The sequence below is a fragment of the Aulonocara sp. 'chitande type north' Nkhata Bay genome, linkage group LG23 (assembly GCF_057382095.1).
Source record: "Aulonocara sp. 'chitande type north' Nkhata Bay isolate Kocher_YH1m ecotype deep benthic linkage group LG23, A_spYH_male_GT1.1, whole genome shotgun sequence".
NCBI classification, from domain to species: domain Eukaryota; kingdom Metazoa; phylum Chordata; class Actinopteri; order Cichliformes; family Cichlidae; genus Aulonocara; species Aulonocara sp. 'chitande type north' Nkhata Bay.
The window spans coordinates 22,210,610-22,498,967 of NC_141365.1; the positions used below are offsets into that span (position 1 = coordinate 22,210,610).

Below are 288,358 nucleotides of genomic sequence, written 5' to 3' on the forward strand. Positions count from 1 at the left end.
TAAATCTAACCTCATATTTAATTATTCTAACAGCATCTCCTCCTAACATATCTCTCACAGAACTTTTCTTCTTAACATATTTAGAAAAATATAAAGTTTTTGGCTTTTACATGTTAATCAATTTCCCCCCAAACACGCGGAGCATTTAAAGAAATCTTAAATGCGCATTTTCGCTCATTTCTTACATGTAATAGCTGTAAATTAAACTTTGCGATTAATAAAAAGTGCAGATTGTGAGAGAAAATTATTTTATTGGGTCGCTTAATTTATTATTCAGAATGAAATAATCAGAAATCTTTTGTAAAGAAGCATCAAAACTGTGAAAATAAGAGGGGAAAACGGAAGAAGCGCGTTTAAATATTTTGGTGACTTTTTGTCACGTTTGTTTCTGCCTTAAACTGATAAAGTTTGTTGGTTTTGTCCTGGTCTCACTGGTGGTGCTGTGTGTCCCTCCTCTTCCTCACAGTCAGAGCACACAGCAAAGAAGACTCCAAGGAGGAGGAGTGCGGCCGAAAGGACGAGAGCTTCTCCATGGACAGCGACCTGGACTATAGCTCGGACGACAACCTCACCTCCATGTGCCACAAAGAGGACGGAGACGGAGGAGGGGGAGGTCTGGATGAAGGCCCGCACCTGCACGGGCCCCCCGGCGGCGGCTCCGGGACGGGAGGAGGAGGCGCGGGGGGCGGAGGCGGTGGGAAGAACCGGCGGAGGAGGACGGCGTTCACCAGCGAGCAGCTGCTGGAGCTGGAGAAGGAGTTCCACTGCAAGAAGTACCTGTCCCTCACCGAGCGGTCCCAGATCGCGCATGCGCTCAAGCTGAGCGAAGTGCAGGTGAAGATCTGGTTCCAGAACCGGCGCGCGAAGTGGAAACGCGTGAAAGCTGGAAACGTGAACAACAAGTCCGGGGAGCCGTCCCGGAACCCCAAAATAGTGGTGCCCATCCCCGTGCACGTGAGCCGCTTCGCAATAAGGAGTCAGCACCAGCAGATGGAGCAGGCCAGACCGTAGAAGAAGAAGCGGGAGGACCGAGGCCGGACTGAGAGGCCGCGAGCCGCGTTTAAGGGGGGAGGGGTTGTTTTATTGTGAAAATATCGGATTCAAGATTTTCAAAAATCGCAGAACTCATTAAAAAAAGGAAAGAAAGAAAAGAAAGAAACGTGAATGAGTTTAATGTGATGGGTTTATTATTTTTTATAGTTTCTATTTTAACAGATTTCTTTCATCGAAGCTTAGAGAAAAGAAAAAATATCAAATGAAGTGAATGAAACTGATCTGAAAATGTGACAAATTCAAACATAAAGGAGGATAATTCAAAAATAATCATGTGATTATTTTTCATGAAGTAAAATCTTTAAAAATCTTCTCACTGCAGCGCTATTACTTTCGGGATATCTTTGCGATAATAATTATCTTTATTACATTTCATTTGATTTTTATAAAATAATTTTACATCATTGAATTGAGAAATCAGAAAAAATAAAAAGTAAAATCTGAAAATAATTATTATTCATCACTGTTTAAAGAGGTGCGATTCTTTTCTCTCTCTTTTTTTCTTTTTCAAACTGCGGCACCGATGCAAGAAAATTCCGCTTTTTCTGAACGGATTTGGTTTGATCATAAAACACTGTGGACATCTCCACAAACTAGGAACCCGACTGACTGCAGAGGCTGACTCCGGACTTCTTCTTCTCTGCAGGAAGTTAAAAAATAAATAAATAAAAGAACACCTGAAGCCTGAGCGCGTGACTGAGCGGCACCAAAAACAAAAAAGAGACAGAGAGAAAATTGCGGCAGGAGGAGGAAGACTCAGACTGACGGGTTGTTTCGGCAACATGTTGATCAACCCACACCCTCTCCCCTCCTACCCCCACATGTACATACTTCCGGGACCAAGCAGAGGAGTCGTGTGTTTTGTTTGGATTGAATGAAGCTGCTAATTTATTTACACAAAACTTGTGACGAGAAACAAAAAAAAGATGAATTAAAGTGTGAATTAAAAGATGATCAGATGTTGAACAGCTGCAGTGTCTCCATTCATGCCCGGAAATCATCTTCATCTTCCTGCCACTTTAGTTAAACTAAATAAATAAAAAACACGGGCATTTTTTTTTACCAACATCATCAATGACAGCTAGGCCGGAAGTTTGTATTTTTTTTTACAAAATAAATGTCTAGATTATTATTATTTTTTATTCTGAAGGCCTTAAAGCTGATTTCAGACATGAAGGAAACGCAACAAAGCTGAAATGAGTCAGAAAAACTAGGTTAAAGATTAAATTCTAAAACGTTTTATTATATTTATTTATAATTTGCTTTAAACTGCAGTTTGAGTGCACTTTAAATTTTAATTGTTAAAAAAATGAAAACAGTATTACAATGTCGTTAAACTTTGATGTGTATTCAGCCTGTTGCGCGGACTGAATTGCGCATTCTCGTAGCATATTAACAAAGTTTCAGGCAAACGGGAGCGCGCCATGGCGTCTCCACCGAGAGCATTATCCTAAAACATCAGCGGCTAAACAAAAAAAGGAAGAGGAGAAATTCACCTGAACGTGACGTCATCCCACCAGCTGCACGTGCCTGCATGGCGGCGATGGTGGTTGAGGTGGGGGGCGGCATGAGGCCTCACGTTCTCGCCTGATATCAGAAACTGCGTCCTGATTGGCTCTGAAGTTTACCTGAAACAAAATTAAATCCTCAGAGTGAAACCCAGGAGTCAGTTTGGATGTAGATGCGCCTGTGCGCACTGACGCATGCGCTGTTTAGGCCTATTATCACATTAAAAAAAATAATCTCACCCTTAAAATATTCCCCTTTTCAGAGTGGCTTGAAGAAAAGGAAACATGTGGATACAGTTGCCCGTGATGTTTTTTGATGTTGAAGCCTTTTCAGGTATTATATTGATAAAATGAAAATTTATTGCACATTTCAGACTCTTAATGAAGAAAATAACAAATGTTCTTCGGGTTGTTTTCACTTGTAAAATTACAGTAATTTAACGTTTACTTAGTCTGTTTTTATACAGAAATGCGGGAAATTTAAAGGTACATTTCCGACACTTTTACTCCTCAAAATACTGGCACCGTCACACTCTATACAAGAAAAAATGTTCTCATGTGCAGCAGCCTGAGTCAAATCCATCATCTCACCCACAATTAGCAATTTGGCCAAATCTAAATGAATGACTGCATCTTTAAATCTAGTTTCTTTCTGCTCTAACGTTAGCTTCCCGCTTAAATTCTACAGTTTCTACATGGAACCTGGTTATAAGCGAGGAAGTAAAGGCTCTGTCTTCACCCGTTGCGTAATTGTGATGATTGTCGTGATGTCAGAGCTGTGGATGAGGAATTCTGAATTAATGTGACTCTAAGTGTCAATAAAAACCAGATGTGAGCTCAGAGTAAGGCGACAGAAACCTAAATCCGGACTGGACCCTGCATAGTGTGAACAGTCAGCGCTGCCTGCGACTCTAATGACTTTTTTTCTTTTTTTGCAAATTGTAATCAACTCGAGCCGTCGCAGGCGACTGATAAATGAGACCCGGGGGATCAGCCTCAGCCCAGCTACCCCCGCCTCCCTGAATTAACACCAACTCGCCCGGCTGCAGCTCAGCTCCTGCTGATTAATTCTGACGTCAAGGAGGCCAAAACGCATCTTCTCCTTCTTCTTCTTCTGTGGTGGTCACCACAGGGAGATCACTGAGACTCCTGTAATTAAACGATTCCCAGAAGCCCTTGGAAAAGCTGACAGATTCTCTCATTCAAAACTCCCACTGAAAAAATCCCTAATTTTAAATTTTCATCAAGCAATAACTTGTTTGAGTTTGATGTAATAAAAACTTTTTAGGACCTAAAAAACAACCCCATCCCTTCTCTCATTTTAGATTTCCATCCCACAATAACCGAAAACAAACAAGTGAGTTTCTAATAATGACAAAACAACAAATATATTGATTTCTGAATCTTTAACACTCTGGAAAATGTTAACTTTAGCTTTTCGAAGCTAAAACTTTTAACATGATTGAGTCTCTCAAACTCCAGTTAAAAAAATCCCTAATTTTAAATTTAAATAATTCAAAAATTGTCAGGTTTCTTATAGAATAATAATAATAATTTTGAGTAAAAAATAAACAAAAAGAGACTTTGCTTGAGTGTCACCTGCTGATGAAGATACCATAACAATGGACGAAAGATGCTAAAAATCTAGTAGATACATATCCAACAACTGAAAAATTTCTGCTTTAGTGGTGAGAAGTAAAACCTCATTTTGGTGTCTAACACCGCATTCTGACCCTTCCATCTAAATGTCACAGCAGAAACTGAGGCTCATCAGACCAGGTAACATTTATTGTTATCTTCTATTGTCAAGTTTTGGTGAGCATGTGTGAATTGTGAGCTGCTTTGGTCTTCTGCTGCTTCTACATGTTGTGTGGTCAGTGATGCTTGTCTACATACTGTGGTTGCAATGAGTGATGATTTTAGTTGCTGTTGCCTTCAAAGAAGTCTGGCCATTCTCCTCTGACCTGGGAAAAGATATTTTCTCCCAAAGAACTGCCACTTACTAGACTAACCCTAACCCTCACTCTTTTGGCCCATTCTCTGCAAACCTCAGAGATGGTTGCGGGGCAAAATCTCAACCATTCTTAAACTTTGACTTGTTTCATCATTTTAATGATTTGTGGGCTAACCAGAACTAATGAACTTTGTAAAGTACCACATCAGAGTGGTTTATGTGGTTTTATGTATACTTTTACATTATGGTAATACTCGTTCGCCACCTCCTACACCACAAATAGAGAAAACTAATATAAACCAAAGTAAAATTCCCACAGGTGTGACCAGGAAATGAAAGAAAATATGAAATACATGCCTAAATATTGAAGAAATCCACTTCAAAAACACTGACCACACACACACTTCAAGTTATAATAAGAAGCATTATTCTTGTCTTTATTGAAAAGAGACACATTACAGTAGAAGACTCTGTATTAGGTAGAATTTTCATACAACGGTACTGTACATCAAACAAAAATTCAATAACAATAATAACAACAACATCAACAACAATAATAATAATTATTAGATTAACAGTGACAATAAGAACAATAATGTGTCTGGATGATAAATCAGAACAACAATAATAAAAAGTGGATGGAGAAAATTATACAAAAATGTAGGTTTAAGGGGGCCGAGTCTTCCTCGAGGGGTGCATTTATAAATAATGTAGTGGACAGCCCAGTTGGGTGGGGTTAAGGAGGCTACATGAGGTAACACAACTAGACATTGACCATATTATTTCTTCGTTCTGTTGATGTCTATGTACAAGTGTTGGCGGTGGCGAGAGCAGTGCAGACATATTAACGCAGTTATATGACATAATTTATCTACACGCAGGCGGCTTCAGCCGAAAGATCCTAGGCTAGGAAACATATTGCGCCATGCTACTGGCCACTGAGCTAACTGACCGCTAGCTGGAGCTTCACAGCATGTTTTAGCTTCAAAATATACACAAAAACAGATATTTTCTATGTTTTCTCCTCAATTATGAGACTAAGAAAATGTGAACGGAACAACAGAAACATCTGTGAAGAGTCAAGTCTTCATACTCAAGGAGATACAGCACCCCATATGCTCTGCTAGCAGAGTTTAGCTAGCTGCTCTTCACACCATGTTTCTATTATCCACATATTGTTTTCATGTTCTGCTAAACTTCTAATGGAAAGCAGATGACTGACTTAGATTGTTTACTTGGAAGCTGGGAAAATCTTTTTTAAAACAATGTTTGTCACAGTTTGCATTTTTATGGTGGGAAGTTTAGCTTATGCCCCTCTTCCCCTCACTTAGCTTAGTTAAGTTAACATATCTACAGCTTATGAGCCTCGATGTTTCGATTCTCTATTCCTATTTCACTATTTATTTGATTAATATTTAAAAGGGGAAATGCACTGTTAACCTAAAACAATGCTGGCTTGCTCACTGCTAGGTGTTAGCTTAGGTGACAGATGACTCAGCAATTTTTCGATTTTAGCTTTGAGTCTCAAACCTGAATGAGCATAAATCTGCAGCAAAGTGACAACTAATGTTCACCTCCTCTCTATTAGCTATCACCAGCTAACTGATCTCTAGTTGCATTAACAAGCGCTTGTAAACGGAAACTCTAGCGCAATGCTCTCGTTAGTTTGTTTACTACTATCTACAGTTAGCATTATTATTAATTACAATTCAAATTTTTCTGCTCACACGATTTTAAAATAAAATAAATACAATTTTATTCTAAAGAAAACAACCTGAAGCCGCCACCGCTTAGAAAAAGCCAATGTCAGTTACTGACAGAACATAAAGGAAGATGGTAGAAGAGTTGTGTTTAAGATAGATGAAATAAAGCAGTAAATTAGTGCATTTCTGTCATAAATAAATGGACGTCTTTTTTCCCTGTCCTGTTTCTGGACAGCTGTGGGATGGGTCAGATATGAAAACAAACTAAAATCATCCAATAAAAATAATAGTCTTGGTTTGTCATTTACAGGAAATAGAACGGCGTCTTGAAGATGACTGGTAAGGAAAATGGAGCGTGACACATATAGCAACAACAAAAATTAGGAACATCAAGGCAGGCGTGCAAAAACAAAAAAGGCAAAAGGAGGACAAATGTGTTCATGTTGATAGAAAAACATTTGTTTCTTGCTTTTTGATCCTTCTTCCATTTCTACAGTGTGTTTTTGTGTTTTCATGTGAATATTAAAGCGATGTTAGCATACAAATTTAGGATGTGAGCGTGAAGGTTTTTATGAATATTGCTTGGATACACAGTCGGGTTGAGAGCTGCTACTCAACCGCTGCAGCAACATTTACATTAGAGGGCGAAACAGGAGAAAGTTGAAGATCTGAGCTGAGGAGCAGCATACTGTCTGAATCATCACATAAATGTTGAGTTTGGGAAACTAGTTCCCCAACTATCTTCACCTGAAGGCCTTCATTCTACACATTTCAACAACCAACGGAAACATCTATATCACCAGGATTAAGAAAGGTGTTTTTAAAACGCCTGAAATCAACCTGCAACCCTATCATTTAATCCAAATGGACCTTTGTGCCAGTGGTTCCCAACATTTCTAGCTCATGGTGATTTTAAAATATAAGGGCTAGTATGAAGTAAACTTCATCTTGTCTAACAGTTAATGGCCATGCAGACCAATTGGACAAATGTAAACACATCCATAAACATTCAGGGTAGTCTTAATGTATGCTGTCCACTGTCCAGCTTGACTTTGTCCATGTGCTCATTAAATAATCAGATTTGAGCCTGACTCAAACTCAACCACATCTAGTGCTATTGTGGCCCCAAATGCCCCCAAAAGTAAACTCAACACTTTTATACTGCGTCTTAACTTAATTTTTACCACATTTGTTAAAGTCAGGGTAGACCTAAATTTGAGAAGATGTAGACGTTTTATAAGCTTCCCTTTGGGTTTGTTCTTTCTCATTAAAAAAGCAACTTGGATCTGTATTTTCTGATTTCCTTTGCTGTAAACCGTCCGTTGACCCTTTAGTCTGTAAAGATTCTCATGTTGGGAACCACAGGTTTAGACACCTGCAAAAGTTTTTCTTCCTGGTTTCTTCATGGTTCAGCACAGAGCCAAAACCATACCATAACACATTAGAATAAACCACTTCCACTCTGCAACCTCACATACTCTAAGTACTTACTGTGTTCTCTAATTTACATGATGCTTCGAATGAAAGAGAGAAAGCGACAGAGAAAGAGAGGAGGATTATTTACAACAAAGACGTTTTCAGACCAGAGAAGAAGAAAAAGAAGCCCTTCTTAGTGATTCGCTGAGCAGATCAGGGAGACTGCCTGATTGGACGGGATAGATAAAAAAGTGGCGGTGATGGCAGGGGCCACCAACCGTCTCCCCATCATTGTGTCTGGATAGATAGCAAACATTAAACCCCCCCCCCAAAAAAAAACCAAAACAAAAACACCTGAAGACAATAATTTCCCTTTTTTGCTCCGACAGCTGCTTCTGTATCTTTTCCATTTTTTTCCATTAATAAAATTAACTTCAGGGACAGAGTTCAGATTAAATGCTTTTTCATCAGGATGTAAACCAGGTTTGGGTTTAAGATGCTTACAGTTCACTCAGTTCAGATGATAAAACCTTCAGCATAAGAAAAGGTTTGAAATCCTACATATAGATGCTCATCAGCAGGTTAATTCCCAGCTGAGCCAGGATGTGGATGGCAAACCAAATTTATAAACCAACTTATGCCACAAACTATCGGCAACATACAGAAAAATGTTCAACCGCTCGATCGACCACTTTGCTCTTATGGTGATTAATGAATAATGCAACGAACATGTTTCAAAAAGTGCAACTTTTACGTTGAAGCCGAATGGTCCCCATTTCCAGCTTTTGTCGCACCCTTTGCAGTTTTACTATCGCTTGGGCAAGTAATTGGTCAGTGTTTGCAGACAAGGAGCGTCTTCCAAGCAATTGCAAGAAGGTTTTCAGTACAGTACTGTACACCTCTTTGCAACCACCTAGTGACTGCCAGCAACCTCTAGCGACCAGTTGCCAACCAGTGACCAGTGGCTGCCAGAGGGCCACCAATCGATCTCTTGGTTCGATGCCTTAGGCATCCAACCAATTAAGTGAAGCCAGCAATTTTGAGCAACTTGAGTGCTGAATGTAGTCAGAAGTAAGTGAAGTGAAAACAGGTTGTTTCATCTAAAGAACTCGCTGGGAAAAAAGACAATGAGCGCTGACGATCGACAGTCCCTGAGCCTGGCAAGAGCTTCTGTACACTTAATGACTTTATACACCCGATAGCTTAAAAAAAAGGAAAAACAAAAACCCTTCCCCTGTTAGCATTTTTTTACCATTGGTCCAGCAATGCACATCGAGATACAATATACACAGTCGAGAAAAATGCCTTAAATTAAAGTAGAAAAAGTGTCTAGGACATGCGATCTATCACACTTATGTTTTACCTCTAAGCTGATATTTTTTTTTAACATCAAGATTTTTTTCACATTAAAAAAAAAGAACAAAAATGTGTAAAGCCGGTTGGTTTGCAGAAAATTTTAAAAAATGACAGCTGAAAGAAGGTGAAGAGGTCGTAAAGAATCCTCGAGAGATTTGCAGTGAAGATGATGTTGATGGGTGGCTGCCTCAAAGAAGATACGAAGACTTGAGTTTCCTTCTCATTGATTTGATCTCACAGTTTCAGGTTGTGGACAGAAGATGATATGCTTTGAGTTCAGTTTGTTGTTGAGTCTGAGCGGGAACTGGCCTTTGTAGTGTGAAATCTGAGGCTGTGTGACGAGGTACAATATAACTCATTGACCTGCACAAGTCGTGTGACCATTTCCCAAAATGCTTTGATGATCGTGGGCTATGTTTCCCAACATGCTTTAGACTTCTTCTCCCAAACAGACGCCTGGCCGCAGCGTCACCACTGACCTGTGATCAGTTTACTGGTGGTTGTCAGGTGAAGTGGGCAAAGCTAAAGTAGTGGTTCCCAAAATAAAACGTTCAGGATACTCCCAAATCGAAGTTTGTTTATTTTTCTCAGAGTCATCACAGGAAACTGTCTGGTCATATGAGCGCGGCACTGCCGGCGCTGCTGCAGCTGTTGTTACGATTGGTGTTGCGGCGTGAAAGGTTGGGTGTGGCCATTAGGGGGTTGCGTTCATCTGGGCAGCCATACTGAGCCAGCGTGTCCACACACTCCTGACAGCTGGCCTGGCGAGCATATGCCATTGCACTGTTGCCATGGGCGTCCCTTGCCATCAAGTCCACACCGTACTGCAGAAAGAATCAGAGAGGGATAGTCATCAATCATCTCCTGCCTCTAAAGCCCAGAATTACTGGAATACCAGCACTGTTTTTTCTTACCCAGATAAGGAGCTGCGTGATGACCACGTTGCCCTTGTGGCTGGCCAGGTGCAGCGCGCTGCGTCCATCTCCTTCTCCGCAGGTCTCGTTGACCTGCTGTCGGGACCCGTGAGCAAGCAGGAGCACGACTGCACGTAGATCCTCCTCGGCGGTTGCCCTCAGCAGCTGCTGGCCCAGTGGGAGATCAGTGCAGGGCAGCGACGCCAGAAAGAGACGCTGCTCGTACTTTGCCCGGATCCAGCGCTCACGCTCCTCCCTGATGGAGAAAAGAGAAACAGACACCTTTAAGAACTGACAGCTATCTAATGGCTGTAGCATGAAGTGTCATATTGCTGCCCGAAACATGAAGCTGTAAACAGACTTTTTTGCTTTTGATTTGGACGTAAATTTAGCTTTAATACAACAACTAAACAAGCGTTTTTTGCCCTTAAATGCCCTTAAACTCTTCCTTTGAGTGTAAAATAAGACACAGCGAGAGGCAGAGGGACAGACGTGGTGAAAGGCCAAAGGACGTGGACGCATTGTTCGCCGATCGAGTATCATTAACTGCTGATCTGTCTAATCCACAACTCTGATCGCTCTAATCTCTGCTCTAATCCCTCCGTGTAAACAGCAGCTCATTCAGCCTGCTGGGATTAGTCCAGAGAGAGGACAGAGAGGAGGGAGTGTGTGGGGGCCGAACAGCCCTAGGGGAGAGATATTGAGCTGTCCCCCCTCCTCCCTTGCCCCTCTACTCTATTCTCACCCAGTAACAACACATCCTTCAGGGGTGAGATGGGAGGTTGCAGAAAATGGAGAAAGAGTAGAGGTTAAAAACTCTTCTTACTGCCTCACTCATTTTTTACTGGCACCCAAATAATCGTTCATCTAAATTTGGCTTGACTGTTCTTTAGATTCGATTGGATTCCTTTAGATTATCGTTTGTTTAGGTAGTTTTCAATATCAACAGTGAACTGAACCACAACCATAGTAACATAGTGAAGCCTCGACTTTCTGTGGTTCGGTTTGGGTTTGCACGCTCATCGACTACCAACTTGTAACTGAGAAGTCTTTAGTCAGCAAGGTAAAGGACTGATGTGAATGCCAGCATGAGTGAAGGATGTTGCTTTATTGATAGATGATGGGGCACAAAATATGCAACCAGAGTGTCTACGAGTGATCAGCTGTCAGCTACATGCTATGGGCCTCAAACAAATCTCTTTATACATGGACAGTCATCCAATGCTTACACGTTCAAAGGCACTCTAACAAGTTCAAGGTTCAACCCTCAAGCAACCAACCAAGTTAAAATGACAGAGTATATAAAGGAATACTTTACGCTGATTTAACCCAACTCATCTGTCACTTTGGCCTCTATGTACCTGCTTTTTGAGCAGGAACTCTTGCTGCTTTAGGTCTTTCACTTCAAAACATCACAGATTAGAAAATAGAATCACAATTTCAGTGCCCCTTCTACTTGAGTCAATGTAAAATTACTGCAGACCTCTTGTTGATCTCTTACAAATCACCATTTCTGCACACAATCATGCAAATAAAGCTGTTTTTTTTTGCTTTTCCATTCTTTACCCTTGGACACACAACAGTTCTTGGATCTTAACTGTGATTACGGCACTTTCTACACTTAAGTCACCTGTTAAACTCTGACTCAACCCATCGTCTCCCGATAGAAGAATCTGTGTGATTATGAAATTTGGCGTAGTGTGTGGAGTAAAGTGGGGATGCTGGGAGGCTTGATGGGAGACAAACTGTGGGAACAGTGAGTGTTAAAAGTTTAAAAAAGAAGTTTTCAGTCAGTGTGGGAACCTGCAGAATCTCATTAACTCTCTTCCTGGATACCAGTGTGAGTGTGTGTGCAGGGGTGTGGTGGCGACGGCTAGCATCACGGAATGTCCCGGGGGCTTTCCCTTCCTGCCCCAGCCCAGAGAGAGAGTAGGGAGGCTGGGCTCCAGACTACGGCCGACAGCCCCCGGACAAAGCCTGGAGGTGTCGCTGGGTGTGTGTGTCTGCCTATGTTTGTTGGTGTGTGTGCTCAGCAGGGCTCTGGCCTTCTGTCCTCCAGAGGACAGGGAGGAAATGTGAGGCCACTGGACCCAGGAAACGCATGCCTTCCCCCGCCACCGGAGTTGCTAAGGGGCTGCAGAGAGCCGATGTAAGTCAGAGAAGAAGAGGGCTCAACCCTAGGTGCTCAAAGAGACAAACTGTTCTTTTCTGACTGGCTTCAAGAAGAAGCATGGCAGATTTTGTATTATTGCCATCATATTTAAAGAAGGTCTTCACCAGTATTTTGACCCAATGGTGTCCTTAACATGTCCTGAAATGACATGTCATTTACATTCAAACACATTATATATATCACTGTCCTGCCTTGAAATACCAGCATCACTGCTTTTTTAGATAACCTGTACCTGTTTTTTCACCAACAGAGCTTCAGTTCTGTCTTAGCACCCCCTGAGAACCAAAACAGGTTTGACAACCCAGTGAGGTGTTGGGGTAGAAAGCCCACTCTTGTCAGTGGTGCCAAATTAGGTGCCTGATATCAAAGACAGAATGTGGTCACCTCAGGCACACAGATCTGGATGTGTGTACTGTGTTTGTTTTGGTTCTGAATATAGTTGGTTGCTCGGTAGAAGCTTGAACTTTTAGAATCGATGTTTATTTTGGTACTGCTGTTGATTTTCTTTCTGTCAAAAGGGAGATATTCTTCCCACTGTCACCATATTTTTGCTAATAAGGTCATCTGATTGTTGGGGTTTTCTCTGCATTGTTGTAGGCTCCTTACTTTACAGTATGAAACACCTTGAAGCAACTGCTGGTGTGATTTTAGCACTATATAAATAAGAATTGAATTGTATCTTTCCCTATTTGTTTTTTTTGTTTTTTCTTTAGCATTCTTTTGGTTCTTCAATTTGTTTGGTGGTTTATTTATTTATGTATTTGGAATTTGTTTACTGTATGTTTGAGTGGTTATTGAGGTTTTGTTTGCTGGGTTATTGACAGTGTGTGCGGGTATTTGTTTATGGAGTGTTTAGTAGTTTGTTCACAGTATGTTTATATGAGTTTGGTTATTTGTTGAGCTTCTGTTCTGTGGTTTGTTTACTGCACATTTGATTTTGCATTTTATTCTTCCTGTTCGTTTGTGTTTTGGTTGGAGAGTTTTTAGCGTGTGAGTTTATTGACTTCTTATTTTTTGTACGAGTCGTTTTGTTTTGGTTATTGTTTAGCATATGTGTAGTTGTTTGTTTGGCTGCGTGTTTGGTGTGTGTGTGTGTCGCAGTAAACAGTGACTCTCCTTCATCACAAGCTAACGAGTCTTGAAAACACACAGCTCTGGACAGTGGAGAGGCTAATTGCACTAATTAACCACACAGAGCGTGTGTGTGTGACACTATGTGTTAACATGTGTCTGAATGTACGTGCTCATATTTTGTGTGTTAATCTGTGTGTGTGTGTGTCTCTTTTCACATCCCATTAGACAAAGAGCTGTGCCCCTGCACCAAGGCATGCTGGGTAGATAATTAAACATGAGTCCCGGTGAGATCGCTTGTGACAGGAAAACACACACACACACACACACACACACTGCAAGTATGTCAAGCAGAGCCCAGAGGGGTTATAATGTGTGTTTGTGTGTGTCAGTCAGTTAAATTAAATGATAAAAACTGCACCAGCCAGAGGAAACAAGCCTTCATCCATCTACTGTTTCTACTGTCCTCACTGCTCCGTTCACACAAACTCGAGCTCCTCCTGAATGAGCTCATGTCGGACGATTAGTAGGAACACGACTCTGACCTTCAGTTTATGCTGTTTTCACAGGATCTCATGTGGGCTGTCCCTTTGTGTGGTTCATGTTTTCACCGTTTCATTGCTGTAATGCTACTTTAATTTTTATTATGGCTTTGGGCATGGCATCACTGGTCTGTGGTTTGGTCTGCTAATTTGTTCTTAATAAAAGCCGTAGCATCTAAATTTATCCCAGACTTTATTCACCTCAGATGTCCTGTTCTAATAGAATCTGCAGGTTTTTTTCACGAGGTTTTCAAATCTTCTCACAACTAAGATTTTCAGTACAAAGCTACAAACACCAGATACAAAAGCTGGAATTTTCAGTGAGAACGCTCCATCAAGTTGAATTTCCAAATTGGAAAGTTGCAGAAGTCACACCAGACCTGATTTGCAATCCAGCGAGTGTAAACTGGAGTTGTTGTGCATTTGTGACTTGCTAAATAATAGCGCACAACACAGAATAGAAGAGGCTCTGTCTGTCAGCACAGTTTTAAAGTGCAGAAAAACAGGCACTGAGTTGTACTTTAGGTAGTACTGTGGAGTAAAATAAACCTTTTTTTCCTACTACTACTATTGAAATGTGACCAGTGAGGTATGATGTCTTGACCCTCGAGTTAAAAAAATTCATTGTGACTTGGTAACATTAACTCCTTTGACTTTTGGCTTCACTACAGCGGATCATCTGCCTCCATCTCACCCACTTTAACAACATCCATGAATCTTCTCTGAGGTCTTCCTGTTTTCCTCTGGCCTGCCAGTTTCAATTATCCACCCTCCCTCCTCTGCACATGTACAAACCAATTCAGCCTCACCTCTCTAACCTGAGCTGTCCCTCCGATGTACTCGTTTCTAACCCTGTCCATCCTGGTTACTAACAATGACAATGTTAGCACCTTCAACTCTGTCACCTCCTGCTGTCTTTTTGTTCATACCACCTTCTCCAAATCAAAATCAAGCAGGAAGTGTGTAATGTTATCTTCCTGAGTATTTGGCGTCAGTTTTAATTCCAAAATCCAAACAAACTTTATAAATCCAATGTTCTGCTGACGTTAAACATAGTTAGATATTGGTCATACTCCGGTTTGTTCTGATAGAGGATAAAAATGAAAGAATCCCTTTGGCTAAACATGACAATCACAATTACATTATTTAAATAAAACCCTTTAAGTTAGTGTTTTGGATTGTCTTGATGCTAGCAGTGAAAAACAAGAATAAAACAGCAGAGTCAACTTTCTTGATGGAAACTGAAAATCTGAAGTTATACGGATGATAATAAACTTTTCAAGAGGCTTTGTGTCTTAGTGTAGCTGCTGCACCCTGTTGAAACATTAGCTGAGTGGACCTGTTGATTGACAGCTCCATCAGCGGCTGTGTTGTGGTGTTGGGTCTCGGTCTCTGTTGGAGACAGTGGGGCATAGTGTGATTTTGTTTGGGGGTCACTCAGGGCGCCACACTGGGCCCACTGTGCTTCTCCGATTTCCTGTCTGTTGTTTGAGCTCTGGAGACCTCTCATTGTGTGTATGCGTGTATCCAGTGTGTGTGTCAATGTTACCCCTGAGCGGCCGCTTTGTTCCGCTGTGTTTACATACACACCGAGTTTCCTGCCCAGCTAAAGCCAGAGGCCCGGCCGAGTGACCGACCACCGTTGGACGTCCCACCAGCTGCTCCCCCACCGCTCTGTGTGTGTGTGTTTAAGAGGGTCATCTGCCCACGACCCCACAACACAGCATTGACAGAGAGCTGAATACCAGCACACACACCCCGATAATCACACCAGGCTAATTACCATAATTACCACCAAACAAAACCTGAAGAGACCTGACACCAGAAAGAGCCCGATGGATCCTCAACAGCAGAAATGAACACTTTGAATACAGTTTGATGGAAGCAAGAGCAAAGACTTCTACTTAGTAACTCAACAATAATTTCTCAAGTTTTAGGATAAATAAAATGTATCTTATCCTTTTTTATATTTATATTTGTCAGGTATAACAAGTGGAAAATTAATCTGATGACTAATTTTATTTAGAACCTCACAAAACCAGAAATGTGGCCATTTCAACTTAAAAAAAAAAAACAACAACAAAAAACTTTGATACTCAAAGTCAATACTCCTTTCTAATCTGTCTCAAATTCTACCAGCAAGAAAATCACCACAAACACAGTGAGGGCTAAACTGTCGCTGTTTGCTATCTTTTCTTTCACTGTTCTATTGTTCTGGCTTCACTGAGGCCTCCCCTCTGCAAATACACTGTCTGGATGCCAGATGACTAAAATATGCCACTCAGTGTTTCAGGACTCACTCACCAGCCACTTGGTTCGATACACCTGTTCATCAGTTGCTTTTAAAGCAAATATCTAAATCAGACAATCACACAGGAGCAACTCAATGTATTCAGGTAGATATGGTCGAGGGGACATGATGTTCAAACAGGGCATCAGAATGAGAAAAAGATATTATTTCCACCTTGAACACTCCTGGTTCCACCTGGTTGTTGGTCCAAACATTTAATAAACTGCTGAACTACCAGGATTTTATCACACAACCACTTCTAGGGCTCACAGAGAATGATCTGAAAATGAGAAAATACCCAGTGAGCAGCGTTTCTCTGAGAGAAGTCTGAGAATAACTCAAACTTTGAGTAACTCAAATAACCACCGAGCGCATCTCTGAAAGCAGAGCATGTCACACCCTGAAGTGGGTGGAGTACAGAAGTAGAAGACCACACCTGGGTGCCACCTTTGTCAGCTAAACAAAAAGATTGAGGTTAAAATTTAAAAACAGATTGGAAAAACACTAGCTAACCATTTAGGATGTGGTGGATCGGAGGATTCTCATCATGGATGTGCAGCCGATCAGCAGCAGCTGTGTTACGCTATCATGTCAATGTGGACCAAAACCTGTGTTTCCAGCATCTTTGTGAATCTCTACATTGCTGTAAAGCACAAAGAGTCCAACCTAGTAGGGGGTTAAACATATATCTAACAGATTTGGTAATGTCCTGTCTGAGTTTTTCATGCATGAAGTAAAAACAAAGAAAAGTTAAATGCAGATAAAAAGAGTATTCTCCAGCTCAGCTCAGCCTGCAGAGAGAAGCTGAGATGTATGAGCCACCACACTGCTGTTAAAGCCCGTCATTAATTACAGCGTGTGTGTGTGTGTGTGTGTGTGTGTGTGGTAATGAGCGGTAGGATTCGGGGGTTAAGAGTGACATGGTGTCAGTGGCTTCTCTTCTAGCCTAATTAGCCCTCTAATTAATAGATTAATAGATAGATAGAGAGCGTGGATAAGAGCATCAGCTAGCTGCCTGACCTAATGTGCATTTAAGATAAATCACCGTCAAATGGAGGGGCTTCTAACAAGGTGAGGAGCAAAATGAGCCACTAATTCTGCTTTAAATCCATGCAGAAAACATGCGTGCTTTGTTTTATCTTACAGCAGAAAAGAGAAGATGAGACGAAAGAAGAAGAGAAGAGGCTGAAATCAATTAGCCTTTCTAGCTGGTCGTTAGCTGCCGTTGGATAGGCACAGATAATTAAAGGGAGGGTGGTGGGGTGAGAAAGGTCTCTGTGTGGGGAGGGAGGGGTGAGTTGGGCTGAAGTCAGCCATGAGACTGTATTAGACAGATATGGAGGGGTTAATTCGGACAGGAGAGACAGAGATGATGCAAATGAGGAGAGAAAGAGTGGGAGAAGAGGTGGAGGAGAAATGGAGCAAACCGATGGGAAGCTGATCTCTGGGGTGAAACGCAATGCTCCAGTGATGCTGCACAGATACTGAAGGGGGGAGGAAAGGGGGAGTTTTCATAAAAAGAGGTGGAAAAGGAGAAGCAACCACAGATATAAAGGAAGAGACCCAAGGAGAGAGAGACAGCAGGAAGGTAAAAATATCAGGGGCATCTTCTCTAGTGTAAAAGAAATATCCACTGCATATTGCAATGATAGTAGTCCAGGAATGCATCAACGTTAGCTTGTCATGACCACAACTGGACAATGGAAACAAATCGGTCCAACACCATCTTGGAGGTAGATTATAAATCAGAAACAGGAGGACTCAACAAGAATAAAGTTCTGCTTAATTTGTAGCTGTTGAACAAATCAGGAATGTTAACTCGTTTCCGAACCATGTACGAAACTTTGACATGACCTTCATTTCATTATTCTCAAGAAAACACTCGTCCTATTGGGAAAGTTTCCCAAAGATACCTTTAATCCAAGGAGAAGACACTCCTTACCCTTTAATAGCATATTCAAAGCTGTGAAAGGGTAATTGTCTTGTCCTCAAATATCAGACTTCTCACAATTTTTAAAATGCAATTTCCAGAAAAAAAAAATCGATATCTGGGTTATAACAGCACCTTTTTGGCACTGAAGTCTGGCCCATTTGGTTTAGAGACATCTAAGATCTGACGAGATCACGATGATATGGCCATGAATCACATGTGAAGATGCCTTGAATTTGTCCATACATTTATATTCAGTATTTTTGACAATTAAAGAGCCTACATGTTTTATCTGAATCAAAAGTCTGCAAACAAAGATTAAACCTCTTGATTCTTTCATAAATAAATAATATTTGGATAAGTGGTTCTTTGATCAAGATGTAACAAGCCTGCACACTGTCATATTAACAGGTATACATACTGCTATTGGCTTTTAAAATAGTTCTCCCAAGTCTCAGCTATCAGGATACCACAAAAACAAACTAAACCCCTCCCCCAAAAATAAACCCCCCACTAAGAATAGGGTCACTTTTTATTACTGACTTTGCCCTAACAGGGTTAAACAGGTTACAATTATACCACAACAACAGTATGTAACCAGATGGATGCTCTATTCAATGTTGACTGCTCCTGTTGGGAATAACCTGACTTACTGTCTACATCAAACTGAAAAAGGCTTCCTCTGTGGGAATTTCAGGGCCTCCTGTCACCGGTCCAAAAGAGGAAGTGGCCTCAGCAAAGACAGTGGTGACCCTGAAGGCTTGGGCCTCGTGGCCGGGAAAGCCATTAACATTTGCTACTAGATTAGCTGGATGCAGATGAGTGGACCTGTCTGACCACAAAAGGGCGGGGGGGGGGGGGGTTAACGCAGTAACAGGGTTTGGACAGGACAAAGCCAAGAGCCAGATTAATCAGTAGCTCGATTTAAAACACATCAAGGTGAGATTTTATTGTAGCACAGGAGGCAGCGGAGGGGGGAAAAAAAAAGGCAGCTAATGATTAAAACAGGGGTTTTACTGCAAATATTACCATTATGTACAAGATAAAAACAATAGCCTGATCTAAAAATACATATATTAAACATTAATAGACATTTAAACGGTGCAACAGCTCAGCTGATGCAACATTTCTGAGGCCGGTGATGTATCTGAAATCATCTGATATGGGTCTGTTTGTATGTGTCAGGCAAAGCTTAATTTTAACTTCTTTCATAAAGTAACACCAACTTGTGCTTTAAATACCTTTGTTTTAAGTGTCCTGTTACTATGATTGGCAAATGAAAAAATATATTAAGTTTACAGATAATCAAAACTGATGCTACAGCTTCGTAAAACACGTAATTGATAAGTTACTATCAAAACATGTAGTTTCTCTAATGGCCACTAGAGGCAGGCTCCAAAAGTGAGTCCATCCGGTGTGATGAAGGCTTTAAAACAGGACTCTTTAAACCAGTAGGTCAGCGGTCCCCAACCCCTGGGCCAAATCAAATCAAATCACTTTTTATTGTCACATCACATGTGCAGGCACACTGGCACAGCACATGCGAGTGAAATTCTTGTGTGCGAGCCCCACAAGCAACAGAGATGTGCAAACACAACAACACAAACGAGCAAAATACAAGAATGGCCAACCTGAAACTAATAAATATATGTACAATATATAATAGTGTATGCATTTCTGGATGTGTATACTAAATATTTTCCTACGTGTGTGTGTGTGTGTGTGTGTATACACATTTTACAAATTAAATAGTAAAAAATAAAAAAAATAAAAATAATAATAATAAAATATATAAAATATACAGAGTTGAATATGTGCAAAACAAGTGGCATTTATATACAGTGTGGAGTGCATAATGTTGAAGTTCCAGTAGTGAAGCTGAGGTGTCTATGACGTGTTCAGCAGTCTGATGGCCTGGTGGAAGAAGCTGTCTCTCAGTCTGCTGGTACGGGACCGGATGCTGCAGAACCTCCTTCCTGATGGAAGTAGTCTGAACAGTTTATGGCTGGGGTGACTGGAGTCCTTGATGATCCTCCCCGCTTTCCTCAGGCAGCGCTTCCTGTAGATGTCTTGGAGGGAGGGAAGCTCACCTCCAATTATCCGTTCAGAGCACTGCACTACTCGCTGGAGAGCTTTGCAGTTGTAGGCGGTGCTGTTGCCATACCAGGTGGTGATGCATCCAGTGAGGATGCTCTCAATGGCACAGTGATAGAAGGTCCTGAGGATGCGGGGGCTCATGCCGAATCTTTTCAGTCTCCTGAGAAAGAAGAGGCGCTGCTGCGCCTTCTTCACTGTTTTGTTTGTGTGTACTGACCACGTAAGATCCTCAGCCAGATGTACTCCAAGGAACCGGAAGCTGCTCACTCTCTCCACAGCAGCGCCGTTGATGGTGATGGGGGTGTGTACTTCTCTGCACCTCCGGAAGTCCACTATCAACTCCTTTGTCTTTGCGACGTTGAGGGTGAGATGGTTGTCTTGACACCAGTGGGTCAGGGCGCTGACCTCCTCCCTGTAAGCCGTCTCATCACCGTTGGTGATAAGACCCACCACTGTAGTGTCGTCCGCAAACTTCACAATGATGTTGGAGCTGTTAGTGGCTGTGCAGTCGTAGGTGTAGAGTGAGTATAGGAGAGGGCTCAGTACACACCCCTGTGGAGCACCAGTGTTCAGTGTGATGGGGGATGAGGTGATGCTGCCCAGTCTGACCACCTGGCGTCTGTCAGACAGGAAGCTAAGGATCCAGCTGCAGAGGGAGCTGCTCAGTCCTAGATCCTGCAGTTTCCTGTCCAGCTTCGAGGGAACGATGGTATTGAATGCTGAGCTGTAATCTACAAACAGCATTCTCACATACGTGTCTCTCTTCTCCAGGTGTGACAGGGCAGTGTGTAGTGTCAGGGCTGTGGCATCATCAGTGGACCTGTTGTGGCGGTATGCAAACTGTAGAGGGTCCAGTGAGTCGGGTAGTGCAGAGCAGATGAAGTCCCTGACCAGCTTCTCGAAGCATTTGCTTACGATGGGGGTCAGGGCTACAGGTCGCCAGTCGTTCAATGAGGAGATGGTGGAGGATTTGGGTACAGGGACGATGGTGGCCATTTTGAAGCAGGCTGGGACTACAGACAGAGAGAGGGAAAGGTTGAAGATGTGTGTGAACACTCCAGCCAGCTGAGCCGCGCATGACTTGAGGACGCGGCTGGGAATCCCGTCCGGACCAGTAGCTTTGCGCGCGTTCACCTTCCTGAAGCACTTCCGCACATCCTCCTCAGACACAGTGTGCGCACTGACGTCATCCGCGGTGCGCACACTGTCCGGTCTCATGGTGTTCGCTGCGTCGAATCTAGCGTAGAATACGTTTAGATCCTCACACAGAGAGGCCGTGGTCTGCGGTGTGCTGGTTTTCCCTCTAAAGTCTGGACCGGTTTGGTACCCAGCCGCGAGATTTTAGGCTCGGGATGAAATTGATGGTGTTCAGGGTTTTTATCGTTAACTCTGTTTCCCTGGGTCTTTTATTTTGAAATAAATATTTAGGCGTTACCATAGCTACACAGCAAAATCTCCAGTGTTAAATTAACACTGGAGAGTGTCTATATGGGTCCACACCTCTGAGTGTTAAATACAACACTGTTGAGTGTTAAATTAACACTTTTGACAGTGTTATATGTTTAAAAGTAACCTAGTCAGTTTTGAAGATTAACAATGGCTAACACTGAGCAGTGCTGATTTTCTAACACTGGAATATTTCTAACATTTTGAGTTATTTTCCAGTGTTAGAAAATCAGCACTGCTCAGTGTTAGCCATTGTTAATCTTCAAAACTGACTAGGTTAGTTTTAAACATATAACACTGTCAAAAGTGTTAATTTAACACTCAACAGTGTTGTATTTAACACCCAGAGGTGTGGACCCATATAGACACTCTCCAGTGTTAATTTAACACTGGAGATTTTGCTGTGTACCAGCGAGCATTAAGGGGCAGAGAGGAGGATGTTACTCTCAATGTTTTTGGTGCATTTCAGGAGGACGCTGCTAATACACTTTTTTATAATACACAATTACACAGTGAATTCGCGTTTATTCTTATATTTACAAAATACGACCAAGACAAAAACTGTGGTATCGTTTTATTTTGTTGTATTTATCCGAGACACCTTAAAGGCCGGTCCATATAAATATTGTCTGACATTAAACCGGTCCGTGGCGCAAAAATGGTTGGGGACCACTGCAGTGGGTGATGTCACAGTAACTGTGTCCAATTTATATTCTTCAGATTTTAATATCTAAGGAATACGGTTGGTCATTTGTCTTTTCAATGTTCTGTTGGTGGGAATACTGATGGAAACAAGTCCTACCATTCTATTATTGAACAAGTCTGTTGTATTTTAATAGATATTTATGAAATCCAAACTCTTTAAAAATACCCTGAGAATTTAACTTCTTGGACAAACATCCAACCCTTTTCCTCACCCGAACAAAGTCCTCTTTTCTGTGCTTTGCTTTCATTTCTGAGGCATAAAACGCGTTCACTAAATGCATGAGTGAAAACCACAAACAAATCACTTCCTTCTAAAAGATGTGAACACAATGTGTGAATTAGCACAAATCACAAATAAAAGAGGACAATTTTTCTTAAGTGTATCGTCATGGCTCAGTGTTTGAAATGTTTACCAGCCGGCCGCAGCTCGCAGTGAACCCATTCAATCCAAACACATTACCGGCCGACGCGAGGAGAACTCTGTCCTCGAGTTTTTCCACCCCCTTTCTCCCTTTTCTTTATTGTATGAGCAATTTGCCGACTGAGCCAATTAGCCAAAGGGAGGAGGGGGAGCGGGGAGGAAGGGGGACTCGTACCGACGGCGCACAGATTCATTTCTGCTCCAGGAGCCAGCCCCCGCTGGCTTACGGCGAGCAGGAGCCCAGAGAATCCGGCGAGCTGAGAGGACGGACCGAGTCACGCATGTGGAGAGCGTTATTTATTTCTTCATTATTAAAATAAGGCAGGGGAGGGAGGGCAGAGGACAGCGAGGTTAATCTGATGACTCAGGCATAAAGAATGTGCATTTAGTTTGTGCTTTTAGCCCGCATTAGCATAACCTCGCCGCGATGACAAACGATGAATGGTCCGGTGATTGGCTCGTGTCAGCAGGCTTAATGTCAATAGTAAATTGGAGGGCTTGTTAGGCGAGTCGGGGGACGCGGTTACGAACAGCGGCGGGGCAGTCATGTACAAAATAATGTCTATTAGGACTAATTTAATCAAGGCCTCCCTTTTACAGATGAATTAGAATGTAGGGGCCAATTATTTTTCAACGTTTGCACTGGCCCTGCCTGTCAGGAGGCTTCCTCTCTGCGAGTGTGTGTGTGTGTGCGCGCGCGGGTGTGTGTGCTGTTTAAAATGCAGGCCATGGGGCCGCCTCGGATCTGCAGGGGCTGCAGATAATAACAGAGAGATGATGGTAGGCGGGATCAGCTAGTTATCCGCTGCAGATGAAACAGAGCCCGGCTCGATCTGCACAAATGGATACACGAGCACACATGTATGCAGATAATCCCACGCATGCATACGGATACAGAGTGAGTCCGGCCTCATGGGAGACACGGTGACATCTATTTCAGGCCTGACACTTCTGCCCACATGCATGTTAAATAGGGTGGCTGTAGTTCAGGTGGCAAAGCTGGGTGTTCACTAAATGCAGGGTTGGAGGTGTGATGCCTCATTCTTTAAACACATTTACTCCACTGCCTTTGGTGTCTGGACCTATTCTGCTAATTCACAGCTCTTAGACTAAAGTAGTTTTGATTTAGGGTTCAAAGTACTTCGTACAGCCCATCAGTTCATACTATTACTTACGAAGGGCAGACAAGTAAACTACCTCCCTCCAGGTATTCATACCTGAACACAGTAACAAAAAACTGCAGTAAACGAATTAAATATGATAGAAAATTTGAACTATGGGCAAATGTTTAGGGTTTGGATTGAGTTTGGTTCAGAAAATCGATGCTACATTTCAACTGAAGTCTCATATACTTTGGCCAAAAGTCCACTAACAGAGCAGGCTGTACTCGGCCCTGTTTGGAGCCCCTAAGCTCAACAGCACTCAGTCAGTCAGCAGTTTCTGTAGCAAAATGAGGCTAACATACAACAAATTAACAAAAATTTCAAACTGCCCCTATTCCTTAAAAAGAGCTGATGAATAATAGAAATATGTGATAATCTTTTGTGTTTTTATGCATGAACCGCCAACATGAATTAAAATGAGGTGGCCGCAAACACCTCTGACACCCGAGGGAGGCTAAGGACCTCCATCAGTGACTGGCTGTAATTAATAACTTCAAATCGTCCTGTATCACCATCTGATCTGCATGTGTCCATCTCAAATCACACCAGTCCAATCTGTGTTATGATCACACAGTAGAGAGGGGGAGGTGTGTGTGTGAGTGGAGGATATCAGTTTGGGTTTTATGGGATATGAAGCAGGGCTGTCCCCTCCTCCCCACCACTGGCTCTGACCCTGGGGGGCAATTATGTTGTGATGTGGCTGCCCCATTCCTCCTGGTCGCCCCATCTGGTCCCCTGAGCCCAATCCTGCTGCCTTGTCGGGCCGCCCGCTGCACCTGCACCCCGGTCCAGATTAAAAGCCCCCGGTCTAATTTTAAATCTGTTAGCGCTGGCCTTTTCTTAGGGGGGAACAAGACTAATCTGTTCCCATAAAGGGCCCTTTTTCTTTCCCCTCTCCTGGCTCCCAGCGCCGACAGACCTGCTGCTGAATTATTACTGGCCACGCATTTGTCATGCGGGCCCCGATGTTAAGTGCGTGGCGGCACCGCGATGCATGGCCCTGCGAGTTCATCCTTTTGCCGACCTCATTCATGCTCATTTTTCTACTGTCTAATTAAGGTGTGGCTCCCCAGCATCTACATACCTCTGCCTCCCCCTGTTGTTCACACTGAAAACTGATGTGATGGCTTTCAGCAGGACGTAAACTCTTTTTTAAAATCTGTTAACGAGCAGTGAATTGATAGTAATAATAAACCTGTTTGAATCCTTGATATCACCATGATTCATGATTCAGAGGCGCATATACTGCTGGTAGTATGGCTGCAGGTAACTGACTGGAAGCACTGGACAGCGTTTGGTTTATCATCTCCATCTCAGCAGAAGATCTCAGTGAAACAATGAACACAGGCTTTGAGCATACTCAGATGTGTGTGTGTGTGTGTACATAAACAGGGGAAGACGCTGACCCTCTGCGACAGACTACCAAAGGTCAGCAGTTGGCGTGAGAGAAGTAACGGTGGAGGGGGAGGGAGGGAGCCGCCAACCATGTTGCCAGCAATCACCTTCCCAGTCCAGTGGCCAGGAGCTTGGATTAGCGGTGCTGTCACTTGCTGTCCGCTCAGGCCTGCTAACACGCTGAGCCCGAGCAGGCCTAAGGTGCTGGTGTTGATGCGCCACTTGACACGTAATTAAAACAATGAGCTGCGGCGCCGAGAACCGGAGACTCGGGGTGTTGCGGCAGCAGTGTCGACGGAGCCTGCGAGGCCCCTGTGGGTGCTCCGGGATGGGCAGAGAGCCCAAACTTAGCAGCCCCTTCAGCGGTGGCCTCAGCTGGGCCGTGGCACCGGGCGACCACGCCAGCTGAGGTGATGACGGCTGACCGCGGGGCAGCCAGAGGTTAATGGGAACGTTTAGAGGACAACGGAGCCTTTTTGTGGTTTGTGAGCAGCAAGAAAATAAATACTTCTAACAGGATCCCTCTGGCGCAGCAGAGCTGGCACAGTTGGTGTTCATCCACACTGTACCCAACCTGCCCTGTTCCCTTCTTTGCCACTGCGAGCGACGCACGTCAACAAGTATCTCCCCTCACTGTGAAGCATTGCAGCGCTGAGCAGGCGTGGCAAGACCTTGCATTCGGCGCGATGAGCTCCAGCCCTAAAACGATTAGCAGCGACAGTACTCGCTCCTCATCCTCACCGCGACTCGCTGATGTTAATGAGACCTGGACCAGCCGTCGCTGTGGGCAGACGCGCGGGGAGGAGGACGAACCGGGGAAGATAAAGAGATGATGACAACAGCTGGAGATGGCGGGGCTCGGCCCTGTCACATATCTCATTGGATGGGGGGGCGACGCCACGGAGGTGAGGCGCGATCTCTCCGAACATAATTCCTCCCTCCGGTCCACCGGGGGAGTTGACAGAGGAGGGGAGGAGAGAAAAAAAATGGAGGAGTTTAATACTGACGGTCATACTAATGCGCCTCCTCTTCTCATCCATCCAACCTCCGCCCAGCATCACTTCTTTTTTCCCTCCAAATTTCTGCCTCCTCTTTGTTTTCTACCTATCTTCCCCTCACCTTTCGTTGTACCTCCCTCTTGTTCTGCCATTCTACACGCTTCCTCTTTCTTCCGTCCATTCCTTTCCTTTCCTCTAATTCTCACTCTTCCTCCTTCTCTCCACCCCCCCCACCAAACCTCCAAACAGGACCTAATTGGGAGGCGAGAGTGGGGGGCCAGACCTTGACAGACAGGAGGTCAGCGTAATTGCTGCTGGCCATATTTAACATTAAGATAATCAGGCCATTAATTACCCTTTGGATCATTAAATCAGCCACTTGCAAAATGAAATTTCGGCCTCTATTACTCACTTGAGAGACCACGAGGGGAGGGCATTTTTCCATCTATCAGCCACCCCTCCCAACCTCCTCTTCCCTTACTCTCCCTCCCATCCCTCCTGCTGCCTGGACAAAGCCTCTGCCGGCCTTGTCTCGTTCCTCAACCAATTCCTCTTCTTTTACACAGGTTTTAGTCACGGTTCTTGTTGAATGTGGAGAGATTTATGATTTGGATGATGTTTTCACATATTTGCAGTAATTTAGTGCACAATGCAAGAGGACGTTAAGCCACTAAATGATGTAAGTAGATGCATTTCCATACCAAAAATGGTAAATATGTCAACAGCAGAGTGGGGCTCCACAACTCCTCATCCTCATGTCGATTTTAGGTTTATTTACTTTTGAGTGTAACTCAAATCTGGCCACATTTACACTATTTTCTGAAGTTACACAGTTTAACTACAACATTTCATTAATCTGATCGACTCTTCCTTCGAAGGCTACAGGCCAGGACATGTTGGTCAAGCAATGAAGTTGTTCTTCATAGCACAAATGTTAGAATTTCAGGATTTTTACATGCTTGCTCTTCTCCATGAAGTGAAGTTGTGCCAGAATCGTGTGATCTGAGAAGGCAAATATGTACCAGTTCTCAATAGCTTCTCCCCCATGTTATTGTGGACTTCTATTTAAATCTAACAGTTAAAAATTTAACCTAAATGGGTGCCCAGAGGAATAAAACAATGTTAAGTGGCTCCAGCAAGACCACCGTTTGACAAATCAAGGTAATTATCAATTTCTACTATATTTATATGCAGCTGATACTCTCTTGAAGGCTAAGAAAATATCATTGATGGTTAGCATAGCATATGATGTTTTTTAACCCCCTCCACACAAGTTTTGTGTTTTTAGTGCGACTGTATTGGTTTGTATTTATCAGCAGTTACATGCCTGTAACCCCAGCGATGGTTTGTAATTTCAGAGGAGCAGTAGGCGTTGAGTGAATGCAACCTCGGTGACACAGCTTCTACATATCATTTCATAGACCGTCACTGGCACTCCATAAAGCTGTCATAAAAGCTCCACGCCTTCCTCCCACTGTGTCTCAGGGAACGTGTGAGAGACCCCTCCATGGATAAATACTACTATGATGAGGGACAAAGGCAGCATTTTAGCGCTTCAACTACATCCTGTTATACACATAAGTTTAAAAAAACCTGTGAGAAAATTTAAGAAAAATTCAGGTGTGGATTTGGAAACACAGATGCTGTTAAACAACCTTATAGTAGCCACTATCAGTGTAAAAATTTCACACAACACCCTGACTTATAATTTAGAAAAAGTGTCTTTTCATTTGCTTATTTTGTTTAGACTAATAGTACAATACAATAGGAAAATAAACAATTATTAGGTGAATGTCTTACTAGAGGGTTAATAATTAAATCTTGAGTAATTTTTGAGTGCCCAGAACAAAACAGGTTTCCAGCTTTAACATCGGGAGGGTTAAAATAGCCTTTGTGTAATCTTAGAGGTGAAATGCAGGACTAAAAAAAGCCAGTCACAGAAGGTGTAGAAGTCACAGGGTAAAAAATAGCAGTCAGAGGTGGAGAAACGATGGAAAAATCAGAGAAGGAGGAGTAAAGATAGAAAGAAAACCAGGATTTATGGAGGGGAAACGACAAACAGCGAGCCACTTAAGGAATGGACTGATAAATACTATCGACAGGACAGCGATGGGGAGAGAGGGGAGGAGAGAGATGGAGCTGCAGTGGAGCGTCGCGGGTTAATTGAGATAATATTGACCTCCTCCTCTAATCTCTTCAGGGGGAAACATGCTTCAGATTCATAAATAAATAGGAACATGAGCAACAATAAAAGCATTAGTGCCCTGATGGAGGAGGGCTAATGGCACGTCGATATCCAAGGATCGCTCAGTGTGAGTGAGTGTGTGTGTTTTTGTGTTGTGTGTATTCAGCTAAGCAGATACAGTCGTAAAGCTGAACTCAAATATATTGACTGTAGGCATCTCCTTGTGTTTTTATGTCCAACTTTAACGTGGATTTTGATTTATTGTATACATATTTTTAAGTGCTGTATTCACTCGCATCACTTTAATTCTTACTGATATTAATTTGGCTTTAATGTAGTTATTTAAAAATTATTGTGAGTACGTTTACATTGTTTTTATACTGAAAATTTGATTTCTCATGCACACTAACCTGAGATTCAAGTCTTATTACTAGGCTGTGAAGATCTTGCATGAATATTTTTGTCTGCTTTTGTTTTTAGCAGAAAAAACCCCCAAACCATAAACTAGTTAAGCATAAATGTAATCAAGAATAAAATCCTTCAAGTTTCTCTGTTAGCTGAAAATATGAAGGACTTTGTAAATTTTGTTACTGTGATTGCATTGCAGTTTCAGCTCAATGTATGTTTAATTGATTAGGATGATGGGTCCACGATCAGGAATTTATATTTTCTCTGAAATTAATACAATTAAGTCTGACACATTTAAACCTTTGTTAAGAGGACGAGTAATAAGTGACACAAGCACTAAATCTCAAAAAAGCACAGCAGAAAGTATAGCTGTGTGTACAGTTTTCATACAGTTGTTGTGCTGCTTGAGTTGGCATGTTGAAGATATTTCGGATAGCTGGACTCACTAAAGGAACACTGCTTTTAATATTCATTTGTTTACATGTATTTGTTTTGTCTCGGTGCATGTAGGGTAAAAATGTTTGTGTATATATAAGTGAGTGTGCATCAGTGTGTGTTGGAGGGGAGTAATTATAAAGTGCTTCTGTTGACTAATGAGCGTCAGGGGGGCGAGTGGAGGGGGGGAGGACGGGGAAGTCGATCTTCATGCGGATGGCAGTCAGCTCTAATTTGTTATGATGGCTGCTGGCTTCCCAGGGCTGCAGCATCCGATAATTACACAGCATGCACGCACACACACACACACACACACAAACATGCAGGTACATGCTGATCAACACCAACGTCACGCTGAAGTTCACCGATTTGTTACTATCCCCTGTAGTCTACAAGACAGTGCACACACAGAGGTGGGCTTTTTATTGTGTGACATTTCTGTCAATATCAACACACTCAGTGTGAACCCTGCTGAGCCACACACTGAAACACTGCTCCCTGCCTGCAGCAAGCAGCACTGCACTGATATCCAACTTTCAATATACAAAAAATGAGATCTAAGATCTAGCACAACAATGACTCACTTTATAGGAAGTAAAGTTTTTGCTGAATGTCTTCTCTCTTGGAGACAGTTTTAGAAATGGCGTTCCACAAGGCTCATGTCTGGGTCCTCGTCTATTCACTATTTATTTAAAAACAGTAGTACTTCCAACCAATAAGCAACGTCAGGACTGCTGCCCTGACCTGAGAGATGAGAGATTATGAGAAATTATTCCCTGTAGCTTCGATGTAATCCTGTCACTTCCTGCTGCACCAGAAACAACCACAGTCATCTTTAGAATCTCGTCATTCCTTCAGACTACACTTCCAATTCAAACCTCCCAGTGGAGCCAAACTCTTTTCCTTAGATGTTTTCTACATTTCCTACCTGCTGGCGTCCGGTCCAGGTTTAAGGCGTCCCTGAGCGTTGGCCTCCCACACGCTGTTGGCCAGCTCGTTGCCAATGGCCGACATCACCTTGATGAGCTCCAGCGGCCACTCATCCAGGTCTAGAGAGCGAACCCTGGACAGGTGAGTGCCCAGGTTCCTGTGGATTCCCGAGCACTCAATGCAGATCAGGGCCCCAAGATTCAGACTTGCCCAGTCCGGGTCTGAAGGAGACAAGTTCACTCTATTAAAGACAATATACCCTTTTTGGGGAAAAAAAAAAAGAACTTCGGTTTAATTGTTTATGTATATAAATATGTATGTAAATATGTTATAACAAACAAAGATTATTAAAAGAGTTCCTAAAAAGTAAGAATTCTGGATAAACAACCTTTATTTTAAAGGTCAATGAGGAAGTTTATCTATTTAGGCAAGGCAAGGCAAGGCAAGTTTATTTGTATAGCACAATTCAACAACAAGGTGATTCAAAGTGCTATTTAAACTGTGTTTGCAGAGGAAGATCAAGACATGAAATTTAAACAGTTGGTAAAAGCCAGCACCGGACAATCATTGCTCTTTATTTGTAGGTAGAAGGTGGCTAACAAGGCTAGAAGAATTTTAGACCTTGGTCATCATTACAGACCTTCTTGGTCTGTAATCAATAACTGAAATCCGAAAAAAATCTAATTCGGGAACAAATGGACAAAACTGGAAATGACCTCCGTCATTTTATATCTTAAGTTCTTTCTTTTGGTTTCGGTTTAAATGTGACGTGATAAAGAAAGAATGTAGGCATTACTGTATTCTTCCTTCCTATTGTCTCAAAAATGGGCAAAAAGAACATTTGTAAGAATTATGATCTGAGAAAAGCTCACAATATTGGCCTGCTTGCTGGGAGAGATTGCATCTCTAAGGCTACGTTCACACTGCAGGCAAAAGCGCATCAAATCCGACTTTTTTGACCCTATGCGACCCATATCCGATCATGGTATGACAGTGTGAACGGCACAAATCCGATATTTTCAAATCGGATCTGGGTCACTTTCATTTGTGGTACTGAATCCGATACATATCTGATGTTTTAGAAAGCGACTGCTGTTTGAACGGTCATGTCGCATTAAATCCGTCTTTTACGTCAGTGACACAAGACAGACGCCAATTATCAGCACCGGAGAAGCGCCCGAGAAGACATCGTGAACGCTTCCTGGTCATCCCGTGTAGATGTTAGTGAAAGTGTTGGGAAGACAACGTTGGAGAAACGTGAACATTTTATTTGTACTGTATAAGTACATAGTACATAGATAGTTGCAGATTCTGACAGAAATCAGCAACTATCCTTTGAAGCACCGCTCCTCTCTAAAACAGCAATAAGGATAATTATTAGGCCATATGTAAATAACAAAATAACTTTATAACTTAAAGCAAAATTGGGAAACGTAAAGTCCGAAACAAGTCTTTATATTAACGGCCATCATTCAAATAACACTGTTTGGTTTGGGTCTAAACAGAGTGCGTTGTGTGTGACGTCTTTTTTTTGCGCATGCGTGCCGCTTTGAGCGTTCACACTAGAGCGCGTTTGCTGTCACATTTTATTTGTAGTGTGAACAAGCAGACAGAAAAAATTGGATTTGATCAAAAAATCGGAATTGAGCATTAAGACCTGCAGTGTGAACGTAGCCTAAGTTGGACAGTGAGAGGCTGAACATCCTGCACAACAACCTAAAGGATGGACGGAGTTTCAGGAATTGGACTTAAATTATGCAACTCCTTGAAATAACTGGACCCATTCTTGGATGGTGTCACATTTACACATAATTAATCCTTTCAGTCTAGTTTAACTCTGACCATTAAGAAGATACTCAGAAGGCATTCTTGCGTGAACCCTAAGAATCATCTTTCTTGACCTGTCTGATGGTTTATTTTTAGGAAGTAAACTGAAGGGTAATGGTTGTGTTAGTGAAGGTTTTGTTGACACTGTGGGTGGTTTGTACTCACTCTGTGTGTCGCAGTCGGCACAGCGACCGTTCCCTCGAATGCTTCGGATCGACTGCAGAGCCATCGCCTCTGTCTGGCTTGTCAGACGAGACTGAAACAAAGAAGAAGAAAAAAAACAGTTCTGGCTCACGTCTTTTCTTGACTAAATGTTTACTTTACAGTTTGAGGGAGAAAAAAATAGGATTTAAACACTGATCAACCTCTTGTGTTCTTGACAGCGCTGTCTCTCAATTAGGCTAAAAATGTTTAAAACACTGAGCATATGTGAGTCGCTGCTGTTTTGGGTTATGAGCATCAATGTCGGAGAGTGAAGGAACAACACGATACACAAATGGAATTGGTGAAGGGAGGGGGGGCCGGCGTCTTTTTTCTTCTTCTTTCTTTTTGGGTGGGAGGGCAATAAAAAGGCTGAGAGCCTGAGGCGTAAACACATCAGGCCTCGAATGAGACGCAGCCGCCTGCTGCAGGTGGAAAATGGCAATGCTGAGGCTCAATGTGAGCTACAGTAATTGCTATTTTCTAATTATGTGAGTGAACGCGCATGTGTGTGTTTGTGTGCATTAAAGGGCGATTTCGCATGTTTGTTGGTCCTGATGTGGACAAATGTGAAAATGGTGCGATGAAGAGACTGAAAGGCTCCAGGAGAACTCGGCTCACCTTGTTCTTGCTGCTCTCGCACGACTGCAGACTCGCCAGGATCTGGCTCTCGATGACCTGAACCCAGGCATCTCGCTCCTCGTAGGAAGTGGCTTCAAAGTGCCACGTCTGCCCCGTCAGCGACACGATGGTGAACTCAAAGTTCTCCTCTTGTTCTGTCAGAGAGAGAGAGAGAGGGAGAGATGAAAACACATCCTGACCTTACTCTGACCATTTTGATTCAAAAGCTTCGTCATCAAACAGTCGCCAAGCAGAATTTAAAAATAAGAACAACGTGTGGATGCTCAGCTGAGGGCTGTAACGACCAACTCTCTCTCACGTTGTTTGACAGGACACCTGTTCTACTGACCTACATGACCCCGCCCCCTGTAGCCAGGATATCACCCAAATTAAGGGTCCCTGGACCATCCTGCCCTCTTCTCTGCAGACATGTCAGCAGGAGAGGCCAGTCATTACAATCAGGGCCAGCTGGAGGGGGGGGGGTGCATATGGATCTGTTACACAGAACCCCCTCAGAGGTTAATGGGACAATCAGGAGCCAATTACATCAAGTATGTGCGAGCCTGTTGTGTGGATTCAGGGTCGAGGACACTTTTTAAAGCAGCACCAGCGAGGTTTGACAACATGTCTGCAGAGTCACACATCAATGGGACCGTTCACTCAAAATCACATTTTAGTAAATTCAAATAAAGTCTCCACACTGAGACAGTTCTAATGGGATTTACTGCAATAAAATGTATAAAAACCTCAAAAAATGTCACAAAATTAGAAAAGAAATTACAGCTAAACTACATAAAATACCAGAAATGAGCAGTAACCAACAGACCTCTCCAGCTGATCTTTAAAACAGTAACTGAGCTAACAGACTGAGCCACATCAATACGTATCGACTGTTAGAATAAACAGGATATTCAGACTAGATTTGAAAACCTTCACCAATTTTCACTTCCTGTTAAATAAACATGAATTAATTCTTGAGTTCAAAGACTAAAAGATCCACTTTTTAGCTCTTCAAAGCTTTTTTCAAACTTCAGATGACTCATGAGGTGAGCTTCCAGCTGCATGCTGGAGTCTTCCTCAGATCTCTTATGATGAGGTGAGTAGAAACCGTTAGAAAAGTCAGTAATGGGAGCTCGGCGTTACAGGGAGTGCAGAATTATTAGGCAAATGAGTATTTTGTCCACATCATCCTCTTCATGCATGTTGTCTTACTCCAAGCTGTATAGGCTCGAAAGCCTACTACCAATTAAGCATATTAGGTGATGTGCATCTCTGTAATGAGAAGGGGTGTGGTCTAATGACATCAACACCCTATATCAGGTGTGCATAATTATTAGGCAACGTCCTTCCCTTTGGCAAAATGGGTCAAAAGAAGGACTTGACAGGCTCAGAAAAGTCAAAAATAGTGAGATATCTTGCAGAGGGATGCAGCAGTCTCAAAATTGCAAAGCTTCTGAAGCGTGATCATCGAACAATCAAGCGTTTCATTCAAAATAGTCAACAGGGTCGCAAGAAGCGTGTGGAAAAACCAAGGCGCAAAATAACTGCCCATGAACTGAGAAAAGTCAAGCGTGCAGCTGCCAAGATGCCACTTGCCACCAGTTTGGCCATATTTCAGAGCTGCAACATCACTGGAGTGCCCAAAAGCACAAGGTGTGCAATACTCAGAGACATGGCCAAGGTAAGAAAGGCTGAAAGACGACCACCACTGAACAAGACACACAAGCTGAAACGTCAAGACTGGGCCAAGAAATATCTCAAGACTGGTTTTTCTAAGGTTTTATGGACTGATGAAATGAGAGTGAGTCTTGATGGGCCAGGTGGATGGGCCCGTGGCTGGATTGGTAAAGGGCAGAGAGCTCCAGTCCGACTCAGACGCCAGCAAGGTGGAGGTGGAGTACTGGTTTGGGCTGGTATCATCAAAGATGAGCTTGTGGGGCCTTTTCGGGTTGAGGATGGAGTCAAGCTCAACTCCCAGTCCTACTGCCAGTTTCTGGAAGACACCTTCTTCAAGCAGTGGTACAGGAAGAAGTCTGCATCCTTCAAGAAAAACATGATTTTCATGCAGGACAATGCTCCATCACACGCGTCCAAGTACTCCACAGCGTGGCTGGCAAGAAAAGGTATAAAAGAAGAAAAACTAATGACATGGCCTCCTTGTTCACCTGATCTGAACCCCATTGAGAACCTGTGGTCCATCATCAAATGTGAGATTTACAAGGAGGGAAAACAGTACACCTCTCTGTACAGTGTCTGGGAGGCTGTGGTTGCTGCTGCACGCAATGTTGATGGTGAACAGATCAAAACACTGACAGAATCCATGGATGGCAGGCTTTTGAGTGTCCTTGCAAAGAAAGGTGGCTATATTGGTCGCTGATTTGTTTTTGTTTTGTTTTTGAATGTCAGAAATGTATATTTGTGAATGTGGAGATATTATATTGGTTTCACTGGTAAAAATAAATATTTGAAATGGGTATATATTTGTTTTTTGTTAAGTTGCCTAATAATTATGCACAGTAATAGTCACCTGCACACACAGATATCCCCTAAAATAGCTAAAACTAAAAACAAACTAAAAACTACTTCCAAAAACATTCAGCTTTGATATTAATGAGTTTTTTGGGTTCATTGAGAACATGGTTGTTGTTCAATAATAAAATTATTCCTCAAAAATACAACTTGCCTAATAATTCTGCACTCCCTGTAAAATTTGATTGGATTTCTGAGTAAACCTCGTGGAGCTGAAAATCCTCTGTGTTTCTGTACGACTGCTTCCATGCCTCGCCACAGATGTTCACGTTTGTTCGTTGACATGTCAGCCACATTTGGAAACTGTTAGGGCGCACAGACGGGATGGGAGGGGGGCTGAGTATCATCACCACAGCAGATCAGACTACAAGCAGCTTCTGTTTACAATTAACCCCGATCAGCAGGGAAGAGGAGGCGACACCGGGTAATCACTTAATCAAAGGATGGCCTCCAGCGTGCCTGATAATTCCCAGGATTCCACCGTCTCTGCTGGTGTGACCCGGAAATGCTTTCCTCCATCCAAACCTGCGCGGCGTCGGGCTCAGACAAAATCTCAGCAGTGAGCTCGGTAATCACTCACAACACGGGCGAGGGTTTCTGGAAGCAGCCGTTCATGACGAGCGGCGGCAGCAGAAGAAGAAGATGATGATGATGAGGGGTTTAATCAGTCGGAGAGCGGTCACGGCCGGCCCGCCAGGGAACAACCATTTGCTCCTCCTCAACTCCAGTCATTTGGCTAATTGGGATCGTCTCAGAGCAGCAGAGCCGAAGCTCCCCTCCGGCTCTGCTCTGGATAATCAATGGCCTTGTCCGAGGAGAGGAAGGACGGAAGGTAAGGATGGAAGGAAGCGCCCCGAGGCGAACGGCGGGCTGAGGAAGCCCCGCACTTCCAGATGAAGAGATTGAAAACACCTTTGCTCTCCAAAGTTTCTCTACTAGAGATAACCGAGGATCGTTTTCATCTGTGAGCTGCTGCAGGCAGCTGACGGCCTGAGTCGGATGAGCTCACGTTAATTAAAACTACTGTTTACAAGGGCCGGCTAACGGATCAAGGTTAAACCGATCTGTGCAGTAAACCAGCCGCTGAGCGCAGAGATTCAGAGAAACAATGATGAGACTGAACTTTTCTCATGAAAGCAGTGAAACGAGAGGGACAAACTGTAAAGGAAAATATTTAATAAAAGGTTTTCTCACAGTGGAAAAAAGCTGGACATTTTTACCAAAGTGGAGCTTCAAGCTGCTTTTTTCCAGGTGATGTTTTTGGGAAAGGATCCAGAAATAAGTTTTTAGAGGAAGTGACCGAATTAATCAACATTAACATTAATGAAGCCTAATTAAAACCTGCAGGTCCAAACTGAAAATGAGTTGAGAATAATAAAATGTTCAAAAAGCAGCTAAAGGAAAGAAAAATTCACCCCACAAATGTCTGAAAACTTGTTTGAAAAATATAAATAAAATCTGAAGAAAGCTAGACAAAAAATTCCAGTTACTTTATATTAATAACCATTAATAAACAAAATCTGTAAAATGATATACAAAGAGGAAGAAAACACTGGTCAAACTAATATTTCTAAAAAATATATTTAAAAAAAGTTTTTTTAAAATACAAAAAATTGGAAAAATAAAAAAATTAAAAGAATTTAAAAACAAAATGACAGAAAAAGGTGTCAAAAAAACCAACCTTTTTTACTTTTCTTTAAAAGATACATTAATATAAATACATTTTATGGAAAACATTTATTTTGGTGTCTAAGAAGAAGAATTGTCCCAAAAAGCAGGAAAAAAATAGAAAAAGGGCCCCAGATTATCACGAGAAATATTGAAGATAAAGCACTTATAATAATTTCACTTAAACTAAATTAAACCTCCAAAAACATAGAAAAACATCCAGAGTTTCACACAGTGCTCGATCCTGATTCATAGCCTGGAGCTTATTGACCTTTGATTATTAACTTGATTGCATAAAAACATGAGTTTTATTTTAGGAGCACCTGTTGCTGTCCTTCATGATTTACGGGGACACTGCGTGACTTCAGAGCGGGTGCTACCATCATCAAACTATCTTCAGACCAGAGGAAGTCGAAGCTCTGCGTATGAACGTGTGTCTGATGAAGGGCAAACTGTACATAATGCAGGGAGGGAGTGTGTTCGGAGCTCCTGGGTGAACACCGGGTGCCTCTTCGTTCTAAATGACGGCTCACCCATCAAGCACCGCCTCAGCCCTGCAGGGTCAAGAGCCAGAATCCCATCATAATTAAATTCCCATGATTCTCTGTTTTCAGGGGGAAGGGGAGGGGTGGAGGCTGCTTGACAATTATGGAAACCAACAATCCAGAAAGGCTCTGCCTCTCTGCAGCGTAAATTAAACGGTGTTTCTGGATTTAAATGCTGCATGCTGACCCAGCGCACTAAGCCCGCTAATGAATAAAATCAGGGGGGAAAAGAACCACTCCCACCACCCACTTTTACTATGAAACCCCTGCCTGGACCTCAGCAGCAACACTAATCTTAAAGCATGGTAGAAAAATTACTCTGTGGAGCTTTTTAGTCTCTTTTAGCTCATAGTTTCAGTTCTCTGAGCAGCCAACAGCTAAAAGAAACAGAGGTGGAGACCAAAAGATATTCACTGGATTATATTATGATAGAAACTAGAAATGGAAACTATATTCAATAGGTCAAATATGAAACGTGGAGCTTTTAGCTGCTTTATATCCAGGGTGAGGAGCTAGAAGTAAAATGTAAGTGCAAGGACTAAAATTAATTACCTTTAACATTAATGAAGCTTAATTAATGCTGAGAATGTGCAGCTTCAATTTGCAAACGGGCCGAGGGGCAGAGGATAATAAAAGTGTTCAATGTTCACATTGTCTTCTAAAAAAGGAGAAAATATAACAAGTTTTAAAAATATAAGAAAATATCAATAAAATAATAACATTATTTTATATTAGTTTGGAATGAACTCCCTGAGAAATATTTTAGAAAATTATGAAAAAAAGCAATAGGAATAAAATGACAACATAAATTGGAAAAAGATGATAAAAATCTCTGAACTACAACTAAAATTGCTGTAAAATACAAAGAAATTGCTGTTAGTGTTAGTAAATGTTAATAAATATGTAATATTACTTAAGTGTCATAAAAATAACAAAATGTCCAAAAAATTAACACAAAAAGATGCAAGCAATACAGTGGTCCCTCGCTACAACGCGGCTCACCTTTCACGGCCTCTCTGTTTTGTTGAATTTTTTTGGTGCAATTTTGCATGCTTTTTTTTTTTTTTTTTTAAACAGCACATTGTGTTCTGCGTCCTGATTGGCTGTAGACCAACGTCAATCAATCTTGTGCCGTGCCTCCTGTACAGTACAGAATGCGTTCAGCTTGTCAAATTTACATCAATCTCGATCGCTAGCAGTGTGACTCTGAAGTGCTGTACTGTGCGTTTGTAAGTTTTCTCCCCAACAAACATAAGAATTTCGACGAAACGCCATCACCTGCAGGTGCCTTTGGTTTCATTCTATAATACTGGACTTATTTTTCTACAAGTTTTAAACTTTGAGAGTGTTTAGACAACAGAGAAAAGTGTGAAAATGTTCATGCCTGACTGAGAAAAGTGTATAAAGTGTGTAGTGAGGGGTTTTACAGCCTTATACATCTATAATAATTATAAAAAATAAAGTTGGCTACTTTGCAGATTTCACTTATCGTGGGTTATTTTTTAGAACGTAACTCCCGCGATAAACGAGAGACCACTGTATGACTAGAAAGTGTAAAAAGAGACAAGTAAAGTTGATAAATCTTCACAAAAATAATGCTAAGTGTCTAAAAACAAATCAGGAACAAAATATGTCCAAAGCTGTCGCAGCACATGCAGCATGTTGCAGATAAAAGGCCAGATATTTTCCTCAGGAAGTGGAGGAGACCAAATACGGAGCTAAAAGTAAGAAAATGCCAGATTCACATACGTGATGATCGTGTTGATGAGTAACTGCTGCATGTGGAAACAATTTTTAAGAATTTACTTTCCTCAACTTTATTTCAGACTTTTTACAGTAGTAGTTCATTTCACTAAAAATAACTAAAGCTCTTTCATCGCACGTTCATGGGTAACACTGCTGTACGTGATTAAAATAAACCTCCAAGATCATACTGGATCTTCCAAGCACATTGGATTGGGTAATTTCTCATTTTTCTAACTAATTTAAGGACCATTTAGCTGTCAAAGTTACTTTAAACCCCAAACTTTGAAGGCGAAAACAATCAAGCTTATTTTTTGAAGAACTTTCTAGAAAATCGTGTCTTTGTCTTGACAGTTTAATTTGCTCATTCAGATTGGAAATGAAACAAAATGTGACTTTAAGCTATAAAAAGAGATTTTAAATCCTCTGAGGAAATCTTCAAAAAACTCCCCCTGATTTCTTTTCTTGCCTTGTTCGGCCTGTGTTTTTCTTTCTCCATTCGCTGCTGCGTGTGTCTAAATGTATGCACGAGAGCACAAACACACACAAACTCGGACGCCGACCACGCCGCACTGTGCGGGTAATTACTGCCACCGCTCTCGGCTACTGTGGGTGACATTCGCGCAGAGAGAGGTGGTGCCGAGGCAATTTGTGAACTCTGACACTGGCAACCTTTAACGGCAGAAAAGAACAAACCAAATATACAGCATTTACAAGACGCAGGGAGGAATGGTGGCAGGAAGAGGGGGAGGAGGTGGGGATTGGCAGAGGGTGGGTTGGTGGGGGTGGGGGGCAGGACATGCATACAAGCCTATCATCCATCCGGGGTGTGAGGTGTTGAGGCTCAGCGGGAGGTGTATGTGTGTTTGAGAGTGGAGGACGGGAGGTGCAATGAGAGGGGAGGCGTGAGGGAGACAAAAGGGGGCCTCGGGAAACACAAATTAAAAGCCTTAAATGTCACCGCACACAGTATTGCTTTGCGACACAGGTCATTACTCCCCATATTATTCGCAGCCTTTTACAACATTAATAACCTGGAAAATATTGCAGCCGATTGTTCAGAAGTCGCTCAGAGAAAGAAATATGTGGCTCTGTGTTTTTATTTTTTTTGCTCTTGAGCAGAAGACGGAGAGGAACCGAACCACAGCACATACTTCATGAAGGAGGAAATCACACCAGAAGATGCTCTGGAACACTATCGCACAAAACGCACATCACATTGTGGTGTATCATCACCTGTACAGCCCATGCTTCCAGGGTGGGGGTGTTTGGTTGGCTGTGTCCTCACAGGTGAGGCAGGTGGGGCAAAGAAATACAGGGGAAGGGAAAGACAGATGCTTTCTCCACTGGACCAAACACAGATGGACACACCGAGAAAGAACTGACTGGATGATTTGCAGCAAAAAGACTCTAAGAACTCTTTAGAGGTGAAACACATCCAAACTGCAGGATGAAAATATCCCTGTGTGGTTTATAAAGTTAGAGAAATATTTTTTTTCCCCATGGACAATACTGCATTACTCTCACATTGATTAAGACATATGAGGTGGTGAAAAAGATTTAAAATGGCAATTCCAACATGTTGTACATGGATATAAAGTGGACGGGAAGGTTAACTATGAGTCCAAGTCGGGCAAACATCCCATACTGACTGCAAAAATACCTTAAAACTGACTATGTGAGTCATAAATCCATAAAATTTACAGCAACATATTTAGTTTCTTTTAAAACTATATCAGGGTTTTTTCAGTTTTTCTTTTTTTTCAGAAGTAACCAATCCATGTTCAGTTTACAGCTCAGCTAGCAGCTCACTTTCAAGTTATGGTCCATGATGAGTGTTAAACTCTGTACTGACCTCAATTTTGGTAAAAAAAGAAAAAAAGGTGTATAATTTAATATTACTATATATTATACTACTAATACTATAAATATCACTAATAACTAATTTTCCCTCTTTGATCGAAGTTGATGATTCATTAAAGAATTAGCCTTCATGTTATAAAAGTGTCTCAGTGCTTCTTGCTTAAACATGTAAGTGACTCAAACCCAGTTTCATCATCTTTTTCTGCAAATCACCAACTCATTCATTCCTGGAATCAAAAGCACAAATCTCCAGCACAGGGGACTCCAACCCTGCAGTGGTGGGAGGGTCAGGGTGGAGGTCAGTTGGGGGTCTGTCCGTCCCACCACAGCAGTTTTTTTTTTTTACCTTCTGAGTTCTGCAGACTGTTGGTGTAAATGCTGCGAAGGCTAGAGACGCGATTTAGTTTCCAAGCTTTACGTTTGGCTGCATCCCCCGACGGCAGGAAGAGAGAGAGAAAAGACGGCAGCGAGGAAGGAAACAGGAATAATGTGGGTATGAAGGAAGATCGAATGGGGACCCAAAGGAAGATTGAAGAAGGAATGAAGGAATAACAAAAGCAGGTCAAGCGGGTATGATAGAGGAATGAAGAAGAGATAACAGGCGATCCGAACAGGAACAAAGGAGACAAGGGACAAGAGAAGAGGAATGAATGAGGAATGAAACATGCAGGACCAAAGGAGAGGTGAGGCCAGATTTTAGGAATGAGACAACAAATATAAGACATAGACAGTAAAGGGGAAGAGGGAGAGAAAGAGAGAGACAGGTGTCAAAACCAGCAGTGCAGAGGATGCTATGGAGGGGGTGTGGCTCGGTGCTGAAGTGGGAGGAGCCAATAAGCACAATGAAGGGATGGAAGTCCGTGAAAGATCAACAAAGTACATCTTTAATCCACTACAAATAAAAAAATAGAACTTGGAAAAAATCTAAAGATGTCAATCAAAAAGTTTCTGCTCACATTTATCTGATAAAAAAATAACCAAACTAAAAATATTCATGACACTTTAAACCCACTGAAAGTCAAACAACAAGAGCCTCAAAAAAACCTGCTGTTGAGCTACAACTCAACACTTCCTCGAGATTTTCACATTAAAAGATAACCAAGAAAGTAAGAAAACTTATTTGCGGGCAATTTAGAGCGAAATATCAGTGTGTGATGTGTAAGGTTTGAACTTTTATTTCCTTTTTAGAATTGTGAGCTGCTGGTTGGATAGAATAAAACAAAAGTCAACTTAAACTTTGAAATTGCATTAGACAGTTTTCAGTATAATCTCTTATTTCATAGATATGATTAATTATTTTAATTAATCACCTTTAGCAGAATATAAAGGCAACATTCTTCAAAAAATATGGTCGAAACTGTGATAATGTGATTTTTTTAAGCATTAAATCAAACCTAAGTGCCAACAAATGATGGGACGATAAAAACGCTGAACTTCTGTAGCTCCTTTGTAGCTCTGATTCTTCCACAGGTTTGAGCTCTGTGACCTTTGACCTCTGCAAACTCTGTAATATTCACTCCCCCCTGGGGCTACTGCGAGCATTTGCCACCAAAGCAACATTTGCAGAGGATGAAATACAGCCGCGGCTGACACTTTAATGTTAGTCCGCTTTGTTTTCCTCGATCTGCCACAGGAGGCGAGGCGAGTGACGGATGGAATGAATCAGGGTGGTGTTAAAAAGGTCACAGGTTGGAGCCCCGAGAGCGCGAGCAGAGAGGCTGAAGCAGAGACCAGAGTCATGGATCTGAGATAAAAAACAAAAGCTAAAAAATGAATCAAGAGGCAGAAGCAGCTTCATGATATAAGACACCACAAAGTGATGGGACTCAGTTAAAACTGTCACTACACTCCACCTACATGAATATCCAGCCTGTTACTCCAGTATGAGCTTTTTTTCAAAGCAGGGGGACGTGAAGTGTTTTTCCTCTCAGTCTAACTCAGATATTATTTGCCTCTAAGTCGACTCATGGTTTAAACCATGTTGTGTAGCCTGCTGGATCATCTCCTCAGGGATCAGGGATCTAAGGAGGAACCAGGAGCAAGAGTTTCTCTGGAGCTCGCTGATATCAAAAATCGTACATTAGTGGAAGTTTGTGAAAGCTTGTTGCTTTCTTTTTCCTCATTTTCTCACTTTCTGATGTTATAATGTACACGGTATGAAGGTATGTTATGAATATAGTATAAGTATGTACAGGCTATAGCTGTAGTGAGTGTACAGGCTATGTCGATGTTTAATTTGATCTTTGAACGCTTTGAAGTTTATTTGAACAGTTTGTTACTCTTCATGTTGTATACTGGAGAAAACGTTAAAACATCAGCAGGTCTATCCAGCACTGACGATAGTCTTTGTATTTTGTGCGTCTCATTTAAAAAATCTTGTAAATGTTTCTCACCAACCTGTCTGAAAAAGCTTAAACATAAGTAAGTAAAGTAAAATTTATTTATATAGCGCTTTTCACAGATAAAAAAAAAAAAAATCACAAAGTGCTTTACAACACAAGAACATGTTTGTGTAAACTATATAAACTTGTGTCAGAGGGAGAGAGACTAAAACAAAGTGACTGACAGGTAACTGCAGGACCACCTGGTCTTTCCTCCACAGAGGCCCTCTTTGTTTCCCTTCTGTTTGACCCTCTCTGACCCTATTTGACCTGTGACGGAGGGCGGAGCCCACCTTCCTGATTAAGCTGCGACTTTAAAGGAATTCAAGGCCTTGATGAAGCAGTCAGAGAGCGGCGTGCTGCAGGTGCACCGACCACCTGACAACAATGAGGTGAAGCTCTTCAGCTGAGACACCGTCACACACGAATGTGATCTGAGAGGCGCGCACACAACTTAAACATCAGCTGTGAGCAGCTTTCCGTGTGAGGAATCAAAGCCACCGTTTCTCAACTTAAACTTCAGGAATGTGGCCACAGATTCAGCTTCAAACTTTTGAAGCTGAACGAAAGAGACTGAGGTCAACTTTCAAAGCTCAAATGGCAGCCCGGTGTCGAGGCTGCAGATCCACTCATGCTCTCATTATGAGGATGGCCAACTGCCATGACCAGTTGGGGGTGAGGAGAAGAAGATTGGTCAAAGACATGGTGTGGAAGAGAGCCAGAGATTAATAATAACTAATAATTAAATGCTGAGAGGTGTATAAACACATATTGAGTGAAAAAGGTGACTGAAGAAGAAATACTTCACACATCATAGGAATCCCCCAGAAGCCTAGACCTATTACAGCATAATTAAGGGAGGATTCAGGGTCACCTGATCAAACCCTAACTATATGCTTTAGCAAAAAGGAAAGTTTTAAGCCTAATTTAAAAGTAGAGATAGTGTCTGTCTCCTGAATCCAAACTGGAAGCTGGTTCCAAAGAAGAGGGGCCTGAAAACTGAAGGCTCTGCCTCCCATTCTTTTCCCATTCCCCCCACACTTTTAAATACTCTAGGAACAACAAGTAGGCCTGCAATGTGAGAGTGAAGCACTCTATTGGGGTCACACAGTACTATGAAGTCATTAAGATAAGATGAGCCCTGATTATTCAAGACCTTGTGTGTGAGGAGCTTTATGTATGTAAGACATTCTTGCATTTTAACAAATTGCTGTGTGTTATCTGACTTCATGGCTAGAAGTTGGGTGTCATCTGCATAGCAGTGAAAATGTGTGCTATGCCTAAGGGAAGCATGTATAATGTAGAGAACTAACTCAAAGACCACCACAAGTAAAAATGAAGAGCTACATTTGAGCTAAAATTTTCAGAATAAAAGTTAAAACCAAAATAAGTCAAAAAATGCCTATAAACTTGACAAACCAAGGATAGAACTAACAAAACTAAGAATGTTTAAAGCTGAAGGCTAAAAGAAGTAATTCGCAATTAACCCCGGTGAAACACATCAAATTGAACTAATCAAACTAGAACGAAACCAAAAAAAACCCCACATATCCAAAAAAATTAAATAAAAAAATCAATAGATGAACAAGAACTCTACCAAAGACAATAAGCCAAAACCAAGTCTGAATCAAAAAAGCATTGTGAAGAACAAAACAAAACAAAGTACTGCTAATGAGCAAGAACGGCACAAAAGAAGTCGTAGTTTGATCCAAAAATCCAAAATATCAGAGTAGAAACACCGACGTGAACTTGGTAAGTCCTTGTCAGTACACCTATAAAACCAACAAAACCAAGACCAAGTTAAAACAGAAAACTGAAACAACTATCACAAATCCCAACCCAATAAACTATGAATGCATTAATTAAACTAAACTAGATCAAATGCTACACACTAAAAAAATGCCCTTAAAAATCAAGATAAGTGAAAATCAAAACCCATTCATGGGTTTATCCCATCCTATCCCATGGGTTTAGTCCAAATGTAAGCGTGACAGAAGTCAGAATCAATGGATGAACCAGAAGTACACCAAAGATGACACGCAAGAATACCTTTAAAAAACATCTTCATGAATCTGACAAGTCCCAGTCAATACACCAATAAAACCAAGACCTGGTCAAAACAGAAAACTGAAATGCATCAGAACGGTAGTAAAACATCCTCATGAGCCATGAAGTCCAAATCCAGGTGAATACGGTGGAGCTGCAGGTCAGTGAGTCATTAAAAAGTCACGCACATTAGTCTGGCCAGAGGTCACAAAAAGCCCCATCTGAAACAAAAGAAGTATCACCATCACCACCAGGAACTTCCACTGGTGCAGCAAACTAAGGGTGAGAATCTCCGAGTGTGTGTGTTGGTGTGGTCCTACCTGGGGGAGCTCGGCCGCAGAGGGCGGTTCCCCCTCATGAATTACGCCAGGCCTCGCTCTGACATGAAGATACTTCACCCGCCCGCCCGGCGTGACAGGCGGTGAGCCAGCGGCCGGCTGAGCACGCTCAGTGCTTAATGGCTAAATTGGGAAGACTGTTACTAATCGCTTATTGAATAATGAAAGTGACACAGCTGATAAAAGATTTCAATACACTGGATTATTTATAATATTTCACTTAAGCCTCTCTGGCTGACTAATGTGGGGGCGAGATGAGGGAGCTGGGAAGCGTCTGATAACGAGTGGCGGTCAGAGGAAGTGATAATAAAACGCTTGCAGAGGGGGAAAAAAAGGAGGAGGAGGAGTAAAGCATAAGGAAAACAGAGTGAAGGAGGAATGAAACAGATGAGACAAAACAACGAGGAACAAGATTAGAGGAGAAGATGGAAATGAGGACAAGAACCAGGAGGGGAGACTGAAAATGAAAAAGGAAGCATTGAGGGTGGATGTGAGGAAATAAAGGAAAATAAAGGGATGGAAATGAGCAGAGATGAAGGCAGATGCAGCGTCAATCTGTCACTCAGACAGCCACTTGTCCTGTCAGCTGCTTGATACCTCACTGATGGAGGGACGAACATTACACATCTGCTGCTGCGCCACATCTGTTCAACGAGCTACTGTGTGTGTGTGTGTGTGTGTGTGTGTGTGTGATAAAAGATCTCGATAATTATCACAAAAACATCAATAATGGTGATAAACTGAGGAGGAATTTAGGATGGAATCAGCCAATCAGGATACAGCAGCGGGCGGAGGTCATAGATGTGTGGTGCAGAAACAGAACAGAAAGAAACACACAGGTTGATGTTTAGCAGATCTTTCTAATGTATATATTTAAGTTTAATTTGTGGTTTTTATTCATGAATGAATCCATATTTTATTCTTTTTTTTCCTTTACGCCAGCCACTTTATTAATACTAAGAATTTTCTTCTGCTGTGTTTAGTGTGAAACACTTGATATGACGCTGCTAAACAAATTAATATTGGATCCAGTCTCTCAGCAGAAACGATCAGCAACAACCCATTAAACCACAATGTAAAAGGCTTACTTTAGAGTTTTCTTGCATTCAGTTTCCTTGATCAATAAAGAAGACGTATTATTGTTCTTCTTGTCATGAACATAATACTACAGTATATAATATATATATTAAGCATGGCCCAAGTTTCAGATACTGACGTATACAAAGAAAGTCTGTGAGAAAAAGAAAGTGGGCTCGTTTCAGAGTAGAATCAAACTCCAAGGCTTAAAAGTAAAGTACAAAAACCTGCAGTTCCTCTAATGTCCACTTGAGGCCGCCTCCAAAAGTGAATCAGTCTCACATTATAAGATGTCCACATGTTCACAGCAGAATTAAGCATGTTTACAGCCTGCTACAAAAATTGTTTGGGGTTCTATGGCTACATTCCTCCTTCACAATAACTGGATGGTGAATTTTTAAAATAATTTACCGGTTTTAATTGTATTAAGGCTTAAAGTTTGAAAGGTGCAATGCCACTTTGACTGACAGGTGTATAGCAACACATGTGGCTACAACTGCTGAACGGTCCCTGAATGGGACTCAAGCTAATTCAGTTGTTCTACAGACTATTATAAACAAAAGAAAAAAACAACCCCCCCCCACAATAAATCAAAAATCTTTAAACATAATAACAAATTTCAACATCGAATCTAACCCAAGTCCAAACATTCATAAGGAATTGCTCCTCTAACTGTCCAACAATGATCGCCAAATGGCGGATGTCTCCATGCACTTAAATGATGCCAACCTGTCATATAAGCATATATAGAAGCATATACAAAATTAGCCATTAGTTAGTAACCAGGTCTCTAATTGGCTTTTTGTAACTGTCTTTAAGATTTGTTCTGATCAACTTTAGCTTCATCAGGTTATCTGCAGCTGAATTATTACCAAAGACAATGCTTTTCATGTTTAATGTCTGCAGTATTAATATGAAAGCAGGTTTTTCAGCTGTTGTTGGATTCACTAATATGGAGTTACTGCTGTGCATGTACACACTCATTGATCCACAGACTTTACAGAGAAGAGGAAGACCAAACAGGGTGAAGAGATGAAGGGCTGAGAGAATGACAGGATGGAGAGATCCTTTCCTCATTGAGGAGGTCGAAAATCTCAGACAATCACATGACTGCGTTTCCCAGCCTAGGTCCCAAATAATCTACTAATGTCACTATGAACAAAGGTTCAGGGTTTTCTTATACACTCAACAAAAATATAAACGCAACACCTTTGTTACTGCTCCCATTCCCCATGGGATGGACGTAGAGACCTAAAATTCATTCCAGATACACAATATAACCATCCCTCCCAAACAGTGGTCACAAATCAGTCCAAATGTGTGGTAGTGGGCACATCTGCTATATTGAGATAATCCATCCCACCTCACAGGTGTGCCACATCAGGATGCTGATCTGACATCATGAGTAGTGCACAGGTGTACCTCAGACTGCCCACAACAAAAGGCCACCCTGGAATGTGCAGTTTTTTGCGCTATTGGGGGTCTGGGGACCCAGAACCGGTCAGTATCTGGTGTGACCACCATTTGCCTCATGCAGTGCAACACATCGTCGCATGGAGTCTATCAGATTGTCAATTGTGGCCTGTGGAATGTTGGTCCACTCCACTTCAATGGCTGTGCGAGGTTGTTGGATATTCGTGGGAACTGGTACACGCTGTCGTATACGCCGGTCAAGCACATCCCGAACATGCTCAATGGGTGACATGTCCGGTGAGTATGCTGGCCATGCAAGAACTGGGACATTCTCAGCTGCCATCTGCCCTGAACAATGTGAACCATGATTCATCCGTGAAGCGCACACCTCTCCAACGTGCCAGACGCCATCGAATGTGAGCATTTGCCCACACAAGTCTGTTACGGCGACGAGCTGGAGTCAGGTCAAGACCCCGATGAGGACGACGGGCATGCAGTTGAGCGTCCCTGAGACGGTTTCTGACAGTTTGTGCAGAAATTGTTTGGTTGTGCAAACCAATCGTTCCAGCAGCTGTCTGGGTGGCTGGTCTCAGACGATCTTGGAGGTGAACCTGCTGGATGTGGAGGTCCTGGGCTGGTGTGGTTACACGAGGTCTGCGGTTGTGAGGCTGGTTGGATGTGCTGCCATATTCTCTGAAACGCCTGTGGAGACGGCTTATGGTTGAGAAATGAACATTCAATGCACGGGCGACAGATCTGGTTGACATTCCTGCTGTCAGCATGCCAGTTGCACGCTCCCTCATTGCTTGTGGCATCTGTGGCATTTTGCTGTGAGACAAAACTGCACATTCCAGGGTGGCCTTTTGTTGTGGGCAGTCTGAGGTACACCTGTGCACTACTCATGATGTCAGATCAGCATCCTGATGTGGCACACCTGTGAGGTGGGATGGATTATCTCAATATGGCAGATGTGCCCACTACCACACATTTGGACTGATTTGTGACCACTGTTTGGGAGGGATGGTTATATTGTGTATCTGGAATGAATTTTAGGTCTCTACGTCCATCCCATGGGGAATGGGAGCAGTAACAAAGGTGTTGCGTTTATATTTTTGTTGAGTGTAGCATCAATACACAAACTTTACAAAGATAGTGGGATTTAAGATTTGAAAACTAGAAAATAAAGGTCGGGTCAGTTTTAAAGATGATGTTTTCATTTGTATTTTTTTAAAGAACTAGGCGGGGAAAGTGCGAGGCGAGGGGGAGGGGAGATGGCGTTACCTTCCGCAGTACCAGAGAGGCCGTCGGCTTTGAAGTTACTGGTGCTCTTCTTCCGCCGGTGCTTCTTGCGGTTGGCGTGCGGCGATGGCGGCGGCTCCATCTTTGGACTGGTGGTGCTGGAGATGCTGGGACTGGAGCAGACGGAGTCTCCCAGGCCTGTGTCTGCAAATTTAACCAAATAAAATCACAAATAGAACTCTACACTGTTGCCATACTGCTCACAAGTGATCAATGGGCTTCTCTCACTATAATACTGCAGGATCTTTACCCATCAGTAAAATAACTGTTGCTGTAGACTGATGCCAAATATAACTAAACAGAACTACTTGGAGGGTTTTGCTTTCTAAAGACCAAAGAGCTTTTTGGTGGGTGGAGGATAGGTCGAGGCACCCATCTTTTTCTGCAGTGTCTTAAAAGGGGAAGTTTATGGTTGTGGAGAAAAACATTCAGAGATAATTTGAGATAGTTGTAAGTTTAATACACAAGTGGCCTTTCTTGTTTTATCTGCTGAGAACTTTGGACAGGTTTTAAGCTGGTTCTGGATTAAGTTTTTGACTAGTTTCATTTTGGTTTGACCTCAGCGTTTTTTGGTTTTTTTAAACCTTTAACATCTTCGAGGGCTTGTCACAGTTCTCTAAATTAGTCTCAGGGTCTTGGTTCCTTCATGTTACACCAGACTTATTTCTTACACTTCATAATGGGATTATTGGGACTTTCTTTTAAACTGGTTTAAAACTGCTTTCAAAATAAATTTTCCATTGGGTTAACTTAGGTTTGGGTATGATTTTAAATTTGGTTTGGTACTGGTTTGGAAGAACTTACAAGTTTTCTGATTTCGTTTTTGAGTACCCTAAAAAAGCTTTTGCGGTTGCTATTTTTAATAACTTCTGGGTTAGTTGTGAGCCTAATTTTGGACTCTGGACCTGGCTTTGTAGTTGACTTACAGGTTATGGAGGAATTGCTTCATCAGTGGGATTAAACTGGAGTCTTTTGTCTCTTCCTGTAATTTCACACTGCTGATATTGCGATCAGGATTGTGTGAAGTCCAGGCCATCAGATACAGGACTCCCTGCTCTTCATTCTGACTCTGGCTTCAGCTCTTGATCCTGCTGCACAGTTACCTTTGATACTTCACTAATGACCTTAATATGCATGGTGGCAAAACTCTTTGGCACAGAACAGAAGCTGAGTAAATCTGAGCGCAAAACCTCACACCTCGACTGCTCTATTTTATAAGCAGAACAGTAAATGTATAAATATGTATATATAATATCCGGAATCACCACTGACGGGGTCCAAATGGATTAAAGTAAACTATACTGAATCCCGTTCCGGTCGACATGCAGGCTCAGACCTGTGGGCGAGCGAGGCTATCAGCACAGTGAGTGGAGTCTCTCTCTCTCTGCCCTCCACTCTTCACGCCGGCTGCTGACAGCTGTGACTAGCGGCGGAATAAAATAACATTCAGCTTCCATCAATATCACGGCGCGGCGGCCACACTGACACGGGCGCGGTGTGTATCTGTGTGTGCAGATGGAAACACGTGTGCACACCACACACACACACACACAAACGTATCTTGTCGAGCGCTTGCTGGCCGGCGCATCCCCGAACGGCAGACAGCCCCAAGGACGGCCATAACTTATTTTACAATCGTTTAGTCTCAGCTCAAGTGGAAAATGTGACAACTTATCTCTGCTGACAAGATGCCATCCCCGAGCGCGCAATTAACCGCCGTGGATTAACGGCCCTCCCATCTGCAAGCCGCGCTCCATCCACGTCAAACCCCACCACCGCTGCCCCCACCCCCACAACCACCTCATCCTGCTGCACTCTCTCTCAGTCCAAACTCTGATTGTTTTTCTGTGGTGTATTTTCTCTCATCAACAGTTTAAACACCAGCTGCTCAGACCACACAAACCACCACAGAAGAAGAAGCAGCTGGTCCAAAGACTACAAACTTTTCTTTGTTTTATGCTCCAGAAGGTGGCGGCAAAGCACCTGTGAGCCTAATAAACCTCAAAGAAGAAGCAGAAACTGAATTTTTTTCATGAGTTTAATCTTAATTTTAGTATTTATTTATTGCAGAATTTTATTTATTTTTGCATCTTTGCACTGTTTAATACAAATGTTTTAAGCAGTTTTGTAGTTATTATTAACTCTGACAGTTGATCTATGGAGGGCAGACCCCACCTAATAAAATATAAACAGGAGTATTTCGGAAATGATTGAATCTGCAGTATTTCCTCCTATTTATTTAACATGCTCAGTTTATTTACTTCTGTTTTTAATTTCCTTTCTGTATTTTTAAGATGTTATATTACTACTTATCTTTTCATTAGCTTATTTAATATGTAATATCTTTGTTTTTCTCATTTTTTTCTTCTCTATAATTATTTCCTATCATTTTGGCCTCGACACTGCTTGAGAACTGAGTGATGAGTTAACACATGTAAGTCTTGACTACTCGTTTGTCCCAATTATTTTTTTAGATTTCAGATATTGCTGTAAGATCTGTAACATTTCTCAGATCTCTGACAAAAGAATTCATGACTTCATCACCATTTTTAAGGTTAATTAATATCTTACTCTTGCATAAAGTACCTTTTAAGGATCCACAGGGACCTTAAAGGAGTGCCCTTACACCTATAGAAACTGTGTGTTTGTGTTGCCCCTGGGAGCCCATTGAGAGCGTTTCACAGCTTTAAACGTTATTTGAGGAAGGCTGGAGGCCCCAAAGAAGGAGCTGCCACTCAAGCTTAACATCAGGCTCATACACAGCCTGACAGCTGTCAGTCTCAGCTTCCTGCTCTGTGTGTGTGTTTGGTTAATACTGGCGCTTTAAGTCCTACACACCTATACACACACACAGACACACACACCAACATACACACACAGACAGTCCATTAGCTTGACAAACAGTTAAGGCAGTATTAGAGGTCTGGCAGCTGGATCAATGGGAGACAAATGATAGTCCCCCTCGCGTAGCTCCACGCTGGGGCCTTCAGTCCCATCTGTGTAGCTTCTCGTGTGACCTGCGGTTTAACTCAGGATCACATGACTCTGCGTGAGCGTGCCGGTCACTGACCTGTGCTGACTCCAGAGTTGGCGATGACGGTGGCCTCGGTCCACTGATCGGCGCTGGAGACGGAGTACGAGCGCTGGTGCATCCCCTCCGTGCCGCGGCTGTTGAAGGACACCAAGCTGACGCCGCTCGCCATCTGCGACACCGACGAGCTGCTAGTCACCGAGCCTGAAACACAAAGTGGAGACGTCAATGCGGCATATAAGGAAGATTCAGATACCTGCAGTGTTCACTTATCACTCATAACTTCTGTGAGAAAAGCTGCGTTAGCTTCTCTTTAAGAAACCTCCTTCCTAACAGCTCTCTTTCCTCTGATTGGACAATGACAGGAAGCCTGACGATAGCACCATACACTGAATATACAAAGATGGACATAGCTGTCCTTTGGTTTGTGGACTCCATCACTGGAGGAAGGTGAGTTTTTGGATTGAATTTGTCACGCTCCCCTCTACAGGCTGGGAGCAGTAACTATGGGCTCCATGTACAGTTAGCTCGGCATTCTGATCATTTTAACCAGCTGACTGAAGAAAACTGACACTTGAGCATGTTTCTTATGACCAGAGAATCACATTTAAAGCCCGTGCTGCTATTTAAGCTTCAAACGTCCCGAGCGTGGCACAGATCATCTGCAGACCTGCTCTTCCTTCCTTGGCGTGCACGCACACTCTCATTTACTTCACACAGAAACACGAGGGAGCCATAAAAGGCAGCCTCTCACGAGCCGGCTGCTTAAATCAAACCCTCGAGTCGGTGAGAGGCTGTGTGGTCCAGCAGCAGGGTGAGTCACCCCCACCCTCCTCCTCCTCATTCTCTCATTACAGCTCATTTCTTGGTGCTGGCTGAATGGAGCCAGGACTCTGATGGCATTAATATTCATGACAATAATTAGTACATGGAGTACAGCTCACTGAATATTCATGCTATTAGCTCGGGCCTCCTGCACGCGCGCATGTGTGTGTGTGTTTGTGTGTGAGAGAGAGATTTAAGCCTCATAAGCGCTGCTTTTATGTGTGTGTGTGTGTGTGTGTGACACGCAGGATTACGCTCTACCTTTTGTTTTACGACGTCTTCCTTCAGGTGATAAGACACGTTTGCTTCGAGGCTGAACTGCAGATTTTTCCCCTCCTCCTTTCAATCAATCTTTATTGACTCAGAACGAACAAAACAACGCTCGTGTTTATGATGTCAGAGCGAGAGTGGCGATTAGAAGCACAATTAGGAAACAAGTGTGTTGATGACGGGCTAATCGCTGCTGAGTGGAGGCGAGACTTCATGTTCACTCCTTTATGTTTTCATATTTCAGCTCATTTTTATTACATCATTTCAATAACGCTGATTCAGTTTTTCCGTTATTTAACACAACGCTTTTACCTCCAAACACGTTGTTGGTTTCTACGTGTGAATGCTGACAGTTACATTTAAGCCTTTCAAAGACACTTTTAGAAAATAAATGCAAATTTCTTTTTCTTTATGTTAGTTTGTCTCAATAGAAATCTCAGTTTTAATCATTCTCCCAATAACAGTAGGAGAAATGTGAAAACCTATTGTTGTTATGGTATCATTTTACAAGAAATAGAAGATTTGGATGTTTAAAATAAAATGAGACATCTAAAAGCATGAACATGGAGTTTAAACAGGTATCTTACTTAATTACAGTGATTAATAATAATTTCACAAATTAACCATTAAACCTGGATATCCACATGAAAATTGACGTAAAGACTCGTTACTTTAAACTATAACAAATGGACTTCCTGATTGGATGTTTGATAGCAGGAGTGAATATTTTTGAAAACGTAAGTTGCAATAAACTAAATAGAAAACTTTTATTTAGATTTAAATGCATCCTGGTAAATTCCTTATAAGTAATTATGGCTTTTGTTTTGAAAAATTAGATACGTTAGAGCATGCACTTCTAGATGATGAATTCTGATTATTGTAAACGGGTGTTCAGCAGTAAAAAAAAAAAGTTGAATTTCAGGTAAATCATTGCCGTCCAATCACAGAGGAGGAGGGGTGTGACAAAGATCTCCCTTATACCTATGGCTGAAAGGTTTGAAGGACTGATACAGACGCTCTCAGGTGTCAGTTTGCAGGCCTCACCTGAAGTCTGTCCGAGCTGCAGGCTGCTCATGTCCTTCGTCAGGCCGTTGGTTTTGGGGCTCGGCATGGCGGCGCAGGTGGATACGGCGCGCGGTGGCCTCTTCCCCGGGACCTTCACCGTGGTCCTGAGCAGGTCGATTTCCTTCCCGTGGACGTTCTGCATGTAGTCCTGACAAACAGAAGGCAGCATTCAAACTTTATTGTGTTGAAGTCCCGTAATCTTTAAACCTACATGAATCTCAAACCCATTTTTATTCGTACGAGTATTCAGACATTTTACAACCGTTTAAACCAGAGAAAGCATTTTAAAAATGTAATTACATGCAATCATTGACCAAGCAGGCCCACTGACAGCAAACAAACACATGGGACAACACTTAGAGCACAAAACACAAAGCAAGTAAAATGAAGTGTGCGTGTAAGCGATCTCATCAACACGAGTGGGATTATTTGGGATAATAAACCTCCCAAATCCGTCAAACATACAATGAAAACAAAGCAACACTAATCCCTTAAAGCGGCACTGAAGTGGCCCAACACTCGGACTCTGATTGGCTCTGCCCGTTCGCCAATGTGCCTGAAACAAGAGCGACCACTGTCAGGGTCCTCGGCAGCCCCCCTAGCGAGGAGCCCCCCTCCGGTCCAGACCGGATGGATCAGACAAGAAGTGGTGTTTAATGACGAACGAGAGGTGCTTGTTAAATCCACCCCCACCTCTCTGACGGTGGCAGAGAATCAGTGGTGACCCAAGAGAAGCACGGCACCTTGGGAGGTCGGCCTCCTCTTCAGGATCAAGGTGGTGATGAGAAACAAAGCTTGTGGATTAAAAAGAGAGTCTGATATATATATTTTTAAGACATAGAGAAGGGAAATAAGTGTTGGTTTGGAGAAGAAGGCTATTACAAGTATATATTTTTTTCTATCTGAAGAAAAAATAATTATTTCACATTCTTAACCATTACAAAGAACTATCTAATGGATCCAGATGTTCCATAGCAGGACAATGAGTCGAGAACATCCAGCCAGTGAACCTCTACAAATTTAAAAATGTGTATAAAACCAAGCCCCAACTATAAAACAGGACAAAACAAGTCTAGATCAACCCAAAGCGATTCCCAATCCAAGCTAATAAATGAGTCTAAATGTAGGTCAAAACAGCCACAAAAATGGTTCAAAGCAAACTTTATAAAACCAGTTTAAAATATGTCCAAACCAATCAAGGTCAAAACCAGACAAAAGCAAAGCAATAAAAGCCAAAACAAACTATTTAAAACTAAGATAAAACCAAAGGGAAACACCGAACCTAAAAACACTCCAAAGACGTACCCAAAGCCAAGTACAAAACCAAGTGGGAGTTTGTCTAAATAGTGTCCAAAAACATAACCCAAAATCAGTCCAACGTAACGACTGAAATCCAACCTCAGAGCAGATACCTGATCTAAGCAACATGAAGTTATTTTGATTTACCTGAAAAAAAGAAAAACTGAGCCACAACTTCCTGCATCGCCTCCTTTTCACTATTTATGAATGTCGAAAAATTGTAATAAGCCATAAGACGATAACCTGTTCCAGTGTATTCTGGAAAATACCAAACCCTCTTTCACTTTCCACTTGGATTCCTCACCTAAACTCAACCAAAGCTTGACACCAACTAATAAAGTTTCTTTTTTTTCCCCATTTTTGTCAATGTTGTGTTCATCTCTGACACACTACAGCTTTCATTAGAGCTGCGCTGCTCTATACAGTTGAAGTAATTACTGTTAAATGTAAACTGTTCGTGGCATTATTTCAGAAAGCATCCTCGGTTTGCTGTTATTGCACAGACTTGGATAATAATGCACACATTTATAACACACGCACACTCTTTCAGTGTTTCCCGCCTCCCTCTGGCAGCTCGGCTGACAAAAGGCCAATTCAAAGCCAAGTGCTCTCGACGGTGTCTTAACAAGCCACTGGAGAGCCCTCGAGCCAGGGGCCCGCTGGGTAAACCCTCCACACCCACACAAATGCGCACACACTCACATACACACCCCTCCGACAGATTGACCGAGGTAATTGAGTCCCCATTTGCATCTGAGAGCTTTCATCATCGGCCCGATCGTCCACACCACGCAGCGGCGTCCAGGACGGATGTGTGTATCGACCAAACAAACCGACAGCAGGTGGTGACGAGTGTGTGTGTGTGTGTGTGAGAGAGGACGAGAACATGTTGTCAGCTTATGAACGCGGAAGAAAGAAAGTGTATTTAAGAGTGTGTGTGTGTTTGCGTGCAGTCAGTATAAATGGACGCATTAACGGCAGCATCAGTGTGAAAAATGCAACATGAACTGAGAGCTGGATACTGCTGACGCCAAAGGAAACATGAATCCATAAAGAGCGAACTACTTCACAACACGATCGATGGGTAAACAGACGACAGCAGATAAAGGAGAAGAAGAAGAAGCTCTGCGATCAGACTGAAAATGTGGAGAAAGTGATGAAGGTGCAGAGATGACAGGTACAAAACCTAATTTAATAACAGTTACAAAGACAAGTACAAAGTTGCTCCATAACTAGCCCGAACAGGTCCAAAACCAGGTCAGAACCAAATGCACAACCCAGACTAAACATGTCCAAAACAAAGTCACAAACCAAGCCCAAAACCCAGACTAAACATGTCCAAAATCAGGTCACAAACCAAGTCTAAAAAGTAGGCTGAACAGGTCTAAAACTAGGTCCCAAACAAAATCTAAACATGTCCAAAACCAGGTCAGAAAGAAGTGCAAAGGCTAGCCTAAACACGTCCACGTTGAAACCCATGTATAAAAATCGGTGCAATACCAAGTACAAAGTCAAAAACAAAACCACCTTAAATAAGTTTAAAACTAAGCCTAGGACCTACCTGAACAAGCCCAAAACCAGGTCAGAAACCAGTGTCAAAAAACCTGAAGAGATCTATAATCCATGTTCAAACCTAAAGCCTAAACGAACTTAAACACATTACATAACAGGTTTTTATGGTTTGTGTTATAAATTACATCTGTTGATATGCAAACTGTAAATGTACATTGCTTTTAATGCAAAATTATCTCAATGGACAGAAAACTGTAGTGTCTTCAAGTTATTATCTAAAGACTAAAAACTGAACTTGCATTTAAGATTCACTGAAGTTAGAACTTTCTATTCTAATTCTAATCAATTATTACTTTTACTGCTGGATTTCGTTTTGAACATTTGGATTTGGGATGTTTAAAAATGAATGTTTTAAGACCATCTTGGTTTCTATCTTGTGTTCACTCAGCGTTGGTTAGCTCTTTGCCTTAGTTTCAGGCTTATGAACACAAAAAAAGAAAAGAAAAACTGACTTCTAATCATTCTTTCTTGCACAAGAGTTTCTAAAAAATCTCTGCTCTTAAGTGCTCTTAACAACTCTCACTGCTCAGAGTCACATCGTGACAAGAGGCGATTAATTACTCTCGCCTTTTGTTGGCCTGATCTTCTCCTCTTTAGACTTTTCTTGGCAATTAGGTGGCATCTATTGCCATCCACTTAATTAGCGGCATTAATGTGATTTCTTTGCACATAGTCGGGCAATTAGTGGTGCTGATTGAGTTTCATTCGATTAGCCTCCGCAAACACGTTAATTGACGCCGGAGCTGCAGATGCAAAGCATTCAGGAAAACCTGGCTTTTGGTGCTGGAGGGGGTTTGTGTGTGTTGATGTGTTAAGTGATGAGTTTTAACACTAATTTACTGCATCAGCTGCTCTAATGGCTGATGGACGTGTGCAGTTTGGTGAAGTGTGGATATGTCTGAGCAAATCATTTGTGATTTAATGTTTCTGCAGATAAAACCAATAGTCAATTAGTCAAGAACAGCATAACAATAATCTGCAACTTCTAAAATGCGCTAATCATTGTTCATTTAGGTCATTTTTCAACCTAAAACAAATATTTTCAGGTTCTAAGATACTTTTTTGTCTGTCGGTGGGTTAAAACAAGAAAATCCAGGCAACATGGAGGGGACCTTTCATGCTTTTCTGATCAGCTTTGCACAAAACAAGCCATCCATTGTCAAACAAAACAATCTGAATCCTGAAGAGATCAAACATGATGTCCAAGCAACCCTGAATCAGTGAAATGAAGGCTAAAACCAGTTCAAATAAGTCCAAAAAACCATCCAAAACACATAATTACTGAGCAGAGACCAACAAGAATGAAAAGAAAGCGAGCATACTCCTAAATTACAATGTTTCTAAATCAGATGTCTATAGAGTCCTTTACTCATTTTTTCCACAGTATTTTTCACTCCCATCTCTTGTAGTGACCCCAGCACTATCAAGTGGTCAATCAACTGTTTTCCAACCGCTCCATCCACCCCAACCTTATCCTGTCACCTCCAGTGCAGTTCATACATGTATTCCTTTATTGATTCAAAGCAAAAATATCGCCGCTTCATAAGAGATACAGTGGTCCCTCGCTATAACGCGGTTCACCTTTCGCAGCATCGCTGTTTCGTGGATTTTTTTTGTGCAATTTTGCATTTTTTTCCTTTTCTTTTTTTTTTTTTACAGCACATTGTGTCCTGATTGGCTGTAGACCATTGTCAATCAATCTCATGCCGTGTCTCCTGTACAGTACAGAATGCGTCCAGCTGGTCAAATTTCTTCGATCACTAGTAGTGTGACTCTGAAGTGCTGTACTGTATGTTTGTAAGTTTTCCCCCAACAAACACAATCATGTTGACAAAACGTTTTGCACCATCAAAAGCAACCGTGGGTGGTTTCATTCTATAATACTGAACTTATTATTCTACGAAGGTTTGAACTTTGAGTGTTTAAATAAGAGAGAAAAGTGTGAAAATATTCGTGCCTGACTGAGAAAAGTGTATAAAGTGTGTAGTGAGGAGTTTTGTAGCCTTAACACATGTATAATAATTGTAAAATAAACTTGGCTACTTCGCGGTTTTCACCTTGCGCGGGCTATTTTTAGAACGTAACTCCCGCAATAAACGAGGGACCACTGTAAACAGTATTTTTAAAAAATAATCAATAAATTTCATTTATGTTTAGTTTAGAATTTGCGATTTTTAGCTTCTAAATATGTGAAATTGGCTTCCTTTCTTTGTTATTTAAAACAGTTTCAGAAAATTCTTCCAGTTTTCGACTGATGAACAGATTAATTAAACCACTTTAAAACGCAATCTTGAACTGAAGAATGCCCACATGGAAAATACGATGTAATTAAAGAAAATTATGAATACATTTTCACAACAAGTAAGAAAGAAAACAAAGTAACCGTATTAACACTATTACACACTGAAATGCTTTTTGTGTTCATTTTTATGATCAAATTTGTGATTTTGTAAAGCATCTTTTTGCACAAAACAACTGTATGTCTACATTTTAACATAAAAGAAAAAGAAGTCAAAATAAAACAAATTGATATGCACTCGTGGCCAAAATTCTTTGAAAACAAAAAAAAAAGACAAAAAAACGTTAATTACACAACAAAAATGTGGCAAAAACCTATCAGAGGCAATACATCTAATCTGACTTCAGACTGAGCAAGAGGACAGAGAGAAAACGAGCAGCAGACAGAGTGAAAGACACAAAAAAGTGTGTGTGTGTGTGTGTGTGTGTGTGTGTGTGTGAGTGAGATAATAAAGCAGCGTCGGGGGCAGGATATTGTGCCAACAGGGCAGAGAGCTGGGGCAATTAGCAGAGACATTACAGATGATATTCACATCATCAGCGCCGACGTGGGCAAACAGATGACGAGTCCTAATTAATACACAAGCCATCAACACACACACACACACACACACACACACTCGCAGGGGAGAGATGAAGAGCAGCAGATAGATGGAGGTCAGTGCAGGCTGGCAGAGCGCTGCAGTCTAATAAGCATTCACAGTGGCTGTATGTGTTTGTGCAATTGTGTATGTGTCTTACGTGTAGGCTCGGGTGATAGGTGAGCAGACCGTTGTCACACAGCGTCACGTACTTCTTCTTCCACTCCTTGTTGAGGGATTTACCGCTCCTCTTCAGCAGCATGCCCTGCAGAAAACACACAGATAAACACACTGTCAGCACACGCCTTTCAATGCAGCTGTGCACTTTGAACATAAACAGCATCATCATCTGCAAAAGAAATTTCTGAACTCCACTATGACCAGCTCTGGTTAAAGTGGCCATCAAGCGCCCAAGCACACCGACAGAGCAAAAGTAGAACAGCTGTGGCGCACCATTATGGTCAAGTGGGAGTACATACAGGGCAGATGCCACAATCCAAACAGGCAGTGTATGCTCGCTGTTGTCACCCAAAGTGAGGCCAAAATGGTCATGCAGTGAGCTCTGGTGTCATTTTTGTAACCTGACTAAATCTGTTAATAAAATACTTTGACGACGTCGCTTCTTTTCTTCATTTTTTGACATTAAAAATTTATAATAGCTTTGTAGAGATATTATTGAAGGTAATGAATGTGTTAATGGAAAGGTTGGAACAGCTGAAGGTGAACAGTACAACCATTTTGAGAAATGAACAATTACCAACTTATTTGATGGTTTCAATGTTAAATTTGGTGATGATACAGAAATTACTGGTTTGATCACAGGAGATTTGACTCTTTACATGGTAGTTTTCTTCAGTTAATGAAAAAAGAATCTTTGATTTCAAAGTGAGCAGGAAGACATCCCAATAGAAAGTTACTGACAGTGAAGTCTTGCTGGAAATGAATGGAAATATTTAGGGACTCATTTAGGAAAACCTAGCTTTTTCGTGCTGGGGGGGATTTGTGTGTATGCTTAAGATCCGACTGTGATCCAGTCTTTGGCAATATCAAACAAACAAAACTATAAGCACACTTTAGCCTCAAATGTCTCTGTGATTTCACATACAGAACCAAAAAGAGAGTAAAAAAAACACAACTCCGTTCAAAAGTGGACAAAAAATATATGGAAATTATTGTCCACTTTTGAGTCCTAATTGTGCATTTTAAAGCCTCTCGATTCCTCGATCTTTGTGCGCGCTGGAGCTAAATGACGTCCAGAATCGGCTGAGTGAAGCTAATGAGCGAAACGAGAGAAACAACATTTAAAAGATCAGAGATGAGAGGAGCTGGATGTGAATAGATGGAAGGAAATCAGCGCTCATTTAATTGTCTGACTATCTTTTTGTTCGCTCTCTCTCCTACGCACATCAGCTGCGGCTGACTGACCGTTTAGGCCAAGCGATCGCCCGCTCACCGCCCACACTTCATTAGGAGAGAGAGAGAGCAGGAAGGTCAAAGAGAAGGCGAGAGAGCGGGATCAAAATAGGAGAAAGAAGCAGAAAAAAAAGAGGAGGCAGAGGGAAGAGGGGGAGGAGGGAGGAGGGGGGATAAAACTGTCCGCTGATTAGCAATTACAGCCGCGCTGCCACGCGTGTCACTTCACTGGACCTCTACAACATTAACACTCCGACAGAGGGTATTAATAGAGTCCAGCCGTGAAGGGAGGAAGAGGGGGAGTTAGAGGAAGATGAGGAAGTGGGGAGTGAGACGGACAGGCCAGGCTGATGGACAGAAGCCTGCTCGCCGGCGCCCCGGCCGCTCAGCTTTCATTAAGGCGGTCAGTAGTGGTGGGATAGCGCGGTAGGCCCGGGGTGACCCTCGCCGCCAGTGATGGTGCATTCAGTGTAATTGGCGGTGACATAATGCCATGAAGAAACGTCTCAGAGTGACAGAAGCAGGGGAGGAAAGGACAAGATGGCGAGCTATGAAAGAAAGGAGACCAATTTTTACCCTGGAAGGTCTAAAATACATTTTCAAGAGTAATATATGAGACTGAAATTCATCTTGTAAGGATGACACCAGAGGCAAAGTAGAAAATAAAAGATTGAATAAACTAGAAATACCCCAGAAAGGCCTTTAGTTTTGTATTAATAAAATAATACACCTCTATTACAGACAGTGAAACACAGAGTAAGGTTGGGTAGGACACCGTTTTACATTTAGAGACTGTTTAAAAAAAGGATATAACCCATTGTTTTCAGAAGATCCAATCTAAATTCTCAAGGCTGGTGTTTTGTCCACAGCCTTATTGGATTTTGGGGCCAGAAGTGAACAAGTTGATAAGTGATAAGTTTAATTTGATCGGCCAACTTCAGGAAACCAGCAAAGGGGTAGGTAGATTCTACAGTTTCCTGCACCAAACCTTGAGCTAACCTTCTAACCTTCTGTTAGTGCCATTAACAACACAAGCCTTTTTGTGTGACAACAACACAGCAAGCCAAATTAGCTACAGTTCCTCTAACGTCCATTTGAGTGAGTCAGCTTCAGACTCTAAGATGACCAACTTTACAGCAGAAATAAATATGTTTATGACATCTTGACATTCTACTTTTGCATCTTTTTGGCTACAAGATACCAAAATGACAATGGACATTAAGCTAAGCTATGTCGATGTCTTATTAACAGTCTGTCTTCAGCTCAGACATCAAGTGATACTTCAAAGCTGTTACTGCTAACAATGAGAATTAACCTACATTTGTCAGGATTATGTTTCATTTAAAATCATATTTAGAGCCCAAAAACACATAATAGAGACAGATAGAAGCATGTCTTGAGTGGAACATTCCTTTAAATTGTATAATTATATCACCATAAAACCCCCCAAAAATACAGTGATATATAATTTAGGTCATATCAGAATAGATGTTCAAATGTCCTGCTGGTATTACAGACAGTGAACTCCCCACAGACACTCGACAGCAGTGATTCCACTAATTTCAGCTCATGTCACGAGGAAGTGAAACAGAGCAGTGTGTATGCGTGTGTGTAACAACAGGGCTTCCCCACGGTGCGCTAAACACGACTTGACGAGCTTCCTGCTGCTCTGAAGTGAAAGCTGCCGGCAGCCGTGCAGCTGTCAGGCCAGCTGATCATCCATTACTGCCTGTTAGTGAGCGAGCGCCAACATGTTTCCCGGCAGAGCCAGCCAGCCAGAGAGGACGTGTGTTTACATGACGACCATCATCCAATAAGACTTCAGGTCAGATAACTGTGGTGCGGGCTTTTCAATTATAATCCATCAGACGGATCATTTAACAGATAAATCTACAGTCTCAACACTCAAGAGGGATTTTTATTGTCAAGGGACGGGTGATTGAAATTAGAGTCACTCATGTAAACTCACCTTGACAAGTAAACACTGGCGATAATCATTTGAAGCAAAGAATACTTTAAGATTGTTAAGAAAATATATTAAGATGCTGAAGGAAAGAAAAGAGGAATAAAGAACCTGTGACAGTAACCAACCAAGAAAAAAAGATAGCACTGACTAAACCTCTGAATTATTAGACACTTTAAGCCTTAAGAAGGCAGTTGGTGGAATTTGGAGTTGGTGCATGCAGCTATTTTCATACAGATGTTAGTTTTTATAAGTAGCTGTATGCTCAAAAAGCTCAGCTGTTTAGTTATTGTTTCTTCAGAACATCAAGCTTGTTGCAAAGGTCAGTGTCCTTTCCTTCAGTTCTTTATTAGAGCTCTGATTTAAAAAATAAAGGATACTATGCGCTGGATCTATTTTGTCTACACTTGTTGGAGATTTTCTGAGCGTTTGAGTCCAAAATGTGAATGTCTGGAAGCTTAAATAAGGTTTTCTTTAATGGTCTTTATATTTGATTCAGTTGAATTTTTCACTCTGAAATAAAAAGTTTTCTGTACATTAAATGGAAGGAAAACAATTTATTAAGCACATAAACTGCTCAGCTGTTTCTTGTTTCACTGGCTTGAAAAGTCATGCCCTTCACCTGGATCAAGGATTCGACAGAGACCCTTTGGGCCAACGCCTCTTTAACCATCTGAGACCTGATATGTTGTTGCTAAAGATAACATGATAAAGGTGAAAACTCTATCTAGAATCTCTCCAAAAATGCTAGATCCAGATCAACTCCTAAAATTTATCACGCCTGTGGGGCCAAGTAAACCTTTGTTAAAAGGTTTTTTGTCCATAGCTTTATGAGTATCCCTGCTAACAAAAAAGGAAAGCAATAATAACTTCCACAGCGGATATGATCGTTCAAAATACCCCTGAAAAATATGGTTTAATATGGCAATTACATCTGTACAGACTGTGAAAGCAAATGTGATTAAAAAAAAAAGATACATGATACAAAATACATATATTGCAGAGCAATATTTAATTTTAAAGTGTAAAAGAGTAGGAACAGAAGGATCTAATCCCGCTTTTGAATTTCTGTCCATTTAAACAGACAGAAATTCCCTACAAAGCCCCAGTTTTAGCTTTTAAAGGGTCAAAATTGTTTTCTGCCCTTCAGTCTGTTTTTATCCTTTCTGGCTTAAAGTTAGATCACTACTACCTGAAATAATCCTCTAGCTGTTCTGTATAATTAATTTTACGGATATTTTCCACTAGGGCTGGGTATCGTCACTGATTTCTAGCATCGATTCGATTCCGATTCGATTAGAATTGGGGGAATTTTGCCTCAGACAGTCAGAATATTATAATTCAGATCATGCATCAGTACATTTCCATGTTTTTATATCTATAAAAAGAAAGCTGACACTTGCGAGACTTTATCAAGGGTGTAAGCATCACAGCAGATGCCTTTGTGTCAAAGTAACTGAGGATAAAACACAGAAAAACATGAAGGTGATTTTCCTGGCCTGGGATTTCTAAAAATATTCTGCAGTAGATCAAAAACGAAAGAAAACCATGGATCAACATATGAACATTATGCTGCTGAAGTGAAGCAGAGCAAAGTCACAGAGGTTGGATTAGAGACACGGCCAAGCGTTTTGCAATTTTGCATAATTTAAAGTTTTAATTTGCTCAGTAGCCTTTTGAACAGCAGATATGAGGCTCTCTGTTCGGAAGTAAGTAAAAGGAAAAAAAACAGCAGCCGACATCACTGTAAACAACGGTAGACTTGTGCGTGACAAGCAAGTGAATAATGCAGAAAAAAGATTTTTAGACAGGAAACTGTTCTTGAAGTACACTGAGAGAGAGAGAGAGAGAGAGAGAGAGAGAGAGAAGTGTGATTTTATTGTGGTGGAAGCAAAACAGCAAAAGTCAGAGGGAGTCCATGACGATGTGTTTGTGAAGCGTAGTTTGGATCTTCTTTTGCTGCTGGTTCGGTCAATATTGTTTGGAGTGAGATAAAACCTACAGCTTCAGAATCAGCGCAAAAAGGGCGTAAACACAAAATCAGCGAGCTGTCGGCTTTCAGCCCCGACCGTGTCCGTGCCATCGGGTGAGAAAGGCGACATCTCACTGATTCTGATCCGTCGGTGGTAGGGGTGGGTTTTAATAATCGATTCATCGATTAAAAGTGATTCTGGCTTGGATAACGTGATATCGATTCATAAAAATTCTTTTTTATATAAATGTATTTTTCCTTTTGCTCACTTCCCTGTATCCCCATGTAATGTCTGTGCTATATGTGTAAGGTCGGGGGGGGGGGTGTCCCATTTCACTGCAGGGCAACCTGCATGTGACGAATAAAGCTTTGATTGATTGACTTCCGAAAAGAAAACCTAATTTCTGCCGTTCAATACTGAACAAATGTAAACTTTTTAAAATTATGCAAAATGCAAAACGCTTAGCCGTGTCTCTAATAAAACCGCTGTAGAATAGAATAGAATAGAATAGAATAGAATAGCCTTCATTGTCATTGTACAGAGTACAACGAAATTGGAGTGCCACTCCCTTGGTGCAAGTTTCAATAATAAATATAAATGTAAAATATAAAAAGTACAAAAAAAACAATCGTAAGTACTCAAACAATAGTATGTACAATATATACAGGATAGCAGCATTAATATAATGACAGTATGAATAGCAGCATAATATAATGACAGTGACGGTATGGAATAGGTTAAATTGTTTTTGTGCTTATTTACTACGGTGATAGCTCTGGGAAAGAAGCTATCCCTGAATCTGTTTGTCCTGGTTTTATGTGACCTGTACCGTCGGCCTGATGGTAATAGTTCAAACAGTTGGTTGCTGGGGTGAGAGTGGTCCTTGATGATATTGCCAGCTCTGCTGAGGTACCGAGAGTTTGCAGTGACCTCCAGGCTGGGCAGAGAGCAGCCAGTGATCTTCTGGGCTGTGTTGATGACCCTCTGCAGTACTTTCCTGTCTGCAGCTGAGCACCCTGCATACCATGTTGTTATGCCGTACGTTAGGATGCTCTCTATGGTGGCTCTGTAAAATGTCACCAGCAGCCTCTCCTCCAGGTTGTTCCTCCTGAGCACTCTCAGAAAGTGGAGACGCTGCTGGGCCTTTTTAACCACCGCTGTAGTATTTGCAGTCCAGGAGAGGTCATCAGATATCTGCACGCCCAGAAACCTCATGGAGTGTACCCTCTCCACACAGCTCCCGTGAATGTAAAGTGGGGCCGGGTCTGCTCTGCCCTTCCTGAAGTCCAAGATAAGCTTCTGTAGCTTCAGAGGTAATGTTCATAAATTGATTAATGGTTTTCTTTCGTTTTTGATGTACTGCAGAATATTTTTATAAAATCCCAGGCCAGGAAAATCACCTTCATGTTTTTCTGTGTTTTATCTTCAGCTACTTTGACACAAAGGCATCTGCTGTGACGCTTACACCTTTGATAAAGTCTTGCGTGCTCAGCTTCCTTTTTATAGATACAAATTATAATTATAATATTTCTGACTGTCTGAGGGAAAATTTCCCAGATTCAAATCGAATTGAATCGAATCGAATTGAATCGAATCGATTCAGGACCTTGTGAATCGGAATAGAATCGATTCTAGAATCAGTGACGATACCCAGCCCTAGTCGGCGGGTCCGCGCTGTGTGTTTACGTCTTTGTGCAGAATACCTGCTCTCATTTACTGTTTTAGCTGTTTGGTGGTTGTTGTAAATTGTTTGAGGTTCAACCTGAAATTCTGGCGTTTCGGGCAAAATAAATTTATATTAAAAGATCGATTCAGGATTTTAAAGAATTGATATCACGTTATCCAAGCTAGAATCAATTTTAATGGATAAATCGATAATCAAAACCCACCCCTAATTTTCACAGCCTGACATCAAAAATGTATTCTGATGTGTTTTGGTTGCATAATAGAAGAAAAGAATTAAAAATCAGTGGGGAAAAAATGTTGCTTTCATCTACATTTTGTGTTAATAGACCTCTCTGCATTGAATCATATCTGTTATTAACCTCTGTCTCTCTTCCACAGCATGTCTTTCATCCTGTCTTCCTTCTCTCACCCCATCCGGTCGCAGCAGATGGCCCCGCCCCTCCCTGAGCCTGGTTCTGCTGGAGGTTTCTTCTTGTTAAAGGGGAGTTTTTCCTTCCCACTGTCGCCAAAGTCCTTGCTCATTGGGGTCATATGATTGTTGGGTTTTTCTCTGTATCTATTATTGTACGATCTACTGTACAATATAAAGCGCCTGGAGGCGACTGCTATTGTGATTTGGCGCTGTATAAATAAAATTGAATTGAATACATTTTAAGATTTTACCTGAATCCTAAAACAAAAAGTGAAATATTTTTGCACTACAGGATCAAAAGAGAAAGTAAATTGAAACAAGACAATGGAGCATTAAGAGGTGGATGGTTGATCACCACCAAACGAAACTGAGAGATGAACCAACATCTTTCACAGACCTTCACCTAAACCCGGGTTTTGGGGAGGGAGACGTCAGTGGATTAATTTTGTCCATTCATCCTGAGGATGACAAGCGATCAGTTTGTGCGAGAGGAAGGCTAATTGAACGCCACGTTGAAATCCTCATGATGGGTAATATCTTTCATTATTCACCTCCCCGAGCTTAGTGACACACTTATTTTACCTTCAGGAGGAGGAGAGGGGGGAGCAGCTATGACAGCTCACAAGGTCTCCACATTGGAAAATAGATGTGGGGAGATAAATACATCCTCAGATATACTCTCTCCCCCTCCGACTGAGGCACTTCTCCGCCCTGGTGAAGTATTGTGGGGTAGTGCTTAGGAAAAGGTCGCTAGCTCCAGGGAGCGGGAAGATGAAGTCATTTGTTAAGCAACAGAAAACGTCCGAGGGCATCAATGAGGATTCTTCTCTGGAGAACAAAACAAAGGGGCATGAAGGGTCTGTGTTGGGTTTCAGTCGGAAAGAAAGCAAACAAGGATGGATAGACAAATAGATGTAGACAGACAACCCCCCAAAAAACAAAACTCCCCGAGACACTCTCTACCTTCACTTCTTTGCCTCGGTTGAAGTATTGTGGGGTAGTGCTTAAGAAAAGGTCGCTAGCTCGGGGGAAGCCAAGAGATGAAGTCATTCGTTAGACGACGCATCGGAAAGGCTCGTACCTGAGGGTCTCTGATTAAAGACCACAGCTGTCACATGTCCGGCATGTTCGAGGACGAACATATTGCACAGAAAATGATTTCTGAGGCGTAAAGGTGTGCTCACAAGACACAACTTTTACCTCTTTGTCTGAAGCTAAAACTGAGGAACATGAACAGTAACATGAACCATAATTCCTTCTTCCATTGTGTGAGTCAAATTAGAAGGAAAACTTTTCTCCTCTTGGAGGCTGCCTGCCTATTGATACAGACTAATCTACTCTCTAATCACTCAATCACCCCCCTATTTTGCTCAGACAATGGACTCTACCGGGGCCTCCTGAAGAGTGTGACAGCGGATCTTGGAGGAGATACGGGGCAGGCAATATCACTGGACAAACCCTCCACAGAACAGGATGATCTCAAAGGAGCTAAGGCCCTTTTGTTCTTCAACGTCCCTCGAGAGCAGGAGGCTAAATTAGAGGTGTCACCCCCCGCCGACAGAGGAGTGCGAGGGGGGTGACGAGAAAGGGATCCCTTCTGTATCGTGGTGGCCATCTGATCCAGCCTGAGCAGCGTCTGCAGGTCATCTATCATCCTCTCAGACAAGAGGACAGAGTGTGAAATGTTCACTCCTCTAATCTCCAAGAAGACAAAAAGAGAAAATAAAGGAAAGGGGCCGATGCTGTCTGACTTACTCCAGGTAAATATCCTCTTTGTGGGAAGCAACTGAAAGCTCTTTGACCCCCTGCTGCAGGTCATAGTAGGTAGATCTTCTTCACAGTGGTTTAGAGTAGACTGGTGCCGTTTGTCACAGATTAGAAAACGAATCAGAAAATCCGGGTGGACTTTTCAAAGGCAGTCCAAAACTAAAGATCATGTCTTTATGGATGACTTGAAAGTGCAATCACTAGGTCCTGGAATTAGGCTCTTTTGAATGTAGGAACTTTTTTGCAGTTTTACTAATTGTTGAAGACAATGTTGCCTTTGAGTTCTTACAACTCAAATCTTTTTTCACCCTCCAAGATATGATGCGACACTGACAACTGTCACTTAAAGTGTAAACAACGACAAAACATCTAAACATCTGTGCTACCAAGATGGAAAATTAAACTGTAAGAACACAAAAAGTAATTTTGCTCTACCAACCACTGAACTTCGTGGCTCCCAATACTATAATTCCTGGAATTCCATATATCCATTGCCTTTGGTTTATCTGAACTTGGGCAGCAAGCTAATCAAAGATTTTTTAGAGATCCTTCTTTCAAGCTTCTCGCTTTCCAGTTCCTTCTGGGAAATTCCATAGCATTCCCAGACTAGAAAAGATATATAAACTCTTCAGCAGGTCGTGGGTTTACCCTGGGGTTTCTTCATATTTGGGCTTGCTTCTAAAACCACCAAAGGGAGCTATCCTAACTATAAACCTGAACTACCTTTCAACATTAACCACTGGCATTCTTATCTGGTAACTGTCTGCGGATGCTTAACCTCCAGGTATTTCCCCGAATGGCTTAGTCTGAACGTCGTCAGGGATTGGTTTTTAGAAAGTGTACAGCTAATGTGAGCATGCTAGCAGGTAGTCTTACATTACTGTTCTCTTTGTCTCCTTCTCTCATCTTGCAATGTATTAATGTATTTCCGGTTTTCAAACTAAATATGAATCAAACATCACTCATTGATACCTGACAAAAACAAGCCCTTTTTGCTTTTTCTGACAAAAGGTTAAAAATGTGATAATAAAAGTCAAATTATTTATGATGGGTTTTGCTTGAGAATTGACATACAGGGTGTTAAGTGCCTGCATTTAGTGTGGACAAGGTTTTTTTCTTGTGTTGAGAAAGGTTAATGTAATTATTTTTGGGCTTTTATTTGACAGTGAAAAGTGAAATAAAATAAGAAATGTGGGTGGGGAGGCTATTAATGACACCACATGGAGTTTACATCTTGTTACTTTGTTCCCACAGATTCGTCCACAGGTTGGTGTTTTTGCACTTAAAATTGATTGAATATTCATTTTTCAGCCAAGACCCTATTTATGATTATTTCTTCGCAAACTAAGGATTAAAATCAAATTAAACTGTGAGTGTTCTGGATGCAGAGTTATTAAGATTTATTTTCCATGATTAAAACAACAAATAAAGGAAACTGAACGGCCCTGGTGGAGCTCCAGTTCTTTTGATTCATTTCTTTCCATGTGGTTCTTGACCTGATCACTACAAAGGATGACAGGAATTAAAAAAAACAAGATTTGTTGCCTCGAAGTAAACAGTAAAAATCATTAAAAAACCACCACAGCAGAGGGCAAACCCCATAACTACCATCAAAACACACTGACAGCCACGCAGCAGCTTCAGGCTCCATGACAAGGTCACTGTTGATGAGGCAAGGACAGCGAAGGGCAAGCCCAGGGGAGCAAGACGCAGACCAGATCAAATAAAACACCACAGAAGAAGAGGGGGGCTGAAGAGGGGCTGATTTATCTGATAAGAGTTCTGGGTAATTAATTAGAAACTCAATTATCCAAACCTTACTTCAGCAGTCTCAATTCATTAGTGGATAAAAAACCTCGCCCCTCGCTCGGCTCGACGCTCGGTGAGAGACAGGATGTGAAGGAAACATGACTCCTCTTCCTCTGCGAGAACCCTTCAGGTCACCGCCGGGCACTTTTGTCCAGCTTTTCATCAAATAAGTGTAACAACACACCCAAACACACACACTTTCTCATACGGTGTGAAACAACAAAGCGACCACAGGGACACTTCCAGCGAGCTCAGAGCAACACCTCCGTGCCAAACAAAAACTCGGGATTGCTCCATGGAGACTGCCACGCAGCGGCGTAATGAGCACAGTCTAAAAATGCTCTTTGATTGACGCCTGTGTTCCTTGTTTTAATTATTTCTCAAACTAAAAAGGGAGAGACATCCCTCCAACACATCTTCCACCCACCGCCACCACCCCCCAAAAAATCTCATTTCCAGGGGTTAGTGTGCATGACAAAAATGTCATCATGGCCAAAATGGCTCCGAGCGGTGACAACCTTTCCCAGGGAAATGATATTTTTCCAATCCGGCGGAAGGCGGATCATGTCACCCTCGTTAAAGCCTTGATAGCAGGTCTTTAATATTCACCGTCTTAATTAGGGCTGCAGTTAATTTCATTAAATTCTTTGGCTGCTAAATGAAGCAGATTATGAGACATCTTTTATTGCGAAGCGTGAAATTACAGCCTGCCCGCTGCCAATGGCGGGGCGAAACTAATGAATTACAGGGTAAATAACACCCGAATTAACCATCCAATTTAACTCCTTACAAAGCGCCCAGCGCCGAGGGGGGACGAGTAGACTTGTCAAAACCACCCAGCCCCGTGCTCGTCTGCAACCCCGCGAGAGGCAATTACAAGCACGACACTAATCAGCTCCTCGCAGGAAGAAGGCGACAGCATCCAAAAGCCTTGAGACTTCAGACTCCAAGTGGAGCTCAGGAGGAGATGCAAAATGTTCATTTACAGGAGGAGGTCGTCTCGGTGGAGGTCAGGGAATCTATTAACAGTTCTTCTACAAAGCATCAGCGCTAAAGTAGGGATGTCGGACAGGTCAGAGATCTGTTTGGAGGTTGTAACATTTCTAGCTGCATACTTGGAGCTTAGTTTGAAGTCCTGGTTGGAGAGTTCTGAGGTCTAATATGAGTTTTACACATCTGTTTCCTCTAGGTGGGAAAACAAACAAGCCAGATATCTTAGGAAGTCTGGAAGACTCATCTGCAGATGTGCAAAAAGGTAATCTCAATCAGATAGATGAGGCAACCAACATGACAACAGAGTTACGATTAAAACTACAAAATGCAGCACAAAGGTCAAATACTGATAGACAGACTGCTGGGGAGAGGGATTTCTGTTTACAGGAAGCACATCAAGTAAATGGCAGTGAATCCGCATATTCAACTGACCGGAAGGTAGCTGGCATAAACATAAATGAACGCACAAAGAAAAATGCTATCTGTTGCTTCTAATTTTCTCTCTGAGAGATCATTTTAGATGTTAATACAGTCCACATCACAAATCTTTGTAGCTAGCAATGCAATGCAGAAAAAGAAGAAGCCCTGGGAGTTACAGTTAGTGAACATGTGGTCCTAACAGGCCGCTTTAGAGCCACTAGCAAAAGAACCATGCAAATTAACACATAGTAATTTGGGAATTCAGCTGAACAAATAATTACTTATTTATCAATTTATTATTTTTTTCAATATCTGTTCAGGCATTTTCCTTATTTTTTTAAATTTCACTTCATTTTACTTTCAGTTTGCTTTTTCTTTGCATGCCCTTATTGTTCCTTAATAACTAGATAAATGACAAAGTAAATAAATAAAGGAATATAAATAAATGTAAAGGCAAATTAAATTAGGATAATCAATTTATCAACTTTTAATTTACATTAATTATTTTGATGCATTTAATAGAGTGATTTTTTATTATTATTTATTATTGATTTTGGCACCTGCAGTCCTCCATACTTTCCTACCTGAAGTTTACATGAGTTTTTAAGCAAGGTAATTATCATACTGATGACAGAGGCCTGTGAAACTCATGAATAAAGTAAGATAAAAAGGATCCAGAGAAATATTCAAAAATCAATTAGATAAAGTTTTAAGAATTTTAAGTTTCTGTTTTGATTTTGGCAGTGTTTGTCCTCCCTATTTCTCAGGTGAGTTCAGTGAACCTTCCCAAAGTAAATAAAGGTTTACAGAAAAAAAGAGGGGAAAAAAAAACCCCAACAACGAGCACCTCTCCAGTGTGTCCGGTCCCAGAGGCTCGGCTGCTGTGTCGAAGGAAATTAATTTGTTAGATTGTTGGTTTTCAAAGCACCTCGGTCAGCCGCTTGACAGAGACATGAGCGAGCCTCTCCCTCTCTCTCCGGTAATTATCGGCTAATTAGTGGCGTGGAGCAGATGTCGGAGGAACCCTGCGCCGTCAACAGCCTCTGTAAACAAAGCTGGACGCATCCGCTCACTTCAAAAAAGAAGAAGAAGAAGAAGAAGAAGAAGAAGAAGAAAAACAAAAAAACGACCAATCGGGTGTTGGTACAGCCAGCATTTCCTCTGTGGCTTCGAGTCGCAGTGGAGCATCTTCGCAGGAGGTTTCAGCTTCAACACCACATGTGTTTCCTGCTTTGGTTCATCGTGCAGGTGGCAGACGTGAATGTAATCCCTCAGAGAGTTCATTAGCATAAACATGTTCATTATTAAATCAAATATTCATTACACAATGGTGAGCGGATGGATTGGAAAATTTCCAGGTTATAATACCACATTTGAACGCACCACTCTGGAGCTTCACTTGCATTTGCAAACATATTTAAGTGGTTTACTCCTCGGTGGTTTAAAGAAGTAAAGAAGTAGGAACAGTTTATATGTCCTCTTGTTCCGGCTTTAGACAGCAGCTCAATAACCCTTCTTGTCCTCACAAACAGCACCGCATGATAAAAGTGATGTCACTTCCGCTGGCACAAGCCGTACTTTCGTGTCATTACAGCCCGTCATGTAGCTCTCAGTTGTTGTAACCTCACACGCTTTACTGTTGCTGCCAAAGAGGTGTACGGAGATCATAAATAAATAAATAAATTGACTGATTAAAAAATAAAATAAAAGCAAAGCTGAAGTGATGCTGTCACCATCTTCCAATGTGGAAACAACAACATTATATTGTATAACAGGGACATAACACTTAAGTGGCTTTGTATCACATTTAGACAGAGATCATGTTAGCAAGCAAGCTACGCTTAAGAAGCTAGCAGCTACAGTACACTTAAACATAGCAGGAAATTTGACTATCCAAGAAAAAACATGTTCAAAATGGGCAATATATTTGATTCATGGAGGGTTTGTTTAGTTTCAGGGATCAATTGCAACCCTGAGTTGTTTTTGTTTACGCTAATGCTAGCATGTCTGTTAAATGAAGCATTTTTAAGCTACGTCACATAACAACACCTCTGAGAGTATAAAACAGAAACCTAAACCTAAAGACCTCTGGTTGTATAGAAGAAAACAGCCCTCGTCTGCCTTGATCTCTGTCCTTTCCTGATCAGTTAAGGGGCTCAGTTTTTATTTTTAAGTTTTACTGAATAAAACATGATGTTCATTAATACATTTTAGTCTAAGTGTCAGAAAGGAGGATAAACTTCTAGAAAGGAAACCGAAGGTCTTAGAATTACTGTGTCCTGATTAACTGACTAATCACTGGATCAATCAGAAACAAATGGGCCGGTTTTCTTTGTCTCATGAAACCAAACCAAGTGTCTTTACTTTTACTGACAGTCTTTGTGTCATTTTTTTACACTGAAAACCAGACAAGAAAAAGAAAAACTAGAGACAAACCTTCGCTGCTGTGAATGCTACTCATGACCAGCGTGTTTACGTGTTTGTGTGAATTTGTTTTGGCTAATAGTGTCAGAGTCGAGATCCACCCTGTTCTCATTACAGCCACAGTGACCTGGCCTCTGTCTCTGTGTGTGCGTGTATGTGTGTTGTCTTAATGAGCTCTGGACTCTCTTAATGAAGGCGTTCCCCTTTAAGAAGTGAACCGCCGTCACCTCGAGTTGTCGAGTGTCACGCTAAGAGTCGCTCTAATGAGATCAGGGCGGGCAACAAGTGGCTCAGACACACACACATTCAGGTACAACACATACACAGGTGACACTAATAAACTGGAAAGAAGAAGAAGGTGACTGGTGACAGTGAGAAGACAGCTACTACTCCAGAAATTCTACAGAAACTCTATAGAAGAAGACATTAAAGTCCCCCCCTCTTTCTGTTTGATTGACAGGGCAACAAACATAATAGAGGTTTATTCATTGAAACATTTATTATGAAGCTTCGATTTCAGATTTTCATTGTTTAGTGAGGACCTTGATGCTGCTTTTTAAGGCCAGCTGCCTTCTACCTCGACAGTACAATGTTAATCAGAGGCCAGTTTAGTGGTCATGAGATCAAGATGGGTTTTGCAGAAAGATTTCAGACTGAAAATGTCCCTGACAAATTTAATTTAAAGTAGGAAAAGTTATCACAGCCAGTGAAAGAGATGTTGTATAATTTTTACCAGCAATTTGAATGGTGTGAACTGCTTCTTTCTTAAAGATGAAGCTTAAACCTCCAAAAAAAAAAAAAAAAAAAAAAAAAGAAACTAAGCACCAGAAATTGCCCTTTCCCTAATGTCCACTAGGGGCTGGCTCCAAAACTGAGGCAATCACCATGTTCAAATATCTAACTCGACAGCACAAATAAACATTACAGCTTGTTACAAAAAATGTCTTGTATTCTATTCATAATGGCTGCAAAGGGGGTTAATTTTACTGTGTTTGGATTGTTGTGTGTAGTTTTGTAATAAATAGAATTACATCATCAGCATATAGTAATAGCTTATGCTCAGTCTGTACCTTTCAGGAGATTTTTAATGCAGTTATTCGTAGCATTTTAGTAAACAAGTTAATTACTAACAACTCACTAACTATCATCTGTTCCTGTGTCTATATAGTTTATGAATAGAGCTCGCTAATCAGGCATCAACATGGTCATAGTCATAATTGAGGTTTTATAAAGCAATGGGTGAATCCACACCTCTGGGTTATTAAGATAAAAGCTACTGTTTTGTTTTTTTTAATTTAGAAATGTTTTTATTTTTTTTGTCATGAAAATTTGTAGAGTCAGCAAGGCGCCTTCTATGGGTAAAGATGCCAAATTTGAATAGTGGCTTCTACTAGTTACACACAATTTGCCAATTTTTGCACATTTCAGGTCAATAGATGGTAGTTTAATTTAATTTTGTTTTATTTTTAATTTCAGTGCAGTTTAATTTAATGTAGCCTGTTTATTTTCTCTTTTTATGAGCTTTTTTTAATACTGAACATTTCAAGGTGCAAGCAAATAAAATAAGTTTAGTAAAACACCTGGATGAGAAAATAATGGGTTCGTGCTTCGAGACTAAAAGGTGAGGGAGAGAGTCTCATTAAAAACAAGTGTGGTAAAATGGAGTGCAAATGGAGCGATAATGGGGAAAAGGTAGTTGAACCTTGAATGTGAAAAGCAGCCTCTTTCCTAACACACACACTGTGCATTTAAAACACACGCGGTGTAATGAGGCAGCAGGTCAGCGGTGTGTTGAGCCAGTGTCGACACTGAGGAGCAGGCAGGAGACGAGGCGAGAGCGGCCACAGGGAACCATCAAATCAATTAACGTCCACTTCCAAAAAATACAACAGGAGGAAGCTCTGCGCTCAGCCTCGCAGCGCCTCCTCCTCCTCTTCTCACTCTGCTCTGGAGGAGGCGGAGTCTGCGTCCAGCTTTATTAGCATGAATTTGGATAACGAACAGTGGTCCTCTGACTGTGAGGTTAGGATGTGAGGCGAACAGAAACATTTTTCACCTGATGAAATCTGTAGTTTCATGTGTTCACTACATGTTAATATTTCTGGATCGACATCAAGCATCCAGAAGAAATGAAATAATCTCAAAAAATCTCAATATTCAGATTTTAAATTTCTCTAATGCTTCAAGAGTTATTTTAGTTATTATTATTATTTATTTAAAATAAAAGGGTGCTGGAGACACCTTTTTATTTTTTTATTTCACCAAAAATTATACATTTATACATTTTCTCGCTGACACTTCAATTTTAATTTGAGTAAATTATCTTTTTTTCATGTTTTTGTTCCATAAATTTTTTTAATTTTGAACTGAATTGGAATTAAGTCAAGAGAATATAATTGTTTCCTAAATTTTTAAGATGCTTAAAAAAAGTTGACATAGTGAGAAAATCTAATTTGTTGTTAATCTTTGAGTTTTTGTTTTTTTAATTGAGTTTTTCCCTCACAGTATATAGCCACTATTATGTTTTAAACCAGTTATATGATCCTCTGATAGCACACACATAGTTAGTACTGTTATGATCTCAGATAATTACTGTAGAATAACGTCTTAGTGAGGATACTGGAAACACAACAGCTGATTGACATTAAAATACTGAAAAACCAGAGATAAGTAAAATAAATTTAATTTGGAATGAAGTAACCAGTGATTTAGCAGAAGTCATAATTCCCACATGACCTGAACACAGCATAGACTAAAGCAGCAGAATAATCTGTGTGAACGTAATGAGGTGCTCGTTTAAAAATGAAACCTGGCACGTTTCAGCTGAGCTCCATTTTCAGATGATTAACAACATAATGTAACGTCTTTCTGGCGCTCAAACAGCCCGCTGAGATCCACCGCTGCATTACCACCACAGAAGAAGAAAAAGAATAAGACGACGAAAATGCAATTGAAGCCACTGGGAGCTGAAGAGGGATTTTCACACGTTCTGCTGCAATTACTGTCGACGCCGCTGTGCGATCACAGCGGGCTCGTTTCTTAAACGCCGACCCCGAACACAAACAGCAGCCCCTCTCTCGCTCTCTCCTGTCGAGGCGGCGCCTAATCAGAGATGCGATTTGTTCATTAGGAGAGTACAAACGAGGCCGCGGCAGCGACTCGAGAGGCCACGATTAGAGCTCGCTAATTGCCTGATTTGCTCGTCAGGAGACCCCCTCCTCACTCTCTGCTGCTCCACACAAGGGGAGCTTGTTTGCAACAAATTAAGAGCCACTTCAGGTGCTCTCCTCGCTGTCGCAGCAGGGACGTTTCGCAGTGGAGACGGTCGCCTCTTTCCTCTCCTTCTTTCATTCCTTTAAAACGGCGCGATCAAGCAGCTCAGGAAGGAGAAGAAGTCCAGAGAAAAGGAAGCGGCTTTGAAGGGAGAAGAGAAGCAGGAGATGAATGGATGAACAGAGGGAGGGGAGGAAGAAACAGGAGTGACGGCGAATCCGTCCCTCTCCTTCTCCTAATGATCTGGTTGGAGGACCCAGGAGAGCCCCTCACTCTAATTGATGTCAAGTGTGTGATTTCACTGTTAATCAAGGCCGAAGCTTCAAACACACAGAGCGAGCGAGCAGAGTAGACAGGAAGTCTCACCTGTTTGATGGGGATGGCTCGCCCGCTGCCGATGCTGTCGGCTCGAGCCTCCAGGCCCTTCTTGTCCTTGTCCGCCTCGTTCGCCTTTCTCGACTGTGGAGAAGACCAGATAAGAAGAGTTAGTATCAACACATCAGGCAAAAACCACAACATATCAGTTTAGTAAAAGTCAACAGCTACTGCAGACATGTCTGATATGTAGAGTGATTAAATCATCTTTAGTCAAGAAAACTCTAAAAAATCCTGGAAGAGTTCAAAGAGAAGGGACTAACTGATGATTCAGTTACCAAAAATATACTGATTCCAGTTGACTGATTATTCATTTAACATGTCATCAAACAACAAAGGCCAACTTGGGCTTAGACATAAAAGTACCAAAAGCTGCTACTCGATGTCCACTAGAAGCTGGCTCAAAAAGCCAGTCAGTCCCCATAGACTCACATATTAAAATGCCCAACTTTACACCCAAAATATATGATGGCTGTAAAAGCCAGCTACAGAAACTGTTTTGATCTCAAAAAATATATTTCCCCCATCATACAGGATAGGGGGTGAATTTCTTTACAACTTACCTGTTTAAATTGTATTAAGTTGAATTAAAGTGTTTTTTATTAGGTGCAGCTGTAGCTGCAAAGCTTTACCTCAGATAGCTGGAGTCCCTGAAACTGGACTGTGTTTGAACTGATTGAAATTTTATAATAAACAGCATCACATCATCAGCATACAGTGACAGTTTACTTTCAGTCTGTGACTTTGCTCTTTCAGTTCGTGCTCAGTAAAATGTGGAAGATATTCACACCAGCTATTTTCCAACAGCTGATGAATCTCATGTGCTCAAACTGGAAGCTCTGAAAGATTTTACAGTAGGAAAGAAAAAAAGAATGAAAGAGCGACTTTTTTACACGACTTTAGGGAGTTTTTAAACATGTAAACATGATCATTTATAAGGTCAAGAGGACGTAAAGTTCTTTCTCAATACCACAGACAAAGAAAAAGAAAAGCCATTTGTGCATCAAGCCATCAAGTCACCACGCAAAGCAGTTTGGTTAATCTACAGGTGCTTCCAAGCCTCACGGGTTTATCATGAAAATGTAACAATCAAATGCTTGGGAGGAACAAGAGAGTAGACACACGCACACGTTTCACATTTGATGTCAGAGAAAATAATACTCTTTTGTGACTTTTATACTTTATAGCAGAAGTCATAAAACAACTTTGGATGCAGTCTATGATAATCTTATGCTATATAAAACTAAAACAATTTAGCTTTAACAAAAGACTATGACTAAAACTAACACTAAATTAGCTGTTACAGTTAACATTGCAAAACTGAAACGGGCAGCAAACTGCAATCGTGCTTTATTAAAACTATTTCTGGGACTCCCATATAGTGAAAAATCAGGTATTTCAAAACTGTTCTTGGATTTAAAATCAGGCGTAATAATGAGAACATTGAGTGGGAACGTTTGAACCTGGACAGATTCCTAATATTTAGTCTCTTTTTATAAATTTACACGCAAAAGCTTTGTGATAGATTAGAAATGATGTCCATAACTACAAAACCGGAAGTCTGGTGCAATATTTTTTTCCGTGGCTTCTGTGGGCTGCGTGTTTGATGGCGACTCACGGTGAAGAGGTTGGAGCGGCGTTTAGACTGCTTGCGGACGGGTGTTGGCGTGTTGGTGGTCTGCGGGACGTCGATACGGAGCTCCTTCTGGCTGGTGCTCGGTGTTGACGGCACAGATGACGAGTAGTCGCTCAAACTGCCGCCACCATTACTCGTCTGAAAGGACGGAGGAGCAGAAAAGCAGGAAAAGATCAAAGGAGAGAGAAGGAAGCAGAGTCATATTGTTTTAGCGTGAAATCTGAGAGTGTTTTGAAAATGGGGGGTCATGGCTAAGGTGCAGTTTCCTGGAGTACTTGACAGTAATCAGACAGAGCTGAGAAAGCACAGAGGGCCGTCTGTAAGGACAGCGGAGAGATAAACGCCACTCTCTTGGGGGACGCGGGAGCTGAGCGATGGCTTTTTAATGAGAAATCGATGCAGGACTGAAGGATGAGGATCGAAGTGTTTAACGGCCTGAAGCTCGAGCTGCACACAGTGTGGTTCAGGCAGATGTTGGAGCAGTTTGTTTGTTGTTCATGTTCTCCAGGAATGTGTTTGATTTTTGATATAGGCGTTTTTGCTAAAAGCTATGAACACTGAGTGCAAATGTCTCTTTATTTCAGAAAAATCTGATTGGTTTAATTGATCATTTAGACTAAAGGTCCACTGAGGATTTTTTTTCCAGAGCTTTCAGCTTCATCTCACCATGCTTCAGCAGAGATAGGCTGTGATTTACTGCCAAGACCAAGATTTTATTGCCCTTAGTATCTAGTTAAATCAATTCATTCACAACAACAGTCTCCTCAAGCCAGAGGAAACCCCAACAGTTAATGGCCCACTTTCAGCAAAAACTTAGTGACGGTGGAAAGGAAAAACTCCATTTTAACAAGAAGAAACCTCCAGCAGAACCAGGCTCGGGTATCTGTTGCGACAGGTTGGGGATGAGAAGAGGGCTCTAACTAAAAAGCCCATTTAGCAGCTGTTCATATCGTCACATGACCTTCATCAGCTCAGACACAGTTCACCAGGTCAGCTAACTCATTCAAACTCTATGGGCTGGTATGGTAACACCTAATGTTACAAATTAACCATCACAAGAAGGATTCATCAGCTCCATTATACTAACTTCTGTATAATGTAATTAGTGCAATGGCACAAAGTGAAGGTGTTCAACTACAATCAAAGAGGCTAGCTGACAACATGTGACATGGTGCCTCTTTAGCTGACTGATGAACCAGCAGTGCTATGTAATGACTGTAAACCAATGTAATGCAAATGTGACTCTGTGTGACCTCTGACCTGGCTGATGTGGACGGCTGACACTTGTGTGGCGCAGACAGACGAGTGACTCGGGGAGTTGGGGAGTGACTTGCAAGGCCCGATGGACAACTGCTGTTTCTTCCTGGTGGCCACGATCTTCTGGGCAACTGCAACACACAAAACACACACAAATCAGACCAAAGTACACCGAAACACTCAGTGAGGTCCAACAACCAGTGAGGTGACTACAAAAAGAAAATATCAGTGCTCAAAGAGGAACATGGTGTCCCCCTTTTAGGTTTTAAAAATCAGCACCACCTACTGCCTGCTGTCATCATCACATCCTCCGGGTGAAGTGTGTTCATGTCTGGCATCATGTAAAAAAGAAAAAAGCGTCTGTGTCTGGTTTTATTGAGCTGTAACCAGCCCCTCTCTCAGTTTGGTGGTTTTATTAAAGTGTATATAAAGCTCAGAGGAGCCGTTTTACAGTCTAAAAGCAGCTAAGGGTTTAACCCAGGAGCCACAAACAAGGCAGTGAAAGTCACCATTTACATTTTCACTTTAATTTAGAAAAGAAAAAAAAAGGGGGGGGGGGGGGGGGGGGAATCACCTTTTGTCCATTAAAACCCAGAATACGTCTGAAACAAACGTGACTGTTTGAATTCCTAATTCTTCTGTCATTGTTTTAAATTAGGCATCTTCCACATTATAACCACATGGAGTCTCTTAACATCATTTCTACTGATGTTTTTATGATCCTCAGTACAACTCAAGTCAGGTTGAGGCAGGGAAGATCCAAGCATTCTCTCCTCTGATTGGCTGCTCATAATGGCTGGGGGAGGAGGGTTCTTCATTGACTGACGAGGACCTTTTAGGATATTAATGGGAGAATAATGACTGCTCGGCACTGTTGAGAGTGGTGGAGGGCTTCAATGTCAGATTTATGATTTAAAATCATACAGTGGTCAGACTAAACCGCACTCTTTCACTTATAATGTTGAACGTCTTCACCAACATCAGCTGGTGTCCTGAGCACCACCCTGAGGGGACAAAGTACTGCTACATTATGACAAAAGTTTACCTCTCTTCAATCCAATGAAGTGTTTTTAGCTCAAGAATCAGCAGAAGTTTGATTTACACCACTAAAAGTAAGTTTTTGGAAGGCTAGCAATTTTCAATTTAAACGGTTGTTTTATTTGTTGCAATCTGGTGGTTTTATAGAAGGTGATATAAGTTCAAACACCTACTGAAAGGGGCTAACTGGTGGCAGGCAAAGTATAGCTTATATATAGTCCTAGAGACCGGTAGCTGCTTCCATGTGAACAACTAGTTGCTAAGTTGGCAATTGATTGTTGGCTGTTGCCGGGTGAAATCAGTTTCAAAGAGAGTGCTGCACAAAAAACCTGATTGCGATTGGTTTGGTCACCCGTAGATGCAATTGCAATGCCAGCAACCTCTAGCAACTACTTGCCAACCTGTTGGGGACTGCACAATTTTTTCTAGCCGCCCATGGTCGCCATGGAGCTATTAACTGGTCTCTAGGCTTGTGTGTCTGAGGCTGTATGTGGCTACAGCTGGTTTAGCCCTCAGCAGTATATTTCTCACGTTCTCTTCCTGTTTTTCTAATATGCAGGCTGACAGTAGCAATCTAATGTTGACATATATAATTAGCTCCCAAAATCAATGAAAACGTTAAACATTAAGTTGGAATAAACATAGGATAGCGTAGTACTTATATTATTATATTTCAAAATTTCAGAGATTTCCCCCTAAATATCGTCTATTTGTATCACGTCTTTTTGTTTTTCTAGTATTAATTAAATCTTTCGAAATTTCTTCTGTTTTCTGACAACAGTCCTTTACAACTCCTGGAGGAAAACCTGGTCCTTTCAAACTGAAAACAACAGTAAAGGTCTTTGGTTGAATGGTGTTCACACAGCGCGCTCAGTCAGTCAGTCTCACCAGCCTCCGTAAATAATTACACTAAAATCTGGTCCCAGCAGGTCAGCACCAAAGCTCGGAGCGATCAAACTGTTGTGTCTGTCTGATGATGTGCTGGTGGAGCCGAGTGTTGGACAGGAGACAGGAGAGAGTTAAGACTTTAGTGACTCCATTATCTCTGTTCCAATAAACACTGGCCTGTTTCATGCTCTCGCAGATGAAGCCATTGTTTTAATTGGGCTCGTTAAAGGCCCCGGCTTCGTTAATGAGGACCCAGTCGTAAACATTTACCTCCAGGTGACACGGGGCCGAGCCAAGGGCAGCAAAGAGAGAGAAGAAACTCGGAGGTGTTTAAAAGAAGCCTCTGCGGCACGATGGAGCCATTCAGAACAAAAACAGACGATGAAAGGGAGCGAGTCTGATCAAAAATCGCTGCTTTTAGCTCCACGGGATCAACGTTAATGCTGAGACGGTGATTAGCTTGTTTGATGAAGCTTGGACACATTTGGTCTGACACTGATTGCGGGATTTTTCTACTGAATTCGCACCAACAGTTTCTCCTTGATAAGAACACTTTTGTAATTGTCCTCTGCAAAATTTAACAAACTTTCACCACCAGGGGGCACCCATTTACCAGTGTGTGTATTTTGCATAATAAAGGTTACATATCGTATCAGTTGTTATCTTGTGGTGCAGACTGGAATTACAACAAAGTACAGTCTACATCACATCTGTCATACTCAACGCTTGGGGGCCAAATCCAGCCATGTGGCAGATTTAATCCAGCCTAATGATCAATTTAGGTTTTAAAAAATTGCAGAGTTGCCATTTTTATATTTTATGTCGATTCATGTCATACTAGAGGCCTCATCTGTATGTTGCATGTAGACTACAAAAGGTCAAGATCCTTTTATCTTTACTATTATATTGAAAATACCCACAGTAATCTGATTTTCATTTTCATGCCTTTAAGAAAAAGAAAATTAAAGATTGATTATGTTGGCAGTAGATTATTGTTTGATTAAATTGTTTAATGGATAAACGACTGTTCGTTTACTGAGGCCCTTTTGGGATATGCAACATCATCCAGGACAGTGGGGATGGACTTGTAGACTCCTGGATGGATGGACGGATCTCCTGCCTTTCAAGTGTGTCCCTTTGTAAAAATGAGCTTGACAGCCCTGGTCTAGCTCAGCTTCAGTTTATCTGATTTTGATCAGTTTCTGGAACGTGTGAAATGATTTTGAAGTTCTCAAATCATCTCATATCACCAGAGATTTTCACTGTTGTCTTTATGTGAATGACTCTTCTTCTTCTTCTTCACCAACACATTTTTGTTTTCTTCTGGTTTCGTATCAGCTGCACAATGAAAACAACATCAACGTGCTAACTAACACTGCAAAATCAGTGGACGAATACTAGCTCTGTTCTCCAGTGGAGTTTGTGCTGACATAAAGGAAGGATAAACACTTTTTTAGCATCCGTTCTAACAAATTTAAACATTTGCACTTCCTTGCTACATAATATTTATAATGGCAAAACACTCATTAGTAATTCCTACTACTTATTTCAGTTATTATTGGTATACAGGGACACGTTCCTGGATGTGGTTTCACTTTTGATAGGCTCATGGCGGCTAAAGATCGTCCAATATTCATGTTCATCTAATTAATAAATCCATCCCAACAGATTTTTTTTTTTGACAAGGGTAAAGTAAATAGATCATTCAAGTGTTGGATCATTTAACATCTTTAAATTTCTTGTTTTGTTTGAGCAACAGTCCAAAAACGAAACATCTCCAGCTTTTACTAACACCATTTTTTGGAGTTTTCGCTGGTAACGATGTACTGATAGTGACCAGTGGTCAGTTAATGTAGCTCCAGTTAGACTTTTGGCCCTGATCAGAACAAAGTTTGAATCCCAGAGTGAGAAAGTCACAGAGGACTGAGCCTCTCACATGCATGTCAGCGTGTCCGTCCTGCACCTGGCAGGCTGTATATTACTTTAAGTGTTAAGAACAGTTATGATAAGGCTGCGCTAAATATTTAAACTGCACGGTTAATGCAATTTAACTTTATCCATCAATCTCAGTTCTGCTCTGAGAAGCTGCCATTTCTTCTAATGGAAACGTCTCCCCTTTGATCAGATTTATGACGGGGCTGCACCGCCAGCTCACACATAAAGATGAAGGGGAGGGGGGCGGAGCTGACTGCAGCGTTTCACTCTTTACATGTTAAAGTCAAACACCGCAGCTGCTGCAGGTGTGCTATCTGAACGTGTGGTGCTTCAAGGTCACATTAAAAAAAGAAAAAAGAAAATGCTGAGCCAAATGTCACGAAACTTGTTGGAACGGTGGATCATGGTTGGAGGAAAAAGCCAGGAAATTCTAGTATGAATCCAGATCAGTTTTCCTAAAGTATCAAAACAGGAAATTGACTTTGGTTTGATGTTTGTCAAATGACAAAATTATCTGTTCATGTTTATGTGTTTGTTAGAAGTAAAGCTTTATTCAGGAGTACTTTAACTATTTAAGAACAGCCAAAGGAAGAAACCATTAATGTTCAAATCCAGATGACTTGAGCTCGGGTGGGAGACTTTTTTAATGCTGTTTTTGCAAAGGTTTAAATCCATTTGTTTCAAAGGCACCGTGGACACGCGTGTAAATGTAATTTTTGGTTTACTCTCTACTTTTATAAACCCTGAATTTTCAAATCTGATGTGCAGCACGTCTGCTGTTGTTTGGATGACAGGAGCTGCATAAAGGTCCAGTGTAAGATAAGCTACTCTAGTATAACCCAAAAATAAAAACTGTGCAGTCGGCTATTTGCAGATTAGTGTGTTTGTGGTGTCAGTGTGTGAATATTTACACACTGGATGTGATTTTTATATCGCAGGAATGTTTCTGAGTGACTGTTTGACAGAGAGTGTGTGGTCATTAAAGCTCGTTAGTGAGCGCTAACGAAGCATCCTCAGTCTGCACTCTGACATGGACCAAAAAGAAGAAGAAGGAGAAGAGGAGGAGGAGGACCCGCGTGTGTGTGTGTGTGTTGGGGTTCACGTCGGTGTAATTAGGCTAATTAAATTAGTGCGCTGATGGACGAGGGAGTGCAGGGCTGTCACCCTTGTGCTCCTCCCCCCTCGATCCCTCACACAGAGGTCACCCCCCCTTGCCCCGCCCCTCTCTGACTGGACCAGGCTTCACTTCCCATTACAGCAAATTACATGTTAAACATGTTAAACACACACACATGCATATACACACACACTGAAGCCCAGCAGAAAACAAAGACGACTACAGATCACAGCACAGTTGATTCAACATCATTTCAACTCAGATTTGCGCTAAAATTTAACAGTTTTAATTAAAAAAATGCTAAAAATTTTAACCAATTTTATTTTTTTATTAACAGCATCATTTACAAAATCTTATTATATTTAGGAATAGTTTCATCATGCTAGAAAAAACTTGGAGTTTAAAATGGTTTCTTATATGATTAATGTCCAAATGGTTTTGTGTAATTTTTAGAGCTAAAATGCAGAAGCATAAACAGGTTCCAGCAAAGGTGTGAATGTAATTCTGCATTTTATGAAAGTTAAGTAATTCTGGTTAAAAGACGACATGCAGTTTAAACACAAAGGTTTTTAATCTTTTGGCAGGTTTTTCTAGTACTGACTGGTCCAATGTTTCAATATAACCAAACTCAGGAGGTGAAACATCTGAACTAGAGAAGCTGAAATGTCAAAAACTGACAGGTTCTCTCTCAGATGTGAATACTGTTTGGTTTTTAATGAGGGTAAATCAATTTTAGTAGAACAAAATAACCTCTTTAAACATACAAACATAGGTTTGCAGCATTTATGAGAAACATTTTAGCTACTTCCTGACATTACTTAGACACTTTGGTCCATCAGGGAACCTAAATGTTTAACTTGAATGTGAAACTTTTGCTACAAAATTGTTAGAATTGATTTTTTAAAATAAAAATATAAAAGCTGTCAAACTGTTAAAAGTAACTTTTTTCAGCTAAAATGCCCAAAATGAACCAGCTACAGTTCACATGTGATTATTATTGGATCTGTTGGATCATTAACTAATTAGATTCTTACAAGTATCCATATATAATCATACACGATGATATTCTTATGTGTTAAAATTTCAGGTTCATCAAAGCTTCGGTGGGTTGAAATAAAGTAAAATGATGGTTTAACAGCATAAAATACAGAATGAAACCTTCCTCCTCCTCTTCCTCACCCCTCCCTAGCTCAAAAAACGTCATTACAACAAGCGGGCCAATTATGTTTAATGCTAAGTGTTGTGGTCATTCATGCAACTTCCTCATCTCGGTGCCGCCGCTGCGACTCATCAAAGCCTCTATTACATTTAACACACACACACACACACACACACACACACACACACACACACACACACACACACACACACACACATACACACACACACACACACACACACACAAATCAAGTCAAATCAGTGCCAATCAGCATTTCTGCACTGCAAGCTTCTGCCTGTCGCCATGACGCCCCAGCTGACTACGAGGCCGAATATGAGCATTGGGTAATTAAAGCCCCGCCCCCATCTCGACCACTGGGCCAACCGGCCGCGATTGATGGCGTCTGAAAGCGCAGCGAAGGTCACTAAAGCACAATCGATACGCTCAGAAACATCAGCTCCATCATAAAGTGTGACCTCACCCTCCATCGACATGCGTGCAAAATGTCATTTAAATCAGAGAACAAGAAGAAAGTTTGCAGAATCGATCAATAAATAAATGCATCGATCAGCCTCCAATAACAGCTATTACACTGCTGTTTTAAATCAATCAATCAATAACAGATATTTCACAAAAGTAAGAATACGGTGAAGAAAAGTGTATGTAGAGCACAAACATCTCCCACCAAAGTCCATTCAAAACCTTCAGCATTTAAGAAAATCTGCTACGTAGGGTTTTTTTTATTTAAGGTTTTTAATATAATATATAATGTAAAGTATTTTTCCTGTGTGATTGATTTTTAAATAATGTGTAAATAATTTTGAAGTATTATTTTTGTATAAATGAAACTTCCTGGTGATAAGATGACGTCTCAACTGGTTTAAGTTAACAACTACATTAAAACAAAGCAACAAATAAAATAAAAAACTATACAAATTTAATGCAAGTAGGTTTCAGACATTATTTGTTCACCAACTTCCTGTTTGTGTGCAGGCTTTTATTTTGTAAACAGGTGAACCAACAGGTGATACTGGGAATCAGCTCGACGGCAGCACGATTGTAGCTCACACAATAAGATAAACATTTACATACACACCATAACGTATAGACAGGGGTGTGTCCAAAGACAAGCCAAAAGGTGCCCCTACCCCATATAAACCCATGATAACAACAACGATAATAATAATAATAATAATAATAATAATAATAATAATAATAATAATAATAATAATGTTAGAAATAATAGTAATGATAAAGTCCCCATTGCTGTTTCACGCTCGTGTGTCTTCTTCTCTGTCTCTAAATGGTAAATTATACTTATGTTGTGCTTTTCTACTCCTACTACAAGCGTCATTCACACACACACAAACACACACACATTTATATGAGCGCCTTTTTCTTCCCATAAACACGTTTAACATAACATCCACACACTGACACACATCGGGGCTACTCAGGGTTCAGCATCTTACTCAACAGCCAGGAATCAAACCACCAACCTTCTTAGCTGACAACCCCACTTGAGCCATCTGTCACACATCTGACCGACACACTGCAGTTAAAGCGGACTCAAATTTAAACCCACAAACACACACACACAGTAAAAATATAAATACCCACTAACACAAACACACGCACGTACTCAGAGCTGCAGGCTGCTGCATCGTTCTGCTGGGTGATTAGAAAACTGATTAATTTGGGATAATGACGAGAAGAATACAAGGAGACAGTGTCTCACACACGCACACACACACAGACACACACACACACAGAGTGGAATAATTAAGAGGATAATAAGGCAGCGTTTAGTGTGGAAAGCTTCCTCCTGGGCCGACCGCACACACACACACACACACACACACACACTGCAGCTCTTCTTCTCTTACAATTAAAAGTCTGCAGTGTTTCGCTCCTCTGAGGATTCGACTGTTTCCTGTGCTCGACACAGCGAGCCTCTGCTGCTGCTGCTGCACTGCCCCCTGCAGGACACACTCAGCAATGACTGCCCACAGATGATGGATGAAGACTTGTGTCTGTTCCTTCTCTGGACATGCTGTCTCATCACACACAGACACACACACACACGCTGCACTTTACAGGGACTTCATCCGCCACAGAAAGTAGTCCCCATAGATGAACTGCACTGAGCGTTAAACTATTTCAACCTGATTTGAAGAAGAAGCCGATGATACTTTCTTATATCCTTTACAACATTTTTGTCTGTTTTGAGTTTATTTATTAAAAATAAATGCAAAAGCATGAAATTAAGAGATGTAAGAAATACTCTTAGTTCCCCTGAAATGAGGCGACGCTGCACAGAGGGGATCACCTGCCTCTTTTTCAGCTTAACTTCTGTTTCCGTACAGAAAAGTTTATATATGAGCCAAAGATCTGCGGGAGATATGAAACAAGCAGGTTAAGAGGTGATCATGTCACCTGATGTGATGACTACAAGCTAAAATTTACATATGAAATGCCCTTAAATCAGGGGTGGGAAACTCCAGGCCTCGAGGGCCGGTGTCCCTACAGGTTTTAGATGTATCCTTGAACCAACACAGCTGATTTAAATGGCTAAATGAGCTCCTGCAGTTCTCCAGAGGCCTGGTAACGAACTAATCATGTGATTCAGGTGTGTTGACCCAAGGTGAGATCTAAAACCTGCAGGACACCGGCCCTTGGGGCCTGGAATTGCCCACCCCTGCCTTAAATCATTAGCAGGGCTTTTATTGTTAAAATCTGCATCCAGGATCAAAACAAAGCAATCAAACGCCTTATTTCGTCACGTTCATTCCACCTCAAACCATCGTCAGGTTAGCTCTGGATTCAGCCTCATATCACAGCATGGTTGGTCACCTGTGGGCGGGTCAACACTGAAGAGAACGTCTCTGAAATCCAGAATCAGGAGTTTGAAAATGAAGTGTTTAACATCTGGGCTCCATCTCAGTACATGAAGTTTTCTGCACTAACATGCAGTCTATCTACCTCACCTTGACATATTTTTATTTCTGTGACTTTGATTGCTAAATGTCTGCTTCAGGCTTTGGTTAAGCTGTGAATCATTAAACAATCGTAAAGCGGACGACAGATTTCCCAGCTCTTCGTCGTCATCAGTCAGAGAGCAAACCTGTAACCCTGTAAACCGAGCCTGAGCGGCAGAATCTGATCAGACCCACTCAAAGTGAAACTCAGGTGGACGCGAAAGAAGCCAGAGGCCGTCAGAGTCGCTGCTAATTAACCGCTGAGTCCGTGTCATCCATTTCTCTCTCTAATTACAGCCGTTAACCCCGCGCCTGCCGACCGGTCGCCCGCCCGCCGCTTCATTAACGTCTCTGCTGCCTCTCTTCTTATTAATGTGCTCTCAGAGTGTGAAAAATGAGCCGCAGGGTTTACCATTTGCAATAAGAGAGAGAGAAAAAAAACTTTTCTCCTGAAACCTTTCTGCCGCTTTTTTGTTTGCTCCTGTTGATGATTCAGCTTCACAGATTTGTGTCTTTCTGTCCTAAAACTGTTGCATTCAGAGCGATCAAACATTTGAAAATGCTCCTGTTGAATGTCTGAAAGAGGTTCAGCACTGCAGTCACACAGCACAAAGCAGGATGGGTAAAAGAGTAGCAGCTAAAGGCCTTCATCACTCATTGGTGATGTCAGAAAGCCAAACAAACGATCATCTGGGTGATTCAGTCCAATCAACCAAAGACTTCTCAGTCTTAGGCAGGCCTAAGATTTCTGTTTGGTAAAGGTCCACTCTACTACTGCTGCTGCTGGGACGTAACACAAGCAGTGGTGAAACATAACTGGGTACGCATACTCATGTTGTAGGGCCAAGTTCACAGTTTGGTAAATCTTTGTTGGTGCAGCAGAAATAAATTATGACGTCTTTAGACACTTTCACACATGAACTGGTGGTTTCCAGAAATCCTGTCTCGATGCATCCTCACACTGGAAATAGAAATGAACGTGTTACATGTGGAGAGCGTGCAGGAGGCAGGACAAAAAGCTGAAACCACAGGTGCAGGTGGTTTTTCAAAAACAGCCCTCTTGGCTCCTGCCTGGAACGTCCATTATCAAATGATGTAAGACAACTTCACAAACCCAGAACTGAAACTCAGTAATGAGATGATCATAAGTCTGGACCTCCATAGCGAGGAAGTCTCGTGCCAGGTGGCTTGAGGTGAATTCATGAACCCAGACGTGAAGCACGGCAGAGGTGACCTCTGCCGTGCTTCACGTCTGGGTTCATAAGGCTTCAGTCCAAGGAAGTCCCAAACCATATCAAACATCCAGCAAAAATCAACTCGGGAAGAATTCATGGACACAAAAATTAAATGTGGATGAAGGAGCATCACAAATTTGGGCTTTCAGATCCAATGAATCACCAAGAAATTGCCTCAGACAAAATCACAAACACAAAGAAAATCACGGTCAGGACTCGCATCACAGTTTGGGCCCAGAAAGTCTAATACTCAACCAAACATGTAGCACCAAACGACTTAAGATGGTGGAGGTGGCATCGTAAGTTTGGGCCTTCAGACGCAATGAACCTATGAACCAATACGTGAAGAATGGCCGAGGCAACACTGTAAACTGGGGGCTTCAAACCAAGGAAGACGCCAAACATCAGGGGATATACTTCACAAACCTAAAGCTCAGTTACATTGAGGTTTGAGGCTTCTAATTGGGACTTAACTAAAGATACGTCACTTTTTATGGCTTCTTCCCAGTAACTACACCACAGAATGACTTTGAACAGGGGAAATCCACCCTCAGAAATCACAGGTTGCTCTTGTTCAGTAAAGGTTGTTAAACTGTTTGTCAGTTACGTACCTAAACACACTGTGTCTTTGTGTCACTGTGACTTAGACACAGATCAGATCACATATTTATTCACTCATTTAATGCAGATGTGCATGCAGTGTCTGGGTCAGTCAGGACCTTGACGGCTCCGGACACTCTCCTGCTCCTCCTCTTTGTCCTTCCTCCCGCTGTAATGTCTGATTCTTTTATTAATCCCGTTGGGGAATTGTCTCTTTTTGTAGCCCCCCACCTTCCTCCCCCCGCTATGATGAAACTTAATTGCTGTTCGGTTTGAGCTAAATAGCTGAGCGGGTCCATTTAAGTCTTAATTGATGTGTGATTAAGAGCGTTCGAATGGCTCCGGCCGGGACGTTGGAGGAGGAGGAGGGAGTGTGCCGGGGAGGAATGTCACCTTCCCAGAGGACTGGACTCTGGTTTCCCGGTCGTGTTGGACACTTTTCCCTGACAGATGGCTGCTTACCATCCTGGAAGACTCGCTCCACGTTGAGGCCGTAGGTGGCGCAGGTTTCATAGTAGGTGCATCGTTTGAGGTCGTTGGAGAGCTTCCTGGCCCGGGTATCGTCGATCACCCTCGGGTTGGTCGAGCTGATGGCGTCTGAGAGGGAAATGACAAAGAAAGAGCTTGAGTCTAACTTTAAATCCACATTTTACAGTAAAAGAAAGAAACTCAAAGGCACCAATCTATTTTTATTCAGGCGTTTACCCTAATGTAGGTATATAAGGTGTCATAAATATAATAAAAGCCGTAAGACTGACTCAGTCATGTATTTTATTAGATTTCTGGCCTGTAGAATCAGAAGGAACGCCTCCACATCAGCGCTGTGGCTCATGAAGGTGAAAAGAAACAAGAGCCCAGACTTTAACTAGGAAAACTTCAGCAGTACTCTGGCGCCATCTGCTGGTTATGAGAGTAATAAGCACGTTTGGATTAAGCTACTTCCAAGTGCAACAAAATAGGTAGTAACAACAGCTCTAGAGAGGACCGGCTCATGCAAAAATCTGCCAAATAACATCTATTAGTAATATTTGTAATTATTTATACGAGAGTATTTCACTTTAAGGAATGAACGCCTCCATGAACAACACTAGAATTACTTTAAAATGACTCAGATGTCACTGGAGGTGACATGAAGAACCTGTCCTGTGTTTAAAGACGTTTCCTCCTGTTTTAATGTTTGAGGGACCACATGTGTCAAAGTAATTGCTCCTGTTATCACTGTACCTGCCTCTGTTTTATTTAACCTATCTGCTAAAGAATGTAGAACCAACTCTTAGATGTGCTGGCTGTTAAACTCAACATGGGTTCATGTTGGTTTTTTCAGGTGAACACCAGGAAAAAAGGATGACAGAGGCAGGCAGATGTTATACAGGTAACTTTAACTGCGGCTGGAAATGAATATCAGAATGTGGAAGCGGCGTCCTGAGATGATTTCAGTGATTACACAAACACTGGGTCTTTATTGTTGCTCGTTTGTGGAGAATATTTGTGCTCTCTGGTGTTTCTCTCCGCCTGCAGCTTACAGGGACAAACTCAGTGAGACTGTAAATACATTCATACATACAAGATTTCAGCTCAGTAACAGCACAGCAGGACTCTGCTTCAAGAGTCAAGAGTCGTCAACACAGCTAGGCTTTCATTGTTTTTTGGCTGACTCAACAAAACCTAAAACCCCAGCAGGAGATAACAGGTATCATGCTGGTGGTTTTCATCTTTCTTTGCTACCTGCTTCAGGCTCTCTTCCTCAGAAAATCATCCCTATGAGTGCCCCTACACCAATCAGACATGTTAAAACTAGAGATGGACCGATCCGATATTACGTATCGTATCGGTCTGATACTGACCTAAATTACTGGATCAGATATCGGAGAGAAATAAAAAATGTAATCCGATCCAAAGTATCACAAAATCACCTCACAAAACATGCTACTTGGCATAACCCAGCTCAGCGCATCGGAGCAGTATGTGTCACGTGATAGAGCGGCTGTTGTCTGCGAGACCTGTCGGTGGTCTGTTGGAGCATTTGGAGCCTCGCTACATGCTTCCTAACCGCGGCATTTCATCTCGGCGAAAACTATCCCAGAGAAGTAAAACAAGTGGGAAGCGATTTGTCTCGTACTTCAGTTAGAATTAAAAAGTAGACACAAAGCTGGAGTTATTCTGTCTTTGCTGCGCAGTTGCATCCACTTCTCTCATTCACTCCCCCTCCCTCTCCTGTTATTACTTCAAACATGAAACTGATCAATGATCAGCTGATCAGCTTTTCTGTCGCAAGTCCCGTCTTTCTTGTTTGTTTATCGCCCACTTTGCGCTAGAAAGAGGAGACCAGCGGATAAACAACAGCAGCACGTTTAAGCTTGATGAGCTGTTGTTAGAATGTATTTAATGCTAATTTCTAGTATCAGCTGATGTTTGCTGGAGCCACAGCTGTAAAAGCTGCTGGTCATGATATGTGTTTGTATATGTGGTGAGAGGGAAACATGAAGATGAAACCAGGAGATGTCCTTACTGAATCATCAGCGCTGAACAGGTGATGGAGAAACAGGTTTACCTTTTAGGTGACATGAATGAGTTGAAGGGAAGTTATGAACTGTTTCTGAGAGACAAATAACACCAGGATCCTTTTTTAGGTAGCTGACGGCTGGTAACTGTGCAGGGGCGGCTCTAGCAAAGTGTTGTCGGGGGCCAGGTAGGACATTAACAGGGAAAGGGGGGCACAAAGAAATATTTTTCTTTGTTATGTCATTTAAAAACTTTGAATAAATAATTATCTGAATCTTACAACAAAAGTGGTCACCTGATTAAATGTATAGAAATCCATTATTGCATATAGTAACTAATAAGTCTAATACACACCCTAGTAAGCTATAGTATTTTTTCCTTTGGGAAGACACCATCTGTGCAGTCTGTAATTCTGTTGAAGAAAGATGTTGAATCTATTTAATTATTGTAGAAAAATAATTGATTTCTGTGCATTTGTTTTACACATGCATTAAATTAAAGGTGATTATTAAGGGCGGACGTTGGTTCCCTAATATTTTTGCTGGGAGTTGGCAACCCTATTAGTTAGGTAGGTAAGTACTCTATAAAAAGCCAGAATAGGGAGGATGGTGTAGGTTTAAATTTATTAGATTGATCAGTGTTGCTGAACTATAAAATGTTTTGGGTGCAGTGTATTTTTTGCATACAGGTATAACAGAATAGCTTCAGTCTCTTGTTTTTTAAAACTTGAGTATAAACTTATACAAAATGCAGCAAGATATTTATTAAAAAAAAACAGTTTTATCCATTACAAAATGCGCTATATCGGATTCATAACGGTATCGGCAGATATCCAAATTTATGATATCGGAATCGGTATCGTGCCATCTCTAGTTAAAACACATTCTTCCAGCAGAGAACTTATCAAGTTTATTAAAATCATGCTGTAAATAAAAATGTGCTGCTTCCAGATTATTTTAAACCCAAACATAAAATCACCAGGTCAGGAGCAGCATCAGTTACCATGGTGAGCTTTGACTCAACTGTTTATTAATCAGATCATTACTTTATTGGATTAACTGATCCACTAAGAGTAAAACAAATGAAAATGCTGCCTTAAAATGTCCAAACAGAGGAATAACTTTCAGTTCAGACTGATAATAAAGACAAAACTGTAACGACAAAGAATTATTCATGTCCTTTGATGCGCGGATTGGCCAGCGTTCAGCCTAAACACTCTACAAATCTACTGATGTTTTCCTGCTGTGTCTTCTCAGTTTTATGGTTCCTATATCTGGATCTATGTAGAATAACGGCAGTTTGCAGGGCAGACATTTTTTCTAATACTTTTATGAGTGCATAAAATACAAATAAAGAAAAGGAGGAATAAACTTAAAATTAACAGCAGCCACAAAATGCTAATCAGAGGCAATGAAGTCAAGTTTACAGCTGCAATTAGGATTGTGCACCACTAGGTGGTAGCAAAGCTCTAGAAAAGCAGACTGTTCAGAGAGAAAGAGAGAGCTTCCTGCTAGGGACTAAAAATAAACCCCTTCAAGTAGAGTTTTAAACAATACAAAGATTTGGTGTCTATACAGAGGCTAGTGTGTGTGTGTGTGTGTGTGTGTGTGTGTGTGTGTGTGTGTGTGTGTGTGTGTGTGTGTGTGTGTGTGTGTAGTACCTTGTGTGCCGACAAGCACCAGCGGCAGGTCAGCGGTGTTCCTGTAGTTGGCGAGGCGGCTGAAGTAGTGATAAACAGTCTGAAAGCTGATCTCGTCCTCCAGACTGAAGACAAAGATGACTGCGTCCACCCATAACGCAAACTGCACACACACACACATACACACACAAACAAGTTTGTAAATCCAAACTTTATTTAAAGCATAAAATCATTATTTCTCACAAATATCAGCCTAACAAAAATGCCGGGCTCTCTGGGCTCACAGTGTTCTCACAGTCCAGTCAGAAGGAGGTGCAGTACCCACCTGTGCTTCCGGGGGGCCTCCTTCATCTCTGATGAGCAGCAGGTGACTCTGACCGTCCACTACAATCTCCTTCTTAAAGCGCCCGCCTGCAGAAAAGACACACAGGTTACTAACAGCGATGCCAGCGGTGGGAGGAGGTCTGATCTACAGGGAGGTGGAGCCGATCATCGATTGATCCGGCTGATCAAGTGTGAGATGATGAACGCTACACAGGAGGGAGGTGATTGGACAGGAAAGTAAACTAATACATATGGGGGGATGACGGAGATAACCAGCAGCTGAGAGCGAAAAACACTAAGGGTTAAAAAAAAAAAAAAAAAAAACACAAAACGGGGTAAGCCATCTTTTATGTACAGTCTGTGGCTGTGACCACATTTAAGCAATACGGAAGCCTCTCAGTGCCTTACACTGCTCTAAAAACCAGCTTCAAACAGGGTCAAAAATCCAGGGGGGGCAGAAGGAGGAGCTTCCTGCTCCCACCTGATGTTCTGCTGTAACAGGTGCCTGCAGATGACTGAGGACCTGGAACATCTCATCAGGAGCACTGATGATCCGACAGCTTCTGCCTCTTTCTACCGTGAACTCGTGCATTTTGTTGTGCTCTGACCGTTCATCTCCGAGCTTGCTGTTGCTTTAAGAAACTCCACTCTGACACAAATATAAACAGCAGTGTGGCAAGTCACTGTGGGAACGAGCGTCTCTTCCTCAGCATTTACAGGAAGTCACCGGTGTTATTTCGGGCTCTCTCTCTCTCTCTCTCTCTCAGCTGGATCAGCTGATCTTGGGATGGCGTGGCCGAGCTAGCGCAGCTGCAGTAATAACACAGTAGATGTTTAGAGAGCGGCGAGCACAGGAAGTGGACATGTTTCCATCACTTGCCCTTTTCTTTACCCTGACGTTAAATATTTGCGTCAAGAGGAGCTGATTTTTGTGAGAGGGGCTGCCTTTCACAATAAAAGCCCTCAAAGCTTCTGAGGAGTGCATCAGCACAACTTATGACAGTGGATGTCGATCTTTTATTTACAGTGTGTGTGTCTGTGGTCATTCTGCGATGAGTCCAGCTTGATAAACTGATTAATACCTTTAACATGTAACTAATGTCTTCACTGATCAATACAGCCATCTAGTCATCTTACTTCTGCACCATTATAGGAACAAACGTACGAAACAGGATCATAAACACAGCTGACTGATCCCCACATGCAATTAAAGTCTCCAGTGTTACGATTTTCTCTTTAATCGGTTAATAGAATCACTTATTGATTCTTTAAAGACAAATAAAAAGTCATAAGTTCATCCTTTGGAGTTTAAACAGGCAGAAAAAGGAAAGTGAACACGGATTTATTACTAAACATGAAAAATGGTTCACTAGTGATCTGAAATTAATCTAAGATCGTTCACCTTTTTTGATCAAGATGGAAGAAAATCAGTGAAGCAGGTGAACATGATGAGGATGGAGACGAGAAAAAATATGATTAGATAATGAGGGGGCGGAGCTACACATTCAGTCGCAGCAGCCAATCGAGTTCAGCTTCAGGTTCAGCAGCTGGAAGCATTAAATAATCCAGATGTTTCAAATCTGACTTGATGAAATTATTTGTACAAACATGTAAAAAAACAAAAAACAAAAATGAAAGATGAAGCAGTTAAATCCCTGGAGACGTGCAGCGTGATGTTTGGCAGTTGTTTGATGACGCGGAGATGAGACGCGGTGCTGAACCCGAGCTGATCTCAACGTGCTGCTGTCTGAACCAATGAGGCGATGGATCGAAGGATAGAGGGATGGACAGGTGAAGGAGAGAGGAAGGATAGTTACCTGCATCCACGTCAGCTATTGTACAAGATCAGCCCCGAAGGAAGAAAGAGAGGAAACAAAAAGCAAAACAACAGCCACAGTTAATGCATGCACAGTCCAATCAGGAGACAGCGAGGAAGGTGTTTGAGAGAGGTTCAAAGAGAGGACACGAGAGAGAAGAAGAAGTAGAAAGAGCAGTAAAGAACAGTACACAGTTTCATTTGCAGTCAGCTGGAGGTCAAAGCAGTGAATAAACAAACACGTAAACACGAGAAAAGCTCTGAGAGGAAGAGGAGGACAGAGGTGAGAGGAAGGATGGACCGCTTTCCTTCATGAGTTTGGGTTCATTTATGTCACTGTCACCACCTCATTACTGCAGATTTATACAAAGACGCTGAGTCATTAGACATTGCTGAGGTCACATTAATCACTTTCAGCAAACTTTGGATTTCTTTGCCATTCTGTAACATGCTGAACGTGTTTTCTCTGTATGAGTAATGATGTGGAAGAGCCAGCGGAGTACAAAGCTTTAACATGCTGCCCCGCCCCAGCATTACACTAAAGATACCTAATGGCAGCAGGAAATCAACCTTAGACTGTTTTCATTATCAACTATGTTTTGGGACCATTTCAGAGTTTTTTCTTTATGTTTTTTCCTAAATGTTTTGCATCTGGACTGTTTCAGATTTACAGTTTACTTAGTTTTCAGTTGTTTGAACTCGACTGTATTTAGAAAGTTTGACTTTCTGAGTTGTGGTTTTGGTGAGTAGATTTTTATTTATTTATGTTTTAAATAAATAAATTTTTCTGGCTTGACTTTAAGCTGCTTTTAGACTCATTTAAAAACCGACTTCATTCTACATTTTGATTATGGACTATTCAGGGACATGGTTTGGAAGATTTTGGACTTTAGTCCTCTGATTTGGGTCTGTGTTTGAACTGTTTTAGACTTACTGGGGACTTAGTTTTGTGCTGTTTGAGTTATTTGGAACTTGATTTAAGACTTTGATTTTGGACTGTGGGTTGAAATTATTATTAAAATTAGTTTGAGGCCCTTTAAAACTTGCACTTGGATTTGAAATTTTCTGGGAGGTGGCTTTGCAGCATTTGAACTTGATTTGTGACTTACAATCATCTGGTTTTGAATTGTTTTAGACTTACTGGAGATTTAGATTTGGGCTGTTTCAGTTACTACGGGACTTTATTCAAGACTTTGATTTTGGACTCTTTAAGAACTTGATTGGAATCATTTTGGACTGTTTTACATTGACTTTGACTTCGTTTTGTTGTAAATTTTGGACATTTTTCAGTTTGGGATTCTGATTTAGTGATCTGGTTTTTGGACTTACTTTTGTGGTGTTTAACCTTGGGACTTGATTCAAGACTGATTTTTAACTCTTTAGGGGTTTGGATGATTCTGAACTGGGTTTTGGTTTGACTTAAACTTAATTCGGGACTTAGTAAGTTTTGGATTCAATTTTGGAATATGTTTAGGACTTCTTGTAAATTTTTTAGGTTCAGATTTGGAAATTTTGGGAGGTGATTTAATCTTTGCCTTGTGTGGTGGCCACCATACTCACCTGTCACTGCTTAGATTCCAGTCGGAGACACTAATCCCGTTTGAGATTGCGTCAGGAAAGTTGCCCAGCATAACAATCTGCCAAATTAAACATGCAGAGCGACCCACTGTGGTGACCCCTTGTGGCAAGAGAAAAGTTTTTATGGGCAGGATTAAATCTGAGGTTTTTAAATACACGTGTGTCTTCTATGACTCCTTGATGCTGAGACTCTGTTGACTTCTTGTAGCCGCAGATTGTTTTTCGTGACTGGATGTTCAGAGCTGTACTCCTGCTCCTTCTGGTACGATCACTGAAGAATAAATAATAATGAACTAAACTTTTGGGGTGTCACCTTCTTTTCTGACAAATCGCAGACTGAACCAAAGCTTGCCTCTCCACATGTCTGTGTAAACCTGACAAAAATAATAATAGAGTAATAAAATAAAACTTAATGACTGTTCTGGAAAGATTGGACTGGAGACTTTGTTGATGCCTCCCAGCGTTTCTTTTTCCGTTAAAGCCACGAGAACAATAGAATCTGTGAATGATGTTTGGCTGCTTGTGAGAGCGGCAGCTCCTCAAACCACAGTCAGCAGCATTAGTTTGGTGGCTGTGGGTGATTTCCCAACCATAGCTCCCCTCTCTCTCCCTGTTGTAATGGATCCCATGTGCTGCTGTACAAACAGTCTCAGTCGGACTTTTTCTCAAACTATCAGTGCTGCTTCTGCAGGATTTCACTCTCTGCAAAGTGTCAGTCTTTAGAAATAGAAATAAATCTGGGCATTTCTGACAGTCCTTAAACGCACCACAGAGGTAAATCTGGGCAACCTGCATGTTTTTGAGTCAGCGATGAAGCTTTTTTTCCCTCTGCAGCAGCGAGGCTCCAGCCTGCAGCCTCAGAATAGTTCTGGTCGGTGGCTTCATGGCGCTGCGGTCGCCTCGCCGCTCGCAAGCCACCAACTCCGCTTCCAATCAATCGCCATGGGAATCCAGGCAGCCGGCGTATTTTTAGATCCGAGGAATTTCAAAACAGCTTTCCCCCTTGGGCTGCTTTTATTTCTCTGTGGTTATGCAACGATTTCAGAAAAGCTTTTTATCTCCTTTTTTTTATTTAATTGGACTTGAATCGCCGCTTCCTCGACGGGCAGTGGTGCCAAGTAATTCGATAAGAGATAAGGGGGAGCCGTTGTTTGAATGTGGTATGTGGACCTGCTCGAAAAGCCGTGTCGTGTTGCTTTTGGCAGCGCTGCAGTGTAATTAAGGCGGGAGGCCGCCGGGCATTTAGCAGCACGACACTGAGGAGAACGTCACCACCGTGGAAGACTTTCTCATGTTTTAGCGTGAAGTTATCTGCTCTGGGATTCCCCATCGCCACCAACTCTCTTCCCAGCTGTCTTTGCTCTGCTTGTAGTTTTTTTCTTTTTTGTGCTTTAATGTAGTCCCTGGGGTCCCCTCTTATCAGCTGACCTTTGATCGACCTCTCTGCAGGCGTATTAAATTAAAAAAAATAAACCTCCTCCTCTTCCTGCCTCCCACACTTCGAAGTCTCTCCGCAGAGGGACCAGCAGCTAAAATTGGTCTGCGGGCTGATTTCGGGGTGGGTCCCCACATAACAACATAACAAAAGCAGCAAAGGTTTCTTCTCAAATAAACCATGTTTGATGGTTTTCAAGGCTTTAAATACACAAAGAGGTCGGCAGGGGGTAATTAGCTGCAGCTCCACAGCGGACCCTCAAAAGTAGCCAAAGTACTTCTTTGACTCGGTTCCGTCTGAAGACTTCTGGCTGCAGCATTTTTAATTAGACTGAAAAATTCAAAACGTTCTGCAGAGGTTTTAAAGTAACGGAGTTTCATCTGGTCAGCCAACTTAAAGCTTTTAATGTGAAAGGACAGCAAAAAGAAGGGTATTGAGCACTAACGCAACTAAAACCAAAAACAAGGAAATAGTGAAGAAAATAAAACTTTCTTTAAAAATATGTTAACGTTACTGAGCATAGACACAAGTTTTGAAAATATTTATTGAAATATATTAGACTGATTTTTACTGCTTTTAGACTTTGTTTTGGGGTGTTCGGGACTTATTTTGGGTTCATTAAATTGGACCATGTAAGAACTGATTTCAGACGGAGTTTGGTCATCATTTTAGACGTTTTTAGAGTAATTTGATATTGATATTTGATATACAAATTGATGTCAACGAATTTGGGCCTAATTGTAGACTTGTGTTTGGATTGTGGTTCTGACCTGATTTTTGCCATTTTTTGTTAATTTTGGAAAATGGTTTTGGACTAAAATGTACAGTGAAAAGATTAAGAACAAAAAACCCAAAAAACATTTACAACAATAAAACGTTCAGGCAATCATGGTAAGTAAAAGCAACAAAGAAGAAATTAAACAATAAAAGATCTTGTTTTAAATTCTTTTGTGTTTGTTTGGGGACTTTATGGACCTGGTCTGGGTTATTTAGAGTTTATTTTGGACTTTAATTTATATATTTACTAGTTTTAGACTGTTTTCAGACTTGATTTGAAGCTGTTATAAACTTTTGATTTTGATTTAACTATTGGATTTTCATCCTTTGCATATTCTTCTTTTAGCTCTTTTAAAAACTTTTTAAAAACTTGGTGTCAGGCTTCATAAATATATATTTTTAGTTATGCACGAAGGACCAAAACTGCCAAAATTAAAAAAGAAATAAAAAACACTGATGATAAAAATAAATAACTTGCAAAATAAATATAAAGATGAGTAAACATAAAAGCAGCTGCAAGATGAATTTAAAAGTTCTAAACGTAATGACGTACTTATGTATAAATAAAGACAGATAAATTAAAAAAAAAAGGAAAACAGAAAAAAATAATACATAAGAAAAAAACCCATTTATGTCTCATGTGAAAGACGGCAATCATTTTTAATATTTTTATAGGTGCATTTAATGGCATAATTTGTGTTATTGGCTTGCTTATTTTGGCAAGTTTGGTCCTCCATACGTGCCATTGATTTCTTTATACAGGCAGAGGTATCGCCCCTGTTAGTTATCAGAAAGATGCAGTTTTTTTGTTGTTTTTTTCTGAGGGAATAAAGAAGCTTTTTTGCTTCAACTAAACAACTCGAGCTTAAAGCTCCTCACCAGTGGTTTGAACTGTGAGTTCGGTGCACCACCTCTCTGGACAGTAGAAGGATGAATGAATGAAAAGTAAAAGCGCTGCAGCGTCTGTCGGTGTGATTGATAAAGGAAAGTGAGCAGAAAGTGCCTTGGCTGTGCGTGCAGGATCCCTGAGAGGAAACAGCTCATGTGCTGAAATATTAAAGCGGGTTTCGTAAAGTGGGTCTGTGCCTGAGGACCCTGCCGTCCTGTACAGTAACAGTGTGTGTGTGGGCAGCTTTAATATTACATGAGGAATATGGCCGTCCCTGCAGGGCGTGTGAGTTGAGACACCGGAGGAAAGTAGGGCTTCATCTTTTCTCTGAGACAAAAAGTCATCTTTAAAGTTTCATAAGTGATTCTGGGTCAGCCAGCAGAGAAGTTTAACCTTTTGGGTGTTCACTGTTTCTCAGATATTAAGCAACTGAGCGCGATGTTATGCTTAAATCACTTCTTCTTCACTTTTTAAATCCACGCTCACGCCCCAAAGAGGTCAAATTTGTTGGTTTTTCAGTAAGCAGAACAAATATCTAATAAAAGTTTGACTTTTTAATGTCACTTTCTGCTGTTTTCATCTCACTCAGTATTCATTTTCAGTCACTCATTGCTTATATTGATATATTTTCCCTCTAACAGGCTGACAGATCGGCATTAAACCAGCAGATCTGATCATTTAAAGCCTCCTGCGGTGATTCAGCTCCATCTCAAACTCTACAAATGTTTATTTGAACCCAAAAAAAAACCACTTCAGCTTTCTCCCAAAAGTGGAGTGAAATCTCTTTTTAATGCGACTTGGAAAGCTTCTGAGCCTGACTGAGGAGCTTTTTTCGCTCTGCTGGTTAGGCTTGTGCTGTAAGGAGGTCGTTAAATGACGTTTAATCCGCTCATTATTTTCTCCTCTGTGTTTTAGACTGATTCAGTCTGAGAAGGCGGACGACTGCTCTGCCATTTTATTAGAAGAAGAAGAAGAAGAAATAGCTGGTCCAGCCAAACAAAGACAGACATGCTATGATGTTCTTACCCTCTGGTGACTCCTCCTGGACATACGTTCCCGTCAGGTATCTGTGGACCAGCGCTGACTTACCACTGGCCAGATTACCCACAATGCCCTGAGGGGGAGACAGAAGGGAAGTTAGCATCTCCTAAAACATTCAGCAGACTGTAATCACTCCATCAACAGGAACTCATACTGGTTTTAAAAGTTTTCTAGTGTTCAATTCAATTCAATTCAATTCAATTTTATTTATATAGCGCCAAATCACAACAAAAGTCGCCTCAAGGCGCTTTTAAATGTTGCTGGTGAAGATGATATAATTCAAGCACATGGAGCTGTTACTGCTTCTGTGAGTGGACAAACAAATGCTTCAGCAGAAATGAAATATGAATCATAGTTACTCGCAATTTTTTATTTGTTAGGCCCATAATAATCTCAACTTAAATTTTAGTTAAATGAAAATATTGATATTTTACTCTTAAAATATTTATACATTATGTGAATATTTAACTTTTATCTTGAAATTTTAATATTGTGCTATAAAAGCTTTTTTTTTTAGTCCCCAAGTTATATCATAATTTTGACATTTTAGACATAAAATGTAATATTTTACTTTTATCTCTGAGCTTAATATTTTGGTCTTATAGTTTTTATACTTAACGTAAATATTTGACTTTATTTTAACATTTTGCTTTTAAAGTTTGCTTCTCATGGTTGTGATGTATTGTTTTAATTTTGATGTTATAATCTCACAACTTTGACATTTTACTTTCATAATTTTGACATGACCTCATAGTTAATCTCATCTAATCATTTTTACTTTTGAATTACATTTTCAACATGTTTTTAAACTTTTATCTCAAAACATTTAACTTATGAAATTTTAATCTCACAATTTTAACATCTATCATTTATTTTATTTTATTTTATTTAATCTTCAAAGTTAAAATGATCAAAATTGTACATCTGTTTGGTTATCTTCGTGTATTCACTTCTTGTAGTGTCCTAAAGCCTGCAAGTCAGGAATCGTGAGACAGAAGTCCAGGTTGGGTTTTTAGAAGTAACTAAATCTTCAAAATAAAATACTTAGAGCACCTTTACATTGAGTTGCTCCCCTGAACAGCAGCCAATCTCGACATTTAAAAAATAAATCTCTTTAATGTTTCTGTTTGTTGTTTGTTTGTTGGGATTTTTGTTAAGTTTTGGCAGGAAATGATCTCCATAGTGGTATGCCATCCCGCTGAAGCTTGACTCTTGGACAGGTGACCCCCTCCCCTTTAACGCTCTGAACTCACCACTTTGAGCTCGGGCACCGTCCGACTCAGCGTCCACTCCTGACTGTTTACAAACGCATCTGGAAGACACAAAGAAAGGAAAAACACACATTATTAAACTGTGAGGAACATGTGATGCCTTCAGGGAAAAAATGGAATTAAAAATGCCTGATGGAGTAACGAGGCAGCCAATCAGCTCCTCCTCAGTGGTGTCAAGGGTGACAAAGAGGAAGAAGAGGCTTGTTAAGGGTGACAAAGAGGAAGAAGAGGCTTGTTAAAGCTGACAGACGACCAACACCAGGCCAAAAGTCACAGCAGACTGAACACGATAACAGGACACGATCAGAAATACCGTCATGGTACAGAAGAACCATGAAGAACCACAGCTGAGAAAATACAAAGGTTAAAAGCAACCAAAAAATAACACTATATAAAAACGTACAAGTCCATTAAGAGGGAGATCAACTTACATTAATCTATATGTTCTTTAAGCACTTTAATCTTAGAATCAATCAATCAAATGTTAGAATCAGGAAATAAAGACAAAATCAGTAGATGAGAAAATATTTGTATTCTAAATTCTTCTAAAGGTTCCCCACAAATTAACTCCTGCAACCATCTGAGGTGCCGAGTGTCAGAGGTCATGGGAAATGAGGAGGGCGGAGGCCAAATGATGTCAAACCACACACACACACTTGCACTGTGTGTGTGTGTGTGTGTGTGTGTGTTATTGGAGTGCGATAATGTTGGTATTATCAGGGAGGTCGTTTCCACTCACACTGCAGAGACGGCTCTCTAACAAAAACACTCTGTGGTTTTAAAAACACACACACACACTTCAAACAGGACAAAACACCAGCAGTGAGAAAACACAGGCCCGTGGACCAAATCTGGGCCCTCCTACTGAAAGAATGTGGCCTCTTACAGAGAGCTGGGTTTGTTTGTTTTCTACAGTCAGCTAAAAACCGTACAGTAAAGGTACTCTAACACTCCTTTAAAGTATTCAATATGGAGCTGTAGTTCTTTAAGTTCTGTTATCAAGTAAATAGAAAATGTTTCAAAGCCTCAAACAAACTTTACTGGATAAGATACAACAAATAAAATCAAAATATTTAAAGTCACATTTCAACTCATATTGAAAATCACAAAATTGGGACATTTTAATTTCATCTATATTGAAACTTAGTCATAATTGGCATTTCAATCTAAAAATATTTCTATTTATACAACTTAATTTCAATACTTTGACATTAACATGTCTGTGGTCACATATGGGGAATCTCTTCAGTCTGCATAGAGATGTGCGACCTTTAACCTCTGAGTTTATCATTAAAGAAGCTGTATTTCAGTAACTGCTGATGAACGCCTTTCATAAAAAAGAAAACGTGAGGCGTCCAGATGTTTTCTGTAGCCGTCATCCCACCGCAGGCTCCTTTAAAACTGCTGGACTCTGAGACACCTCGGGCTTGCCGTTAAGTAGGCCAGTGGGCCAGAGCCACTTAGAGCCTCCAGCCCCTCTTTACTAATTCATCTGCAGCAATCTGTGTCAGCCTGCAGACCCTCAGACTACACAGTACTGACAGGAAGTGCTAAAAGCCCCATGAAACACTGGTTTTCTAACGCATTGATACCTGAGACTCACACTGACAGTTTTCGTGCAGAGTGTGCGATGCTCCCTATGGAGGAAAAAGACTGACAGAAAACTAATAAATATCTCAATAAATTTATTTTCTTTTGATTCAGCTGGTTTCTGATGTTTTAATGTAGTTTCTTTTTTACATTTTTGTCTCAATTCTGAATTTTAACCTCCTAGGACCTGGCATCCTCCTAGGCCACCTGGCATCCTCCTAGGGCCTTCAAATCCAGAGACAAAGAGGAGTTGAAAAGGGTGCAGAGAGAGCTGAGGGGACTGATAAGGAATGGGAAGGAGAGCTACAGGCAGAAGATGGAGAACCAGCTTCAACAAAACAACGTTGGTGAAGTCTGGAGAGGCCTCAGAACCATCTCGGGCCACAAACAGCAGAACTCTCTGCCTGGGAGGGATGTGAGATGGGCAAATGAACTGAATCATTTCTTCAACAGGTTTGATTCAGCCATGAGGCAGTCTGCAACATCGGCTGCAGACTCACCCACCCCCACTGCTGCTGTTCCACCTCAGACACTTCACACCTCCTCTATTCACCCTGCTCACTCCCCCCCCACCCCCAACTGCAGCATCCAATACACACTCAACACAAGGCTCCAGCCTGTCTCTCTCAACCACCCAGGTTAGGAGGGAACTGAGGAGGATTAATGGCAAGAAGGCAGCGGGTCCAGATGGCATCAGCTCGAGGGTCGTCAGGTCCTGCGCGGACCAACTGTGTGGGGTGATGGAGCACCTCTTCAACCTGAGCCTGAGGTTGGGAAGAGTCCCACAGCTCTGGAAAACCTCCTGTGTTGTACCAGTGCCAAAGACTTCACTCCCCAAGGACCTCAACAGCTACAGGCTGGTGGCTCTGACATCCCACCTGATGAAGACCCTGGAGCGGTTGGTCCTGGCTCAGCTTCGGCGCCTAACAAGCTCATCACTGGACCCACTTCAGTTTGCCTACCAGCCTGGCATTGGAGCGGATGATGCCGTCATTCACCTCCTACATCGTTCCCTCGCTCACCTGGAGACCGCTGGAAGCACTGTGAGAATCATGTTCTTTGATTTCTCCAGTGCCTTCAACACCATTCTTCCCTCGGTTCTAAAGGACAAGCTGGAGAACTCTGGAGTGGACCATCACCTCACTACCTGGATCCTGGACTACCTCACCGACCGACCACAGTATGTGAGGACTCAGGGCTGTGTGTCGGACAGGGTCGTCTGCAGTACGGGGGCCCCACAGGGAACGGTTCTGGCTCCGTTCCTCTTCACCATCTACACTGCAGACTTCTCCCACAATTCCACCCAGTGCTTCCTGCAGAAGTTCTCTGATGACTCTGCAATAGTCGGCCTCATCACTGATGGGGACGACAAGGAGTACAGAGGTCTGACCCAAGACTTTGTGGACTGGTGCCAGCAGAACTACCTCCAGATCAACGCCAGTAAAACCAAGGAACTGGTGGTAGACTTCCGCAGGCACAAGCATTCTCCACTGCAACCACTGAACATCCAAGGTATGGACATTGAGGCTGTGGACAGCTACAGGTACCTTGGTGTTCATCTGAACAATAGACTGGACTGGACTCATAACTCAGACGCCCTCTACAGGAAAGGGCAGAGCAGGCTGTACCTGCTGCGGAGACTCAGGTCGTTTGGAGTGGAGGGCCCACTCCTGAAGACCTTCTATGACTCTGTTGTGGCTTCTGCTATCTTTTATGGTGTGGTCTGCTGGGGGCGGCAGCATCTCTGCTGGGGACAGGAAGAGACTGAACAGGGTGATCCGAAGGGCCAGCTCTGTTCTAGGATGCCCTCTGGACCCAGTGGAGGTGGTGAGTGACAGGAGAACGGCGGCTAAGCTGTCATCCCTGATGGACAACATCTCCCACCCCATGCAGCAGACTGTGACACCACTGAGCAGCTCCTTCAGTGGGAGACTGCGGCACCCACGGTGTGGGACGGAGAGATTTCGCAGGTCTTTCCTCCCCACTGCTGTCAGACTCCATAATAAAGACTTTAACTGATCAAGCACACACATCCATACATATGCAATAATACTAAGTGCAATAATCCTTTCTGTCATCGTTGTATTTTTACTCAGTTGTATATAGTATTTGTATTTGTATTCTATTTTTATCTTATTGTATATTTATTTTATTTTATTCTACTGTATATAGTATTTTATTTTATTCTATTCTGTACAGCTGTGTACTGTATTTATTCTTATTGTATTCTAATTTTTGCCTCATAACTTTTGCACTGTCCACTTCCTGCTGTGACAAAACAAATTTCCCACGTGTGGGACTAATAAAGGTTATCTTATCTTATCTTATCCACATATGTGGACAGCACGTTTTCGGTTGTCTAGACCAAAATACTTAATTTTTCTCTACAAGGGCCTGATGTCCACTAACGAGGACATTATACTGCCACTGTTCTAACGAAATTTAAAACTAATGTCCTCATATGTGGATCTCATTTTTCTCAGAAACAAAAATTAGGCAACAAGCAAAAATCTGGTAATTCTTTGTTTTTACATTCATCAGGTCCCAATCAGCCCAAATAGCAAAGAAAAATTAAAAATGCATGCCATGATAGAGTTCGGGTGTTAGGAGGTTAATCTCCTCATTTTAGCTTAAAAACCACTGACTTTCCACCACACAGCATCCTGACTGCTCCTCTTTCCTCCCTTTAATGAGCCCAAACTGCTGCTGCCAACATCTCATCTGTCTGGAAACCATCCAGAGAGGAGCGTCTCGATTGGTTGGCGGGCACACAGAGGGGGACATTGTTCACCCACTCAACAAACGGCGGCCTGTGTCGGGGCCGACCCCTCCCTCCCTGCCAGGCAGGATGTTGACCCAGCTGCTTCCTGTTTTCCATCACAGCCCTCCAGTTCCCCTCTGCTGGTTCCCAGTATGATGCACCAGCAAAGCGAGGAGATGGTTAGCGGCTGACGAAGCATCAGCTGGTGGTTGAACTGGGAGGTGAGGCCGGGTTTAAAGGAAGAAATACGACAGCTTCAGGCTGCACTGATCTACCTTTGGAGCTGATTTGGGACTTTTTTTTATGCCTGAGAAGACCACTGACTAACATCTGCACAGTGATGATGCTTTGTCGTGTTTTGTGATGACCGCCCTTAGCTACGATCTGGTATTTTTAGTCTACTTCCAGGCTGCCGAGGGGTCATCACAGAAACAGAAACACAAATGTCGACTGAAAGAATCTGTGCTGCAAGAAGAGGGAAAGTCCAGATGAGATGAAGCGAAAGCATCTGGGAGCGCGTGGGAGGAACACCTGAACTCAATCAATCCGTCAACGTGTCGTATTTACGAGGCTGAGAGGAAGAGGGAGACAGAGGGCCTGTGGGTGGATGATACGACTCCATCACGGCCTGACTACATGAAGGCGGAATCTCCAAAATTAGGTCATGAGTTAGAAACCCAACACACCTCCTTTCCTCCACTACAGCTTCACGCTCAATAAAAGCAAACATCCACTAAGTGATTTATTGTTTACCCACTTAAAGGCAGAGTGAAAGGTTTATACCACCACAGGACACTTTTTTTGTTCTTTTTCTGATGTAGCAAGTCGAAATTCTTGATTTCCAAGACTCTCAAACATTCTGAGATTAGAAAGTTAAAATGATCAGATGAAGGTAGAATCATGAGGTAAAGTAAAAAATCTGAGATTAAATTGTCAAAATTATGAGATGGGTTCATCACTTATTCTGATTACTGATTACAAAGTACTCCAGATTATGGAGTATGAAAGACTTCACTCATTTCAAGACCACACTTTAAAAAGGAAAGCCTTTTAACATGTAATGGTAATGTAATGATGGTAATAGGCCTGGGCTATATCATACCGTTCACGGTAATACTGGTGTAATGTTGGAGAAACAATAAGAAAATGAAATATCGCGATAGAATATGGGTAAAGCGCGCATGCACAGTGCCTTTGTTTTCCTAGGCACATGGCGGCGACGCAGAATGAGAAGGGCGAAAGCGGATCGTTGAATGAAACAGATGAACCAGAATTGGTTTGTGAAAATGCTGCAACTTCAGTGGTGCGGAACTGGTTTAGCTTTCATCCATCAGAAAAACAACAAAGCACTATTTTTGGTAGCGCATGCTAGCGGGCCGTCGTTATTACCGTGCTTTTTGGAAAATACGGCACACTTAAAATCAATCCTTTGATTTTTCTGAAAATCGACAGTGTCCCTTATAATCCCGTGTGCCTTATGTATGAAGTCTGGTTGTGTTTACTGACCTCGAAACGATTTTATGTCGTACACGGCGCTCGAAAATCTGTCAGATGTTTTAGTACGACTTTGCTAAGCTACGAAGCCGCACCGCTTGATGGCTTGTCAGAGCATTACGGCTATCGTAGGCAGGAGCCTCGCAGAGTGATCCGTACTGTGCTTCAACATAATATTACCGTATTGTGTGTGTATAACCTCTTTTTAAGTTTTGTGGATAATATACATGGTTATGCTGAGGATATGTCGGACAATTTCCACTGGAAATGCCTTTTGGCTAAACTGTCACATCAGTTATATCGTTATCGCAAATTTTCATATCGTGATAAATATTTTTGGTCATATCGCCCTGCTCTAGATAGTAATAATATGATGTATTAATGGTTAAGTTTTAAAAGCGTGTGTTTTGACCTTGTAAAAACACTAAGATTGGATTATGTGGAAATGCAACACAGGCAGACTTTGCTTTATTTTAAAGTGTCATGGCTGTTTTTTGTTAATAGGATAAAATAGCACAAAGGAAGAGAAAGAAAGGGTGGACCAGATGACAAGGGGGAAATGATTAAATGCTAAATGTGCTGCATGTTTTAACCTAATCACATTTGAAGGATGATTAGAAAAACATGTTATTCTTCCACCTGAAACAAACGGAGGAGAAAAGAAGAGGACAACAGGTGAGATACGAAGGGGAAAAGACAGCAGATGGAGTGAAACAGATGGACGAAGACCATGGGAAAAGGAAATGGAGAGCTCCTCTGCTTCGTCATCACTCAGGGAGGAAAAACTTGGAAATGAGAGCGAGCGTCATGGGACTAAAACTCTCCTCCATCACTCCATCCCTCTGTGCAGAGAAAGAAAGGAAGGAGGCCTTCAAAGTGAGGCATCAGGACTCCTGGCTCTCTCCAGAATAATCTCCTTCATTAATTCTCTTTCATTTCACTCGTTTGTCTCTATTTTTATGCTCCGCTCTCCCTCAGAAAGATGGGGAACATGTATGAGACGACACATCTTTGTTTCTCTTTATAAAGAGGAATTGTTTAACTTCAACATTTACCTTCAGTTCCAACCTTCAACATGAAGAAGCCAAGGTTGTTTAGCTTTCTGGTGATACACTTTCAACACAAAACTCTCAAGAAGCCACGTCTCTTCAATAATTCAAACATCTGAACCCTATTTGAACAACCCTAAATATCAGAGTTTTAAGGAATAAAGCAAGAAAAATTATCTCTAAGAGGTGGCTGTACCTCAGGAACTCTAGAACTAAACCAGAACCAAAGATTTTAGATCCTGAATACAAAGAACTAAAGAGCTTTAAGCTATAATAAATACAAGCTACAGTCCCTTAAACATAAAATTTGCAGACTCCAACAGCTTTCACCTGAAAGAAACTAAACGAAACCATGAAACTGAATCCAAGATCTTTCCCTGGATTCAGATTGATGAAATGATTGGATTGAGTAACGGATTATTTCCTTCTTACTCTAGATTGTATTTAACATCAAACTAAACACGCTGCAGACTTTCGTTTATGTCCATCCTACCAGTTAGTTTTAAAGTAATCTCTGTGAGGCTGATGTTTGAATTCCTATGTAAAGGTCAAGGTGTTTGTAGTTCTAGTATTAAATCACATTTTGAGCATGATTGGGTTACATGCAGGCTAAAATGAGCTAGCCTAAAATCTTTAATCTAGATTTTCGAATAATCTGGACTGGCAAACATTTTCCCTGTAAATTTACGAGGAAAGAAATATGAGAATAAAGCAATAAATTAACAAAAATGAACCTTCAGAAACTGTTTATTACAACTGTATGACTGCAAACTTTTATGAAGTAGAAATAAAATCAAACATTATTTGAATAAAATGGTAAATCTATGAGGAAAAGCTCAAATATTTACAAGAATAAACTCCCAGATTCAGTTGCAAAGAAAAAGTTCTCACCACTTTACAAGATTATAAACTTAAAGATTTTTCCCAATTCTTGATTTTCTAAAGAAAATTTCTGAAAATTAGGTGTACATTTACAAGATTAAACTCACAAATGTACAAAATAAAATTTGTGCTGGTACTGATCCTGAATGTGGCAGTGATTTAGGAGCTACCTTTTAATTCCAAAAAGCTTATGTAAGGACTAGTTTAAACTAAGTTATAAACAGTTGCTAAAACCAGGTCCCGAACCTTAACCTAATGAATAAAAAAATCTTAAAGCTGACTCCACTCTAACTTTATGGACTTTAAAGGCATTTTAACCTGATCCAGAACTCTTTTAATCAATGAAAAATGCAAACCTGAAGGCAAAAAGCAAACAAACTGCTAAACTCAGCCTCGGTTCCTAAATATTCACTCAAACTGAGAGACATATTTGTGCTTTTCAAAGGCCACACCACGTCAGTGTGTTTAGATGAAGGCAGCTGGAAGACAGAAACATGGCGACAAAGACACAACAGCAGAAAACAAGATAACAAAGACAGGTCTCTAAGATCTGAAAACCTGCTCCAACAAGGTCTCCGAGTCGCAGCCGAGGTCAAACTGAGGGTTTCAGACATGCACAGCGAAAAATACGAAAAGGGAAATGTAGAGTTTTAAAAAAAGACAAAATGAGGCAAATAAAAGCAGCTGGGCTTTATTTAATATTTAGACGTTTCGTCTTGGATTTTAACACCAACAGAAGTGCTACGATTACAGCTCAACTTTATCCACAGAGACAGAGATTTTGTGCTTAAATGAACTCTAACAGGACAAACTGAGATCAGCCTGTTGTCAAAACATTGCGATTCCAGACTGAGGCTGACATGGACGAGTTACCTGGAACACAACTGAAACTGAGCGCGCTCCAAATGTCTATAAAAAGGCAGAGATCTGCTCAGAAGGGACAACAAAGCAAGACAGTCGGGTATAAATGAGGTGCGCCTCGGATGGTAATCCATCTGGAATTGATGTTGGCTTCAGTCAACTAAACATTCAGAAGTTTGGACTCAATAAACCAGCAACACAAAAAGAGCCTGGGCCTCTACAAAGACTAAAACCAGCTCTCTGCTGGAGCACTGTACCGTTTTCCAGAAGCAGGTAATACTAATAAATATTACTTCATCATAAATCACAGCGCTGACAGTCTGTCTTTGTTTTGTTCCAGAAACTCTTTGAGGACCTTCTTTTAACCCTGATCTCTTCCTTTTATTAGTTTGTGGAGAACATCAGCCAAAGATTTGGGGATTGGAGCCAGAAATATGCAGGCCAATGAGCTTCAACCAGCAGATTAATTAGTAATTATTAGCTGCAGCTTAACTAAAGTGCTTAACTATAAAGTTTCAACGAATAGTGAAAACAATCATTTTTAAAACTTCTCATATATCAAGCAGGCTGAAAACTACAAACAGAACCCCAGGTCAAGGTGCCAATACCTGCAGTTTCTCTGATGTCCATTTGAGGTTGACTCTAAAAGTGAGTCAATCCCCACAGACTCCAGTGTTAAAAATATCCAATTATAGAAAAGCAGAAATAAACATGTTGCTGTGTGACTAATTGTACTAAAAGACTGTTTAAGTAGCCTGTGCTCCAGTTTTGAAGAGTGAAATTTCAGTATAGCAGAGTATTTATTTATGCTATTGTATAAGGAGGCTAAATAACAAAAATATGCAAGTGATTCAATCAATTTTACATAATTAAGACAAAATCATTTCCTTTCAGTAAATTTCTTTTGTTTTAGGGTCTAAAAGTTCTAAAACTTAACCTTAAATGCAAAACATCCAACGACTAAACCGAACCATGGATTTGGTGACTTCTGAGACTCCTACTTTACACTCTGTGTTGTTTGCTTTCATCTCAAACTAAATCAGCTTACATGATTTAGAAAAACAAGACAGCTGCTGCAGCACAGCTGGAAGCAGGCCAGAGGGATGGAGGGTTAGAGGATGGATGGACAGACGGAGACATGAGAAGAGAGTGTAAATGAAGAGACAGATGATGTAACAACAGGAAAAATGCAGTGACTGATGTAGAGGAGGGCACAGAGGTTAGGGAGGGGAGGCCGCTTCAAACAGATGAAGAATGCAAGAAGATGAGGAAGCATCGAAGAGGACGGATAAAAGAGCAAAGAGGCAATAAACAGCAGCTGGCAACCGGCCAACACACTTCTCTCTAACACACACACACACACACACACACACACACACACACACACACACACACACACACACACCACACAGAACTGCTCTGTGTGTGTGTTTCAACACGCGATGCTGCTACTTCAGGCCTGTCGTGTGCCGCCGCCGCCACAATGATGACGTTTTTGTTGTTACACAGATGCAGCTTGTTTCCTCATCAAGAATCAGAGGTGAAAAAAAAAACCAAACAAAAAATCCCCCAAAACAAATACTAAGTCAGACAATATGGAAACCCATCAGTGCCAATCATATAACAAAAGAAGGTTAAAAAAAAAAAAAAAAAAAGTACTCATACTGAGTCAACATTTTTATGTTTGAAATGATCATATTTCTTAATGATCCACTTTTTTTCCATTTGAAATTATACATTTGAAATTTATTTGGCTGTTGGGATGACTGTTTTCCCTTATTTATACCCTACTTTGTATTTTTTTTTTTATAACTGACACTTTATTTGCAGATGATACTTACAAATCTGGAGTTTTAACATCATAATTTGTATTCTCTATGCTCTTTACCTAACAACCTATCAAATCACAAAAACCATATGTAACAAATTGATGCAATACCCAAGTACCAAATCAGATATCCCAACATCTAGTGCAATATAAATAAAACTCTATTACACTGAACAATTTTAATGACAAAAATGTTACATTTGTCGTTTTTTTTGTTTGTTGTAGGAACTGATTTCTCTACTGATTTCCAACTAAAAGATGTGTGTACTGACATTATTTATTTTATTTTACTTTTCACTTTTTCTCATAAATGTCCTGCCTTTAGATGAAAGTGTATAAATAGACTTAAAGAATGAGGTAAAACATTATCTCATTTTTCATTGTGTCTCACTATAATTTTCCCTTTATTTTACTTAACGCAATTTTTCCTTTATGTCACATTAAATGTTTTTGCTCCTAATGCTGACAGTGAAATATGAAATGAAAAGTAAAACTATGATCTTAAACTATTATGGACCACTTTATCTCATTGTTATGGTTTCTTTTGTTTCTTTTGGCAGGCCTGAGCTTCCATGATTCACTGTCTTTAAGACAAAGGACTTGGCTTGCTGGTTATTTGTTAATTTGCATTTCTGTTAAATTGGCTGCTGCCCGACTTTGTGTTTATCATATAAATGTGAAACCAAACAGTCCAGCATGATGTCAGGACTGTAAAGAGCAGGAAGCAGCGGCCGGCGAAACAGCTGGTCATAAAATCAGACTTCATCGTCTCTGCCAGCAGCCAGACTCGGACTCGACCTCTAAATGACCGTCCGCCACTCGCTACCCGCACAAACTGGTCAGCCAAAACCTGGCCTCAGTTGGCTGGTAACTGCTGGTAATTACAGCGCACTGATGCCAAACACCCACCGACACCCGGCGGCTTTTGGCCCGGATCGATGCTGGCACCAAATTGCTGCAGCTGTGACACTTGAACACTCAAATTCTCTTTAAATAAGCTGTTTCTTCATCACATGTAGATTAGTTTGTTTCCATCAGAGACGATCAAGGTCAAGACCCAACATGTGTGAGGGCACATCGCCCGCAGGCTACTGAGCACGCCCAGCAGACCTTAGTTCAGGTTCAGAAGCAAATGAGACGTCAGTCAGCCTGGACTAGGTTTTAACAGGAAATCAAACCATTAAAGGTGGAGCACAGCAAAGTTCAACCCAATTTTCTTGGTTTTGGCTGCTGTTAGTATACAGCAGTATAATCAATGGTTTTAAATCATATTTCTCTGGTGGTTTATTATAAGAAAAAACTCACTAGATAAATACTAATATTTTTAAAGTATAATATGGTTTCCCCACCCAAAAAAAGTAAAAACATTTATGAGTAAATGCCTAAAAAATTCTTTAAAACAAAGAAAAATCTGTTTCAAAACATTTTAAATTTCATGCCCTCCAGGTTATAAAACTATTAGAACTACAACACTGATTTAATTCTTTCATCTCTGGAGGTGTTGTTCAATTCATTTCAGCTGAATGATTCAGAGAAGCTCAGACACTGAAGAAAATGTTTAAAAAGTAAGATTGTCAAACATTCTCTGAGCTCTGCAAGCCACTTTGCAACCCACCTGTCTGATGTTTTTATAGAGGTTTATTTGCTTTCTTTATTATAGTCCACATGCTACGCTAGCCACAGTAAATACAGCTAATCCACCAAAATCAGGCTTTGCACATTTACTTCGGTGTGCTTGTCAGCCCACAGTGACCAGTAAAGCCAGTTCGGTGCTGGCTTTTTGTATGTTGTAACCTGGTTTCACTGAGTAATCTCAAACCAATATCATGGTGACATCACAAGAAGCTCAAGCTTCATGTCAAACTAGTGGCGTGTGCCCTGAAGCATGCTTGGAATGTGAGCGTGCGAGGAAGCCGTCCAGAAAGTAGCTTCTGATGGCAAAAAGGTGACGTTGCTGTACTGTTCTTGCACGCTTCGCCGCACCTCATCATGCCTCAGTTACAAAATACAAACGCTCCTGCACGATGATATCTCACAAACGGGAATGCAACATGTTGTCAAGCCACCAAACAACCAACGTCAAAACACCGGCATACACCGATTACTCTGATTCACGCTGTCGATAAGACCTGACGTATTCACAGTCAAATACACAACAGCCTCATTATTATTGTTTCTGTTACAAACTCAAAGGTCTTTTTATGCTTTAGAACAGGGGTGTCAAACTCAAATATACAGTGGGCCAAAATTCAAAACTGGAACAAAGTCGCGGGCTAACATTAATATTTATTGAAAAAAATCTTCCTCCAGATATAACAAGGAACCTTTTCTTACAGACTCAAATAAGTTTTGCTGAAAAACTGAATATGGAATAAGCAACGCTTAATACTGAACGATATATAACTTATATAAACATATATAACTTAATATTGCACACTTTCCCTCGGCTTAACCACCTCACCTCTGTGTGATACGGCACGTCTCCGTATTCCGAACCACACTCCTCAAGAAAAGATTTGAATTGGCGGTGATTCAGACCTTTGGCTCTTATAAAGTTAACTACTCGTGTTACTGCGGTCATAACATGTTCCATCTTTAGGGCTTTGCTACAAAGTGATTCTTGATGTATGATGCAGTGATAAACAGTCAGCTCACCTGCACAGTTCTCTGCTCGCATCTTCTCCCGTACCCTGCCCACCAGTCCGCTCCTTTGACCACACATCGCTGGTGCACCATCTGTCGTTAACCCCACAAGTTTTTCCCATGGCAACTTCATTTCAGTTAGACATTTGGAAACCTCTTTCAAATATTTCCTTCCCTGTGGTTGTTCCATGCATTGATTTTAATCCTAAAAGTTCTTCCGTAACACAGAGAGTTGAGTCCATACCACGGATGAAGACTGAAAGCTGGGCAGTATCAGAGGCGTCGCTGCTCTCATCCACAGCGAGGGAGAATGCAACGAAACTGTTTCCCTTCTCCATCAGCTGGTTATTTAGATTGTTGGCAAGTTCACGTGTGATCAGCTACTGTGTTTCTGCTCAGGCTAACATTTGAAAATGCTTGCTTTTTCTCTGGGCACACAACGTCGCAAACTTTCATCATACAACTTTTCACAAACTCCCTCACTGAAGGGCCGGGCTGATTTTGCGATCTCTGCTGCCACAACAAAACTAGCCTTTACAGCAGCCTCACTTTGCGATATGGCTTTTTTGGACATAGTCTGTTGTGAAACAAAACTTCTTTTCATCTCTTCTGCTTTCCGGCGCCTTTGAGTCATGTCCAGGTCCTTGTACTTCTCTTGGTGTTTCGTTTCATAGTGTCGTCTAATGTTGTACTCCTTGGTTAAAGCCACATGAGCTCCACATACAAGACAAACAGGTCTGTCTTTTACATATGTAAACAGATATTCTGTCTCCCACCTGTCCTGAAAGCTCCTGTTTTCGTTCTTTCTTTTCGCCATTTTGGGAGAGGTAGCGCGGCAGTATTCGCGCGGTTGCTATGACTACAGTCAACAGAGGAGAGGGTGTTAATGGGTCCTGTCCTGACTGACGCGCCAAAACGCCAACAGAGCATTCTGGGAGTTGTAGTATTAGCAGTACATGCGCTGTATAAGACCGGCGGGCCAGCTCTAATAGTAATTTGGTATGGCCTCGCGGGCCAAATGTAATTAGGCTGCGGGCCAAATTTGGCCCGCGGGCCAGAGTTTGACACCTATGCTTTAGAAAAAAATGACTGCAGTTAGGTTTTTTAAGTACAGAGTAAAAAGATGCCTAGACAAAAAACAGATAAATTACACCATATGAAATGTTTTCATTTAGAAAGCATATGCAAATGCCTACGTTTGCTTGTGATTTCTAATTAGGAGTCTATCATTTTTACTTTGGAAAGTTGGGTCCTCCATATACTGTTTTTTTTAACTGGTTGTACAGGTTCAGCATTTCAGTCGTTTCTCTGATGAAGTCTGGCATGTTTGTTTGTTCAGCTGCTGCTTGTTTGCTTATTTGTTCTGACTGTGGAGTGAAACAAAACAAATATGGTTTAAATTGGTTTTAATAATTGATTATTTGGTTGATAAACTGATTAGCTTTGCATTCTTTTTTTTTAAATTAACTTCTACATAAGTATAAGAAAAAGCAGCCAATCTAAGAGCCTGATTACAGACGACTGAAAACTGATTTTCACTTCCAGACTGTGAAGACGCCAGCTTTATTAAACCAAACCATTCACACACAAAAAGAAAAAAACAGACAGACTTATTTTTTATTTGCCTTTTCACAAAATGGAGAAAAAACGTCTCGTTAATAAGGAATAGCTGTGACTGAACCCAGGTTTAACCTGCTGATCATGCGTCACTCCTCCTTATTGACATTTCAGGCATGTAAATCTAGCTTCACTGGAGATTTTTCATGGAGTCACATTCCTGAGCTGTCAAACACCACACGTGATGTCTTTGACGGCAGCGGTGTTAGTTATAGTTTTAACGTCAGCTGGGAAACACCCCGAGGTCAGCTCAGAACCCACTTACACAATAAAAACTTGACAAACATGTCATCAATACCCAGGTAATCTCTCCTCTGTACGGAGGGTCTAAGCTGCCAAAATGCTGTGTGTGTGTGTGTGTGTGTGTGTGTGTGTGTGTGTGTGTGGGGGGGGGGGGGGGGGGGGGGGGGGGAGATAAGAGATAAAGCATTATATTACAAGCATTAGGAGGGGGCATCGATTCAAAGTGTGTACTTTCAGTTACAGCTATAGCTTATAGGTGAACTATATGAATACATGGAACATTTTATAAAGTTAATAAATATATTTATGTCACTTTTTTGGTGCATTTAATGGCACTTCATGCTAAAGCATGTAATTAAGTAAATAAGTAAAGAGAAAATAAAGAAAAAATAATAATACAGAGCTGTTATAATTTTGGGCATATATTTCTTTTAATTTCACCATTCCTTTATTTTACTTTGATTCTGGCTGTGTTGGCCCTCCATACCACGCTCCTTCAGGTGGAAACGTTGCGTCTGCTGTAGTCTTAGGTCTCTTGTTTGTTTGACTTGGCGTCCACCACAAGCCCACCAGCACTCGTAAACAAAACTCGTGTGTGGTTTGTTTACTCGACAGGACGCTGACACGCTTTCATCACACAATATTTCCTCCTTCTGTGGAGTTTTTACCAGCTTCATGTCAGATCAGAGTGAAGATTAAAAACCAGAAGTTTTTTTTTTCTATACTTATCAGATTATTCTGTGTGAAAACTGATATTTCTGTTTATGTGTGGCTTGCTTGCTTGATTTTCGCATTAGAATGAGACTCCTAAACTGAGACTTCTTCTAAGCCACACTGAAAACGGGTGAAGCAGCCATGAATAGATGATTTTTGCTGCAAATACACTAATGTCACCATTGTCTTAACATGCACACACCGCGGGGATCATGGGTGGAGCGCTGTTTGTAGCCTGAGGGCAGGGTGTACATGTCTATAGGAGTGTGTATGTGTGTGTGTGTTGGGGGTTAAACCGTCGTCTGACTGTGACAAATCAGAGTAGCGCCGGCTCATCAGTCACACACAACATCAGATTATCGCAGTGTTCGCCCTTCATGCCATTTGTCTTCTCCTCCTCCTGCTGCTGTCTGCACCATCATCTTTGTCTTTCTGACTTCATCTGGAGTTCGGCCGTCAGATTCAACAAAGAACTGCAGCCAAAAATTTAAATGTTTGGACTACACAAAGCCTAAAATGAGCTCTCTGTTGTAGCACTGCCCTGTTTAAACCCAATAAATCTAAATACATCATAAATTACAGCACCGGCTCCATTATTTTTTTCTTGCCCAGATTGTTCTATATACACAGTTGTGTCCCAGAAGCCCTTTTTTTGTATTTTAGCTTTGGTTTGACATGACTTTAGGGAAAGATGGTGGGAAAATCTAGCCATAAATAAAAACCAAACAACCACAAAACTAAACTCAGAATGGGTTTTTAACCAATTTATGGATTAATTAAGAAAACAACCAGAAGACTCACTGATAATTATTAGCTCAACAGAGTTCAATTTTTCTGGTGTCAGGGAAATACTGTTTTAAAATCAGGTATCCAGAGAGGCAGTTGAATGAAAGGAAGGACTCAGGCTACCTGGTTAGCAGCGACTGGGCTGTCACTATAAGAGCAAGAAGATCAATAACAGGTAAGTTCATGTCCTTGGACAGGGTGAAATAAAGTCTATGTTTACAGCTACTTGCCTTGTTCAGTTTTTCTATGGGATCAATCACAATCCCGGGTGAACCCCCAATTAATGTAACACCCTTGGTCTGCAGAGGTGAAGAGAAGCATTCAAGTAGCACTTGAGTTTATCTACTTAATTTTTTCTGCTTCCCAGATAAACCCCTAATTAATGGTAAATGACAATGGACAACTTATTTTTAAATGCCTTTCTACTCTACCGGAGCACTTAAAGTGCTTTATACAATATGCCTCATTCATATAATTTTTTTTTTCCTATGCTTAAATGTTTTCTATCCAACATTCACGAATATTCACACTCATCAGAGAACAACCTGGGGTTTAGTATCTTGCCCAAGGTATATTTGGTATTCTGACTGCAGCAGTAATAAGGGATTGAACCACCAACCTTCTGATGAGTAAACGACCTTCTCTACCTCCTGAGTTACACCCGCCCTAAATATGTACCACCCCAGCTTTGCAGGGGTGAAGAGAAGCAAGATAACCAGATTTATCAAGCTCATTTTCTGCTCAATAAAAAGCAAAACTACAAAACAAAACTTCCCATAGAGCAAAAAAAAAAAAGAAAGCTAAATTAAAGAAATAAGGCTCACTAAATGTAACAAACTTAGAGTGAACACAGATGGATATCATGTTATTACAATCTGGTTAAAACCAAAACGGTTTTAAGTAATTAAGATGTGGTTAATTCCACTAACAGACCTTCCAAGAAGTCTGTGGGCAGCTTATCCAAAAAAATGGTCACAAAACCCCAACAATATCACAGACACCAAAACGCTAATACCGAGGCTTTGCAAACCAATAGGTTGCATCACAGTGGCTACTTCCATTTTTATACACAGGTCTGTGGCATTTCCTGATTTTTATTTGTTTTATTTGATAATAAACCTTTTAGAAAGTAGCTTTAAACCAAGCAGGAAAATACTTTCCACTGTTTTCCAGCATTGTTACAGAGACCAAACAATTAATCCAGGAACTATAACTAGCAGTAAATACTCCTTATTTGCAGGAGACCCACTAAACGCCTGTTTCTTGTGACAAATGAAGCCACATGTGGAAGAAATTACGTTAAAAAAGAGAACTATTTACAGCCCCTTTAACGTCTCTAAAAACTGGCTTTATGAGCCTTTAAAGTAGCTGGGAAATAAGGGGCTGCAAGGTTAGATATATTCAAATTATGTCAAGAAAAAGCAATATTTTGGAAATATTTCTAGTGTTTTGTTGGCTGTATCTTAACTCAATTGTTGGTTTAAATGCTGTTTTTAATATCTTTTCCGATATTTGCTGCTGTGCGTTAAATTTAAACCTTTAAAGTTGTGCTAAAGCTCCTGTGTGTATAAAGTTTGGATTGATATCTACTGATGGATTCCTGCACGTGCTTCTGTTTCCGTTTGTTTTTCCAGCTGTGATGAGCTACATTATTCAAAAGTGTCAGAGTAGTAAAGGTGCTTTTCAATTTGAACCCTCACTCGCAAGTTTGGGGAGGACAGCTGTGTGTTTGCATGTGTCACCGCTAATTAAACCTGTCTGACAGGTAAGGACACACCTGCTCACACGCAGACACACACACACATTTGTTTCTGTCCTTTGATGAACAACTACATTTATTTTCCAAAACAAACAGTTATTCCTCGTGTTTGCAGGACGTATCCACCCTTAAAGGGACACGCCACTGAATTTTCTAATAAAAACCGAGCAGATTCAGATAAATTCTTCTTCGTTAGTCAGCAGAGTCGACAGCTTTCATAAGAGGTGCTTTAGGGTTTCCACATTTTTCATTTGAGCTCAAAATCCCCCGAGTTTGACTGCTCAGGTTTCAGGCCTGCAGGCTGCTGCCGCCATCCCAAAGAGATCATTAGAGGGGGGAAGGATGTAGGGAGGGGAGGAGCGTGGGAGCAGGGAAGATAGAGGGAGGTGGGAGAGGAAGCAAAGAAAGGATGAGAAGGTGGTGATGAAGGAACAGGAGGGATGTAGGAAGAAGAGAGGTAACAGAGTCTTTGCCATAAGTATACGCGGAGCAGTTGCGGTCATCCCCAAAGCCTGTTCTGAGCTGGATAAAACCCCAGGATGGTGGTGAGGAAGGAAAGGAGGAAGGATAGGAGGTGTACCCACACTGGATCCTGAGCCAGTAAATCAGAGTTTCACAGGAAAAGCCATCCATACTGGAGGATACCTAAATATATAACACACAGAAGCATTCCCTGCAAACACATTACATCACTTGGTCATAAATTGCTAAGTTGCAGAATCACCCGCTTGTGGCACTGTGACAACATCGCTGTGTGGTCACAAAATGACCACAGTTATTTTGTGGCTTATATTTTTGGGCTTGGTTTTAGACTGGGTTTGAACTGGTTTTAGACTGGTTTCTGACATGGTTTTGAACTCTTTTTTAAAAAAAAGTGGTTTAAACTGTTTCCTGGGCTTGGTTTGCACCAGTTTAGCCTGGCTTCTGATGTTTTGTGAAGTTCTTTTAATCTGGTTTTGTTCTGTTTTCTGACTTGATTTGCACTGGTTTTGGTTGGTTGGTTAGTTTGGTGTCTGACAAGTGGCTCCATAGTGTAGTGGTTTACACATTCACCTAACAAGCGAAAGATCCTCCTGTTTGAATCCAGGAGAAGACAAAAATGCCTCTGCGCACTCCTAAAAACAGTTGAGGAATATTTAGGAATTGCCGAATAAAACATGTGGAGTTACCCGTTGTGAAGTTGTTTTAGCCTGACTCCTGATCTTATTCTAAAGTTGTTTTAAACTGGTTACAGACTGGTTTTGTTCCGATTTTTGACGTTATTTTGTTTTGGGGCAACTGCTTTTTGAGTGTTTTCTGAATTCTGCAATTGCTTGGTCTAAGACTGCTTTTTTGGACTTGACTTTAGGCTGGCATCTCGCATTGTTTTGTTTTTACTTTAACTTTGGTCTTCTGTCTCTACATGTAATCCAGTCTGACTGAATGATGTTGAGATCAGGAGCTTTTACATTGTTTACAGAAAAAAATGATTACAATAAAGAAAACAGTTCTCCTGAGATCCAAAGCAGGATAAAAATAGATAAGCAATATCCAGAGGATGTGATGAAGGAAAAGGAGGAAAGATAGGGGGAAATGAAGGAGAAAACAACTTTAAAGCGCCACTGAAAACGATAAAGTCTGATACAAACACGCACACACACAGAGAGAGAGAGAGAGAGAGAGAGAGAGAGAGAGAGAGAGAGAGAGAGAGAGAGAGAGCGAGCAAGCGCGAACGTGTGTGTGCGCGTTTAACCTTCATACCTGAGATTAATGACTGTGGGGTTTTTATTAAAAAAACAAATCTCCTGGTATTGTGAGTATTTCCTCCAGATGTGTGTGTTAATCTCTCTCTCTCTCTCCCTCTCTCACACAGACACGATCTGATTAAAGCTGCCTGAGGGAAAACCAGGAAGTGGCGGCAGGAAGACGATGGCAGGCGACCAACCGTGGACGAGTCGAGACAAAGAGGCCGTGTTGTGATTGGACAGAGCTGATGAGATTGTAAACAAAGACAAGTTAAGCTTCCAGGCGTCGTCGAGCCAAATGTTTGAGGGGAAACCTGAAACTGTTTGATCAGACGTGGTTGAACAGACCAGGGGTGTTTCAATATGTCGACGTGTCGCTTTATGGCCGACCTATGAACGTTTTAGATGCTGACACTTAAATCACTTCAGCCCCTTTCAGTACGTTATCTGGAACTGATCCTGATTGGAGGAAGTGATCTGAGCTCGAAGCATCTGTAACTCTTCACTAAAACTTCCAACTTTCTTCAGTAATCCTACAAAACTTCAGCAACACTTGCAGTTCCTTCACTGCTAACAACTAAACACAGCTTTAAGATGCTCTTCAACTCCTTTCAAATTTTATTAATATAGAAATCAGTCCTAAAACTCTTTCATCACATTCATTTGACCTGCCACTTCAACTTCCTTTAGCAATGATCTTCCTCTCAAACAACACTTTGCTAGTCTCATATATATACGGGGACCAGCATTGGCTCCAGACTCAGAAGCTTCAGAGATTCAGATTCAATTGATGCTTCAGCTGCTTTCGGTTCTCAATCTCTAACTTTATCCTGATGTTTTACTTCACCTGAAACTTCAAATTACTCTTTAAAGCACTTTCATCACAACTTTTTTCACTGCTGACACTTCAACCTCAACAGACCCTTCAGCTCTTTTTAAAACTTTCAGTTTAATCACCTCTTTACTGAAAGTCTTTATCACGATCATTTAAACTGTCCCTTCACATACAGTGGGGCAAAAAAGTATTTAGTCAGCCACCGATTGTGCAAGTTCCCCCACCTAAAATGATGACAGAGGTCAGTAATTTGCACCAGAGGTACACTTCAACTGTGAGAGACAGAATGTGAAAAAAAAATCCATGAATTCACATGGTAGGATTTGTAAAGAATTTATTCGTAAATCAGGGTGGAAAATAAGTATTTGGTCACCTCAAACAAGGAAAATCTCTGGCTCTCACAGACCTGTAACGTCTTCTGTAAGAAGCTTTTCTGTCCCCCACTCGTTACCTGTATGAATGGCACCTGTTTGAACTCATCATCTGTATAAAAGACACCTGTCCACAGCCTCAAACAGTCAGACTCCAAACTCCGCCATGGCCAAGACCAAAGAGCTTTCGAAGGACACCAGGAAAAGTATTGTAGACCTGCACCAGACTGGGAAGAGTGAATCTACAATAGGCAAGCAGCTTGGTGTGAAAAAATCAACTGTGGGAGCAATCATCAGAAAATGGAAGACATACAAGACCACTGATAATCTCCCTCGATCTGGGGCTCCACGCAAGATCTCATCCCGTGGGGTCAAAATGATCATGAGAACGGTGAGCAAAGATCCCAGAACCACACGGGGGGACCTGGTGAATGACCTGCAGAGAGCTGGGACCAAAGTAACAAAGGTCACCATCAGTAACACACTTCAACGGCAGGGAATCAAATCCCGCAGTGCCAGACGTGTTCCGCTGCTGAAGCCAGTGCATGTCCAGGCCCGTCTGAAGTTTGCCAGAGAGCACATGGATGATACAGCAGAGGATTGGGAGAATGTCATGTGGTCAGATGAAACCAAAGTAGAACTTTTTGGTATAAACTCAACTCGTCGTGTTTGGAGGAAGAAGAATACTGAGTTGCATCCCAAGAACACCATACCTACTGTGAAGCATGGGGGTGGAAACATCATGCTATGGGGCTGTTCTTCTGCCAAGGGGACAGGACAACTGATCCGTGTTAAGGACAGAATGAATGGGGCCATGTATCGTGATATTTTGAGCCAAAACCTCCTTCCATCAGTGAGAACTTTGAAGATGAAACGAGGCTGGGTCTTCCAACATGACAATGATCCAAAACACACCGCCCGGGCAACAAAGGAGTGGCTCCGTAAGAAGCATTTGAAAGTCCTGGAGTGGCCTAGCCAGTCTCCAGACCTCAACCCCATAGAAAATCTGTGGCGGGAGTTGAAAGTCCGGGTTGCTCGGCGACAGCCCCAAAACATCACTGCTCTCGAGAAGATCTGCATGGAGGAATGGGCCAAAATACCAGCTACTGTGTGTGCAAACCTGGTAAAGACCTATAGTAAACGTTTGACCTCTGTTATTGCCAACAAAGGTTATGTTACAAAGTATTGAGTTGTATTTTTGTTATTGACCAAATACTTATTTTCCACCCTGATTTACGAATAAATTCTTAATAAATAAACTGGTGCATGCGTCACACTGTGCACCACGTTATTGTTTCGGTGAAATGAAATTCTACAATACTGTTACTGTTAATTCTACTCTCTGCAGTGTTTAAATGCTTACATATACACACAGTTACTGTCCCTCCACACATACGACTCTGTTCTGCTTCTATGCCCCAGCTTTGTTTACTTTTTCCCACCGAGGCTTCTAGACTTCTGATTGGCCAACATTTCTGCACGGTTAGGAATCTAGCGCCACCTGCTGCTTTGGCATGTTCATAGCAGCGTTTTCCTTCATTTCTGCCTTTATGTGTGGACGGGATTATTTTTTAAAACGAAAACGGAAAATCTCCGTTTTCAAAAATACCCGTGTACGTGTGGACGTAGCCTCAGTCTCTGACTGGAAGCGCTAATTCGTCATTCGGCTTTTGTCAGACTAAAGTAACTGTTAAAACTGTTTGAAAAGCTAAGATATACAACAAGGAGAGATTGAGAATTTCCTTTTAGTTCTCAGTTTATTTGATATTGACAAAAGTTAGTCAGTTTTGTCTGTTCTTCTGTAAAACAAACTAAGATTTATTTTTAGAATTAATATTTTGTTTCTAAGTGGATTTGACAATTTAGTCTGTTTCGTTTGTTCTATTTTGAAACTTAAACGCTTTAGCGGCTGCCTTTTGTGTAGTTTGCAGTATTTGCCTTTATTTATCTGAAAAAGTCTCATGTTCCTTAAGTACATCTACCCTGTTGAACTTATTATGGGAAATAAATATTTAAATAAAAACAAGCTGCTGATTATTTCACATTTTACTTGTGAGAAACGGCACATTTAAATCTTACAAATATAGTTATTTGGCTTATATCGTGATAGATATCGTTATCGCCTGAAATGAAAAAAAAAAACATATCGTGATATGAAAAAATCTCATATCGCCCAGCTCTACTATATGGGAACTTTTATAGCAAGACATCTGTTGTTCTGCCTTGCTTAAGGACACTTCTTCGGTCTCTGACATATGTAAAATCATCCTTTTGGTGCCAAGAATTGAATCAGCAACTACAGCAGGACAATATGACCAAAAATATTTATCACGATATACATTGGAAATTTGCGATATAACTGACGATATAATTGACACTAGACAAAATACTTTACAACTCCACAACTTTATTAGTGCAAAAAACCCAAAACATTAATCTATTTTCACTTAAACAAGCAGCTGTTTTTTATGTGCATTAAAGTTATATAAAAAATTTACAGTGCAAATGCAAATTCCTTGCTGACAGTTTAACCAAAAGGCATTTCCAGTGGAAATTGTCCGACATATCCTCAGCATAACCATGTAGAATATCCACAAAACTTAAAAAGAGGTTATACACACACAATACGGTAATACTATGTCGAAGCGCAGTACGTATCACTCCGCCAGGCGCCTGCCTACGATAGCCGTAATGCTCCGACAAGCCATCAAGCAGTCCGGGTTCGTAGCTTAACAAAGTCGTACTGAAACATTTGACAGATTTTTGAGCGCCGTGTACGACATAAAATCGTTTTGAGGTCAGTAAACACAACCAGAATTCATACATAAGACACACGGGATTATGAGGGGCACTGTCGATTTTCAGAAAAATCAAAGGATTGATTTTAAGTGTGCCGTATTTTCCAAAAAACACGGTAATAACGACGGCCCACTAACATGCTCTACCAAAAACAGTGCTTTGTTGTGTACCTGACGGACGAAAGCTAAACCAGTTTCACACCACTGAAGTTGCAGCATTTTTACAAACCAATTCTGGTTCATCTGTTTCATTCAACGATCCACTTTCGCCCTTCTCATTCTCCGTCGCCACCATGCTTTTTCCGTCATGTGCGTATGAAAACAAAGGCACTGCGCATGCGTGTTTTACCCAGATTCTATCGCAATATTTCATTTTCTTATCATTGCCCAACATTATACCGGTATTACCGTGAACGGTATGATATGGCCCAGCCCTACCAGCAACCTCTATGATTGAAGTGCAGTCATGACCAGGCAGTTTTCCATCTTTACAGCTCAGCAGCTCAACGCTTTTACTGCAAACGGTTTAAGTTCTACATTTCTATTCACTTCATGAGAGCAACGGGGGTTAGATGGAGCTGACCTCCAACCCCGATGGCCTTCTGGTGCGAGTAGTATTCATGTCAGCACCCAGGTCTCATGTCGCACACATTTTCGAGTTGAATAGAGAAGCACACACGTGCATTTAGAGGGTAGAAAAGGCGGAGGTCAGCACACGATGAGCTTTAGCAGGACGGGAAAACCTGAGAGGACGGAGCGGGAACAGAGGCCGGGTCTGGTTTTATAAAACGCCCACATGCTTTCTGTCACATGCTGACGCTGACAAAACTTCTACAAATGTACAAAAACATGCAAGACGCAAAGCAAACGGCAGTCCCAACTTTGCTGCTGAATGATTTACATGATCGTGCACGGGGGGAAGAAATGTCGTTGGCTTCTCCCTGCAGAGACAAAACCGGTTAAAGTCCTGAAAATAATAAAGCCAGCATTCAGGAATGACTGGTATCATGAATCATTGAAGGAGAATGTAAGCATGTAAGGAGCCCAGTTAACCTGCAGCTGTGTTAACTCTGAAACTCAGTGTTTTCTCTCTATGTTCAGATAAACGCTGAAAATATATTCCATTAGTATAGGGAGCTTAGCTCGAGTACAAAGCTTCAGTTTACCCACTGATCTAAACTTCTACGCTCACCGATGGCCACGAGCTGTCAAGAGAGTCCGAAAGTGTGAGATCGAGGACACAAGGGATGAGATTCGCACGTTGAGCACTGCTGTGCAGCTGATGGTTGGAGTCTAGTGCACGTTCAGCATTTTTTTGATTTCCATTATTTGTATATCAACAAATCGTTAGTTGAGAAAAGTTTAATTTGGGAACCTCCCAACATTCTGGTTGTCTCTACAAGTCGCCGAATTTTACCAACAGTCCAAAATTTGTGGGTGCTACATCACTGAGACACCAGCACTGATGAAGTTCACTCCAGACGAGGCTTCAACAAAATCCACATTTTAGAAAAGACCCAGAGCAACTCTTTGATTTCTGGAAACAGCACTGGGTCTATTTTTGACACAAGCTAACCTCAAAATAACCCGGTGCCTGAAGCCTGGAGTACAGTCTGATGCGGACACAGCCACAAACAGCTAGAGACTCGATGACCGAGTACTCGTTCCCGGTGTGTTCCCAGGGAGAGGCTGAGGAGCTCGGAGAAGCTCAGGATGCCAAGGGATGATAGCAAAGGTGTGATCTGATCCTTCGGTCCAGATCGATGCTAAAATATCCTCAAATTGCTGCTGAAATAACTAGAAGTCATCCTGCTGCCTCAAACCTTCTCGCTCAGTGATCACTTTACATGGAAATGTGTTTGTGTTGCCCCGGCTGGGAAAATCCGATTATTCAAACATTAAAATGTAAATCAGTTTAAGAGTATATTGTGCTGTTACACTGCAGTGTATTCAACATTTTACACCAATAAAAGCTTAAAGTTTCATATCTAAGAAACAGAATCAGATCTTTCACCTTATCCTATTGTGTGTCTGCAGCTGAATCTGTGTGATGATGTGTCACTGCTTTAGTTTTGTTTAATAATTTGTAAAAAGACGAGAAAGAAAACTGAGTCCGACTAGGGCACCGCTGCTGCGCTGCTTTAAATACACTGAATGTGCCTTCATCAGCACTGTAAAGCAGGAAATATGCTGACATACGAGCAGTTTGTCCTCCAACATCATCATTATCATCTACACTTACAGCCCGGCCCCCTCCGCTGACCTCAGACTTGTCAAAGCTGCTCAGTTCTGTGTACCAATGCTGCATTGGGGGTGTTATTAGTGGGTTTGAGATGGCGGGGATGGGGAGGGGACGGGGGGTCTGCAGATCCATCGCAGAGAAGCTGGGTTTAAAACACAGAGGTTTCCACTCGGGGCACGGAAACCTGCAGAGCCTCGGACAACAGAGAGCTTTGTGTGTTACCACTCGCTCAGCTGTTCCCCCAGGCCACAGGAGGGCAAAGAGGAAGTTGCCACGGCGATAGCGGAGCTGCTGGCACGGGGACCCAACGGCAAGGCTTTGGAGTGAAACGAGTCTCAGAGATGCAGCGCCTGCAGGTGTGTTTCTTTCTGACAGGGCAGCTGTGTTCACGCCTGAGAAATGGAGACGCAGAGCGAGCTAATCATCGGCATCGCTCCTGCAGGAGCACAGTGACACTGTGAAGGGTCTCGTCTGACCTGCGCTCAAAGGAGGCAGCAGGGAAATTATGCAAAACTGTCCAACGGACTCTTTGTGGTCTGATCACATGCTTACGAACCTTTGCATGTGAGTCACAGACACACAGATGTTCACCTGCTGCACTTCCTTCACTGTTAGAGCAAAGATACTCGGACAACCCGGACCCTCAGCTTAGACACCATGAAGGAGTTCACTGGCTCTTAAGCCTCCAAATGTGAACATTTCACCCTCTAAACTGGAAGAACTTCAGTTCATTGATAAAAAGTGTTGCTCATTCAAACAAATAAGGGTAAAAGGTGTTTTAGTTGCTCTGTTCTCACTTCCACGTCCTCTGGATACCTCCTTAAAATACAGTGTGTAAACACAGCCTGGTGCACAGAAAATTCACAGATTTGGTCTGTTGGTCTTGGCTGTGTCAGTCATGACTTCTCAGCTGCACCGAAGTCCACAAAATTCTTTCTTTTTTGCAGGATCTTTTTACAGCTGATGGTTTATTTATGGCAGATTTTTAAATAAGACGTGTCGAGCAATTTCATTTTGGTTAAAAGGTTAAATCTGATCTCTGCACGTCACACAGAAGGTTTGTGCAAGTTGGAAAGCTTGTGGCTATAAAACAAAATGTGCCTCTAGCTCCTGCTGGTGGGCCCTGGGATTCAGGTGTGACAGAAAAAGAAACTTCTGTGTATAAATTTAGACTTCATGCTTTAAACCTGGAAAATCTTCCATTTCTAGTAGATATGAGCCCAGACTGATGGAAATTGCTGATAAAAGAGGGGAGGGGTGTCACGTCCAGGAATATAAGTATAAATCTTGGGATCTTGTGCTGACAAACATTTGTACCACTCCTAGTTTCTCTGAACTTTCACAACAGAGGTTTGCGTTCCAGTTTATACTTGTTACTGGGAGAAACACAAGGTTGAAATCAACTGAAATGATTTGAAACAATGAAACGTCAGTAATTACAAGTACAAATGTGGCTTCTCTCCAATCTGACCTTCAGCTGCCCAGATTATGTCCAAAATAAGTTCTTGCAACGTCTCGTTGGACAAAGGCATTATTTAAAGGAGAGAAGCCTCCAGCAGCTGTTTTCAGGGCTGACTGATGACAGTTATAAAGCTTTCTGGTGCTATAAATGCAGTTTTTATGTCTCAGTGACCACTGAAATGAATTCATTTAGATCAGACAGGATATGGAAGTATCATATGTTGGTTGATTTTAATATAAATGTCAGTTTGGACCTCAAAAATCTGAAGATGTCCAACATGAAACCTTGGAAATCACCAAGAGACCCACTGTGGAGAATTATTACATAAATATAAGTAAATTAATTATTTAAAAAGCAACTTTACACAATGAGAGTGAGCTGTGAGGCGGAGCTGCGTCATCGGTGAGCCGATCAACGGTGAAATAAAGTCCTAATCGATGAACAGAGTCCATTAATAGACTCAATATCAATAAGCAGTGCTCGTCAGACTCACTGTCACCGGCTTAACACAAACACACACTGACCCAAATATCAGCCTTTTAATCAGTCCAACACAACCATCCCCCATATCACACACACACACACACACACACACACACACACACACACACACACACACACACACACACACACACAGTGCTGGTTGGCTGGCAGCACGCCGGCCGCTCTCATCCTCATCTCAAATCAAATAAAGCCGCCGTCATACCGCCGGCTACAAACTGCTGCACACACACTCTGAAACACACTCATGGTCAGGAGTTCATTTAATCAGAGCAACGATGCTGCGTCTGTGCATTTAGGCCCCAAAACAGAAACAAACACGTCTGAGAGGCTGTAAAAGGCTCCGAGTGTTCTTTCATTAACAAAAGCTGCTCATTAATTAAGGGGAGTAGCAGTTTGATCTTACACACTACAGTAGCTTCAGTTTACCTGAATAATCTTTACATAAGGACTGGAAAGACGTAACTCGAGCCTATTAACACACCACATGTTTGTCTAGCAGTCGAGGATTACAGCAGGTATTAAATGGCTGAAGTGCATCAGTATTCTCATTGTAATGAAATGCTCTCTACAGTGAGACAGCTCTTTAACTGAAGCGCTGTCAGAGCAAACATAATACCTTCACCCCCATCAGCCAGACTACAGGCGGAGGCTGCAGAATAAAGACAGAAGTGTGGGCGGGAATGAACTTCACCTGGAAACAAACAGCCTTAAACTGCGCTCCAGCCTTCATCTAACGCTCACTCTGACACACTTTGACACGTTCTTACACTCAGATTTTTCCCACTGCCTCCTCACGTCCTCCTCCTTCACCTCTATCTCCTCAAAAAAAAAAAAAAGCATAAGGTTACATTTCCCCCCAAAATATCCTCTTGATGGGACTGCAAATAGGTTATGATGAAAGCGCTGCCTTTTCCGAACCTTCACAGAGACACTTTTACAGCCCGGACCTCAGAAAGGACACCAGGATGTAGGCATTGGTCTCTGGTGAGAGTTATTGTGTTTTGAACACGCACATCAGCCACCCTGACCTGCTCCTACCAACTCTGAGTAGTTTTTCATTCATTTAAAAAGGTGTGGAAGGGTTCGCCATTGGTGACTAAACTCAAGTAATCTAGGCCAAGGTCACGCCGTTTGGATGTACAGGAATGCAGACTCTAGGAGACGCAGTCATGATCTTGTTCATGTTTTCATCATCAGTGACTACATATATGTCCACAAAATATTTAGACTATCAACTCATAATGTGTTTAGAGAAAATGCGTCTTAACTGTTCCTATACTCCTGACACATTCGGGATCACTACAGGTTTTCGCTTAGGCAGCAGTTGTCCTTTCTTTAGGCGCCTTCCCAGCTTTGACAGAAGTCCAGCTGGGATAACCACATTTACTCAGGGCCTTCTTGATGTAATCTTCTGCTTCCCTGACCGCTCTGTCTGTGGGGATGGTGTTCGCACTATGTTGTAGCGTCCTGATGACACCCAGTTTGTGCTTCAGTGGATGATGAGAGTCAAACCTTAAATCTGTATGCATTGGCTTACAGTACACATGAACTTTTAGATGTTCCCATTACTGATGGAAATCTCACAGTCTAAGGTTTTTGCTTAGGCAGCACTTGTCCTTCTCTCCTGGATCTGTCACAAAAATGAAAAGCCAAAGGATGAAACACACAAATAACCATCAGCAATCATCCACAGCAACAATCAGTGAAATCCACGTGTAGGAGTCACTCTGTACAGAGGCCAAAACACTCTGCACTCTGCCAAAAAAGCCACGTTTCCATCTTTATGTGTGAATCTGCTTCCCTCTCGACATCCACTTGTCTGTCTACAAAATGACTCATCTTTAGGCTTTTCTTATTTTTAGCTACTGAAAACTACACACAATCAGGCAACAATCAGATACAGACACTAAACTTTAAACTGACGTGAGGATTCAGACTGCAGAATAAAAATCTGTTTGCTTATTAATGTTTGACAAGAATCCTTTCAGAAACCACTTCAGTTTGTTAAGGCTGTACTGAATTTAGGAAACAACATTTTTGGGTGTGTTCTGACAGGAAGATAGAAGACTAATGAAAATGAACCCAAACGGTTTTATTTACTTTCTTCGTTTTAGTGCCAAGACTAAAAAAATGTCCCAATTTAACTCAAGACAAAAAGCATTGGAGGGAGAGGTGAAGTAAAGAACTGGTCTGAGTCACAGACCAGTCTGTAAACTGATTCCAGGTTTATTAGCATCTTTAGCTCATCAGTTCGGCTGCTCTGCTCCCTTTGTTCTCTAAAGAACGGAGGAGGAGGTGTTTGTTTCAGCGTGGTTACATCAGGCGTTACCGCCGTCCCGGATGCATCTCAACTTTGGCTCGCTCTGCTGCTGATGCTGCGTATCAGAGGGGTGATTCAGAGCATAACAGCGAGCGTCCTCGGATGGATTTGAGCCTTATGTAAGAGCTGTAAGCTGCAGGGAGGGGAGGGGTGGGACTCCAACCGGCACGCCAACGTCACTGGGCCAGTCGTGGACTACAGGACACAAACAAGCTAAGCTCAGTCAGCCAGTAACTGATATGAAGAAGCCTGAGGAGTGTGCAGTCTAACACAAAATGATCATCTATTAAAATACAAGAGAGCCAAAATATTAGGAACACACCAAGCACCACGACCTTTGGATTTTGGTCCATTTGAAAACCATTACTGATCTTTTATTAACCACTTAGACTCTAGACGTTTATTATATTGACCATTAAAGTGACGAAGGCCACATTAAATTTAGTAAGAAATAAATCGAGATTTTATAAAGACTGCAGTGTGACCGGGCCCAGGACCATTTGAGGCTTTATATGCTTAAGTTAGGGATGCAAAGCTCCAACTTTTTCCATCTCTAACACCTCAGCTTTTGGTATCTGCTGATCCCATGCCGATAATAAGTTAATAGGTCATATTGCTCAGTGAGGAAAAGACCAGGCTGATATTGATCCAGGCAAACGTGGTGAACATCAGCAGGACCTTCAGGTCACGTCTGGTTTAAACTAACACAATCAATGACAAATCAGCTGTCAGCTCTGTGATCAATGGTTTTCATTGCACACAGGTGGACCGTGCTGCTTCACGGCTCTGTTCACAGAGGCCACAAAGCCTCGCCACACGGGCCAACTTGGCTCTGAAGAGGAAGTGAGGAGGAGGACAAGCAGGACCCCTGAACAACCTCCAGCACTGAGGCGACACAGCAGCCAGCTAATACGCTGCCAGCGAGGAGGGAGCGGCAGAAGGCCAAGGCGTCGCTGCTCTAACACTGAAGGTTAGCAGTGAAAACAGTGTTACAACATCGACGCGTCTCCGAGCTCTTTAATGAGCGAACAGCTCCGTCACATGCTTATGCAGTTATTTAAAAACACTGCAGAGAAAAGAGGGAAGAGCTTGTCTCTGCAGCTGTGAAACACAGAGAGTCCTGTCTGTTAAATGCAGTTTTCCTCACAGACTCTGGTGCGAGTGCTGTTAAAAATAAAGAAGGCTGATGGTTTCCAGGCCGCGGCCTGAAGTCACACTCGGGTCCGGTTATTTTAACACACCACACTCCGCCGGCCTGACCCGCCTGCAGTAATGATACAGCCAGAGTCCCCGCCGGAGACCCAGAACCAGGACAGCATCTGGCCCACTTCTGCTTCCTCGGCTCTGCAGAACAAACTCAAATTAAACCTGCTCTGTGTAGCTGTATCATGGACTATAATGCTCTTTACTGGACCTAAGTGAGAAGAAACTGAGCCAGCTTTAAAGACTGAATGGCCTGCGAACTGACCTCAGCATGGACAAATGGAGTAAATGGAGCTTTCAGGATCAAATCTAACATCTTCTTTCTGTCTGGAGTTCACTAAACTCATCAAGGAGAGGAACACAAGGAAGGAAGCAAGGAAAGAAAATAAAGCAAGGACACAATAAATAGAAGAAAGGAAAGAGGAGCAGATGAAGGAAATTAGGCAGTGAGAAAGAAACAAGCAGACCAGAGGATGGAGAAAAAAAGGACCTGAAAAAAAGTTGAGGAAAGAAATTAAAAGAAAAAAGGAAAAACTGGGCAAACGAAGAAAGAAAGCTAGGTGGGAAAAGGAGTCAAGCAAAGACAAATGGAGGGATAAAGGAATGAAAAACATAAGGCAAAAAGAGAAGGAAATAAGGACCCAATGAAGGGAAGATTGATAAAAAGGAAACAAGAAATAAGAGTTAAGGAAAGGAAGAAAAAAGAAAAAGATTCAAGGAGGAGTTAAGGAAACAAGAAGGAATTAAATTAGGAGCACACAAGACTAGCATGCAAGGACAGAAGGAAACAAGGAAGGATGGAAAGGTGAAGGAATGAAGAAAGAAAAGAAGGATGAAATGAAGGGATGAAGGAGGAGAAAATTTAGCAAGGAGAAAAGGAAACAAGAAAAGAAAACGAGGTAAGGAAAAGTAAGAAAGGAGAAGAAGTGGAGTTACAGAAAGAGAAGAAATGTAGAACAAACGAGGCAAAGTTAGGATAGCGAACAGGTGACACTTTAAGGAAGGAAACAGAAAATGATGTCAAATAAAGAGAAGGAGACGAGCAAGGAAAAAAATAAAAATAAAAGGAGAAATGAGGAGAAGGAAGTAAGGAAGGAGAAGAGTCATCTCTCCATCATCCCTCCATCTCTGCTCCCTGCTGCAGCATTTCCTCTAATAGGATTTTCTCCCTATTATACCCATTGTAGTGAGTGTGTGTGTGTGTGTGTGTGTGTGTGTGTGTGTGGGTGTGTGTGTGTGTGGGTGTGTGTGTGTGTGTGTGTGGGGTTTATGTATGGAGGCAAAGCAGAGAGGAGGATCAAAGCTATAACTGAGAAACAGCTCGACTCATCTGGAGGAGCTTCAGCTGCTGAAGAATCACGAGTGTGTGTGTGTGTGTGTGTGTGTGTGTGTGTGTGTGTGTGTGTGTGTGTGTTGGGAAGATAAAGAAAAAAGCAGATAAATTGATGCAAACGTAGACGCAGTAATTGGCATCCAAGACTGAGTGTGTGCATTTTTACAGCCCATATTACTTCTGCATGGCTGCGGATGTAGGTCAAACACACACACGCACGCACACACACACACACACACACACACATTCCCCTACATTTACTCCCAACAGACACACACACCGGTCGAGTCCATTAAGACAGCGAGGTCAGGGGCCGTCTTTATCAGACAACAATCCCTGGCCTCGGACAGAAAAAAAAAAAAAGTTCCCCTCTGTACACTGATGAGTAGGTGCTCTGAAATCACCCAATCAGGACGCAGCAGCAGGATGAGGTAAGCGCATACAGGTGTTGAGTCAAATGACAAGAAAAAAACTGATCAACTAGAGAGATTAGAGTGGCACGTCAGAGCAAGACGAGGAAGCTGTCGCTCACAGCGTCCAAACACATTATTTCCTAACTATTAAACACTAATTACAGTTATTATTCTTATTAAAATGATTACTACGGAGAACATGGAATCTTAAAAAAAGGTAACATGAGCTTGTGAAGTCGACATTTCACCACATTTCATACCTCAAACAGACCGAAACATGGACTAAAAGAGCGCAGAGCCCAACAACATTTTCTAAATCATTTACAGCACTTCTGGTTATTATGATTAGTGTGGAGCTAATGAAGCCAAACACCCAACGAGAAGCATGTATGTCGATGCTAGAAGCTCATTTAGACCTAAGAGTCTAGCCAAATTACACACACACACACACACACACACACACACCCAGAAAAATATTTAGTATACACATCCAGAAATGCATATACTATTATATATTGTACATATATTTATTAGTTTCAGATGTGGCCATTCTTGTATTTTGCTTGTTTACATTATTGTATTTTGCACAACTCTGTTGCTTGTGAAGCTCGCACACAAGAATTTCACTCACATGTGCTGTACCAATGTACCTGCACATGTGATGTGACAATAAAAGTGATTTGATTAAACAACACAGATTATTTTCTTTAAATGCGCCGTTCCTGGTTATTATTATTATTAGTATCATCATCATCCAGCCACTCCCTGAGGCTGCTTCTGCTGGGGGTTTCTTCCTGTTAAAAGGGAGTTTTTTCCTTCCTACAGTTGCCAAAGCACTTACTCACAAGTGGTTATGTGATTGTTGGAGTTTTCTCCGTTATTATTGAATGGTCTTTACCTACAATATAAAGCGCCTTGAGGCAACTGTTGTTGTGATTTGGTGTTATATAAATAAAATTAATTTGTTAATATTACTGTGTAGCACGGCATGCTAAACAACCAATATGAGCACCAAAGCGCGGCGGTGTTTCTGATAGGAACACTGAGCCTTTTTTTTTTTAAACTTCAAAACTGACAGAACGCTGGCCTGAAAGCCGCGTGCAGCATGTTAAACACAAGCCGTAAGAGTGTGTGCGCTCTGCGGTGAGGAGCCGTTGTTAAAATGCGCCGCAGCATTTTAAACGCGATGCTTTGTGCCTTCAAACTAGGAGTTAAAAGCCTGGCTTGCCTTCGTCTTGCGGAGGCGTAAACCTTTGAACGTGCTGCCAGAAGAGAGAATCGAGTCATTCAAAAACCAAAAGAAACAGAAGTTGAACGTTGAACTTCAAAATAAAGGCCTCCCTGCTGAGGTTTTCTTGGTCAGTGTGAACATGAAAGAGAAAAAGTAACAAAGTAAGAAATCAGGCTGACAGATATTTTCTTGATTAATCTGCAAAATGTGAGGGAACAAGGAGAAAAGCAGCATTTAATTGTTCTGCTGCCTTTAGTTATTTTAATTTGAAAGGTTTTCCCACATTGCTGAAGGTGTGAACAGCCACACTTCAGCCTCCAGTTTCAGGACTTCTCTCAGGACAAACAGGTCGTCTGCAGAAACAACAGCTTACCTGCCAGACGCCGTCATCTAGCAGCTCGCTGGGTTGGGGGGGTTAACGCCTCAGGAATCTCAAACATGTGAAGCCATGCCCTGCACCACCACAACCATCCACCCACCCCCACCTCCTCTGTGTGATCAGACTCTAAACCTGTTAGTCCACCTCTGAGAGACCTGCAGAACCCAACGCCTGTGGAAAGGTCACAGAGACCCTAAGAACAGGACAAAACAGAGCTCCTTCAGAATAAAAGCCTCTAAACAAACCTTGCATCAGCCGAGACAGCTACAAATGATTTCTGCTTTATGTGTTTGTTTCTGTGTTTAGTCTTTGTGGTCCTGCACGGACTCATTTATGGAGCCTTTAAGGTTCCTCTGCAGAGGACAGAGGCTGATGGAGAAAACATCCATCTGTGAGAACAACAACTAATGCACTTCCTCTCATCTGTCATGTTTTCCACTCGTCCCCTCTCCATGGAAAGAGGATGCTGCAGATAAAAGTCAAACTGCTCCCTGTTCCTACTTCCTGTCTGACATTTTTAACCCTTCATTGGCTTCTGTCTCACCATGCTTTGGATGGAGGTGATGGCGCTCTGCCTCGTGTTGAATTTGCTGAGCTCCGAGTAATGAAAGACAAACAGCAGCAGAGTCTCAACCAAACACCACCTTGCTGTTTAAAACAAACACACACTTCACACTCAAACATCCACACACTCAAACCCTTGTGGTCACGTGTTTACCGTCAGCGCTGCCTCCGTTCATGCTCTCCGTGCTGGACTGCGACAGCGCCGTCCTCCGGCTGCGGCGCAGCGACCTGTTGGTGCTAGGGCTCCCCACCGGCGTGGACGTGGAAGCACCGTCCCTCCTGGAGAAGATCCCGCTGAAGAAGCGAACCAGGCGCCGCTCGCTGGAGCGTCCCCCACCTCCCCGCAGCAGGAAGCCTCCACCTGCTGCCCCGGCAGCGTCCTTCTCTTCCGCCAGCCGGAGCAGGTCGCTGTTGTCCAGTGTGCGGTTCTTGCTGCCTTGCGCCCTCTCCCAGCGGCTCAGCTCGGACATGGAGTCTGTCTTGTTGAGGACGGCGCCGACCTCCAGTGTCCTGCTCTTCTCTCTGGTGGGGTCGAGGAGGCGGGCTGTGGGGAGCGGCGCAGCCGGCTCGTCATTCTTTGCGGCGTCCTGGCCAATGCAGCCGGAGCTGCTGTGGTGTTTGTCTTTGGAGAGCGCCCGCAGGCGCAGCAGCTCACCACCGCTCCAGTGCCTGAAGCTGAAGCTGCGGCGCAGCAGACCGGGTGGGCGCTTCAGAGGAGGTGGAGTCTCCGGGGGGCCTTCTGTGGACGGCGCCCCGTTACTTTTAGAGTGGGCCAGCTTCCCGACGCTGCTCACGGGCTCCGAGCTCTGCTCCTCCACGCTCTTCGCCTTCAGGAGCTTCTTCTTCTTCTCGCCAACACCACCGTTCTCCACCAGCGCCTGTGGTGCTTCCTCCACCTCCCGCTCGCCGCAGTCCTCCTGCCCGGGCTCCGCCAGCGGACTGGTGGCCTTGGCGCCCCGCTGCAGCAGCTGCTTCCGGCAGATCTTCAGCCTGCCGAGCTCCAGCTGGCCCGTGCTGAACGTCCTAAAGTTCCGCATGTAGCCGTGGGAAGAGGAGAAATCCTCCGACTCGTCCTCCACCTCCTTCAGCTGCTCCAGCAGACCTCCCCGCTGCACCTCTGCCGACCCCTCACGCCTGAAGGCGCCCACCTTTGGGTTCTCTGCCCGCCGGGGCACCGAGTCCTCATCCTCTACGCTCTCCCTCTTCACCAGCGTGAGTGAGATCCGGTACACAGTCTTTCTCTGAGGAGCTCCTCTCTCCATCCTCTCAGAGCTGCTACTGTCCAGCAGGTACATCGCCTCCTTCAAAGCTCATGTGAGAAACTGTGAACTGCTCCTTTACTTTAAAATATTCGGATTCAAAGAGAAACTGTGAACTGCTCCTTTAGTTTTATCATCTGAGCACTAACCTCTGCAGGCTGCTGATGGGTCTGCGGGTAAATCCAGTAAACTAACATGCATTAACTCCATAAACCAGCTCCAAACCCAGGCTTTCCTCTTCATCCAGATGTGTAAACAGCGGTTTGGAACGCAGGAGACACTCGGGGTTCATCCCAGCGGGATTCACGACACACAGGCGCGTCCTCCGCGGCTCCCACGGGGCTCGCAGCTGAGCTCCTCCCGGTGTCTTAGGCGTCCTGCCCGGTCAGAGGAGGTCCTCACTCCGCGCTGAGTCCCGGCTCCAGCTCCGGTGTCTTTACAAACCAAGCCGGGCGGGGAGACGCTGTTCGAGTCCCGGACGGTCTCCCATTGTGTGCGCACATCCCCCGCAGCGCCGCGCAGCAGCCAGCCGGGCCTCTCGCTCCTCAAACCCGCTTCACTTGTGCTCCAAATGCCGCTGAATTTCCAGCTGAAGATCCGGACCTCCGCTCACACTTTAACCCGCCGACAGTAAACACCGGACCGGACAGCCACCGCACCGTCCTCCGCTGCACTCTGAGCGATCTCCGCTCCACACACACAGACACACACTGAACACCGGCCAGCGGCAGCAGCAAAGGATGATGGGGAAACACGGTGCGGAAACCTCACAGGAGCCGGAGTGTTAAACCACGTGTTTATTATTTACTCTTACAGCAGAGCCTGGGCTATTTTAGAAGCTCTGTTAGCGGCACCAACACTGAGAAGGACACTTTTCTCCTCACTATGGCTAAAATATATGGAGGCCTGAAGCTGCCAAAATAAAAACAAACCAAAAAATTGAATTAAATTAAATTCCAATTTAAAGAAAAACTAAGTGCAAACAGTTTATTTATTCACTCATTCAAACACATTTAAGGAGGACTGAAAATCCCAAATTAGAAAGAAAGAATGAAGTAATAAAATATATATATGCAACAGCTTATTCATAAAAAATATACTAATTGACATTTTAGGTGTTAATTCACTTATTCACTATTTTACTTTTGTGTTTATTTTATTGGTTTGTCCATTGAAGCTTGTTTATCTCTATTTTTGTAATACAATTCTTTTGTCCTGCAATATGAAAAACAAACAGGATGGCATTAAGATTTTCTTATGGAGGACCAAAAGTACTAAAATAAAAAAAATAAATGTGTTAATGAATATATAAATAACAAATATAAATGCAACAACAACAAAAAATTAAAAAACATTCATGGCTATTAATTAATTTATCAAATTTCACATAAATGAATGCTTCCGATTTGGTTTGCTCCTGTATGCGTTTCATTTTAAATAATACCTGCATTTATTTACCTTCCTGTTTAAATTTAGATTTTCTTCCCTTTTTTCTTTTATTTACATAACCTTTTGAAGTACAGCCCCCTTTTTGCAACAATGAATAATGAATTAGAATACGCACACGCACACATATACATACATATACATATACACATATATACTTGCAATTATTTTGTTTTTTAATTATCTATTATCTATTATTTATTATTATTTTGATAATTTTTTTCCCTTTTCTGGCAGTTTCAGTCTTCCAACTTTGGACACTGAAGCATGGATTTTATATTCTGGAGCAGGTTTCTCCCTTCAGCAGGCTGGAAACTTTCCTAAAATAAATGCTGAGGACCTGATGACCCTAAGCTGTGGCTTTACTTCCTGCTCTGATCTACATGTAAGTCAGCTGGGCAGTAGCGGGGTCACGCGAGAGCAAACTCCAGCTCTGGTTTTACCGTCTGCACCGCCTCCTCTAAAGCAGGGGTGGAGCCTCCTCTTTCTCCTCTCTGTCTGTCAAGCTCTTTGAAGCCTCCCGGGCAGCCATGGAGGCAAAAGCTGCACCCACAGGGGCACAAAATCAAATTTGAGGTGGAAGAAGCAGCAGAAAGAGGAGCTGAGGAGCTTCTGATGGTGGAATACACACAAACATTTAAGTGATGTTTAACTGAACCTGAGTGTGCACTGATTTAATCCCAAACAGTAAGCAAGAAACATAAAAATAAAGACGCAGAAACTGAAAAGTCTGAAAGAGGTCTCCATCTCCAGAGGAACCACTAGATTCCAACATAGATCTGAGTTTCTCCCTCCTGTTTTACAGTCCCTGAAACACCGGGCTCATGCTGATGATCGCAGTAATAACACACTAAGGAGTTCCGCCTTAGTGAAGTTGAGGAAGTGATTCTGCCTTTAGGCTGGATATCTCCCAACCTATGAAGTTATGAGGACACGAAAAAGATGGAAAAGTGGCTTCCTTAGATCTGCACACTGGAACAATATGAAGCTGCGGGCTTCTGGGCTGTTAAAGAGCAGATTGAAAGAATAAATCCACCTTAAAAACATTGTTTAGCTTCAGGTACCTCACAGCAAAGATTACACATATGCTGTGTTTAGGGGGGTCCTCTTGTGTTTAGACCCAGTGTCACTATGAGCATGTGCAGCTTCATCACCGCTCCAACTTTGAAATATTTAAGGTGGAAGTGAGAAGTGGGTCTGCGGTTGCTGTTTGTCACGTGACCTGCGCCTCTTTGATCAGTTTCTAAATTAAAGCGAAATCCTGAGTGGAAACTTGTTCTCTCAGCGCTTTCTTTCATCACGACTTCTCATCTCTGAAGTGCCTCCCTTCATCTCCGAGGAGGAGGAGTGCGGGGGAGGATTAACTCACCCTCCTCTTCCTCACCGTCAGGCCTCGGCCTCTGACGCCGGGTGGATGATTAGTGGGATTAATCGAGATTAGACGAGCAGCTGAGGGCAACTTTCTCCTTCCACTTTTCGATTGGGAAGCACATAAAGGTAGTTAATGTGCTCTCCCCCCCCCCCCCCCCCAACGAGACACAGAACATCAAACGCACCTCCACCTGACGACAGAAGTACGGAGAGGGTCGCTGCCGCTCAAGCACAGGTGGAAACAGCTGGACGGAGATGGGTAAAGGCTGCCGTTGTCACACGAAGCTGGAAACATTGTGCATCAAGGTGAGGAGGGGGATGGTGGAAGCAAACTCCACGCCGAGATGGCAAATTACACGCCAACGCACGCTGCCCCTCCGTGACATCAAACACACCTCGCAGCCTTTCATCCCGCAGCAGCCTCGGACTCAGACGTGAGATAACTCGAGTGATGTCACAGCCACCAATGCAGCTCCTGACTCCGGCGGCGGAGTCTGTCACGGCAGGTGGAGACATGAAAACCGTCCTCTGCATGTTTGTCAGCGAGTCCTCGTGTTTCTGAAGGTTTGGTTCTCAAACCGGAAAAAAAAACAGCGACTTGTCCTGAGGGACAGTCTGTGTCCTGGAGTCTGTGTACAGCTCAGCTCAACACCTGCAATCAATTTATTCGTCCAATCGGGCAACCATGAGGTCAGACCTTGGTCTGGACATGAGAGCTTCAGTTCATGGAAACAAAACGTCACGTTTTTTGGGTCCATGAGCACAAATGTGTAAGTAGTGTATTTCAACAGTAAGTATATTAGTGTAGTAATCTGTTGTGGTGAAGATGGAGCTGAATCTGTCGACTTATTGGTCGATCTACAGTCCTTCCCTCGCCCATCAGGTCGAGGATACAAGCAGCAGAATTGAGCTTCTCCATTTAGACTGATGCTCCACAACCTTAATCCACATATTCAGATATTTTGTGCGCAGAATAGAACGTCTTTGGAGGGGTCCTCATGGCAACCAATCTTTAAAAGACATGGCAACCGATGCATTTTAACCCAAACCTAACTCACCGGTTTTTCTTCCATAATATATAATTTTCTAACCCTAGAACACTAACGTGAGTTTCTAAGACTTTAATGAGGAAGAAAATCAAGTCCAGAAACTAATGCAGCTTTCAAATTAATAGGTTTTAAAGGCTTTAGGTTGCTGGCTCACTAACTGGTACAAACACAGTGAGGCGCTCTCCCTGTGAGGGCGCCCTCCCTCTTAAAAGGTAAAATCTGCAGCAGAAAGCAAACAAAGACTGAAATTATTGGGGGGGGGAGTGTCTTTTTCTACCCTCTGCAGGTAAAAGAGTGCTCAAGGGCACTTAGATGGTGGGTGCTTTTGGTCAGGAAAATGACAAGGTCTCGTCAAAGTCAGCGCTGTGTTAATTCCAATCGATCAGCTCGATCAGAAACAGATCAGAGCTGTCTGCGGTAAGAGGCTGCTTTATCTCGACGTCCTCCAAAATGAGCTGTTAGCTTTTTGTGTGTGTGTGAGGATTTGTTTTCTCTTTCCTCTCGTTAATCATCTCGTGACCTCCCAGATTTATCTGGTGACCCCGTGTGGGGTCCTGACCTCTGACAGATACCAGTGAGAGGGATTTATAGCCGGCGCACTTTGAGGAAGGTTATTTCTCATTTTCCTGTGAGTTTAAGCTTCCTGGTGCAGGCTGTTTGCAGTAAAGTTGGAATCTAAGTGTCCGCAGAGGTCTGCAGAGCTTTAACCTGTCCTTTAAGCTTTAATCTGGCTCTCTGGGGACCCCGCCGCCGCCACTGCCCTTATCGGGCCCTGCAGCACCCAACCCCGGCAAGAGCGTGGACAAACACCGCCACATCAGAGAGGGTCACTGCGGCGAGGTTTATAGAAGGAGACACAAAGCAGCTGGATATTTGAAATGGTGATCTGCGAGCACAGCGGGATTAACCGGGGGTCAACTGCAGCCGGCAGGTGGAGACTGAAAACCGATGGAGGAAAAGATGGAGACATGGCTGTTAAATGGGATTACCAAGAAGTGTCTGGAAACAGCTCTGCTGCTGCATTTAAGGCAAAGGAAAAGCCTTAAAATAACATTTGAAGCCTTGAATGAATAGAAATCACCTCTTCAGAAACACGTTACTGCTCCTAAGACACTATACACGCGTCTTTTTCCTCGGTTTTCAACAGATCTTAAATTCACATCTTCCTTATGGTTTGGGAGCAACATTGGGGAAACAAGCCTCTTTCTTCTTTTTCTTTTTCTTTTTTTGTCTCTTTCTTCAAGGCAAATTTCACTTTATCTTCTTTATTTTAGTGGCTTAGAAACAGGATGACAGCTATAGGTTATCTTTAATATAGACTCAACACATGTTTAGTTTTCTCTGAGGCCTTTGGAGATACAGTGAGTGCCGATGTAACCCGTCCAACCTCGCTCTCTAAAAAGGGATTTTGAGCAACTGCCCTCATGATTATTGGGATTATTGGGAAAATACTCCTCACTGATATCCTGCAACTATTTACAGTTTAATAAAGGCCAAAGCTAAACCCTGCCGGAGTCCTTTCAAGATATATTAGTTTTAGATTTACTTACATTTAGATGTTTCAATTCTAAATGCATGCAGACGCCCTTTAACAGAGACGATTAAGCAACACTGAAAAGGTTTGAATTAATCTTTCTGTGGATCATATTTCCAGCTCTTGATCCTGAAATGACATAAACACCCACACATGCAAAATCAGGCCATTTATTTTATGGGTTTTACATAAACACACTAGAGTCTAGTGTGAAGAAGTCTTAATAATATACTTTATAACTAATAGCAGTCATTTGAATCTACTATGAATAGACTCTGATCTGTTTACAGGCCAGTCACTTCAGTCACTTTGGGTCTCAGCGAGCATTACACGAGTACAGATGCATAAATCTATATAAAGTTATAAAACAAGGCTCATTTTAAAGCACTGATACTGATCAATACATCAGGAACAGGCGAGCTCAGAGGTAAACTAAGAGAGAGAGAGGTGGTGTGTATCTGCTGACTGACCATCCCAGCATCCATCTGCTGTGTCGGCACGCTCTGGCTGCCTCACATGAAATATGTATGCAGCTCTGCAGACACTGCCAAAGCGTGTCTGACATGCCGCACCACCACGAGGGAGAAACACACACCTCTGTATCTGGAGTCGAGTCTGCCGTTTCTGGGATTAACTGCTCGGCCCTTAAAACGTGTTAAAATGACCAAAACAGCCGGAGACGTTTACTCGATACGCAACGCTAGACAGATCTCATCAAACTGCAAATATATGTTGAACTGTGGTGGAGGATTTCAGCTTGACGAATTATTTTAAACTGTCAGAGAAGAGCCGATGAAGCAGAGGCGGCGTATAAAAACGGTTTACCGTGAATAAAAATCAATAACATAGCTGTTTAAATTAAACCTGCATTCAATCAGTTTTAATATTTCCATCTAGGGCTGCTCGATTATGGCAAAAATGATAATCACGATTATTTTCACTGAAATTGAGATCACGATTATTTGACGATATTTATTTAACCCTTTAAGACCTACTATAGAACCAAGTCCACCAGAGCTTATATTATTTTTTTACATGCTGTAGTGCCATTTGTGGGAGCATTTCAAGTTGCTATACATCAATACAACTGTTATAGCCCATATTTTAATAATATGTATGCATTAAGTCCATAGTAATTACATAAATTGCAAAAAAGTGCAATAAACTACAAAAAAAATTGAAAATCGCTTTTGTTTTGTTTTCATATATTTCTACTTGGAGAAATTTAAGAGGCTTATCCCTCAAAACGTTAAATACAATAAAGTTGCAAAAAATAGTTTCCCACCACAGGAAATTTATTTTGAGTGTCTTCATAGTTTTATTTTGGAGATACAGCAATTTTTATATACTGCAGGAAAAACAAAAAACAATCCTATGATGCAAATTTGCAAAGAAAACAGCATGTGCATCATTTCACTGTGGGAAGTGTTACGAACAGCTGATAGGAACGGCAAAACGTGTTTCTGGAATATTATGTTTTTGTTCCTGCAAGCGCTTTTTATGCAATTTTTGCAAAGCTATATGTGGAAGGAAACCGTGACCGAGGACAAGCTGATGGCATCAGATGTAAGTACAACTCCTCCGGTTTCATATGCAAAACAAATTATTGCGCTAGCTTACACGGTTCAGGTTCTACAGGGATTTAACAATAGTTACGCAAAACGGAGCGTGCTGCTCTGACCGGCTTTAAAGGGTTAACAATGACTTTAAAAAATAATATAAAATAGTGTGCAACACCACTGAAGTTTTTTTTTTTTAAACTCTCTTTTCAACCAACGGCAGTCACTCTCCAAATAACTTCTGCTTAGCTTTCCGAGCTTCCCTCGGGTCCTCTTAATCAGCGGTCTCCAACCTTTTTTGCGCCACGGACGGTTTATGCCCGACAATATTTTCACGGACCGGCCTTTAAGGTGTCGCGGATAAATGAGGGAGGGGCTAATAATCGGCTCAGTCATTTTTAATGATCGTTGAAAGCCCAGATCGTAATCGTGATTAAAATTCGATTAATTGAGCAGCCCTATTTCCATCATTCTATTTTTGTCTCCAAGGAAACATCTCGCATTCATAAAAGGCTGATGAACATCTTTGAACACTCACAACTAATATTCAGAGCTGCTCGGCCCGCCCCCAAAGTTCCTGTACGTAGAATTTAATTTACACCGGGGTGCCTTCAGCCCCCCAAAACCTACAGAGTGAAAATGTAAACAAAAATGGGCACAGTGTCAAAAGTTTTCAACAATAACTCTTGAGTATTCTTTATAACAATAATAATAATAATAACTAGGAGTTTGTAGGTACACATAGGTTCCAGTCGGATAGAAACCTGTTAAAGTTACAGTCTGTAGACGATCGTTTGCAGTTCTGTTTTCTTACTCTTCCTGTTGCTGTGGGACAAAACATCCCCAAAAACATTAAATTTAGACTGTACACCATAGCTTTTCCCATCTCAGTAGAAGACTGTAAGCCTGCTGTTTACCTCAGCTGTCAATACTGGGTGAAGAGCCTCCACCTGTATTTAGTCTGAAAGACGGAGTACAACTTTGTAACAGAAGTCTGACGCAGGTCAATTAGTCAGAGAAGATCATCTGACTAATGACAGCCATTAGTCAAATCACCATTAGTCACGTTAGTGAGGACATCCTGAACTTTTCTGTCAGTAAGGCAGCTGTTGTTACCACTGAGTACAGTACAGTACATTTATGAGTACAGTATCCTTTTTTCTTCCTGTTAAATAACCTTAAAATATATTTGACTATACCTTTAACGCAAACAATCAGGTCTGCAATGATGGGGAAAATCACTGGTGTATTTGTATTTGTGTGAAAAAGCCAGTAAAAGAACATTAGTTTTACACTTCCTGAGAACAGGTTAAAGACGAGCTCCTGTGACAATCATGTTTAGCAAACACCCAGCGGGGAGCACTCTAATCAAACATGACACACACACACACGCTCATCTTCCTCATCCTGCAGGAGTTCAGGGTTTTTCTTCTGCATCAAAGACTTAGGGAGCAGTGGGAGGTACAACACCCTCCCTTCCACCTACTGCCTCACGTTCTCCCTCAACCCCTGGAGACGGGGGAAAATGGGTCAGTTAGCAGAGGGGGGCGGAGGAGGAGGGAGAGAAAGGGGGGAGCAGGCAGGGAGTGTCCCCCTCTGGTAGGAGGAAGGAAGAGGAAAAGGAGGTGCTGCACATCTGCACACTCATAAACATGCTTCACTTAAAGAAGCCAACTCAGCTTCAACAGCTAAAATCTAATGACTCAACAGCACAGAGGTCAAAGGTCAAACAGCAAATAAAGGAGACATTGTCCTGTTTTAGGCTACAGAGGCGACCAACAACTAAACGCAGCGTTACTTCTCTTACCTGTGATTGGAGGAGGTGGACAGGTGAGCCAACATCAGGAGGACATGAGGAGAGAGAAGAGAAACAGTCACAACATGCTTCAGTAAAAAGGGATAAACTGCATTAGTCACACAAATTACAATGATGTTTTGCACATGTGGAGACATCTGGAGAAATAAATCAGGTCAGCGTGTTGTGTTGCAGATTTCAGTTTTCTTTCATTAAGTTTGAATGTTAATAATAACAATATGTTTGAATAATAAGAACAACTGTGGAGGTACATACACAAGTTCACACAAATAACACACGAGAATTTTTTTTTTAAAAATTACACTATTCATACCTACCAGACTTCATTCACAAAAACTGATTTTTCCTCACAGAAAACAGGAGCTGCTGTGTGATTTTTGTTTTTGACCCCTTTATTCAGATCCAAACTAACTCTTTATAACCCCAAGTTCATACAATTTAACCAACTAAACAATCAAGGCAAAAGTAGGCAAACAAATTCTGTTGTGAGGCAAAATTCCTGTTTTTGTGAATGGAGTCTGGTGGAGAGGAGCGGCTTCACTTTCTTGTCAGAAAGAGCAAAGAAATTGGTGAAACTGATCAAAACAGAACATCCACTTAAGCCATGTTGATTTTTTTTATTGATGCCAGACCTGTGCTCCTTGGAGGCTTACTCTAGTGCCACCTACTGCACATAACACACAGACAGTGGCTCAGATTCTGATACAACCTCACTACAAAGAAACGGGGGCATCCCCAGCTGTCAGGAAACAGTTTTGACTCTGAAACAAAATGATTCTGAACACTAAATGCTTTTAAATATGATGTATGACATTATCAGGCACTCGTGTGTAGACCCTGCCCTCTCGGCTTTAATGATGTGTGGGGATTTCCTTTCTTTGGTTCCCACATCATTAGGAAACCAAACACACATAAACTCCCATCGCACAGGTGACCTTGAACAGATTTATGCAAATCAAAAATGGAGATGAGTGAATGTGGAGATAAGGAGAGGGAAGAGAAACCTGCCCCACCCCACGCTCCAGACGCCCAGTCTGTTGCCATGGAGATGCAAATGGAGGGGCAATGAGAGGGGATGGGAGGGGGCCGGGCGATGCACGGCTGGCTTGGCACCTGAAGGGTGTGTGTGTGTGTGTGTGTGTGTGTTTGCTCACTGAGCATGTGCAGACACATAGGGCAGCTTCTCTCCAACAGACATGAGGATCATGTGGTTACCAACCTCAAACCATTAAAAAGCTACGGTGGTCTTTGACATCGAATCATATACACGAGCATTCATCCCTGTGCTTTTACTCATAAACGCTTTCTCATTAAAAAGACAAAAACTGCAGTTCCTCTAATGTCCACTAGAGGCTGGCTCCAATGGTGAGTGTGTCCATCAAACTTTCAAATTTTCCCCTTCATAACAACTATATAGTGAGTGAAGCTTTTTATAACTGTATTAAGGTTAACAGTTTCTATTATTAAGGGCATGGCCTCCTTGACTTACAGAAATAGACCTGGACCACGTTTGAACCGATTTGTGGGATTTGGTAATAAGCTGAATCATGTCATCAGCGTAACGTCAAAGTGTATGTTTGGTCTGTCCCTTCTGGAGCACTTTTGAATCCAGTTGTCTGACAAGTAATTTGGCTTATTGTGCGGTTAATTATACTAACAGACAGTCCAATAAGTCTGTGCTCCGGATGCAGCATCCTAAATAGACTAGTTTAAGTTACGTGACAATTCAGTCCTACACATATATGATCACTTGTGGCTCCACAAAGGAGAAATGGTGGTGGCTATAAAGCTACAGAAGGTTCAAAACTGGACTTAACAATATGTTTGGTGAAGTCCATGTTAAGCTCCAACTTTGGTGGGATACAAAGACGACAATAAGGAACATTATAATAACAGAAAGTAGTGCTGTAAAATGAATTAATCTGAATTTACAAAATGGGGTGAAATTGACTACTTAATCACTTTTAAGTTAAAAGATCACCTTTTTTTGTTTTGACAAGAGGCTATAGAACAACGACAGACCAATACTTTGGTTTAATAGTATTTTAAAGCTTAAAAAATAAGTCAAAATTTAAAAAAAGAAGAAAAACTGGCTTAATTATGGTTTGTTTTTGAGGGATTTTCCAACTTCTTATAAACAAAAGAGCAAAATGAACATTAAAGAGACGGAAAACGATGAGAAAAATGCATCCGATATGACCAGCAGATGTTTAAGGAAAAACAAAACAATAAACAGCATAAAACTGGCAGCGAAACGGGATGCTGCTGCAGCACAGATGGAGCCCAGCTGATTAAGAATTCGTGAATATCTGAAAACAACTAAAAATCACAACTGAAACACACACCTTCAAGTGTGTGTAAGTGTGAGGGAGTGATCGGGGGCTGCAAACAGCTGATGTCCAATAATCCCACGAGAGGTTTGAGTGCACACAAGCTACTGCACATAATGTGTTTTAATCTGGTTACAATAGCTGCTCGACCAGACACTGGGCTGAAGTTATGCTGCATTACAACGAGGCCAGTGATTGGTTCATGGCCAGGAAGCAAAGAGTAGGAGGAGGAGGAGGCAGACCAGGAAAGGGGGTGAGGAGGAGGAGGAGGAGAAGGGGGCAGCTGGGGGTGAAGTGATAACAGCACTAATCCCAGCTAAAGAGAAGAGGAGCAGGTGGAAACTGGCATAAGAAGTGGAAAATATCTTCAGCTATTAAGAAAAGCTGTAACCACTATTTATTGATGATCCGTTGGTCCACAACAATAACTCAAAATGACAAAAAAGAACCAAAGTGATGTCCTCTGAATCATTTTCTTAGATTAAAGACATGAATGACAAATGAATACAAAAACCAATAAAATATAATAAAATATCACCAGATTTCTCTACATGAAATGCTCAGTCCTGCTAATTGACAATCTTGCAATTATTTTGATATTCTTTTTTTTAAGTTAAAATGTGAAAAAGTTCCCAAAGAATAAGATCTGGTGGTTTCTTTCTTTATGTTGAGGTTTGGGATGGGAATGAAGAACTGGTTTGAGTTAAGAGCCTGCAGAAATCCATGTCCGATCCATCAAAAGTGTTTTCTTTTTATCAATGATGACATATTTACATGAACATCAAAACATTTCAGACAGAAAAATATAATTATTTTGGGGGGAAAGCTTAAATATCATAAAAGAAATGCCCTCACTTTTCACGAGGTAAAGCTTTAAATATTTTGACTTGAAAATGTTGAAATGTTAAAAAAGGAAAAATTTAAAGTGGGAAGTCCAATATTTGAAATGTAAGTTAAAGGTTTTGAGACTGAAAGTAACGCTACAATTAGAAAGCTGAACTATTTAAACAGTGAAAAAGGTGTTTCTGTTGATTGTTGCCCCTTTCAAACACTTAACGACATTTAACTCCTGATTGATCTGATAAGTTACATAAGAGAAGAGATCATTTCTTCATCACGCTGCGAGTGTGTGCTGCAGAAATTCAGCAGAGACTCTGGAGACGTGCTCGCGATTCTCTGAGAAAATGTCACACAGGAAGTGTGTGCGTGTGTGTGTGTGTTGTGCATCATGAGGCACATACATAACATGCACACATGCACATACATATGTAATAAATGCCCTAGAGGCATCATTAGAAAGTAGAGAGGGGGATCCATTAATTATTCAGAGCCTGTGAATAGTCCCGTGTGTGTGTGTGTGTGTGTGTGTGTGTGTGTGTGTGTGTGTGTGTGTGTGTGTGTGTTAGTGACAGGGATCACAGGCAGCTAATTGGTTCCCACCAATCACAGAGCACCGTGCATCAGAAAACTGTGATCCCGTCAGATTAACAGCAGCAGCAGAACAGTTGATTAATTCAGCAACTTTTAGGGCAACATTTCTGCCTGGTGACAACATTTTTACATAATTAGACAGTCAGATAGTTTCCCTGCAGACATCAAATACACACAGGGCTCTTCACAGTTAGTATTTTTTACTCTTGTGTGGAAAGAGTTACAAAAATACATACACATGAAATACTAATAAGTACACAGGGATAATTTACAAAAGCCAGTGAACTATGTTGCAAATTTAAAGAATCTAGTCTCTTTAATGGGATCTTCCTCAACCTTTCCACCAAATTTCACAAAATTCTGCTCAGAAGTGTCAAAAGATCACAACACCAAGTATTCATACATGAATTTACCCTATTTTCCCTGAAAAGTTGATGCATGAGCATTATAAGAAAACTACTAGAAAAATATTACAGGATTATTTAATGCACATTTTAACTTTTTTTTCTTTAAACTTTAGGATCCCCAAAGCTCGGTGTAGATTCCACTTGGAGTGAAAATGTAAAACCAACTTCATAAAAGCAACGACTGAACAAAGACAACTATTAATTAGGGACTGGTTTGTTTCTCCAGCTGAACATTAAAACCAACAGGTCCTTGACAGCATGTGTTCTGGGTAGGCTAACCCACTGGAACTTTGCATTCAAACATAGACATTTTCAGAGGTCTGGACCATTGTTTAGGACTGCAGTGAACTGATTCCCATTCAATGTTTGAAAAACTGTCTGTACAAAATTTACCATGCTTCATAAGCACTGCACTCACATTTGGTACATCTGGTCTAAGCATCCAGGCCACTGTATTTTCAGATTTGCACTGCAATGTCTGACAAAGTAACAGGGAAAGTCCTACTTCCCTTTTATTTAAAAGCAACAAATGCCCTTTTGCCCATAAGTCTTTGGTACAGGAACCCTGACACAATTAAACATTAATATAAGCAAAAACAATTCATCAAACTTTTGTCTTTACAGGTTTTCAGATATGAAATGTTTACATTTTTATTAGTTTTACACAAAAGAAATTGAGAATTAAAGCATTTTGGATTTGGGACAAAACAAGACATCTGATCAGGTCTTTCTGGATTATTGTTTTTTGTTTATAGAGCCCAACATTAATTGATTAGCCAATCAAAATAACCCTTAGATCTTTATTAAAGTATCCCTGTAGGAAAATATCCCAACTCTGTTAAGTACAGCAAAACTAAAACGTGCTTTCTTTGAGTACAGTGACATATTTTTCAGTAATAAATTACTTTAAATACCAGAAATATAAGATTACTTGAGGACTTGAACCTTTGATTTCTGGGTGTCTGTTAAACTCTCAGTATCTACACACTCTGTGCCCACACACATCGACCCAAACACACACACACAGAAAATTCCCAGCATTCCTCCCATACCGAACGCACCGCAGCTCACTGCTGCCACCTGCTGTCCAGCTTTCAGCTGACTGATCTTTCATCAGAGTGTTTATCTGCACAGATCTCAGGTCACTCTGCCAAGGTCCATTCAAAAAGTGGTTGATTTATGTAAACAGAGGTTGCTGAGCTGTTTTAATGTCTTTATCATTTTATTGAGCCATAAAGCTCCACTTTCTGCTCCTGTGTCAGATTCTGCTCTAATAAACTCAGCCAGCGTGTCAATAAAACTCTGTCGTGACTCGGCGGTCACTCACTGAAACTTGTTGTGGTGAAACATTGCGGTTGTCACGGCAATTGTAGTTTATTATCATGGTAACAGACACCACTTCCCTGAATGAAGCACAGAGAGGAAGTGAGGAAATCTCGACTTCCTTTGATTCTCTGCCGAACTTCATTCACGACATGTGACAAGCTGATTCCTGGTGGTCTTGCCGCTGGACGATGCATGACAGATGATGGTGTGTCAGATGTTTAAGCCCAGCTCTCAGGCTCTTCGGGTCTTACAGTTCACCCATAAAAGAATATGAGGCGGTACCTTAATGAAGTAACATTTGTAGTTCATCAGAGCTGAAAAACCAGGATGAGACATATTTCTTATGTTTTTGCATTACAGCTAATCACCCGTTACCCGTAAATGTTTGTGTCTGTTGCCTGGTTTCAAATGTTATTTTCAGGAAGTGATCCCTCCTGAAAACCTCCCTTAACCTTTAAGTGACCGAGCCGCTGTGGTATTTTTTAATCGTAAACATGAATTTTTCATGAAAGCTACTTCTCCTGCTGCGTTTCATCAGTTTTACAGGAACTGGTCGATTGGTGTGTTGAAGAGAATAGAAAGTAGTGTGCTGTAATCACATAGTTTTTAACACTACAGGCTTGGTGTTGACTTCAAGGTGTAGGCAATATATGTAGTTTCAGACACTTCAGTAATCTAAATAATTTGGATGCTTCAGCACAAAGTATGTGAAAGATCAAACATCTACACATCAGATTTAACCTGAAACAGCAGCTAGAAAGAAGGAAAAAAAGATCAAAAACTGTTTGACTGTCAGGACTTAATTGTAAATTCGTGTCGATCGGTTTCTTAGTTACACCATCAACTCGTTAATCCAATTATGCCATCAGCCAATTACATGGCAGCAACTCAATATATTTGAGCATGTAGACAATCAAGGCGAACTGCTAAAGTTCTAACTGAGCATCGAAACTATAAAGAAAGGTGATTTAAGCGACTCTGAAAGTGGCACGGTTGAAATTGCTGATCTGATGGGATTTTCCCACACCACCATCTCAGTGTTGTGACAGTTCTCTGAGTGAAAATGGCTCGTTGATCCCAGATAATAGTCAGGTAACTCTTTGTTACAATACCGTATGCAGAAGAGCATCTAACCTTGAAGCAGACGAGCTACAGCAGCAGAAGACCACAGTGTGCGCCACTCCTTTTAAAGGAAACTGAGGCTACAATTCACAGACTCACCAACATTGGGCGTTGTTTAACCTCAGCCTGCGTGAGTATTGTGCCTGACGATGTCCATTCGTTCATGCTCACAGTATCCATCTGCTTATAGCTTCTTCCAGCTTGACAGCACACCTAAGCCTCTCAAACTGGTTTCTTGAACTTGACAATTAGTTGTCTGTATTTAAATCTCAATCCAGCAGAGCACCTTTGGGATGTGCAGCAGCTGTGCGACACTATGCCATGAAGTATTAAAGCAGGTCTAACGGCAAAAGAGGCCCACCTTGGTGTAGTAGCATGTGTACCTAATAAAGTGGCTGGTGTGAATAAGTCATATATATGGCTAGCTTTCTTTTCTTTTTCGAACTTTTCTCCTTCTTGTGATTTATTTGAAAAACAAAGAAAAGAAAAGAAAGCAATTCTCGGGCGTGCTCAGTGAGCTCTCCTCATCTAACATTCGGCCGTGTCCTTTTTGGAAACTCTTCATCATCATTCAGTCGTTCAGTGAGTGTATTTGTGTTAATATCATGCTCGTGTTTTGCAAGAAGTAACAGACAGGGACTGTGTAAATAAAAGTCATTTTGTTCACATCATCTTTTTTTTTTTTTACTTGTTTTTGCATGAAAACTTTCCTTAATGTCATCAGAACATTTAAGAACAACTGCACAGATAAAGGATACTCTGTAAGTATGACAAAAAAAATTCCTATAAAAAATATACTGAACCAACTTCATCACTTTATCTCCAACATTGCTTGGTTGTTATATTTCTCTGCCCTCGGCTTTGCTGTGTGTGCGGCTCCTCTTTCAGGCCTCTCAGACCTTCTTTTCATCATCAGAGACGCTCTGAGAACCTCTCACATCAGACCGCCTCCAGCTCCAGCTTTCTTTTCTAACTTCTTTCCCTTTTCTTGTGACTTACTTAAAAATAAATTAAGCAAATCCCGGGCATGCTCAGTAAGGGCTCTCCTCCTCAAAAACGCAGCCGTGCCCTCTTTGGAAACTCTTTATCGTCTTTCAGGGCCGACAAAAGCTGTGAGTGAAGGTGAGAAAAACACGAGCCGACAGCCGTGACACCAAAGAAATCCACAGAAGAAGACAGAGCCTGAAATCTGCTTGTGAGGAAGAAGACGTGAGCTTTTTCATCAACAGGGGGCGCTGCTACACTGTGAAAACACTACACTGTGTATCCTGTAGTTTAAATATGATTAAAGCCGTTTTTTCTCACAAGAAGGATGAAATTATTGTGAAATATGAAAAAAAAAAAACACATCTTAAAGTCTCGAAATAAGGAAATAGGTAAAGAAGTGAGATTAGGGCATTAATAGTCACAATAACTCAATTTATTAAAAATACTGGCTGTAAAAAACCTCCACAAGAATCACATTCAATAAGGACTTTGCTTAAATAACACCAGATTTTGGATTGAAAGGGATTAAAAATATGAAACTAAATAAGTCAAATATGAAAAATAGGATGTTTAGCAGCCCAAAACCTACACCCAGACAGAAAATGTGGATATTTTAAATCTATTTACAGGAAATTTTACACTATTTCAGGGTGAAAACACCACAAAAATGCAGATAAACTGTCAATATCGGCGGTAAACCATAAAATGTCTACTCAATACTGTAATCAATGATTTTAAGGTGAAACCGCACGGTCAAGCATGACACTTTTTTTCCCATAAGACAAAGCTGTAAGGTGAAAATTGGATGCTGTGGCCTGCAGAGGGCGCTGTGGCTCCGCTCTGATTTACTGGGTCAGGCTCCTCTGTGCTGGTTAATCATTAAAAGCGTGTGGTGGGAAAGAAGATGTAGGAATATTTATCCTGCACTGGGTCAAAGTGTCCTCCAGCACTCAGCACCAGCATGTGTCTCATTAAACAGGCACTGACGGTTTCACGAGGCTGTAAAGCTTTAAAATGTGCCCGCTTTATGTGCCTGTTAACACCAGCTGACCTCCTACAGCTCCCAGAATTCCACTCAACAGCTCAATGAATGCTGTAGTCTAGTTACAGCATCTTCTCTTAGACCATGGAGGCTTTTGAGCTGGATTTTGTTTGAAATTGGCCCACTTATTGAATCATGCATGAACAAAGGAGAAACTGACAGGTACAATTATCTACAAACCTCCCATAACCTCCTACATGTCCCAGAATTCCACAGAATGACCTAAATAATAGTATGTGTAACAATGACATCATTTCAAAGGCTAAAATGAAGAGTAGTTGTATCAGTGAGTTAAAACAGCAGATTTCCAATGGAGGTTTTGAATGGGATTTTGTGTGAAATCAATTCATTCATCATCTGTCCTAAACCATGTATGAATTCAATTTAAAGTTAGCTATATAGTGCCAATTCACAGCAACAGACACCTCACAAAGGAGAAAAACAATGAGGTGTATCATTCCTTTGCATCGCCTAGTGAATGCCTACAACTCCCAGAATTCCCTTTATTAACCCAAAAGAATAGTGTGCTCTGGTTATGAATTCTTCTCCTCTTCCAAAATGAACAACATTTGTATTTGTTTGTAAAACCAGCAGATTACCAATGGAGGTTTTGAACTATCCAAGGCATGACTGCATAATACTGAATCAAGTATGAACAATCCTATCATTGTGCCAAATCACTTGGTCACTGCCTACAACTCCCAGAATTCCACAGAACAACCCAAAGATTACTCTAACCTATTTACATAATTTTGTAGTCCAAACTGGGCAACAGTTCCATATGGCAGTCCAAAGGACCGATGGTGTTGGTGGAGGTGTTAAAATAGATTTTGTATGATCACCCCATCAAGCAGAACTCAGCAGATATATTTACCTTCAAACCTTTCATCTGGTGACTTCCTACATCTCCCAGAAGTCCACTCAACAACTCAAAGAATATATAGTTGTAGATATCCCGTCATTTTGTAGTCCAAACTAAGCAATACTTCCTATGTGTTAAATGACAGATTTCTAGTAAAACCAGCCCACTCATTACAATAACCGAATCATGCATGCACAAAGCAGACAGGCGCCACGATTTACAAACCTACCATGACCTCATGCATGTCCCATGATTCCATTGAATGACTTCAAATAATAGTATGTTTATCTATGACATCATCTCACAGGCCAAACTGGACAGTATTTGTATCTGCGAGTTAAAACTGTAGATTTCCAGTGGAGGTTTTGAATGGGATTTTGGTGTGACTTAGGACAGGTCCACAACAGTCCAAACCTGATTATAGCCTTATTATTTAGTTCAACAGGATAATGTGAATCAATCAGAGCGAGCCATCTATACCCAAAGAGTGTTCTTTTTTTAAGGTGGAATTTTTTTTTTTCCACACACACACACACACACACACACACACACACACACACACACACACAGAGAGAGAGAGAGAAAGGAATAAGTGCAAATGCAGAGCGACAGATACAGAATCACAGTAACAGCCTTGAGCCAAACACACAAACAATGAAACAAATAGAAAGACTCAAACATGAAAGGCCAACCTCACACGCACACTCTCATGAATCACAAATGCACACCTGTTTCTGCTCGTCCACTCGATACCTGAGCAAAGAGGTGATCAGAAAGCGTTTACAGTTTTCCCTAGAAATTTTTAGCCTTAACTCGGAGCAGACTCGCGTTTTTATTCACAAGTTTACAACTATAAAAATATTTTTTTTTTTCATAGAAAAGATTACTTTTTTGTAATTTATGACATTAATTTTGTTGAATATTCAAATTTATTCTAATAAATTTACAACTCCAATCTCAGAGAATCGTGAGGATGCTTTCCCCCCCAAAATGAGGCCTTAATATTCAAGTGTTTTTCTGTTAAATTTACGACTTTAATCTCATAAACACATGATTTATTCCCACAGGTTTTCTCTGTGCTCTGTATTTATTGTCATTTTAATTCTGCCTCAGTACGCCACTGTAGCACCCATTCCAGACGACCTGTTGCTCCCTCACAGGTTCAAAGTGTCATCCGTCGTGGTGGAAATATTGGTCACCGAGTCATAAAAATCCACAAAGCGCTGCCCCCAAAAAACAAGTCGATAACAGAGTAATCCTGGTCCCTGTCTAAGGATATTCTGGAAGCTTACGCCCTTTTCATTAATTATGAATTCCGTATTTTGGAATGTTATTGGGAACATTCAGATGCCGGAGGGCTCCTCTGACTCTGAGATCAACATTCAGTCTTTTCTTCGTTCGTGGTGTGAAAAGGTTTTTGGAAAGATTCTTGCAGCTCTGCTCATCATTCCTGAAATGACTCCGCAGAGAAGAATCGAGGGTCTGTTTGGCTCAAACGTTCGAGGCAAACAAACTCAACTGGCTGATGTCTGCCGAGGTCAAAAGTCACTCTCGCTCTCTGCAGTGTTATGAAACTATAATGATGAAAAGTTTTCAGCCTAAAGCAGCAATGAACTCTGCGTGCTAGTTATAATTACTGCTAATTTTGACAGATAAATCTGTAAGGTTACATTTAGATATTTTTAAACATATTTAATGCATAAAACTGAACTTTCAGTGACATTTAAGCTCATATCAGCACAGAGGCTCACATTTTTAGGGATGATAGTGAGGGGTCACTGGTGATAAAACCTTCATGTGCTCCTATATTCTTACATGTACAAGGGTGAGACCCTGAGGGCGACTTAGAAGGCAACTACGCCAATTTTCTCAGATATAGCACCACTAGTACTACTCCTACGTCTAGTAAGAAAGCACCTTGAGAGCTCAAACTGAGTAGACAAGAACTATAAGTACCAAACCATTGACCATCCAAGAAGAGACAAGCAGTTTCATATAAGAGCCAATCATAGAGGAAATAATCTACAGCGGGACTTCTTACTATAAGTAGTCGTTTTCTACTTGTAGTAAGAAAGTACTTTGAGTGCTCAAACTGAGTAGAAAAGCACTGTATAAGTTACTAAACCATTGACCATCTATTGCCTTTTCCACTAGCACCTATTCGACTTGACTCGACTCACTTTTTAGGTTTTCTATTACGTGGTACCAGACATCATTAGGCCCTACTCGCATGGAGTTCCAAGCAAGCAAGTTGCGCCAAAAACGTGACATCAACAGACTGGAGAAATCTGACTGGGCAGGGAGTGATGTCACTGGATGAGTCATGAGAGCGACTCCTTCACAAGAATCAAACCCGCCATTTTTGAAATCCCACAATGAGGAAAATGACTGCACACACAAACCAACACTGTGGTCAAACGACATGGTCGTTTCTGTGACAGGTACAGCATTGCCTCGATGTCCTCCATTGTTGTGTTGTTTTTGTGTCCTATAACAATCACACCCACGTTGAGATGGTACAGAAGCAAAACCAAGTAGATGCTGGTAGAAACGAGGCGTAAGAAGAGACGAGCAGGGATGAGGCTGTCCGGGGATTAGAAAGTGGGCATGTACTTCTCTCAGCTTTGGTGTAAGTGACTGAAGCGACTACCTTTACCCTGGCCTGTTAGTGTGGGCCCAGTTTGATGTTTTCTGACAGTTTCTTGTTTGTTTTTTTCTCTATAGTCTCCAACTATTAGAGATTAATCCACCCATTGGTTTATATGGTACTATAATTATTCTGTATTGTGAAACGGTAAACTCGCCCAGCAGGTCAGTGTGGGATTCCTTTATGTTGGTCATATTGTTTCTGCAGTTCAAACAGAACCAGCAGCTGGATAAGCATTTCCTGTCTGCGGTTGTTTCCGTGGGTTTTTTATCACGTCTGTTGCTGTTAAATCAGCTGTTTAGTTTGGCTTCTCCCATCAGAAAGTCGGAGCTGCGAACTGAGTTTCCTTCCAGCGCTCGCTGGCAGGTGGATGTTCCTCTAAGGCAGCTGCTGTTTTCTGATCAAAACATCTGTCCCTGAATATTTTATGGACTCGCTCTGACAGACTCTACTCTTCTCACAATGCCTCGAGTCCTATGGAGTCTGTGTAGCCGTCTTCAGTTGCTGGTTTTCTTCCTCTCGAGTCAACTTTGGAATTCGGGGCTTCCCACACAAGCTGCCTTTCACACAAGGCCTATTTTCTCCCAGAATGCCTTGTTGTTTCACGTCCTCCTTATCCCCTCTTTATGTCAGACCTCTGCTCCTCTTCAGCAGAGGCAAACATCGGGAAGCTTTCAGCTTTCTGTCACAGAAATCTTTCTGAGTTTCAGGCGATGGCTGATTCGTTCCCACGCTCACACAAACACCATTCGTCAATATTTAATTCCTGACTCTAAACGATTATGAAGTACATGTTTTTTACAGCCTTTCATAGCCACTTAAAAGAAGCTAAACCTGACAAGGAGGAAACCAGAAAACAGCAGAGGAACTTAAAAGAGACAAAGAAACAAGGAGAGGAAACTACAAAGGAGAGAGGAATCAAGAAAATAAAATAAGAATATAAGGATATAAGAAGACGAAACAAACAGAGGAAAAAATGAAGGAAATAAAGAAAAGAGATGAAATAGAGTAAGAAGAGAAATGAAGGAGAGGAAAGTGAGGAAAGAAAAAACAAAGGAAACAAAGTGAGGAGAAGAAACAGCAAAGGACGCAAGGAGAAGAACTAAAATGAAAGGAAACAATTTAAACGACAAGGAGAGAAGAGGAAACAACAAAAGAAACAAAATGAGGAGAGGAAACAACATAGGAAACAAGAACAGGAAAAGGAAATAATAAAGGAAAGAAGATGAGTAGAAAGTCAGGGATAGGAAATGACAAGTAAAAACAAATAGGAAAGGAAATAAGGAAAGCAATTAACTAAGGATCCATGGAGAGGAAACGACAAAGGAAAAAGGAGAGGAAATGGACACAGAAAGAAAGCAGAGGAACAACTTAGGATACAGTAAAAGGAAATGACAAAGGAAATAAAGGAATGAAGTAAGGGACACAAGAAAAGGTGAGGACACAAACAAGAGTAAAAAACAAAGAAACAAAAGAAGAGGAGAGAAAGTAAATTAAGGGAATGAGGAAAGGATATATCTATGGAGACATGAAGAAGAAACAACAAAGGAAATATGGCAAGGTGTTTCTTTTACTTCCTGTCAGATGAAGGAGATGAAAAGTCAGGTTGAATTCAGATTTCCTGCAGTCGTTTGATCTCATAAATCTTTTTTCTTCTTTTGGTTCCTGTGCAGAAACATTTTTGGGGGGGCGGTGTGACGCAGCGGGAATTTCTGCTGAAAAACTGCTTCATCCATAAAAGACTGACAGAGAGCCAGAGGCTGAGTCATCATAAAATCACAGAGGAGAGCAATGAAGAGCAAGGACAGGAAATCATGAAGCATCCTTTCAGTATCTTCAAATGTTTCCTCAAGGACAGAGGAGGCTCCTGGAGGAGCTCAGAGAGGAAACAGCTCTTATGGAGTGACACAGCTCCATGTCATCAATAACACCACAAAACCACAAAACAAGACGTGTTCTACTGACAGCTTTAACTCCTCATCCTCACATTTCTTTGCCACAACCCTACACTGTCTCCAAGATGAAGGAAACAGGAGATGAGGAAATAAGGGCAGAGGAAAGGAGAAAGGAAACAAATAAGGAAAGCAAGGAGAAGGAACAAGGAGAGAAAACAAGAGAACACAAAAAGGGGACACAAAAGAGAGCAAATAACAAAGGATGCCAAAAAGAAAGAAAAAGGAGGAAAAGACAAGAATATTCCTAAATATTTGTCAAGAATATGAGGAAATAGGGAAGAGGAAACAGCAAAGAGAACAAGGAGAAAAAATATCGAGGAAATATTAAGACGACAAGAAGAGGTGTAATAATGAAGGGAAGGGGAAAGAGGAAATAAAGGAAACAAGCTGAGGAAGAGAATGAAGGAAATAAGGGCACAAGAAAAAGAAACAAGAAAACAAATGAAAAAGGATAGAAAAGGAAATAAAAAAATATGAAGGAAACAACTAAAGGAAATAAAGAAAAACATGAATATAAAAGGAAATAATTAATGAAAGGAGGAGAGGAAACAAAGGAAACAAGGAGAGGGATAAGGGAGAGGAAATATTGGAGGAAAAATTGGAGGAAATGGCAAAATGAAGAGAAACGATTAGAGGAAGCAATGAAGGACACAAGGAGAGACAAGGGAAGGGGAGGAAGTAAAGACGAGTGCATCGGTGCTCTGATGGCTGAAGAAACTCTCTCTCTCTGCTCATTGAAGCTCAGCCGCCCTGCAGCTCTCAGGATGACTCACACTTTGTCAAACCTTCAGCTGCAGGCATTATGATCACTGCAAGTTATTTTTATCCAGAGACGCCACACACATCATCCAAACAGCAACACAGACCAAGGGTGAAAGTGTCAGAGGTCAGCAATACATTTTGCAGTGCCTCAAACTGAGTTTTGAGGGGTTTAAAGTCATCCATATGCCTCACTTTGGTCTTTTTTGGTCTCTGCCTCTGTCCAAACCTCGATCAATGACTGCATGTAAACCAGCTTACAGCATTAACAGCCTCAGTGAGCCAGAAGCTCTGTGACACTGCCAAAAACCGAGGCCCTGCGGTGCTGCAGGGGTCAGAGTTCTTGTCCAGCTACAGCAGAAGCACATTCATAATCCCTCACTTAAAATGAAACTATTCATGTGGCTCGCATGCTGAATGTGATGAGAAGTCTGCAGTTTCAAACGGGCATGCAACTGCAGCATCAGGGCCAAGAACGACTGTGAGACCTACCATCTCTCCATCTTCATGTATGTGGAAACAACAAAGCAAAATCTGCTCACTTACAGCACTTAAGGCATATTTAGCTTCTTGAATAAATAAAGCTGCAGCCTAAGGTTACGTAAAGCTAATTAAACTGTGTTGTCACAATGAATTAGACCATGATACAGTGGCATTTAAAAGTGCTGCAGGATGCTGACACCATATTCTGGGTTAGGAGTCCAGAATATGCCCACACATGCTGCTTTACATCCCGAATGCTCTCATAAAAAACAAGGTTATTGTGGTGGGTAAACAGCTGACCCAGGTTTATAACATCCATCTGCAAATATGACAGACATTGGCATCAAGTATGAAAAATTGGAATACAGTATGTTCAAAACCTCACAGTTGGATACTATATTCTGCAGTGTTGCAATTAATGAAATTATAGCTTACTGGAAAGTATAAGGCTAATAATAAAAACAGAAACCTTAACAAATACACAATTTCCAAATAGTATTGTTTACCTGAGTTTTAGCATCACATTCTGAGCCCAATATGAACTACTGTCCTGATTCTGCAATGACTTTGGCTCTGAACGATGGATAAGAACAGTAACACTGTGCTGGGTTTTTTTGTGGATTTCTTTAAAAAAAACTTTAAATACATTGGTTTTAATTCAAACGTTATCAGTGAATTATTCATTCAAATACTTAACTGATAACTACTCGTCTTCTACAAGGTTCTGTTTTAGGACATTTCTTTTTACCATTTATATTAATTACACTGTTTCATTATAAACTACTTGTTACATACGTTTATATGCAGATCGTGGGTGGGCAAGTCCTGCAGGTTTTAGATATCACCCTGGGTCAACACACCTGAATCAAATGATTAGTTTCTTACCAGGCCTCTAGTGAACTTCAAGACATGTTGAGGAAGAAATTTAACCATTTAAATCAGCTGTGAAGGGATAAAGGACACATCTAGAACCTGCAGGACACCAGCTCTCGAGGCCTGGAGTTGCCTACCCCTGATGTAGATGATACACTACTATACTGTGCTGAAGAGTCTCATCTACTAGTCATGTAAAACCTGGAACATTTGATTCAAACTTGTACTCGATCTAAGTTTAACCTGTTTTAGGGCAACAGACAATCACATAATTTAAACATTTCTGCTGTTTATGGATCAAATATGATGATTTAGAGTATACCTCCAAATATTGATGGATGACAATCGTCAAAATTCAGATATTTTGAACAGTGCAATAGCAACTGATTTGTGAAGGTTTTCTTGCTGAAACAAACAAACTAAAAGAGATATTTTTGGTGCTAATCCATAAATCCATGATTTCCGCTGGGTTTTTTTTAAATTGATTTTAACCTACATGCTAGTCAATTAAAAAAACGACAACAACAACAACATGGCTGTGGCAATCTATAAATATTCTTCTTCTGAAACAATGATAAAAGTTGATTTACTTCTACAGAAATGTCAAAAATGTCTCTTTTTTATTATTATGAAAGAGATTCTTTTGGTTGCTGTTCTAAGTGATTTACATCTCATATCCTTGATTAACTGTTTTGATTTAAAGTTTGTTTTGGTTTTGCGAGTTCTCTTGCTTCATATCTTTACTTTGATTCCCTTTAAACTATTACGCACCACTGTTACTGACTATACAGATTTAAATACAATACAATGAAAACAATGTACCTGTCTGTGTCTACATGAATAAGTGCAGTCGTAAGTACTGGTACAAGAGGAACAACAGTTTCCTGATGAGATTGTTATTGATCAGTGATGGCACATATGCTTCCTCAGCAGCACAGGGAGGTCAGAGGTCAGTGACAGGATATCTTCAGCTGATGGCATGTTTACTCTCACAGGCTTTTAGGGTAAAAGAGTAGAACCAGCACTGAAAAGGCAAACTCGGCACACAGGAAGTACCAAACTGGATCCACCTGTTCTATGAAGGTTTTACGATCCACTCAGCCTCTCAGAGCAGAGAAGCCAATCCTACCAGATGGTGACCTCGCACAAAGGCAGCGTGCTCTGAAGACACTGAGGGAACGATTGATTTTTCTGGATGAAGGACAGATGGGGAAGACTCTGTAAAATCACTTTCTGTTCTTTGTGTCAGGTTTACATCCCTTTGAAGAACACCATAACCCACCCTTAGAAAAGATGATTCAGGCATTCTCAGCTTCAAAGTCACCACTGTGCTGCAGGTCTGATCATCATGCTGACTATATCCTATTTTTACATAATATGAGCAATCAGAGGGGACTGTAAAACCTATTGTGCTGTCTGAGCTAATCTTCTGCGTGCATTGTTCTGCCATTTTTCCTAACAAAAGCAATCAGAAAACAGAACCCTCGTTCAATGCACATATGGTAATGAAGCTTTGCAGAGTCAATGGCAATCCCATTTTATAGTGACAGTTTTAGTAAAAATTTCTAGAAATTGAAAGCAGAACGCTCGATTTTTTCATTAACTGACTAAGAATGCAGTAGAGATGAAGTCTTAAGGTCAATACGCTCCCATCCAAATAAATCCTCATTCGCTGGCTGAGTCAGCGAGTCAAGGTCAAAACCATTTCCACAGCTTTCAACTCCTTCAACTTAACTACAACAGCTATGTGTCTAGCTGTTATTAGCGATAGAGTGGACTCCAAACTAATTAATGCCATGTCAAAGACTTGTTGTTGTGGCTGAATTTGGTTTGAACAGATAGCCAAGAAGTCAAGCCTAAATGTTACAGCGGGCTATATAAAAGACACCACGTCACCAAGATGTCAACCATTGGTTTTAAAATGTCCATTTTTGAAACCTTGAGCTTTGGTCACCATCAGCTTAACATTTTCAAACCAGACATAACAAGTCTGGACTAACAAAATGAAAATCAACTTTAGCCAAAAAGACTTGAAACTTGAAACTGAGAGTGTTTACTGTGCGATCAAGTCCAAATTAGTATTATTTCCTTATACACTTCAGTATAATCAGATGAGGTCACTTTACAAACAAACATTAACCCTGCCAGCCACTGGAAGGTACATCCATACTTTATATTGGCCTGAGATAATACCCAGCTTTTTAAATCAACAATAAAAAGCCAGATTTAGAGAAATGTAAACATAGTATTCTTATTTTTAACGTTTCTTTTTAGATATTAAAAACATCAACAGGTTTTGACTTAGCTTGATGTCTAAAACATATTACATAATTTTCATTTATGTAATATTGCAAAAATGTCATGAAATACTTTATTTGGGCTCCAGTTTATACATTTTTAAGCAAAACTAGTAGAAAATATTGGAATTTAATAAAAAAAATGGGTACATTAAGATAAATATGATGCTATTCAAATAAAGGTAATTAGGAAGGTCTTATCAGCACTTCTTGGATACCTTCAGCCTTCATGGGGACAGTACAAGGGTCTAATTAGGCTGGATGATGGCAGTGGTGGAGGAGTCAGATTAATTAGGCAATAAATCATTTATCGGTGAACATGGCAAGGCCCCGAGGGTCTCCCAAGCATCTGCTGCACGCTTCAGAATCATGCAGGACCAAAAAAAAAAAAAAAAAAAAATCAAAGCCTCACGCCGACACTCCGTCTCCAGAGCGCTGCGCCTTACCAGAAGAGATCGATGTAGCAGGAAGTGACATCACCCACCCCTGGGATTTGGGTAGAGATGGATTGCTGTGTCCGCTCATCCACATCTTCCTCGTCTACTTGCTCTGATTCGCTCGGTAACTCAATATTCTCCGATTTTAATGAGCTTTACTGAGTTTTTTTTTTCTCGCAGGGAGCAGTTTATAATGTTAAGAGTCTCATTTTAAAGTCACTGCTTCATGCCAACAAGGCATAAAAATGTGCAGAGCATTGTTAAGCAGAGGACAGGAAGCCCATGAACAGGCAGCCTATTTTTATACCTGGCCTCGGCTCGGCCATTGTTTTGGTCAGGTCAGTGTCTGTAGCTTCCTTCATAGTATAGAGGCCCGCTGCAGCTGGACGCCACAGCTGCACAGACACAAGTTGCTGCTTCCGCATCATAGACGTACAGAAAGCTAGACGGTTATTGTTCACACCGCACAAAGACAAACACTAACTCTGCCAGCCACAGATTCAGTGTTCGACCTACTTTCCTGCATTCGTCAGTAACCAGTTATTAAACAAACAATATAGACTTGAGACAGCGTTGTAACCACAAAGGAACTCATTAAGAATCCATAAAATGACAAGTCAAGGACAGATTCACCACCAAAGACGGCCCCAAGGCAATCAACGTTAATTAACTAACTTTATATCTGGGAATAAATATGGATTCAGAGTAGCATCACAACCAAAAACACACTTAAACAATAAATGTGCAACAACAAGTTGGATTATTCTCTAAAGAAGGCCCAGAGTAAAAAGATGTTAACACTGATTTTACTTTAATATTTCCACAGGTAACTAAAAACTAACCTCGACTGACTTTAACAGAACTTTCCCAAACATGATCCATGACCTCATCCCCGATTCTAAGTAGTTTGTGCATTACTTTTGGTTTTTTTGTTGCTTTTGTGGCTTTTAATTCAGGTGGTTTTAATTATATTCAGAGCAACAAGTCTGACTCGCCCTAACCAGTAGAAATCTTGTTACAAGTCTCTAAGCTTTCCTTCAAAAAGAAAAACTTCATCAGATTTTAGGACACTTCTGAACTTACTGTGTGATCACATTTTTTCTAGACTAAATCTTTATAACCTAGGAGACTGTTAGTGTTGCTTTAAGAACTTTTAGGCCAAGATTTTATTTTCCAGATGTTAAAAGTGAACCTACAGTCTTTCTAATGGCCAGCACGGGGTTACTCAGCATCTTACTTCAACTCTTACCTTAATAAGCACTTTACTGGTGAGTTTACGGTTTCAGTTGCTAGTTTTCATCCCCAACCGGCCACAGCAGACGGCCGCCCCTCCCTGAGCCTGGTTCTGCTGGAGGTTTCTTCCTGTTAAAAGGTAGTTTTTTTCTTCCCACTGTCGCCAAAGTGCTTGCTCATATAGGCTCAGATGATTGTTGGGATTTCCCCTGATTTCTTTCTTGAGGAAACTGTTGTTGCAAATTAGCACTATATAAATAAAATTGCACTGACTTGAATTTTTAGTCTTCCTGAACAATATCTGATGTGTATTATGTAATTTCTTGTCCTGCGAGAGTCAAAAAAGACAAAAAGCATTTAACTATGGCTCTTTAGCTCTAAATTTCAAAACACCAAAATGGCACCGACCAAGGACACGGTGATTACATCCATCTTTTATTCCTTCATTCAATTTCTTCATTCAGTTCCTTTCAATTTCCTGGTTTTGTTCAATTAAAACACAAACACTGTATTGTTTATCAAATTAAATTATTACAATGACAAGATTTATTATCCATGTAAAAGTCACATTGAGATTAAAAATCTATTTTCCATGAGAGACATGGCTCAAAGTTGATGGTACCTTCACAAACGACATATTTCTGCTGCTACTAATACCAAAAGCATACATTTCCAGTTGTAAAAGTATTGCTTAGCCAGCATACATTTGTTTGTAGGCCTTCAAAATAAAATGGTAAATGGCCTGTATTTGTATAGCGCTTTACTAGTTCCTAAGGACCCCAAAGCGCTTTACACAACCAGTCATCCACCCATTCACACACACACATTCACACACTGGTGATGGCAAGCTACATTGTAGCCACAGCCACCCTGGGGCGCACTGACAGAGGCAAGGCTGCCGGACACTGGCGCCACCGGGCCCTCTGACCACCACCAGTAGGCAACGGGTGAAGTGTCTTGCCCAAGGACACAACGACAGAGACTTTCCAAGCTGGGGCTCGAACCGGTAACCTTCCGATTACAAGGCGAACTCCCAACTCTTGAGCCACGATCGCCCCCAAAATAAACAATCAGTGCCAGTGTAAAATCAGTGTTTGGTTTCACACATGAAATCCATCTTTAGGACATTGTGGTGACATTTAAGACCTATTGGAGGATATGAGCGATTTCAGATGTCATCGTATCAGTCTGAGCCAATGGTTTCATGCAGGAACTTCCTGTCTGATTTGTGGTGAGTTTGGATCATAATGAGGAAGCTCCGTGAGACGAGCCGTAAACCTTGTCTCTTTTTTTTTTTTATGAACTGTTAGAGAAGTGAGCAGTTCCTCATGGGAATGATGGGGATGAAAAAAAAACTCAGACTGAGGCTCCGGTTTTATGGTGATGGTAACAGAAGCTGCTTTTAGTTCAGCAGGATAAATCAATCAAATCATCTTCTCCTGCACTCATCTAACTGATTTCAGAGTTTCTCTTTTATTTTTATTTCTGCAGAAAGAAATTCCTGCCTTACCTTTTGCCCAGCAAATAGGTTTCAAAGGAGTTCAAATAGCCCTTAAAATGATAGATCGGATGCAGGTGAGAAGGGAATTAGAAGAAGCAGCTACAAATTTGAAGCATTCATCTGTTCATGAAAGAAAAACACTCATGCATTTGCCTCTCACCTGCAAATTTTTCAGTCTCTTATTCAGACAGCCTGCCTGACTTAATGATAGATATCTAACACACTTTCTCTGTGAATCACCTAGTTCATGAACCCAAAGATCCTAAGCAACCAATCAGAATACATGGCACACCTTCTGTGGTTCCCTGAAGATGTGCCAACAAGCAACTCCAAGTGTGCATTGGGATTTCATGGCTACCGTAAATGAACATTACAATATAAAACGACACAAAACGTTATTAATGACTTGGTGACTTGTTCATGAAGCTTGTTTAAACAGTTGATGGCAGGAATTATGAGAACCAAACACATTTGAGGCAGATTGTCAGCAAATAGGACAACAAGCAGGACAAAGCCTGGACTTGATTGCATCATCTGATGGGAGGAGATGAAATCAAACATCCCTTCTAGAACAAACCAGAGGCAGCGAGGCCCTTTTGTTGAACTGTGTGAGGTGTCAGCGTAGCTCTGAATGCCATAAATGGGCTGCCCAAAGTGTGACAGCTAAATGAGAAAAGAAATGGGGACACTTCACAAGGCATGACGGCTATTTTGTTCATGTCCCTTAATAAAAAAGGTTGGGCCTGCTCTCTGGTGAGTCTTTAATGCTTCTGAACATGACGTTTGATTACCATGAAAAGAAAATCTTCCTCTAGTACCTGTTCAAACTGACCTGTGAGGGTCACACAGAGATTAGGCACGGTTTCATTAGCACAACTCCCGAGGGAGGAAAGGAGCAGGATGGACAAGTCAGACACCTTTCTACAACCTAATGCAGGTCAGACGGAGAGCTCCTTCTCCTCCGGTTACAATTTGTGTCCGAGTCATCAGTGCAACACATGCAAATTTCCAAACCCTCTGAGCAGTGCAGAGATGAGTGGGTTTGTGTTGAACTCATTGTTATGCAGCTCTGCAGGCACAGATCATCTCCCAACCACAGAAAAAGCAGCTCTGCACAGATAAACGCATCCAAATCTCAACTTTAATGTCTGAACACGGAGGATTTCTCCAGGCGGTGACACCCGGCCTCTGATGTTTGCTCGCTCAGTGACTGAGCCGTGACTCAGAGCGACCTCTGACCTCACACTGAGCAGAGCAGGAAGCATTTTTGGAGGACAAAATGTAAAGGAAAAAAAAAAAACTCTGAGGGAGGGGTAATGGATTTTTTTTTAAAGAAAAAAAGACGAAAGGCATTGGGAGATATAGATCAGCCTATCACAGAGGAGATGCTGAACCAAATTTAGCAGCAAAGCCCCGAGCTCTGCATTATTCAGACACAATGACCCATTAAAACTGTTTCTGTGAGTGAAGAGGAGGGAGACCGACTGACAGAGGAGCACAGATACTAGTATATGCTATTAGATAAATTGCTATAAAGGTAAACACTCCATAGGCACACCTGTAAGACTCTGCGTGCAGCTGATTTATGTGCAGAAAACTGACAGAAAAACCTGTTTATCATCATCCTAGAGAAAGAAATTAATAACCTTTTTATATGCTTAAAGGCTGTAAACAGAAAACTTCAGAAACAGCAATGTGCTGCAGCTCTGCTTGATTTAACCCTTCATCCCCTGCACTGTTTGGTCTGGAAAAAAGGGGGGTCAGAGGGGGAAAGTCTGTGGACGGAGGCTCTGATTCGACCAAGCAGAAGGATTAATAGGACACAAGCAGTGGCGTCTCGGTGGGGGGTCCCCATGAGACGACACAGATTAGACAAAGAGAAGGGACAACGAGCCGACAGTGATCAGCCAAAACATCTCCAATAGGTAACAAACAAACAATCACCAGGTTTGAAAAGCTCTGCACAGACAAAAACGTGGAACCAATGAGTCACAGCTCGGCCTCATCTCAAATTTTAACAGATATCTGCACATTTTTAGCATCTATGAAGGGTCGTACTCAGATTTCCACCTGAAAACATCAAGTAGCCAGCCACGGCTCGGCGTGTTCACTGTGCTTTGTGGCTGAGCAGAGAGGCTGTGATTAAAGGCAGAGAGAAGGTCAAGACTCAAAAGTGATGAAGGGACTCACAGAGAAGAGTCTGTCCCTGAACCCTCATCTCTCTGCTTCCTGTTTCTTTCTGTGTGTTCCCCGCGAGCCCATCTGAAAAGAATCAACTCGAGTGTTTTCACTGTAAAGAAGCAGCTCAGTGTTTTGAAGGGGAAATCCTCCTGTGCAGTTTCATGTTTGTCAGAAAGCTCCCACACCCACAGTCACCACCACAGATTTAATGTGCCATTAAAGTTCTCCTATATCAGATATGAACAATCAGTAGCTTGCACGCCACAGGGTTACATGTTTTTATTAGTGCACCAAAAATATGAAAATAAAAATAAATCAATAAATAAAATACAATAAACACCATGTTAAAATGGCTCCACAGTGTAAAACAGGACGTAGTAAAAACCAGCACAGCAAACGTCAGATAACATTAAAGTGTTTCAGCATTACAAACAGAGCGTTAGGTCTTATTTCTGAGTGTGTATTTAAATATACAGACATTTTCCTTCATGTTTTATGCCTGTGATGAACTTTGAACCTTTACGCTACAGTCACACAATCTCGCTGACTTTGACATGGTTGCTCGAAGATGAGGACGTGGTCTGCAACCATTTGCAGTCAGCTGGCATCTTCAGAACAACTCTGGTAAAACAGCAACAACACAAAGTCTATCTGCAATCAGTCTGTAACTAAATGAGGTCAGGTTGGCAATTACATGCAATCTGTTTGTGTCAACTTTGACAAATCATTAGAAACTGCAAATCTATTGTCATCTGCATACACAGAAATTCACACTGACTGCTTATATTCAGAATCCAGCCAATCTGAAAGAGAAGTTCAGATTCCTACACAAATAATCATGCAGTCACAGCGGGACAACAATTTAACTGAAAAAAATGACACAACTAGCCGGCAAACAGTAGAGCTGAGACCTCTGTTGCAGACAAATTATGATCATCACTGCAAATTGTCTCAGACTGACCACATCATATTGGCAATCTGTCTGCTTTTATCAATTAGACGGCAGTTATTTGCACACATTTGCCAATCTGTCTGAGAGTGATTCAATCTGAATCTAGCTGCAGTTGTCTAGAGACCGGTTGGCTCACTTGAGGCACAATCGCCTTGCTATCCGGTTGTTCAGTCTGACGTCACTAGCCGTGTCTGGACCTAAACTCCGCTGCAGGTCCATATATCAAACGATCACTATGGCATTACTGAGAGTTGAAAAACTGTCTAAAGTCTTTCATCTTTAATAAAATGATCAGCGTTCTGCTCTACCAGGAGTAACAATTGAGTTTAACATCCAGGCATCCATGAAAACGGAATTTATGACATTTAACGGAGTTAAAAGTTAGCAGGGAGTTAGCTCGCTAGCTTCTATCTAAATACAATATAGCATGTCCTGACTGCGGGGTTTTGGAAACAAATTCAAACGTACAGCTCTGTTATCACTTCCAGCATAAATGAAGACAGAAAACTAAACAGCAGTGACGTTTGTAGGGTTACTGAAGTTGGGCTAGCTGGTATATAATGATGTGCTACGTGACCGCTAGCGACACAGCTATGTTAGCATAATATAAACAAGCTAACTTTTTTTCCCACTCGATAAAAGTTAACGTGAGTGTTCTCGGTGGTCAGGAACAAATGTAATCGCATGGCAGGATGCTGTAAAAGGACTTCAGCCAGGAGAACAACTGAGATAATCCATCCACAATACGAGGTTAGTCATTCATATACTGCTGCATGGGCTGGGCTGTAGTTACATCCTAAGGTTTTAAAAACTGATCTTAAATAAATGATTAGCGGTAATAAAAGCCGAGGGAGGTCAACAGGGATCACTGACTGTTTTAGGAGCTTTTTGAGATCAAATAGAAGAAAATACAAAACATTAAACATGTTAACAACACAAAAGCCATATTAAACGCAGACTACTTTAGACCCGGAAGTAGGATTTGTCGCGTCATCACTGAACAACCGGATTAGAAGTGGTTGAGGGTGGTGCACACTCAACCTCTGGGCAACCAGTTGGTCAGTGCAGCTACTTTCAATCTGTCACTAGATGCAAAAAACAAAAAATGAATGCAATCACCATGACAGCACAGGTTTTTCCTAGTTGCAAGGAGGTAGCCGTCCTGTTTTCACTCTAGCTCTAACATGTGATGTTGACCTTTATAGATAAAACAGACTTGACACTTTTAGGTTAAAATAAACTGCTAAGGTGAGAGAACAGATGTTTCTCTGCTGGACAGATGTGTTGGGTTGTACAGAGTTTTTGCATAAGTTATGAAAGGATTCTAATTTGTTATTATAAAAAGCCACAACACTGAAATGTAAAACTTTTCTTTTTGTTATCATCTGTTTGTTTTTAGGCTTGAACAGTCATAATCTGCTCGCCTGGGCAACCTTAAGTACAAAGCTGGAATTAGATAGTCAGCGTAGCTTAGCATAAAGACTGGGAGTGATGGTAAGCAGCTAGCCTGGGAATTCTGGGATTAATTCATCCATCTTTCTGGTTTGGGATTTTCTCTCCCTGGGTGTAGCCAGTTTTATTCTGGGGCCATATGCAAGCAAGAGAGAGTCATCTTTAGCAGTCTACATTTACACATGTACAGACAGCTAGCATTTAAGTGCTGTAATACAGGAAGATTCTGAACTAACTGTTTTATATGTCATTGTTCTATTACAGTAAAAACAAGCATTATACAAATCAGATCTATTAGAATACAGAGCAAGCACAATTTTAATGAAACCTTCATAATGAAGTTTATATCTAATAAACAGTCAATATTGGCCTGAAGTTGTAAAACAGATCTAAGATAATATCAGGAAGGTTTTTCTCTGATTTCTCTGGAGGTTTCCTTTAAAAGTGTGAGTCAAACTGAAGCTAAGAATGTGTGTCTCATGTGTTTGTGTTCAGATCTGACTGATTTATAACTGCACAAACCTCTCATTTGACTTTTCTTTTTATAGAGCAAATGTTCAATCAAATATTCTCAAACTTTATCTTTAAGTCGGTTCTCCTGAATCTAAATCTGTCCTGTTGTATAATAAAAGGCTGTAGCTCCTCGGGGCTCTCTCATTACACGACTTAGAGCCTCTCCTGCCTTTAAAACACAACAACAGTGGCGGACAATCGTACAGCTGACGTAAAGCACCGCTGCATTCGAGTGCAGTCATGTGTTTGGATATCACACACACTGAGGGATGGATGATAAGCACATCACCCTAATGGGGCCCTGCAGGCAGGCAGGCAGAACGACAGTGGGGGTATTTTTAGCATCGCTAACAGGTGACCCTCCCTCAGCTGAGCCCAATTACAGCAAACGAGGAGAGACGCCACCGTCTGGATGTTTAACCTGTTACTGTCCAACAGTTTTTATTGGATTTTCATCTAAATGGAAACACTTGGAACAGAAAAACTGGCCTTTTTAGACCCCATCTGCATTTGAGCCGCAATAACTTGAACATGATTTACAGCAGACCGGTGAATAATCTCCACGCATGTTTTCCATCCTGTTGTCCAAAGCTGTGCAAAGTTTCAGACATCAACAGCCAACTTTACATGAGACAGACAGGCATGAGTACAGCCAGCACAAATAATTAAGTCTTCAAACATGAAGGAGATGAAGTGGGATGAATAAACAAACAATGATAAAGATGTGAGAACCTAAATCATCAGAATAAGCGAGTGTCTCAGGCAGAATATTTTCAGCCTTAAATCCAATCAGTGAGACCATCTGCTGAAGATTTACTTCAAACTGAGGAGGGGGAAGCTGCACAATTTAACGCCCTTTCTCTAAATTCAGCGTGAGCATTCAGGGCAGACAGAAGGAACAAATCTTGACACAGAAGAAAATAACTTCCCACACTTTTCTGACAGATGGAGGTCAGGAAAATGTGGAGACATGGTAACAATGGCCCTATAAATAAGAATAATACAAGCCGAGCACACGATGTGCAGCAGCAGGTAAGTGCTTTAAGGTCTGTGATGAATCTTAGTGCTGCAAATTTAGTGATGTCATCATATAAACTTTACGCTAACGTCACCATAATCCAGAGAAAAGCAGCTTCCGTTTAACTGTGATACTGAAAAGCAAACTGAAACACTGTGAAGGCTATAAAACCTCCACAGTAAAAAAAACAACAAAAAAAACAAGGGAATCCCCCGTGTACGCATTCAAACAGCTCAGCTAAATCCAGCCGAACTACCCACAATTCCTGCAGGGGGAATCATCGGCTGTAATGACACTGAAGTTTTCATAACCCCAAAACTGAACCATTTATTCTTCATAAAGACATTAAAAATGACTCGAAACAGGATGAAATTACATCTTCAAAGCCAGATTAATCAGCTGCAACACGAGCTTCCCTCGTAATTTATCTTGTTTATCTTTGCAGAGGCTTCAAATCAGAGCAGGCCAGCTACAGGGAGGTCTGGACTCAGCTGGACTGGCAGCTCATTTGAACTGGTATTTATCTTCCTAATGCGTGTTAATCCATCTGTGCCAGTAGGATGCAGATCACGGCACGACTCTGACATTTTCTCCCGAGTCGATATCCCCCCCTCCACTCCCCGCCTCCCTGAGATGCTTCCTCTGCAGACCGATCAATAAGAGCATCCTCTGGGCTTAATGACCATGAGGACCTGCTCGGGGATCCTGGTTAACTTGTTTATCTTAAAACACAGCGCGAATCAGTGCGGGATAAATATTTGTGTTTGTTCCAGCATTTCAGTGTCAACTGCCTATTTATACCTGGCTTCATTTAAAGATAAAGTCGATATAGCACAGATCACGACAATGGTCCCTGTTTTTGGAAATCAGGTCAGCAAAAGTGAGAGGAAATAATTTTAAATGACTTATTGCAGCTTTCCTGTTGCACATTTGGTGAAACTGGCCCCTAAAAAACAACATCTTCAAGACAAAATGTTCAAAAGAGTTAAAGTTATCAAAAAGATAAAGTTAACAGGCACATTTTCTGATGTTTATTGGCATACTCTTATGCTACACAGGTGAATTCAGGAAGCCTTGCCATCAACTAAATCCATGTTAGATTATCAGGACTTTAAATACACACAAAATAATGTGAAATTGGTTTTGTATTTGGATATCGTTAGCTTTAAGTCAGCAAACAGGCCACTGGAGTTCTAACATAGCATTTACTCCCCAAATTAGGTGTGGAACAAAAAAAGGACATCCCCCAAAAGAGGGTGGAGCCTAAACAAATTATTCTCTATAAAAACTTAAAAAGTTAAAAAGAAAAATAGGATACAGGCGAAACAAATCTCCAGAGAAAAGGAAAAATGAGGTTGGGGTAGCCCTAAATAAAAGCACTTTGGTGAAAGAAGCAGAAGTTTTATTATTTTGCTTTTATTTTGGTGTAGGAAACTTCTATATTCTGTGGTAAGCCTACCCATATGGAAAAGAAATAGTAAAAACATATATGATTTACTCATGAAAGTGGCCACTTTCTCATTACTTTCATATATTGTTTTAGGAAGTATCCAAAACATACAAGTTTCATTATATAATTTTTCAAGGGATCTTATATGTGTTTTCACTCTTGTGTGCTTTTCATACAAGTTTCACACAAGACAGATACAAACTTTATAAGATTTATATATATCTTTTCCATATGGGTAGTGTTGAACAACCATATTTGGGTGGGTTTAAAAGCTGAACAGCTAAAAAGGAAGTGTACTAAAGTTAGTTGAGGTCATAAAAGGAAAAAAAAAAAAACACCATAAAGTGGGACCTAGAAAAGCAAAACACCCTAACCCAAAATAAGGTGGTATACCCTAAACAAAGCCAAAACTGAGTGGAGTGAAAAAACAAAACAAAAAAGAAAACAAAAAAAAGAAAACAAGCAACATCCAAAGGAAGGCGGGTCCCTAATGGACCAGGGGGAAACAAAGTAACAAAACAAATTAATAAATCTGTGAATCTTGTCACTAATAAAAACTATACTGTAGACAAAGAATTAGAAAATTAGAGGAATCCAGAAATAAGATGTTTACTAAAAGAAGGAAATTTATATAACTACGTCTTTAAAAAAAACAAACAAACAACAACAACCATTTTAATGGTAAGGTTGGGTAACTGACACTGTGCATTAAAACTGAAACTATCTGAACAGGTATGTTTTTCAGGAAAGAGTACTATATTTGAGGTGGATGACCTGCTTTGGAGAGTGGGAGTAAGAGCCAGTATGAGTGGGACTGCGCAGTAATGTTGGAGCTGGTTTTGGCTGCATTGAGATAAAACCACAGCTAAACTGCAGAACCAAAGCAGGACAATGTTAGACATCTGCTGTTCTACAGTCAAATAAATCTTTTACATGATGTCCAGTTTTATTTATCTGGCCGGGAGTTTAAATCTGTAGCTCCACCTGTCAGAGTCTGAATCTGCAGCTTTTTTGCTGTTATTGTTTTTACATAACACAGTACAGATGTCTGTGTGATTGTCGGAGGAGGGTGGGCAAAGCTTCTATCCTCAGGTTGGATTGAGTTTGATCTCAGCAGACGGAGGCTCGAGAGTAAAAATAAACCCCCACAACTGTTGAGATAATCCTTTATGATCGCTCCACGTATGAAAGGGGGTGATCAAACCTTTAAAAGTCTTTCCTCAGGTGTCGTATCGATCACTTTAAATGCTCCCAGTGGCTGCACATTATCAGTTTGTGCTGCCTGAGTGCCCGCCCACCTCCACTGAGAGCGCTTACTCCACTCCACTGATGATGACTCACCTCAAGCATTAATCGTAATGAAAAGCAGGAAAACAAATGAATGTTGGTAAAAAAAAAAAGAAACAAGAACATAATGTCAGCAGTTGGCCCTAATCTGGTGGAGTCAGCAGGGGTGGAGGCGGAGCTATGAGGGGGGGACAAAAGGTGCACAGATATGAGGCGTAATATCTCAGGACAGACTTCAGCGGCGGTCAGCGGGCGCAGTTATGCAATGGCTAAAAGCCTCGTTTAAAAGCATCCCGTGACTCCTTATTACAGTTATTAGCGGCCGTCAATCAGCCGCAGTGTTACATCACAATCACACTCTGAGATCGACCATCTGCCAGAGTAACGCTCACTGAGCCTTACAGAAAAGTGCTACCGTCAACAAACAACGAAACAACCGACGCACATACCCTCACTTTGAAGATTACTTTACAATCAGTCACGTAACAGATCATTTCACTAGAAAATGTAAGAAAACACAGAACAGAAGTTTGATATAGCATTAATCATCAAATCTTTACAGGACAGACTCTAAAAACTTCTCAATTTTATCTTAAAAACAACTACTTAATCATCTAAATGGTTCCCTGTTAAAATTCAGGAAATAAACTAATTATATAATTATAAATCAAATAACTGCTGTATTTCTGCCATCAGTATCATACAAAAATATCTTAGTAAGTAGTCTGAAGGTGAAGATCCATCATTTAATTTTTTATGAGCATATGGTGGCTTAAAACAGCCCTGTATTATTGTCAAGTGTTCTTGTATGTATTTAAGGTGTTGCTTCACCTTGTTTTTAATCCAAGAATAAGAATAAAAAGGGCGGAATTCTTCAAAAAGGAGGAGTAGCCCAAAAAGAATGTGTGGTCATAAAAGAAAAAAAAACATCGTAAGAAAGTGGGACACCAGGAAAACAGAAGAAGCCAGAAAATAAGAGGTCCAATTGTAATATAAGAAGAAATAGACCCAAAATTGGGCGGGATCAAGAAAAAGGTCAACCCCCAAAAGAAGGCGGGACCATAAACATCCTTAAATAAGGCAGGGTTGCAAAAATGACTTCTTTGTATTTAAAAGGGGTGGGGTTCTTTAAAACCTACCAATGAAGAAGCAGATCAAAAACATAACATGGAGAGAAAAACTTTTGACCTTTTTTTACTCAAATATCATCAATTATTTGATTTTCATAATGATTAACCATTAATATTCTGCCAGCAAACTAATTTATCAACTACTAGTTGCACTGGTTGTCATTATCATCAACCAAAAGCACTCTATAACACAGGCGGTTAAATCATTTTCCAAATGGTCCCTATAAGAAGCTGGGACTGGTGTGGCCCTCTACAATAGTTCCAGCTTCTCACATGGCCCCTTTGACAAAATGAATTGCCCAGTCATTGTCTAAAAGGTGATCTGAAGTTGTATTTATATAATTTTTCTTTCTACAACAGTTTGAGATAAATAAGGATTATTTTGGACTAGGGCTGCTCGATTATGGCAAAAATGATAATCACGATTATTTTCACTGAAATTGAGATCTCGATTATTTGACGATATTTATTTAACTCTTTAAGACCTACTATAGAACCAAGTCCGCCAGAGCTTATATTATTTTTTTACATGTTGTAGTGCCATTTGTGGGTGCATTTGAATTTGCTATGCAACTGTTATAGCCCATATTTTAATAATATGTATGCATTAAGTCCATAGTAACTACATTAATTGCAAAAAAAGTGCAATAAACTACAAAAAAATTGAAAATCGTTTTTGTTTTTTTTACATATATTTCTACTTGGAGAAATTTAAGAGGCTTATCCCTCAAAACTTTAAATACAAAAAAGTTGCAAAAAATAGTTTACAACAACAGGAAATTTATTTTGAGTGTCTTCATAGTTTTATTTTGGAGATACACCAATTTTTATATACTACAGGAAAAACGAAAAAACAATCCTATGATGCAAATTAGCAAAGAAAACAGCAGGTGCATCAAAATAAACTATTTCCAGCAGTGCAATTTGAGTTCTAAGCATCCCAGAAACTATTCAGAAAAGTCAAACATGACCAGTATAGGCTTTTAAGGCCTACAAGTAAAAAAAACTACATTTCCGCGAAAATGACGTCACTTCCAGTTTTGGCCAGGAAATGGCGGACATGCGATAGTTAGCGGTGACGTCTGTTTCACTGTGGGAAATGTTAGGAACAGCTGATCGGATCGGTAAAGCGTGTTTCTGGAATATTATGTTTTTGTTCCTGCAAGCGCTTTTTATGCAATTTTTGCAAAGCTTTATGTGGAAGGAAACCGTGACCGAGGACAAGCTGGTGGCATAAGATGTAAGTACAACTCCTCCGGTTTCGTATGCAAAACAAATTATTGCGCTAGCTTACATGGTTCAGGTTCTACGGGGATTTAAAAATAGTTACACAAAACGGAGCGTGCTGCTCTGACCGGCTTTAAAGGGTTAACAATAACAATGTATTGAATAATGACTTTAAAAAATAATATAAAATAGTGCGCAACACCACTGAAGTTTTTTTTTTTACCTCTCTTTTCAACCAACGGCAGTCACTCTCCTCTCCAAATAACTTCTGCTTAGCTTTCCGAGCTTCCCTCGGGTCCTCTTAATCAGCGGTCTCCAACCTTTTTTGCGCCACGAACCGGTTTATGCCCAACAATATTTTCATGGACCGGCCTTTAAGGTGTCGCGGATAAATGAGGGAGGGGCTAATAATCGGCTCAGTCATTTTTAATGATCGTTGAAAGCCCAGATCGTAATCGTGATTAAAATTCGATTAATTGAGCAGCCCTATTTTGGACTGTAAATCATGCCAAGTGAAGCTAATAGAGTCCAAAGGGAATCTATTCTGCTAATTTTGAAGTGTTGCAGTGTTTCCCATGCAAAGGTCTAAATATATTTTACAAATTAGCTTTATTTTTTCATCTATCAAAGAGAATAAGGAAACTTATTCAACTAGTGTACACGCCCTTTGCTCTTATTTTGAAAGGCTGAACCCTTTCCATCTCTGACAAATTTGCTGTTATTTTAAGCTAACACTGGGGAGGATTTTTTTTTTCTTTTTTTGGTGGGGGGGGGGCTGTCTAAACCCTCTTTGAGGGGCACCAAAAAATTTCCACATGCAGTAAAGAAAAGAAAAAAAAAACCCTGAAAGTGTCTCTCAGACCTTGTGCTGATATTTGGAACTTTTCCAGCTACTCTGCCGCTTTGATTTCCTGCTGCAGTCTGTTTTATAGCTTTAAACCATGATTTATTTACATTACAGAACATGTGATTCACATTTCTTTCTTCATCTCCCTCTGGTTTTAGCATACAGTGTCCTTCCTGGCATATTACTGTTCTGCCATTTTAGCCTAAAGTGATTTTAATGTTTTAATAAAAGGTCAAATTAAGCTAAACTATAAACTATAAGCTAAACTATTAACTATATAAACTAAACCATATAAACTATGCTAAAAGCTAAACTGTAGGAAAATGTTCTCAGCTTGATGACAGACAAAGACCAAAATGACCATCATCATCTGCAGCCATCCTGGCAGCAGGTGACTAAAAACAATGCTTAGGTTCAGGTTGGTGTCAGTTTCACCCCCTGGCAGCCCTGCGAGATTTCTTTTAACTGAGTCCCAAACCCTGCTTGCCTCTTTATCTCCGCTCGTCCCTGAGCGGGATGGGCGTTGCGTCACAGTCAGTCCTAATGGCTGAAACATGAGAATGAGTGCTGCGTGGGCACAATCATAATAACTGAAGAGAGAAAACACAGAGCAAACACACCGTGGTGAGGCTAACTGGGTCACACGGTGCGTTCGCTGACCACAGGCTGGTGGAGTGAGACAAAAGCCCGAGGCAGAAAGTAGACGCCGGTGTTACTGGAGAAGCACTCGGACAAAGGAGCAGGAGTGATTAAATAAAAGGCTTGTTGCACTCCACCACGCAACTGTTCAGCTCACCTCCGACAGGTAAATTCCACAATATATGAATCACTGTTTGAATCTGATGCAGGACTTTAACCTGCACAGTTTCACATAAACACTCAAAGATTACAAAGAAGTCTTTATTCTCTTCTTTGTTGTAGTTTCTGTGTCTCTCTGCTCTTAATTAGCTCTTTTACAGCCTTTAAGTGGGACTCTGTAGCCTCTGATGCTGGTTAACCTCCACTCCACGCTGGCTCTCCTGCTGTGGGAGGATGAAGTGAAGGATGTTCACAGCGTGGGTTTGGTTTCATTTCATGCATCCACAGCTGTGAGGCCAAACACAGAGAAAGTGGGTCAGTGTCACCTGGCTGGCAGGGCATTGCCCATCCGTCCTCGCACACGCCTCAAATGCAAATGAGCCCCCACAGAGGCGTGCAGTCAGAGCGCCGTAACTGGGCCGAGTCACGGCCCACGGGAGCGGTGAGGACGGCAGCCTCCGGAGCCGAGAGCTTATGTAACCCGACGTGAATCTGAGCGACACGTCCAGATGTGCACCGAGAGGCAGAGACAGAGGATGACAGTGCTGCCGCTGCTGTTTTGGGTTATTTCCAGCATGAGTCACCATGTGAATTCAGGCAAAATGGAAGTGAACAGAGCAGGAGCGAGTCAGTGCTTGGACTACTCAGCTGACAGCTGCGAGGCCACTGAATGCCTCCACCCTCAGCCCTGTGCTGCCGACTGTAAGGACTGCAGCTGGTCCAGATGTCAAATGATTCAATTAAGACTCAAATCTGACTCAAAATCCTCTAAAAACACACCAAACCCCATTCATTTTACGCCAAATTTAACAAAAACAACTATACTCAGGAAGAAATAAGGTATAATTACGACACTTTTATTTCAACAACAATACTAATTTGACTTGCTGAACTATTAAGCATCCTCAAACCACCCATGCTGTTGACTATAAAGACCACAGCAGATGTTAAATGATTCAATTCAGACTCAAATCTGACTCAAAATCCTCCAAAATACACAAGAAATGCAAAAACTAAACCCCATTTATTTTAGGCCAGGTTTATGAGAAATAACAAGCCTAAGAAAGAAATAAGACACAATTACTGCACTTTTCTGTAAGTGACAATATTGATTTGACACTCTGAACTATTACCAGCACAGCTGGACTGTAACGTCAATCATTCTGTTAGAAAACTCATCAATGGTAAGCTTTCAAAACACAATGAAACCTAGAGAAGTTCAACATATTCTTTATTTCAAATTTTGTCACATTTTCTGCTGGAGAACATCTCACATTCAGTGGTTCAGATCAAACTACTAGAACATTACAGATCAGGATTACACGAAGAAGTATTTTTGAAGCCTCAACAGATAGACAGCGTGCCAAGAAAAAGTATTTTTACCCCCTCTGAGTATTCTATATATACAGATATCAGTGACTGTGGGAAAGGACAGATTTTTGTGGTGCAGGAAATAATATTCTTTAGTAAGAGTAATGCCTGACTGGGTTTTGGATGCATACACATTAACAGTCTATTTGGAGAGCAAAACAGATGAAGTAGTCCCAAAAGTGGGCAGGGTCAAGAAAAAAGGGAAACCCCCAAAAGAAGGTGGGGCTTAAAATCAAGACTGGCAAAGAAATAAAGCCCAAAATAAGGTAAGGTTACAAAAAATAAAAATCCCATAAAGCTAAAAAGTGAGTAGGCCAAAAGTTAAATGGATCATAAACGATAAATGCAAAAACATGTCATAAGAAGTCAGGGCCCTAGAAAAGCAAAACAGACCACAAAACAAAGCGATGTACTGAGACAAAATTCAGGTGGGTCGACAAAGACAAAAAAAGCATAAAACCTACCCGGTCCTATGTGAAAACATAGTTGCCCTCCATGTTATAATTAATTAACAGTCACATTTTTAAACAGCTCAATTTCAAGTTCAATTTCACCAGCCTGACTACCGTCAGAGCGGTTGAATCAATAAATCATTAAAATAGAACCTGACAAAGTTCAGTACGCTTAAAGATCTCAAAACGCAACACATGACACCAGAAACTACTGAGAAACAAATCGGAATAGATCAGAATTATCCTCACTGCGCATGTATGTTGTATCAGCCATACATTCACACGCTGTAATTCTGCCTTTAAGGCAGCTAACGAAAGAGGTATATCCAACACAAATATTTTCATTTTAAGGCAAAAACATGAAAGACGGAGAGACTGAAATTTGGGCCGCACATGTAAATGTACGTGATCATCAGATTGCCTTATTGACCATCATCACAAATAGTGAATTTTAATTAGATGAATAAATTTTGAACGCATTTTAAACATGGCTGCTGTTTCTTGAGCTCTTTGCTGTGTTCATTAGAAGAACAAGCAGCAGTAACTGTCTGAGAGGAAAATGCGGAAGGTTTTCTGCTGCTTCTAATGTCCCTGTCAGTGATTATTTTACCCATAAATCACCTGAAACCACAGCACAGCTATTATCTTTAAATGTCATGAGTGATGTAATCCCTTTACTCTGCCAGGATCCTTTAAAATCACACTGAAAAACACTTAACCAGCTGTAAATCCTCTTTTTCAATTATTTACCTTTTTTTTTTACATCATTAGTTGCTTTCTGCTTAATGTATGTCATTACAGATTGTGTTGGTGTTGTTCCCTCGTCATCATAAATAATGTTGTTCCAGGTTCAACATTGCAAGTGACCTTCTCAATCACCTTCTCTTGACGTCATCCGCGACCTCGAAAAAAAACAAACGCCTTCAAAAAATCTACTTCACTTGCGAGAAGAGAAACCACCTCTGCAAGGACGATATGTATAATGCTTACCGTTTATTAAAGAAAAGTATCCTGAAATGCAAAGAACTGAAGTTCCTGGATGGGCGGACAGAAGCGGTTTCTCTTCTCGCAAGTGAAGTAGATTTTTTTAAGACTGTATTTTTCAAAGGCACAAAAGGGGGACGTCACAACAATGTGATTGGTCACTTGCAATGTTGAACCTGGAACAACATTATTTATGATGACGAGGGAACAACACCAACACGAGGATATCAGATCATCCATTGCTACTAGTGTTGCAATTTGTTTTTGTTGTTATTTTATTTAGTGTGTCAGATCGTATCATCTTATTTGCAATAGCAGATTCCATCGTTATTCTTTCTTTCACATTTCATCAGTTTGTTTTCATTGAAATGACAGTAGCTTCATATCGTCATCCTCAGCATCATTTCCTTCATCATGTGGCCCAAAGGAGCAAGCAGAAACTCCACTTCTCAGGTCTGAAAGAGTTTCACTTCCAGCTGTAACATCTCTGAATTCCAGCTGCTTCTCTCTGATCAGATCGTTTCTGTTTCAATGTAATATCTGCTTATGTTTGAGCTGGATTTACAGGATTTCTGCACCAATGTGTGGTTAATTCACTGGATTAACCACCAAACAGCAGCCATCTGGCTCTCACTGCCTCTTGTGTTTAAAGGAGAAAGGATCATGTCAGATCGTTGCTGCTTCCCCATCAATATCAATCAATAAATCAATGCTGAGACACTTGTACTTATGGAGGCTGAAACAGCTGTTCAGCACAGGGTCTTCTGCTAATCTGACAGAGGGATTAAGTTATGAAGCCGTTATGTAAAAGTGTAATCCCGGTGATGTTGTGAATTACGAGGAATAAATCTGTTCCCAAACTACCCGATCCATCGAGAACGCCTCGAAGGTTATCACTTTCTTTGATCACTGCTAGCAAGTTTATTTATCACCTGAGTCAGGTTTGTGTTGAGACTCTGATAATAACACTAAAAACACAAAGAAGATGTAAACAAAAGGCTTTGTTATCAATAACGTCTTTTCGATAACTAGTTCAGTCGGGACAAAACCCACTGAATCACTGGCAAAAGCCTAAGGTACAAAACCCACCAAATCACTTTAATTTTCTCCATTCAATTGATCATTTACATTTTAGCAGCCTCTAAACTAATGTAACTCTAATGTAACTCCACCCCCAAATTCATAAAGTCTCTCCCCCAATTTTCCTCTTCTTCTTAGTATTTTCTACTTTTAAAGGGTGAAAATGTCCACATTTGGACACTGAAGGGATTCATGGTCGAGGGAATCACTAACGTTTGATTTTCAAGTATGTATGTAAATTTTGACTTACTTAAGTAACTTGAAATTTCAACATAAGTAATTCAAAACTTTAAGATTAAACCCAGAAATTTTATGATAAAAGCCCAACATTTTGAGATAACTCTAAATCCTAGCTTAGAAGTAACCCCTAATTTTTAGATATTTAACTTAAAACCTTAAGAGAATAACTCACAATGTTGAGATGCTCAGTTTTTAATTCTAAATTTTGATATTACAACTTAAAATTTTGTGATAACTCAAACTTTGTTGAAAAAAACATTTTGTAATAATAACTAAATTTCAATTTACTTGAAAGTAACTTGGGATTTTGAGATATCTCAGACAAAAATGGAAAGATAAAAAACCTGAGGTTTTGAGACAATAAATACAAAATTTGAAAACAACTTCTATCAATATCTGTTTCTACACTCATTTTGTATGAGTGCTTAATGTTTGTTGTATATTTGCTGCTATGACAACTCAATTTCCCTCTGGGATTAATAAAATTTCTCTGATTCTGAACTTAAAGTGTTTCAATAATCATTCTGAATTTGGAGATAAAACCCAAAATTTTGAGATAATAACGTTCCAATTTTTTATTCCACGATAACTTACTTAGGATTTTGTGATAACAGCTCAAAAATTTGAGTTACCTCCCTGGCCATTTTCCCTATTTTTAGTGGCAGAAACAAACTTTCGCTGTTTAAAATAAAACAGTTTGGACTGGTTTTAGACCTCAGTTTTCTTGGTTGCCACGGTGACACATCCCCTCCACTTAAGAATCTACACAAAATATGTTGGATGTTGTACAATATACATCCAACAGTAAAAAAAAAAAACTAGATTTGTTGTTAGTGAAGACCAAACACTAGCAACAAAACGCCACCGGCAATTCAATCCACACCCACAGGTGTCACTATTAACAAGGTTTTCTAGAACCATACAGGATCTTCTTTAAAGAGTGCTACTCTGTGTTCATGAGGACTCTTTAATGAGTGTCTCACGGTGTGATAACTGCTTTGTTTTTCCCTTGAAATACGGGGGACTCAAACATGACAGCTTTCACAGCCTGAACACGATTTCCCGAGAAGAGAAAAAGACTGTGGGAACATTAAATAAACTTTCCCACCAACAATTCAGGCGGATTGTGCAACATCTAACAGACCATCTCCGGGCTGGAAATGTAGTCTGCTGTCACCCATCTTTCACCAACCCACCCACATACTACCAGCATCCATCCATCCTCCTCCTCCATCCCCCGGGTCCTGTCCTACCTTCAATGGCGATGACATGCTCCCGGATCTGGTTCTGTAGCAGCGGCTCCTCCACCCGCTCCAGCAGCTCGTAGATAGAGTAGATGTTGGGGTGCACGGACTCGAACCTCTGGATCTCATTTCGGATAGCGGCCGAGTTGGCAAGGTGTTGCTGGTAGTTCATGGCTGAAGCAGCAGAAGAAGAAGAAGAAGGTGAAATCTGTGACCTCCAGCAGCCTTAGAGCACACTCATACTCCAGCTGTTTACCTCCAGATGTGCGGGGAATTTAAATCACAGTGTGGGTGCAAGGTTTATGCCAGCAGCGAGGGGTGGAACTCTTCTACATGCCTGGAGAATTTCATGGAAGTGCTGCTTCCAGAGCAGCTTCCAGAGGAAGAGACACACTGCTCCTACTGTCCGGTGAAGGCAGCCGTTTCTCGGGGTGTCCCGCTTCCAGATTCCGTTGCGGTGACAGATGTGCGGCAGGCTGAGCGCCGCTTCCCCATATCCCCCCGCAGTCCGTGCGGGATTAAAGCGACACTCGCCCCGGTGTTGCTGGATTAAACTTTAAAAAAGGATTATTAATCAGAGAGGAGCAGGAGGATAAAAAAAAAGAAAACGGCCTTGATGCTAGGTGGCTAGGCTAGCCGGCTAAAGCTAACTAGCTTCCAAGCTTTAGAGAGCGGGAGGTAAGGAAAAAGTAACCGTTTTCCAGGTGTGAAAGTGGGCTTTATTCACCAACTCAGAGGGGGGTCAGAGGCCGTGAGAGGAGTTTTTAGAAGCGGGCAAGATCAGAGCAGGTACCCGGCTGGTAAACAGTTAGGTGGGGGTAGTTAGGATGCCTGCTCCGGTCCGTCTGTTGTTTATGTCTTGGCTGAATAACGTCCACCTGTCCGGATTAAACCCCCAACAGCTGGACTCCACAGGAGCTCGCGCGCCTCTAAAGTTAATCCAGGTGTGTGAACAGCAGGTATCTCTCAAGTAAGTCCCGCACGCGGCGCCCAAACACTCAGCCGTGCCCCCCCTGTCCGTGCGGCGGTGAGGTCCATCCCGTATAGACTGGAGCTGCGGTATCCCGGCCGGAGAGCTTCCTCCCGGAGAGTCAGGCTGTACACGCAGCGCAGCAGAGTTCCGGTGATGCTTTCAAAATAAAACGCGACACTTTTAAAAAACGTTTTACAGTTTTTTCTCTTATAAAACAGGCAGAAACCGTATATTAGTGTAAAAGGTGTAGCTGAGGGGTTTTCAGTCATTAATTTCTGTTCCTTATTGTTCTTTAATTTAATTTTAATTTAATTTAAGTTATCTGTCATTTGTTTATGACTATTATTTTTATTGTAAAAACTGTAAATAATAACCAAATATAATAATCATTATTTAATTTTTTAAAAAGCTATAACAATACAGTCCGAAGATGACACTTTTTTCTCATAAACACTTTAGTTTGTTCCATTAAATTAATTATTTTCTTGTATTTCAATTTTGGTTTTTTTTTTCTCCTTTCTGTAAAGCATGACAAAAATTACGTTTTTCTTATTCATCAGTGACCCCGAGACACCAGCCAGAGTTTACTTAATGGAATATAATTTCAATTTTTTAAAATATTGATTTCTATCATTTTTGCTTTTTTCATTCTTCTATTTTATTTTATTTTTCTCAAAACACCCAAACAGATATTTTAAAAAAAAGTTTAGAAAATCTTCTGTTAAAATTGTCAGTCGTCAATTTTATCTTTTATGGTAAGCACATTGAGTTTACATGTAATTAAATGTGCCATATAGATATAACTGACATTTTGTAGTCACATATTGGATCTAATATTACTTCTTGTAGAAAAGGCTATTCTATAAGTGAGTCTTACCAGTCAGCTGACATCTGGGGAATATCTGCAGGCAGTTATTTGGGTAGTCCTCTTTGTATCATTGCACATGGAGCTGTAACTTTGACTTGAACAGTCACAAAATCTGTTTCAAAAGTTTGGTGACTTTGGTTGGCTCTTTGGAGGGAGGGCAACAACTGCCATCTTTGATTTGGGGTGGTTGTCCTCCTTACATCAGACTTGATGATTCTGAAACACCTTCAGGACTTCCCCAGCTTTCAAACATGCTTTAACAGTTCAATCACATGTTATACAAACCAGGGTTTCCCAAACTTTTACAAAGTTTGCAGAATCTATTCACATTTCATTTACAGGGATTTCAGCTCAGTCACATGTGTTTATTGAAGGTTTATTGTTTCTCACCAAAAGGAAAAAAAAAAACAAAAATAACGATTACAGAGCTGTTGCTTTATGACCCCTCTTATTGTCTGTGAGTCTAACAGCTGCTTTCCCAACAAATACATTCATTCTTTTATCAGAAAACAAGAAAAAAAATTACCAAAACATTAAAGTTATGTCAGTCCAAATCTCAACTGTAGGACAAATTAAAGAGATAAACCGGCATATTTGAAACATTGTTTTTTTGTTTTTGTTTTGCTTATTTACAAAAAAATTTATAGCTCATAAAGAAAACTCATTACACAAAGTGAAATATTTAAAAATGGTTAAAATTTCTGCCCATCACCGACATCAAACTGAGACATTAAAATTATTATTTGCATTTCCTTCAGTTGAAGTTTCCTTAGTCTTTAGTGCACTGAGTTTGATATTACCGATTACCTTTAGACAATAATAATAATAATAAAAAAGACAAACCTTTTTTGTTACACTTTTATTTTGAACTTCGAACCTTATTTGTTCCGGTTTTCTATTACTCAGCTGCCGCGTGCTTCACGCATTGAGGAAGGTAGTTGATGCGTGGAGGCTGCGCAACAAGAGCCACTCCTTCAAAATAAAAGTGTCACCAGTACCCCTCCATGAAGCTCGAGCTGCGCATGCCAGAGTTTATTCTTCACATCTCCAGGAACAGATCTGCTTCTAAGTTTGTCAGGAGAAGGTCTCCATCCTGTGCCGCTGCATTCAAGCACCTCAAAGAGCGTCTGAAAGAGGAGCTCTATTGCGTGGACGCTGTCACTCTCTCGCCATCCAGCAGTAAATAGTGCACAATGCCGCTCTTCTTCTGTCCGCCGCTCGCTGCCTTGATGCAGCACTCGTGCCCGCCGACCATGAAGTGCGTCTCTGTGCCGTCGTCTACAAACTCTCCCTGAGGACAGGGCATGAGAAACAATGGAGGCTTTTATTTTGTCAGCATTCATAGCTTTAAAAACGCGCTAGGAGTTTTATTTTGAAAAATCAGAAGATTATCACAACAACATAAAGAAAAACAATAACTTTATTGCTTTTTTGGTCTCCTACTTTGAAAATTAAATAAATAGTGCTCTCATTGGCTAATGAGCTGTGATGGTGAGTGAGCGATAACATCACCTCCAAACAGCTTCAGGAAAGTATTTGCTGGGGTCATAAGTAAAGGGAACCGAGGGCTGTTTTCTCATAAACTTCTACAGGATCACAAATCTCTTTAAAATGCATTTTATTTTGAAAAGCACCCGCTCTTTTTCGATTTAATGTTTCTGAGAAGTTGATACAGGAACACGTTCACTTCTTCTTTTAGCCACACTGCTAACCAACTCATCATGGCGTCCACAAATATACACCTGTTTCAACTGAAGCACATGCATCTGGCAGCAGGTATTGCTCCTACACATGTAGATATTGTTCAGCATTAGTGGGGCCCTCACAGATCACTAAGTTACCCCTGCCATGTATACTAATGTTCCCTCCCTGGTTTTCTTTGTAGCCTCAAACCTGACAGCACAGTTTCCCACTCCTTTATTGAAACCAGCAGTTACATCATACGTTACGTTTATTTTCAGGATAGTGTGTCTCAGAGTATTCACCAGTGGCGCTCACCGTGGTTTCCATCTTCTGCCCGTTGCACCAAACATCCATGGTGTCCTTTTCTGTGAGAAAGAACAAACATAGATGGTTAGTTTGTTTAAGCAACACCAGTGGCTGGTCTTCCTCTTTGAAATAACACACAGCTGATCAATGTCTGAGATCAGGTTACGAAGCAGCTGGCACAGATATGTAAAAGGCTCCCCATGATTCCTGCAGAAACTGTGGTCCCAGCAGTGTTTCTCAGCAGTTTGGTCATTTTCCTTTAAATTTGGTAATTTTTCGCTATTTTTGGTGTTTTGGTGGTAATTTGACATCTAATCTTGGAGATTTTGGGCCTCTTGAGTCTTTTTGCATTTCAGTTTTGTTTTAATCAAATGTTCTTGTGTAATTTTGATAGTTTTGCTTTTTTCTTTTTTTTTTTTTTAAACCTTCTGCTGCTTGTGGTCATTTTCCACAAGTTTCATTTTAGCCATTTTGGATTGCACTTTATTTCATTGTGTCTTCTCAAGGTCAGTTTGTGCTGTACTATGTTGATCCTTTTGTGTCTCATTTTCACAGCTGTTTTAGGTATTTGACATTTAGTTTGGGTTGTTCTGCATCATTTCTGACAGACTGGCATCTTTTTTGGTGTCCTTCTGCTCATGATGCATTTCCATTTGTGTTCGATTTTAGTAATTTTAAATCATAAATGGTTGATTTTGATCATTCCTTTGGTCATTTTGGGGTTCATTTTCTATTTTTCTTTGGTCGGTTTTTGTGTGTTTAATAATTTATTGTACTTTTCTGTATCATTTAGTTTAACGTATTTCCCTTTGAATGCAATCCATCTCATTTCCATGTTTGTTGGACCTAAGTTACCATCAGGTTCTCTGTTTCTGTTCGAGGTCTTCTTTAATCCACCGTTACGTTTTGGTAGTCTAACTAGGTTGATGCTGGTTGCTTCCTTTCCAAAGATAGCTACACTGACCTCACCCTGAGCAGATTAGACTGCCCGTCCTCACCTACATTTCCTCCTGCAAACACCGGACTACAGCTTGCAGCTGCAGGTAAAAACCTGAGAGGGTGAGCTCACCGAGGACGACCCTGTAGTCCTCTTCGCCCACTTTGAGCAGCCAGGTCTTGGTGGTCTTGGCTCTGTTGTCGATGAACTTCTGCAGACTTTTCCCAGCGATGTTCAGCGAGTACTCGTATGCAAAACCGCTCACGGCCTCGATGTTGATGGTGGCTTTGGTGTTCGCACCTCCCACCATGAAGGTTTCCTTTCCAACCAGCTTGAACATCCAGTCTTTTCTGATGACTTCCTGTTAAGGAGACATGGCTGCTTTCAATAAACACCTGCTGCACTGCTTTCATACACTCACTTTTTTTGGACAGGTTAATACAGACAAAATGATCATGGAAGTATGGATTCACTGAAGTATTAAGGGTATTACCACAGTGACACAAAAAACAAGTACTACATGCATCAGCATGAAATGTGCTTAAAGTACTAAAAGTACTGATTCAGATAAGATTGGCTTATCAGCTGGAGGCCTTAAACAATTCTTTGGAGTCATTATTTTAACAAGCATTTGAAATACTAATTAAATTATGCTGATGTGCTGTTGAAAAAGCTTTCTCTGTAGATTAAACTCATGCCTCACTTCTTCAAATGACGCGATAACATCAGGATTTGGAAGATTCAGATCTCGCTGCTTTTTATGCACCTTTGGAGGCACAACAATGTGAATGATGTGACCAATTTTCCCGCCTGCCCCCTGCTGGAATAGCAATAAATTTTATCGATAAACCAAAGATATTAATGATTTACTGAAATTTTCACACTTTTCACAGCTGTTCAGAGGGGCGGACTGGATCATGTATAGAACCAGTTCAGTCCCCACAGGTTGCATGTTTGATGGCTATGTGTTAAAAGAAGATTTTGACCTTTGTTTGGTCCAGTTACAGTTAACCACGTGACGTATATACTACTGACAACTGTTAATCTATAATAACTGGTACTTTCAGTATCTTTTGTAGCCAGTTTAGTCAAATGTTAAATCATTTTAAAGTATTTTAAACTGTAGTATTTCCAGCTTCATTAAATAACTGTATTAAATACTTGTTTAAAACATATTATTTTTTACATTTAAAATCAGCATGGGCTTTAAAATGATTTTAGATTAAGCTGGTAGTTCTCAAATCAATCACCATGAGGTGACAAAATGCACAAACTGGCTTACAACCTAGGGGAAAAATTTGGTCAGGGGCCAAAACACACTGGGAACCCCCCACTATGCTCTCCCAGAAAGAAGCAGGACCTCACCTTTCCATTGACAAAAACAATCCTTTTTCCAGTGGTGGTGCCATGAGCGAACTCGATCCTATAAACGCCGTCGCTCAACGCCACCTCCCACACGGCCACCACATCTCCGCCTAACATCTCTGCCTGACCTCGGGATCTGGTCCTGGATGTCCAGAAACAGTCAAAAAGTCAGCTGGAAAACCATCTGTGGGAGTGAGGACCGTCCGTCCCGCACAGCTCTGCCTCTGTGGTGTCAGCTCAGCAGTAGGTGAATTACTGTAAGAGGATTATGGATGTGAGCTCACTATATAGTGCCACAGACAATTAGGACAGGCTCTGGTTTTATCTCAGGCTGGCTTGAGGCAGCAGAAATGTTAGCTGGGGCTTTAAAAGTTCAACAATTGTTTCCTGAAGCTGGCACTTTTAGAAATCCAGCCAATATTCACCTTTAAGAAGCTTGAGTTTGTAATGAGGCATTGAAACGGTTGCCATTAATTTGTCTGTCATTTAACTGATTAATCCAACAAGCCCTCAAACCTGAATAAGCCTATACTAGATTACTGGCTACCCTCTACTTAGGAGTTATCAGTCAATTTTGGGGTGGGCTGCATCTTTACACGGACCTCACCTGTAGAACCTCTTTCAGAGTTGTTTCCTCTGAGTACAGCAAGCACCATGTTTATTATGACTCAGTGGGAACTGATATAAAGATGTATTTTGACTGCAGGACCACGTTACCTGCAGATGAACTTGATATGTTCTGACTGTTGGAATAGTTCCTAGGCATCAGAGAACCTTAAAGAAAGTGCAGGAACTTTTCCTACAAACTGGAAACCTTTGGAACAGCTTGGATTGTTTTGATTATATGAACCTACCCCAGCAATTAGGAGCCTTTCGAGGAACTCAGTATGTTTGGACTGTAGTACCTTTTTCTGAAGTTCAAAACTTGGTTTGTTTTGATTGTAGAAACCTACCCCTGGAGCTAGGAACCATTAGATGAAAACAGTATGTTAGGACTGTAGGACCTTTTGCTAGGAACTAGAAACCTTTAGAGGAACTTGGTATGTTTTGATTTTAGGAACCTACCCCAGTAACTAGAAACCTTTAGAGGAACCATTTCATTCATTTATCTATTTTTAAATTGTCATAGACAGAGAGGATATCCCTAACGAACATACCGGGTCATATTTAAGATATAAACAGCATGTTCAGCAAAATGTTTTAGCTCTCTTATCAACTCCAAACTCCTCCCTTCTCTGGTTTCAGCATTTTTTTTTTCATTCTTTCATTCCATCTTTTCATCTTTTCATTATTAGATTCTCTTCCCAAGTCACATTTCACAGGGATTTACATCACACGGTGTTTGAAATCTTTTGAGCTGCCCAGATTCTGCAATTGTATCTGTATTGATTACATGTTTAGACTTTCTCTGTATCTGCAGCTCAGACTCCAGTCTCAGCATTTTAAAGCAGAAAGCAGCTCTGCCGGCTCGTCCTGGCGCTGACTCACACAAAGCTTCTATTGTGTCTTTGTTTTCTGGATCTTTGCGCTTTAATGTGTCTCATATCTGAGCCGCAGCCAAAAACACGCTACTGTGAAACTCAGTCACACAGAGGGGAAGGAAGTGATTAAAAACCGATGCATGTGCGAGGACGCCTGTCAGTCACAGCTCTGATTTATTTCACCTCTCTCTCTTATAGCTCAGGCTGTTTGATGCTCTTTAAAATTTCTGTTCTTATCTTGTGTTTAACTTAATTTAAAGACAAGACATGAGGAAAAAAAGAAATGATGACAAAGCACAAAGAAAAACAAAAAAGAAAAGGATGACTTTTGCTCAGATTTAACCCAAAACATTGCCTAGATCTTATCTTTCTATCTAATCTAACCCTGTAAGTGACTCAGAGATGTTTCTGATTGCTTTAAAAAAATCTGCATGACATATGACAGAGCTATTGAAACAGGGATTCTTTTTTTTTTCTATTATGCAACTTTTTTCTTTACATTTAAAATGACTTAAATTAAGTAATTCATTTAATTTAAATCTGTGGATAATATCAAGGTTTTCGTTACTTTTCACCTTCTTAACCCAGATTTAAATGTTTTGTGGCTTTGAGCTGTCAAATTAACCTGTCAGATACATGTTATTAACCCTTTATAATGATAAGAGTGCATACGACAGGATAAACTGAGGGTTTTCTGTTTTTTTGGCGATGTTTGATGTATGCAGCCTGAATGAGGAAGCTTCTTAACATAATCTGAAAAGTTTCCTGATGTGTTTATGAAGCCTGGTGGAGCAGAATCTGCAACCTGAGCTGCACGAAATGAGCAGAAACAACAAGACAAATGTTAAATAAACCCCAAAGAAAACAAAAGCGGTCAGGGAGCAGAGTGACTAATAATGATGATGAGGAGGAGGAGGAGGAGGAGGAGAGTTTCAGGTTGGACGAGTTCGGCCTTCATTGTTGTTGTGCAGCTTTAGTCGGCGTGTGATAAGAGCAGAGATCCAAACTCTTCTGTCAGCTATTGTCTTCACCTCATTGCACATCACAACAAGTTCATTTTGTTGGTTATTTAAGAGTTAAGGTAAAAGAGTTTTAAATTAAGATGAATCTTCAACCAAAAACACCACAAAGAAGGAAACAAGGATCAATCCCACGGTGGCAAAAAGTACTTTCACTTTTACAAAACGCAAACTAGAGACACGCTGCTGTCAAAGTACCCAGCTTTTAGACCGAGCCACGATTTTGAGTTGTTACAGCGAGCCGACAGGAAACAGGTCTGACAGCTGGATTTCACCTGTCAGGTGTCACACGTTTACTTTAAAGGTAAAATATCTCATCACAATCGTATTTTACCTAAATTCCTTCATTCATGCGGTGCTAAACATGTTGAAATCGTAAAACATCTAAACATGTTTTACGATTGTAACAACTCTTTGTGACTTCAAAGACAAAAAAAAACCCTCACTTTAAGCTTTAACTTGGATTTATTTTGGTCATTTAAGACGAAAAATGTTAAAAGCAGAGACTTTTAAACCTGCTTTTATTTATTTTCAGAAGAAGTGTTACGTCCCAGCTTAAACGCCCCAACATAAGGTGAAGAAACGTTGGTTTGATTTTGAAGGATTTAACTGCCTTAGCAAAAGATAAAAGACCACATGACGAGATCCACACTTTGTCAAGTGTAAAGTAGGTGTTGGAGAGGAGCATAAAGAAATGGGTCCTAAAGAAATGACGGAAAAGCCACTCTTGAGTCATACGGTTCTTCTGCACCTGAAAGAGCAACAGGGACAACATGTTGTAACCCTGGAAAGAAGCCTAAGACTCCGAAGCAGGTCATGCTTGAGCATGTCTGAGGGGCACACAGCAAAACCAAGAGTCTCAAACTTCACTAAACATACATGAGGCTCATACAATAGTAACAGTGGTCACCCATTGTCCTGTACCGCAACAAGTCACCATATCAACAAAATTCAGTGACGCAAATGTCCTAGTGGCCAACCACAAAATGTGGAACCATGCCCATTCAATGATCTTCACAAGTGTGACTCAGCGCACACAAAGCACAGTTACTGCCATCACCCAGGCAGCAAGTGGACCAGGAGCAGCATCAGGAGTCGCCAACCTCTCCTAAACACTAAAGATTGTGGTACAAAAACACCCACCTCACTACAAAGCTGTAACTAAAGCCCACTTTAGTTCGGCTGAACGTCTCCCTGATGAAACCACAAGACCATAACTATCAAATGATCTCAAACCACTCTCAGAATTTCCAACAAAATTCAGTATCAGTGGTTTAACTTTGAGCAAATCTCAACCTAAGACACCTAAAAACAATTAAACTAACTTCACTTACCCAGCCCTCAGTGGTGTACCAGGCTTAAAAACTGAACTTGTGAGCTGTAGTTTATTGTGAAACTCTGAAGTTTACCTCCACCCAAGATAGCCAAACGCAATAAACTAAAACAACAACACAAAAAACACAAACAACTGCTTCAGTGGAGATCAAATGAACCTCAAATAAACTTCTCACCAGGAGAGTCCAAAACAACCCGGACGAGCCCCCAGTTATGTTATAACCTCGATCAAAAGCACCATCAAAAATTTAAGACTGATACCAAAGTTTACAGAGATGTTGGTTTAATTCTGAACTATAACCTCAGTAAAAATGACAACCTAGAGAGTCTGAAGGCAACAAACAGTCAGGACAAGGGGGGAAAAGATCTGGGTTTAAGCATCTTTAACAAATGTAAACAAAACTTATTTGTTCAAATTCAGTTAAATAAATGTGATAAATGTAATGTTATTTAAACCACATTTATTCCTGATTTTTCCTTCTTCTGAAAACGGAATATCTTTTCTGTATTAGGAATCATCCTCTGATTTCATGTAGTCTTTGCTCAAATGAAGAAAAAATATTGAAATACACAAATTCTTTAAAAATAATTTTATTGCTTATTTTCCTTAATTAAAAGGAATATCTAATTAATTTGCACTGGATTTTAAGAGCCATCTTCTGATTTCATGATTTGAAGAATTTACAGAGAAATAATCTTCATTAATGTCCACTTCACTGTTCTTCAAAGAGGCTGGTGTTCTCTGCTGTTTCTAAATGCATCAGTCAGATGTAAAAAAGGGGGAAAATAAGAAGCCTGCACTAAGTGCATGTGACTCTTATGAGTTTAAAAGGTCTGAGCGAGGCTCAGTCAGATCATAAAGTGACTGAAAATCACCAAAATTGTTTATAATTTTAACCTGCTAAAGATTTGAGGACAGAAACGTGGTGACTAAAGGCAGCACTTTAAATAAATGCCTGGGCAGTCACAATATGTCTATTTGCTTTCAACACAAAACAAACACGATTTTTATCCTGAAACCAGAAATCAATCACCAGAAAATCTTTAATATCATGAGGTAGATGGTTGCTGCTTTCTTTTCTTTCACTTTAAGAGCAAACGGATGTTTAAAGCTGATTTCTGAGCCTTTGCCCACTTTTATTTTCAACACGTGAGACTCCAGTTAGAATGAAGATGATGGTTTTTTTTTCTTTTTCGCTTCAGATTGTTGTGGTGATCAAAAAATGACGTCAGGGTGCCATCTAGTGGCCGAACATTGAAAATACAGAAGCTAACTGGCTCTCTCACCTCAAGACAAGATAAGAGAATAGAAAAAGAATAAAGGTAAGAGAATAGGATAAGATAAAATAGAAAAACATACAATACAACAAGAATAAAATACTATATACAATACAATAAAGTACTATACAAAAAAGAACAAATACTGTACAAAACAGAATGAAATGCTTTGTTATAGTAGGAAAAATTGCACTTGGTAATATTGCACATCAGTGAGGCAGTTACAATTGTGTATGGGATGTGTGTGTCTGTCTGCATGTTTGTGGTCATCTGCTGAGACCATATTGTGGAGTCTGACAGCAGTTGGAAGAAAGACCTGCGAAATCTCTCCGTCCCACATCGTGGGTGCCGCAGCCACTGAAGGAGCTGCTCAGTGCTGTCAGTCTCCTGCATGGGGTGGGAGATGTTGTCCATCAGGGATGACAGCTTAGCCACCGTTCTCCTGTCACTCACCACCTCCACTGGGTCCAGAGGGCATCCTAGAACAGAGCTGGCCCTCCGGATCAGCCTGTTCAGTCTCTTCCTGTCCCCGGCGGAGATGCTGCCGCGCCAGCAGACCACACCGTAAAAGATGGCTGAGGCCACCAGAGAGTCATAGAAGGTCTTATGGAGTGGGCCCTCCACTCCAAAAAACCTGAGTTTCCACAGCAGGTACAGCCTGCTCTGCCCTTTTCTGTAGAGAACATCTGAATTGTGAGAATTTTTACCAGTGACACCAATATAACATCTCCACATTCACAAATATACATTTCTGACATTCAAAAACAAAACAAAAACAAATCAGCGACCAATATAGCCACCTTTCTTTGCAAGGACACTCAAAAGCCTGCCATCCATGGATTCTGTCAGTGTTTTGATCTGTTCACCATCAACATTGCGTGCAGCAGCAACCACAGCCTCCCAGACACTGTTCAGAGAGGTGTACTGTTTTCCCTCCTTGTAAATCTCACATTTGATGATGGACCACAGGTTCTCAATGGGGTTCAGATCAGGTGAACAAGGTGGCCATGTCATTAGTTTTTCTTCTTTTATACCCTTTCTTGCCAGCCACGCTGTGGAGTACTTGGACGCGTGTGATGGAGCATTGTCCTGCATGAAAATCATGTTTTTCTTGAAGGATGCAGACTTCTTCCTGTACCACTGCTTGAAGAAGGTGTCTTCCAGAAACTGGCAGTAGGACTGGGAGTTGAGCTTGACTCCATCCTCCACCCGAAAAGGCCCCACAAGCTCATCTTTGATGATACCAGCCCAAACCAGTACTCCACCTCCACCTTGCTGGCGTCTGAGTCGGACTGGAGCTCTCTGCCCTTTACCAATCCAGCCACGGGCCCATCCATCTGACCCATCAAGACTCACTCTCATTTCATCAGTCCATAAAACCTTAGAAAAACCAGTCTTGAGATATTTCTTGGCCCAGTCTTGACGTTTCAGCTTGTTTGTCTTGTTCAGTGGTGGTCGTCTTTCAGCCTTTCTTACCTTGGCCATGTCTCTGAGTATTGCACACCTTGTGCTTTTGGGCACTCCAGTGATGTTGCAGCTCTGAAATATGGCCAAACTGGTGGCAAGTGGCATCTTGGCAGCTGCACGCTTGACTTTTCTCAGTTCATGAGCAGTTATTTTGCGCCTTGGTTTTTCCACACGCTTCTTGCGACCCTGTTGACTATTTTGAATGAAACGCTTGATTGGTCGATGATCACGCTTCAGAAGCTTTGCAATTTTGAGACTGCTGCATCCCTCTGCAAGATATCTCACTATTTTTGACTTTTCTCAGCCTGTCAAGTCCTTCTTTTGACCCATTTTGCCAAAGGAAAGGACGTTGCCTAATAATTATGCACACCTGATATAGGGTGTTGATGTCATTAGACCACACCCCTTCTCATTACAGAGATGCACATCACCTAATATGCTTAACTGGTAGTAGGCTTTCGAGCCTATACAGCTTGGAGTAAGACAACATGCATGAAGAGGATGATGTGGACAAAATACTCATTTGCCTAATAATTCTGCACTCCCTGTATGCGGTGCGCATAGATGCACACCTTTCAGCATTGATGGTGCCTTTCCAGATGTGCAACCTGCCAGTTCCATAAGCACTGATGCACCTTCATAGAGAGATGTAGGCTTTGAACTAAGCGTTAATAACAAGCCTAATGATGCTATCCTCTTCAGTCCAAAGTGTGTCTAAACATTCGATTTGTTTTCTTTGTTCTAATGTGAACAACATATGGGTTTGTGAGCTTTCTAGATCCTTTCATTCTGTTTATACATTCATTTTACACGGTCACAGTTCAGTTTCCCTCAACTCAAGCACTTCAGAACATTATGGAGAATGTAAAAGTCAGTAGTGAGGGCCGTGCAACCTTTCTCCGTCATGTCTTCCTCTTCTTTCACTGCACTCACTGTTACCAACAGTTGGGTGTCACTGCTTCAGCCTTGATCACATTAACCACACACTGCCTAGATTATCTTAAAAACTCAACATCACAGCTTGTCTCTTGTGTTTTCAGGTCCAAATGATCCTTCAGTTTCCAAAATCAAACAAACACTTAGAGGCAAAACCTGTCCGGACTCATTCAGCTCGAATGAAATGATCGATGTGGTCATTCTGCCCGGTGTTACAATAAAGTTTAACATCAAGGTATCCATGAAAAAGATGATTTAGGAGGTCTAGCTGATTAAGATGACAACGTTTCTATTTATTCTCTATTCTGACTGAACCATTTCTTTAAAAAACAAACAAAGTTGTACACTTCTGCTTTCATTTTGGACAGAAACAGACTGAAAACTAAGTATCAGTGACTTCTGACAGATGACAGTGTGCTAGATGTGGAGCTGTGATTATGCTAATCTCTTTTTTAATAAAGCAAACACTGTAAATTTGATTATTCATTTTATTATCACATTAAGAAGAGTTTATCTACAAGCCGACAGCAACAAACACATTCCAGCTTTAATTGAGCTAAATGTGTAATTAATTAGAGTATATGCAGATGATGCAAAGATTTAAAGGGCTGATTCCCTTTGAAACTTTGATTATAAATTATGACTTTATTCATAAAGGAAGTGAAAGCTTATTACAAAAGGAGTGTCTGGAAGTGGTATAATCAGATATGAGGAATGTCTGATACTGTAATACTGAAAACAGACATACAAAAGAGCTAAATAACGAGAAAAATTAGGTTTTAAAACAAGTGGGAGCACAGACACCAGTTTAAGTAACAAAATTCAGATTTGAGAGAAAGAAAAACACTCTGAAGTGTACGAACCTGTTTGTTCTCCACATAAAAAGACTGTGTGCTTCCTGTGAACTCCAGTTTTACAAACAATTGACGGACCTGCTTCTGTTATTGAAAAAAAAAACAAAAAAACTTGTGGTCTTCTACATGTGCCATATGTTTGTGGACACAGCTGGCAGTGAGGAGAGTTAAAGTAATCTGATTGTTGTGTAGATAAAGCACGATTTCAATCTGCCCCACAGCCCTCAGATGCTGACATGAGCAGCACGTTAATACCAGACATATAGCAGACGTGTCCACATACTTTGGGCCATTCACAGCTGTGCACAAAGAGTGAGTAGTATCATGTGGAGAACAAGCAGACGCCAAAGAAGAAGAGAAACAAGAGTGTTGTGCTCTGTGTTTGGCAAGTGAGGAGTGAACGTATCGAGTGCATTTGCAGCTGCTCATCTGAAGCTGCTTCAGTCTCTCTCAGAGAAGTTTTCCTTTTCTTTGGTTTTTGGCACACGGTCGCGTTGCCGCTGAGCTCAGAGTACGCAGCAGTGCTTCTTCTTCTTCTTGCCACTCGGCCAATTTTTGTCTTTACTCTCAGACATTTTCTTCTTGCGGACCTCCCTCATGAGGTCAAAGAACACCTGCAGACAGATTACATGGATTAACTGTTGGTCAGAGCCTTGTCTCAAAGGTCAGAGCTCTTTGTTTTGTTTCTTTTGTTCTCTACCTTGTCCACATTGGCTCTCGTCTTGGCTGAGGTCTCCACGTATTGGACGCCCCACTCGCTTGCCTTTGCCGTGGCCTCTTCAGCAGAAACCTGCCGCCGATCCTCCAGATCTGACTTGTTCCCCACCAGAAGGAGAGGGATGGCCTCCTCTTCTTTCACCCGCAGGATCTGCTCCCTGAAAATACAAGAGAGATTTTCAAAGTACAGGTCACTCTACATTAATGGTCCTCAAAGTTTCTTTGAGACAAGACTATTAAACATTGATGCCCTCATTAGTCTGTTAAAGTAAATATTCTCATTTTATCAGTGGTAGAAAATGAAGCTGCAGTTCTTAGAATGTCAACAAGAGGCTGGGTCCAACAGTGAGTCAATCTCCACTACAGATGTGCAGTAACGCACTACAAGTAACACGTTACTTAATCTAATTACTTTTTTCAAGTAACGAGTAATGTAAAAGCTTACTATTGCAAAAAGTAATTAGATTACTGTTACTTTCCTGTAAGCATGCTGCGTTACTGCGTTACTAAACTGTTGTGATTTTGTTTGTGAGAGTGTCTCATGACAATGACGTAAGCGCGTGCAACGCCCATGGCAGTGAAAAATCAAACTTCAAATCTGAGCAAGCATGTAGCAAGCCGCCATGGGAATGTGAAAATCACAAACCCCAAGATCCCCCTGCTGTCATGACCGCTGCGGCACCAGGCAACACTCCACCCTCCCCACTCCTGCTAAACAGGTGACAATAGATTTAAGAGCGACGGGGCTTAGTATCGCTGAATCTTTCATTTTATTTATTTTTTGCTGTGTTTTACATGCATCTATTTGAAAGAGTGTAAAAACAAAACATTATTTTATTTTATATGCTGGAATATGCAGAAAATGGTTTTAAATGTTAAACAAATGTTTAACATTTAAAAGTCAAACACAGTTGCACATAATTTAATTTTTGCTTGAAGCAATGTGTATAAAGTTAAAAGATTAAAAGAAGTTTTAAAGAGAGGCTTTTTCATTTGATTACATTTTATATGATAGATTATGCAGAAAAAGTAGAATTGGGCTGAAAGGTCTGTTGCTTTATTACGTATTCAGGTTGTGTATGAAAAGTAACTAAGTAACTCATTACTTTTGAAAATAAGTAATCAGTAAAGTTACGGGATTACTGTTTTGGAGACGTAATAAGTAATTAGTAACTAGTTATTTTTTTCAAGTAACTTGACCAACACTGATCTCCACAGATTCCCACGTTAAAATGTCTGAATTTACAACAGAAATAAACATGTTTACAGCACTCTCCAAAAAAAAAAAGCAAGCAAACACTTTTTGTTCTCTAATTTTCCGTCACAACAGCTGTACAGCAGTGATTTCCTCTTTTTTATGACTCACCTGTTTAAACTTGGATCACGACTTAAAGTTTGCCTTTCTAGTTTTTACTGAAAGCTGTCAGCAGTTCTTTACTGTAGCTGCTAGCTGTGTGCTGCGCTTGATCTAAAGTCCAGCCTTTATGGGAAGGAATGGGAGGAATCTGTTGACTTAAAAGCGACCTGTGTGTGGTTCTTTTGAGTTTAACAGCTCAGTTTTCGTGTCAACATGTAAATGTGATTTTTTTTTCCCCAGGGCTGAATTTTTAAAAATGTTTTAAACACAGTCATTTTCACTGCCTGGTTGTATATTACTGTGGAGATTTTACTCCACATAAGTCGATTAAAATGTACCTCTGCTTGTTAAGAAGACTCAGACACTGACCTGAACTCCGACGTTGCTGTGAATGACTCGTGCTCTGTGATGGAGAAGACGAGCAGGAAGCCCTCGCCACTGCGGAAATAGTTATCCCTGATGGCTGCGTAGTCTTCTTGACCCGCCGTGTCCAAAATGTCAATCTGCACGTCCTCGCCGTCCAGCACCACCTTCTTCCTGTAGCTGTCGGCTTTGGTGGGCTCGTAGTCCTCCACGAACTGCGAGCAAAAACAAGGGTCACGTGACTGGGGAGAAGAAACAGCACAGAGGGAAGGGCTGATGGAAAATGTAGTTCTCGAGTCTCACCTCGTCATACATGAACTGCAGGGTTAGGGCTGACTTCCCTACACCGCCGCTGCCCACCATGATCACCTTGTGGAGAACCAGAGAGCTCTGGTTTTTGTTCTTACCAGAGGCCATGACTCTGGTCTAGGTCAGGTGGCTCACAGCTCTGCTCTCGAGTTCTGACGACCTGTAGAGACCAGCAGAGGTCAGCAGGAAAGGACATGAAAAGACTCACACATTCATTTTGGGACTTACAAAAAACCCCACGTTTGGTTTGGCACAGATTTTTATGCTGGATGCCCTTCCTGACACAACCGTCACAGCGCTTTGCGTCTCCTCCTGAACTTGAATTGGGGATCTCTCATGTGTCAGGCAAACTTGTTAACCACGACACTATAAGCCACTATATGATGTGCACCTTCCTAGATATGCAACTACACGCTGACACAGATATAAATGCAATGATGATGTTGGTCACTTGCGCAGGCAGCGTCACAGAATCTACATAGGTTCAATGCAGAAGTATAATTAAGGTGTGACGCAGTCTTGAGATTCCTTACCAGGTGATTCAACTACCACTCACTCCTTAGCAACTCATATGATGACAACAGGATGGGTCAACAACTCATAGGACAACCTGTGACTCCACTGTAGGGTGAACACCTGGAACTACCAATCAGCTTTTAGAGCAGATGAAACCTCTCAATGAGATGAAAACCATGTTCAAGAACCTTAAAAACAAAGAAGCCAAGTTCTCTTCAGCACAAATGCCTAAGACTACCAGGAACCTGCTATTTCTAAGACCTGGACACCCTGCTTGAATAATTATTTTGGCAAATATTGGGATCATGATTAATCAGGAAATCATTGGCAAAAAGTCAAAAGAAAAGTATATTTTTAATAAAGGGGATTTCCTGGAATCTTCAAATAAAATTCAGATAAAAAAATAAAGAAATTAATCACTGTGAAGTTGTGATTTCAACCTATTAAGGATGGGGAATTAATGAAATGCGTAAAGTCAAAAATGGCAAAAATGAAGCATTATTGCTTTAATTACAGTCCTGCTCTACATGTGAACGTTTAAGGCTTCTCCACTGTGACCTGCAGACTGTACTGTTATTATACATTTACGTTTTGAGGTTTTCCCTTTAAATGCAGGTTGTTACGCAGTGGTTTCACTGGTCTAGCCCACTTTAGGTCAAATTGGGCTGTTTGTGGACCAGGATCTATGGTTAATTTGCCGCCTCTGCTCTAGAGGATTCAGAAAAATTCAAACACACAGCTGAGTTTTTATGCTTTCCTCTGAGATCCAAAGAAACTGGTACAGAGTGACGCCGTTTTTCTGTTTCATATCCTCAGAGACGGACAGTCTGTGGTTTAAGTCAGCAGTTTGAAGGCTTTACATGTACATGCATATGCTTATGCTCTGTTGGTTTTATAAAGAGGTTAATGCTTTTATTTTGAAAATTAAAGTCTGGGTGCTTCTGTGTATGCTTAGACACATATGTGATAAACGTACTTCGATCACTATGTGAGCTGAAGCTGCATTTGCACCTAATTTAGTGAAGACTACAGATTTGGTGTGGCGGGGCGGTAATATTTGAATATTTTGTCATTTAGCTTGTTGTGATTATGGAGCTACGTCTCCTAACAAAGGTTCTTCTAAAAATAAGAACCTTACTGTGAGTAACGAGATTTTTTTCAGGTGCCAAACAAATGAGCAGACAGAGGAAACAACAGGATGCTTTCCATTCTTCAGCTGATTGAGATAATCACATATTTATCTTTCTGAGAGATATTGGCCTTGCTGCGTTCCTCTTGTGCTTCAGTTTACGTTCGCGGCCCTGACACAAAGACGATATGGTTTGGTAGCAATGAAGACGTTTCAAGAACTCCTCAATAAGAAAAATCTCCTGGTTTGTTCGTGCTACAGTTTTCACAGACATTTTGAACATCGAGGTCCTCGTCTTCGCTCCCCTGCGTTTTGATTATGAACTCACCAATCAGACTTTTTCCACTTGCAATTGGATGGAGTTAACTTGGCTGTGAATATCAACTGTAGGTTACTGACAATGTAAAGATGTATTTGCCTCATTTACTGTCCCCTGGCTGATTCCAGATCAGTGTGAGAGTCTTCACTGCCGTTATTTACAGTGTTTGTTAAGTTCCATTCACACAAAAAGCAACATTGTGCTTCGCTTTGAAGGGGAGTATGTTGTTTTCGGCATATAGCCAAAAACAACATACTCATGGGTTAGTTTTAAGAAATAAAAAATAAAAATCGTTCAGCCCTCATGTCGCTAGATGATATTTCAGGCTTCTCACAAGGCAATCAGTGGTCTCCTTCGCCTTTACTGGTAGCGGCTTGAGTGGACGTGGCTTAACATCGAACAAACGTTCTACTAGACCAGGAATCTCAAACTCATTTTTACAGTAGCCCTTAAGTGTGCCAGCTCAGTGAAACTCGCCTTTTTTGTCAGTTTAAATAAGCTGAAGCACACATGTAATCCCAGAGATATCTTAATGTAAGAAACAAGAAGTGCAATTTCATCAACATGTCTCAGTTTTTCTACATAAAGAAGTGTTGGAATAAATCTGAAATTCTGACATTTAACTGCTTATTTGTAACTTATTTACTCTGGTGGCACATGAATGGCTACAAGGAGGTCTTTATCAGCGGGAAAAGCTGTAAAACCTGTGAAAATACAGGTACAAGTCCAACATTTATGCCCTTCTTCACTTGTTCCAAAAGCTGTTCAGTGGGGCCGATTAGAGCCTTTGCCAGGCCGATTCTAGCCCTCAGTGCCTGATGTTTGACACCCCTATACAAAGCTCTAGTTCTTACAAAGTCTCTGCTGTTAGCGTGCTTCACACTGTGATAGCTTTGTGGTGTTGTAAACACAGAAAAATTGCAGAACTGAACTCAACAGATCGACTGATTGTCACCGATATGCGATCCAAGTTTCTGATTCAGGATTGGACAAATAAGTGATCAACATTTGTAATCACTGACAACGTTACATCAGCTCTAACATCAGACAGAAAGTAGAGCCCCCTTAAGCACACTGAGGGGTAAAAATCCAGCCCTGAAAGTGTCTGCACTGCTGGAAAGTACTAGGAGGAGAGCAGGGCCAGTTCCTTAGAAGCTCATGGGGAAAGTTCCTGCCGTGGAAAAGGGTCGTTAGCTTCAGGTGTGAGTGATACAGGTCTGTACACCCTGCATGAGTGATAAGTATGGGAGGTATGTGGAAAAACCCTCTCGTCAGTGACCTTTCCAGTTGCTCGACATGCGGGCAGAGATAAGCTGGAGCTGTAAATAAGCTCCGAAATTAGCCATAGATTAATAACACGGCTGGCTGAGCTCAAAGAGGAACTATATGTGCTCCTATCAACACTCAACTTCAGCTTCCTCTCTGTCCTAAACAGCTGGAAACGAGTCTCAACAAGACACTAAACAGACACTGCTCTTCCCGGTTTCTGCCCCCGTCCCTCAAACGTCATCTCTGATTGGCCTCGGGCGCGGACAGGCCTGTTGTCATTGGTCGGTCGCGCTGCCACTCAAAGCTGCCCGTAAAGCAGCGACAGATAACGATTTCTGTTCCTCCACAGGGGGAAACTGAGCGAGAATCCGCCGTTAAAACGCTGCCCGCGAGGCAGAGGCGGACCGTGCCGGGGTGAACAGCACGGTCGGACTCCACTCACTCACCTGCTGAGGTGTTTTCCTGCCGTTCACTCAGAAATCCGCTTCACGCACAACTTTTACAAGTTCTCCAGCAGACTGTGCGCCCCACCTTGTACACGGACTCGGCGAAGATCGTCTGTGTTCGCGAGGACGACCCACTCTTTCAGCTAATCGCAGGCGGCCGCTCAGCGCACGCGCAAATGTTACCAGGGCGACTGATGTACCACTTTACCCGCTAAACAAACACCAACACATGTTATTAAGCATCTTTGAAGGTTATACGATTTAAATAAAGTCCACAAAATGTCTGGCCCTGTTATTTCTAGCAGAGAAACCCGGAAACAGACACAGAGTGACACCTCCTACCTTTACCTTTACCGTCTTGTCCTCTACAGGATGTGACGTCACGGAATTCCCTGTCTTTATTGTTACTGAAAGAAAACAAATATTCATTCAGTAATATTTTTATAGGCCACTTTGACACTTCACTTTATTTACTACTATATATATATATAGGTGTTTTACTCTGATTTATTTTTACATACAAATTTTGAAGCGCTAAATATGGGAATTAAATTAAAGCTCTTCCATAAATCTGCTTTAGATCCTTTTATTATTTAGTTTTTGTGTTTGTTATTACTTAAATGTCATATATCATATTTAACTTTTTTCAGTCTTTTTTTGTGATTTACGTCTTTGCATTTGAGCTACTTTACATTTTTATCTTTATTTTTTCTTTAAATTTCATTAATTTTGTTCTACATACAGCTGACTAAAATTTGTGACCTTTGAACTTGAATAGATGGGAAACAGAAATTTAAAAAGGCAAATAAATATGATGACTGTTTTGTTCCCTTCTTAGATCACTGCAGTGAAGTAACTGTGATCCATACAGGAGGGGAACAAATGATGAAATTAGAATAATTTTAAAAATAGAAAAATAAATAAATAAATAAATAAAAATAATCTAGTAATTATGAAGCTGGATAACCTCACACTTTTTTCTTTTGGGACCATGATGTCCATAACTCATGAAAAGAAGCTGCTTTCTTTCAGTTCCCTTCACCTCTGATGACTTTATATTTTATATTTTTCAAAAAAAAAAAAAAAAAAAAAAAAAAAAAAAAGGGAAAGAATGAATCGGTTCTTAAATATCAGTCTCCCAACACCCCCAGACAAACTGATGTGAAGGTCTTTACAGCAGTGTTGAGTTTGTTTCTAAACCAAAAAAAGAAGAACAATGAGCAGCCCAGACAGGACTAACAATTCTGACTATTCTGTAAACTAAGAGGACTGTGGCCTGCTTTGCTTCAGGATTTTAGTTTATGCTTATGATACCATCAGACGTCTTCTGCAGAGGAAAAACAGCAAAACAGGAACACAGATTTAAAATCAGTGATCCCGGTTTAAAGTAAAAAAAAGTTCAGTTTCTGAATTTCTCCTAGTGTGTGCCATGACCCTCTGCTGGACTGTGAAGGTACTGCAATGATCAATTATTGTAAGTAGAAAGCTACTTTCAGCTGCTCCCTGATTCACAAGGGCCGAAATAGGTTTTATGTCGGATGGTCTTCCTGTTTCAGCCCCTTCCAGCGGATTTATGTCTCCTCCCGGCACTGAATCACTACACTATGAGGCCAAAAAATGTAAATCTTAATTCTAACAATATGTTACAAAATAAAACCAACAGGAATATAACGTTTTAAAAGTCACCTCTTTAAAACTTTTATATGATTTAATGCTGCAGCATGAACTTATAGGATCAGATGCAGTTTTATAGGCTGAGCCAAATGATCACCCATCAATCTTCAGGACCAAAGCAGAATGCGGTTGGTTTAATTCTTATGAGACTCTGTAGGACAAAGTACTTTGGAAGGATTATTGAAACACATTTTTTCTCTAAAAAATTTCTTTGTTTCTTGGATTAGCTTGGAGACCTGTCCAGGGTGCTCCATCTTCAGACAGTAACAGCTGAGTTAGACTCCGTTTGGAAAGTAAAGCTGCAGACAAACAATTAGAAAAGCAAAATGAAAACAAAGGAAACAGCTAGATTTTCTCCTGTGTGATGATCTGAGGTTTGGCCAATGTTTGATTTTCTTTTTTTTTTTTTGTTTTTTTTTTTTTTGCCTGTCCCATTTGGTTCTTTAGCCATCAGAATTGTTGTCTGAAGACCAACAAGGATACCCAATGGATTTACTTTGCCAAATGGATCTTCGTGGCATTGCCGTATTGGTCCATTTGGTCGATCTTTGTTTTTATTATTTATTATATTTTATTTTCAGATGTTACAGATGGGACAGACATGAGTGAGGGCAATGTTTGATTTTCACATGTCAAACTGGGCTTCAGTCTAAAGTCTGGTAAGTTTGGCGACTTTAGAAGAACCAAAAGCACAATGAGGAGATCTTTGACTTTCAGTGGAGCAAATTTTCAATCAGTCTGTGAACAAAGAGAATAATTTCCTTCACAGCCTCATCAATTTTATGTTAACTGTTTAACTTTTGTCCCCTTTTCACTTGGATAGATCCCACTTTTTAGGTTTCTGCTGCAAAATTTCAAAATCATACATTTACTTACCTGGAAAGCATGAACATTTTCTTGGGGTGCAAAACTATAGAATTATTGAAAGATTTTATACATGATGTAGTTTCAGTGTTTGGAACAAAGATGGCGCCATTTCATTACTTTCCTCACGCATGACAAGGAGGAGCGGAGATCAATGACTAAAGTGCCAACCTTTATTGAACTGGTGCTATATGGAGCTCCAAAGTTAAGTAAAACCTGTTTTTAACCTTTTATTTTATCATATTTAGGATATATAAAATAGAATACATTTAAGAGTTCGTATTAATTAGAAATTATGATTCATGTGGTCATTAACTGTGAGGATAAAAAGGGAAAAGCAGATTGTGTCTGCTCTTCAGGTTGTTTTGCCTTGTGATAATCACCAGCTGAAAGGTCAAAGGTCACTGAGCCCAGCCTCTCTGCCTATCTCGCTAGTGCTGGCTGTAAAGGGGTGTGACGAGCTCATTTGGTTCTCAGTTTTACTAACAAATGTTGTTGTCCGGACTTCCTGCCGTGTCATTAGGACGAGCTGTTGCGGATCATGTTCCATTTGACTACAAAGAGCGAGGCTCTCCGATTATTTGAATGTTCTTTTAGGGCTTATCGAAATGAGCTTGGCTGAAAATGTAACGCTGTGGTTTGAGCTCCCATGGTGCTTCAGGGCGTTTACGTCAAAGTTTATCCACTTGCAATAACCCCAGGTGTTTATTTTAATACATGTGGCAACATTTGTTTGAATTTCCAAAAGTATGTGGTCACATCTTAGTTTGAAACAATAACACATGAAGAATAAAACCAGCCTTTTTCTATACAGCTGAGAGGAAATATCAGGGTAAGTCAACATTTTTCCATCTATGTTGTTTTTTGCCTGCTGGTCACTGACTCAACTTGAAAATCAACCGTTTTAAAGAAGCTAAAGGACACAAAACAACAAAGTGTCTACAAAATCACTTTTATGGACCATTAACGTTTAATAAGTTTCTACAGGACGAAGGCTGTAAAGAAAAGCTTTGATGTACATTAAAAGGTAATCCAGGCTTTATATTATAGCTACAACATATGGTACAACTGAAATGGTGGTATTTCCATACTTTGGGTCACATTTTTCTATCCAGTTGTAAGGTAATGTTATATAAACTGATTACCATATACATATCTGTGTTATGTTGTCTTTCTGAAGGCTGAGCATTGATTCAAGTTCAGCTTATAACAAATGTCCTTTGGAAAAAGCCAGATTTAAGGATCTTAAAGGATATAAAACAAAAGCAAAGACTATAAATTTCCTTTTATGCACCAGAAAAACTTTAAAAGTTAGTATGAGAGTATTAAACACAGGCTTCTGCCACTCTTATTAAGATTACAGTTTAATCCAGACTTTATGTTTTGCTGGGTCTTGATGTTTTATGTGATTTTTCCTTGTTTTTCCTCTTCCTTGTACTCATCAGACTGCAAACACCCTCCCCAAAGTTAAAGTGTTTTCCCTGTTTTATTTATTTTAAAGTGTGCTCCTGGATGATTAAACCAAACTGTAGTCGTGTTTTAGCGGAATCTTCTGTGATGTGACGTCTTAAAAGTCCACGTGAGCTGAAGCACTGCAGGATACAGGATACATAGACAAATAAACAAAAGCGTTACAAGTGGTATTAGAAGAGAGAAAAGGGTAACACCGAAGTCCACTGAATGTTCTTACTGTCCACACAACAAGTATTTTACATGTAAACACTTTCATTTTGAGTATTTCCTTTTTTTTTACATTACAGAATAAATATTGCAGCTTTTACTCAATCAGTCGTACTGTACATCGAAACTCTACATGAGCATGAAAAAAAAGTTGTGTTTTATCTCTAAATTTAGCAGTGGAATGTTTTCAGAACTGAAATAATATGACTACATGCAATAAATAACATTTGATTACAATGGCGATCGTGGCTCAAGAGTTGGGAGTTCGCCTTGTAACTGGCTTGGACAGTCTCAGTCGTTGTGTCCTTGGGCAACACACTTCACCTGTTGCCTACTGGTGGTGGTCAGAGGGCCCGGTGGCGCCAGCGTCCGGCAGCCTCGCCTCTGTCAGTGCGCCCCAGGGTTGCTGTGGCTACAACGTAGCTTGCCATCACCATGTGTGTGTGAATGGGTGGATGACTGAATGTGTAAAGCGCTTTGGGGTCCATAGGGAAAGTGCTATACAAATACAGGCCATTTACCATTTAAAGTACTCAAGAGGTGGTAATCAATAACGAGAAAATTCTCCAAGTAAATAGATAATTTTTAAGAAATCCAGCTAAATAATCAACTTGAACATTTATGTTTAAAGTAGTAAATAAATTAGATGAACTCAAGCAGATCAAATACAATTTGTGATGATCATTGAAAATAAATCACTCAAAAAGAGAGAAAGTGACACATGGCGACTGAAACGAAGTACAAAGAAAATAAAAGTTTTGACTATTTAATCCAAATAACTACTTATTTACTAACATGGTCCCTTCTTTAATTAAATTAGGGCATTTAACTTAATTCATTTTGATCTCCAGTTCCTGAAGTTCACTTTCTTATTAATTTATATGTACTTTTTATCTGCATACACAGTTTTAAATACTTGAGAAATGGCAAAGACCACCAATGTGCAACATTATAACCTTAATTTATTTCAGGTATATTGTGTTTGGACTTTTAGAAGTGTGGCTGTGTAAAGATTTAGATATAATAAGGACACCAATCCTCCTGCAGTCCCATTCAGTGTAATAAAAACATGTTCCTACAAATGTGCGGTGTATGGGTCACTGAAGCAGCCCTCACTGTGCTGTATGGGCCACGTGAAGGTGACAAAATACAGATTTTTTAAACACATAATGTAAATATTAAAAATGTTCTAAAATAGAATAGAAATAATCGATGTTTATAAACATAAAACTGAGTGTAGCTGAGATTTTTTTTTGCTCTACTGTAACTTGATGTGATATCTCCTCATTAAGCAAATTTACTGTAACTCACCTTTTGTAAGGTGCAATAAGTTTATTATACATCATTTACATTTTTGTTACATTTACATCAAATAAAGTGAGCAGCATAAATTTCAGCTGCTTTTTTTTTTTTAGTTTTTGGCATGTGTAGAGCACATTTCTTCAGAATTCTGCACAATTCAGCCCTTCCCACAGCTGTTTTGGGTAATCAGATTACTTCAGCAACAGAGGAGTCCTGTGGTTTTCTGTGGGCGGAGGAGGGCAGAGGGGTGGTGTAAACCTGTAAACAGCTCGGGTTTTTAGAGTCTGCCTCCCTTTAGGGCTAATTTCCCCACAGGGAGTTTTTCAGCAGTGAACACCCCTGGCGCTTCTCTGACTCCTCGCTAGCCCCGCCCACACTATCCCCCATCCCAACCCCCTCTCCTGTATATAAGAAGTTTTGGGAGACTGCAAGCTCACACGGCAGAATGGAAACGCTGCTCGGTGCGCTCACAGGCACGCCTCCCTCTCATCTTCCTCCTCTTCCTTTTAATCTTCTTAATTGCGCGTCGGCACCCCGGCAGCAGCAGCAGCACAGCGGGAGTCACGAGCAGGGCTGCTTGTAGACAGTGAGGATGATGATGATGGTGATGCTCACAGACTGAACTTTGAAGATGCTCGTGGAGGACTCTGCGCGTCTTCTCCGCTCTCTGTGGAATACGTGGAACCTCCTGCGGGGCCGATGCTGATTACCGTGATGCTTTTCGGGTGAAGCTCCAAAAAAACAAACAAACAAACAAACAAAAAAACTGCACCAAACAAACGGATTATCGAGAACTGAGCTCCGCACTGCTGACAGGCTGCTGGTAGCGATGTGATAGAAAGGTCTCCTGCGCACACACCTCCCAGTGATCAGAGCCGTGCGGGCTGCCGTTACGCGCGGAGGCTGCTCTGCGCTTAAGGAGCGCGTTTCAGTCTCCGTGTTTGAACTTTATGATCTGAACTGTGACAAAAAAAAGAGGGAGAAAAGTTTTTTCTGCTCCTCCTCAGACAGAAAATGAGTAGCTGTCTTCTCAGACTGGCACTCCTCGTGGCTTGCGTCCTCTCCATCCGCTGCACCGCTGCGCCCGGTACCGAGGCGGAGGCGCGCACGGCGTCCCGGGACACCTGCGCGTCCTGCGGCGGCGGCGCTCTGCCGGAGGAGCCGGAGTCCGGGCGGCTCGACGGGGACTTCTTAGAGGCGGTGAAGAGGCACATCTTAAGCAGGCTGCAGATGCGGGAGAGGCCCAACATCACGCACCCGGTCCCCAAGGCGGCCATGGTGACAGCCCTGCGGAAGCTGCACGCCGGGAAGCTGCGAGAGGACGGGAGGGTGGAGATCCCCAACCTGGACGGGCATCCGATGAGCAACGAGGTGCTGGAGGAGAGTTCGGAGATCATCAGCTTCGCGGAGAAAGGTGAGGAGTCACTCACGCCTCACTGTTCTCATCATAAAGTCGTTTCTTTTTTAAATTTTATTGAAACTAATTAAAACCAATCAGATCACCTGTTTTATTTAGGTATGAAAAAAGAGAACACATTGATTTTTCTCTCCGAGGTGGATCTGTGCTTTTGTTTCTATGCAGAAAATAAGTTCAAGGTGAAAGTCTTTTTTTTTTTTTTTTAAAGATAACCCTAAAACTAAAATATTTCCCTATAAAAACTAAGTCTTTATGGACTTTTTAAAAGTATGCAGGTGTGAAAACAGCAGAAATTTATCAACAAAAAGCACTAAGTTTTAAAAACCTTTAAAAAATAGATTTTGATAAATCTTTATGGCTGCAGGTTTGTATAAAGCAGGCAGGACACTTGTTCTCCTAAAATTCAGGATGTGAGCTGATATTTGATGTATGCAGAAAGGATCAGGAGACACACACACACACTGAACTTCCTCCAACTCTGCTGCTCTGTGTGTGTGTTTAAAGTGTGCGTGTGTCTTTATATACTGACTGAGTGAGAAACAACCCAGAGAACATGCTGATGTTGAACAGATGTTGGTGCTAGGACCTGAAAACCCCGCCAAAATAAAAGCAGAGGGGCCAGCTGTAGCTGTAGCTGCTACCTGAAGTTGTTCTGTGAATCGAGAAGCTTGATTTCTTTCTAGAATCAACCCCTGGGGATAGTTTGGGACTGTTTTTGACCCCAGTTAAGCTGTCATCACATGTTGGCTGTTTCCACTGTAGACAGTCTCAAAGTAAACCAAAAGAAATGCTGGTTTTGCCAGATCTAAAAACTCATTTCATGCATTTTCTGCACACTTTAAGTAAAGTTTTGTGATTCTTTGGGCAGATACATTACAAATCAGGCACATTTTGAATGGAGTTTGGTGGCTGTTGCATTCATGTGAGTGACAGAAAGTGGGGACAATCCAAATGTGAGTGCTGTGTTCACTTCCCTGTAAAAAATAAACCAGTGTAAACTCTGCTCGGTGTCGGCGGAGGTTTCACTCCCCGCTGAGAGGCTTTTATGCTCTCAGATGTTTCTCTCTGTGGCCGCTGTGTTGCAGACCTTCCACCTCGGCATCACCCACTTGCCAGTTGGCTGGCGTTGAGCGGCGCTGAGCGGCTGCCAGTGGGGACATGGCACGGCGTCAAGGCCCACAGGAACAGTTTTGCTTTATTTGAAAGGAGCAGGACTGAAAATGATCAACGACACCACCTGCTTCGCCCACGTGTGTCTCTCAGCACGCTCGCCGTCGCTTCTCCAAAACATCTGCTTTCTACATCAACAAATCACCACTCAGAGTGTCTCTGTGTTTGTGTGCATGTGTATGCATGTGTGTGCATTGATTATATCATGTGTTTGAGTGTCATTTATCCCTGCCTGTTTTGGAGGATTTGAGCTTTTGTCCAGCTTTTCTGTGAGTGCCTGCATGCACATGTGTCTGCATCCAGGATACTGTGTGTTTATGTGTGTGTGTGTGTGACACAGCAGGCCTGTGTTGAATCAGTCTTCTCAGTATAAGGTCAGAGCTTTTGTGCTGGTTGTCGTGCAGCCTGAATGCAGATTGACGGGCTGAATCCTGCAGCCTGGCACCCCATTAAAACTCATTCCGTGTGTGTGTGTGATCTAACTGCAGCCTCTAAAAACACAGGGACCCGAGAGCATGGTGTTGGTTTGTTAGCTGCTGCGTCACAGTGACACACAGTTTGGGTTCTGACTTTCAGGCTAACTTTCTGTGAGTGTGAGCTCCATTAGTGGCGATGCCTTCACTTGCTGCTGTATTTATAAGCTCACTAGTGACATTTGGGTCACTCCCAGAAACAAAGGGTCCTGTAAAAATCAGTAGCTGCCCCTGTAGGTGCACCAATGTACCTCTTAAGCTTGACGGTTGGATCTCAGGGCAACTTTGTAGTACAGATTTGCACCTCTTTATATCCACCAGGTCACTGGGGTAAAGGTTAACATTCACCCAAATAAAAAAAGCTTTTAACAGAAAAACACCAAAAGACTTTGTTTGAAGTTCAACATCTTCTACTTTATGAATGTTTTAAAGTTTTTCTTCTGCATGTGTATAAAATAAAAAACAAACTCAGCCCCTACTCTTGCAACCTAGTCACTGCTAACCTCTTAACATCCAACTAGACGAGGGGTGGGCGACTCTAGAAGCTCATATTGACTTAGTAAAGCAAAAGACCAAACAGTTGTTCACTGCACAAGCAAATAACGCTAACAAAAACATTCTCCAAAATGCTGCATGAGCATTTAAATTATCTCACATATTGCCATTTGGATGAAATGCGTGACTGAACAGGTTAGTGATAAAACAGGCTGAACTGGAATCAAGTCCTTTTTTCCTCCCCTCACCTCCACCTGGTTGTGGCAGACGGCTGCCCCTCCCTGAGCCTGGAAACCCCGTAAAAGGGGAGTTTTTTTCTTCCCACTGTCACCAAGTGTTTCTTCTCTGTGGGTCGTCACATTGCTGGGGTTTCTCTACAATACTGTAGAGCCTTTACCTTACAATATAAAGTGCCTTAAAGGGACTGCTGCTGCGATTTGGTTTGAACTAAACTGAAGTAAATGGCAGTTTAGAGTCTCTGCGGTCATTTGCTTTAAGATTGTTTGGCACAATGCTGTCTGTGGTTGGTTTTTCATGGGTTGTTTTCAGGACATTGTTGGTAGATTTAGATGGTCTGTGGGCCGGTTCTAGTCCTCAGGCTGGTGGCAGACATAGAGTTGCATTTCTAACCACATGCTACAAAATACAAGACGTTACCTTCCCATCTACTCAATTCAATTCTGACACATTTAGCACCAAAAAGTCTTGCCTGATGGTCATTTCAGTACATTATGAGGACCTTTTGATCATATCAAATGATCTCCATAAAATAGCAATGTGTAAAATAGTGTTTATTTGACAGTTTTCCCCCTCAAACATGAATAAAATTGCTGTACTGGATGGTTCATTTTTTCCCATTTTTACATATTTAGAGTAAAACATTTTGTAATCAACGTTCAACATCTTATTTAGTGTAATTTGTTAAAGCACAGGATGCAAACTTCATGTTGCTGAAACACACGAGTTTCCAGAAAAAGCACAAGCTCAAAATTTCTACGTCAGGATCTGGATCTTTTAGTATTATTATATAATAAATCACAAAGGGTCATTCATTGTTTTAAAAAAAGGAGAAGTAACTGAGTTTTAACAGATCTCTGTTGTTTGACCACTTTGACGGCAAGAATAGGATTTGCTTATCTTCCTCTTTTCATTTTGGCGCCACTGATCTCATAACCACAAGCGGGTCAGCATTTCTTGTAGCCACAGATTTCAAATGAAAGACCATTCAGAAAATGTCCAGTGTCAGCAAATGTTTGACAGGAAAACAGCAGATAAGTGAATTCAAATGAAAGTGGTTACATGCCGTCACGTCGGCTTATTTTAGCTTGAAGTTTTAGTTACTGCATTAGAAATTCTTTTTGCAAATTTGCACAGTTGGGCCACTGCCACATCACAGCATGCTTTATTCATCTGTCTCTTAATCCTGACTAAACATTTGTGGCTCTGACCACGGAGAAAGTAAGATAAATAAATGATAAATATGTGCCAGATGTAACACCGAGCCAGTTGCTGTCTTTCTTTTCCAGCGCATGATGAGCAGTTTATTAAAATAAGCCTGTTTGGACACTTTCAAAGCATTTACCATCAAGCCGAGCTTGGTATTGATACCAGAGTCCTTTAATCTCTGGGTTTATCTTGTCCAGAAGAATCCACGACTTCCTTGGTCCCATCAAAGACAACGCAGCTGGCTCATCTAACAATGCTTGTAGATCTCATCCCCAAACCAACGCCAGCCCGTTCAGACCCCTCCTGCCACTGAGTGCTTGTTTATATCTGCATCACAGGCATTTTAGCTGTCGCTTTGATCTCTACAGTTTAGAATAAGTGAACAAGCCGAGGGTTTTAGCATCTTGATAGAATATGTGGTGACAGACGAACATAAACCACCTGTGAAATCTGCGCCTGGAGCTCAACTTAACCTTTGTTATCCTTTTGTAGAAACTTTACTTTATCATCCTTGATTTTTATGGTGACAGCAGCGGTCTAATCTGCGGGCAGTGTTTGATGTAACAGCCAAGTTGCTGACTCAGAGATGTCCTTGTCTCAAGATGGATGAGGCGAAGCTTGTAGAGTTAGAACGTCTTTCACACTGTTTCAGATTTATGTTTTGTGTACTCACAAGCCTTGTATCCAGTTCAGGGAAGCTTTCATGGTATTTGGTTGGTCTTCTCCTTTTTTTTTTTATGGTTAAAGCTCTCGAGGTTCATTCACTGAAGTCTGTGGCCTCCTAAATGCTGTCAGTCTCAATTCATCCTGGTCAGCTGCACTCAGTTCAGTTCAGGAGGTTCAGACCTGATTAATGGCACTAAGCGTCTTCATCTGACATCCGTCAATCAGCTTCTCATTGGGGCATTTAAAATAAAAGCAAAGTTGCAAGTTCTAGGTTTGAAACAGCCACTGAAAGCTCCAGAAGCATCTCAAGATAAATGACCCCAAAATGTAAAACGCAGTAGATTGATTAGACCGTTTCTTCTAGTCATGAGAGTGTGGAGTACTGTTTCACTCCACCATCAATTACTCAAGAGTACTTAAAGGATATTTACATGTCTCTGCTCCAGATCAAAACTTTATCCTTCGTTAATGGGCAAACTTGCTTGCAGAATAAATCCCACAAGAGAAATAAATGAGATGGATTGCAATCCATACAAAGCAGCCCAGACCAAACAATCCTGGCATTTTGTTGTAGTTTAAGTACTTGGAATACTTCTAAGACCAACATGGTGGTATTAATCTGTCTAGAGGTATCATTGGGTTTGAGGGGATTTGAGGATTTGTATTTTTCAGTCACAGTTCTTCAAAAGAGCTAATAGTCCTTAAACCTGTGTCCATGTGCAGTGTCTGCACAGTCTCTGAGAAAAAGCTAACGCCATGGAGATAGTCTTTCTTGTGTCTCCTGAGGCTTCATAGACCTGTATTGCTCTGTCAGGCCTCATTGTAAGGACAGTCAGGCTTTGTATGATTTTATTTTCTAAATTAGTAACATATGATTTTATTTTCAGCCTTTGCTTTTGTGAGGTGCGTTTTTAGGTGCCAAACTAACTTATCCCTCTCCTTTCTATATCTAGATCTTTCCAGTCACTTGTTTCTCTTTTCTGAAATGAGCAGCTTCTGTCATCTTCAGGACTGCTTCAGAAGTTTATCAGAAGTTATCTGCCTATACAGCTTACTAGGGCTAATCTTGGAAAAACCCAGAACCTGTTCTCGTGCTTCTTTATTGATATATACTGAAGTGTCAAAACTGATCATTAAGGGTACAAGGGAGGTCATCAGATGTTGCCTTTATGGGGAGAAAGAGTTATATCTTAATATAAACATTTACCCATGAGCTGGTTGTCACTGCCCTTTACTTTCAATCGTCAGTGGTCTTTCCAGATGGCGTATTCTGAACAGTTACTTGACATCATTGTTAATACCTCTGATGTGTTTTTGCTCCTTAGATGATATGGTGACATCCCAGTCCAGCCTGTTTTTCCTGATCTCCAGCGAGGGGAACCAGAACCTGTATGTGACGCAAGCCACCCTATGGCTCTACTTTAAGGTGCTGCCGGCACCTTTGGAGGTGCGTGCCAGGCGTAAGGTTATGGTGAAGGTGTACTACCAGGAGCCCGGCCTTGGCAGCAAATGGAACCTGGTGGAAAAACGAGTGGAGCTAAAACGCAGTGGCTGGCACACCTTTATGCTGACTGATGCTGTCCGGTTGGTGTTCGAGAAAGGTGACAGGCGACAGAACCTGGATATCCGCTGTGAGGGCTGCGAGGCAGAGGGTGTCTTGCCCATTTTGCTCAATGTCCATGATGAGTCCCACCGGCCTTTCCTGGTGGTACAGGCGAGGCAGGCTGACAGCAAACACCGGATCCGGAAGCGAGGACTGGAGTGTGATGGCAGCAGCAACCTGTGCTGCCGGCAGCAGTTCTACATAGACTTCCGACTCATCGGTTGGAGCGACTGGATCATTGCACCGTCAGGCTACTACGGGAACTACTGTGAGGGGAATTGTCCGGCTTACATGGCCGGTGTCCCCGGTTCAGCTTCATCCTTTCACACAGCAGTGGTGAACCAGTACCGCTTGCGGGGGATGAGTCCGGGCTCCATGAATTCCTGCTGCATCCCCACAAAGCTCAGTACCATGTCCATGCTCTACTTTGACGACGAATACAACATCGTCAAGCGTGACGTTCCAAACATGATCGTGGACGAGTGTGGCTGTGCTTGAGTATGTTTTTCCTGTTTACTTAAAGTGGAACTGAAGAACTAAACAGATTCACAATATTACAAAAAAATTAAATATTAAAATATTTATGGACAACGGAGAAAACATGTGCACGCACAACCTCATCCACACATATCTACACACCCTCATATATGCCTGCACAAAAACTTGTATATATATTTATGTTTGTTGATATATTCATAATATGAGTTTGAAGACTTAGTCTCCTGCAGACAGAAATGAAGAGTTCTCTTCCAAATCTTTAAAAATCCACTTGGAAAACAATCAATATCTGAAGTTCTTCATTAATTATCTCTAAGATAATGAGGATCTGGTTTGTTAAATTGTGTAAGACTTACTTAACCTACTAGCCTTTACAAAGCAGCATCATCTGATGTAATTTTCTGCTATCACTCAAGTTGTTAGTATAGGCGCCACTTGAAACTCTTCATGAGTAGAACATAAACCCAACCTTGAATGTTAAAATGCTGTCTCCAGAGGAGGTAAAAGGAGCTTTACATGAGTAACAATGAAGGTTGGGGGGTGATTCTGCTATGCCTCTTTCAAGAGTACTTTGGACAAACACTGAAAATGTCTTCACACCACTCAAGCTACACCAACATACAGCACTTCTGGCTTGGATCGTACAGCACTTCTGGCCTTAACAAAGTTTGTTCCATAATAAGACCTGCAAATTCCAGAAACAGATTTTTGAAATGAATGGAAACATATTCTATATTCCAGCAAACCCCAGTAAACAAGGTTTTTATTACTCCAAAACCATTCAATAATTATCCAAAATACAGGTAGAACTTTGTGAGATGTCACAACTGAAATTCAATGGAATATCTGCTTAGAGGCCATGTTTCTGATATGCATTTCTTCACAGTTTTCCATTAACTTTAGTGCTGATCAAACATTTTGATTTGAAAATTGTTTTACCCAGTAGAATCTGTAGATAAAAAAGAAATGGGTTAGTAGCTTGTCCAATTAATGTTTATACTTAATTAGCACTTAAGTAACACTCAAAGTGTCATAAGTTTATGCAAACTTAATTTTTGACCTCTTCTAAAGACTTTGGATGATGACTTCCCTTTCTTTTTGGGTTTTGTACCTCTGAACTTAAAAAATACATCCTGTAGTTGAAATCTTCATCACCAGTAGAATCTGTACATCATAAACTAGCAGCTCAACCAAATTCTACCCTTCTTTTGGGGAATATGTACCGTTAAAAGTAATAAACCCCATCTTTCAGGAATCCACCTTAATTTCTCATCAAAGTATGTGTCACATTTTGCTCCAATAAAAATATTTGTATCTGAGAGTAGGGCAATAGCTCATCCAGTCAATATATAATGAGCACCCATTTACCAACTAAAGTTCCACAAATTCTATGATATAATATTTGGTTTTCCCAGAGGTTTTGGCTCAGTCAACCAAGCTTCTATGCTCCCTTCTTAAAATCTGTACTACTGAAAGTAATAAACCCATCTTTAAGGAGACTATCTTACTTTTGCACTCAGGAATGTTCCCTCAAACTATTGCCCCCAGAGAAATCTGTAGATCAGAACGTCAGTAACTATGAGCTTTGATTTACCATCCGAAGTTTCAGAAATTCCACGTTAGTTTGTTTTGAGACCTATTCAAGATATTCCTGTTAGGGTGAAAACTTCGACCCTTTCTTCTTGGTCACTGAAGTAAAAGAAAATCATTTTAGTTGACGAACCAACCTGCTCATTAAGGTGCCAGTCAAACAAATATTCCTTTTCAGCATATCAGGAATGACCTCACAAGCAAGATATTTCCTTCACTTTCCTGCAGCTTCTCCTTGAAATGGAAGGTTTGACCCCTTCCTTATCAAAATACATTTAATGTAACTCTTATTTCCGTCAGTGAAAGTGAAAAGTTGCCATATTGCTCAGTTAAGAGAAGGTGCAACTTTGCACTTCCTGACGCACACTTTGATAGCACTTGCAGATTGAAATGCCTTTAATGAGCCCTACGTGGCACATCTACGCCCACAGTCCTTCTAAAATAAATAAGTGCCGCATGAGCTATGCAATGTATAGTATTTACCCATATATCAGACAAGATGAACTTAAGCTCTAGTGACAAACTATCACCAATACTTGAAGTAAGTGTGGCAGGCAGTGGTGTGTTGGGCTTCAGGTGGGAGGCTCTGATGAAAAAACATTCCTTCTCTTTTAAGAAGGAAACACTTTATTTTTCTTTGATTTATGGTTAAAGAAGCAACAACAACAACAACAACAAAAGCAGGGCAACAGTTTGACTTATTCAGTATCCTCAAACCTAAAAATGCACACACCAAATCTCTGTGTATTTGTTTGTTTGGAAACTCCTTCAACATGACCGGGAGTTGAGCAACCAAACTTTGTACACTGATATAGCTTAGATGCCTGAAGGCCCATATATGTATATATATTATGTTGCCTAGCAACTACCTATCAACATGTGAAAATGCCCAATTTTTAGAATATATGCACAAATAAATGCTTTTAAAAGCATTGCATATTTTTATTTCTCAACATTAACATAATTTGTAGCCACAAAACTTCAACATTTTAATGACTCTATCACGCTGCCTGGCAACCACCTACCTAAAATGACATTTACATAGCAGCGAAGGACCTGAGTGTTACAGAGTACCCACAAAAATAGGCTAATTACTGTACGTTAATACATTTTCTCAGAGTGATGAAGTGTATCACTTTGCCAACAGCAAGAACAGACCAAACAATAGCATGGGCACTAGTCAGCTGTTGCTGACTGCTTTGTGGTGTGTGTATCTAGTAAAAACCAATGTTTGGAATTTTATTTAAATAAATGTATTTACTCTTGCAATTTTTTGAGATTTGGTTGGCTAAATATTGAATATGTTGCACAGTAAAATTGAACCAACACAGCAGCTTAAGCTAATATATCTTCAAGTCCAAAGGTTCTTACGATGGAGAAAACTGTCCAAGGACCCCCTGGTACTCCTTCCACCAATATAACTTTTTAGAGTTTGGTGTCAATTGATGTATTGGTGTTGGTTCAAAAATAATATTGGAAGGGAGTAATCTTGCTGTATTGACATAAAAGGTCCACTTCTGCATATATGCACGTTTTACTGATACAGCACACTGTTTACTTTGCATGTAAAATATGAATCAGTGGTTCCAAACAGCACCAACATTCGTTCTACAACTGCACATATAATGTACAAGTTTGTTTCAATGTCATCCGTACATTGCTATACCAGCTCAATCCAATAATTTATTGGAGTTTTTTCTTCTCTTTCATCTAAAAAGGTTTTACTGCCATTAGAAAAATAATCATCTGAAATGTAAAAAGAGGCTAACTGGGGCTAACTTTGACCCAAATGCGATGCACGAATAGTGATTTTTAAATAAATGCATCCCAGCGGAATTCCCATCGCGGCCTGTTTGGCACCATAACACACTTTGAGACACACTTTCAGGCCTCAGTCACTTTGATATTTTCAGGTTAAACGCTTCAGCGACCTGTTATTTCACAACCTCGTTACACATTTTTCTCTTATTCGCTGGGTAAAGAGAAATACCTGAGACTTGATACTGCTCATTATCTCGTGTTTTCTCCAGCCTCCTGCCCGATGCCCAACCCTAGGCTCACCTGCCACTGTAATCTTTTGCTTATTCTTCAAAGCGAATGGTTCTTAGAGTATTTGCACTGAGGAGTTGCGTGACTAGTCATAAAAAAATGAATAGAAACTGCCATTGAAAAAATAAAAGTTATTTTTATAGAAGCAAAATTGAATTCTGTTCAAATGTATTATACCTAATCATGGAACCAAAGAGGCCAAGAGGTTTAGCTATTGAAAGATGGCAATGTTGTCATGTTTTGTTTGTAAATGATGTTGTGACAGTTAAGAGGCCTAAACACTGTATCAGGGTATAGTATCAGTCCATAATCTGCTTAATCCTTTTTCTATTTTGTACCTAGACATGGAATATTTCATATTTTTTCATGAGATGACTTAAATATTCCTAGTTTCCTCGTTTTGTTAGCATCCTTCCATTTAGAGTAAAGCCCACACCATCCAGTCTCTGTACAGTCGATGTAACATATGAATATGCTTTTGAAATATTTTGTTCTTTGTTATTGTTGAAAAATAAAGTTCTTATTACAGATTGTTTGGGTTTGTTGTTGTGAGCACTTCCAGGTATTTAACATTGACGGCTGACGTGACATCTTCTTCTGAAAAACCTCAAGGTGCGGTTAATTTGGATGGTTGCCATGTTTGCCCCTATGGAATGACACGTCTGCCTTCCATGATGTGGGTGGTGCCCCTAAATATCTCACAAAAATTCCCATACTTGTTATTATAAGGAGAGATGATGATGCCTGAGGGTTTTTCCCAGCTGACTGCCAATCATCTCATGTAATACTTGATAAATATTAAACCGTTGTTGGGCACAAGGTGAAACTGTTCTTACCGAAATATTTAGCCATTGCATTACCCAGACCTGTATGAGAGAGTTTCAGCTATTTGTTGGAGTAATGTGCCAAACTTCCTTATATAATGATCTATAATGGATAGATGTAATTAAATTAATTTAAAAAATAGGAAAAAACTGGGCTATGATTTAGAGTAAGTTTCCTCTTAGTATTTTATATTGAGTTACACTTACATTTTTTATTTAAAAAACACATAGTAATTTTTATAAAATGTAGTAGGATATTAAGATTATTCAATTTAAAGCTACAAATTATTAATCCCCACCTACTTTAACACAGTTATGGATTCTAACATTGAGTCAGCATCATGTTTTCTTGGTCACCAGTTTTGATATTTTACATGCTGCTAGCAGTATGTTTTGACATGAAACTTTTGACTAAAATGAGAACAAAAACATCCAATATCCAGACATGCAATAGTGTATTAATATTTATAAGTATATAAGGCTCCAAAACAAAAACATTATTACGCTTAATTAAAAAAACAACAAAGAAATACAAACTTCCTAAATTGATTTTAACACTTCCTAAAGCTAGAAAGCCTCAGTCACACAGCCCTAAAGACGTGGTAAAGTCTAAATGTGTATGAGTGGTTGCTGAAATCAGTTACAAAGAGGTACACAGTGCTGAATCAAAAATCTACTTGTGATTCTTTTAGTTTAGTTTATTGTGGCCTACTCTGTTCGGTATGGAAGATGCTGACTTTTCAGCAATTAGTTGATATTTTAAAGTTATAAACAGTTTGCAAGTACTTAGACTTTGAAACGTGTTGTTGCAGTCTCTGTTTCTAGGTTGCAATGCATTTAATGTTTTAGTACCTCTCAGAGAGTTGATGAGTTACTGTAGAGTAGTTAGGGTCTCAACTGATAGTTACCATGAGATCACTGACTGGTCTCTGGGTCATGTGACTGAATGTTTTATGCACTTGGCTAAGTTATTTATTGCAAGTAAAACCCCCCCAAAACAAAACAGCCTCCAAAATCTTGCCGCAGATAATGGCATTGGCTTACCCCATGTTATAATTTTCTTTCCAAACAGGTAAACTTTGTTTTAAGGCATTTGTTAGCTAATCCTATCTGTTATATGTTAGCCAGAGATGGGCAGTAACGCGTTACTTGTAACGCGTTACAAGTAGCGCGTTACTTGTAACGCGTTACTGTAATCTGATTACTTTTTTCAAGTAACGAGTAAAGTAAGGGATTACTATTGCAAAATCGGTAATTAGATTACCGTTACTTTCCTGTAGGAATGCTGCGTTACTGCGTTACTAAAACCGTGATTTTTTTGCGAGAATGTCTTATGACAGTGACGTAAGCGAGTGCGCCGTTGGTGACAACAGCTGTGTGCAGATCAACAATGGATCACATATCGATTGTGGGAGAGAGTATGAGCGTGCAGCGTTTAAAGCGTGGAAGTACTGACCTTACTTTGAGTTTGATTCCATAAAAAGTGACAAAAACATTAGCGTCCATCGTGCGTGGGAAGAAAACTTTTTACAGCGAAAAAAACCCCTAAACTTCCAAGCAAGCACCAAGTGTGCAACGACGTAATGGGAAACTCACAGAGAAACTCGCGGATTCTTCAACTGACCGCGGCACACCTGCACCAGGGTAAACCTCCGCCAACCCTACTCCTGCTTTACAGGTGAAAATAGAGCAACAGGACCGCTGAGTCTTTGACTTTATTTATTTTCTGCTGTGTTTTACTTGCATCTATTTGAAAGAGTGAGTGTAAACACAAAAAATATTTTATTTTATGTGCTGGAATGTGCAGAAAATAGTTTTAAATGTTAAACTAATTTATTCAAGTCAGAGAATGTTGCATATAATTAAATTTTTGCTTGATGCATAAAGTTTAAAGATTAAAACTGATAAAACAAGTTAAAAAAAGAGACTTTTCCATTTGATTACATTTTGTATGATGGATTATGCAGGAAAAAGTAGAATTGGGCTGAAAGATCTATCGCTTTATCACCTCTTCAGGTTGTAAATCGTGTTTTTAAAAAGTAACTAAGTAACTAAATAACTAAGTAATTAATTACTTTTGAAAATAAGTAATCAGTAAAGTAACGGGATTACTTTTTTGGGGAAGTAATCAGTAATTAGTTACTGATTACTTTTTTCAAGTAACTTGACCAACACTGATGTTAGCATCACTGACTTTGCTAGCTAAACTTATCAGTTAGCAACCCAGCGAGTAGTCCATTTAGGCTGAAACCAGCACAAACATCCATGTCAAAAGTAGGAAACTAACGTTTTCTTACCTGGAAATAATAAATGAAGGCACTTTAAAGTCTTTGTGCTCTTAATAGTTATTCTGCCTGTCGTTTTTTTCTTTTGTTCCATCTCTGCAATCTATTCTTGTGTGGACCCCTCTTTAGATACTGGTTTTAGTGAACTAGCTAACACTTGCACTGAGAGCCTAGCTAGCATTGTTCTTGGCACCTCTATAATTTATTGGAATGCAAAAAATAAGCTTAAGGCATAATTTATATACCTGATAAACTAAGACCTTACTTCTGAACAAGATGAAGTAGCATCCGCCTGGCCCTCAAAGCCACCACACTGTCTCTAAATTGGATAGACTAGTTTTTGGAGCCAGCCTCAAGTGGATGCTCTTGGAACTGCAGCTTTTTAAACCTTTTGTGTGTGTGTGTATGTGTGTGTGTGTGTGTGTGTGTGTGTGTGTGTATGTGTTTCACCACTAGGACCAACACAGTATATACAGTGCTGGTTGTCCTTGAAAATGCTCTCTAGCACTGGGAGTAAGAACAGACCAGAGCTCTCTGCACTCACCCAGGCGTACAATGGCTCCAAACAACCCTAACTATATCGAAGCAAATCTCAGCAGGACTTCAGGGGTTAAGTGTTTGACCTTTAGGGTCACATACTACATGACTGGGAGGAGGTACACAATCACCTACTGCTGGTGTTGGGTTGACGGTAAAAACATGATCTTATGCACTTTCTGTGCCTCCGAAGGCACTTGCATAAAGAAGAGGTAAACATCAGGAAGAATAAGAACCACATAGAGGTAAACAGTGTGACATGCAGGTATCAATCATGGTATAACTACCCCTAAAAATAATCTGCTAAGTGTCAGCTGAAGATGCTTAAATGAGAAATGTTTTTGTTAAGTGGTGTCAAATGATATGTTTCAGTGGGAACACAGTTGACTCTTGCTTTGACAGGTGATGAACTGACGAGTAGACTCTGATATTATCTACCACCGCTACAGCCATGAGAAAAGGGAGACAAGAACAAAAACGGAAAGGCATGAGGCAAAGAAAACCAGAAAGTCAGGGACATGCCTGTCAGAGGCTTCAAACTGAAACTCTGGGAAACAGAGTAATGAGTCAGATAATGTCGGATTGTCACTCACTGTCTCTCCTATTAATGATTATCTGCATTTCTCTGATGGATATCACCGTAAACTCAACATGTTTTGGCTCTACACTTAGGACGTAAAGAAAATGTGAACATTTAATCCAATGTAGAAGGTATTAAAGCCAAACATTGATCAATAATGACAATAACTGTTATGACAAACACTTCACTTACATCAGTATGAGCAGCTGTTTTTGTACCACGGATATTAAGGATTGTATGACCTGAAATTGCAAAGCATTTAATGACTAAAATATATCATGACAGTGCTAAAGTTTGCCTCGCTAGGCCTGAAAAGGATGTAAGTGGCCTCAATGACGAGATTTGTGTCCCAACAACAGCGACTCAGACCTTGTAGGGCTAACAGTTTGATTACCGAAGTTTAAATATTTTAACACTTTTATTCCCTACACATCACAAACTTAAACATTTTTTTATTTGGCGTTGTAAAAATAAAATGTGAATTAACTACCCAACAAGGTAATTTTTGGATGCATACTTCTGAGTATTCCTGGAGGCCCCATCTAGTGGTCCGTAGAGGAAATGCAGCTGGAAGCACCAAGCGGTTCAGTTGAGGTTGTAGTTTCATGAAAAACATTTAAAGCCTTCTTCATAATCAAAACAGCCACAAAGTCCAGAGATTCTTCAGACTAGGAGGGGATTACGAGGCATTTATGGGATGTTTTTAGCGCCACGGTAGCGGGCGTGTGGAGGAATTAAGCCGAGTCAATTATAGAGTAAAGTTTGTGGCCTAGTCAGGTGACACGCAAGAGCTGTTTTATCATGTTGCGCAGCATTAGCTGGTCTGCCACAAAACACAGGAATGTTAATGAACGGAGCCCCGGGGCACGCTGCACGGCGCACACTAACCTCAGGTAAATAAGTTGCCGTAACGTTTGGCAGGTCTGACAGGTGAGGAGCTTTGATAGTGTGTTTTTTTTCCTGCTGATTTATGATGAATGAGGTGCAGATGTAATTTGTTTTGGGAGAGGGAGAGGTCATGAATCATCAGTCATACATTTACAGTATGTGACATGTTGGTATTACCTGTTGCCTTGAGAAACGGCTATAAAAAGGGAGCTCACGTGTCTTCAAACTGTAACTCCAGCATCTCAGATCAGGTCTTCATTGCATGCGTTTAGCAGAAATGGCTGAACATGAAAGAAATAAAAATGAAAAACATAAGAAAAACACATTCTGTGCCATGTGAACAGTCAAATGATCAAAGAGCTGGTAGAGTGGCATATAGACAGTATACCCAAATATTAAGTTATAATGCCATTTAATGGACCTCAGCCAACTCCCGTTACATAACCTGGCATAAAACAAACTTTTGCAAAGAAGAAATGAGCACCAAAGGCCTCAGTCACGCAGGAACCTCCTGGCAGCCTCCAGTTGGTAAGTACAAATGTGCATTTCTCAGCTGGTTGGTGTAAACTTGCTTTGATTGTTAGCAGATTTTCACAATCACCTGTAGTTTGCATGAAGTACACTAACTTGTCAACAAGTTAGTGTATTTTAGACAACCAGCTGCCGAGCAGTAGTGAAACTTTAAACTCAAGAATATTTATTTTCAAAATAAAATATAGTTTTTTTTAAATGACTTTTCACACAGTTTGACTACCACATGGTGAGAAATTGATGACTGTTTACAGACAATTCGGCATCTTCTGTGCAAACTACAGCTGACCGAAGAAACCTGCAGTTGAAACGACATTTTTTGTGTGACACCAAATATACCTTTGCGAACAATTTTACCTAGTGACTGCCAGCAAATTCCAGGAACCGGTCAAGAAACATATATTTTATCCTGGTGGCCGGGGGCTAGCTAACAGCTGTCTAGGCCATTGTCTTTGGGTTGGATAAAGCAGCAGAAAACTAAGGACTTAACTATCTGCTTGGCTTCTTTTTTCAGTAATGTGGACTTGGATGTATTTTTACTGGGCAGTTTAGTCTAAGGTGCTTTGTGAGGCAGTGGAAAAAAAATTTCAGTGACCTAAAACTGCTTAGAAAACCTTTGGCCGGGGCACAACAATGCTTTACTGTCAGCTGCATGCTGAATAGATGAGTCCTCTCGGTCCATTTTGGGTTGATGTTCCATCAGAATATTGATGGGGTTTTCCATCAGAAAGAAATTCTGGGGGAAGCTGATGCACTCTCACAGGAAACTGCGGTGTTTCAAGGCCATGCGCAGGTAGATGATATCAAAAAGTCATTTTCATGCATTGAGTAGATTTCAAGATGTGGAAAAAGCAGGGGTTTCAATTTATTTTCCAATAAGACTGCATGGGAAAGAAGCATTCCTAGAAGTTAATCTCTAAAAGACTTACCGTTAGTTTGTTCCTGTTTAGTAAATCACTTTGTTTCTTCCTCAGGTGTCAAAAACTTGCTGTGGTTTAAAGGATTTGAGCCCTGGTGTGCGGTGTTTCCTGAACAAAGTGTTTGTATTCACAGGCACTTGGTTGGTTAAAAGTGCCACAGGGTAATAACAGAGACAAACATCCCACGCTGAGCTCAGAACGGAGGCTTCATTAACATGGGTGTGGAGATCTTAGTACACCAATCTGTTATTACCTTTTCTTTGGAAGTGTTATTTATTAACATGACTCCAGACTATGTGGTGACAGACAGATTTTTATTGCATGCATAATGTTCTTCGTATTGGATATGTATGAATACCTGCATGGATACTAGTGGAGAGTATAAACGCTGATTATTATTTCATATTTCATGTAAAATTAAGGCTTTATGGCCTTTTGTATTTGGTCTTTACACCCCTTTGGGACACGGTCTGGGTATCCTTAGGGACACTATATACTACTTCACGTGTGGTACAATAGTTCAGGGTGCACTCTGCCATTTGCTCTATGACATATATATGCCCAAGCAGTTAAGATGTTTGTGCCATTTTTGTCTAAACTGAGCTGTTCTTACATTCTTTTTCTCTTATGACTAAACTACAAAATGTAAAAATGTTTTAAACTTTGGCCATTTTATTCAGAAAACAAACAAGTACCATTAGAAAAATCATGTTTGAACTCTGTATTAAAAAGTTTTGTCTGTGAGCCAATAAGTGCTTGAAATCAAACCTCAGAAGGTCAGGTGAGGGAGAAAAGCACCAGACAAAGGCAAAGCAAAAAACAACAAAAAAAAAGCAGCGCAAAGAGAGAGGAATAGGAAACTGTTTAAGAGTTTGATTTGTTATGTGGTGGTATGCCAAAAATGTTTTATTAATTTACTTTATAGCTTAATTATTATTTTTTACATTAACGTGAGAACTGTTAAAACTTTGATGTTTTTATGCAACATGGTTGCGAAAGGCACCGGGTCTCACCAGCGCAGCCAAACGAAATAACAGAATAAAAGTTTTAGATCCATCAGAACCTGAAATAAAATATATCAGGAGGACGAAAAACTACTTCTACCAGTACAGCAAATATGACTATAACACAGTAATTCACAATTTGCTGTGAATCACTAACAAGTCAAGTAAAGTCATCTTTATTTATATAGCACATTTAAAAGACATCAAGTGTCGGCCAAAGTGCTGAACAGAGGGATAATATAATAAAAGAATTAAAATAGAAAGAAAACATTTTAAAAAGAATTGTAAGACATGTAAGAGTATATAGCATATAATGTACATGCAAATATGCACATACATCTATAAAACTGTACACATTCACACACAAGCACACATATGTTTGAAAATATGGAGCAGGCCGTGTTTCCAGCTTCCTAACTATAAATTTAAAATACTGTTGCATGTAAACTTTGTAAACAAAAAACAAAAAAAAAAAACTGAGAACAAAAAGCTGAGACTCATTCTCAAACATAAAAAGACACAGAGACGGGGACGACGAATCAGAACGTTTCATCTGCACTTCGTTCAGAAAAACAAAACAAAACAAAAAGTGTAGTTACTCACATCAGTATCATCTCAACATAGTAGGCTACAAAGTGTGAGCAGTTTTATCTGGACACATATGGAAGATAAAGCCAGACACTATACCCAAGAAGAACAAGAACAACTTGCATGCCGAAACCTTCTGTTTGGTCAGTGTCCGTATTTTCTCTATTGCATTTAGTCAATCTAGACCAGGGCTGCCCAATCCCGGTCCTCGAGAGCAACTATCCTGCAGCTTTTAGATGCATCCCTACTCCAACACAGCTGAATCAAATGGTTTGATTACCTCTTCAGCATGCCATCATGTTTGGCAAAGGCCTGATAACAAGCCATTCATTTGATTCAGGTGTGTGGGAACAAGGATGCATCTAAAAGCTGCAGGACGGTAGCTCTCGAGGACCGGGATTGGGCACCCCTGATCTAGACCCAAGAGGGCTGAGAAAATGCACTAAATCTGTGACATCTACATCCATCTCACCCAAATGGAGGGTAAGATGGATGTAGATGTGAAGGGTAGTTTCACTTTCACAACAAACTGTTTTTACACACACATTTCCATGTCATAGAATGCATTGCATTGAATTTAATTATACCTGTGGACACTGATACATCACTGTTTTCCTGGTTTAAAACTAATCACAGTTTAATTGTTTTTAATCCTTAAAGAATCTGTGGCTGTTTTCACATTTTTGCAGTTTGAACCTTACAATGTGTTACAGAGTTTTTTTTTAATACTTGTTCAACAAAAATTACAAATGCAATAGGAATTTGATATTATAGATGTTTTTATAGATGAACAGCAGATGCCTGCCCCTCCTGGAACCTGATTCTGCCAGAAGTTTCTTCTTGTTAAAAGGGAGTTTTTCCTTCCTAGTCTTGCCAAGTGGTTACTTGTAGGGGATCATCTGATTGTTAGGTTTTTTCTTTATTACTGTAGGGCAGGGGTCAGCAACCCTAGCCACGAAGGGTTAACTGATGGCACGGCCATAGCTGGACTGGCCATCGGGCATACCGGGCATTTGCTCGGTGGCCCGATGATTTTTTTTTTTTGTAACGGTATAAACAATGAAAGGTGGTGTATTGGCCAGATGCTGGCCGGTGTGTAAAAATATCTCAATTGTTTGGTGGTGGCATCGCGGAGCTTCCACAGATTCAGTAAAATTAACAAGTGGTGGAGGCCAGCAGGTGGATGAAGGAGATCGGAGGCAGGACGAGGAGAGACCCGAGGCGGCCGCTGGTCTGAGTGTCAGGTGAACTGAACTTCAGGTAAGAAGTTATGACCTGCAGTCTATCTGGGTCAGATATAAACCAAGTTTAGGTGGAGTTTATTTTCAGTGTGCTGACTTTTTACAGTCAGTTACAACAACTCGTACTGCATGCTAGCTAGCATGACGGAGTTTCTATACAGCTGGGTGGGTGCTATGATGTTACTGATGTTGAACTTTATTTAATTCATAAGGTTAGTTAGTAGAGTTGCCAACCGTCCCGTAAAAAGACGGAATCCTCCCGCATTCAGAGAATATTACGCGTTTCGTGTTGAGCTGAGAGGGGACGCAGTTTGTCCTGGACTTCAGCTAGAATGAAAAAAGACACAAAGCTGGAGTTATTCTTTGTCTTTGCTGCACAGCTGCCTCTTCTTCTCTCATTCTCCCCCTTCCCTCTCCTGTTGCTAATTTAATCATGAAACTGATCAATGATCAGCTGATCGTCTCTCTTGTTTATTTATCGCTCACTTTGCGCCAGAAAGAGGAAACCGCCGGATGTCGCGCTAAACAACAGCAGCACGTTTAAGCTTGATCAGCTGTTGTTAGAATTTATTTAATATTAATTTCTGGTATCAGCTGATGTTTGCTGGAGCCACAGCTGTAAAGCTGCTGGTCATGATGTCAGTTTGGTTATTTGTTGAGAGGGAAACATGAAGATGAAACCAGGAGATGTCCTTACTGAATCATCAGAGCTGAACAGGTGATGGAGAAACAGGTTTACCTTTTAGGTGAAATGAATGAGTTGAAGGGAAGTTATGAACTGTTTCTGAGAGACAAATAACACCAGGATCCTTTTCTATGCAGCTGACAGCTGGTAACTGTGCAGGGGCGGGTCTAGCAAAGTTTTGCCAGGGGGCCCAGGTAGGGCATTAACAGGGAAAAGGGGGGCACAAAGAAATACTTTTCTTTGTTCTTCTCATTTAAAATGTCTGGCTGTTATTAAATAATTATCTGAAGCTTACAACCAAAGTTTTTATCTGATGTAAAATGTATAGAAATCATACATATACCAACAAGACTGTACATCACTGTCACAACAGCATTTGTTTTCATTCAAAGGCTTTATGGCTTTAATACCTGGTGGGCCGGTCTCTATAGTCACAATGCCCGGGCTGTTTTTTTGTCCCAGTCCAGCCCTGGGAACGACACGCAGTGAATTAATCTGAGAAGGTGCATTAAAAAAATAAATGGCCGTGCCAGCGGTGCACATCGCAAATCAGCTCGCATAGACACATTAGTTGTGCTGCTTCTTAATGACTGTATCTTAGCTAACAACCCCAACTACCAGATTCAACTTGTAATTGGCTAAAAATAACTTAGCCTGCTGTTATGCTGTTATGGATAAAAAGTGTCTTTTTTTGTTTCAAAATAGCTGATAACTATTCGCTGATAGCTGCCAACATCTGCCAACATCTGCCAACATCTGCAAACAAATATAAATCTATAAAGTGGTTCTATATATTGTGTAACTGTTAATATAGAGCATTATTAAATTTATTGCTAATGCAATCATATCGCACACTGACCTCTGAGGAAATTTTAAATGGCACTCGCCTTCAGAAAGGTTGCCTACCCCTGCTGTAGGGTGCCTTACTGTCACCTTACTATATAAAGTTGGGTCAGTGATTGGTTGTTTTGTTGGGTGGCTCAATCTTTGAATTAACAGTTGGGTGATTTGATAGCTGGTTGGTTGCTGGCGGTCCAACTGATTGGTCCATACCAAAACAGTTTGGCATCTGCTGGTTAGTTAGATAAACTCGTGAAGACTTTAAAGACACTCAGAGGATGATGCACTCTTAAAATAAGCTCACCATCTAATTGCAGGACTTTACCTTGTAAATTAGTATTTTTCCATTGCAGTGTTGCTAAATTTTGACCAAATATTTGGGTTGTTTTTCCACTGCTGGTTTGTTGTAATGTGGGTGAAAAACAGCTCGCTGAGCCACTAAACAGAAACACAAACACATTAAAGTGCCTCTCAACATTTCAGACAAGCGGAAACTTTCTCCATCGAGGCCCTTTATGGTGACCTTCAGTGAGTGGGAGGGAGAAATGATAAGACAGCAGGTCTGAATGAGACGCTGTGATAGAGAGAGCTGCAGGGGAAGAGAAGATGAGGGTCTCACTGTGAAGGGCGTCGCTGCTGCTCGCTCTCAGGAGTTTATGGTGGAGAATGACTGGAATGTTCCACTGCACTTATCAAAAATATGCACCATACATCTTCAGGTTTTCTTTCACCCGGGGCTTCAGCAGCTTCTTCCTCAGCTTATCAGCTGTCTGTGGTTTCTTTAACACGCTGTAAAATTAAAGTGGAGGTTGGAGCCAACAACTCACCGCTGATATAAGCAGTCCTCGAGGGGATGGTACAATGATTGATGGAGCTAAGACTCATCAGAAATGAGGGGCAGTAACACTTTCACATGCTGATACCTCTACAGGTGAAATAGCTTTTTGAGTGCTTTTAAACCGAGTGATCGTTTTATGACATGGAGCTCCAGGTGAAATGAGAACTCGTGATGGCAACCACCGAAATAAACAAAGTGAGACTCTCACTGCAAGGAAGGATATATCTGCTAGAAACATGCAAATAAGGGCCTCTACCAGCCATATCTTTGGGATTGATAAAAGCTGACGAAAAACATTTAAATTGCAAACGACATTCAAAACAGTTTAGCTTATATCTTAATTTAATTTTCAATACAACTATTGTGATTTTTACTCAATTTCCTATACCTTTTACAGCATTTATCTGTGACTTGTGGCATAATTGGCTTTCCATAAACTGCACTGAGTGAAAAATGACAGCACATTTAATAAAATGATGCCTCAGACAAAGCACAGGCCCCCCTAATGCCCTAACAAACGAGCAAAACACGATGGAAAAACACAACAGAAAGAAACTTAATCAAATTTGGAGAAAAGGAATGTTTTCAGGGTTTAATTTAGATGTAGCGAGGACTATGAAGCCCACAAATAACAACTGAATTTAAGAAAGGAAATGAAAACATAAAACAAGAAGTATAAATCAACATGAAAAGAAACCAAATTAAAAGCACAACTGGCTTTTGTTTGGCCTAAAATCCTCAGCCGGCATGCTAATCGGGTCATTTAAAGGTTCACCCGAGTGTTGCATCCTCTTTGGGAAGGATTCAGGTGCGACTTCACACGTCTGAGTGTGCTCTGTGGACTGTGACTCGTGGCCGGTGGCTAGTTTCTGACTCACGCCTCAGGCATTCCACTTCAGCCACAGCGTCTCAGGTCTCTGAGACCCTGAACACTCATGGATGCTTTCGTGACTCATAGGCTGCATGTGGTAAAAGAAACCACAATCACAACAACCACAGCAGCTCCTCCCTGATTAGTCAAGAGGGCACACAGGACTCCTGCTGACCCCTAACAAGGTGTAACGGCAATTATCACAAACAGATGGGTAAACAAAGTCGTTTTAAACCTAAACTGGCACCAAAGCCACAAAGTCTTAAACATATTCAGTTTTATCATTCCTGCTGTGGGCATGTGTTATTTACCTTCTCCACATAAGACTGAAAATATATAAATTCAAATGATTGATTTCAAACAAAGGATTATAAAAAATTTAAATACTTATGGTGTTTTTTTTCTGAACATTTTCGGCTTTGTAGGTCTACCCTGTCCACAAATTTTGACCTACATGTAACATATGGGAAAGAGCAATTTTTTTCAGTTTTAAAAATATATTTAGTTCCATCTAGCCAACCACTTTCAGATCATCTTCAAACACTTCCAGGCATTCCCAAGCTGAGTGACATGATCTCTTCAGTGTGTCCTGGGGTCTGCTCACAAAACACCTCACCTATCACAGAAGCGGCTCATCCCTCCTCCTGTGAAGGACAATCGATAATTTGGGTAATTTTAGGTCTTATATATGCATCAGAAAGGTTATATATATATATATATATATATATATATATATATATATATATATATATATATATATATATACGTGTGTGTGTGTATAACTATGCAGCTAAGTGCAAAACAATATCAGCTCCTCTAAGTCAGACACCTTGGATTTTAGATGGAAAATTGTGGAGTTGCTGCCCTACGTTGAGGAGTTCAGGAATCAAGGAGTTTTGTTTATGAACGAGATGAGAGTGGAGCTGGAGGTTGACAGATGGACTGGTGCAGTGTTTTCCAACATGTGGACGCTGAACTGGTCCAGGTTGGGATGAAGACAGAGCTGAATGCGAAAAGTAAATCTTTTGATTTACTGGTCCCACCCTCACGAATACCTGATGAGCTATGCCACCATGAGCTGTGGTCATCATAACTGCAGGACAACCAAAGTCAGTGAGAACAATGCAATGGTTGCTAACGTGAATCATCCAATATGAACTCAGACGTCGTCAGTCGCGTTCCAGTTGGTCAAAGAGAGATAAACACGGTAAATAATGAAGGCTTCAGGAAAATGGTTGACTTACTGGACAAAAGATGTTATCACCTTGTGCAGTTATTTTTTTCAAGTCAGCAAAACTCACAAAGACTAATAAAATAGTATTTTTGTACCAACAAGATGATTCTCAATGAGCTATTAGCTGAAAACTTGGCATATCTCAGCATGGTGTGCAGTGTGTAGTTAAAAAATTTGAGGAAGGTGGACTAGTCGAGGACAAAGAAGTTTCATCCCTAAAAAACTACCTACAGCATAAGAGCAGTATCTGTCCTTAAGATATACACAGGTTCTGCTTTCTTAGTGTTTTTTATTTTTGTGTCTCAGAAGAAGATTTGGTTTGAGGCGCAAACAGGCGATCTTTGACATGTTTCTTTTCCACCTGATTTGTTTTCCCAGGACTCCTTCCATTTCCATCACTGACACTCTTTCCAAGCTGGACTATAAGCTTAGCACATACAGTCCTTGACAGAAAAGGTTATGTGACCGCGATAATGGCATTTCAAGGTTTATTTTGCTCTGACAGCTGCATTGAAATGTTAATGAGGCGTGAAGAAAGTGTCTTTACTTCCTGAAGGCATTTTTCCAGTGAAGCAGTTGAGATTTTAGCGGGAACTCATGGTTAATCAATTAAACCCCCATTTACAGTACAGCTTACCCCCCCCCCCCCCTCGGCACAAACATATCCTCCAACCACACACACCCATATTTTGTTTTCAAGTTCCTTTGCAGTTTATTCCACACCTCAAACCTTTTGTAGACAATTAAACAAATAAAAGTTAACTGCAATAAATTAAAGGTTGCAATTAAATAAACCTCTTTTAAATAACAGAAAAACAAACCATCTTTATGGTGTAATTGTTAAACCTTATTAACCTGTTCATTATGCTAGCAGTGTCCAAGCGTTCTTTTTTAATTTTTTTTAATTCATACCGCGCCCCCCCCCCCTGCAGTGGCACTGCACTGGCACTCTACTGATCAACTCCTGATGAGTTTATGGTCTCAGTCAGTAGTTTCTTTGTAGGAGAATAAAGCAGATAAACGACTTATTGCAGGACATGAACCAATGAAAGTGCAGTAAATGCAAAGGCTGAGCACAGACACCCTTCAGAGGAAACAATCAGTGAAAATGTGTTTCCTAATAAAGGTGACTGGGATCATTCTCAAAGGATGAAGATGTTGGTCATTTAAGAGGAATTCAGAGTAGAGTGATCACATTGCAAACAGCCAGTTGAATATTAAATGAAATTGAAATTTTTAAATCAGTATGGCTCAGAATATGACCAGGATGCCTCCTAGATGAGGTGTTTTGAGCATGCCCTACTGGGAGAAGGCCCAGAAGACAACAGAAGCTTTGGCTCTTGGCTAGCTTGATGTGCCCCCACCAATAAAAGTTGGAGGAAGTCGTGGAGAGAGGGAGGTCTGGACATCTCTGCTTAAACTGCTGACTCTATGATAAGGACCTGGATAAGTGTCTGAAAGTGGATGGACGGATGGAGTGCCCTTGATTTTACAGTCAGCTAAAACGGGCACAAACATGAGCATGAATTAATTGAACAGCTATTTGTTTAAAACAACAACAACCCAAAAACAGTGATTTTCTGTTTGTCTGGAGTGGTGGGGGGTGTAGTTAAATTCTGTCAAATTTGTAATAACAATAATGAAGATAAAGTTTATTTGTATAACAGTTATCAAAAGCAACGTTACAAAAGTGTTTCATTTGTGTCATTGTAAAGTCATACAATGTATATTGAAAAAATAATGTTTGAAAGAGCGCAAACAAAGAAAGTGCTTATGTCCCCAATGCCTAATACATTGCTTTAAAATTTGGAGATGATCCAGTGAATCTGAAGGTTTTTCCTTATTCATGTGACCCTGACCTTTGACCTATGACCTTGATGCATTACATAATAAAGTGGTGTATTTTATTATAATTACGCATTTGACTGGAGCAGAATTTGCTGAAATCTTTGGCTTTTATAAGTTGTAAAATATTGAAATTTTAACATACAGTATGAAGTTTATGGCATCATTGTAAAGTTATATAAGTCACATTAGGAAAATTACAAGTGTGTTGTACAGCTCTCTCCATGCCCTTTCCAATGATCTATTACTTCATATGATTTCTTACATTTGATTTCAAGGTCAACTTTGACCTTGAGTGCTAACAATGAAGGTCAGCCAATCTTTAGTGTTGATTTAAAAGAAGAAATAAATGAGTTGAGCTGGGAAGGTCATTCCACAAACTGATGCCTTTTTGCCTTTATGTGTGAGGCAGGAACAGCTAACAGGTTTCTGCCCTCAGGATTCTCGCTCCAGTCGCTACGGGAACAGCAGTGAAAGGCTTTAAAGATAATAAGTAAAATCTTAAAGGCAAGTGCAGCGCTATTAAGGCAGGAGAAATATGCTCAATTTTCTTGGTCTGGCCGTTGCCTTTTGCAACACCTGAAGTCGATTTACTGTTTTCTGATTGATAGTTGTTAAAAAGATCGTTACAGTAAACTAATCAAGAGGAAATGAGACCATGAATGATGGTGGGAGTGTCACTAAAACTCTGATTATATCATTGTGCTATTCCTTTGGTGGCAGCAGCACAGCTGCCTCACCTTGTTAGAGTCAAACAGCCACCTCAAAATCTGCACTGAAGTTTCCAAAACTTCTGATTAATCAAAACTGAAAGTGCTGCATCACTAAACGCCACATTTTTTGATTGGGAACATTCAGACACTCTTTGGGCCCCATACTCTGAGGAAGCCGATGTGATGGAGCTAATGCCTGGGAAAGGGCCGCTTTGATCAGCTGATTCAGCTTCCATTGAGGAGAAATTGAGCGACGGCGTCCTTTCACGGGAGTTTAAGCACGCTGCTTCTCATTGATGTAATTCATGTTGTACTTTATTTTATGCCGGTGGCTTGCTGGGGTGCGGTAACATTATGCTCCCTAAATGCTCCAGATGGTTGGTTAAGCCGGAGCTGCTGCTGGATCACTGCGTCCGACTAACCCGCACGGTGCAAGCATCCTCCCTCCCATCATGTATATTCATGGGCTACAGAAAAAGAAGAAGAAGCAGGCTGTGGAGAGAAAACGGGCCGGGCCTCATTAGAATATTCATACCACAGAGAGCAGGTTCACCAGAATGACGTGCCGGCCTTATGACTATTCATGAGATGGCTCTAATCTAATGGTCACGAAGGGTTTCCAGCCCCCACCTCCAGTAATGAGAGCCTCATTCATAAGTGTACAGTGAGCAAGCTGCCATTTTTGTTGCCTGATTAAGCCTGATGCTTATCCCTGTTTCTAGGTCAGGGAGAGGCATACCAAAAGCATTAGAGCATCAAGAATCAGGCGGATGGTTCAGTTAAGAAAACACGCCGGGGCTTTATTTAAGACGAGCAGCTTCCTGCAAATGCAAGCTTCCAGGATTCATACCTGTTTGTTTTCAGGGTTAAAACACACACACACACACACACACACACACACACACACACACACACACACACACACACACACACACTGCCCCTCTCTCTTTTTCTTTTTTGGCATTTTCATTGTTGCACCCAGCACCGGAGAAAGTAGGACAGAGCAAGTTGCAAAAGGCACGATGGGGGACAGTTTGCTTTTCTTGGTAACTCCCAATTAGGCATTGTTCTCACTCCAAATGTTTCGTTTGAATAATTGACAGTAATTTAACTAAAAAAAAGAAAGAAAGAAAAGTTACATCCATTATCTAAATCAGGCCTCGCGTCTCTCCCGAGCTCTCCCTCGGTGCCCTCGACTGATATTTTTGTAAACGTAGTGTCCAGTTAAAGGGTCTCTGAGTTAAAGGGTCAAAGGCGTTACGACAGCGGCTTTTGCCTTGATTTACTTTTTCTTGTTCCTTGTTCCTCCTCCTTCTCTCTAAGGGTGCTGGGTCCCTGTGCTGCCGCTCGCGCTCTCTAGGGTGCATACTTGTGGGGCACATATATTCTCTCTCATTAGTTCTGCAGCTTTGGGGCCCTCGGGGTACTCCTGTGCACATGTGCTAGGAGTGCGGTTCCCACTGTGCTCCGCGGCTCTGATTGAGTCCCTGATTGCCTCCACATTAAGGGGGCTGCAATTCTTGTGTCGTGCCCGGCCTGATGAATTGGCGGTGCAGGGAGGGGAGGCAAGGCGGAGGTGGGGGTCGCGGCACACTGAGCTGTTGTTGTCGCCCTCGCCGGCCGCTGTTCGCCAACCCCCCGAGTGACTGAAGGAATTTTTCTGTCCAGCACCTGATGGGAGAACATCACGAGATCGTGATCAGCGCTGATCAGCAGCCAGACCGAAGAGGCGGATATGTGCTGGTGCTTTTGGCAGCTTTTGAGCTTTATTTCTTCAGTTAACCATCTATTCCTTTTTTCTAACCATCCTCAAAGGTAACTTAATAAATCAGTGCAAAATCTTAGCCTATGTGCTCTGAATGCTGTCCAATATTTTCAAATTTGGTCCTTTTAAACTTATTTTTCCACCACACCTTCGTGAATAGAATTGAAGAAATATCAGCTCTAAATCCACTCCAAGTGTCACAATTCAAAGCCAACTGTGAGGATCAGTATCATGAGTATGAATAAATGTGAGGAGCAGAAGCATCCTGGATGTTTGATGTGTTTTCTGATACTTCACTGAAGAAAACTGCACTTTTTGGGTAAGCTTTAAAGGGTCATATCACCGTGTGGGATAGATGGCTCTTCAAAGCAAGTTACCGTATCTGAAAAGTGTCCTTTTTGATTCGAGGCTCATCTTCTAGCTGCAAATCCTTCAGAAATGTTAATAATTGTCTCCATCGTATGCCAAAGAGCCCGTCCAATCAAAAGCTCATTAATAAAGTGTAGAATATGACACTGATTATTCTTGCCAAGCACCAGATGTCCACAGACTGTTTTTTCTGGCCTAAATCTGGTGGGTCTGAAAACAGACATCCCTCTTAAAGGCCATGACTTTCCAATGTCCCTTTACGTCTAAATTTGCCTGAAAATTGAGAGGAAAGAGTGTGGTTTCAGGCAGACATTAAACTTAATTTGAACCACAAATTCATCCACAGAGAAGTTTTTTTGATCAGAGCTCCAAAAGACATCCAAACAGTTCATTTTTGGTGGAATAAATTTGGTTTAAAGGTGAAATTTTAGACATTGTTTGACATTTTAGTTGGTTTGTAGATGCATGCAAGCCTGTCTTTGTGCTTTTGTATGTAACTATGGGTAAATATATATGACCTCATACAAGCTGTGGGCAGGACGGGGTTCTAAGTAAGCGTGGGAAGCAGACAATACTAAATATGCCAAGACAATTGTTATTAGACATCAATAAAGTGATTAAATACAAGAATTAAACCCCAGGGTCAATAAAATGATGTCAAACACCAAACTGAGTGCAGGTTGGACTTGAACTGAAAGTTTAAAGCTACTTTCAGCCACAGCAGGCTGCTTGATTTGCAAGAGTTTTTTTTCCGACCAGACGGCCGTTGTGACGCAATCCCAAAGGGTCGTTTGCTTGTTTGGTGATTGTATCAACCAGGATGGATCCACTAAAAAAGACACTTTAAAGGCTTGAAATTAAGATCCAAAGCTAAGCCTAGCTTTATCATTCACAAAACAGACTGTATGAGGACAACCTATCTGGGTACATGAGGCTATGATTAACCGATTGCATGTTACTCTTAATCGCAATAACAGATATTATTAATGTGGGAGTTGTGCAGATTAATGGCCAGGGCAGATGGAGGATAAGGAGTGGATGGTAAATGTTGCAGGGATGAGTAACAATAATTAGGAAAAAATACTTAGAATGAACCTCATGAATGTCAGCACCATCACAAGCAGATGTGGTTGAGTAGTAGGTATGTTCAGAGCCAACATGCTGTCAGTTAAGAAGCTGGTTTAAATCTCAGGACTGGGATTTGTTTCACGTTTAATACCATTATTTTAGTTCTGTTTTGAGGAAAAGTAAGTAAACAACAAGTGTAGTGTTAACTTTTGATTATACATGACATAACCTTTATGATCACATGATGAGTGCAAAGATCTGTGTGGATGTTTGCACACCTGCCTTTTGTTGTGTCAGAATTTATAATACACCAACTATGAACCCTAGGTGGTGAACTTCAGGCAGACTTCAGGAACCACTGAGTCTTCATCCGTTAGTGTCCACATGTATAGATGATATCTATGTTGGGTTACCGGTAACCCCTCTTAACCCTGCACCGTTACGTTCTACACCTTCCATGCCAACCAGAGTCATTGCGGGCTGCGTTGACCTGACGTGTAGTTACATTTCCTGCCAGATTACTTTGTCGGGTTAAGATGGGTTTCTGGTTACGTCGGAAGTTGATGTAGATTTCCTGCAGAAGCACTAGCTGGGCTTTAATTTCCAGCTGCTGCTCCTTCTGCAAAACGCTTTGCAACCTACCCCACATTCTTTCATTTCTTGCTGTTTCTGACTCAATGTTGTATTTGTTAGCACAGATGTCACTGTTTTTCATCATGTTTCGACTGCGTTAATGAACAAAGTTTATACCAAAGTGAAGATAGGAGTTCCTGTAAAGTACTGCATCACGTAGCTGCTGTAGCGGGCTACATGCTTTCTAGAGACACAGATCGCTGTTTTGGCTTTGACCTTTGACTCAGGAAATGTTAATTCAACATGGAGAACATGACTCCTGAGAATAGCAGTCTCTTTTGCAAGAGTGTCCTGGCTGAAACAGACAATTAGTCCACCCACAAATACACACTAAGATAAGTATACACCAATGGCAGCTGGTCCACTGAGGTAGAGTAGGTTACTCCTCGTCTAATTTTTGAGAGACACAAAAGGAGTTTAAAATATAGGAAACAATGCTGCTGTTTAAGTTTACTCTGTCCATAACAAAGTGGACAGAAGAAGGCAAATAATGTAAAATAACACCACATGGTGAGTTCATTTTTCTTCGAACTGGTTCATGTTTGAGTCAGGAGCTGCTACTGAAACAAAACCTCCAAAATGATGAACTTCAAAGGTAAGAAAACTTTTAAAAATCAGATTAAATCAGTGTCACAGTCATTTTAGGCCAAACAGTGGCAGTAATGTTCATGGATAGCATTTGCAGCCTGAAGTAAATTTGTCCAGATCACCCACACTCACCAAGTGAGACCAGCTCACTCATATTTAAGTGATTAGAGTGCCTTTGTTTCAATTCCAGTCTGAGTTTTAGCCGCAGACAGAAGGAAAAGAGGTAGAGCTACCAGAGGTAACTGAATGTGCAAAAACACTGAGATACTTGAGCTCACGCCCTCACTGACCCCCTGAAGCCGAAGACTCTGGAGTTCAAGGTGAGTCTTTGGCCCACCTGCTGGCTTCCCTCGCCGCTCTGAGTCCCGCTTGTTTCTCGTCAGTCCTCCTCCTGTCAGCCTGTCAAACCGGGGAAACATAACTCTGCCGCTGCTCCGTGCACACCATGTACTTTCTGCATTTTTAATCATTGCTTTGCTCATTTTGCCGAGCTCCTCTTTGTTTTTCTGCCCAACACCTGATGTGGATTTGGGCCCACTTCACCTACCTCACATCATGGGTCAGCAGCAGCCCATCCTGCTGGAGGTCGAGGCCTCCCAGCCGGCTAATCTCCTGGTATGAGTGACTTCATCAGTTAAGAAGGCGCTCGCCAAAAGAATGTACAACTCATGTAATTAAGAGGCTTAGATGAATTTGTGCGGGAGTACAAAACGCCATTATCGTCTTAACGGGGATTTTGGTGCAGAATTATTTTCCTCACGGCCGCACACTTGGAAGATTATTTTTCTGAATAGCCGTGAGGCCGCGCGGTGGATGTGTGAGCTCACCTCGGAGCTCTGGGCAGTAAGAACAAGAGCTGAAAGATTAATGAGCACAGTTGTTTTTCCAGGAATCACAAGAGTCGTGATGTTTAGATGTGCAAAATACATGAAGCGGACTGGCTGCGCCGCTCGTGGTCGAGTTTACCCAAAACTCAGAGATTATGTCCTTACAATGAAATAACAGCTGCAGAGGTTTGGAGGTTTGAATCAACAAGACCGAATACTTACCAGGAGCTGGTTATTAGCACATACTGGAAAGATCAGTGAGGCTGCAGCTCTGATTGGACAGAAAACACTCCCAACGACGATTTAAGAGAATTAACTGAGACTTAAATGTCCTTAATTAGACTTTTATCAGATTCTGGTCTTGATTTCACTGAAAAAAAAACTGAACTGGGGTTGAATTTATTTATAATTTACCTTTTTGAACTGCATTTTCATTATTAGGGGTGTGGCCTGTGACTGGTGTGCAATTAAGCTAAGATTTGAATTATATGTTTTGCATATAACAAACACAATCTGCAAAATAAACTTTAGGTTTTCCTGGTTCCTACATCTGGGAGTTAGGGCAATCTGTTGCACAACATAATGAACCAATTGTCTTTTTTCTGACATTTTCACATTACACCCAAATTTCCCCTTGTATGACAATTAAAGGATTATTCTATTCTATTCTTATTCTATAAAAAATGTCCACTGTGGCTACCTGGTTAATAAAATGGTAAAACTGGATTTAGCTGTGTCACACAAGAAAATAATATAAGTTTACATGAGGAGATGATGGGAAGCTGGTTTTGGTTCTAAATCCTGAAATTGTTGTTTACTTCAAGCATGACATGCACATATCGTCCAAATTATGATGTAGCACGTTAGCTTTTCCTGTGATATCAGTTTTTAAACGGTAGGTGTTTAATGCTTGTTCAGTTTTTATCTCCAAAGGAGATAAAATGTTAATATTGATATTTCTACTGCGTTTGCACACTGGACTGTGACAAGATTTACACAATCTGCAGCCATTTTTCCACAAATCGACACCATCTAGTTTTCCCCCCAGATTTTTTGGATGAGTCATGTATTTCTTACAATTTCTTTATAAATATATGGTTTGTAATTACTGAGGAAATGTTATTTAGAGGATATGTGTAACATTTTCTTTATGCCAATATGCTGTTTGTGAAGAGGAAGAAATTGTTGTGTTTACAACTTCTGTGTAACTTTTTTCTATGATAAGTTGTGTTCTAGGGTTGTGGGAAAAGTTTTGTGCTGCATGATGCAGACTGTAAATGACATAAACCACATTAATATGTATAAATGAGAAACTAAATGTTTAACTCTGTTATAAATGTCAGGTTTAACATACATGATTTTAGAAGAACAAACAAAAAGGATAGTGATCGAACTTTAACTTATTACCGTGTTCTTGTTTTCAGTGTTACAGGTTTTAAACAGCCAAATTGTTACTGTTCTACTTAAGATTTATGTGCATATGAAAAAGCCTTACAGGGTAAAGTGAAACAGCTGGTAATTGTAACACTTTTCTTTAGTGTCCTTAACAGGAAATAAATTCAGTGCTAATCTTCAAAGCTGCCTATATTACACAAAATTTTACACCCTGTTTTTATTTTTTCCGCAGGATTGCAGGTTGCAGACAGAATTTTGTGGTGATACTGCACAGTTTTTGGCTGTTTGTGGCTTACCTGCTGGGTAAAGGAAATTAACTTTAAGAAAATTAGCTAAAGAGATAATTATTTCATCATAGAGTGCTGGCGATTTTCATAGTGAGCAGTGCCAAAATAGCTTCCCTCAGTACAGCTGTCAGTTTCACATCCTGATGATGACATGACACGTTTATGGCTTCATGAAACCCACAAAACAAAGTTCAGAGCAGGATCTAACTTACATAATCAGAGTGACAAAGCAAAAACCGCACGATGCAGGGCTCCGTCGACGTATTTGCATAAAGAATCATTGCCAAAAAAGCATCCGAGCCAACTTGCAAGCGAACTAATTTAACCTCTCTTTGTTTCGGGGGTATTTTTGATTACTGGCTGACCTGATAATAGCACGTGTGAACATGTGTGAAAATAAAGACACATACACAGAGTCGCCGTATTCTCCAAGAGAGGTGGCAACCATTCAAGAAGGCAGCTATTAAGAGAGCTTACTCCTTTCTGAATGTGAAACGTCGCTCAATGAGTGACATCACTCGCAGCTTGTGTTCATACAAATCTCCAGATCTCACTGGAGGCAGCTTGAACAAATATTGGCAGCGAGGACGGAGCTTTAACTCGCAGCTTTCCTCACACACACACACACACACACACACACACACACACACACACACACACACACACACACACACACACACACACACACACACACACACCCTGTTTGGCTCCAATCACCATCACAGCCGAACACGCAGCCATAATTTATGGTAATATATGGTCGGGGTGTATATTTACTTTAAAGGCAGCCTGATAAGGATCATGTGGCATGTTTCTGGTGAGCGTTGGGGAACACAATTGGGAGATTTGTTGCGGGGCTCTGGAGGCCCCCGCTGACCCCCCGTGGGGCCTGAACACTGAGGCAGTGTCTCCGCCTCAGGCTCCGTCCATCACTCAAAGGCCGTCCATCAGAGCACCGAGTCCCCCGGGTGAACGAATGAATGAAAGACTGAATGAACGACTGAATGAACGAGAGGGTTCATCCTCACACGTGATCCGTCAGCTTCTCTCAGCTGTTTGAGATCTGAACTCGGGCGAATTCTTTTGCTTTTTATTCAGCAACTCATTTATCTGTCTTGGTGCGAGTAAAACTCTCAAAGCGATGGTCCGGTTTTCGGGTACAGGAGATTGATTGGCCTTTTCATGGAGGTGCTGGCAGGCCTGAAGTTTTCGTTGGCCTGTTGTGAGCCTTTGCAGTCGCGGGCTCCTGTCAAAAGGTCCATTTTTAAGCTGCAGCAGGTTTGTTTTAATATTACCAGAGCAGTTTTCCTCCTGTTATGACAGCTGGAGAGGACTGCAGGGTAATAAAGCAGCAGACAGATGAAACTGAATCGATCAACATTTCCGTAGGTAGAGCTGTGTTATCTGGATGAAACTCTGCACAGAAGAGGTGTGATTGCTTGTGCAGACGTCCTCAATGATTGCCTCCAAAGCTTTAAAAACACTCCGTGAAAGCAATCAATATGAACTTTTTTCCTCTCCTGCCACCTGTTGCCTTTTTACCACATTAAATGTGACATACAAAGACGAACTCAGGCTCAGACGAGGTTCAGGCTGGAAAAGTGGAAAAAATGGAAGACTCTTTTACTGTCTTTAGTTCTTTAAATAACCCCAGTTTGTGCCACCACATGTGGAGACTCCCTCCTGTTTTCATTCAGGTATGATTTATTTTTTTCACAGAAAAGTGATCGGCGTGTGGAGACCTGAGCATGTCAGCCCATCAGCCAGAGACGAGCCCAGATTACCGATTAGCACAGAGGAGCTTTGTCACGTCTTCAGAGGAATCCCAACATCTGAACACCACCAACTTTCTTATGCCTACGGTGTTGTTTTAGCAGCTAGCGAACTATCAATCACTAAACATCAAATGAAGTCATGTCAGGAGGCCTGGCTTGAGCGTGACTTTTTCTTACAACTTACACGGAAACTGTAAAAGTACAACTGAGTAATATTTAAACATAGTACAACTGATTTACCTGGAATTTTCTGCCATCATGAGAAAAACGCCAACCAAAGCAGTCAGTTAAATTATACAGAAACTACCAAATGTTCTAAAACTTGGTGTCACAGTGGAGCAGAACCGATGTAAGAACCCAATAAATTCTGGATATAAAATCCAGCCAATTGTGATATAACTCAGGCTGTCTGCAATATCAGATAAATTTGCGCAGGTTTCGAAATAATCGCAAATAATCTTATTTATTAATTCTAAGGTCAAATGGTGGAGAGTCCCAGATATCTAGTGGGAGTATCCCCCCACAGAGGGACAAAAGGACCCCCTGATGATCCTCTAATCGCCTGAGCCAAGGTGTGAAACTGGGTGTGGGTCCCAATCAGCCAGAGTTTCAGGTGAGCTCATTGTGAAACCTGGCCCCACCTTATCATGCGAATTCCTGAGGTCAGATGGCCCAGGATGTGAGTGGGCGTTAAGGCATCTGGGAAGGGATCTCAAAACTGGATTATAGATGGCAGAGAGTTGGTGTCGTAAACCCCCGCCTCTGTTCAAAGATGGTCGCTCACAGTGGACATAGATGGCTTCTTTCACTCCTCTTTCAAACCATCTGTCCTCTCTGTCCAAAATGTGAACATTGGCATCCTCGAAAGAGTGTCCTTTATCCTTAAGATGCAGATGGACAGTTGTGCAGTGAAGGATTCCACTTCTTGTGTCTTGATTTTGACCCAGGTGTCGTCCACATATCTGTACCAGTGGCTGGGTACTCTTCCTTTGAAAGAGCCAAGAGCCTTCCTTTCCACTTCCTCCATGTAAAGGTTGGCTACAATAGGTGACACGGGGGAGCCCATGGCACAGCCATGTTTTTGTCTGTAAAAGCCTCCGTTGTATTTGAAGTATGTTGTGGTGAGGCAGAGGTCTAACAGTGTGCAAATCTGATCGGGTGTGAAGTTGAAACGTCTTCAAGCAACTTAAAGAAGTCCAGACGCTTTTCTTTGCAAGCTCCTTTGACTACGATGACCTTGATGACTGAGAACCTTCACAGACTTATTTATTAATGCAGATCAATTGCCAACATGTTGCAATCAATCTGAGCCTGTGCTAATGAGCACAACTTGAGTGCCTCTTTGCATCAGGTGGTTGCAAAATGGTTGTTTTCTGGTTATATTCCTATATAAAAGCAAAACCTGCTACGTCACTACTTGTGGAGAAATTTCAGAATTTCTATTTCTGGTCTGTGAATTTCTGGCTGGTCTCTTAATTGAACTAGTTGTGATTTTGAATTTTGCAGTTTGTAGATAGCAGCTGATTTGTAGTTTTTGCCAGTTTATCATCTGTTAAATGTAAGTGCCAACTGGACCTCATTCAATATCAAACTAATATTAGACTGACTTTATATTTATTGATTTAATTTTTTGATGCACCACAGTTGTGCTGACGATGGTATCTGATTGTGAGTGGTCCCCGTCTTTAAAGCCACAATTACAAACGCAACAAGATTTGTTCACTGGACATTTTTTCGATGATTTTGTTTGCGGCTGAGTCTTCAACCAATGATGTCCCTAGTGTGACTCTAATATTATTCCAATTGCAGGTAAATGTGCAGTTTTGCCCCTCCATCCACTCATACTAGGGAATGATGTATTTACCAACACCAACCATGTGACACAAAAATGTGTTGTATTTCAGCCAAAACACGTTTTCTAAAGTTCAGAAGACAATAGTATGTGTACAATATATGAAATCTAGGGCTTGCATCAAAAATCTTACACCTAGGGCCTTCCAGTACAGAATTATCACAGGTTTGCTCAGATTCACGCTCTACTAGATTTGGGAAGGAGATTGGCAGTAGCAGGCTCTGTAAGAACAACACACAGGACCACAGATTTGTGAAACAGAAAATTAGCTTTATGCAAATATCTTGTTCAGTTCCATTTGCGTTTTTGTTGAATTTGGAATACCTTAAAGCAGGGGTCACGAACTCCAGGCCTCGAGGGGCGGTGTCCTGCAGGTTTTAGATATCACCCTGGGTCAACACACCTGAATCAAATGATTAGTGCTTTGCCAGGCCTCTGGAGAACCTCAAGACATGTTGATGAAGTAACTTAACCATTTAAATTAGCTGTGTTGGAACAAAGACACATCTTAAATCTGCAAATATACCACAAAAATAATTTAAACAACAAAGATGGATACAATACAATTTTTCAACACCCCCAAAGAAAAGGAAAAACAAGGAAATGTGGTACCACTTCACTATTTACTGGTTGTCAACCTCCAGTTTCCTTATGATGTCACTTTATCTTGGTCAAAGAACGAAATTAGTCTCAGGTGGAGAAAAGTAGCAAAGAAAATAATAAGGTGGCTCTCAGGTGGAATCCCTTTTGTTTTTCGTCTTCCACCCTACCAGTATGGCAAACATCCACATGTCGATGTCCTGACACGCAGAAAACATCCACAACAGCAATGGCATCCTGGACCACGATGAGGCAGTTCCTCACACAGCACAGACAGAATTGTCTCTCAAAAAACAGTCTGCATGTTTTAATGCTTTGTATCTTGTTCTATGTAATCTCAAAAAGCCCCTAAAAACAGTCAGTGATCACTGTCGGCCTCTCTCGGGTTTTAGTACCACAAATCATTTTAAAGCTCAGTTTTTAAAACCTTACGATGTAACTACAGCCCAGCCCATGCAGCAGTATATTAATGACTAACCTTATATTGTGGATTATCTCAGTTGTTCTCCCGACTGAAGTTCGGTCCGTTTAGAGCATCCTGCCATGCAATTGCATTTGTCCCGAACCTTTGGGGACCCTCATGATAACTTTTATTGAGTGGAATAAAATTAGCGTTCATCCTCCAGCTTCACTGTTTATATTATGCTAACATAGCTGTGTCGCTAGCGATCACGTAGCACATCATTATATACCAGCTAGTCCAACTTCAGTAACCCTACAAATGTCACTGTTGCACACAGCAACGCTAATCATTTTATTACAGATCAAAGGATTTAGACAGTTTTTAACTCTCAGTGATGCTGCAGTGATCGTGTGACTTAGGGACCTGCAGCGAGTTTGGGCCCAGACATGGCTAATGACGTCAGACTTAAAGATGGATAGTTCAAAAAGTTCGAGGACTCCGACTCCTTTGAGTTATGTACTTGTTTGTGGTTCATCGCTAACAGCAGCTCTCCTACAAATGTTCATGGAGCTCTCTTTTTCTGTTAACTGGAAAAAACAAAAGAAAACGTGTTTCACGCCAGCATGGAGTTTTTTCCTTGCTGTGTTCTTTCCTCTGCACCACACCTTCACACCCACTGGAGCTGCAGGTGATGCATTCAGGGCAAGCCCGGAAATGAAATTACCAGAGGAGAAAGCTACCATATGGGAAAACTACGATGCATTCAAGGAAACCCGTATTTCTGAGTGCTATAAATTCAATCAGGGTTACATATGGATGCCTTATTACACACGTAGAGATGCATGTGGTGTTGGGATGCATCTATTCAGTTAAATTTATTTTTTATTGACTATATTTACCACCAATCCACTACAACAGTCACCCCAAGAGACTTTATATTGTAAGGTAAAGTAGCTGCTATATTAAAAAAGCCCACCCGCCCCCAATCATTGACAAATCCATACCTCATCTCTTGATATTATATGTTTGATAAGAAGTTAAGAGAGACATTTGTCTTTACAAAACCTGTAGGATATAAAAGATTGGAAACAGTTAGAAACACCACAGAGCTGACTCTGATCAAGACAAAAGAGAACCCAACAAGAGGCTGAGAGCTTCCTAAACCTCAAGTGCAAACACTTTGGACAAGATGTCAAGCTGTGGAAATAAATCACCATCAGAGGTGACTCTCCCAATCACATTGCAGGAGCGGGCCTCTCCTCTGCAGCCTTCTAATCAAGCCTGAGAGCAGGGACAGAAACCAGCTGCACCGCTAATATGAAAGGGAGCGTTTCATGAGAAAACAGGTGAGACGCCTCTCTGCCGTCTTTGATGACTACAATACAAATGTCTTTTCCCCCCGTGGTGACTCTGAGCTTGCAGCCTTGCATCAGGATAAGCAGCAGCAGCTCTGGGGTCACATGTACAGTAGTTGAGATGTTTCAGGATGCTGGAACATTCCCATATCTCAGAATAACAAGAACAAGATGTCCTCCGGGGGGATCGCCAGTAAAAAGGCAAATGGAGGGAGCGGGTGGGGAGGGCACGGTGCGAGATTGAGTTGGAAAGGCGAGGGGGAGAATTGGAATGGCAGTGGGCCGGGTTCCTAATGCACACAACGAAGGCCAAAGTTTAGAGCCGCTCTGTGCCGGGAATACCAAGCGCCTGGCCCCCTGCTCGGCGGACAATGAGCCAATGGGCGTGCTATGGCAGCTTAATTCTCAAAGAGCGAGAGGCGAGCGCTGCCCATCTCTTTCAGCGCTGAGCAACAGAACCAAGTGGCATAAAGACATACTGTGGACGTGGCAGAAACTGAGCCATCCGTGCTTTCACGCAAACCTTCTTCAAGATCTGAAGTCAGGGAATTAAACCGCTACCAACTCTCAAACATCTTCCAAGCCCAGGCACAATTTATGGCGAGGTGGGAAATCACCACCAGCCAGCACTTCAATGCAGCTAAATGCAAGTCTGGAGCCTTTACCAGCCACTTTGGAATGCTTTCTGCTCTAAACATGCCAGAGTCTGACATAAAGTCACTTCTGCAGAAGCTAAAAGCTGCTTCTAATTAGGAACATGTTGAAATATTTTTATTTTTGGCAGGTCTTTCGTTTTAATCTGAATGGGAAGTCCAAACATTTAGTATTACACTAAACCTTTTTTTTTTTTTTTAGAGCTGCTGTGGTTCAGTCTCCCGAAACACTCCATGATGGCACAGCAGATCCCATGGCTATGTCTTTTAATGTCCAAGCATCCAGGCGTTCAGTTATAAATTTGACGATATTGCTGTTATGTCAAGAGGGTTATTTTCATCTTTGAATTTGCAAAAGCCATCAGAGGACTGTTTTCACAACCTACACAGTATTAATAATAATAATAAGAGAAAAACAAGTCCACTCTTAGTATGTTTTTACTAATGCAGATTAAATATAATTACATTTTTATAACACCACCTCATAGAATAAGGTAGGAAAGCTACAAAAATACACAGAAAACCCCAAGAATCAAACTGACTGTTTTTGAAAAAACAAACAAACCAAAAAACCAAAAACCCAAAAAACTTACAACTTAAAGTGTTTTTTTGTCCCCTGTCACCAGTGTTGGGGAGTAATGCAATACATGTACTGGCGTTATGTATTTAAAAAACAAAATATGAGTAACTGTATTCTGTTACACTTAACATTTAAAAAGGTGATATTGAGACTTCGATACCAGACTTCCAACAGACTTCGATATTAAAAAGTCTGACTTTACAGCAGAAATAAACATTGTTCACAGTCTGATTAGAAACCCCCCAAAAACAAAACAAAAACCTTTTGGCCTCTGTAGCTTAATCTACTGCTTTATAACAACTGTGCAGGTGGCGATTTATTTATAAAACTCACCTAATTAAACAGTATTAAGGCTTAAAGTTTGCAGTGGCATGGCCTCTTTGACTGACAGGCAGTTACAGCGACTAGCAGTTTGCTAGGCTTTTGTTCGTGTTTCATCTGATTTGTCTAATTTTCTAATAAACAGAATCACATCATCAGCATAAAGTGATCGTTTCCAGTCTGTTGTATTTGGAGCACCTTTAATGCAATTATCGGTGAAATAACACAACTTACTGGGCAGGTATCTATGTTTATGTGATGCACCAATATGGTCCATAGATGCAGCTTGCTAAACACACTGGCTAATGTTACCTGTTAACTTAGCACTATTATGAGGTTTCCTCATGCTTTGTGTATTTGTATCAGAGATGTCTCCCATATTGGATGTAATACAACTACTAGTTACTACAGATGATTGATATTTTTCAAATGGCTGGCAGTAGTTCCTGGAGGTTGCTAGCTCTGGCTGAGTGAAATCAGTTGCAAAGAAGTTGCTGCACCAAAACATGCTAGACAAGGCAGTGAGTTTGACTCAAACTACGACCATAACAATATGCAATCACAAGGAGGTTGTTGCACCACTTGGGGAATACACGTTTTTCCCTAGTTCAGGAAGGTTTCAAGGGCAAAAATGGTCTTTATGTCGGTGTGAGTGAGGCCTTATTCATTTGAATCTATATAGTCAAAATGGCCAACAAGTTAACATCACATGGTTAGTGATCATGTCTGCAAAACCTCCTTACGCTGTTGTAAAAACATGATCGCTTCTGGCTCAACGGAAATCACGGTGGCAGCTAAAATGCTAATCGCAAGACTTTAAAGAGGACTTCACAACCAAGTGGGTGACATAATGGTATCAGCATTACAGCAATTGTTTCTATGGTATCTATTGAAAAAAAAAATTAGACTTCAAGGAGCGCAAACAGAGCCCCTATAAAGATTACAACACTTTAGTTTTTTCAAACAACAACAAGTTATCATTACAGGATCTGCACTTGAGTGCTGCGTTAGCTGGCTAATTTTTGTACACCATTTATGCTAATTATATACCTGACACCTTATATAGCTGCCACTATATAAAAATAACACCCTACTGAACCAACTATATGATCAACTAAGCCAACTATGATAGAGGAGGATCATAAGTAATGTAATCTTAATAACTGAAAAAAGCCATTTAGATGGCTCAAAACATACAAAGCAGTCGAATGGTCTATTTTGTCTGTTTCAGTAAGTAAGAAAAATCTGTGATTTTCACAAAACTTGCGGCAGAATTGACTTTCCATTTTAAATCAAGTTGTTATGTTAACCCCAAATAGGTCCAGGGGATGAGGGAAAAGTAATAAAAGGTGCCCAGGTTGAAAAAAGGAGACAGGGAGGCAAAATGGTTAAATTAATGGGTTTTATTAATGTTTCTATTAATAACTAAACTAAAAGAGACTGACAATACACTATCACCTTTTAAGGAAAGAAAACAACAAAACTCAGGTGTTGGTCAATAAACTGAAAAATAAGTCACAAAGGGTTCATCACTGAAACATACTCCTCTCCACAGAGCAGGAGCAATCAACCACCATACACACTCAGCTCACAAGCTGCAACCCAACAAGGCTCTCTGGCACTAGAGCTCTCTTTTTTCTGGCCTTAAGTATTCTTAAATGCTGATGGGAGTCAGCTGTACAAAAAAGGTGGCGCCTAAGACAGGAGAGCTGGCAGGACACACCCACACAAGGTCAGTTACAAAGGAGGTCCTGCTAGGGCCATAACACAAGTGAAAAATAACCGATTTGGATACCATTTCATCCATGCTTGTGTTGTGTGCGAGACATAAAACAGGCACACATAATGTCCTAACAAGAAAACCCCAGAACAAAACAAATTCTGAGAAAATAGATGTTTCCTGTCTCTTAAAAAATGTTCACGTTTGTGCAAAACCCGCAGAATCATAAAACTCAACAGCAGTTACATAATTTAACAAGAGAAACTGTAGCTGTAATAAACTGTCACAGAAAGAAAACAAATTAAAAACACAGTTGGTTGTTTGATGCCAGAATTTCTGTCCAGTGTGATTTCTGGATCATTTAAGATCTAAATAGCTGTTACAGTTGGGGGATAATTTAGCTGCAGGAGTGACGCTTTGTTTTTATCAGGCTGTAAACGGGTTTTTTTCTACTGTGAAGCTGCACATTTAAAAATGGAAGCCCATTGGTCAATTTGCATAGGTATTTGCCTATGCAGAGCCTTTACAGAGGTGTTTGCAACATATGTAAACGTGCAATTCTCCAATACACCAAAAACATGTAGCTTGATATTGATGACACTGTATGTAGGTTGAATCCTGATAGGCTTAACCTGTTTACTGCTTGCAACTGCTGATGCACCAAATGCACAACTAATGCCATCTGACTGTGATATACAAGCCGTCACATTTTTGCAGAAAAAGTGCTCTGTGATAAATAAGTGATCCTCAACATCAACATCCTGATGGCTCTAAACAAAAAAAGAAAGAAATGGAGATTCTGGCGTTTGATGACTTTTAATCTTGCCCATCAACTTTTTTTCATAAAGTTAAGAAAAATGTTTGGAAACCAAAGCTTCCTCTTACCCCCCGCCACATTGACTTTTTGGCCAGGTGAAGCTTTTCGCCCTGACAGCGGCGTTGACGCCATCACCATCTCTGCTCCACGTGTCCCGTGATTAATCTACTGGTCATTAGGCTGTGCTGAAACCCGATCCTCCTTTTCACTGCTCACTTTTTGTTGTTTCTCAGCCTCGGTGGTGAATTAGAAGCGAGAATACATTAGCATACTAAATACCAGAGAGAGAGGAGCTACGACCTTTTCTCAGGAAGTCAGGTTTACATCTGAGAGCACATCAAAGATAATGAGAAGGTGTCTGTTTTTATAAGTCTTTGCTTGATTTTTAACATACTTCAATAACAATTTTGGGGTCATTACGTGTGTTTCTTTCAAAATAAACCTTTTGCCTTTTGTCTAGCTGCTGCACACCAGCATTAATTCACAACAAGACGTCACAAATAGGAGTTTAAACGACTAAAATAGCTTTTTTATGAGCAGTGATGAATCAAATAGGCTGCAGCACGGGCCTACTTTCACATCCTGATAAAGAAAGTGAAGCAGAACAATGCAAAATTAAAAAAAAAAAAAAAAAAAGGATCCATGATTTGTATGGTGTGGCCCATAAAGGCAGGCGGTGGTGGTGGTGGTGGGGGGGTTTATTAGCATAACAAGTGCAGTGCAACCAAAAGCCATTTTGCTTCCTTTGTTTCAGCTAAGCAGCTGTCATTTGCAGAACATTATGCATTTTGGATTCTTCTATGCAAATTTTTTTGGGGGGACAATTTTTCCAACAATACGCACTTGGGCATCGAACAGAAAGTCTTTCATGGCATGGACCCCGGGGTGCCGTGAGCCGTGCCAAGTCAAACAATGGCTTCTTGCTCTGAGCAAGCACATCTCAGCCCTTCAATGCACCATTAAGTTCCCAGCACACTGCAGCCCCGGCCGGCTCGTCCACAAACACACTCTGAACCTGGTTCCTGGGGCCGCTGGGCAATTAATCAAGATATTAATGAATATTGACTGGGACATGCATGGAAATCGATTGTTAAACACCAAACAGCGAGAGTGGGTTAAACCGCACATATCGCTCCGGAAGTAGCAGCTTCGTCAGTGTACCTGATTGTCAGGAAACTTTGAGCTAGAGACCGACGTCAGCTTTCAGTCATCTCACAGCTTTCATCCGAACAAGGAGTTTAGAAATGTGAGAACATCCAGTTTTTTTCTTCTCTCTCCATTAGTAGCTAAGCTTCAAAAGAGTTTGAAACCCAGAAAATTGGGATAAATCAGTCTTATAGTTATAAAAATAACCACGATGACTGAAAGAATACTTTTGGTCAACAAGATCTATCTACAATAAGTAAAAGTTGGAAATGATTTCTGTATGTTGACTCCAGGCCCTTCGCTTGGTTCCATTTTCATCACAAGTTTTGGAGCCAACCTCCAGTGGCCACCGGATGAACTGCAGTTTCATCTTTCAGCCACACTGTTGCTGTTGGTCAAGCAATCTGGTAGTTTCCATGAACAGGGTGGTCCTGCATGGGGTCAGATTCCCAGCCTGAGTTATTGTTTCAGCCTGGCCTGAAAATAATTTGCAACGGCTAATATGTTTTAAAGGAAACAGAACCCAGCTTGTGCTTTGTTTTCTACTAAAATAATGATGACTGTAGTTTATTATCATGCATTTGTGGTAAGCCGCAAAGCGTTCCCCTGAAAACATTTAATTTAATGACAGTGACATAAACCATATGTGTCAAATATTTTATTTAAACATGCTGAGATTAAGCTTCAGAAACACCTAACAACAGATAATTATGATTACTTTGTTATTTATACGTAATGATGCTATGTTAGCGAATGATTTGCTTAATTATCAATGAACTGATCTGAAGGAACTGTTATTTCAGGCACTGAAACATCAGTACTACTCAGTACTAGTCGTGTGGAAGATCTTGTGAAAATTGATGACTTATGAACACAGAAAAGTACCAACAGACTTTGATCCTCCATGAAAAACCATGTGGGAAGGATCTGATTCATTGTTCAGCACAACAACGATCCCAAACAGACTGTTCTATGTACTAAAGCATACCTCGATAGAAAAACACACATTTTAACAGTCATTACAGAAAGACTCTTTAGGCTGTGTTGAAGAATAAAGGTGGTCTTAAGAAATTTTGACTATCAAGCTCATTATATTGTACAAACTGCCTGACATACTCTGTGTTCATATATGTTTGCACGTTTCAATAAATCACTGCAGCTATTTACCATTTTGTTTTGTTTATGCTTTGCTGTATTGCAAACCTCAGCGCTGTCTTTACATTCATCAAATATAGGTCACTTTGCTTTCTCTTATCTCCAAATATATGCCTGAATAACCAGGATCAGACTCCGCAAACAGTGGGCTGTTAGACAATAATATTACAACCAAATACACGAAAGCTTTTCTTCTTCCATCAATATCCTCTGATTCCTTTTAGTGTAAATGACTCGTCAGGTTTATAAACTGTATTAAACTCAGTTAAAGACGATTTTGCTTCAGTTAAAGGAGAAAAACAGTAAAAACCAACTACACTGATTAAAAGAATTAGGGTTTTAATCAGTCTCTCTAATTGGAATTGTAATAAACATTTTTCATTTTCTTAAAGATATTGGAAAGAACAAGAAACAATAACTTAACAGCTATTGAAACAGATTAATTGGTAACTAAAATAACCAATAATCATAACTGTTTTGCAACCTATACATAGAAAATTGCCCATATCCTCTAAAATCAAATATTTTTGATAGCTGCTAAAGATTTCTACTCTTTTTAGGGTCAGACAAGCCTTTGATTGTTGGCAATCATGCAATAATACCAATGAATTTGAGGTTTTTCCATATTTAAATAGCTCTCTGATTATAATAAAATGCCACTGCTATTTTTAAAGGATGACTTTTCTTGTTCCTGTATAACCTCCTTACCTTTTGAATTGTCAAGGAAAGGGGCTTTTATTCAGACAATGAAATTAGTGAACATAAGAAAAAATAAAAGGATATTTGATACAATGCTCGAAGAACAGAGCTCTGTCCTCCTAAAACATTCAAATATTCAATAAAGCGTGATATCTGTGGAGAGAGGGGAAGTTCCTCTCTTCTATCGATCCTGATCCTCCTGGCAGAGCCTTTCAGAGATGAACTGAATTAGTGTGATCGTGTGTGTTCATGTGCATATATGCGTGCATGTGTGGGTGGTTTCTGTCATGTTTCACTTCATTGTATTACTTGAATTATAACAGCGCGTAGCCCCGGGCCACGGCTCTCCCTGAACGGGCAAAGTCAACTCAAATTGGGTTATTGGAGACCTCGGGCTGAGCAGCCGGGCCACCAGGAATCCAAAATAAAGCAGCGGCCCCTTCTCCCCCCCAAAAATAGACCATCATTGGCAGGCAGAAACCAGGTTAATGCTGAGAGAAAACTTCCCAAGGATTTTCAGCGAGCTTGTATCCTCCACGTGTCCTCCTGACCTCCACAAGCCCAAAGTTCACCCCTGAGATTAAAAGGTGAGCTTCTACCGTGGTCCTCAATCTCATGGACCAAACAAAGGAGGCCCACTTTGAGGTCAGGGTTTGACCCCTGAGGGCAAAATCAATGGCGTTATTATAACTGTGAACAACAAGATTACATTAAATCAGAGAGATTTAAAGAAAGTGGGCCTTTTCACTTAATCTCAAACCTGAACAATACAGTTTCCGGTCATCAATAGAAAAGTCTGAGACTGTGATGCTTATTGGATGGAGAAGCTTCTAGATATGACGCCTGAGGGAAGGTCAAGACAGACTGAAAGGACTGAGATCATTTTTTCATTCAAAGCCACTAAATGTGAAACCCATTTTACCAAAAACAGGTTGTGTCAGTTATTTCTTTGGTACTTCATCTGCCCCGCAGACAAAAAAGTCTTTATCTCAAAGATGTTTCCTCTCAGAGCACGCTCCAAGAAATATATATGATAAAGAAAGTGAAATATACATTTATATACATCTATATCTAGCTATATTATCCTTCTCTATAAATCTGTGTATCTATTTATATAACTCCATCTATATCTATACATAATTATTAGTGTTCATTAATCTAGCAGCTGGAGTTTTGCATTCAGCATTAGATAATCTAGACTTATTGTTAGATATGTGTGCAGTAGGGAAGCTAGTAGGCTAAAATCTCTGAAGTCGTAATACTGGAGACAGCCACTGGTGTAAGAATGCAATGAAAAAAATTGCATTTTTGGTTTAACGTCAACATGTCATTGCTATAGAAGCTACAGTCATGCTAGCAGCTTGCTCTATGAGGCAGGTCCTCGGGACGAGTGGGTACGTGTCTAAATAAGAAAATTCAGCTGATCTATGTTTTAAGGGTGATTCCACGAGGACCTCTGAGCCACTCCCTGGTCAGTCATCTCTGACACTCTTTGAACTTCACAGAAAGATGGTCTATAAATAAAGTGCCTGATCGCCAAACAGGAAGGTATCAAATGACATTCATGCCAACCTATCCAAAAATTTAAAAATATTTCATTCAAAGCCAAAAACATCAATGTTGCGGTGACAGCAGAGGACAATTCAGGATTTGGCAAAAGTTAGAATCCTGTTGGCACGTTCATGGTAAATCCTCTAAAAATCTGAAAAAAATTGAGCCAGTTTTAACAAAAGTGATTTAAATCTAAAGAATATAATTGTGAAAGCAATAAAACATCAGACAGCTGATTTCTAAGCATCTTAAACTGAATTTGGACTCCACAGCTTTCCTGCATGTCTCCTTTCTTTAAATTCAGTGAACGTGAAAACAGCTCATGAAGTGATGACTGACGTGGCGTATACTCATTCAGCCTCTTTCACAGGATAATCAGCCATGACTATACCATGTGGTATGGATCATATCACATGTTTGGGAGGTGGGGGTGGCTGCATTACGTGAAACAGGGGCTTCTGAGCATGGGCTTGTTCAAACATCTATTCTGACAGCGGGATTAGAAGCACCTGCCAGCAAAACAAAGGCAAGCCTCAAGCCAGATGAATGAAGTGCCACTAACTGCAAGCTCCGCCCCCATCCCCGCCACTACCAGTCTTCTCGACTGAGGGGAGATGTAATGAGTCAATTCAGCTCTGAAGACGTTACGCCTGAGAAAAGGTTTAAGAGAGATGTTTTTGGTGGTGTAGGGCTGAACGATTATGGAAAATAATCTAATTGCGATTTTTTGCCCCAATATTGCGATTGCGATGCGATATGCGATTATTTTTTAAGGTCTTTGTCTTCTGTATTATTAAACAAAGACAAGCAATACATCATATAGTATGGCCAATACTATATTACATTAATTTTAAACTGTTCTTTCCTGGAAGACAGACCTCTGTTATGATGACATGAGGTGATGCATGAATTGATAACTGACATTTTTATTTAACTTCTTCAATCACAACAGTATATTTGAACATACACAATAGTTTATTTTTAGCTTACAAACATCTGAGCATAAAGTGCTGACAAGGAACCCTGGTGTAAACATTAAAATGAAAGTCAGTACAATGTGCAGATTGCAGAAATATACATAAAAAAATCAGTGGCTTTACCACACTCAGTTTTTCGACATCTGTGAACTACTAGACAGTCATTCAATTAAAAAATAATATTAAATAAATAAAACTAATAAATAAAAAATACACACATCTTACTGATCTCTGCAGTCAGTAACATTACACATAAAGTGCAAACATAATAGCAATTGTATAAACACACACACAAACACGCCTTTAAATTAAAACTGGCTGAACATCTTGATTATCTGCAGTAAGTAACAGCAACACAGCACAAACTAAAGTGCACAATGAGTATGGCTCAGCTAGCCATAATCATCCTAGCTCACAGGTTTTTTGCTAGGAAGACCAGCATATCTACTTTTGCTGGCTTTAAGGATGAGCGAGTGCAGGTCACTATATTCCCTCCAGTGCTGAACAGACGCTCTGAGGGGGCACTTGTGGCTGGCACACACAGATATTTGCAGGCCATCTTGCACAGTTGTGGAAAGTGAATGTTGTGCACCCTCCACCAGGCTAAGGGATCATCCTCTCCGTCAATGACAGGGGTCAACAGGTAACTATTCAACTCTGCCTCCACGACATCTTCAAGTGGCAGAGGCAAAGCTGAAGAGGCCGCACTGGTTTTAAAAAGACTACCAAGAGCCTTTCCCCCAGAGGCCTGTGCACTTGGAGAATTTTGAGCAGTTTCAGTGCGAGACCTCTTCTCCTGCCAGATGGGAAGAGAGACATTAGTTTTGCAGTTAGCTTATATATAAATATTATGTGTTTGTGGAAATATAATTTTCAAGGATTTACCTGATTATGTGTACATCTAGCCGATTCCACCATTTCTGTCTTCAGTCGGGCCTTAATGGCAGGAAGGTTGTCTGCGCTGATGTATTGCGTTGTGAACCTAGGGTCCATGAACGACGCAACATCCAAAAGCTCCTGGGTGTTGAGGTCACTATACTTGTCGTTGAGGTATGCCAGGACCTTGGTTTTAATTGATCTAGTCAGATCAGTGTCCTCAGCATTTTCAGCCAAGACTGATGTTGCCAGAAGATGGAGAACTGGCTTGAGGTAGGAGATGCTCACATACTCTTCTCCAGAAAGAGCATCAGTAAATTCGGAGAGAGGATGCAGTGCCTTATGAATGGACTCCAACACTTCAGCATCCTGCCAGGTTGGGATGAGGGAGCATGCATGTCGGTCACCTGTCAATACCTGCGATATGGCTTTCATCTGTTCCAGCACTCTGGCAATCATTTTCTCTTTGGACCCGCATCTTGTAGGGCAATCAGTAATGAGAGAGTGCTCAGGAAGCTTAAGCTCCTTCTGTGCCTCAGTGAGTGCTGCCTTTTTCTTCCAACTGTGCGAGAAGTGCCCCACCAACTTCTTGCACAGCCCAATTGCTCTTGATACTCTACCATCTTTGATTGCATTTTCTGGAGGGAAAAAAAAAGTAAAAAGTAAAATTAGTGTTAGACATACAATTGCAGTTATGATGCAAGGTTTCACCATTTCTCTCTCTCTCAAATTCAAAGTTGCTTTATTAGCATGACTATGGGAACAGTGTTGCCAAAGCTATTGTTACATACATCATGTCATACAAGAACATAAGACCATAAGACAAAAACAAAAAAGAAAATACATAAGAAGAGGTGGGTACATCAGGGTGGGGTTGACATAACATATCTAGAATTAACAGCAGTAAAGAACAAGATAAATAATAGTGTGGTGTGTTTGTGGGAGAGAGTGATACACAGGCTCGCACATGCATACGCACGCTCTCTCTCTCTCTCTCTCTCTCTCACGGCAGTAACTTACCAATAGCAAGATGTAATCTGTGTCCGAAACACTGGAGCCTGGTCCATTCGTTCAGCTGTGCTGCTTTCACCATATTTGACGCGTTGTCCGTCGTTATGCAGACAAGGTTGTCTTCAGGGAGATCCCAACACGCAAGCCCCTCTCTCAGGCCAGCAGCAATGTTTTCCCCTGTGTGGTCTTCGAGGAAGTAGGCCGTTTGTAGGCTGCGAGCTTCGAGGTGGAGGTCTTCGGTAATGTAATGCACCGTCAGACTTTGATAGGGCTCTGCTGTACGGCTTGACCACATGTCTGTTGTCGCCGCAAAAAAGTCAACAGCCTTTAACTCCGCTGCAACCCTCCGCCTACATTGCATATGTAGCTCGGGTATTGCAGTCTGACTGAAATACGTGCGGGAGGGCATTCTGTACCTCTTATCCAGTGTAGTTACCAAATTATTGAACCCAGGCTTGGTCACCGTATTGACGGGCATCATGTCTTTCGCGATGCAGTGGGTTACTGCTTTGGTGATTTCCACGTGCCGTTTTGAAGTGCGTTCATATGGCGTAACACCTTCAAACAGTTCGGTCAGTGATCCTTGCCGAGTAACGTTACTGGGTTTATTCTGCACACTACTAGATTTTTTTAGCCATATATCTATCATACTCTGTTTTGTGCTGAGTCTTAAGGTGCTGGTACAAATTCGTAGTGTTTCCCCGAGATGTAGAAACTCTACCAAGACAGGTTTTACACAGTACCTGACTCTGTGCGACATCATCTCTTTTAAACCCAAAATATTCCCACACGGCTGATGTGCAGTTCCTCTTTGGTACTAGCATCCCCGCAGGCTCTGGTTCTGTTGAACCTGAGGCCATTGTGTAGGCTACAGCTTTGCTTGCTAGTTCACTCTCAGTAGACTGTTTCAAAACTTTGCTCCCCGTGTCACGTGACCAGAGTGCAGCCTCTGTGGTTAGACAATCTCGTTTGATCATATCACATGTTTTACTCGCGCCTGTCACGTAAACAGAGTATAATCGCAGCCTTTGCGGTTAGAAAATTGCACTTGATCATGTTGCGATATTATCGCAAATGCGATATATCGTTCAGCCCTAGTAAATACCCCCTTTAAATCTGAACTTGAATCCTTTAAAGTCAACAAACAGCTTCGGTCTGGAGCTGTTTCTGCATTTTTTTCATTCTCAGGGATCAATGTGAGAAAGTGAAGAAATAGAAGGACACTAAAAGGAAACATAAAATGAAAGGAAACATAGACATAAGTTCATGGAAGTGATCAACGAAATATCTTTAACTTTGTTCAACATAGTTATAGGTCATAAAGGTTGGGACACTCAAAAACTTCCAATAATGTAAAAACCCCAATATATTTAATGGCTTTCATTACAATTTGGAATTATGTTGATGTTTACACTATTCCTTTATTTCAATTGTGGTTTTATCAAGATATAAGGCCTTGAAAATTCTTTGGGTCCCCTAATTAGGATGCAATCTGAATATTCAGGTCAAGTTTGTAGGTTTTTGGACATAATTTTTCACAGTCTTGCCTTAACTACGCCAGCTTACTGCAGCATTACGCCAATTACCTGACACATCATTTCATCATTTATACTAAGAAGTAGGGTGGGTTTAAAAAATAGATTTTCGGATTCAAATCAATTGTAGCTTGAATAAAGCAAAATTGATTCATTACATCTCGAATCGATTTTTAAATATAAATGTATTTTTCCAGAAATGCCAGAATCTCAGGTTAAAACTCACAAAACTATTTCAACAACCGCCAAACAGCTAAAACAGCAAATGAGAGCAGTAAACACAAAGCGCAGATTGTTCACCCACGTACATGGACACACCGTTGGGGCTGAGAGCCGACAGCTCACAGATTCTGATGCTGCAGGTTTCGTCACTCGCCGACTAAAATTCACTGAACCAGCAGCAAAAGAAGATCAAAACTACGTTTCACGTTTGATAAACATCGTCATTAATTCCCTCTTGCTGTTTTGTTTCCACCACGATAAAAATCACACTTCCTGCACAGCTGTCTGTCTCTCTCAGTGAACTTCAAAAACAGTTTCCAATCTCAAATCTCTTTTTTCTGCATTATTGGCTTGTTTATTACGTACCAGTCTACTGTTGTGTACAGCGCTGTCGGCCGCTGTTTCTTTTTTCTTTTTTCTCCAAAATGACCTCTGACAACAAAGTCTAATTTCTGCTTTTCAATACCAAAGAAATTGAAACTTTTTAAAATTATGCCAAATTGCAAAACGCTTATCAGGGTCTCTGATAAAACCTCTGTAACTTTGCTCTGCGTCACTTCAGCAGCATCAGGTAATGTTCATATGTTGAGTCATGGTTTTCTTCCGTTTTTGATCTACTGCAGAATATTTTCAAGCGGGTTATCTGCTATAAAAAGCCAGGCCATGAAAATCTCCTTCATTTTTTTTCTGTTTGATCCTCAGTTACTTTGACACAAAGACATCTGCTATGATGCTTACACTTCTGATGAAGTCTCACAAGTGTCAGCTTTGTTTTTACACACAGATATAAAAATACAGATGTACTGATAAATGGTCATAATTAAAGTATTTCTGACTATCTGAGTCAAAATTGAATCGAATTGGAACCTTGTGAATCGGTATCAAATCGATCATAGAAATCAGTGATGATACCCAGGCCTACTGAGAAGCTGTTGGGTTGGTGCTTATTGGATCTTACTGGGATCTTTTTAATTTAGAGTACAGGTAGACAGTTCAGGAACCTTACTGTTAGTATTAGTGACAATCAGTGGTTTCAGTACTTAGGACGATTAAAGTCATAGTAGATGATGTATTAAACCGAAGTGAACCAATCCCATCCTTTAACGTGACAATTTAAAATTATAAAATTGTGCTGAAACTTTTGACTAAGAGTTTCTTAAATTAATTTGATTCAGTGTTTATTGTGGTAAACTCCTGGGGTGAAAAATTACAAAATCTGCAATCCCTCAAAAGCCCCCTTTCCATTAGTGCCTACTTGGATGGAGGTAATTTTTCAGTATCTGTTCACCCGGGGTTCCAAACAATTCGACAAGGTACTAAATTGTGATGTTATCAGACTGCATGCAACCAATTGGCTGGTCAGTAACGTCACTCAATGAATCATGAGATCAACTTGTTCACGAAAATCAAAACTGCCATTCTTGAAACCTGGCAATGGGGGAAATGTCAGCAAAAAACAATGCAGTGATCCCCAAGTCTGACGAAAAGCCACAGACTGAGGAGCAGGTAAAAAATTAATTGCGTCACATATTAATTACTTCACAAGACGCTTTGATGCGTTGGTATGATGACAACCACACAACTTAGGTAGTAAAGGATTGTAATGGAACCAGTTGATCCGAGTTGAATCGAGGCAATCTGTGGCGAGTCGATCCGAGTAGGTACTAATGGAAAAGGGGCTTAATGTCCACTTGATGCCCAAAACGCAGTCAATTGTCAAAGGTAAGTCAGTCCCCATGGACCCCATGTTGAAATGTTCAAATTTACAACAGAAATAACTCTTTCAAGGATGGAAACTTATGTCTGCAGCTGCTAGCTATCTTCTAGGTGTCACTTCAGCTAATTCGTCTTGATGCATGCTCAATCATCCAGGTAAGTAAATCTCCAAAAGTTGATTCTGTTCGTCTGGACGTAGCGTTTTGTGGGAGAAGCGTTTCGTAGATTAAGGAACTGACCTCCCAGCCCATTGTTCCTTCAGTGGTCTGGTTTCAGTCATTATGCAAATGTGCTGTTTATAAGGTTGGGGAAACCTGCAGTCAGCTGAGACTGAAGAAGTCACTTGGATGAGTGACGAAACGTTTCTCCCACAAAACGCTACGTCCAGATGAACAGAATCAACTTTTGGAGATTCAGCTAATTCGATTGCCTGAACTGGACCTCTGGACCATCATCACCATATAATGATATGCTCAGTCTATCCCGTTTGGAGAATTTTAACGTAATTATTCAACAAACAATATTTCTTGCTACATGTTTAGCTTTACCAACTTAACTACATGATGCACATATACCATTTTTGATTTTAGCTTGTCATTAGCTGATAACTTAGCACTCCACTCTGATCCAAATATGATCACTTATTTGGATCACTTCTGGTCTAGATATAGACACAAGTGGCTATATGATGCTGATTTGTCTTTGAACTCCCTATGAAAGCTTGTTTCTTTAACTGAAAAAAATTTTTTTTTAATCCATAATCTAAAAATTTAGGTTATTATCTTAACTTTGAGTTGTTTCCCTCAGAGTTTTGAATGAGAAAATAGAAATGTTGAGATAATACCATAAAATTTGGACTTTGATAGCAAAAATATATTTTTCAGTGCCAGAAACAAGCTTTGATCTTGATTTCCACTGATGTTTTTTCATCAACATAAGAAGTAGTGAAGGGGTATAATGCACAGCTTTTCTGCACACAAAAATTAAAAGGCATTTTGGTTTATTTAGCAATAAACCAATAATGTTTCTATGAAGGATGCTTTTACAAAGTTAAACAACTCATCCAACGGGCTGCATCGCTGACATTAATTCATCCTAATTCATCCTGCTGTTATCTATAATTATCCTTTTTTATATCTTTTTTTATTAGAAAAGAAAACGATTTACAGTGAGACTAGTTTCCCTTCTTCATTGTAATGTAACCTCCACGACTCACACAGCAGGTTGAATGTGTTTGCATGTGTGAAATTACTTCAGGGAGACAGATTTTCATAAATTATCATAAAAAAATATACTGGATTATCTCTCATTGGAAGATGCTGAGGAAACCCCCAGCCTCCCCCCGAGTTCAGGGTTTTCAACTTGGGTGTGGGGGGGGGTGTTTGTTGGTGGATAGGGGCAGTAGGATGGGGGAAGAAGATTACGTGGGTGGAGTTGTGAAGGGTGACAGCACCCTCGGGGCTCTTTCTCCCTCGCCCAGCATGGGGTTCGTCCCCCTACTCTGTCCCCTGATTGAGAGAGAGAGACCTGGGGGCTGGCAGGCCGGTGGAGCTCGCCATCGACATCAAGCCAATGAGCATCACACTCAACCACAGAGGAACAGGAAGGAGGCTGGAAGGATGCTGGATGGAGGCCATCAGGTGCAGTGTGACAGGGATACAAATCAACTGGGTAGATGTCATAAAGCTTGTCTTTAATGAGTCAGGTTTTGAGCTGGGAATTCACTTGAATGATATGAACATATAGCTAGGGATGGGTACCGGTATCCGGTACCATTATGGCATAAACGGTAGTAACCAGACCGAAAAGCAGCGCACATTTCGGTGCTTTTTTCCCTGAAATGTCATACACTGGATTCAAGCCAATCATTTTACCTTTGCAAGCGTAGTAGGCGGGCCCGGGTGCGTACGTTCTTTTAGAGCAGAGCTACAGATTAAAAATGCCCAAGGCGAAGCGGTCAAAAGTCTGGCTGTACTTCACAGCAAAAGATGCAAACTCAGCAGCCTGCAACAAGTGCTTTAAGGTGATACTGTGCAAAGGAGGAAACTCCTCGAATATGATGAAACACCTGGCGACCCATAGCATTTTTTAAAAGCCGAGAAATGCGCCGTATTTGATAGCTTGCTGCGAGACCTCACACCGAGCGCATCTACTGCGGGTGGGTTGCCTGTTATCGGACCCGGAGTTAGCAACATCCCCCCAAAACCCGAAGATTAGAGTCCTGGCCCCTAGCCCTGCCAGTGTAGCAGAAATGATGACGGATGATGATGGCAGCAGCAGCCGTTCTTCTCTGCGTGAGTAGCTTAATGTTGTTCGTGTGTAATTTACGTTGAGTAGGCTAAATTAAATTAATGCATGTAAGGTGAACTAGCAAACACCCTCGTAGTTACATGTGGCTGACTTCTTCTTTGATGGCAGATACTCCCTTCACCCTGGCCAAAAAGGCTAAAATGACCAAAGAAAAAGTGGAAAACAGCTAAACATGAGAGGTTTTTGGACAAAGTTTGTGTTTTTCAATTGTTTAAGCACTGCTTCCAGCCAAGAGTGATACCATAAATCCCCTATAGCTGCAGAAAAGGCTAACATTGTTATCTTTTTACAAAAAAACAGCTGAACATGAGAGGTTTTTGGACCAATTTTGTGTTCTCCATTCCTTAAGCACCGGTTCGAGCACCGTTTAAGCACTGGTACAGTTTCAAAAGTACTGGTTTGGTACTGGTATTGGATACAACCTAAACGATACCCATCCCTACATATAGCAAGAGCATATAATATTTCTTAAAGCTTGCATATAAAGAGAAACTTATGCAATATTACATCCAAAAGATTTTAGAACATCTTTTTTGTTGTCATCATGTCTTCACATCGTTTAAAACCAGCACAATGCTACTCTAGTTTACAGGTAAGGGAACTTTAAAGGCCTCTAATCTGACTTTTATTAGAATAAGATTTACTGTGTCTGAGGTTTTTATTCTGCTTGGTTGGCAGATCGATAGAGAGAAACCTCCTGTGGAGAAGAAAGACAAAAGTTCATCTTCTGTTCGACTTTGGGGTTTTTAAGGGGGCGGTGGAGCAGAATGCTACCTTAGGGATAACTAGCCAGTTGAATTGGAGGAAACAGGTTGAATTTACCCAAATGATGTACTGGTGAAACAGAGCAGTTGCCCAAAACCCCATCAGTCATCTATCTCTAAAGGTTTCTTTCCTCATGAATCCTACAGAAATTATTACAGCTTCCATTCAGTAAAGGAAGCCACCCCCACTTGGTATCATCCAACTGTCAAACATGAATGCTCCCCACCGTGTTGCATTTGGAACAGGCCTTTTTTTTATTTTTTTAAATCAACCCTCATATGATCTCTGGGTGGTTCCCCCCCTCCCTTCTTCCTCCATCTTCTATCCTCCATCCTGCCCTCCCTGTGTGTTTGCCTTTCTGGTCCAGTTCCCATTTCTAAGCCCTGGGGTGTTGACAGCAGCACACACAGTCACTGGGTTTCACATGCTGGTCCAGGCTTCTGTCTTCTCTTTATTTTTGTAGAGCTGAGGAAGCTGTTGATCTGGGAGCTGTTGTCTGGCAAACAGGTGAGCACCCATTAAAGGAGAGCTTTTGATCCCATCTCTGCCATTGATTTGGTACATGGCAGAGCACAATTAAGCTTTGAATGGAGCTCTTTTCATCCTTAACATCAGGGCTGACAGGGTTAATCTCTTTTTAAGTGGAAGTGTTTGTCAGAAACTAAGAGGAAAGAATCTCCTTCACCACTGATCCAACATACACTCTAATTTCAGGCAAACGGCTGCTGTAGTTTAGACTGATGGAATCTTCATTTTATAGTTTCTGCCGAAATCAGTGGTTTAATACTGTACAGTCACCTGACGGAGGATTCAGGAATCATTGCTCTTGGATTCATTAGTAAGTACAGGGTGTGTTTTTGTATATGAAATGGCAGAAACATAACAATTTATGTTTGATAAGGAGATATAGCTACTGAGGTTTACCTAGAGCAGGGGTGTCCAACTCCAGACCTCAAAGGCCGGTTTCCTGCAGGTTTTAGATCTCACCCTGGGTCAACACACTTCAAATGATTAGTTCATTACCAGGCCTCTGGAACACTTCAAGACATTTTGAGGGGGTAATTTAGCCATTAAAATCAGCTGTGTTGGATCAAAGACACCTGCAGAGCCTAGAGAGATGGTGCTTAGATGGGTCATCCCTCTAAGGCTCATTCTGAGCCATGAAGACTCCAAGGTCAACAATGCAAATGTTGACAACGCTGCTGTTGAAGCACATGCAATATGCTTACCATGGAAAAGTGGGGATGATTCGTGATGAGAAGGATGGCAGCAAGAGGGAAAGAAAAAGTCTACAAGATGGTAGTGAGACCTGCAAGTATGTAGGGCTTAGAGAAAGACAGGCGATGGTAGAGTTTAAGATGCTAAGATTTTCCTAAAGGGAGAAGCCAAAAGAAGGAGAAGAAGAAAAGTTGGAGACTCTTATTACAAATGTTGTGACAGGATAGTGAAAGGATATATTTTCACCCAAAAGTCCAAGTATTTGTTATAGTGCGTACACCTACAGAAGTTATTTTTGATGTTTGCACCTCACCAAACAGGTTTAAGCACCTAAAACCAACCATGTATTTTAATACCAGACATAACAAACATTGTCAGAAAAGTCAAAACAACTTGAGAAACAAAGTACAGAAAGCTGTTCTAGATATGGCTTGAATTAAAGGTTTATTGATTAAAAGTCACCTGATCCATCTGCTAACCCAGCTGGGTGGAGTTTTGTTGGAAAATGACTAAGAGGTATGCCTGTGCTTCATAAAATGATGCTTAGAATCACCCCTTGGCTTAAACTATGATGAGACGAGGATCCTTACCAGGCGCCAGCATGTCATGACTTTGAAGTGAGAATGTGTTATTTTTGTCACTATAGCTTGTGAGCTTTCCCTGACAAATGATGTGCTGATGATAGGGGTGTGAAACCAGAAGACACTTTTTTGGGTCCTTCTTAAAGTCTTTGAGATACAACTAACTAGAACAGGTACCATTCAAGTTTGACCACTGTAAAAGTTAAACAGTCCAGAGTGTCATTAATAGATGTGATTGATCACAGCTGCAGCAGAAGACAGAATCTTGATAGACTTTCTTTTTTCGGGTTACTCCAACATGCGGTGGGGTGGCTGTAGCTCAGGTGGCAGAGCAGGTCAGCCACTAATCAGAAGGTCGGTGGTTCGATCCCAGGCTGCCTCCTGGCTGCATGCCAAATATCCTTGGGCAAGATACTAACCCCATGTTTGCCTACTGGTGGTGGTCAGAGGGCCCGGTGGCGCCTGTGTCCGGCAGCCTCGCCTCTGTCAGTGCGCCCCAGGGCAGCTGTGGCTACAATGTAGCTTGCCATCGCCAGTGTGTGAATGTGTGTGTGAATGGGTGAATGACTGAATGTAGTGTAAAGCGCTTTGGGGTCCTATGGACTAGAAAAGCGCTATACAAATGCAGGCCATTTACCATGCTTGGATAGTTCAGCCGCCCAGAAAGCAAAACTCCTGATCTAAGAGACTTTGTGTTTTTTTCCTCAGATATGATTATACTGGTATGCAACATGACTCTGTGAGACGAATGCACTGTTGGGGTTAGACGAGGTGGTCTCAGCGTAAAGGAGGCTCCTGGCTCTAACCGACACAGCAGAGAAAACAAAAGTGTGAAACGAAAGCCTTTTTCAAACGAAACCCGGGCGGCGATGAAGTCAGATAGCTAATCCTTGGCTTATCATCTCAGTGTTTGGACAGTGCCGATGCTCTCCAAGGTGGAAGATTTGGGGGGTTTAAACCACAGCTGTGGGAGTGTTTGGGGTTTTCTTTCACCCACCTGCAGCAGCTAGGATGCAACTGCTAATTTACAGAATGCTTTTATTGTGTTTTACCATTAGAATTTACTTTGTTGTGCAAATTATGTCCCCTCTGAAAACAAAAATGATACCAGGGACTCAACAGTGTGCATAAAGTGTATGAAGGCTTTCATCTTTTCCTCCACAACAAAGCTTTTGCCCAACATATTCCCATTGTCCCAGTACAATTATCCAGTTATAGCAGGGATGCTATTTACTTTAAATGATAACTACTTATTCTTTATTTTGTATTATTATTTTGTGTGAGATGGATTTGAATTTTGTAGAGTAGGGGGTTATTTTCCAACATATGCAGTGTATGTCTTCTGAGCCTACTGTGCAAGGGCGTAGATTTGGTTTTGGCATTGGTGGGGATGGATGATTCAACCACCGAACCCTGCCCTGTTTCTTTTTTTTTCTTTTTGTCTTTGCTTCTTGATAAACAAAAGAGAGAAATATACTTGCCTACTTATGCTACTCTACATGCTTTTAAACCATTTAAAATTACAATTCATAGTTTTATATGTGAATTATATAATGTTAAATTACTATTAAACAAATGACTGACTAAATATTTTAGAGTTTAGTTTACTTCAGCCATATTCCATATAAATCAGGTATCATACAAAAAAATAAAAATAGCTTCAAATACAGTCATGACAATAAAAGAATATGACTTTAAGGACTTAACAACATTACTTCAGTTATAGTACACCAACATCTCTTATATACATTAGCACTAAGGGAAAAGTGCTAATGTATATATAAAGTAAAATAATGTATAAAGTAAAAGATCTCTCAGCAGCAAAATTATGCAACATTTTAGGCACACTATACAAACATTACTGATGAGTCACTCATCAGTAATGTTTGTAGGCTGAGTGCATTTTTAAAACAATTTGTGCGAACTGCACTACAAGGTGGAATATTTGCAAAATCATGGCTACCTCATGATATATTGTCTCAAAAATTAACCGTATGAATATGTCAGTACCATTGGGTTGAAATGTTAACGTTAGACGTATAATTTTAACAGCCTCTGTAAACTAATATCCTGGCTTGCTCGAGGCTGCCGTTTTCTCTGACAGTTTCAATCAAAATTAGAAACACTACTGGAGACTGAGATAACTAACAGTGCTGCCTGTTGTGCAGTTAGTTTCCTGAACACGTTATTCATGGTTACATACAATTTTAGACTGATGTGGGCCAAAGCCTAGCAAAGCCTGTAACGTTATTATGACGGACACATTTTATGAGTGAGCTTGACTATGAGTGACTTACAGGTTTCTTTGAAAAATACTTTCTTATATCCAGGTTCTTCCTTTTTGCTGCCATCATCCTCTCCTCCTCGCAGTGCAGGTTTGCCGCTACTAAAATTAAACAGAGCTCCCTGAAAGACACAGCCAATCACATATTTGTCACATGAGGTAGGACTCAAGTAGAGAACATAATTTAACTGTTTCTGCACCGCTGGGTGAATGAGACGTTGACAGATCGTTATTTCTTTCTATCGGGTTTGTCTTTCTTAACTCGAAGAGATCAAATTATTGGTGGGGACATGTCCCTTCCGTCCATGCCAAATCTACGCCCTTGCTACTGTGCATTTGCAAATTTGTAAGAAAATCAACAAACAAATTGACAATAAAAAGTTCGAAGTCTAAGTCTACTCTAAGCTATACCTAGTAAATACCGGTGAATCTACATGATATAAAAAAGGAGACCTACACAAGGTATTTTCTAAATATTAAGTATTGAAATGATGCAGTACACACAAGCAGTTAATATGGTACAATAAACTTCTGAAAATATTTCTGAACAGTGTATCCCAGGAGCTTATGAGGTGATTTTAAAGTAGTTAGCTAACAATGAAACATGCATATATTTATTTATACTGCAAGGTGCCAGAAGTTCTCCCCTTCTTATGCTGCATGCACACAGTACTGCTAGAGCTGTAGGCTGTGCTTGTGGCAATCTTTAGCTAATACTTTATAATGGCAGCTAAAAATTGCTACCAATTTCAAAGAGCAAATATAGAGAAAGTTTGCTCTGAAATAATAATTTCAGAGAAAAAACTTAGCTAAATCTCATTGCTGTGAACTCTAATTAGACAGTAGTACTTGGCGTGCAGGCCATTTCCCAAGTATCCCAAGTTTCCTACTTGTTAAAGGCAGTTTATGCTCACCACTGTTGCTCTTAAATGTGACAAAAGCACCGTCACAGCTGCTGGCACTTCATCTATCAGGCCACATTACAACTGTTTAATGTTTTTCATCCACTGAATGTTGTCAAATGTTTGGCACTGTTTATCAGTAATGTACCCTCTAGGTATGCGTGACTATTTTTAAAGCTTATTCCATTTTATATAATCTTAGTACTCAAGCTGCACCATGTAAGCTGCATGTGGAATCATGGGGAAGTTTTTGTGTTTACCTGCAGGAAGCCAGTGATCTTCAGCAGCAGCTCATTCCTGAAACAAGACTAACATCTGCACTATGAAGACATTTAGAAAAAAAGCTGCACACGTTCATCGGAAACCTTCAAATGCGTCGTAAAGGTGAGCGTTTGTTTTGTTGCGCGACAGCTAGCGGAGAAACCAGAGGTCAGCCCTTTGCTGTTTCACTCTTTCAGTGAAAAACACCCACTCTTCTTTGGTGTTTGATGCTTACTGAATGTTGACTGCTGTTGTGCTGCAGGAGCAGGTCAGGAGGTCCTGAACTCGACTTGACTCATTTAATTGTAATTGTTATATCTGTATGTAACCATAGAGAAACTTGATTGGTGTTTTGTGCACAGTAAGCGTCCTAAAATGACGCAGCTTGTGCCCAAATGCATAAGACTAATTACTGTTTTCTTTTTACTTTTCATTTGATGTTTACATTTTGGTTTTTGGTTTATGCACATTGGGTTTTTTGGTTTTAGCTTGGTTTGCAGAGTGTATGCAGAGTAGAGTGGAGTAAAAAAAATTGTTTAAAAGATCATGAGCAGAGGGAACAAACGAGTGCTGGGCTGTGCCTTTGACATGACCTTCATTTAATAGAGATGCACCAGAAACATGTCAGCTCCAGTTCGCAACTTTCTCCAATTTGCTCCCATTTTTAAGATTGACATTACCAAAGAGGAATATTTCTAAATCAAATCTTCCTTTAAAAGCAGATTGACGAAACCTTTTACATAGAGCCGCTGTTTGTGAAACCAAGTTTAACTTCTCTGCCACAACAGTGCCCAAATATTTTGTTAGTCTTAGCCACACATATTTTAGTTGAAAGTCTGGACAGAGCAGTAAACAAATTCGCCAAGGACTGGGCCTTGAGCTTGCTCCTTAACCTGTTTGCAGTGTTAAACTCATAAGTAAAAATAAGACACTAAATGATTCTCAGTGCTAAAATGTGATGCAAAGGGATCCAAACCAAATGTCCCTCTGTGATGGGACACTGTGAGACCAGGCTTGCCAAATCCTTCAAAAACAATATATATTCGGTGTTTCTGGGAATTTAGACCACCAGATTTAAGCCTGAATGTTTTAGTTTGTTGCAGGAAAAAATGATTATGAACACAGCCCTCCACATGTTTTACTCACTGCTGTTTTCTTTGTCTTTTCTCTGAACTGTAATTGAGTTTGACAAAGTGGAAAAGTAAAATATGAAAACTTTTTGGTGAATTTTGGCTATAAATTGTTCTTTTGAAGTATATGGCTTTTCCTAAAAAAAGAGAGGATTGTTTATGCATTGACTGTGAGGGGGACCAAACCTCAGTGGGTGTACATAATTTATGTATAATTCAAGCTGTTAAATGTCCCTGCTAGCATGCATGGGGACCTGAGTGGCCCTTCTTTAGAGTGTCCTTCACAAACATTATTAATCAGGCCCCCCATTCTCACAGGCCTCTGCTCTCGCTTCACACAAAGGTTGAAATTTATCCCCACACATCAGGGTTGGGAATAGCTCTGCTGCACATACAGTATTCATCAATCATAGCCTGAATCCATTGTCAGGATGCTGAGAGTGTGACCCTGACGCTGCTGCCATTAAAGGCTCTGATCTGGGAATGGGAAGCCCAGGCCGCTGCTGTAAAAACATCAGCCAAGCGGCTAAAATGTAAATGCATGAAAATGTGCAGTAAAACAGTGGGTTGGGTCATTTGGGATTCTTCAACTGGATCCTGCCAGGGAAGGTTGATGGCTAGCAGAGCATGTGGACTGGACTTTTGTTTTCGTGGTGGGAAAAACTTCAGGTCCGCAAAAAGGTTTGTGGAACTAATCTTCATCTGACCGAGGCTTAGGGTTTCGATTTAGCCACATGTGAAATGAGTAAAAGTAAAGTTCTAAACGAGTTTTCATGGTAAAACAAACTAAATTTGAGTGAGGACATTAACCAAACCCTTACCCTAGATGGGTTGCCCAAGACCTGGTGGATAAGAAGACGTTAACTAGCTGCAATTTTCTTGAAGAGCAGAGATATGTTTCATGGTTTCATTCCACTAAAACCTGCTTCTTCAGCATTTGTGCTGTAGTGGGCCTCTTGAGCTTTGTTGTTCTTATTTTCGGGTCACCTTTGTACAGGTCTGAGCACCAGTCTGAAAAAATAAAACCCAAGTGTGATGGGGCGGGATGTAAAGGCACTCCCAGTCATCACTGGAGGCTGTTGATCAATTCACTTGCCTCACAACATCGCCCTCAAATGTATCAGAAAGGCGGTAACAAAGCCTCACTAAAACCAGTTGGATGAAAACTGAACAGACAACAAAGACTAAGATGATCGTCTACAGTGTTTGTGTCAGCAGCCAAACCTAGATGACTTTTGCCAGGCAGGAGGAAAAACTCAACAATACCTCAGTAAAAACAAGACAAACAGCCACAGCAAGGGAAATTAGACCAACCCTATCCAAAGTCATCTTTGACTGATGGAGATCTACCACCTGCCAGCAGCCCCTAGATAGACCCAGAAGTCACTGGAGGGATCATGTATCTCATCTGGTGTGGGAATGCCACAGGAGGAGGGACTGGGAAATCCTGCTGAAGAAAAGGACGCCTGGAATACAGTGAATAACCTTGTACCACCCCGACCTGACTCTGGATAAGGGGAAGAAAATGGATGGATGTTCCAAATTATTCAAGTAGTTGGTCTTAAAAACAGATCAGAAAGTAAGAAAACACTCAGCAGCCAAGTTGAAACCATTAATCAGCAGCACCCTTCTTTTCCTTACACCTGTGCAGAACATGGTTACTGAGTTACATTTACTCTGAAACAGTTGTTACATCAGAACCTGCTAGAACCTTTCATAATGCAGAACCACGCTGGTCAGGAGGACTTTCTGTATATGTGGATACTTTATGTTGGCGTAGATTGATGAACATACAAGGAGTTGGTTTTGTAGGTCCTGCAAAATGGACCAGAACAATTAACTCAGCAGAGCACACTCTATATGAAACTAGACTTCTACGTCTTCATTTAAATGATGGAGCACCTCCACAATCCACAATTCAAGACTCTAGGAAAATCGTTAACGTTTCTTAGACTTGACTGAACTCTAGACTTGAGGGCTCATTTCTTGAAAAAACTGAAAAAACCTTTCTTGTATCCTGTCATTGAGATTTAATAAATACAATAAACAGTTAGCAGCAATGGTTTGAACTTAAAAATTTTTAAGACTTGAATTTTTGACGGTCTCTCGGATTGTCAGAGTTGGTTGTCCATCAGGGTGGTCAACACTAGAACACTACACAGACAAGTAGACGCTGGATTTTGATGCCACCCATTAAAAAAAGCCTGATGGTGAAACATTTTAACTGCTGCTCCTGCCACCTGTCTTTGAAGCTCGCGTCACCTTTGTACCTGGTTCATCTCTGGAGCACCTGGGAAAACTTTGCAGATCAAACTCCGGTATTATCCCGAGCCCCAATGCGGAGCACTTTGCTCGCTTATTTTTTGTGAGAGCCATTTTTCTCCCCGTTGTTGCTGTTGAGAGAGGAGGATTACTGATGTACGGGCTTTGAAATATCAAAGCGTTTCAAATAAAGTGATGCCTCCGTCCTTTTATGCCATCACTCATTAGGGAAGCTGCGCTCAAAAGGCAGCTTTGTACGGGGAGTCGTTTTAAGTTGGAGATGGCTTTACAATAGATCACCACGAGCACAGTGAGATTTCAGCCTGAGAACGTGAATGAAAGGCTATGCAAATTGCAGCATGTACATCAAGACTTTCTGAACTGGAATGACCTCGGCCTCCTTTTTAAGATCCTAAAGTTTTTCTCTTACAGTGACAGGTGGAAGGAGTCAAAGGCATCCTATCTTGTTTGAGACAAAAGCTATTGAAGGGCTGACAAGCTTGTGCAAGGAAGGGCTCAGCGTGGCTCGGAAAGAGTGGCTGCAAGCGATTGAAAGTGAGACAAACAGGGAAGGAAAAACGAGTGTACCTCTGGGCGACTGCGACCTATAAGGCGCTGTAATCTGGCGTCTTTTTAAAAACCATCTCTGGCCATCAAGACGTGAGGGTTTCTCTCACGCTGAGGCCGAGAGCTCCGAGACGGAGCCTTTCAGAAACTCTTGATTTCTGCCACGGTGGCTGGCCCCAACTATCTGATAGCCTTTCTCCTTTTACATGGTGGCCTTTATCGCCTGGCTGAATGGAGACAAAGTGGCCTTACCTGACCTGAAGCAACCTCCAGGTACGCTTTACAGGAGTGTCAGCAAAACACTGAGGGAGCAGCCAATTTAACGGGTTTCCTGCAGCTTATTTAAAGCAAAACAAGAGTGAGGGATGGTAAACTGATGTCCTGGATTCTGGTATTTATAAGGAAGATGCGCACACATACAGATTTAAGTGCTTTTGAGTCATGATGATGCAGCGCACTCACAGAGGCATCACATGGCACCAACCAGTGGTGCAGATTTGAAACACTCTTGACCTGAAATCGAGTCGGAGTGCCAACTATTATGATGATGTGGCTCATTATTGACTTAACACATGTCTGGATATTTACATTTCTTCTCTAAATATGTGCTACCACAGGCTAGCTTTTTAGAGCTTATTAGCTAACATATCGCTACTTGCCAGTCAAGGACCTGAAGTACTTTATTATATTAGTTTATTTCCTACTGTCGATCAATTGAACTTAGTAAAGTAGTTAAAGTACATTTATGGACAGTGAACTGAAGTACTGTAAGAAACTCTGACCTATTAAATATGTTGGGGTTTTTTTGATTGATGGATATAAATAAAGACAGATGAGAGGAAGTGATAAGGATGGCAACAGTTCAGCTCTCAGCTAGGATGGTGTTAAAAACTTTTTGTGGAGTTTCTGCTTCATTGTTGGATTCACTTCATGGATGACTTCTGCTGCCTTTACATCACTAATCTTCTCATAAAAAACTTAATGCCGCAAATGCTCTGTTTATTTGTCTGATTCACAGCAGAGTGTTATTTTCTCATTGCATGCACAGAGAGACTGAGGAGGTAGAAACAGGTGAGCAAAGTGGCAGATAGAACAAGAATCTGCGTGCTTTCCAATAGTCCAAAAACAAACTGAATACTTTCACTGATATGAATGACTCAGATTGCATTTTACAGGATTCATACCACTCTAAACGTGGCTGCCTGACACTCTGTGCTGAGTTTGCACAATAAATGTAACTTTTTCTGTGTAAAAGCAAATCTGCTTCTCCTCCGGAGGTATGTAGTAGTAGTTTGATTTTCCACCGTCTTTCCTGAATAATGTGACTTTAATCGCTTGATACTTTGGTGTACAGTCCTTCTGGGAGTAACCTCTTTAAATTTCTCTGGAAAATCCACCCAGAAACACTAAACTGAACTCTGCGATTATTCATTTTGAATTATTTAAGAACACTACAATCAGCCATCCAACTGAATAGGTTGCATTTGAAAGACACTTTTTGAAAGACTCTTGCAATGTGTACCTAACTGAACTGAGTTTGCAGGGTTAAATATACCACCTCTCAGCCTCCTAATAGATGCCCCTATGGCATAAATATGAAAATTCTAGATGACTTCCTTCTTCCTTCTTATCGCATTCACAATCATTTCCCTGAGATTTGAACTTGTCTGAGATTTTTAATAAATGCATTTATGGTACCAATCTGAAAATTCTACGTCACCTTGTTCTTGAGTTATTGTATTGACAAAGATGGGTGTCCACACCACCCGCCTGATGAAAATAACCCTCAGCTTTTTACAGCTGAGGGGTGAAAATGGGTTGAATAAATGTGCAGACAACACAACTCTAGATGCTAAAAGTATTTTTTTAAAAACTTATGTTTAAATTGCGGTGCACTCTGTGAATGATACTGTGATTGGTTTGATCCCAGAATCACCCCTGGTATTAATGTTGGTTTAACAAATTCCACAATATTGTGGAAAAGAACTACTCTACCCACAATCCTTGAGTGAAACAGTGACATTTAACTGGTGATGTTTGTGGTTACCATTGGAATGTCCAAACCTGTGAGCACTGGTGAGTGTAAACCTTCAGAAACCCTGAAAGCAGCGACTGCAGTTGGGAATGAAGCTGAGATT

General features: G+C 41.1%; 7 protein-coding genes across 12 annotated transcripts in view; 2 read left to right on the forward strand and 5 right to left on the reverse strand.

Moving 5' to 3' along the window:
* The window catches only part of gbx2 (gastrulation brain homeobox 2), a 3,870-nt gene extending 1,862 nt beyond the window's left edge, over positions 1–2,008 (forward strand). Inside the window, exon 2 of the mRNA XM_086283184.1 lies at positions 467–2,008. Coding sequence (XP_086139310.1) covers positions 467–1,011 — 545 coding nt within the window. The 3' untranslated portion in view covers positions 1,012–2,008. The remainder of the gene's footprint in view (positions 1–466) is intronic.
* A 2,922-nt stretch (positions 2,009–4,930) lies between these two features.
* agap1 (ArfGAP with GTPase domain, ankyrin repeat and PH domain 1) lies at positions 4,931–144,006 on the reverse strand. 2 transcript variants are annotated; one of them, XM_086283182.1, is made up of 20 exons: positions 141,969–144,006; positions 106,191–106,249; positions 104,923–105,010; positions 99,219–99,233; positions 97,403–97,488; positions 97,099–97,240; positions 93,399–93,533; positions 81,990–82,117; positions 80,712–80,867; positions 79,085–79,177; positions 60,746–60,850; positions 54,815–54,983; positions 52,715–52,879; positions 49,627–49,788; positions 41,437–41,514; positions 32,743–32,897; positions 32,086–32,176; positions 30,092–30,314; positions 9,905–10,160; positions 4,931–9,814 (listed from the first exon to the last, which is right to left on the reverse strand). In XM_086283182.1, the coding sequence occupies exons 1-20, from the start codon at positions 143,107–143,109 to the stop codon at positions 9,605–9,607; spliced, it is 3,657 nt and encodes a 1,218-aa protein (XP_086139308.1). In that variant the 5' UTR covers positions 143,110–144,006; the 3' UTR covers positions 4,931–9,604. The 2 variants fall into 2 exon arrangements, with proteins under 2 accessions (XP_086139308.1, XP_086139309.1); XM_086283183.1 differs by lacking the exon at positions 41,437–41,514 and having other exon boundaries at positions 141,969–143,998.
* On the reverse strand, positions 134,593–192,861 carry LOC147301713 (arf-GAP with GTPase, ANK repeat and PH domain-containing protein 1-like). 3 transcript variants are annotated; one of them, XM_086283185.1, is made up of 3 exons: positions 192,023–192,861; positions 191,776–191,940; positions 134,593–136,886 (listed from the first exon to the last, which is right to left on the reverse strand). In XM_086283185.1, the coding sequence occupies exons 2-3, from the start codon at positions 191,936–191,938 to the stop codon at positions 136,807–136,809; spliced, it is 243 nt and encodes an 80-aa protein (XP_086139311.1). In that variant the 5' UTR covers positions 191,939–191,940; positions 192,023–192,861; the 3' UTR covers positions 134,593–136,806. The 3 variants fall into 3 exon arrangements, with proteins under 3 accessions (XP_086139311.1, XP_086139312.1, XP_086139313.1); XM_086283186.1 differs by lacking the exon at positions 134,593–136,886 and adding an exon at positions 151,092–151,541; XM_086283187.1 differs by lacking the exon at positions 134,593–136,886 and adding an exon at positions 151,522–151,628.
* A 1,108-nt stretch (positions 192,862–193,969) lies between these two features.
* On the reverse strand, positions 193,970–198,153 carry LOC147301714 (fas apoptotic inhibitory molecule 1-like). 3 transcript variants are annotated; one of them, XM_086283176.1, is made up of 4 exons: positions 197,899–198,153; positions 196,666–196,894; positions 195,593–195,655; positions 193,970–194,898 (listed from the first exon to the last, which is right to left on the reverse strand). In XM_086283176.1, exons 1-4 carry the CDS (start codon positions 198,013–198,015, stop codon positions 194,582–194,584), a joined length of 726 nt encoding a protein of 241 aa, XP_086139302.1. In that variant the 5' UTR covers positions 198,016–198,153; the 3' UTR covers positions 193,970–194,581. The 3 variants fall into 3 exon arrangements, with proteins under 3 accessions (XP_086139302.1, XP_086139303.1, XP_086139304.1); XM_086283177.1 differs by having other exon boundaries at positions 196,666–196,911; positions 197,899–198,045; XM_086283178.1 differs by having other exon boundaries at positions 194,601–194,898; positions 195,606–195,655; positions 197,899–198,152.
* A 7,735-nt stretch (positions 198,154–205,888) lies between these two features.
* On the reverse strand, positions 205,889–212,961 carry LOC147301715 (ras-related protein ralB-B-like). Its single transcript, XM_086282299.1, has 5 exons — positions 212,694–212,961; positions 209,009–209,174; positions 208,712–208,920; positions 206,969–207,143; positions 205,889–206,882 (listed from the first exon to the last, which is right to left on the reverse strand). Exons 2-5 carry the CDS (start codon positions 209,120–209,122, stop codon positions 206,775–206,777), a joined length of 606 nt encoding a protein of 201 aa, XP_086138425.1. The 5' UTR covers positions 209,123–209,174; positions 212,694–212,961; the 3' UTR covers positions 205,889–206,774.
* Positions 212,962–218,662: 5,701 nt separating this feature from the next.
* LOC147301716 (inhibin beta B chain-like) lies at positions 218,663–230,142 on the forward strand. The gene is made up of 2 exons (XM_086283202.1): positions 218,663–219,627; positions 225,206–230,142. Exons 1-2 carry the CDS (start codon positions 219,228–219,230, stop codon positions 225,979–225,981), a joined length of 1,176 nt encoding a protein of 391 aa, XP_086139328.1. The 5' UTR covers positions 218,663–219,227; the 3' UTR covers positions 225,982–230,142.
* Positions 230,143–247,362: 17,220 nt separating this feature from the next.
* On the reverse strand, positions 247,363–270,762 carry LOC147301717 (E3 SUMO-protein ligase ZBED1-like). The gene is made up of 3 exons (XM_086283556.1): positions 270,477–270,762; positions 269,480–270,094; positions 247,363–247,715 (listed from the first exon to the last, which is right to left on the reverse strand). The coding sequence occupies exons 1-3, from the start codon at positions 270,760–270,762 to the stop codon at positions 247,363–247,365; spliced, it is 1,254 nt and encodes a 417-aa protein (XP_086139682.1).
* Between the last annotated feature and the right edge of the window lie 17,596 nt (positions 270,763–288,358).

Bases quoted from the DNA above. Each gene is read 5' to 3' on its own strand.
- agap1 (XM_086283182.1), bottom strand. From the start codon at position 143,109: ATGTACCTGCTGGACAGTAGCAGCTCTGAGAGGATGGAGAGAGGAGCT. The intron at 97,241-97,402 runs GTGGGTACTGCA...GTGTGTGTGCAG, and splicing joins GAGGCCCCCCGGAAGCACAG to TTTGCGTTATGGGTGGACGC. The intron at 32,177-32,742 runs GTGAGCCGAGTT...TCTTTGTTTCAG, and splicing joins GCGAGAGCAGCAAGAACAAG to TCTCGTCTGACAAGCCAGAC.
- LOC147301713 (XM_086283185.1), bottom strand. From the start codon at position 191,938: ATGAACTACCAGCAACACCTTGCCAACTCGGCCGCTATCCGAAATGAG. The intron at 136,887-191,775 runs GTAGGACAGGAC...TGTGTCCTGTAG, and splicing joins GCATGTCATCGCCATTGAAG to TCCACGACTGGCCCAGTGAC.
- LOC147301714 (XM_086283176.1), bottom strand. From the start codon at position 198,015: ATGTTAGGCGGAGATGTGGTGGCCGTGTGGGAGGTGGCGTTGAGCGAC. The intron at 195,656-196,665 runs GTGAGCTCACCC...TCTTTCTCACAG, and splicing joins GGACTACAGGGTCGTCCTCG to AAAAGGACACCATGGATGTT. The intron at 194,899-195,592 runs GTGAATACTCTG...CCCTGTCCTCAG, and splicing joins AACCACGGTGAGCGCCACTG to GGAGAGTTTGTAGACGACGG.
- LOC147301715 (XM_086282299.1), bottom strand. From the start codon at position 209,122: ATGGCCTCTGGTAAGAACAAAAACCAGAGCTCTCTGGTTCTCCACAAG. The intron at 208,921-209,008 runs GTGAGACTCGAG...TTTTGCTCGCAG, and splicing joins TGCAGTTCATGTATGACGAG to TTCGTGGAGGACTACGAGCC. The intron at 207,144-208,711 runs GTCAGTGTCTGA...TTGTATTTTCAG, and splicing joins ACAGCAACGTCGGAGTTCAG to GGAGCAGATCCTGCGGGTGA.
- LOC147301716 (XM_086283202.1), top strand. From the start codon at position 219,228: ATGAGTAGCTGTCTTCTCAGACTGGCACTCCTCGTGGCTTGCGTCCTC. The intron at 219,628-225,205 runs GTGAGGAGTCAC...TTTGCTCCTTAG, and splicing joins CATCAGCTTCGCGGAGAAAG to ATGATATGGTGACATCCCAG.
- LOC147301717 (XM_086283556.1), bottom strand. From the start codon at position 270,762: ATGTGGTCAAGCCGTACAGCAGAGCCCTATCAAAGTCTGACGGTGCAT. The intron at 270,095-270,476 runs GTAAGTTACTGC...TTTTCCCTCCAG, and splicing joins CAGATTACATCTTGCTATTG to AAAATGCAATCAAAGATGGT. The intron at 247,716-269,479 runs GTACACATAATC...TTCTCCCATCAG, and splicing joins AATGGTGGAATCGGCTAGAT to GTGCTGGACAGAAAAATTCC.